The sequence below is a fragment of the Ostrinia furnacalis genome, unplaced genomic scaffold, assembly GCF_004193835.3.
Source record: "Ostrinia furnacalis isolate ACB-3 unplaced genomic scaffold, ASM419383v2 OfSCF0450, whole genome shotgun sequence".
NCBI lineage: Eukaryota > Metazoa > Arthropoda > Insecta > Lepidoptera > Crambidae > Ostrinia > Ostrinia furnacalis.
In genome coordinates this window covers 12,707-301,064 of record NW_021130689.1, presented here as the reverse complement: position 1 = coordinate 301,064, position 288,358 = coordinate 12,707, and the positions used below count along the sequence as shown (strand labels likewise).

Genomic DNA, 288,358 nt, shown 5'->3' with positions numbered 1-288,358 from the left:
CATTAGTATAGAAAAATATTATATGAAAACAAATATTAGTAAAAACTAAGTGTATGATTAGTGATATTATGAATATCAATGATTATGTTTTTAAATATGTAGGTTTTAAATTTTTTATGAAGAATAATCATTATGGTATCAAATTGTATGAGAAATATTTTCGGACCTCCAATGATAGGAATTGAAAAGTTATGTAAGAAAATGCGCTACCGGCTGGTCACCTATCCAGCGAGAACAAACTGCGCTAGTTAAAAGAGTTTATTTTAACCAACAGTTGCCACTAACTGCTACCTTCATATGCCACGTCTTGGAGCTCATAGCTTTTAAGGCTAAAAAGTTATTATGTATTTACTATTTCATTATCTCAACCCCTACAGAATTATATGAGCAAATTGGCGCCTGCTTAAGGAATACTACTAAAATGTTTGATTGCGGATTTGCTCATTTAATTCTGTTGGCGTTGATATATCGAAATAGTAAATACATAATTACTTTTTAACCTTAAAAGCTATTGAGCTCCTAGACGTGGTATATGAAGGTAGCAGTTAGTAGCAACTGTTGGTTAAAAACAAACTTTTAACTAGCGCAGTTTGTTCTCGCTGGATAGGTGACCAGCCATTCTGATGCTAGGATGGCGCGTCACCTAAAGAAAGATTATTTTTCTTTAAATCGAGGGTAGCAACTGGGAAGCAACTTTCAATATTTATTTCGATGTAAAATATGGGTAGTGACTGTCCATTCTGACGCACACGCAAATAGTCAAGTTACATGCCTAATTTTTTATTATTATTAGATTAATACTAGGCCTACCTAATTCAGAAGTAGGTACCTATTTACATCCAAAACACGAATGTAAACTAAAATCCTGTATGTTGTAAAGAAAAAACAACGAAAGCTATCAAAAAAGTCACGGTGTGCAAACATATTTCCAACTTCTCGTTTTTTTTTTATCCGAATCACGCTTTCTTGTCCCAATTTTTAGAAAAAGTGGAGTGACTGAGTCTGACAATGCTACTCGCCGCCCAGTGTGAAGGGTGGTGCAGTTGTTGTACCACCCATTTCATTGAAAGATAAATTAACTGAAATTAGGTAGGTAAATGATAGATTATTTGTAACATGGATAAGTATTATTTTTTTCTTAACATAATGAAAATTACATCTTTTTCAGTTATTTCAAATAATATATTTTTAATAATACTTAATAAACAATATAATTTTAACATTAAATCAAAGTAAAGGGGGATTTTGCTTAAAATTAAATGATCCATTTAAAATGTATAGGTACACTTATAGGCTATCACATGACATTATGGCATTGCTGACCTTAAGTTAACACCATTCAGTCCTTTGTCACACTCATATTAATAACAGACCAAACACCGAGATTCAAGACGCAATGTAATTTAAAGTAATTGTAATTTTTTTCTAAATGTTACTTTTGCATTAAATTAATTAAACATAATATAGGTACTTATCATTTTCAGATCCTTTAAAGTCTTATTAGGTCACAGTAGGTAATTTATTTGAACAAGGTTTGCTCACTGCTGGACCAGTACTAAAATTATAGGCTTTATTAGCATTTGATAGTAAAGCCAAGACTGTTTGTATTATTTGTTTTCTTCTATTACCATATCTAGCAGTCATTAACTACCCATTACGTAATATACAAGATGTCCCAAATACAATGGATAACCATGCAACCATTCATAGGCCTCATGATCTCTAATATAAAATTTTGACCTTAGTAGAAATATCAGTTTTCAAGATTTTTTATAAAATTGCCACCTGAAATTAGTTTTTCTCATGCAATTCAACAAACTAGGTAAAGTATTATAAAAAGAAGTAGAAAAAAATAAAAATGTAATTCACTGTCTTAAATTGCAATAGCAGGTGGCAATTTTCTAAAAATTTTAAAATCTTGAAAACCTTATAGTTTTAACAGGTCAAAATTTTATAATTGAGAGACCATACTAAGGCTTATTGATGGTACAAGGTTATCCATTATTTTTAGAACATCCTATATCACAATAAACACATTTTAATGACAACTTAGCTTAAAAATGTGGTAAACAAACTTTACCAGCAAATAACTCTGATATCACAGTTATCCACAAAGAAAGAACAAATAATATATATGATATCCCAACTTGATGACTGTTAGGAAGCTGGTATGGTTGGCCACCAATTTCATCAACATGAAAGCCCATTGGAAATATTACAGCTGCCAAACAAAACACCACCACTGAAAAGAATGTACCAATCAATTAGATTCATGTAAAATTATTGAAATAAAGGAATTACCTATGTTACAAANTACCTTGGTTACAAAATGATTTCATACTTGCTGCAAATCCCACCCATCTTGCATAAGGAATCACATTACGATCAAAATGACTTGAAGCCAGCAATATAACAGTTGTAGTTATACATATACAGCCAATAAATATACAGATCAAAGCAAGTAACCACTCTGGTTGTAGATCTGGAGTGAAACAAACTTGTGGTCTGTTGTACAGTGTTATGCATGACCACATTAAACCAAGACGGGTATCACCTAAAAAAACAAACAATCATTAGTCATTAAGATGGGAAAGTTACAAAGAGCAAAAATATCACAATCTCGGCTAGTATAAATACCTCCAACATCGGTGATTATCCAGTCGGGCATAGCTAGGCTTACAATAGCAAAAACATCGGCTGCCATAAATAGGGTTCCAGATATTACAGTGAGTTTGTCCATTTTAGGGTGTTACAAATCAAAAATTTGGTCAGAGGGAAGGCTAAAGAATATTCAACATTATTATTGGAAACGATTCTTCCAGATAATCATATCACAAATCCCAAAAGCCTTGTAAACAATAGCACAGAGCACGTAAAGGAAATCGCAGAACAGAAGCCAAGCAAGGATCTGTCCGTCATTTACCAAATGTCATTAATGACATGTGTGTCAAGCACAGATAATATGGATTAGAGTAGATACAGCAAGTTGCTCGTCAAAGCGTGCCATTCCGATATGTCCAAATGGACATACATGGTCGAGTGATGTTCATGTAATCCGATTACAACAATCGGTTACGATGATTTTACGAGGACAGTAGTACGAACACGGTAGAAAGAAGAAATTATTTACGGATTGAGAATTGTAATTAACAGCACAAGTAACAAATAATTAATTAGAATAAAGTAGCAGTAGAAGAAGTATAAAGTAGCATTGTTTTTAATACTTATCCTGCGATGTACTCTTAAGAGTTAAAACCATGGTCCCTGTATGTGGTGCACTCATACCGATCCCAAGGAACCGTACTTACCAGTGTTGCCAGTCGGGTCTAGTCAGAAATTACCAGAAATATAAGAAAGAGTAACCTTTTTGAATAAAAAGTAACCTTTATACGGGGGGGGGGGGTGCGGAGCGATGATTGTGTAAGGTTGTTCAAGGATGGAAAATGAATACAATTGATCATCTAAATACTAGTGACCGACCGAATATTCGTTTTCGTTTTCGGCCATTTTCGGCCAAAAAATGGACATTCGGCCATATTTTCGTTTTCGGCCAAAAACCAGCCGAAGCTTCGGCCAAACCGAATATCAGAAATACGTGAATAATATGGTGATGTTTATCGTTCCGATATTTTCGGGAGTGAATCTGGTGCTCTCATGGTTCCAATCAGACTTGAACAGACTTGTCACACTTTTTTGAAGTTGTGAAGTGAGGTTACGTTGTAAAGGGTGTCCAGCGAGAATTTTCCAAGTTCAAAATTGAATACAAATAAAACCAAAGAGTTTTCATTAAGTTTAATTGTTTCAAAATAGAGTCTAATGCGGATTTGAAATACGCCATGATTCACTGGTCGGGAGCCTACAGAGCGTTCGCAGTTGAGCAATAAGTATTTGAAATGTATTGTCGAATGATCGATGAATGTCTGATACCACAACTGCAACTGCATCCCGGACAGCTACGGAACTTTATTACAGCAAGAAGGTGTCTCACCACACACGGAGAGGACCTCGATGGAGACACTGAAGACTTTTTTTTTTTTTTCAAATAAATGATCAGCAAGTACAGGGATATACCGTAAGCCACCTCGGTCACCAGATCTCACCCATGCGACTATTTCTTTTGGGGATATTTCAAGTCAAAAGTTTACAGCAAACAATCCTTAATAATTCAGGTTCTGTAAGAAAATATCCGCCGTGAAGTTGCAGGAAAATGATAAGCGCGATTTGCTCTCGCATAGTTGCGAATGTAAGGGTCCGGCTGTGAGAGTGCCTATAGTAAAACGGGCGTCATTTAAACGACATTGCCTATAAAAAATTAAATCCGCATTGTTAAACTCCAGTTTTCATTAGTAATAAATAATAAAAAATCATTAGATTTATTTGTATTCATTTTTGAAGTTGAAAAATTCCCACTGGACACCCTTTATTTCTTCTTCACTTCCCAATATTTCAATGTACCTACACCGGAAATAATATTCTACTAAAATTCATAATTAAATTTTTAGTGTTTTAATGCCGGTGTTCTTTAATCAATCCTTATAAAAATCAACTGTCAAACGTCATTATGTATTTGGTCAAAACGGTTTTCAAAGTTTTTACATAATTTCAGATTGAAATTTGAGAGTTGAAGGTCATTTTCGTTTTCGTTTTCGTTTTCGGCCGAAAATGAGACTGCAGCCGAAGCTTCGTTTTCGTTTCCGTTTTCGGCTGAAAATCCATATTCGGTCGGACACTACTAAATACGAAAAGTGACCAGTCGTATAAAAACGTTTCATGGATATGCGTTTTATTATCGAAAAACATTCGCTAAAACTCATTTTTCTTAACAAATAATAAATCAAATTCAAGTTTAAATGCTCTTTATGACATAATTTTTAAATTGTCACTATTAATATTTTTTACTGAATAACCTGTAAAGTTAATTCTACAATTTCTGAAAAATCACCTAAAAGTAACCTTTTCATTAGTGTAACCTAAAAGTAACCACAGCAGTTCAAAAGTAACCAAAAAGGTTACAAAAGTAACCTTCTGGCAACACTGGTACTTACCCATAAAAATAAGATACACACTGATGCATGTATTCATGCACTTGACAAATTTATGTCTTGAAACGCTGGTAGGGTAAAAAAAATAACGAGATTTGACGATTTGTAAGAATTAATTTATTTTAAACAGGTAAATAAAGATGTTTTTGGTTTTGTATTTAACAAATTGTCAGTTTTATCGGAATTAATTAATTTTCGAACCGAGTCACACGATATCATTCGATGACTTTGCAAATGCAGTACGATGATACGATTACTTTTACGTTGCGGCAATCACTAAAATTCGCTAAAATGACACTAATGACGTTTAAAAAGTGGCACGCTCGGCTTCATACAATTTTTGACACATGCTGCATCTATCCATATCTGTGGTGTCAAGCAATTTTTATTTTTTAATCGATTAACAGGCCAAGGTCAACGACTATACTGCGCGCAAAATGATGTTACAACTAGTACTATCGGCCACATTTCCGGTCATGTCGTCTCGTTCTATCGCAAAGAATCACCATTTGGTGAGAGCGAGAAAAAAAACGGAAATGGGTAGCTGTGGCCCGCGTATATACATTATTGTCTTTACCTTTTTACATTATCTTTGTTAATATCAATATGTGATACAATATGAACTGTGATACGATCACAGTTCGATTTGACACGATAGTGTTAATGATATTACTAACAAGTTTGACATATTTGACATAATAAAACGATCGGCAAAATAATAATGAACTGACTGGAACTGACTGATCATCGGAATTCGGACAAAATTGAGTTTTTATTTAATAATAAAATAAGTTTAACTGTGCATTATAACTGTATGTTACTTTTCAGTGTTAGTTCAATAAATTATATCCTTAAATATTTTACTACTTTTATGAACAATTAGTACAAATAGGCAGGAAACTGTTGATAAATTACATTATTCCTTTGATGTGTCATTATGGATTTGTTAAAAACACCCTCTGTACAATCTTTATTAGATTCCGATTTAGAATCAGTTGAGAGTCTTCAATATCTGGATATCGAAGAAGTAAGTATTATCATAGTAACTTACAGAACTCAAGTTTATGTAGCAAGTAAAAACTATGACTGATCCGCCCCTAATGGTTAACTAAATAGAATAAAACTTCAGTATGTTACATATGATGTACACTTTTAAGTGGTAACTTTAAGAATAATTACATTACATCAATTTATTAGATCATTTTCCAATAACTATCTGTGTAGGAAATTTATTTAGTCAGTTCACAAGATTTTTGCTTAATGTGTTTATTAAGGCTGTTAGGCCACAGATAGCTTATTAAGGTTGTTTTTAAGCATGTAACATAATAGTCATAACATTGTATAACAGTCACGCACATTATTTTAAGGATTAATATTTTACCTGACAATAACTTCTACAACTTGTAAATGTCTGTGATTTGTTACAGTTAGATGAGGTTGAATATGCTTTACCAGCCAGTGAGGCTCCCACCCTTGCTGAAGTTCTATCTGCAGAAAAAGAAGATGGCAAAATTGCTGATGCTTTTAAAACACCCGAAGAGCCGTCAGCTTGTTCAGCCCTCCAAGCAGACTTCATGCAAGCAGTGTCACAACAAATAACACAAGCACAGGTGAGTTGTTGTGGTAATGATATGGTTTAACATGAATGATTCAAATAGAATACTGAAACTTGTGTGATTCTCTTCTGGTATAAGTTTTAAAACACCCATCATCATCATTTCAGCTGTAGGGCATCCACTGCTGAAAATAGACCTCCCCCAATGATTTAGTTTTAAAACATATCTAATAATTATTAAACATGGGTCCACCCACAATGACCACAGCAGCTGTTATGTTTATAATATCTTTTTACCAGATTTTTATTTTTTATTTGATTTCAAATTGTAATTATGGTTTATTTATCTGTAATTTAAGCCAACATCAGATACCTCAATCCTATAATTACCACCCTTAAAGCAATAATTAGCATTTATAGATGTCATATACGCATCATGGTGTTAACCATGTTAAAAATTAACTGTGTGTGACTTTCTTGGTGTACCTAAAAAAGAAATAAATAAACATTCTGGCTGGCTTACAATTATAATAAAATGGAAACCACTTCCTTAAAATTCCAGGAACGATCTTCTGCAGGAGCAGCAACTGCACTGAGTGTAGGAACATCGGGGAAGTTAACTGTTGGGACAGCACATGGTCACCTTCTATCTTTTTTTGACCAAACCTTACGATGGGTCTGCAACTCTAACTCAGATAAAGGAGCTGTGTCCTGTTTATGCTACAATAAAGATAGCACTCGATTGTTAGCTGGATATGCAAGAGGGCTCATATGCCAATATGAAAGTATTCGAGGTATACTGCTAAGGCGTGTGACACTTGGAGGTGAAACATGGGGAACACTACGCGTCACGTGGGCAGGCACATCGGGACTGGCGTTAGACACTGGTGGATCGGTGTGGCTCATAAAATTCTCCAGGCCGCTAGGTGTTCGTTCTGCACGCACCTCTTGTCTTTTCTCAGGCGCAAGAGGTGAAGTAGTGGCCATGACGGCTCGAGACGCCCGCATCTTGGCCTTGGCGACGCTGTCACGTGTCATCATTGTGGCCGGCGGCCGCGCTGCGGGAGTGCGACTCGGAGGCCCTCCCGACACATTACCAGTCTTGGAATGGAGCGACACCGACGACAGAGTTCTAGTATGTGGGCGCTCCAAAACATTACAATGGTTAACGGTCTCAATCACTGGATCTTCCATATCACTTCGACCATTACAACGCGTGGAATTGAAGACTGCACCGCTTTGGCTCGGGTGGCTTGGCGGCAATTTGGCCATTTTCGACACTGACGAGAATCTTAGATTGTGGGGGGATGATTATGACAAACCATTAGATTTGTCACATATTGAGCCTGTTTACGCATCGGCATTCTTTAAGGTTAGTGTTTGTCATATCTAAGTAACGAAATGAAGTAAATAACACAGAGAATGACTTAAATTAACATGCAAATATTATTTCAGGGCCTTTGGACAGACGGCAGAGTGTCTCGCGCCATGAGTACCGCCGGCGTGAGTGCCCTCGGCGGCGCCTGCGTCGTGGAAGGCGCGCTATCCTTATTGGGCAGACGCGGCATAGTCCGCGTCAAGCCCAGGGACCTTCTCGCCCGAGCGAAAGCGTTCATCTTCTCAGGCCATCACCTGCAAGCATTGCGTTTGCTCTGCTCGTCCCAAGGACCAGAAGCGAAATCGCTCGCTAATGAATTCATATTATTCTTATCTGAAAGGCCATCCTTGATGAAGAATAGAAGTGTTGCTGAACAGACTATCAAACTGTGCTTGAAATACAATTTACAGTAGGTATTATTTTATAGAAGTTGAAAAGTACTTTTTGTTTGGATCAGCAATTAAAGGATTATATTCTTTTTAGTGAAGAGTTATGGTCGACCTTATGGGAGCAATGCTCAAGAGAAAATGCATTTGTGGAAGCACTTGGAGACGCCGCGGTACGAGGTGAATTATCAGAGAATCCACCATCCCCTGATTCCACTCAGGTACCTATTTATAAAATCAAACCTCAATGACAGTGTATTATAAATTTTACCTAAATAGGTAACAGTAAATACTTTTAGTTTGGACTTGCTTCAATCCACTGTACCAAATGTTATGAAATATCTACCTTAATAAAAATTGAGCATACTATAGTCTGGTCTGTGAGCACGTAGAATTTTGTCCAAAGACCCCAAGCTACCAATCCTTCTCCCTCGCGTGTAATTATGTTGCTGTCGCGCTCGCACACTCACTGTGGGCGCCCGTCGCACAGTCGCGACAGCAATATAATTAAGCGCGAGCGATAAGGATGGGTAGCTTGGGGTCATTGGACAAAATTCTACGTGCTCACAGACCAGGCTTTACCATTTGTATACCTCTTTTTTAAAATGTAAACTGTTTAGGCGTTAATCGAGCGTTTGGCTGAGTTTGAGCCGATGCTGGTCGAGAGAGTGGTCGCGTCGCTGCCGTTGACTTCGCTCGACCCGCACCGAGCCAGCGTTTTCACGAGGGAGAAAAAACTATGGCGGGGAGTAGGAGCCATCGCCGCGGCACTAGGTTTGTCATTTTGTGACATGTATTGTATCTTTCATTTATTGATTAGATAAATTTCATTATTATTACTCAGTGGCGGATTTACCAGCAGGCTGTTGGCTGAAGCCTAGGGCCGCAAATTTTAAGGGGCGGCAGATTTAGTTCATACTAATATTATTTTTTACATACACAAAGTAGGTACGTATTTCGGATACGAATATATCAATATGTTATATCAATGTTCGCCAGGCCAGTCAAATAAGATCCAACAACACCCCCCTCCCCCCAAGTCTACGGGCGGCAAATCTGTAAATCCGCCACTGCATCACAAGTAATTTAGTATCCAACCCTCTATAATTTATCAGAAACAAATAGGTGGACTGGTGTTCGCATATTTCTCCCTCATACACTAAAACTTACGCGGGTGCCCAAGGCAGGCACACGTCACACGCATGATCTACCTACACTAATTTTTGATATGCCTGCCCAAGCAAGTTTTAACGGAAGCCTTGAGTCGCCTCATACGTCATCCAAGAGAAGAGTGAGGGTGATTATATTTTACTAATAATAATAATAATAACTTTATTTATTTCTCTCTTTACAAAATACATAAAGTCACAATTTGTAACGGGTAATTATAACAACAAGGAACAAAAATAAGTATTTCGTAGAGACTGGTGTCCGTACTAGGATACCCTGTGCTACAGCACACCAGGCGTCCACCACCGGCTAATCGATACTGCGTGGTTGTGTTAATCTATTTAAGGTAAGTATTTTATATTAGAAACAAACTAAAAATAAAATAAATAAAGAAATAGAATGATGACATGTGATTTACACAAATAGGCAAAATAAATGATAAGAAGTACTATTTCAAAAATTTAAACTTTAACTTTAGAAGCAATCTTTCTTTCTAATCTTTTGTGTAAGTGTGTGTGTATGTGCGTGCGTGTGTGTGTGTGTGTGTGTTATGTGTTAGTTAATACTAATGCCTGTCTATAACACCTCAGCCTACTAATTTGGGGCTACCGTACAGACTACGACAGCACATCTACTCTGTACAACTATAGTTCCAAAATACTGGACTGTCCTGTCGATGACATTGACAGTGGGGCGCCACCGTCAATACCGGATCGCTGGTTCAGATTTTTGCCATGTTGGAAACCATATAGTTGAACGATGGTAGCGCCCCCCTGTCATTGAGTTTGGCGGGACAGTTCAGCGTGGGTCATCTATACAGATTTTAGATTTAAATGTCATCATCTGTCACTAAAATACTTACATCTATTAAAAAGTGAAAGCAATTTACTACCACTACCCCGCTAATCCACGCTAAATTTTGTCAGTGTGTGCGTGCGCGCCGCATACCTACGTATTGGCGTGTTCACATACAAATACAAACCGGCTCGGTGCGTTTCTGTGTCAAAGTCAAAGTCAAAATTTCTTTATTTGTTTAGACTAATAAATAGTTCTTACAAATCGTCATTTTGCTCTTAAGGAGCCTCTACATGTCTCATAATCTTTTTACCCTACCAGCGCTTCGAGACCAACATTTGGCAAGTGCTGAGAAGAAGCGCCGCAACAAACTCAGTCACCACTGTCTGCCGGTTAATATAAATAAATAGAAATAGTAGTAGTAGGTACATTCGATTCAGGAGTAGTTCACTGAATTTACCATGCATTCTTGTATGGTGTATCTTATAAGAATGGGTATACAAGATTGCGTGGTATATTAAACAAGGTAGTGACGTGCTAATATCTAGACTTACATATTAAGATACTAGTAGAAATGACTCGCATACATAAATTTGAATAACTTGGATTGACCAGTCCCCGAAAGCAGCGCCTGTTCACAGACATGACGAGTGAACCAGCCATCGCTTCACTCGACCATATTAGAGGGAATGTAACGACCCGCCTCACTACGCCACCACCCCAGAGACATTTTAGTGAGAATGACAATGTCAAAGTCAAAGTCAAAATTTCTTTATTTGTTTAGACTAATAAATAGTTCTTACAAATCGTCATTTTGCTCTTAAGGAGCCTCTACATGTCTCATAATCTTTTTACCCTACCAGCGCTTCGAGACCAACATTTGGCAAGTGCTGAGAAGAAGCGCCGCAACAAACTCAGTCACCACTGTCTGCCGGTTAATATAAATAAATAGAAAAAGCAGTAGTAGGTACATTTGATTCAGGAGCAGTTCACTGAATTTACCACGCATTCTTGTATGATGTATCTTATAAGAATGGCTATACAAAATTGCGTGGCATATTAAAGAAGATTGTGAAGATGACCTACTCATTTGTATTTACTCTGGTTATACTCTGCAGGCGGCAGCAGCGGCGCGATGCGCGAGCTGGCGCCGTACGTCGAGGAGGGGTGCGCGGGGCGCGGCGGGGCGGGCGGTTGTGGCTGCGCGGGCGCCGCGCTCGTGTTGGCGGCGGCCGACGCGCTGGCGGGCCGCGGCGCCGCCGGCCGCCCGCTGCCTGACCACGCCCAGCCCTCGGCGAGACACGACGCCTTGCATACGCTGCTGGCTGAAGATGTGAGTGACTCTTATTTAGGACTAGCGGCCGCCTGCGACTTCGTACGCGTGGTGGATCCACGCATACGAAGTCGCAGGTTACATTTTACCATCTTAGGGTTGGAATTTCGTAAAATCCGTTCTTACTGAGCACCTACGTTCTAAAAGGAACCCTCATGAGAAATTTGAAACTCCTGGCACTTGCAGTTTCTGAGATTACGTGATGAGTGAGTGAGTCAGTCAATTAGTGACCTTTTGCTTTTATAAATATAGATGACAGATACTTACTGTTTACGATAAATGTAAAAGTACTAAAACTTGCTGCGCGTGGTCAGACGGCGGACGCGCTGGCGGGCCGCGGCGCCGCCGGCCGCCCGCTGCCTGACCACGCCCAGCCCTCAGCGAGGCACGACGCGTTGCATACTTTACTGGCTGAAGACGTGAGTAACCATGGATTTATTTTACCATAGTACAAGCTTTGCTTAGTTTGGGACTAGAAGCGCAGTGTAAAATGTCCAAGGATATTTTAAACTATCGGCATTTAAATAGGATTTCGTAGATTGCCGGTTGCGATACCATAATATGTAAACGTACTAAAATACTTTTACTGCGGCGGACGCGCTGGCGGGCCGCGGCGCCGCCGGCCGCCCGCTGCCTGACCACGCCCAGCCCTCGGCGAGGCACGACGCGTTGCATACGCTGCTGGCTGAGGATGTGAGTGACTCTTATTTAGGACTAGCGGCCGCCTGCGACTTCGTACGCGTGGTGGATCCACGCATACGAAGTCGCAGGTTACATTTTACCATCTTAGGGTTGGAATTTCGTAAAATCCGTTCTTACTGAGCACCTACGTTCTAAAAGGAACCCTCATGAGAAATTTGAAACTCCTGGCACTTGCAGTTTCTGAGATTTCGTGATGAGTGAGTGAGTCAGTCAATTAGTGACCTTTTGCTTTTATAAATATAGATGACAGATACTTACTGTTTACGATAAATGTAAAAGTACTAAAACTTGCTGCGCGTGGTCAGACGGCAGACGCGCTGGTGCCGCCCGCTGCCTGACCACGCGCAGCCCTCGGCGAGACACGATGTCTTGCACACCTTACTGGCCGAAAATGTTAGTGGCGATGGATTTTGTATTTTAAACTATGGACACTTATGCAGGATGATGATTACGGAGAATCACAGTTTGTGATCTAAATATATAAAAGGAGAAACTGACTGACTGACATATCAACGCACAGCCTAAACGGCTTAACGTAGGCACTTGAAATTTGGAAAGGACGTAGCTTAGGTACCGTAGAGGTGCACTAAAAAGGGATTCCCGAAATTCCCACGGGACCGGGAGTTAACATTTGTATGAAAAAATCTAAACCACGTAAGATAGACGAAGGGGGTAAAACGGGATCCACGCGTACGAAGACGCGGGCGGCCGCTAGTATTAAATAGAGGTATTAAATAAAAATATATGTTAAATTATTCATGAAACTTTTCTATGGACAAAATTAGGCCCATTTACCTCCAGTGTGACGTGATAATTTTGGGATATGCTGTAGACTTTCTGTGCCGTTTGAATGTGAGTTGAACGCGCAGGGCCCGGGCGGGCGCTCGATCCTGCGCGTGCTGGTGGCGCACGAGGCGGCGGCGGCGGCGCGGCTGCTCGAGCAGAGCGCGCGCGAGGCGCCCTTCGCGGGCCCGCTGGCCAAGCAGAACCGCCTGCGAGTCGCGCGCGCCCTGCTTGCCTTCGCGCCCGATCTCCAGGTACACGACTATACGAAAATGAAACCTATTCCGATGTAATTGAGGCCGTATTTTGCCTACTAGTGGTCCTTATTGAGCTGGAACAGAGCGCGCGCGAGGCGCCCTTCGCGGGCCCGCTGGCCAAGCAGAACCGCCTGCGGGTCGAGCGCGCACTGCTCGCCTTCGCGCCCGATCTCCAGGTACACAATCATACGAAAATTAAACCTATTCCGATGTAATTGAGGCCGTATATTGCCTACTAGTGGTCCTTATTTAGCTGGAACAGAGCGCGCGCGAGGCGCCCTTCGCGGGCCCGCTGGCCAAGCAGAACCGCCTGCGGGTCGCGCGCGCGCTGCTTGCCTTCGCGCCCGACCTACAGGTGCACGACCATACGAAAATGAAACCTATTCCGATGTAATTGAGGCCGTATTTTGCCTACTAGTGGTCCTTATTGAGCTGGAGCAGAGCGCGCGCGAGGCGCCCTTCGCGGGCCCGCTGGCCAAGCAGAACCGCCTGCGGGTCGCGCGCGCGCTGCTTGCCTTCGCGCCCTACCTACAGGTACACGACCATACGAAAATGAAACCTATTGCGATGTAATGAGGGCTATCGTTTTAGCGCTCACCAGTTGGCGCCACTGTAGAGTAAGGTCCTGTCACTTGCTAGTCGCGAAGACAGTAGCACCAACTTGTGAACGCTAAAGTGGTAGGAGGACTATCGCATTTGCACTCATCAAGATGGCGCCACTGTAGAGTAAGGTCCTGTCAATCGCCAGGGGTGCCAACTGTTAAGTATAAAAACGATAGCCCTCATTGAGGCCGTATTTTGCCTACTATTGGTCCTTATTAAGCTGGAACAGACCGCGCGCGAGGCGCCCTTCGCGGGCCCGCTGGCCAAGCAGAACCGCCTGCGGGTCGCGCGCGCGCTGCTCGCCTTCGCGCCCGATCTCCAGGTACACAATCATACGAAAATAAAACCTATTGCGATGTAATTGAGGCCGTATTTTGCCTACTAGTGGTCCTTATTGAGCTGGAACAGAGCACGCGCGAGGCGCCCTTCGCGGGCCCGCTGGCCAAGCAGAACCGTCTGCGCGTCGCGCGCGCGCTAATCGCCTTCGCGCCTGATCTCCAGGTACACTACCATACGAAAATGAAACCTATTCCGATGTAATTGAGGCCGTATTTTGCCTACTAGTGGTCCTTATTGAGCTGGAACAGAGCGCGCGCGAGGCGCCCTTCGCGGGCCCGCTGGCCAAGCAGAACCGTCTGCGCGTCGCGCGCGCGCTACTCGCCTTCGCGCCTGTGCCTCTACCATGNTTTACGATATTTTTATAAAAAACTATGAATTAAAATTTTCTTTGTGCCTCTTAGTGTCACTGCCTGTCAAATCTTTTGCAAAAATGGTTCTATTGACGTGACGATGACAGCATCACACATCTCTTTTTATCACACAGGGTTGCAGATAGTGACATCTCGCTCGCTCATTCTTTGTTGCTCTATTCCGAAGGAATATTAACTTTATGGTTTTAACGGAGGCCTTGAGTCGCCTCATACGTCATCCAAGAGAAGAGTGACAGGGTGATTATATTTTACTAATGCCTGTCTATAACACCTCAGCCTACTAATTTGGGGTTACCGTACAGACTACGACAGCACATCTACTCTGTACAACTACAGATTTTAGATTTAAATGTCATAATCTGTCACAAAAATACTTACATCTATTAAAAAGTGAAAGCAATTTACTACCACTACCCCGCTAATCCACGCTAAATTTTGTCAGTGTGTGCGTGCGCGCCGCATACCTACGTATTGGCGCGTTCACATACAAATACAAACCGGCTCGGTGCGTTTCTGTGTCAAAGTCAAAATTTCTTTATTTGTTTAGACTAATAAATAGTTCTTACAAATCGTCATTTTGCTCTTAAGGAGCCTCTACATGTCTCATAATCTTTTTACCCTACCAGCGCTTCGAGACCAACATTTGGCAAGTGCTGAGAAGAAGCGCCGCAACAAACTCAGTCACCACTGTCTGCCGGTTAATATAAATAAATAGAAAAAGCAGTAGTAGGTACATTTGATTCAGGAGCAGTTCACTGAATTTACCACGCATTCTTGTATGATGTATCTTATAAGAATGGCTATACAAAATTGCGTGGCATATTAAAGAAGATTGTGAAGATGACCTACTCATTTGTATTTACTCTGGTTATACTCTGCAGGCGGCAGCAGCGGCGCGATGCGCGAGCTGGCGCCGTACGTCGAGGAGGGGTGCGCGGGGCGCGGCGGGGCGGGCGGCTGTGGCTGCGCGGGCGCCGCGCTCGTGTTAGCAGCGGCGGACGCGCTGGCGGGCCGCGGCGCCGCCGGCCGCCCGCTGCCTGACCACGCCCAGCCCTCGGCCAGACACGACGCCTTGCATACGCTGCTGGCTGAGGACGTGAGTGACCATGGATTTATTTTAAACTATCGGCATTTGCATACATTACTGGCTAAAAATGTGAGTACCATACTGATCATCTGTATCTGTCATCTTCGAATCGGTAACCCAAAATCTACCCCCCCGGCCCCCACCACGCACATGGTACTGAAAATACTTTTGCTGCGCTTTTCCTGCCTGGTCACGCTCTGCCCTCAGCGAGACACGACGCGTTGCATACTTTACTGGCTAAGGACGTGAGTAGCCATGGATTTATTTTAAACTATCAATATTTAAATAGGATGTCGCAGATTGCCGGTTGCGATACCATATGTAAACGTACTAAAATACTTTTACTGCGGCGGACGCGCTGGCGGGCCGCGGCGCCGCCGGCCGCCCGCTGCCTGACCACGCCCAGCCCTCGGCGAGGCACGACGCTTTGCATACGCTGCTGGCTGAGGATGTGAGTGACTCTTATTTAGGACTAGCAGCCGCCTGCGACTTCGTACGCGTGGTGGATCCAGTTTTACCATCTTAGGGTTGGAATTTCGTAAAATCCGTTCTTACTGAGCACCTACGTTCTAAAAGGAACCCATGAAAAATCATGAAAAATTTGAGACTCCTGGCACTTGCAGTTTCTGAGATTTCGTGATGAGTGAGTGAGTCAGTCAATCAGTGACCTTTTGGTTTTATAAATATAGATGACAGATATTTACTGTTTACGATAAATGTAAAAGTACTAAAACTTGCTGCGCGTGGTCAGACGGCGGACGCGCCGCCAGCCGCCCGCTGGCTGACCACGCGCAGCCCTCGGCGAGACACGACGTCTTGCACACCTTACTGGCCGAAGATGTTAGTGACGATGGATTTATTTTAAACTATGGACGCTTATGCAAGATGATGATTACGGAGAATCACAGTTTGTGATATTAAATAGAGGTATTAAAAATTGTATGTTAAATTAGTCACGAAACTTTTCTATGGACAAAATTAGACTTTTTCGATGCGTCTTAGGCCCATTTGCCTCCGGTGTGACGTGATAATTGGGACACCTGTATAGACTTTTTGTTTTCTGTACCGTTTGTTTGAATGTGAGTTGAACGCGCAGGGCCCGGGCGGGCGCTCGATCCTGCGCGTGCTGGTGGCGCACGAGGCGGCGGCGGCGGCACGGCTGCTGGAGCAGAGCGCGCGCGAGGCGCCCTTCGCGGGCCCGCTGGCCAAGCAGAACCGTCTGCGAGTCGCGCGCGCGCTACTCGCCTTCGCGCCTGATCTCCAGGTACACGACCATACGAAAATGAAACCTACTCCGATGTAATTGAGGCCGTATTTTGCCTACTAGTGGTCCTTATTGAGCTGGAACAGAGCGCGCGCGAGGCGCCCTTCGCGGGCCCGCTGGCCAAGCAGAACCGCCTGCGGGTCGCGCGCGCGCTGCTCGCCTTCGCGCCCGACCTACAGGTACACAATCATACAAAAATGAAACCTATTCCGATGTAATTGATACCGTATTTTGCCTACTAGTGGTCTTTATTGAGCTGGAACAGAGCGCGCGCGAGGCGCCCTTCGCGGGCCCGCTGGCCAAGCAGAACCGCCTGCGGGTCGCGCGCGCGCTGCTCGTCTTCGCGCCCGATCTCCAGGTACACGACCATACGAAAATGAAACCTATTGCGATGTAATGAGGGCTATCGTTTTAGCGCTCACCAGTTGGCGCCACTGTAGAGTAAGGTCCTGTCACTTGCTAGTCGCGAAGACAGTGGCGCCAACTTGTGAGCGCTAAAGTGGTAGGAGGACTATCGCATTTGCACTCATCAAGATGGCGCACTATGGAGCGAAATTGCGATTTATGGACATAGCGATTTTTTTCACAATTTCTATTTGAAAAAAATACCTATCGATAGGTTACGTTATTCTGATGAATAAATGCTGCACAAGTTTTTCTCTAAAACCAATAGTTTGACTGGAAAAAAATATTTTCCGTTTTCGTTGTATGGAATGAAACATAAAGTGGTCGATTTCGACTAAGCCTTGACAGATCTTGCTTTGAAACTACTTGAACCTTGTTCTATGGCTTGTTGACTGTAATTAGGGTTTCTGCTCGAGCTTTCTCGAACTCGAGAAAACTCGAGAAATTTGGCTTCATTCGAGACGAGAAAAAAATTACCGAAGCTCGAGAATTCTCGAGTTTCGAATTTGAAGCTTTAATATTCTTGAAAGCCTATTTTCTTAGACAAATGTAAGTTTTTAATTATTTAATAGGTTAACGTTGCGTTTAGACTGGCCTAGTCTTTCCTTTTTTTAACTAATTTGATTTGCAAGTAATGATAATAATGTTCACCTACGAGTATGCTATATTTAATTATGTTTGTATAACTGACTGATTTAAAGACTGATATTTTTTNGGCTCTTATCGTCACCTCTCGTCTTTACCACGGCAAGTCTTAATTATAACTAGCTTGCTAACCGCCAATGTAAGAGATCTAGTGTAATATCGACAGGTAGTTGATGTCCAGTTGTTACTGTCTAGCAGCTAGCACGTTTCCGGCGGATATCAAATGCCACCAGTGCGAGATGTAATAAACAATTTCTATAAAAGATCAAGATCTAGCATAGAAAGGTCAGCTGGGAGAGAATGCCATATTGCATTAAGCTCGCCTTTTTGCACTGATTATTCCTATGTGTGTGCAATATTCTTTAAATAAATCCCAACTAATATTATAAATGCGAAAGTAACTCTGTATGTCTGTCTGTCTGTCTGTTACGCTTTCCCGCTTAAACCTCGCAACCGATTTTGATGAAATTTGGCATAGAGATAGTTTGAGTCCCGGGAAAGAACATAGGATAGTTATTATCCCGGTTTTTGAAACAGGGACGCGCGCGATAAAGTTTTTCTGTGACAGACAAAATTCTACGCGGGCGAAGCCGCGGGCGGAAAGCTAGTAAATAAATAAATAAATCCTAAGCTATTAAGTTATAACCCAAATGTATAGGAATCCTCATACTAGCTAGCTAATTCAGGTTTGTTGTTCTCATAAACTATAAGGACAGATTCCTACGTAACTTCGTGATTGAATTAATTAGCTATTTTGATCTGAATTTGAGTTGATATTAATTTACCTATGACATTATCGTGCATGACGTGTTCCGAGCTACAAAATATAATATTATACTGATCTGTTTTGGCTATTTAGTGCTAATACTAACTAACATCCTCCAGGTTTCTGTCGCAGCGTTTTGTTGGAAAGCCGGTGACGTAACGAGAGCTGGAATGAGCGCCTGGAACTGCAATGATTGTAACAAGATTTAGGTCGTTGATAGTGAATTAATGGATTAATTAGCTGGACTTAGTTACGTAGCTATTGGCAAGAGGCGCAAGTGTAGCACTACACTGTTTTCACTATGTTTGTGGCAAATAAAAGTTAGAATTTGAACTCTATTTATTTATTTAGATTATGTTAACAATACCTACTCTTACGTACGACTTTTTGGTAGGGTTTCAGTCACGCGGTATTCAGGCCTAATTTTATGTTACGTAGCTTGGTCATCAGTCTCGCATCTGATAAGATTTTCCTTTAAGAGTCTTATTTGGAAATACAATTTCTCAAGTTTTGTGTAGCTTTCGAATCGTTAGCTGCGTTTCATGAGTAGGTACTTATGAAAGCTCATTTACAATTCACTTTTTAATTTAAATCAGCGAACTTTTGCAAACTTAGTCGTTTGTGAAATGATGAATAATGCAATTTGCCGACGACAGACACAATTCATTCAAAAGCCATAATAAGACCAATTAGCAAATTGAATTCTCGATAAAACAAATTGAAAGGTAAATAATTTTGAGCCTTAAGAGAAAATCTGTAGAAACAGTTTTATAAGAAGAGTCATTACGGATGATTTCGCCAGAAGTTTCGGGAAAGTTTTCTCTTCGTAATTTCTTTCTACGGACAAGGATCCTAATTGAACCGCTCAATTTAAACTTGCTTCGGACTCGACGAATCTCGACCAGAAATATTATTTTCAATTAGGCACTTTGCGACCTTTTTCCATTTCTTTTCTAGTACGAGAGCCCACGACCAAAATTTTTGTCTCATAGCAATACGGCCAAAACCGCATCAAATCGATAGATACGATTATCCTGAACTCGAAAATACCAATATCAGACATTTTCCGCGTAGCGTTTGATCAGACCGAATTTTCAAAATTGTCAAAGAATTTTACCGAACTGCATCATAGCAATATGTCTGATTTGCAGACTGTAGTTGAATGATAGTTCTGAGATACCGGAAACATTATTTTCAGACGTTAGTGGTGTAGCGCAAACCCGTAAAATCACTTAAAAAAATTAAAAATGAGACAAAAAAAATGTCTCATAGCAATACGTCTGAAAATCTTTTTTATTAGTAAATTTTGGTTATTTGATGCGAACAAAACAATTTTCAGACGGAAATGTGAACGCATTAAATTTTGAGACCGTTTTGAAAATGTTAACAAATTTTACCGATCGGTATCATAGCAATATGTCTGAAAATTGTTGGACATGATAAAATAAGTTGTCCACATGTGCAAAAAATTTATATCAGACAAATTAAGTGTAGCACCTTCTCTATCATACAACTTTTTGATACACTTAAAGTGTCTGAAAACAGGTTTTTGGTAATCATGGCAGCAATACGAAAAGGTGAAAAAAAAAATTATCCGTATTGCTATGATACAGGTCGGCTAAATTTGTTGACATTTTCAAAAATGCGCTCAGGCTATATGCTACGCGCAAAATGTCTGAAAACAAACTTTTTCGTAATACAATTATAAAATTTATGTACATTTTCACTATCAGACGTATTGCTATAATACCGACTGTCTTTTTTTTTTGACACAGCAGAAATGGCCTCCCACGCAGTTGCTACACTTTCGACCGTTACTACACACCTAGTCGGGTTCAGAATCATACAATCTAACGATTTTATAGGGTTTTTGCCGTATTGCTATGAGACATGGTTTTGGTCGTGGGCTCTCGTACTATTCGTGTTTGGTAAGTTTCCACGAATCCTTATCATTAAAAAGAACTCTACAAGTTACAAGTCCTACCACTTGTAACTTCTACCCCCTTATTAATAAAAGTTACACCCTAGTTGAACTCTGGAAATGTCATTTTAATCCAGAGTTCATCCTAGTTGTAACTTTATATTAATAAGGGGGGTAGAGTTGATTGGTATTGACTATTGATTATTATGAATGTTGCATCTAAATATACAGTGTGTCCGGGCATGTAGTGATCAAACTTTAAGGGCGTAATCTATGGACAATTTTATCGGTGAAAATACTTTAAATTTGGGGCTTGACCCATTTCTCGCATATTTACAAGGATTTAAGTTTTTAATTTTAAGTTTTCACCTCTTCCTTCAAAAACAAGTGATAGCGTGGGNCTTCAAAGTTACAATGAGAAGTTAGTAAATTTGTGAGGCCAAGCTCCCACAGGAGCAATCACCAAATTTAAAAGATTATAGGTCGTGTGTAGAATCGTAACGGCACACAATCAATTTAATTTAAAAGCCAATGAAAATCAGATCTAATGACCTTATCAACACGACAAGGTTGCAGACTGGATGGCTAGTGGCGAAAATCTATGGGAGCCAGGCAAAGCTTAAATTATGTATCGAAAGACAGAACATAATAGAAGAAAACAATAATACTCAATAAAACTAGACATGTATGTGTTGTGTATGACTGAGTGATTCCTCACGGTGAGTGACGAGTGTGTTGTGTAAGTGTATGTNAGGTGCACTAAGAAAGGAATTCCCGAAATTCCCACGGGAACGGGAATTAGCGGGAAAAACGGGATTCACGCGTACGAAGTCGCGGGCGGCCGCTAGTTGTAATGTAAATTTCGACAGCATTTATCATTACTATACATTTTTGTGATACTATTAATAACACATAGGCACCCCGACAGACTGCCGAATTTTTGTCGGCCGATTGGTTGGGCTGTTAAATAGTTGAATATCCATACATATTGATACTGTTAAGTGCGCACATTACACAGACTTGGTATCGGCCGATTGAGAAATCGGCAATGTATGAGAATACAAATTGGAAGCCGACCCAGCTATCGGCCGACTTTGACTTTGATGTGCCGTTGTCTGTTCTTACAGTGTCGCCTTGTCAAGCATTACTTGGTACTTACTGCTGAAATAGATCTGACGTCTGAACTACTAAACACTTTTCAGGTATCAATCCAGAGGACTTAGTGTGAGTTTACATCAAACGTCCTCACTGAGTCACTGATTTAATGTCATTTTATTACAATTTTATTAAAAAATTATGACGGACATTAAATGTATGACGGATTGTACAGCGCTCCTAGCGGAAACGTTGAAGAACTAAAATTTTCATACAATTTTTACTCTAGTTTGATGTATCTACACTTACACTCAGCCCACAGTACATTTCTCAGCAGTGCAGTAGATGAGGTGTCGAGAGTAATTAATCGTACGATATTAGGTGCGCGGGAGCCGAGCCAGCGCACGTACGCCGCATACGTCGCGCCCAGTGCTGCTACATGATTCGGATTTCCTGTCCGTACGTTGAATGTATGTTCACTCAAAAGTGTTTTACTGCAGTCAAATGCGATATTTTATGTACTAATATGAGTAGGTATCATAGTAAGTACTTGCAGCTTGACGTTTCAGCTGTGTTGCTACAGCTGTGTTTACAAGCAGATTCATAAAGATCCTTGCACATTTTACACTGCGCAGCTAGCCCCAAACTAAGCAAAGCTTGTACTATGGGTAGGTACTAGACAATTTTACCAATACAAGTTTAAACATACAGACGATATAAAAACTGACAGGATCACAAAGCGAGTTCTTTTGTAGTAAAAGACCCATAGATGCTATTAATAATATTAGTAAGGTGCTATTAGAAAACTTCTAAAAACCTAGACGTTTCCTTTGAGCCGATTAGGAATCGAACTTCGGACCATTACTTCATCTCTATTCTTTTCAACTGTCAAAAGTTTATGTTACAAAATTGGTGTTGTATTGTTACTAAATAGCACTAGGTGCTGTCTGGTTTCTCACATTTGCCATTCCTGGAGTCAGATCTGATTGGGATCTCTTAGAGCCGTAAGTGGGACACAATAAGATCCAGCCGGATATTGCAAGTCACGTGGCGCGGATATTGGAGGGACATGAGCGAACGCGATATATCGCGGCGCCATCTCTATTCACTGAATGGCTCTGTGAATTGTACAAGTGCATGTTGATGTGATATTCATAGCAGCGATATGTGGATTCGTTTTCTATATTCAATTTTCTGGTAGATATTTGACCGCGTTTACGCACGATAAGGTTTCCAATAGTACCTATCCATGTATGAAAAATCTTCAGCCTTTCTCACTCCACGGTTGCACATAGGATATCAAATACAAATACAAATATTTTATTTATGCAAACACACCGTTTACGTAAACACATCGTTTACGCATACACCTTCATAGGATATCAATACTAACAGACCACGATTGTCGCCTATAAGTACCTACTATTCCAATCAAAACCAAACTACGAGGACGTTAGTTTTCAAAAACAAATTAAACTCAATGCTTTTTAAAAAGATTTAACAACCTAATCAGAAAATGTTAATAAAATCCCTCTCAAACCAAGTTTTAAAAAAGAAACCTTCATTCATAATCCAATCATCGCCGAATGCAAATCCATCGAGAACTGCGCGTAAGCCGGTTAAACTCGCATTTGCAGGAAAAATTCAGTGAAAAACTGGGATGAGTTGAGCCAAGAAAAGTTGACGTTAGCGGTGCAGCGATAGTGTTCGCTCAGCCGTCGCTTCTGAGGCGTAGTTTGACGTTTGCGGCTTGTTGCGGACGCAGATGTATGTTTCAATAGATGTCGAAAGTGTCTATGTTACAAGTAAACTTTTCGCAGACATGTCGTTGCATCCTGAACGAATTTGATTTCAAAATGTTAGCGTGATTACTTTTTGGTATACCTAGGACAGGTATAGAATATTACGACACGACGCACGACAGCAACCACCGCTTTTTGTTTTGTTGAATAAAACATTTTAATCGTTCGTTCGTTTCAGCCGAAAGACGTCCACTGCTGGACAAAGGCCTCCCCCAAGGATTTCCGCAAAGACCGGCCCTGTGCCGCTCGCATTCAGGCACTTCCCTCGACCTTCACCCGATCGTCGGTCTACCTAGTCCCACGCTACGTCTTCCGGCTCGTGGTCGCCACTCAAGAACTTTCCTGACCCAGCTGCCATCAGCTCTACTATTTTAAATTTTTACATAACAATACATTAGTTTTAAGGAACTTCTAAGCGGAACTAGGTATGTTATTGCTTTAACCTGATGTATTTATTAATCAGTTTGTTGTTGTTTCTAGGCTTACAAAATAAATGGTTCTCATCCTTCAAAGATGGTTAAAGCGAAAATAGTGAGCATTGCAGAGTTTATTCGGCTAGGCCAATTGTCAAATTGAGTTAATTTACGTTGCATTTCATCGAATTGGTACGTCCTCGCATAAATTATGATGCACTTGCTCACGGCTACGAATCGTATTATTCACACTGCGCCCGCAAACTTCCATACATTTCCAGTATAATCTAATGCGGCGTCCCCGCGGCCCTGTCCAGTGTTTAACGAGACTATTCACCATCCGCAAGCGTGTTTAGAATGTTCTAGACCCCGTTTTGTTTAGTCAAAGCATTTGTAACTATTCGCCAGCCGAACTCAAACAGTACCACGCTATCCGTCGGTTTCCTTGTTTTTGACAGCACGAGCCGAGAAACAACAATGATTCTTATTACAAAGCTCCAAGCCCCACACTCTAATTGTCCAGTATCAAAATTGAACAATATTGTGCAGTCGTGGTCCCAATCCTGCTAAACGAAACGCCGGGCTTACTGCTTTGAAACTACACTTAAAACAAAGCGAATTTAATTTTCTCATTACTAAAGAGCAGCTTTTGCTAGCATGTTTGAACAAAGGAATAGAATTAGGAATAGGTTTGCTAATTTATATGTAGACTTAGGTGAACTTTAGAGGAAAGCAACGCGCTTTGAAAACAGGAAGATTTAGTTTTTTAATTTTAGTCTGTCAGTGTTAATAAGTATAATATAAAATGCTTATTGCATGCTTAAGGTACATTTTCAGATACTTAATATCTAATATTATTTTAGCATACCTACTAGGGAGATAACTTTTCAATTTCATAATATTCCATGTGTTGAAATATTACTTTCCTCACGCTATATTTCGTAAACAGAACGTATTTTATTACGTATATTGTTTATGTTAGCATCGTCTTTCCAAATTAACTCTGACAGACGTGTTTCGGCGGAACATTACTTTCATTTCGCTGAAGACATGAAAGTAAATAAATCAGTCATTTTAATTAAAAGTGTTGAAACCATAATTTATTCGAGGAAAGGACACCTCCAGTAATTAGTGTGCACCGCACCTCCCCAGTGATTTATGGTGAAAAAAGCATTCCAAGCAAAGAGATGGTCGGACAAATAAAATTCCGACTCGTAAAATTCGGAATGCCTTTTGAGCCCATTCGGATTCATTAAAAAACCTGTGAAAGAATTCTCAAGTAGAGATTACTCTATAGTCCTATTGTGTTGATATGCCATACTTACCTACCTGGTTTTGTAAACAATCCATATTTAATGAAGTACCGAAGTACTAAGCTTTAGTGCAACACCTAGTATACCTACTCTCTTTTTCTGGATTGCATTATGAAAAAAAATCAAGTGATGACTACTTACCTTACTCATGCCCGTATTCACAAAAATTACTATGATTTCTCAATGTGCGCGTGGACGCACATGGATGGGTCACACATGAACCAATCAAATAGCTATCTATTCAACGCTGCGCGTTCGATTTGCTGCTTCACTTATGCAAGTATCGTTTGTGAATACGGGTTTTATTGTTGTTTCAAAACTGGTCACACATGAACTATCAAAAATACCTTTGAAATATAAACCACAACGAATTGCCTACACCTGTTTGAATTGCCCAATATGTAATTTTAACGACGAAGACGTTAATAGCTAGGTTCATCGTAAAGCACCCTATGACGTGTCGGCAGCTAGTTAACCTACCAATGCCTCCCTGCCGTGAGGAATGCGGCGCAAGTGGCACTTCCCACGTGGAACAGCCATTCGGCGGATTTATAGGCTTCGACTGAATGGCCGCAGGTGCCAATAATGGCTGGTAGTTCCGACAAAACTACAGGATCCAAAGTTGTAGAACCTATCCATTGTTTTTTAATTCAGAAAAGTTCGTGTAGGCACATCTAAAAATGGGTAATCAAAGGTGTGTCAACTGCCATCTTTGGAATGTTTCAGCCATGTATCAATTTGATCTTTGGAATCGGATGCCGAAGTCATACTCATGGGTATTAAGTTTTCAGACATTTTCTCATTCTTCACACTTGATAGAGTCGCATACCGAGATTGCAAAACCAACAATGCAAAAGCCATTGTGTGACTGATCAGTTCACGGCATACGAGAGGTTAAACAGTTGATTCATTTCAGCGAAGTTTTTTGCAGACTAGCCAAAAACATGTCATCTAAAACACGTAAAAAGTTCGGACCGAAAATGGATGATATCATTTCCTCTCTTTGGCGTTGTTCTATTTTGAGTCACGATTCCATGAAAACAAAGTTTATCATCTATGACTACAAGGGGGTAAACTAATTGGACAACAGGAGACACGTCTCAGAGATGAGTCACAACATGGCGCCGTGGATGAATTCATAACTCGATCAAAGAACGCGACGTAGTCTGCATTTGAATGAAGAGCATCAAATCATTTCTTTCTGCATTCTTAGAATAAAATTGGTATGTTTATAGAGTTAGAGCTTCTTGTTATAATATTAATCATTAGTCTATGGAAATTTGGTTTAGTGGGTCGCTGAATACCAACTTAATGGTTGTGGGTGTGTATTCCACAAAGAGCCAATTTTGACCCAAACCACTGAGTAGAGTTATTTAGTAGATATACGAATTACCTTAACATGAAACTGCGTTACATAGCGCCGTTTCACCGTTAAACCCTAAAAAGTGATTTATAAATGTTAGACATATCGTCACCGTCGTGGCAGAATTAAATAACTGACACTTTTGGCAAAAATCACTTTTTCCACTTTTTGTATAGTAGAAAGTGTTACCTATATTTTGGTCTTACTCTCGTGGCAATATCTATGATATTTCCAAAGATATCTTCAGTTTAGTGAAACTATTGACCATAAATTACAACTCTGTTTGTTGTAAAATTTACCTGGCAAAACTGAATAAGTGACTTTATTTAATTCTGCCACAACTCACTGCGAAACATTGCTTCAAAATACTTGTACTAAGAAAGTCAATAAGTGACTTTATTTAATTCTGCCACAACTCAATCCGAAACATTGATTCAAAATACTCGTACAAATTGTGTTATTGATTTATTTCATTTTTGTAACATTACTTTAAATGTTACTTTTCATTTCAATGTTCATTACTCAGATGTTAAACCTTCATCATCATCATCATTTCAGCCATATAGGACGTCCACTGCCGAACATAATCCTCCCCCAATGATTTCCAATATGACCGGCTGGTAGCGGTCTGCATCCAGTGATTTCCTGCTACCTTTATGAAGTCCACATTGTGCTTTTCGGTACGTGCCCTCCACTCCAGAACCTTGCTGCCCCATCGTCTGTCAGTTCTGCGTACTAATATGCCCTGTCTCTTGTACAGAAAAACTGAGCATAGCCCTCTTCAAAGCACGCTGTGCAACTTGAGTGAGAGGCCGCGTTCCCGAGCCGTCATCAGTGGTAACACATACAGATTGTAGATTTTTGTCTTTAGGCACTGAGATATTTTGGACGAAAGGATGTTGTGTAGTTTCCCGAACGCTGCCCAGCCGAGTTGGATTCGAACTCTTTCTCTACCTAGCTGAAACGTTTGTCTGAGGTAGACATACTTGTCAACAATCTCAAGATTCGAGCTCCTAACCAACAAAAGCTTTCGACAAAAGCTTCGTTTTTCCATGTTGTTCACCCGAAAGCCTACCTTTTGGGAGAATAAGGTCTTCGAGCATTGTGCCGAATTCTTCCAGTGATTTTGCCATGACCACACAATATCGTCGGCAAACCAAAGCTGAATGATGTACTCGTCGTTGATGTTTGTGCCGAATCCTTTCTATTCAAGGAGTTTGAAAGCGTCTTCCAATGCAGCGGTGAATAGTTTCGGAGATCCGGAGATATAACATCTCCCTCATGCCTCGCTGCAGAGGAATCGCCCTCGTACTCCACTCCTGTACTCGGACCAACATGGTGGCGTTTCTGTACAAGCACTTCAGCACCTCGATATGTACCGACACTTTTCAGAAACCGGCTTGTTCGGTAGGCTAGAAGTCATCGAACCTACCCGCGAGATCATTCGTGATAACTTTTGCAAACAGCTTGTAGACATGACTCAGAAGCGAGATGGGTCAGTAATTCTTCAGCAAGGTTTCATCCCCTTTCTTGAAGAAGAGTACCACCACGCTTCTGTTCCATGCCTCTGGCGTTGTTCCCTGGAGTAAGACGAAGTTAAATAGTCTCTGAAGGACCGAGGTTATCCCGTCATGACCCGGTGCCTTGTTGTTCTTTAGGTGTTTGAGAGCCATCCTAATCTCGTAATAGGCAGATAATTCTGATATCCACAATATCTTCGTCGAGGTATATAGCTGCCCATAAAACTTTTCAATCTCACCCACAACCTCGGCTTTTGTTGGCGTTACACCACCTTCCGCAGTCTTCAGCTAGCTTCGCCCAATAGAGTTGTCTCTAGCGAACACTTTCGAGCCTTGGTATTAAAGTTGCGAATATCATGTCGCAAGGACTTCCATATCTGTCTATTGAACTGCCGATGTGCCTTAGCGTCAACGGAGATCTGCAGTGACATTGAACGTCGTTCTGCCATGACGTTGAGGGTAAGGGATCCCTATGGGTCCCTAGGGAGATATCCCTATTACAGTTTTATTGTTTTTGGATTATTTTAATTTTGATATTCATTTAGATGTTGGTTCTTTCAATTTAATTTCAATGTTATAGGAATCTGATGTTGATGGGTACCATACCAATTTGTTAAACATTTATAAGTATTTAATAAGTAGGTATATTCTAGTATTATTTAACAATTTTACAGATTTTGACTAAAATCGCATTAACAAAACAAATAAAACAAAATTAATAAATCAACATTTAGTTCAATAAAAGTGTGGCAAAATTAAACAAGTGTACTTATTCAATGGAAATATTCGTTTTTGTAATACCTTGGTTGTGGCAAAACTAAATAAGTGACATGCAAAAACTAAATAACTGCAACTTAGTTGTAAAATACGGTTGTGGCAAAACTAAATAATTACATTTTTATTTTTTTTATTTAAAATAATACAAAATATCGTCATCGAAGAATATTGATTTAATAAAGGTAAATTTGCTGTATAAAATATCAAAAGACCGACATAAAATATTTTTACCCTTAAAAGTTATCGCCATTTTTAACGAAAAAAATCACAAAAACGTGAATATCTCGCAACTTTGGTTTTGTCAGTTATTTAATTCTGCCACGACGGTGACGATATAATCTAGATAAAAACATAAATAGTAATATTTCCTGTAGTTAAATATTGTAAATAACTGGGCTGGCGAAATATGAAAAAACATATGAATTATTTTCATAATCTTAACGAGAAAGGAATTCCATAAGCTCGCACAAAGTAAACGTCTGTATATGAAAGAAATACCTGAATAATAATAATACCGAAGAGGGAACATCGTGATATCTCATAAAATATTTAATATGAAACCATACATAAATATCATTCGTAGAAAATTATGATACTGATATAACTGCACTGTATTTATGTTACAGCGAGTTCTTTCATCTGCTAGATATACAATCTTTGCAGATACGATATTATGAAAGAATCACAAACTTCAGCGAGTGGCACTTCAAACGGGTTTTATATCAAGGCTACAGGTGTACACACAATTCACACTAACTTTCATGCGACGGAGATTCATGTTTTTGAGACGTCTGTGATTTAGGTTTAGTAATTTCTTTGTTGCTATGGAAAATGAAATACATTTCAAAGTTTTTCAAGATTTTTTAAAATAAATAAGTAAAGACTAATCAGTAAATGTAAGTCTTAAATGTCTCATGCCAGACTAGGGTTAAATCACTAATTACATAGGGGTTTACATATTTTGTCTCTACATACCTTTTTTAAACCCTTTTTTTGCAGGAATATAAAAATTATGCGAGGACGTTGTTACATAAACAAGGAGTTCTTAGTGCGGAGTCACGAAATTTTCCGTCTCAGTGCTTTTATCCGTTAATTTATTTTAAAAGTTGTGGGAAATAAAACGCTACATTCATATATACTTAATCACTTTATTATATTAATACTACTTTGTGTTATTTACAGCCAATATTGAAAGCTAAAGAAATACTGTTGTATCTTTAAAAATGTGAAATAAATAACGAAATTACCTTTGCTCAAATAGATTTTCATACAAAATGCGTACTTATTAGTGTAAGTTATCTTCATTTTTTCTTAATAATAAATTATATAATATTATGTAGTTTTCTTATGGCTTTTTTTAATAACACTTCAAAAATGTTTGCATCTTTGGTTATATTAAACATGAAAAGCTATCACAAGACATTATCTAGGAAAAAAATATAGACAATATACTACCTACTAAGTAAAATCTATTAATTATATTTTTTCTTCTGTATGATTTAATTTTATGTATAACATTAAAAAATAAGAAGAAATAAATATTGAAACGAAAGTTTTAAATAATAAATAAATTATGAATATATTAAACGTTTGTTTAAATAAACAAAAGTAAAAAATGTATAAAAACTTATCTTGGATACGTAAAGAGTTATTTTAACTATTTACAATATGGATATAATTATTTAATGACGTAGGGACTTTACAAAGTTGGTCAGTGGTACAAATACTAAAATCTTAGAGCTAGTGTCATTTACTGTAGTCATGAGATCCTACCATATCTAATGAATATAGGTACATGCTGCAAATAGAAGATACGTTGCTGAAAAAATATACAAATTGAAATCTATAACATGCACAAAAAATCTAAACAACAACGCCAAAAATAGACTGATGCACATCAAGCTAAACACAGTCTTATCTGGTTGTAATACGGGCTTTTTTGCAACAAAAATGTAATGATGTGCTGTCATGTACAATATTGTACAAATCTAATTGGTACTGAATATTGCGATGTGTTTCAGCCCGAACTTCAAACATCATGTTGTTTAAATTTTGTGATTTAACACTACAAGAATAAGGTTGTATTAAAACCGACATTTTCGTGAATTTGATCTTTTATCTTAAGTTATAACATTGGAAATAATCACAAGCACACTTCCACCGGTAGGCTTTCTAAACTCGCAGTATGGCATCAAAGGCACGCGGAGAATTCAGCAGTCCATTTCCCATCATTACTGTATCTATATTTAAACGGCAGAATGTCGGCCCGTGATGATCCCGGTGGTTTTGTTGTATTCGAACTCTTTGTGCCTTTCGGTCTCGTCCGCTTCGCGGGTGTCTCTCAAAAGGCCCTTTTTGTCGCTGAAACCAAGCCAACCAAGCCTTGGGACAAAGATCTTAAAAATTCAGATTCTTTCGCTCCTTGAAGGAAGGACTTGCGCAACGGAAGTGTTTGAAACAAAGTGTAATCGCCGGCATATTAATGTAATTTTTGTTTTACAACTACACTATAAAGAGTGTTTAGTTTCATATGCCGCCGTCTAAAGATGCTTTTGTGGCTATAATACTTAATTAATGTGTATTAAAATTTAAACATAATTATATTAAAATTTAAGACAGAGAGGTCTCATTACAGCCCCTTGAGAGATCCCTTACCTTTTCAAATTTTGATATAAATTAATTGTTACAGCACCTTTACTGTTATGCCGTAAAAGGGTCATTCTGTTTTTAAGTTCAATTAAGAGAATTAAATATTAAAACAAGTAATTAAATGCGCAATAAAAATTGTTAGTATAAAAATTATGTTAAGAAAGACATCCCCATTAACCGATTAGTGCAAGATCACAGACATCTATATATATATAAAAGAAAGTCATGTTAGTTACTCCACTTATAACTCAAGAACGGCTGAACCGATTTAGCTGAAAATTGTCAGGGAGGTAGTTTAGAGCCAGGAGAAGGACATAGGATACTTTTTATCCCGTTCGAAATAATAAAAAAGTCTGCTTATTTATTGCCATTAAGGCGGAACAAAGTTCGCCAGGTCAGCTAGTAATCGATAAAACATCGATCTTACCGAACTCGCAAGCCCTCGTCCGCTTTGCTCTTCTTCTTCTTCTTCCTGATGCAGCAGCTGGCGATGATGCCCTGCTTCCGCCACATGAGCAGAAGTAGGTCCAGGAACAGCAGGCAGACGAACACCATCACCACCGATATGCCGATTATGGCGCCGGCAGAGAGAAGTGGCGCTGCTGTGATGAGGTCCACTGAAAAGGAGATGGCATTATTTGGGACGACTTTTTAACCGACTTCAAAAAAGGAGGAGGTTATGTTTAACTGCCTCTGTGGTCTAGTGGTAAGACCACCTGCTTCAGACGCAGAGGTTTTGATGAGGGTTTGATTCCCAGTGGGGGCAGATTTTTCTGTTCGGTTTGGTTGGTGGTAGGGCTTGTTCTAAGTCCGCCTGGCTAGCTACCACCATCTTACCTAAGTCTGTCGCCATAACAATAATGTTAACAGCATTGTTGTGTTCCGGCAGTTAGAGGTAAGATAGCCAGTTCCTCCGTGGTTGAGGATTCCGGGTGAAGCTCGCTTCCACCTTCGGCCTCATCGTCACTTACCATCAGGTGAGATACAGGCCAAGAGCTTCCTCGTTGTGGATAAAAACAAAAAAAAAACATATATGTTCTACCATCTTTAAGTATAACAAATGCTGTCGCGGAAGTCTAAGGCTACGACCGGATACTCGCGACCACCCCCACTCAGGCGATGACGGAACGCCGTGGAGGTTTTAGTGGGTATCCCCCGTCCTTTTCAGGACGGAGCAGCGCCCTTTTTTGGGCGCCGGGAGTCCCACACATAACCCTGTCCCCCGGCAGTGGTGGCGCAAAGTAAACATATGTCAAAAGTTTGTCAAACTCCATACAAAAAACTTAAAGTAAGGTGGTGCAACTCGGCCTCAGAAAATGTGTGCGCAGAATGTAAAGACGTACTAAGTTTTGAGTTTAGCTGTTAGACTTTTTACCTAAGGAAAAATGTGTGTGTTTGACTGGATAACATGAACATTGACTTTCAAACATTCTGGGATATTGAAGTTTATACAACGCTCATTAAAATAAACATAGTAATACCAAAGTAACAAACAAAGTAAGTAACCAAAAATAAAGGGGAAATCGCGAAACACATTACTTTCACGTGAACTTCGATAGTCAACTGTTAACTTTAAACCCTATAAGGAAAGTTTGTGTAATATTAGACTTTATGATATTAGTAAAATCTAAATATTTTGCTACTATGACTCACATTTCCAGAAACATACATTTAGATCAATATACATAATCTTCCGTCAAAGATAACTTACCTGTCATTAATACCGTTAAATTAGCCGGAACAGAATCACCCATGTAATTGTGTGCCATAACTTCTATAGAATATGTAGTATTGAATTCCAATAATCTATTGTTAAGTTTCAATTCCGAGTTGGGTTCTATAATATCCTCCATACACGACTCTTCGTCATCCACCTAAAAGTAAAATTTGTTGAGATTAATATAGTAAAATGTTAATTATTTTGCGGTAGGTATGAAGAGAGATTGCTACACATATTCAAAAGGTCAGGATCTTTACAGGAGCGATCTGTCTCGATATTATTATGAAAAGCGATTGAAAATCTTTTAATACATACTTCATAAGACATCAAACGAATGGAAAATTTTAATGAAATCAGTTTCGCATACGGTATCTGATATTTTTAATGTTTTCAGTAAAGTATTTAGAGATGATAGAAGTTTAATTTTTACAGGTTAAAAAGCTCAAGTTTTATCTCCTGGTAATTTTAAACAAATGACATTCAAACTACCCGTCTTCTGGGTCTTACACACGCCTCTTAAGTTAGCAGACTTTGGCATTCAGTTTCATCAGGTTTCAATGTTTCCAAAGTGGAAACTAAAAATTCTTGTAGATTCACTTTTCAGTTTACACGTCCTAACGCGAAACTCGACCATCTGATTGGTTTGATATCTAATATTAATTTAAATAGATACATTATGTATATGACTGTATAGTAAAGGTTTAATTAGTCTCAATAGTGGTTTTGGTAGCGTACAATGGATTATTAACGACGCTAGCAATTAAGCTCTAATTAATTTAATTATAACCAGTAGGTACTTGATATCCATACTGATTGATATACCTCTACCTACAGATTATCAAATGATTATTTCATAATAAATTCTGATCAAAGGAGTATGTAGGTAGGTACCTACCATTTTATTGTTATTATTAGAAAGCGACCTATTCTTTCGGTGTTATAAATAGGTTAAACAATTTTTTCAGGATTTAAATAATGAATGTTTTTTTCTTTGTCGCACTTACCGGACAATACCTCACGGTATAGTAATTCACCGTAGCGCCATTCCCTTCAGCTGGGTTCCAAGACGTAGTTTGGTCCATAGAGGTGATATTGACTAGCTCGCCGTCTGACACCGTCTGCCACTGCGGCGGGCTAGGGATGGAACTGTGAGAATTTTATACCTTACTTAAGATCAGTTAAATACGATAAATTAAAATAAACGCGAAGAAAAGGATGTAAAGATAATATGGATAGTTTTCTACTTAAAAATTAATTGTTACAGTAATAGGTAAGTACTTAGACCTAGCCTAACGTTTAGGAACGTTCTTAGTTTCTTAAGAGCTTGTGCTAAGTAATTCATAAAAATAATTAATAACAGAATTATATTTAGCAAATATACAGTTCCCGAGGAGCCGTACAATAACGTTACGTTATTCAATAATTTAATAAAAAAAATTTTTTCAGAATATTATTGTTGGTAGGTACGAGGAAGTTCGTATTTTATACGTGTCTGAAGTAAGTTCGTATTTTATAAGTTTCTGAGTTCTCTATCAGTTTTCAAAAGGGACTTTTTCAATAGGTTACGTTGCTTTGTTAAAACTAACAGGCTGGCGGCGGTTTTTCTAGATTTTTTTGCAGCCATTGTGGCGGGGAAATAGGACGCGAATGCGCTGTGGGTATATCGGGGAACTAGTATTTTGTGGCTAGTATTGGACTGGATATTGAAAGAGAACTTGCGGTAGAGTTATACCTACCTAGCTTATGTTTCATACTAGTGAGAATAAGTTAATGTTTGTTACTTTTTAAAGTTAAAACTGCTGAACTAATATTGATGGAAGTTTATAGTTTTTTTTAAAGAATATTTTACCTAATTTGTAAATACTGTAAATATAAAAAACAAATTAAGTCAGTAAACAGTACCTAAACCGGAGAAATAACGTAAATGCGCCTATTACCGCCAGTTTNGTCGTTAATAGGCGCACTTACGTTAACTGTCAGAGATACGAGTACGAGAGAGTTTCTTGAACAAAACATTTATTAGGAAAACCTTACGAAACTACGAGTATCATAACGATTGTGTGTCAGAAGCTAATTACAAACAAAACAACACTTACGGTTCCAACGTGTAGAAGGTTTTGTACTCAGTCCACGGGCCTTGCCCAACCTCGTTCAGAGCCGCAAATCTTATCACATAAGTGGTATTCGGCTCTAAGTTCTCTATGGTATAGGGCCTGTCTATGGCCCAGGTTCTGTTCATGTGGATGTCAGTGACATTGGAATTGAATTCGGTGTCATACTCAGCCGTGTAGCCGAGTATGGCCGGCCCTTCGACCGTGTCTGGGCCTCGGATGTCGAAGGTCACTGAAGTCGGATTGCGAATTAGCACTGCCGCCTGGAATGTGGTGAGGAGTAAGTTTCTAATACGAGTTTTAACAGTTTGTAGTTGAAGTTAATGAAAAAAAAATAGAGTTAATATACTGGTTCTATACCACTACAGTATCCCCGTATCTCTATTGGTTCCTGGACCACTTTCGCCCATTCTCTTTTTAAAGATTTCTTCTTAATTGAGGGAATTAAAAAGTTAAATAATGTAGAAATGCATGCGCTAGAAACGAAATCATCAATTAATAATCTAAAATTACATAGATACGAGTACAAGAAATTAATTTAGAAAGAAGTTTTTTTACATAGGGTGTCCCAAAATTAGCAAGTCACACTAACATCGTGGGTAAATGGGCCTAACGCCCGTATTCACAAACGATGCTTGCTTAAGTGAAGCAGCAAATCGAACGCACAGCGTTGAATAGAGAGATCTCTGTGATTGGTTCGTGTATCACCCTGTGCGCACTGTGAGATATCATAGTAATATTTGTGAATACGGGCGTAAGACGCATCGAACGAGACTAACAGCAGGCCTGTTCATCTCCGCGAGTTTACATCGAAACAAAACACGCACGATGGCCCACCTACAGGATACTATTCGACAAGGCCTCACATACGAGCGAACATTGACTCATGCACGCGTATTCTTGTGAATGATGGAAGTAAATAAAGAAAATGGTCTACTAAATACTGTGCAGTATTTAACTGCCTAAATAATAATAAAAACACAGAATGTACTTTTTTAAGTTGCCTCAAGACACTGAGAGGTAAATAAGTAGTTAATATTATTCATGATAATTCATGCTAAATCATGTATTTCCTCCGCCATTTTCCGCAGTTTGGCACCTCACTTCACATCATTTTACCGAAGTCAGCCCTATAGCTTCGGCGCAGTGCCGATCACTGACGTTTGTCAACAAATTGGTGCTTGACTCTTGAGACAGGCTAAATTACACCATATTTTTATTGACATTGAGCATACATTTTTTTAAATACCTTCGCGAAGTAAAACTTCTGTACGTAGTACTTATTATTATTCTGTGCTAATAGTATCTATCTCCAATGTCAGTGTGACGTGTTAATTTTGGGATACCCAGTATGTAGGTATGATGATTCCTCACATCACTGATATTTCCCGGAACAAATCCTTCCTTGAAAGTGATCGTCTTCTTGTCCGCTCCCAATGCATTCGCGGCTTTGCACTCGTACACTCCAAATGGATACGGATATGCAGACACGTTGAATCTTATGTACGTATCCCTAACCATGTCGTTTAATAGCTTATTGACTTGCACTTGTTCTGCCGTTGATACACCTTTACCTTCGTATCTGTAAGTATACGAAAACACTCTAGGGCTGAGTTGCACCACCTAACTATAATAGTAACTATAAAGATAACCGGTGTGTTTTGTATAGAGTTTAACAGATTTCTGAAGTTTGTTAATGTTAAAGTAAGAGGGTGCAACCCAGCCTAAATGTATAAAAAGCATGCCCCGTTTAGGTTTTTTTTAAGTATACAGGATGTGAATTTTTACTCAAACAAAAAAGGTTGATTCTACTACTCACAAATTAATATAAGTATTTTCTTACAGGAACAATTATTCTTAAACAAACATTTAGGTACTAAATGAGACATATTTTTTAAAATACAAATATCAATTTAGCCCTGATGGGATTGATGACTGTGGCGTTTTGACAGCTCACAAAAAGTAAGTTCATTGTCTGTGGTGTCAAGTACCCGATTCTCAACCATGACCATAACCATACCTCCAAGACAACTCCGCCGGAGGGTTGCTCTCATACTCGCAACTGAGGTTGACCTCGTGTCCTTTCCAGCCCCATACTACTTCCGCCACCGACTTAAAATACGGCTTAAATTCCACTGACAGAAACATAAGTCTTGTCGCGTAGTCCACTAAAATATAAAATTTTCAATGATTCAAGTATTAACAGATAACTAGAAGTACTTTTTTTTTCTTTTTTTTTTTAATTTTGCAATTACATATTTGATCCAAATAGCTTTGCTCTACTCTTGGATGGAAATGAAAAAGATGTCTAACACCCTGTATATAGGTGCGCAAAATTGGATAAACTTTTCTTTTATTTCAATTCAAATCTTTATTGTTATTCCACACGTTAAAGGATGTTCTTTTTCTATCGCGTGGGATGTAACAACTTAGGCTATAGCTCTGGTGTCCGATTCCAAATTTCAGGAACCACTTCACTTTATACTTTGTAGTTGCTACATTTGTTTACTTTTGAAGTCACTTTACTATCTTCAAAAGGCACGAAAACGACTAAGATGAAAATAGTTTTGCTATGAAAGTTGTTTCAGAAACCAAAATATAATAGATTTGATCAGCATAAGTACCTACTGTAGTAGAATGTAATAAAATTATGTACTTTATGTGTGTAGGATAAAGAATACGTAGGTACCTTTATTGGTAGCATTGCAGGCGTAGACCCCCATGTCAGATCTATTTACTTTGATGAATTCCAAGTTTTGTTTTATGTCGTTATCGTCTAATTCGCTGAAATACAGACAGTTTCCAATCACATAATGTTAGTGAAAAATTACTTAAATTAACAAAATTGTAAGCAATATTTTTATTTGCGTGAATCATTTATAATGTTTTAAAAAAAGGGAAAATTTTGCGAATTTGTAAGTTTGTTTGTTGATTGAAAGTGATCTCTGGGGACTATAGAATCAATTTTAAAATTAAATTTTCTAAGTACTTTTAGCTATAAAATAAATAAATAGTTTTGGACAATCAACGCGGGAAAAGTCGCAAAAGCTGTTTCGTGTAAAGTATTTTTTTAAACTTACACCAAGTCCAAATCATTGTCGATGAATATGATGGAAACGTTTGGAGCGGGCCGGCCCTCGGCGTTGCACACCAGTTGCACCGTGGAGCCTTCCTTCGCGGTTATATTCTCGAATGATGTTATGCTTGGCGGGACTAAAACCTAAATCAAAATGTAACAAATTACTAATTTTGTTAGTAGACCAGTTACATCAGTTCCTGATAAAGTCTCTGACAGCCTGTGTTAGTAGCGAGAGGAGCAAATGTGCTGAGAGGCCTAATAGTCCACAAACTAAACGCTCATACTGTTATCATCGACAGTATCGAATCTGCAAAAAGTATATTGCGATTTGTACTTTTGATAAAATTGTTGAAGCAGTCGACTTGCGTGCGAATTTTGTTTCACTGATTTAGCTACGAGTAAAAGGTTAGGTAGGTAACTAGTGCAAAATGCAAATTGACTAAAGCCTGGTCCGTGAGTACGTAGAATCCCGTCCAATGACCCCAAGCTACCCATCCCTATCGCTCGCGCGTAATTATATTGCTGTCGCGACTGTGCTACGGGCGCCCGCAGTGAGTGTGCGAGCGCGACAGCAACATAAGGGATGGGTAGCTTGGGGTCATTGGACGGGATTCTTGCGACTGCATACTTTCAAGCAATATCGCTCTTATCACAATGCCATAGAAGTGTAATTCACCTGAATGTCGATGGTCTCGGAGACGACCCGGCGTTGCTCTGCGCCACGCACTCATAGACCCCGCTGTCTTGCGACTGCATACTTTCAAGCAATATCGCTCTTATCACAATGCCATAGAAGTGTAATTCACCTGAATGTCGATGGTCTCGGAGACGACCCGGCGCCGTTGCTCTGCGCCACGCACTCGTAGACCCCGCTGTCTTGCGACTGCATACTTTCTAGCAATATCGATCTTATTACAACATCATAGAAGTGTAATTCACCTGAATGTCGATAGTCTCGGAGACGACCCCCGCGTTGCTTTGCGCCACGCACTCGTAGACGCCGCTGTCTTGAGGCAGAATGCTTTCCATCACGAGTGCGTTGATCTGCTGCTTCCATCGCGGCGGGTTTTCTGTCACTGGCTAGAAGAATAAAACATGATGGTGGTATCTTATGTACTTGTAATAAGTGCGATTTTTCCACAATAAAGTAAAAAATGATTTGCTGTCGTAATCACAGAACCTACATATTATTATGTGCAGAAAAATATTAACCCCCTTACTAATAAAACTTACATCCTCGTTGAACAGTGTTTTAAAGTGAAGTGTCATTTTAAAACAGTGTTCAACAACTATGTAACTTTTTATTAGTAAGGGGGTAAGTTAATAGGTCTGGTATAAGTCGTTTTACAAGGTTCCAGAACTAGGCAAGACTTGAATGTAAAATGTGGACAACGAGAAAATCAATTATCCAGTATTTCTAAAGAACTGTTTGCCCGTGGCTTTGCCGTGGTGTTGTTTAATATCCGTTCTTAGTGGATGCTGCTTACGTACATTACAATCATGCTTAGCTGTCTAGAGTTAGTATTTGTAATAAGTAGTAATTATTTGCTAAAGCCAATAAGTTTTAAATCAAACCACAAAGCTCTACCGCTGCATTTTCTAACTCGGTGGTTTCACCATAAAAGCTAATATATCTACTATGTTGAACAGTGCGCGGCAATTTTATTGACCATTAACCCAAAACACGAGCAGAATAAATGTCATGACTCAATGATTGCGAGCTATTTATGTAACTCAGTTCATAATATCGCAAATAGTCGACTGAGGGCTTACATTGATTGAAGCATTATTTATTGTGAGACTCAATGTGATGATTAGACTCAATGTGATTTATAGATACATATTATATCTGAGATGTAGAGTAGCCAGCAAAATGTTTATTGCAAATTCGCACCTATTGCAACTGCATAAGAGCAAAGGTGTAAAGCAAACCTTAGTTTCAAGATTTAATTAATCAAATTTTTTAAATTAACTTTCTATAAGGAAAGCTACAGAAGTTAGATTTAGATTTTATTATGTACATATTTTAAAACTTATTGCAACATTAAAATGTGGTGTGCACCTACTTCTGAGTTTTGAACTTACAGTTGTGTAAAAATCTTCACTCCAAAATAGATTCAGGCCTGTTATTAAAAAAAACTATGCGGATGAAGTCGTGAGCCAAAGTTAGATACAAAGTTTTTCGAGAAATACAAAGTAAAGAACTCTGAAGAAAACGTCAGTTGTCTTATGCAGCTATTCGTCGTTTAACTGTAGTCTAACTCACTCAACTTTGCGTACGGTTTCATAATACAATCCTACATTGTTTTATTTATCGACAGCATCATTTTACCGAGCGAATTTAGAACTTGTGTTCCAAGTTGACTCGATTGGGATTCGTACGAGTATCGAAATCGACTCCGTCATCCGGGTCCCAAATCCTATATTTATATAAAAGAGGGATGTACTCGAGCAGTGGAGACTAAGCTAAGAGCTAGATGCTGATGATGATGGGACTACTAGCAATAGCTCATTTCGTCTATCTTCCTTCATCCAGACATAAAGTAAGAGTTTTTGCCTGTTTTTGTTTTTGTTTGCCTTCGTGAATTTCAGTCTAATCATAGTCGACTATAAACAATGAGCGCTATCGGTTTTATACTTAACAGTTGGCACCCCTGGCGATTGACAGGACCTTACTCTACAGTGGCGCCATCTTGATGCGTGCAAATGCGATAGTCCTCCTACCACTTTAGCGCTCACCAGTTGGTGCCACTGTCTTCGCTACTAGCAAGTGACAGGACCTTACTCTACAGTGGCGCTAACTGGTGAGCGCTAAAACGATAGCCTTCATTTCGTTATGGGTCCAATAAAAGTTTAACTTTCCCTAGGGACAAAGTAGAACTTCACTGTTTGGGTTTTCACTGGAGATCAAGCTGTAGACCCTGGCATCCTGGCCCTGCAGTGGAAACTAAATGACCTGATGATGATGATGATGATGATGCTGCTGAGAGTACCAGCGCTAGCTCACCTCGTCTACCTTCCTCCATATGTACTCCGGGTGAGGAGTGCCTTCTGCATCACACTCCAGCACTAACCGGTCACCCACTACCACTGTTGACTCCGGCACCGCTTTGACTCTTTTGATTACTGGCTTTGTTATTATCTGAAAATTTGATATTATTATTTATTTATTTACAAAAGTGCCTAGCACCGGCGCTACACATTGCCGCAAACGCTCGTGCCAACGTTGGTCAGTTAATTTCGTAAGGCGTCCACACATTGGATATTATACCAGTCCTGTTCGGTCAGAAGCAACGTGAAGATGTCTAAGCTTTGTTGCCAATACTATTTTCTATGATCCACACGTGTGTAGCCAGCCTTACATATATTTAGATAGTAGGATAACAAAAATAATTGTCGAGTTTTTACATCGAACTGGTTGTAGGTGCAGTGCATTTATTTTTAACTTGCAAAATTCTCAAGTAAAAAAATAAAACGTATAAATGTACCTCTGTATAAATATTAATATCCACTTCATCCATTGTTTTGCTCTCCAGCACGGCGCAGCTGTATATTCCTTTGTCCTTTTCCTCCACTTTGTTTATGTAGAGCCCTTCAGGCATGATAGTGTAAGTTGCATCTGTATTTATCTGTAAGAAACAAATGTAAAAGAAAGTCTTTAAAAAGATTCTTGAAAGTCGGAAGAAGTCTTATTCAAAGTATACATCGTTAGCTTATTGCAAGAAATCATTAACTGAAAATATCAAGTGCTATGCAGTTTTTAGCATGATTGAATTCATTCGGTACGGATTTACTTATAGGTACTCGTAACTCATTTCTTCTAATTTGAAAATTATAAATCATTTCTTCTAGCTATTCAAAAGGCATCAGAAAAAGTTGATTTACTTATTTCTTATTTATTTGATTTTGGTCAGTAAGTTGTAGCAATAAGTCCACGACATATTCTTTATTTTAATTGTCATTGAAATATACATAAAAGAATACTGATATTATGGACACTCCAAGCCAAACCAAAACCACACCAAAACACAATAATAGTTTGAAGTACATCTTGTAATTTTTCCTAATTTACCTGACCTAGGCTTCAAAAACTCGCGTTCAGCTGTAGTAATAAGATTCATAATAAAATTGATACCTGCACGAGTCTATCCCCCTCAACTTTGTGCCAGGTGACAATCAAATTGGCGTCGGGTTCGGCGTGCACCTCGCAGCGAATGAGAGATCTGTTGCCCAGCAGCAAAAACTGTTTCACTGGAGGGTTTATTGTGATGGGATCTGTAGAGGAATACGGCATTTTAGAACAAGTTACACAAAAAGACCAACAAAAGGTAAATAAGTTCATATACTTGATAGGGAATCGGACCAAGAACATTAGTCAATTGAAGCTTTTTTTATGAGACGTTCAAACGATATTTTCTTCATAAAGAAATTTCCAAGTTTGAGGTCTCTAGGTTTAGCTTTTTTAAATCAAGTGACCGAATAGTTATTTTACTGGTAAATCGTATAAAGAAAAGAAATCAACTTGCGTAAATGATTTAGATTTATTTTTATTTACTACGAGAAATACTTGCCGTATGCTGTGATATGGTACGTCTGTATGTACTTGTTCCCTTCGAAGTTCGTCTGACATTTGTACGTGCCCGACGTCTTCTTGCTCAAGTAGGGGATGTTCAGGCTGACGGTGTGGTGGTCTGTCACCGTGAACACACTATGTTCTATACCTGGTCTTATGGAAACAGTATTAGATTAACAGCACGCAAAGCACATCATAGGTTGTCATAAAATTAATAGAGGAGGTAGGTACTACGAAAAGAACTAGTACACTCAAAAATCCATCGCGATAGTACAAATCACATTATTTTCATCATAAAAAGCTTGAATTTGGCTCACGATTATGAACAACTTCTACTATTTATTACCCAGTATAATTACGGTTTAACGTTTACGTTTACTACGGTTTTACGTGAGATACTTATTGAATGGCTACTAATGAGAAGGATGTGCTTGCTTTTCGGAATATAGCTTCTCATGTTTGGAAATTGCTACTCTCATATCTTTTTCTACATTTATTTTCGATCGTCTCGTGACATCCCTGGAACTATGCCGCGACGCCACAGGGCGACGTGCGTGACGCACGGTGTGAGACACTCTGCCCTATAATAGGCTAGTTTCCTAAAAACATTTTTTTAGTCCGTCTATTTTAATATTAAAAAATATTGGACACGTATATTTTTAATTGTCAATCAAACAAATAATTACAAAGTTATGGTGCGTTGAAGTTCCGCGCGACGTCACAAAGTGCTGCACTTTTAAGCACTCATTGACGTCACGGCCCTCTTCTTTTGAACTTTGGTGCGCTTTTTCTCTTTAAATTTTCATTACTTTGAAAAAGTGAAAACTACGTGTCGAGTATTTTGTGATAAGTTAACTGACGGACTAATTAAAACTTGCTTTTTTACTCAGGAAACATCCCTATTTAAATATCTTAGCAAACTTAGTACCCACCGCTGCTCCCGTACCACAGTGTCGTTGTTGTCCAGCCAGGTGATGTGCCTGGTGTCGTACCCTGGCTCGTTGCAGGTGCACTCCAGGTAGTAGGGAGTGCCAGTCTTCTCGTATATCATCTCGCGCTCGATCGACTCGTGGAAGCACGCTTGAGATTCTGTTGAGAAAATCGCCAAATTTAGTAATTAGTAGGTCTTTCTCAGGGCACTTATAAACATGTCAATACAGCTTCTAGGTCAGCCAGTACTGAGAAGTTGCGGAACAAACTCAGGCAATACACTTCTACCACCACTTCAGGACAAAATATCGGCTGGTATTGAGAAGTGGCGGAAGAAACTTAGTCACGTTTGTTACTATCTTATTTATGTCCTGTAAATAAAGACGAAGTCAAGGTATGTAATTAGTGCGAGCTCAGTACAATCTTCATTAAATTAACGAGGTTCATGGCTGGATTTGGTAATAAACCAAATGGGAAGTATATTTTCTCCGATTGGATTTTAATACTCATTTAAAGAAAGCAACGTAGAAGAAATAGTGGATACATGATTATTATGAAAAAACATTTTAAGGTGTTCAATTCCCATTTACATACAACCGACATCATACACGAGAATATTATGTATGTATTAGGAGATAAACATAAATCACGCAAGTGAAAAAGCAGTTCTTTTCGAATAAATCTGACGGCTAAAGTCAGGAAGTTTGATTACTTATACTTTAGTAGAAATGTACCTTCAGCTACACGTACATCCAATTTGAGTTGGTACATCAAACCTTAATTTCAGTTGTCAGGTGGAAGATTGGGCGAGTTTTCTTCGTAAGAATCCTATTTAAGTTTGCCGAAACTCAGCGTCAGAGATAGCGATCTCGAGACTCGAATGAAGCGGTAACGTAGCGTAGCGTTCGAGCTACGTTATCAGACCGGTTACATAATGGTGTTTTAAGGAGTGTGTGGAACCTTGGGTAACTTAATGATGAACCCTGACGTGTACATGTTCTTATCTTTCTTAACTTTATTAAAATTACTGTAAACCTGAGAACGAAAATATAAGCTCAGTATGCTAAATCAAAATTTTACTGAATCCAATTGCGGTTCTACGAATGTATTGAAACTGTAATATTTATTTTATAAGTCAGAGCCAGACTTGTGGAAAGGCTGTTCTCAGAAATAATATCAACTTAGGAAAACATTATATCTTTGCGCAGAATCTAAATAAAACAATAGTTAGTAAAATGTTACATGACATTGCGATTTGTGATAGTAGTGTTTGAAATAGTTTTAGTAGGTAATAACTTTTTGATATCTAACTATACTTTAATTTGATTGCACTGTTTCCCTTAATCCCGATTTAATTACTCTCATAAATAGTTTATGGCAATCATAAAACGAAGTATGTAAGTACCTACTACGAGTATACAATTCGAAATCAACACGTTTCGTTCAGGAAAACAAAAGAAATCACAATAAAGATCTCACTAAAATCGCAATCAAATCAGCTGTTCAGCATACGGTCATCGCACCTTTTACTCTTATGACGTGATCGTGAGTTATCTGAGCCTTAAATCAGGTCCGTAAACTCAATTTGTTCAATTGCCACGTGGGTTTAACTGTCTGAAACCTGATCCTGGCAAAAGGACATAAACAAATGACAGTCTGGACGACGAAGGGCGAAATGAAGAAAGATGTATGAATGTGACCTCTAACATCTATGTTATTAGATGCTTTTGCTTAAAAATGAGCACGTATTGATTATGTAGTGTACGGTATTTTGAAAGGTGACGGGCTTATGACTCGAGTTGAAACTTAAATATCTATTTATTTAAAAGTTACATTATAAATACATTGGTAGGAATTTCAAATAGTACAGCGTTTGATACTGATACAGAAAAGTAATAATTTTCAATCTGGTGGTGGTAGTGACCTGATTAGTCTATGATTAAACCATCCATTGTATTTGATTTTGCGGCACGTGACAAGTTTAACTGTATATGAGTGCGCTCATATACAGTTTGCATACAAATATTTTTATCTAACAATTCGATCGGTTTACAGATTTTATAGAGCGACATTCGGAAGTCGTAAATATCGGTACATTTGGGCTTGACAACACAGTCTTGGTAACTCGCGTAGCGGTCGTAGCGAATTCCGTAGTAGGTAAGGACTAACTTTTTAATTAGAGTTTGTCCAATAATCCCAAAATACATTGAGCCTACGTCTCATAAGCCTAGCTTAATTATTAGACCACACACGTGTGTCTGACATCACAGCTATTTTTGTTCAAGATGACGGATTTCAGGACGTCGAGTTACAACAAACCGAGTGGTTGTGAATAAATATGTATGTCGCGAATTAAACGACTTTAGTGGGACGCAAGGTCGAAACTATTAACCGCATTGTCTGTTTTGTTTTGCATATTTTTCTAATGTTGCACAATCGCAAGTTTTTGAATTATGAATGCATACATGACCCTTTCGTAAGGTAGGGTACTTTTTAGTTCGGGATACATAATTTTGGTAATGTCATGATTCTAAAAGATTTCTTGTGGTAGATTTCCTATAGAAATTAGGTACCTACTTTATTACAAAATTGATAAATGATTAATTCTCTTTGTAATCTCGTTATAATAATAGCCAGAATGTTGTTCATGAGAGGTACCGTACGTAGTACGTAATACCTACTTATATAGAATAATTTTCACGCAAATTTTCTGAAAACTGAGCTAAATAATGTAAGTAGGTAATAATATCAACACAATTCAACATCCATTATTCAGCAAACCTGAGGTTGAAAGGGGTTCGGCAATGACAATAAAGGTTATCAGACACATCGGTGCTCTATTCACAGATGAAACCTAACACACGCGCGAACATTTGTAAATGAACCTATTTTTTAAACGCTTTGTTACACCTTTTATGTTTTCAGTCCGTAAATTTAATCATAGATGATAAAATAAATAAGTAGTTCTCACAGTTGCTGTACAAATTATTGGATGAAAATATATTTTTGGGGATCACCAATATTTTTTATTTATTCAATTTTCATTGTATGTAATTTTATCATTCTACTTGCGGCCGCCTGCGACTTCTTACGCGTGGATTCCGTTTTACCCACAGGGGTGGAGTTTGATTCACATATTTTAATATGAATGAAGCAATTGGCAATAGCTTCATGATTATGAATACTTTTAAGTCAGTAAAGTGATCCGGAATCTTTTGCCTATTTAAATTCCCAACTAAGTATTGAAACAACAGTACTAAAAGAGAGCGCGAACTGTAAACATCGTTTTCCTCTTCTCATTACCTTAAAGAGGAACAAAACACTTCGGACAATGAGTGTTCTCGTAAAAATTGTGAATCTAAGGGAAAACATCCCCTTGAATTATCGGTTCGTTAGTGAAAGTATCGGGGCGGTATGCGATTTAATGTTATCTCTCCCCTGCGTCGGTATTATCACATGGAAAACATGTGGGGAGGCCCACGTTCCCTTTTATGGGCAATCTAGCGAAGATACAGAATAAGAAACCATATCGAACTTTCGATATGTGTATGACTTATGTAGGAATCGAAACACTGTGCGGTAGGTTTTATAAAAATGCGTTTGCGTTTGACCTAGCTCTCTAAATTGCTAAAACACATTACTCTGAAATGGTGAAAGCATTAAATAATATTTATTATGTAACGAACTCTTTCCATTCATATTTAGGACCATTCCATAAGCGTATTCATTGAAATTCACAATTCTTTGTTCAATATCGGCTTGGATGAACAACTTTTAGCATAGATTTTCTCCACAATTTTTCGCTTTAAAAGGGAATATTTATTTTGACAGGTGCGTCGGCACCTGGCTTACATACCAGAGATATAAAAAAGTACAGTGTAGTGCCAGCAACGGATCGCGATGGAATCGGCAAACATGGTGTTCCGCGAAAAGGCCCAATCAAATTCGTGATACATCTGAAAAAATATCCGAATAAAGCCGAATGTTTCAAAAGTTAGCCTTTGCTTTTAAAATTTTTAAATCTTCCAGTGTGCTAAAATACGTTACTACTATCCTACTTTACCTAGGTTTGTTTTCCCGAAACTTTATGTAATGTAATACTACGTTGCTAAGAGAGTTTTTGCGAACGAATTTTTAACATTAAATACAAGATTTAAAATCTTCAGAGGATATATTTTGTAAGTTTTAATTTCAAAAATAGTAATTCCGATTATAGGCGCGAATATTTCTTCGTTCTTTGTTATTATTCTGGAGATAAATACATACGTACTTAAAGGGCAATAAAATTGATATTACCTTCCCTTAACCATATGCCTTACCTTCTAGTGTAGGACGAACAGGCAATTTAATTAAAGTCGTGTTAATTTCAAGACACCGAGGCAGAGACTAGCCGGGCGTCATGTTCGGGACCAATTTGTGGTCGGCGTTGTTGAACCTGGCTTTCTAGGAGTTTGACTATGTACTAAATACCTATCTTACAGTACCTATCCCAACTATACAGTGTGTCCGGGCTTGTAGTGATCAAACTTTAAGGGCGTAATCTATGGACAATTTTATCGATGAAAATACTTCAAATTTGGGGCTTGACCCATTTCTCGCAAAATTACGAGGATTTAAGTTTTTAATTTTTAGTTTTCACCTCTTCCTTCAAAAACAAGTGAAAGCGTGGGTAGCTTAACACTAATAAGCAAAAATTTTATATCATGCGATAGCCAATAAAATTATCTATTAGCAGAAGTAGAAAACAGATACAAGTTTCATACATTTTAAGGGAGTAAGAATGGATTTAATTAGAAAAAAACATGTCTTTTTTCACTTCTTTTTCAGTTATTTTCCAACACAAGAAAAACCAGGTCGTTAAGGTATGTTTTATTTGCATTGTATTATTAGTATTTGAGCTATTCTACAAAACGAATGTAAATTTATTAGTCTACGTCTATTAGTTGCCTGTTATTTAGCATTATTACTGTTTTTATTTTATCAGGATATACCGCTTAGTTTAAAAGTTATTACGTTTTCTTTACAATAAGTAATTTGAAGAAAAAAAATTCTATAAAAAAATAAAAAAAAATCTCAAAATTTTTTTTACCTTTTTTTTGTCGATAAAAATAGGTCTAGTTTCATCTATTTTCATATGTACACTTTAACGTGACTCACACTGTATATATATATATATATATATATTATATATTATATATTATTATATATTATATATTTATATATCCCAACTAATATTATAAATGCGAAAGTAACTCTGTCTGTCTGTCTGTCTGTCTGTCTGTCTGTCTGTCTGTCTGTCTGTTACGCTTTCCCGCTTAAACCTCGCAACCGATTTTGATGAAATTTGGCATAGAGATAGTTTGAGTCCCGGGAAAGAACATAGGATAGTTTTTATCCCGGTTTTTGAAACAGGGACGCGCGCGATAAAGTTTTTCTGTGACAGACAAAAATCCACGCGGGCGAAGCCGCGGGCGGAAAGCTAGTAGTTATATAAACATAGCTAGGTACATAGTTACAATATGCTCGTACTTTGTAATAGCTAGAGTGAATATTTAATAGAAATATTTTCGCGTGAAAAAATGTATAGGGACCTACCCTTATACATTTTTTCACACGAAAATGTTTATAATCGTTCTGATTATAAACGCATCACACTGTTGTTAAAAAAACAATATTAGATTTCAATGACTCTAGACATCACCTGTAAATTAAGATATTTTGTTGCTTTGAAACAGTGATAGATAAATTAGTCAATTGAGTTACGACGATCGATTAGTTTTGTAAAGTTCCATCTTGAATAACAGAAAAGTTAAACCAAGCGATTTCAAAATGATTCTCAGGGCCTACAAAGCGTCATAACTATGAAGTACTTACGTCTCCGCATATAGTATTTTTACTCATTATAAATCTATTAATATGCCCTTAATAATGCCTTGCCTTGGAGCGTCGACAGTGTCGTCATTACCTGCTAGTTAGCGACTAAGACAACTTATACCAAGCAAATACATTAGGTTTCATGGTTGGAGCTAAGATAGCACTATAAATACATTGTAACGGTGGAAAATTTACCGCTAAAGCCCGTGACAACACTGAAAATCCTATTCAATCCAAAGTGATTAATAGATTTTCATCAACACTAATTAATCGTAGTTATCAATGTTACGCGATAATTATTATTATTACAGTTAACGCCGGATTCTATTAAATAAAACCTACATACAGGTCCATTGAGGTTGATTATGCATAAAATCCAAAACGATTTCAAGAAGCTCAAATGTAAAAACGTTTTATCGGCCGTTTGGTGTAGTGGTTCGAAACGGACTACTATTCCGGAGGTAGCGGGTTCGATTCCCGCACAGTACAAACATTTGTGTGCATGAACATATTTGTTTGTATTGGACTGGGTGTTTTTCTATGTATAATAAGTATGTATTGTATTTACAAAAAAAAAAAAGTATTTAAGTATGTTTATATCCGTTGTCTAGTACCCATAGTAGGTACAAGCTTTGCTTAGTTTGGGACTAGAAGCGCAGTGTAAAGGTCCAAAGATATAAGCTTAAACACTTTCATTACTGTGCTTTCATCGTCTTCACCATGTAAAAGTACGTGACAATAACGAAATAACATTTAATAAAACAAACAAAGACAATGTCCTGTACAAGATTTCTTATGCAGACGAACCCTCATTATCCAATTGAACAAATTTGGGACTTGGCCCGATGATAATGCACATAAAGTTGGGAGTAAAGTTAGGAATAATGTCCTTCGAAGAGGATTTCCGCTTGAGTTGAATGTTTCAAGTTAATTATCAAGTATAATTTCGTTCTTCAAACATATTATAATGAGATCGTTAAAACTTAGACTAGTTCTTTCATGTTGCGGCTAAATGTAGATACAGGACCTGGATATACTTTTTCTTAAAAATCTAGTTATTAAATATAGAGCTAAACAACTTAACGAGGACTTTAGAGGCTGGGACTCACGAAGTCGGTCCATAATTTCGACCTTTTTAGTAGTATTTTCTTCAGATTAATTTATTTCCAAGTTACCTAAGCGGGATAATTATTATGTCTTAGGACTAAGTTCGCTTTCACTAATTGACACATAAGATGGTGTCGTTCGCATTGGGAATAGTTCCGTTAAAAAAACGATAACATACCTAACAATGATTGATGGGAAACACTTCGATGCGGGCAGCGCAAGGGTGCTCATTGAGGAAATCCTTGAAGGAGGCCCTTGTACAACAAATCGTTTTTTGATTAAAAAGAAAGAAGATAAGGTGAGTATCAAAAACCGTAAAGGATCCAGAATTTCTGAAAATTTGGTCCAACATGATTATGAACTTTTTTTATGCATAACAAGGCAGGTATTTGACCACAATCGCACCTGGTGTTAAGTGGAATGCAGTCTAGGATGGTACCTACATGTATCTGCCCTGTAAGTGCCTATTCACTCTCGCCTTGAAAAGGCCTGGGTTACCTACACTTACTTACTTTGAAGTTACAAAATTCTTTTATTTGTCGCCTAATTCCAAAGAATGATAGTAACATTCACGGCATACCAACACGATATTGTCTATCCAACCTATTTGGCTCCACCATGACATCAATGCGGGAATAATTTTCGGAATTGGTACGCTCCTAACGAGCTCAAATGGTTGGTGGCTCGCATCAAATAGCTGCTGGATGGTTCTCTCTCTGTTATGCTTTTAAATAATCGTTATGGCACATAGATAGAGGGACAGGCTGCTTTCATATGCTGTTCAGATAGTAAGGCCACATTACTATAGTGCATTCGCGTTAAGAAAATAGTAATTTTAGTTAATACAACGCCGTTTGGCCGATTAGGTCATAGTTTTTTAAATTAGATAGCTGTACGGCTAGCACGAAAATCTTTCGAGTTCGAATCGTTCGCGTATTCGAATTGCCATCAAAAGATTTAGTACGCTGTATGTAGTTTGTATAATAGGAAGAATTTCAGATTAGGTAACGGTTTTTAAGATAATGTTACAAAAATAAAGTAAAATTTTGTTAAAATGCACCTGAACATTTCTGGATTTGAAGTAGCATTTTTCACTTGTTAGAAAACTTTGGACATTCGCGAGTTTTTCCACCTAACCTGGGGGGACTTTTTTATACATACTATTGTAGTTCTAGTTGTTTATAATCCAGCCCTCTCTCGAACACTCGAAACATTCTCCCTGTATAATAAAATATTTAAATAGAGAAGTCCTTGAAACGACGCAATCAGGGTCATATCCTGTTTAATAGCAACATCACTCTAAATAAAAAAAAAGAACTAGATTCCCATAGCAGTCGTTGTTAGAACTGTGTCAATCAATGGCATAGTGATGTGACACTTCTTGTGTATGACACCGGAATAAGTTTGACATTGCTGAGTAGAAGTTTCGACGCGTACTTGACTACTTAGTCACTAATTCCACGATTTCCAAGACAAGTCAAGGTAACACAGCTACGCTTCAATGACTACAAAAACCGTGATAATTGTGCACATACTTGTTAGGTGTAGTGTCTACACTTATTTGTGTCTATTTTTGAACACACTTTTATATTTAGGTAGACTTGGTGTTGATTCTTTGACGAAATAAAAAATATAGAGGTCTCTTTCATCATTATTTATGTCAAATTAAAATAAATGTACCATTACCAACTAATTTAATCTACTTAATACTAATTCAGCCACTTTTTATGTTCAAAGGAGTAACTTATTTCAATCAAATGATTTGATAAATAAATTATGTAAAAAAATAATAATGAGACTTGAACTTTCGCTTGTTGATTAGGTAACTCTTCTCTCATTTCGACTTAAAGACAATGATTTTTCTAAGTATTAACTATGTATAATGTAATGATGTACCACTAATCAATGCATGCATTTCCCTCTCAGCCAATTGTGAATAGGTTTTTGTAAGGCTTCCTTCCCACAGAGCAATCATCCCTCAGTAGTACGGGTTCATTATTGATTGCTGCTACCAATTGCCCTTTGACGGGATATGCTAACCACAAAAATGACGATAAGCGTACAGGTTTACTTTAAACTTCCTTCTACAGCATGAATTGACTATACTTTTGTGTAAAAGCGCTTTTTAAAAGCTTAATTTTAAAATGTTGACTTTAAGCTTATAAAAACCACTTTTCCTATAAATCGATGAAATAATAATAAATAATTAATATCCTTGGACATTTTACACTGCGCTTCTAGTCCCAAACTAAGCAAAGCTTGTACTATGGGTACTAGACAACGGATATAAACATACTTAAATACTTTTTTTTTTTTGTAAATACATACATATTACTTATACATAGAAAACACCCAGTCCAATACAAACAAATATGTTCATGCACACAAATGTTTGTACTGTGCGGGAATCGAACCCGCAACCTCCGGAATAGTAGTCTGTTTCGAACCACTACACCAAACGGCCGACGAAATGATAGTAATATTATTTTCTTCTAGTGTTGCTTTGAAAGGATATCTAAACGTAGGTATTACCTATAATAACTAACTTATATTAATAGTATTAGGTTATTATTCCAAAAAAATTAAGTAGGTAGGTACTCTACGTAAGATAAGGATGTACAAAGAACGTAATAATTGCAATCATCTCTTGGTATTACAAGTAGAGTAATAATTATGCTCAATTATTAACCTCTATTTTCTCAAAGAAAGATCTGTGGCTAAATTACTGTTGTTATTATTTTTACTCCCACAGTTTTTCTCGAGAAAGGTAACTAAGATGATCGTAATACATATTTCCGGGAATAATAACTAGTAATGGTACAGCTAACATAAGAATAAAAGCTGATGGTTTCTTAAAAGGTTGACCTTGTACTCGTATATTTATAGAAAGATTGTTTATCTTATAATGATCAGAAATCTCTCATGATTAGTTTTGTATGAAGTCGACATCCTTCTACACATGTTTAATATTAATATATTATTATCTTTATCATAATTAATCGTACACGTGTTATTTTAACCTGTAGGTAAGCGATTACGGTAGAAAATAAGGAAGCTTCCTGATATTAATTTCACTGACAGGGTAATAAATATCCGGTAATCACGTGCGTACATTTAATTTTCTCCCGTGAAAAAATACTTCATGGAACATACTCGTTTTACTCGTATTTAAGAATATTGAGTTTGGTAATATATTATTATTTCATTTAGATAATGTAATGTTTATGCTGTGGTAAAAATTAAACCATTGTAATGAATGCAAAATAATTGTCTTTACTTTGTTACTTCAACTGGTCAATGTGAACATAGTTCCTCTAGCATGAACAACTTTCGTCTTCGAATCGTTTGCTTATTCGAAAAAATTCGATACTCAACCTTCGAATTAAACGATAATGTGACAATATTGATTCTCAAAATAAGTTTCGTGCAACCATTTCTCATACTAAACTTCACTTTACGACACGTTCACAAGGGCGCTGTTGTAGTTTTTGTAAGTAGGTATTAATTAACTGGATTAAGTATACGCTGTAGAACCTTATGGGTAAAGATTTTGCTGTTCAAATTACATAGGTACATTGACATCAAACTTGCTGAAAATATAAAACGATTCACTAGATTTTCACTATTACCCATAGCAACACATTACCGTAAGAAGCATGTATCCTAGCTCCTGGTCTACGATCTGGAATGAGCGTGTATCTACAACAATTTCGTAACTATTAAGTCGCTTTGTTCTCGGCAGACGCACGCTGAGACTAAACACGCCGCGAGATTATCTACTCATTATACTGTCATACAGACGCCATTGACGACTAGTTACTTACTAGTTTATGTTCTGAATAGTTATTTATGTTTGTATTGGACAAAAAAAATTATGTGATAATATTGCAGGTAAATATTAAAAAAAAACTAAATTTTGTACAAGAAGTATTGATTATAATGACGGTTTTTATCAGTAATTTGAAAGTACCTACTACCTAACTCTATAATTAATAATCTTAAAAACGACTTCACTTATCATCATGCATAAAAAATGTCTCTCAAGTCTTGGATTGTTGATAAGCTTAGTATTTATTTTCTTCATCAATTTTATTTCAGTAAACTTTAATTTTAAAACAAATAAAGAAATCTCCATTGTTTGTGTAAATCATTGACACTTATTGCAATATCTACAATGCTATTGTTTTAATTTAAAAAATATATTTTAAGTTTAATGCCATTTTCACAAACCACGACATAAAAATTAACTGGCGTTTGAATTTGTAGCTTAGTTATATTAAAACCTGGACGAACTAAAATGAAGTAATAAAGAAACTTACTTAATATGTGCCTTAATTATTCAAAAAGACCGGCTTTTTAAACTGAAATTGTTATTAAAATTTACTCTCCGAGTGAAGTTTAATTTAATAGGGATACACAATAGACACACATAAAAAAAATCTAATAACGGTAGTTAATTTTGTCATTAAGACAAATTACACAATTACCCAAAAATACAAAATTCAAGTAATAAAGTCACAACTCACTTTCCCACACCAAAACAGCAATCGCGAACGAAATAATGGCTTCTCGCTTCATGATCATCAACTAATAAATTACAAAAACAAACACAAAATATTTTTTCAACAAAAGAACTCGTTGTCCATGCTACTTTCGCGCCTTTTTTATTCAAATGCGTTCGAAATTCGGATCGAGAGCGTTCCGAAACACGTCCTAATTGATTTGTGTTTTTGGTCTGTAACGCGGATGCGGCAAAGGCGTGTTGCCCGCGCCACTTGCTCGTTAACTGTATGTTCAGAAATGGGCCGCACAGTGGACTGTAAACATCACGCTTATTTTTAGAGGTCTCCATAATAGAGCGGAATGTCATTCTTTATGGTGCAGCAACCGTTGGCTGTAATAGAACAACGCCTTTGAGTGAGCGTTCACCGTAGGAGGTAATTACCAATTCAAGTAATTGTGGTGACAGCTTAGCATGTGCAATTTGACTAAATTAACATAGGATTATATGACAGTGTCCGTTAGCGTTAGAATTGTTTAGTTTCTTATGCTAGTCTTGGTCTTGCAAGAGTTTAATTCAATTAGGTACTTACTACAGCTAACATAAAAAAATGGCTCAAACAGTGTAGAGCATAAACAGAAATAGAAGAAGTTTATTTATCCATGAGAATCGGAATGTCAGCTGGGCTAGGATGCGCGCCGTGATAACTTTTATCGACGTCAAAATGTATGGGCAAAATCGATAAAATGGCATAATAACCGCTTATCGCGGCGCGCATCCTAGGCCTACAGTATTAGGTAGGGTACCTACGATAAATCAAACATTTTTTATCCTCGAATTACAAGATCAACCCCTTAGTGGTTATTAAAATAATTTATGATCCAACTTCACAAACGTCTGTGGCGTATTGTTCTTTATCTATCTACTTAATTTTCATTCACTTTTAATGTGATGTTATTTTGAATTTTTTCATTGTTCGTTACCCTTCCGCGAATCTAAGGGGGAATTTTCCGAAAATACTGTAAGGTATCATGTCTTCCTGGTTGTCTATTGGTCGAAGGATGCGATTCCATGCAATTTAAATAAATTGCAATGCAAGATTTTGAAACTAGATGGTTTCAATTTATTTAGGTATTACCTATACCTAATAATGTTATGATAACAGAGTAACATAGAGTATTTGTGTTACGTAAATATCGTAATGTGCAGAGAAGAGTTTATCCAAAATTCCGTGTAGGTATTTCATTTCAGAGAATAAAAGAGTTTCTAATCTACTTAATTGAATTTGATAATATTTTCATACAAGATTATACCTACTAAAATATCATTTTACTTCATGTAGTTACCTCAGTTTTAATGTAGCTGCTGTAACTTAGTCCGGTCATTTTCACTTTCAATTGTAAGGAATTGTTTTTATGTTGTTAATGAAATTGATGTAGCTTGTGTGCATTGATTGCCCTTGCAATTATATCCCCAAAAACAGTAACAGTTTGGAATATTCCCTATTCCCTATTCCCGAAAACTTTTTATCGCCTAGCCAACTCGTCACACCACTGAACGCCGACCCTAAGCAATGGCGATGAAACGCAACGTGTTTTGTCTCCCCGCTTAAATAAATCGCATCTTATTACTAAAAGAACGCCATTAAAAGGCAGCAAAGGGTTGGGAGAGCTGCGTTGCTTAATCGTCTGTTTGAACGCATTAATGTATTAATCGCGGGCTGCGATGGTTCTCGAAATCGCGGGTAAACAGTAAGCCTGGATGACGATGCGTTTTATTCGTTTGATTTCGCTTACTTAACTACATTGTTTTGTTTTACTTGTGCATTGATTTGGGGTAATTAGTGAACAAAAAGAGACTCAGGAGAACTGATAAAAAAAAATGTATTTAGAAAAATCACCGAATATTTTCATTTACATAGGAAAATATACTAATTTTTAAGCATTAAAATACTTTTGGTACATGAAAATAATGGCAGATACCTAAAATTAACTTTGACAACAATGTAAAAAAGCCGAGGTTATGTCGACTGATAAGAAAACAGATATCATAGCTTTTTGTAAACATACAGTTGAGGATTCTGAGTAATGCTCGCTACCACCTTCAGTGTGATTATAATTTTCCATCAAGTAGCCAAAAGCTTCATCGTTATAGATACATAATGAAAAATAAATCTTACAGTAGTATATTCCTAAAGACGCGTTTTGCTACGCACGATTGATGAATCAATAACAAAGTAATTTTCCTGGTGTGAACCAAAATCCAGTATCATTTGTTAACATTTTGCGCAATAGTTTGTCAAACTCTTGGCCAAATGTTTGGGTGCCTAAGGCGTTTACCCACAATTAGGGGGCGGTGGTCAAAGGATCACTAAAAGGGAAATTGTTTTTCGTCGTGCTTTGCTTCATTTCCCCAAATTATCCGCTTTCACTTCCATTCGGAATGTTATTTCGGGTAAAGGTACGCTTACTTCACCAATAACGTATTAAAAAGGTAGGGAAATCGTTTGTTTGGATGTAATTAAGTTTATATTAGAACAGATCAGATTATAAAATCTTTTCTTCGATATAAAGCTTTGATTCCAGATTCAGACCTGATTTATATTTTATGATGCCAGAGCGTTATTAAATCATGGACTTATTGTGGAAACGCTGGCAGACAGTAGAATCAGATAAGACAATAACAGATATTTTATAGTTTTCGATTCGATTATTTGAAGCCTTTTGATAAGGCACGACTATAAATTCTCATACAAGGATATCATATTACGCTCATTTGGAGTCAGACAAACCTACAAGGTAAACTGTTAGGCTGAGTTGCACCACCTAATTTTGACCGTAACTTTAACGATAACCGGTGTTTTTGTATGGAGTTTGACAGATTTTTGACGTTTGTCAAAGTTAAAGTAAGATGGTGCAACCCAGCCTTAGATAATAATTAATATGTTTCTTTTACAGAATCTAAGCATAACTCAATCCTGAGACAAAATATCCCAAGTAATTATTAACCACCGCTAAAGAAACTCGACTGCATAAAAGAACCTCTATTGCATCTTTCGCGTTTCATTTTAATATACTCGTAGATGCACAAGCGAAATGCAATGTCGCATATGACCATGCAGCAATCATCTTGTTGTAAAACATTACGTTATTAGGCATCCACTAATTAATTCGACTTTATTAATCCAAGGGTCAGCGAAAATTATTTAATTGCTCTCATGACCTCAATAGAGAAAGAGCTGGATCGTACAATGTTTGGTCAACTTTTATGGGAATTAAGGCCTAATGGCAAGCATTACTTTTTACGAGCATTACCTGATCAAATCTCGTGGACTTGGCTCTAGTGAAGTCTTAAAAACCTTGATTATTTTCTAGCTTCATGCAAGTTACGTATATTTGCGAAACATAATAAGTTTAAGGCAAGCCAAAATTCGGCATTTGAACATCTAACTCCCACTTATTTAATGTGTCTTTTTTGTTCCCAGAATGACACGTGCTTATTAATAAAATTCCATTAATCACATGATCTGGGCCTATACAGACAAAACAAAAAGTACAATAGCAAACAGATAACGGATAAAAATACTTTACATACATACGAAGCTTATACGAAGGTATAAGCGATGCCCTAAAAATTCAGAGTCTGAAATTCAGACTACACGTGGAGAGGCTTTAGGTACTCAATAAAATTACTTTTTCATAAGATTAATGGTTTTCATCCATCAAAGCTAACATCTATAGTCATAGACTAAGCAGCCAGCCTATTTGAGAAAAGTGTATTTCCGAAGAATTTACCTCTTTCCTTTGCAATATTTATACCTCATGGAAAAGATTGACTTACTTCCTGCAGTAATGTTCGCGGTCGGGGGAAAATATGTTTTCGAACGGAATAAGAATATTTTATAAGAAGTCTTTGTTCTTTTCAGCTTAGTAAAGAATATTATAGTTATTACAGTTAAGTCCGGAGCGTCCCATCGACTTTGGAGTTCCTCAGGGTAGCGTCCTTGGGCCTATTCTCTTCAATCTTTACCTGAACGACATACTTAAACTGCAATTGAAAAACGCTAACCTCATAGCCTATGCAGATGACACAGCTATCTTGTTTCACAGCGACGACTGGAAGAGCGTTTACGCTATTGCTGAGGAGGGTCTCTCCGAGGTAGCAAAGGCTTTCAATAATAACTTACTTACTATGAATGTCACAAAAACCAAATACTTGGCCTTCTCAAAAACCATTGTGGCTAGCCCACCTGCCTCTTTGACCCTCCGAGTGCATAGCTGTTCATTGGGACAAAACTCAAACTGTTCTTGTGGCAACATTGATCGCACCTCTACAATGAAGTATCTTGGAGTTACACTGGACGAAAACTTAACATACAAAACGCATATATCGATACTCTCAGGCCGGGTAAGGAAACTAATCTTTGTTATGAAAAGACTCAGAGACTGTTCCCCGCCAGACATTCTTAAAACAGTATATATCTCCCTGTGTCAATCAATCATACAATACTGTATTGCTGTGTGGGGCAGTGCTGGTAAAACCTTCTTCATCCAGCTGGAGCGAGCTCAACGTGCTCTCATCAAGGTCGCACTGAAGAAACCCTTCCGTTTTCCCACAGACGACCTTTACAGGGAATTTGGCGTACTACGGGTAAGACAATTATTTGTCTTATGTGCTATGATCAAGACGCATAGAAGCCTACAATCTCACCCACACTACACACACACACACACACACACACACACACACACACACACACACACACACCAGATATATAGTTAATAAGTTTAAATTAATTAAATTAAGCAAAGTAATATGTTTTAAAATACTGCATGCAATCTGTAACTTGCTCAATTTCCAAGAACGCCTCGTTTTGATAACTGCACTCTCTGAAACCCAAGATACAAGCTATACTGCTTAGTTTGGGTCTCACTGGTAAATATTTAAATATGTTAATATCTAGTGCATAGTATAAGTACATTGTTATTTAAGTCAAGAATATGTACCTATATCTTTTTTGGAAATAAAATATTTATTTATTTATTTATTATTATTATAGTGTTTTGATACCATCAAAGCGAAATCTTAACGGGGTTATAAGTTAGCGTGCTTCGGAGATTTACCCGAGTTGGTAAATGTTAATGTTTTGTTCCTTTGTCACGCTTAATCTGGTTTTGGTAATGGTGTTTTAATATTTTATGAAAGGGAAAAATGTAAAATGTTTGGTTTTTGAAACGGTTTGTCAATGTTGAATTGCTAGGATTTAAAAGACGTATTGGGTTTGGCGATGTTTAAGTTAGAGTGATCGTGTAGAACTGTTTTGAGAGATATTTTTTAAATAAAGAGACACTGATATCCTTTATTTGGAATCTTTTTAGTTTGAAATCTTTTAAAATTAACATGAAGCTGGCCGCAAACAAAACACCTGTCGATACAAAAATCGATTAGAGAAGTACAAATCTTCAGCATTATTTGCTGAAAATCATTAAACCGGTCTCAAATCAGCAAATAAATCGCAAAAAGCAAAACCCAAGCAATTGTCCCTGCAAAATGAGGGTTCGATCTCCGTCGCGTTATTACTTCTGGAATCAATTTAGTTTCAGCGCTGATTAAATTTTAAATGTCAGCCGCGAACTAATATCTCTAACCGGCATCTGCTGGCGGTTACCGAATGGAATCGACGTGGGTAGGGTTGGAATAACTGGAAAGTTGGATCAAAAACTTTACGCGAGAATTGCATTCCTACTTATTATAAAGCGAAAGTTTGACTGGCTGTCTGTTATCTTTTCACACCTAAAATATTGATTTACTTTTGATGTAGAGATACTTTGGAGCTTTGAAAAAGGCACAGTCTACTTTGTCGCAAAAAAACTTTAATTAATGTAAATCTTCGTAAGCAATTAGGTTTGTCAACTGTGGGTTATGAAGAACTTTACTTTAAGACTGGGTTGCACCATCTTACTTTAACTTTGACAAACGTCAAAATCTGTCAAACTCCATACAAAAAACAACGGTTATCGTTAAAGTTACGGTCAAAATTAGATGGTGCAACTCAGCCTAAGAAAGGTGACTCACACTTTGGTCACAAAAGCGGAATTGGTTTGAGATCTGGTACGAGTATGTAACAGAGTTATTAAAAGAAAAACAAAATATTGTATGTACAAAATAGAGTCAATATGTATAATTTTCACTTGCCATTCAAGATTATTAGTAAGTAGGTTAAACTAAACCTGTAAGCTAAAATGGGCAAGCTAAATTATTAATAATTTGAGTTTCAAATTCAAATCCCGCGGCAGCCCTGGGGACGCATTATGCCGCTGGTATTACAACTTTGTTATGGTCCAACTTGCAACCGATAGTTACCGATGTCAAACACTCGGGCCAAGCGCTTACACCTGCGTTCCACGAGCACAGAGGGCTTAGTGTGTTTATATCAAACGTGCTCACTAGTGAGCGCGTTAAAAAAATATATGCAAATTTTAGTTCTTGAAAGTTTCCGCTAGGGGCGCTGTACAATCCGTCATACATTTAATGTAATTTTTTTACGAGCCCATGACTAGTGAGTAGTGACGACGTTTGATGTAAACTCACACTAAGCCCTCTGGTAACCTACAAATTAAAATGTCATAACTGTCGTTGACAGTAAAAAAATGGTATAGTAGGGTAATTGCGCCGGTTTTCCGTCCAGCTCCTGTTTTCGTCCATTTGACCGACTTGCCACAAACAAATACGGAAAATTAGAATACAAACCTAACTTTTCGTGCAAGTTTGGACTTGTTACAATCTATAATATCTAAGTAACAGTTCTGCCTGCATGAAAATGTGATTTGACAAGTAATAACTCCAAAAAAATCTACGGAAGTTGCTGCTGCACACAGGTGAATGGAAAACGTCGTCAAGTTAGAAAAAAAAACGTGCCGGTAGGGAACTTTTATAGTATGTTTAATTACTGTTTTAGCTACTTTACGTAATGTTTTTGGCATGTATGTCTAATTATTAGCATAATAAACACTATTTTAAAGGTTTATTAAAGTTTTTGTATAGAAATCTTAGATAATTAAGTGGACTAATACTAGCATAACAATTTTGCAAGATTTTGGTTTTCGTCCACGTGGACGGAAACCCTGACACCTAGTTAATATTTTTAATAATCATTTTACTTCAGTGGACCTATAAAATACAATGTTTTTTCTTCCAATATGATCTTTATTGCTATTACATTAAACATTTTAGTTTACGTCCACTTTTTAACAGTGATAAACCCATAAAAAATGTTAAAAAGATGTGGACGAAAACAAAAAACAGCTTTAAACGTTGTTGTGTTTTCGTCCATGACGTCATGAGCAAGCACTGGGGTGGACGAAAACCAAAATTAGCTATTCCTGTAGATTAGTTTTCGTCCATTTGTCCTTCGACCTATTGCAATATTTTCCCAAATTTAGGTAAGAAACTTATTTAAATCTTTTTGATATCATTTGAAAGCTAACAAAATTACCTTTCAAATGATATACCACAATCCATAGTTACTGTATTGTAGAATTGGTTTTAAGTAAATAATTCAACTGCACCCTTTTTTCTACACAGTGGTCGAAAACTAGCGTAAACTAGGACAAAAACTGATTTTTTTGGACGAAAACTAGTGAAATCGCCTCTTTTGCATAAAATATTTTTTATAAAAAAACCCGTGGTATTTACTTATTGTCATATAATATTAACGTAAAGTAGACTATATAAGGACTAAAATGACATATGATACATATAAGTAAGGGTATTTTAAGATATTCATTTCGCATCACAAAGTTGGCAACTCCGCTAATTGGACGAAAACTAGCGCACTTACCCTACCTACATTAAAATAAGGACCAAAAATATACGTTTTTAATATTCAGTTTGAGATGCAACTGAAGAATCGTTCATTAGTTATTGACACCCTGTGAAAAGCTTACAATAACTTATCTTTCTCAAATCACACAAAGCTTGTTAGAGCCTTTACAATATTAATGGATAATTATAACCAACTCTGGGTAGGTATTGAAAAGGCCTCTTTAAAAAAAGTACTTATTGTCTTTCGTTCCACAAAATATCCATAGAATAAATAGCTATTTTACGTGTTAAATAATAAAAAACGCTTTCTTAGGTAAACTTATTTTCATCACTTTATCAGAAGCCTATTTCAGGTACTAATCTAATTAATACGATAGTTTAGGTACAACTTTACCACGTGACAGCTTCGTGAACAATAGGTATCGAGAAAAGGTAAATGACTTACTTTAATTATTGATATTGATATTACTCTATTTTCACAGCTTTCACTATTCAGTTAAATTATATTTAGGAATATTAGATACGTGCTTTAAAACCAGCAAACCATTTTCGATATCTCGCGAAAAAGATTTGCGTATTCAGCTTGAGGGGCGAAACGTGTTCCATATATTTTTAAGTTTGCTCCTTGCTATTTTTCCGTTCACTTACACAATATATTCGGGTTGCTATGTTTAACACATTTTCTTCACCCAGTTACATTTTGCTTAACATTTCTATGCTACATATTTCTTTGCTTCAGATTTTTGTGGATAACTATTCGGTAATGTTTGTCAAAGGTCGGAGTTTAGCATTTCGTTCCTGGGTTACCAAAAAGGTTAGGTACCATGTTCTTTCTTTCTTCTTTCTTCTTCTTTCAGACAAAAATGGACGCAAATTATTAAATAACTAGCAATCTAGTAGCGAACTGATAATGATATTTATGATGACATAAACAATTTTCTTTACACGAAAAATGTTTTTTTTTTGTTTAATTAAGTAGCTCCTACATGTAAAAGAAGAAATAATGACACTTTACTTCACAATAGGCAAATATCGATTATAAAATTCAATACTGTCCATTATTTTTAACATTTTTCGCTTCTCTTTATGCAGCCCTCTGCCAAAAAGCACGAAAGTGGTTCTTTTGTTCCCGCAATAATAACCATCGGCTGATTGATTGATGTTCCAAAAATGACACGTTCCAAAAATAGCGGTGCAGTGTTCCGCGGAACACAAAATGGCTTTCAGATTAATGCTTTAGATGAACATGACCGGTCTCAGGGGTCTGAACAAGTAATCCCATGGGTATGGAAATAGACTCTTAAATAATGCAGTGCATTTACGCATCTGTACTTTTTGTTAGACTTCATAATGAAGCAATGTCAAGGGAGCTGAGAAAAAGAAAAAACAATATAGTTAGCTAGCTACAAATTTTCCACAATTTCAGATATCAAATAATAAGGTAGCAGGACTATAATTAGACACCTTGTTGCATTTAAGAAAAGTGGCTAAAACTTTAAATACAACAACTTCGTATGTAGAGTCAGATATATTTTAATAATTCCAAAGTTACATAAATACTTAAGTAATTGCTATTGCTAAGCTGTAATCAGTAGTGCAACTCCATAACGGTATTCATGTATAAGTATGTTATAGTTATTGTTATGAGCGACTGGCACGTAACACCGCGAGGGGAGACAGGGCACAGATGGTCCACTCTTATTAACGCACGACGAGTTGCGAACTAGCTATATGGGTAATCAATACAATATCTTTGATATGAGATTTAGGTGGGCATTTACAGATGTGTGTTTTTGTGTTCAGAAATGTTTATTAGTTACATTGATATTTCAACAAAAATATTATTTTAATGAAAAATGTTTCTTATTAAGTAATATTTTATCCAAACAAATCGCTGAATTACCGCAAAAGACTGTTTATAATCACAATCACATCACATTGTCGTTGCTACTTAATTTATAAATTATTGTTGTTATTTAAATTCCAAGAAGCGTCGCTGTCCAAATAAGTCGACTTGCATTGACTGCATACGCAGAGTATCGATCTTCCGTAAATTGAACACTTGGCTGCGACGCAGCATGTGACTAATGTGGATTACATCCATATATGCCGAACATACCCTGAATACAAGATCGAAGTGTGATTATTTATCGTCACTATTTTATTTATTCCTTTTTTTTATTTATCTTTATTACCGCACAAGTACATGCGCGCTATCTGAATATTGTCATTATAGAGTCATAGTGTCAAGGATTAATTAAAAACTACAAAACCGATTTTATTATTCATCCCATACCTATTTTTTTTAATATTTTTTAACCAACTGCAACAAAAGTAGGAGGTTATGAATTCGGTTGATTTTTTTTCCAGAACTCAAATCGCCATTTATAGAGGAGGTTAACGTGGGTATTAAAATCAATTTTTCTGTGCCAATCAAGCTTTAGTTAGCTTATGCTGGCCTAATGTATATTCAATTGGACAATTCCCCATATTCGTTGAAAACGGGTGTGAAATATTCCTAGGGCAGCGATTCTGAGAATATGAAATGAGGTTTCGTTGTAACGAAATTAAATAATATTATAATGGACAGTGACGTTCAGTCCCGAATTTGACTTTAACTTTACTGAGCTCTAAAATTTATTAGAGTAAAGTTATGTACACATACATATTCATTAAATGTCATGCTTATAAGCATGCTTAAAACAAGCGTGCTCGAAGTAAACATGCTTATTATTTGCAATGTTTCGATACTTATGCCACTAAGTAGCAACTGCTCAATACTTAGTGGCCAGCATCCTTTCGTGCTAAATGAGCGTGATTATCTATTTCTTAAGTAACCAGATAAATGTGATTGATTAAATTCTGAAACATTAAATTGCATCCAACAAACAGCAGCACGTTCCCACCGTAATATGCAGTTCGGCAGCCAGCTATTTCATCAGAAATTCTTCTCGCGCGCACAAATCACTGTCGACTCGCAGCTGTGCTCCTATATCCATTCTTGTAGCAAATTTTACAAGTTCGACACTAGCATAAATACCGACTAACGCTGTGGAAGTTTCCGGCGAATGCCTCACAAGGCAAACTTGGCTGGAGTAAACGGGAACTTTTAAAAATGTAGCGCGCTGGATCTATGTGTGGGAGAGGGCATTAATAATTTTATTTTGGTACACGTTTGCTTGGACTTTTAATCGAAAGTTGGTCGTGGTAAGTCGATAGGTAATTAGATTACCTACGAGTTAAGCAAGTCACTTGTTCTAGTAAGCTCTCATACTTTCCTTCGATTCTACCCACCTAGTAATAAACAACTATATATTACTACGACAATGCAATCGATAGCTTATTCTACTCTATACACCTACCTACAGTGAAATCAAAACGGGATATCCTATTATTTATTCCTTCAATGTCCTACTAAAATCGGAGTAGATAATTATCATTCCCTTTTGGTTTGTGTGCTGTCTAGAACCAAAGACAAATGGACGATGCCAAATTTTCATAATAAACAAATACATTTTGTTACAGAACTACATAGCTTTGGCCCGCGACTTCGTTCGCGTAGAACTCGAAAATGGTTCTAAAAGGGTTTGTAATACTTATAAAATATAAGTAGCAATATTTATTAAAGTGTAAGGATTGTAAAATCAAGTTATCTGAGTCTCTTCGTAAAGGCTTGTAAAACGGCAATCTTGCGGGCGACCGCAAAAAGTCTCTCATTAATTTCTCGGGACAAAAATAAAGAGACAAAAATAGAACATTGACGGATGGGAATTTTTTTGCTCTGCCTCTCACAATTAATCACCACTTCCGCATCTGGCTTTGTAGTTTAAGAACTATTAGCTGACTAGGGAAGTTAGCAAGTTGCTTGATACTCACTTTCAGTTGCGAGGGAGATGTTATGAAATATCAAAGCTATTTTCATGATTAAAGTTGGTAGACTAGTAATTATATTAATAAGTGGAGGAAGATGCTTTCTTGCTTTTTGTGGGTGTTTGTTGTAGAAGCACAGAATAATGTTTTTTTAATGTAATTTAATTACTTATAGCTTAAAATGTTTAGTTAAGTTAAATCATGTACTTATATGTTTTTTATTTTAAGAATTACCTACGATTCCTACGGAGAAATAAAACAAATGTTGGAAAGTTTCTTTCTCAGTCCAGCAATCGGGCAGTTCATTTATTTCCATCCACTTGTTCAGTTAACGTCGCGATACCGTCCAACTTGAAGTCGTGTGGTCGACGTTCGAGCTTTTACTATTCTTTTTGCAAAATAGCCACTATTAGAACTACATAAAATGCCACAGCATTTAGTTCTGTCGTCTGTATAAAGGTAGGATTGTCCACTAGAATTAGGTTTGTACTCAGATCATAGGTCTGTAACACATAAATAAAATAAATACCGAAACTGATTTTTGATGATTATTAGCAATTTGTATTGCCCTAATTACTAATAGTCCCGTAATTTGCAATCAAAGACAGGTTTAATATACATCACGCGGAAAATTCGATGTAAGTATAGCAAAGAAAAATTATTGGTTAAAAAGTAGACTAGCTCTTTGCTCATTAATACTTACAACTTTTATTATAGGGCCAAACCCAATACTAAGTAAGTCACATAAATCATCACTGTGCTTTTGCTAGCCGTACTTTCAATTCGTCGTAGCCTCTAGCACCCCTTGTAGGGCTTCCTAAAGTACAGAAAGCAGTTAATAGTCTGACAATCATGCCAGTCATCGGAAAATGATCATAAATCTCTGGGATAACTATTTATTATTATTATTATTTGTCCCATCATCTCCGATTTGTAATGGCTACAGTATTGATTATTGTATAGACTTGGTATAATTTAGGCTATCAGATTTATTGGAGAGTACGTAAAAACTCTACAGTTTTGTAGTTAATTTATTTATTTATACGTTAGACGGTATATCAAGACAGACAGTAGCAACTTATGAAGATGTAATTAGAGTGGTTGTGCAACAAAACCTGAATGAAAAGATTTCATTTTCATTTCAAAAGTGTAGTTTCATGTACTATTGACTGTACAGTCAACGTCAAACAGTTCGTGACACCCAAAGTGGCCAAAAAGTTGATAATACTTTATTCCAATTGTAACACAGACGTGCTGCGAAATTTTTTGGGTGTCAGGAACTATTTATTAATCGCTGACTGTACCTAAATAATTAACGACAAAAATCTAATAAGACCTTTGCTACAGCGCTGCAGCGGTTCCATTTATCATAACGAATATTTATTCGTTATGATAAATGCTCATTTAGCTACGTTCGTAATTACAACCAATTATATACGTATAATTTTTTGGACGCCTTATACTTATTTTTGATGGAGAATTATCACCGATACTAATTACCGGGTACTTCTAACCTTGAGTAGGTACATGGCAATTAGATAACGATCTGTCAAACATACAAAGCGTTGTGTGATTTATTTGTTGGACCAAAATCGAGTTGATGGACGCTGATTGCGTGCTTACGTCACCGGCGACGGTTTTCACTGGAATTAAATAAATATTGATTGGTCGATTGAACAACACTGGTTGTGGTCGGCTACCAATTACCTAATTCACGCCAATAGAAATTGGATTTTTATATTCAATCTGCACAAACAGCTTTCTGCACGGCCCAAAGTTTGACTGGCGGAGAATGCTTTTAGCATTAAGTTCACCTTTTGTACACTATTTGTGCAATAAATCACATTGACACACTACTTTGACACCGTGTTACAAAGCGGTGTCAATGATGATTTATTTAGGTAATAATTTTGATTGTAAAGTGAAGTAATTTTGATGATATTGACACTACTACATCTGTGATTGAGCCGATTTTTATCAAACTAGATATATTAAAATTTATACAACTGTAAGTTTCTATTGGCGCGGATAAAAACTGATTTCGAACATACAAAACTGATTTACCCATTAGGATGGATCTATGGTAGAGCAAAAAACAATCGTTGAGTTTTTGCAACGCGTACAAACATTTATCCAAATAATAAGTTAGTAATGGAATTGATAAAAAAACCGTAAACTTTGGTACAGTAATAAGAAACATGAGTAGGTAGGTAATCAACAAGTAGGTACTTATAATTATGATTACCGAGTATCTTTGAAAAAAATATCCTTGTTAGGCACATTAAATCATTTATTCGTCATTAGGATGACAGGTGTGTTAAGGATTTCTATTAAAATGTTGATTGAATACGCGTTCCAATGTAATTTTTAAGATCAAGCACATAATAAATACTGGTCAAGGTAAATTATTCTTAGAGGTAAGTATGTGCCTACGTAAAAATAAAGATGAGGTTATATGACTCAAGAACATTACTTACAAACTTTTTAATTTTTTTTTTCCTAGCCGATATGAAAAAAAAAAGATTTGGTAATATGTATGTAAGTAACTTTGTTATTTTTTTTGGTATTAATTTCAGGCAAATGACATCTACTGCTGGAAAAAGACCCCCCCTCATGGATTTTCATAACGATCATAATATAACGTTATTCTTTTTCATCAAAATTTCAAAACAAGCTTACCCAGGGCCAGCTCCACCACGTCACGTTGCGACCAATTAACATAGGTCCACCTCGACCTCAACAATCCCGCGTCCACAATTTGACGGCCACGGAGGGGACACTAATCCCGGGCAGCGATTAGGCCTTTGTCGTGCATTAGCCGGCGCGGGATTACCGGGATTAACAACTCTTCCTGATGAGAAATTGTTAAGCTTTTATAAACTGAGATTAAGGGCTAAGTTTGATTGGGTTGGCCCGTGATTTTTAAGTGAGTAAAGAAATCATTGCGGTCTCTTGGATTAATCTCACGTAGCTCGAAGTTTTCTCTTTCTGTGTGTAGTAATTTTCTTGAGTAGAGCAAAAGTTCGACAAAAGTACGGTCGCCTTACAAGTTGAAGCAGTGTAATGATTAATTATGTTAGTCCAGTGAATGTTAAGGCTGGGTACTCGTATTATCAATTACCTAAACACCAAAATTATAATAATATCTCAGGCTAAATTATTCAGGATATTTCAGCGTAGTTATGCTCTCGCATCAATATTCAGTTATGCTGAAATATAAAACTTTCAATCTATATTGGTACATGGTCGTAAACCAGTTACTATTGAGTACCAATTTAAAACAATTTACTTTGAGTCGGCTAGATTTTTCGCCGCCTAAAAAAATGAGTTTTTAGTGTTTTTTCGTAGTCTCCTTCGTTTCTAAGGTAAAATAAGTTGTCTGAGAGGCTTTCAGTAAGGCTTACTTCATTAATATCTAATAGAGATTGATTTATGAGACCACAAAATATCTAAACAAATACAATTTCTTCACTGACACAATAATTTATGTATTAAAATTAATAGTGTCGTAATGAAGCTTTTTAAAAGACGTGTAACCAACAATTTGACGTGTAGGTAAGCAATTGAAGCATGTGAACTAACCGGTGACAGTGTTTAGTTAGCGGACAGTAATTTGCTCGTTAAATCGCCACCAAGAACGATCTGGTATAACCGGCCCTACACGTAAAACACTGTGGCTTATAACGTTCTAATAAAAGCTATTTTGCTACAAAAATGAATGAATGTGCTAGCTGTACGTGGAATAGGAAAAGTGATACTGCTTAATAATATCTTAGTAACAATTACATGTTTATGCCGTAATTACATACAGTAATTTGTCCCTTTGGTATGTTAGTTTTACTGCTATTTCCGCCTGAAACTATTTTAAATAGGGATCGGCCAATAACGTAGTAAAACGTAGTAAAGATTAACGAGAATGTAAAATGTTGAGTTGATTAAATGATCGTCAAAAATAGTGTTACAAAGTAGTTTGTTTACAGCTTAATGGGTTTTACTTTGTTCCTCGATTTTATGACAAGACTTTGGAGAGTGCAATCACTGCACTATTTTCGATTTAACCAATAGGCTGCGGATTTGAACTGTATCTTTTCAAAAACCACCCATTATCCACAGTAAGGGTGTTAACCTCATATCTTCAATAAAATAAATTACATACAAATGTCAAAACATTGCCATTGAATCATCACACAAGTGATAAACAAACCATCAAATGCTGACGTGACGAAGGCTGCGCGCTCGAAGGGTTAATAACCCAAGGGTTGCTACGCGACGCGGGATGCGACGCGACGGCGCGACACGCGGCGCGACTAGTGACGCACCGTCACGGATACAGGATCAAAGAACTGGGAATAGGAAAAAGCACCATTATGGACAAATTGATACCGATATTAAGAATAGTGGTAGGATTTTTGTACCACGTTGACCAAACCATATAGAGATATAATAATTTAAATGTTCTTCAATGAATTTGTTATAAGAAGGATGTTATTATTCCCATGTCAATAGACCAATCTTACGAACATACGACTGACAAAAACTAAGAAAAAGTAATCTTCTTCTATCACATTTTTCCAAAATTGCTAGTCTATTATTACCTAACCTAATTTCATTGACACACTCGATTACGAAATTGGTTTGGTACCTATTTTATCAGAAGTCAACAGTTACTAATGTAACAGTCGATTTAAACTAAAATTGTCCGTATCATTCACAATTTCCCCTACTGTCACAAAATAGATAGACAGACTGTCAGGATTTAATGGATTGCATCGATTTAAATAACCAACATAATTTGAAATTCACCCGGTAACTTAACACCGTTTAAAAAGCACTCGAAATTAATCGGTAGAGTTTCCATTACCGTTCTATTTGACTTTATAATTCATGTCCATGGTTTACTTAATGGTATTAAAAATCCATTTCGGTAATTTGACTTTGAAACTGGCTATCGGGAATTGGTAAATGAATTGAAGGAAAAATAAACTGGGAACAAAAAAGTATTTTTAAACCTTTGGACCGTGCCGACAGTGGAAAGTTACATTGCGAAATAGCACTTGGCGTGAAAATTACTTTTGATAAACCATTCGAGCTATATTTTAGAGTATGAAATGTATACTAGTAAGGAACTACAAAACAATGCAAAGTTTAAATTAATTCAAAGAAATGAGAGATTAAAATACCTAATTCATTACATTTTAACCTTTTATCATCCTAATGATCGACGTATACCACTTTGAGCACCCGTTCAAATAGCACCTGCACGAATAAAACTTGGCCTATTCCACTTAGAGCACCTATCGATATTTTGGGCAGGTGCTCTAAAATCATGACCTGACGATGATTGTTTTTGTATGAAAAGTATTGGTAAGTGGATCCAGACTATGTTAGATTTTTCTAGAGACATTCCGTTTCTTTGACACCAATAAATATAGCCTTGACCACTTATTTCACTTATGAATTGAAAGCTCCATTGAGAAGATATTACACGTGTCAATTTTAAATCATAATGTTTATATCGTCCAAGGTAACGTATTCTAGTGTGAAAGTTAGAATTTATGTAAGTACGAGTAAGCCATGATAGTTAAGGCAGAAGAACCAACTCCTTACAAAAGCATATTATTTAGCTGGAGGGGTTAAGGGGACTACTGTGTGGTGACGTAAAGCTTACTTTCAAAAATTAATTTATTTTTTGTTAATAATAATATTTTTAAAGACACAGTTTAAAAATTTCTGTTAAAAAAATAGTCATGGGTCATTATGCAAATCATTGGGGGATGCCTATGTTCAACAGTGGATGTCGAAATAATGATGTTGATGAAGACGACATAGTCAGTCATGGACTTATTAGGTACATAGAATATACCAAATAGAATGTTATAAAATGTTCTCAAACGTGAACTGAGGTAATAAAAATTTAAATCGGTTTTATTTCAATCCACCGCAAAAGAATTAAGCTTCGATCAATCAGTCGCCGGTTTTTAACCCTTCCGCTGCCGCTAAGTGCTTACTCAGCGCAAAGTAAATGCTTCTGAAACATTTATCATTGTGTTTATCGCTCATCTTAAATACACTGAACCGCAAAAAAAAGGCTTTATGAAATAAAAACTAAATCAATTAAATTATTTTATTTTTAATAAATCTATATATATAAAAGAAAGTCGTGTTAGTTACTCCACTTATAACTCAAGAACGGCTGAACCGATTTAGATGAAAATTGTCAGGGAGGTAGTTTAGAGCCAGGAGAAGGACATAGGATACTTTTTATCCCGTTCGAAATAAAAAAAAAAGTCTGCTTATTTATTGCCATTAAGGCGGAACAAAGTTCGCCGGGTCAGCTAGTGTAAAATAAATAAAAATCCGTAGTTTTTCCACGATGTTTTGTTTCAAAAAGCTAGGTCAGGTACTTTTGTAGATATAAGTAGAAGATTTTCCAACCGATCCTTTGTCTTTGCAGTCCAGTGTAGATCCGAAATGTTATTTTAAAACAAATTAACATATTCCTAGGTGTTTTTAGTTTTTTTATGAAATATAAAATTGGACGCACAAACATACAAAAGGGGCTAATGCTGAAAGCATTCTCTACCACTCAACTTTTTCGTCATCTATTATGCCGGCAGGAATATCTTTGTTCCTCCAAAACAGACTGAAAAATGGTATTTTTTCAATCAAGCGTATGTACGAGTACAATCCTCTGTTCAAACAAAAATAAAATAATATGTCCAATTGCTCGTGTAATTCGAGGAGAATATTGCAGGGTTTTCAGAAACTTTATACTTACGTTTTCCAACTTAGACCTTTCGACGATTATTGGGATTCTCTGTATACTGTTGTATACAGGTGTACGTATCGTATGTATCAATACACCTAGATAAAAAGTAGTAGGTACAACTCAAAGTAGGTACCTACTTTTTTACAGGAACAGAAAGTAGTTTCAAGTAGTGTTTTTGTTTTGTCGCAGGTCCGATAATCGTAATACTTACCTCACTCGATTTTGAATTATGCTAACAAAACAGTTATGCTACCCTTAATCTAAAATAGGTATGTTGCCTGTTCTAATATCAGTATTCTCTTTGTCTCCCGTTTCGCCGCTATTTGCTTTGTGACGTCAACAAAGTGTTGCCTGAACTAAGATAGTAAATTCCGTTTTTCTTGCAAGTACTGTGGACTTGACGAGCTTTGTGAATGTTTAAACAACGTGTTGGAATAAACAGGTTCTTGAAATGAGAGGAATACGTTTTAGTCAACTTATACGAGTAAATTATCTTGATACTTTCTTGACCGTGAAGTTAAAAGCTATTTAAGTTATTTTCAAAAAGTACCTAGTATCTGTTCCTTATAACATAGCATAACTGCCGTAGAGACAAAACGGATTAATCATTGATCGAAAATCGATTAAAGTTTACTAAAAGCCTTCAAATGAACCTTAAAGGGATGACTTAATAAGTAGTTTTTCCTATAAAGGTACCATATACACCATAAATGCTGTTAGCGTTGCGCTATTGCGTGCATAGCAATCAGCAAGTAATACTATACCGACATACTAAATTAACTCATGACACGGGACACCAACATTTACGCAGTTGTGTTAGGTCGATATTTACATACATCTAAATAACAGCTCAAAGGTGACTGACTGACTGACTGACTGACATGATGTGATCTATCAACGCACAGCCCAAACCACTGAAAACGAATGAAAACGGATCGGGCTGAAATTTGGCATGCAGTAGGCCTAAGATGCGCGCCGCGATAAGCGTTTATCACGCCATTTTATCGATTTTGCCCATACATTTTGACGTCGATAAAAGTTATCACGGCGCGCATCTTAGGCATACAGGTAGATATTATGACGTAGGCATCCGCTAAGAAAGGATTTTACGAAACTCCACCCCTAAGGGGGTAAAACGGGATCCACGAGTACGAAGCCGCGGGCGGCCGCTAGTTTTGTAATAAAGTAAATAAAGTATGTTGGATACTATTTTCATAAAAGGTTATATTTATCGACTGTCTGGACAGAAGGGAAACTGTTACAATTCTGAAACACATAAACATGATAATAAGACTGATAAGAATTTCTTTATTGCGGTAAAGGTGGAACATAATGTAAAGTATACCTTTTGTGATATTTAGTTCCAAATCAGATCGATTGCGGCCCATGTAAAACATTAGTTGCTTAGGGTTTTCACGAATGGGGTTACCTAATTACCCTAATACCCTATTATCTAAAATCGTATTACGTTCTGGTAATTGCGATACTCGATTTAATTACAAGATAAGAAATTTAGGCCATAATCATTAGGTAGGATTATTCAAAAATGGAGTTTAAAGTGAAACTTAATTTCTCAGCGACAAAACCAAAATTTGACAAAGATCTGAGTGGTAATGAACACGCTGGTTTTCGCATTATTTTCAGGCGAATCTTTAAGTTATTATTTCAGTATTTGCGCAGTTTGTATTCTACAGCGTTAAATAATGCCATACTTAATTAATTGCTTCGTCGATTCAACTAGTAAGTAAGTATTTTTTATTTTAACGATTCGCTGTAATAGGTATAACAGCGACAGTTCTCGCTCAAATCAGGGGTTCTGATGATGAAATAAAACCCAGAGATGAAATACCAATCAAATTAAACCGGTGTCTAAAATCACAATACATGCAAATGAATTTGATTTCAGTTTGTGATGTCCAATTTATTTGGAATCAACCGTCCAACGCACAACCACTCCAACATTTATCTCGTTACAGAGTGATGCATCGAATTCGATGCTTATCTAGTTTGCGAATTAGTCGACAAAGCGAAAATTCCTAAAGGAACCTTCTCACTGACAAAACTTGACGAACATTCGTTGCGCGAGAGTATTATGCAAGCATTTTTTTGAATACAGAACAGTCGGCGTAGTGTGAGTTTACATCAAACGTATTCGATGTAGACTCCGTAAAAAAGTGTATGACAGATTGTACAGCGCCCCTAGCGGAAACATTTTTAAGAACTAAAATCTTGATTTTTTTTTTAACACTAGTCACTAGACGACGTTTGATGTAAACTCACACTAAGCCCTCAGTTTTCAAGAGTGTTAAAGCCAATCTGCATAGTATTTAGATTTGCACTCACTACAACTATTTGATTAGCTAGACAATAAACCTTTAGCCCGTGGAACCCTAAGCAGTCACATGAGACCACGGTCACAATTGATATCTATTGTGTCTCGGTCGATACCAGCGTACTACTTGAAGGGCTACGAATACTCGCGCAACGAATGCTCACGAACTAAATTCGCAATGCGAATACTCCCAGTGTGCAGGCTTCCTAACAATTAGTACCACCACAACCACAATCATTCATTTTACAAAATCAAACGCAGGCCCCGTATTGTTTGTCTATTAGTAATCATAAGTACGTTCAAAATGTTAGATAAATAAGTACAGCGCTTTTGATTATCGTTTGTGGCGGGCTTATTATAATTTCACTACGTTATTATAAGCGTTCTTAATTAAAAACGTATTTTCTTTTTTCTTTGTGATGGTTAAGTACAAAAACAAGACGAGAACTTTCTTTTTAAAAATGTTTTTCCTTTATTTGCGTGTTTGAAGTAGGAGTTACTTTATTTTTATGGTACAAATTGAATCACCTTTTTTTGTTGCTAATCTAAGTACAGTCCTATCAACTTAAGCTGAGAATTGCATTTGTGTGAGTACAAAATCGCCAAAAGTACCGTTAATAAAACACATACAAATAAAAATAATGTTTTATTAAAAGGAAGTCTATAAAACACTTGCTACCAATTGGGCCGATGTAACGACACTTGACACATCCTTTTAAATAAATAAATAAATAAAAACAGGTCCTCGCTCAGCATATGCCAAGGCACGAAGTACCTCGACGCTGATATTCTGCGAGCACCGTTTATAGAGAGGGCGTCCAGCCAGCCTTACAAAATACAACAAAAAGACAAACTTTATAAAATTACAAAATAAAAACAGACTAAAAACTTTTCGTTCACACCTTTAAAATACGTATTCAATTTGCATAAAATTTCTTTCACTTGGCTGCTTAATGGATTTAATATTTGGAACACAATTACATAAAATTACACTTATCTGCTACCAGTACTGGGGGTGAAGTGAAGTATGTGAGCGACAAGGAAGCGGTGCGTGGCGGACGCGCCGCGCTTCAGGCCGCTTGCTATAATAAACCATGCGCGGGACGCGCCGCGCTTCAAGCCGATTGCCACTCTAAACTATCGGTGTGCACTCACACAAATGCAATTCTCAGCTTAAGTTGAGAGGACTGTAACGTACTTGAAGTTAATATTATTGGTAAGCGTACATACATAGTTAATTTCTTAATTACTTCAGCAGCAGAGGGTGGACTACAGTACAATCGACTGAAAAGACAAGGCATTCCCAGTCTCGACCAAAGATTTGTAAACTGAGTCAAGAAGAGGGTTTGCTGGAAAGTTCAGCAATTGATTGGCTCTCGAAAATAGCATAAAAAATCAGGACATGTAGCTCCAGCCAAACAAGTGGCTTATTGTTTTCGAACAGCTGGTCTAGACAAAGTGCACTTTTTGATCGAATCGAAAATCGAATCCGTCAAAACTTCATAGAAAAAAAAGGCCTTTCGACCACTTTTCGACTGGTTTGCGAATATAATGTGCACTTTGTCTAGACCCACAGATTGCCATAATGCAGAAAATATATAAAATGAATTATTTCAGCTAATGGAAGTCCACTGCTAAACATAAGCCTCTCAAGGAAGGCTACAAAGCACGATACGCTTTTTCACCCAGAAACTGGCAGCACCTTCTGAAGATCGTCGGTTCATCGAGCAGGATCTGTACACCAACATAGTATTTGATATATCCTGCGATTCTATCGACCTTTCGAATCCAAATCCAGAACAGAACTACTCGAATATAACATTTGATATGTAGGTAAATGTACCAACATTCTACCTGTGGCAATTACTTACGGTAATAAAGGCAGTTACACATTTACAGGAGCGTTGATTTGACGTGTAATTACTGGAATTGATCAAACGACTGACGCGAACCGTGTGGCCCAATTAACACCCGATGTGTCTTGGTAGTTATTTATATTATTTATTTATTCAGATTTATTTATTATAATTAAAATACCTAAAGTATGTTATCCTACTACTTAATATTATAAATGCGAAAGTTTGGATGTCTGGATGTTTGTTACTCTTTCACGCAAAAACTACAGAACGGATTTTGATGAAAATTTACAGTATTATTGTTTATAACCCAGAATAACATATAGGCTATAATTTATGACGATCTGTAACAAACAAAATTTCACGCGGGTGAAGCCGCGGACAAAAGGTAGTTTTTTTTTTATAAAAACCAAGAAGAAGAAAAGTATTAAGTATGTACTAGAGTCAAGATCAAATATTTGTGACACCCAAAGTGGTCAAAATTTTAATAGATAGATGATGATTAATAATTTCTTCATCTAGAACTGAATTGAACGTTGTATACTGAATGTACCTAGTAAGGTACACAACACGTTTAGGACAAATCGTTGTAACATTTTTAATTAAACATTTTAATCAAAAGACCATGTAGGTATGACAAAATGGTAAATTTTAATAGTCATTTTCTAAAATGTTCCCTAAGTGACTCTACATTTGTTTTTGTTTCAATAACGGACTCAAATGAACAGTTTCGTACGTCTAAAAGCGTATCATATTAGTAACTCTACGGAGTTGTCATATCTACACTAATACCTAGTTCCAGACATTTGCCTAAAGCTAGATATCAGTATAAGATACTGATATCTAGCTTTAGGCATCATAATCTGATAGCGCAATATCAATGCAGCACACAGCTAAGTACATTATTCAGTTAGTACCAATGTTCACAGGTAATGGTCCATTAACGTTGGTACGATATTCGAAGCCAGTCTGACTGTACTGTACTAAAACCATCTACGATGCGAGTTGTGGATAGATACTTAATATTGCATACCACACATTTTTAAAAGTATTTTTATGTACTTATTTTAGTGTCTAGTTTTAAACTGTAGTTGCAGGTTTATATTCCAAGGGGTTGGGAGCAAACCTGAACTATTCTATGCATTAATGCAACTTCAAAAGAATCCATCCATTTTTGTGGGTGCAAAAACGTGTTGTCTTTTAAAACAATCTCTCTACCCCCAATCAACGGCCAAGGTGGGGACGTTTGTGGTGGTCCGTGGGTCACAATTAGAGGGTCGGCCATCGTATATCAGTGGGGGGCAGGGGTCCAGTGGGACAATCACAGAATGCTTTTATTTTTTCAACCACCCCCCGTTTATTGCCTCATCAGCTCGTTACAGCTCGGAAACTGCAGTTTCACACAATTTATGTGTAATGTGTTGGTTTCATGTTAACTGTAGAGCACAGTGGTTGGTATGGACATTAAAAGAAAGTTGCAAACAAATGAAACCCAAATAAATCTGTAGTCAGTATTACAAGTAAGAACGCGACAAATATAATTAAGTATTGTCCTAAATTAAACAGAGTTTTCATTGAAATTAGATGATTAAATTATAGGTACAGATCAGATTCTATTTTTGTGGCAAAAACATACGTATAATCATTACATTGACTGGTTGAAAACTCTTTTATCTCACGATCCGTCCTAAAAATAATTAATTTTAGTTTAGATGAAACAAACAAATATTATTTTACTGAGCACTAAAACACCCACATGGTGAATTTTTTTCAGATAGTTTACGGTTCAGAAGTTTATTATTTTTACATTGTTGACAGATATCACATGATTCAGTTGCGAAAATGCACGCTGTTTATTTTTTATAAATTCTCGTGGATCGTAAAAATTAAATGGTCTTTATGCTAAAACTTATAAACAAACAAAAGACGATCGGGAGCCGGCATCGCGAATAAAAACAAAATTTTAAATTGACGCGGTATTCGAATGAAACAAATGAAAATCGTACACCCTCCTAACTAACTTAATGTAGGAACATCCTAAAACGGTTATCAATAATTTATGGGTGTTTATAATTTAGTGCCACATGTACGAGTAGTTCATACTTCATGGACCGGCGACCTCGATGTGTAATAAATCGCAGCTGTTTGCTATAACTAAGACCGACGCAATTGACTAATTATCTGGCCATTAACATTATAATAACCAATTAATTATGACGTAGTAACAAAAGGTAAAATTGCCTGAACCAATAAAATAATATCGTACTCATTTGGGAATTAATCAATTTCGCTATCAAAAACAGTTAATAGATTTGTGATATGTTTACGCGAACTAAACGATATTTTCATTTTTATTTATGACCAAATGTGGAAACCTGCTTTTGGAACATACAAAAATAATAGGTATGACAGTATTATCATTGTAATATGGAAAATAGTAGAGACGAGGGTAGGTACGTTAAGCTAGACACTGGCATCGTATGTAGTTTGTAATACAAGCGGTTTTGCAACAAAAATTTAGTCTAATGTGCTGTCGTATACATGTTGTACTTGCCAGCTACTTGTTTTTTTTTGGATACTGAACAAAATTTAAAGTTCGTTAGTCCAGGACCGGCATAGAAGAGGAGAGTTCTTATAGAACAATTTAATTTAAATCCAAATCAATTGGTATGCGCCCAACGGTTTCACAAATCAGCGAATGGTTAAAATTCATGTCTCGTCGCCTCAACCCTTTGCTCGCAGTTCATTTCTTTCAAAATCGTGATTTTATTCCCACTGAGTAAACGCAATAAGAGATCAATGGAATAACGAAAAAATATCATTTTTCAGCTTTGCATAGGCTTCATCAGACGGACGGGACAAAGAATAATGAAGCTGCAAAAATGGTGGATACTGAGTCGATGAATGATTTTATCGATAGTTTTACCAGTCGTAGTTAAAAAGTTTTCTACATTACACATGTTGGACTCGAGACCATTGTGATAATTTATTCAAAAGCTTACATCGCTTTGGTAAAAATGGCTTTAATTCAACTATGTACGTACTACGAGGGGCGGCTGAAAAGTTTTGAGCCTAAGGTATTAAAAATGCCGATAGAAAAGTATAAAAAATATATTTTTCTATTTAATCTCCCTCTACTACAACGCACTTCTTATATTTGTGTAAAAGAGCTTTTAACCCACTGAAAAAAAATTCGCAAACTTTGCCTTCGAAATGATCCTCTAACGACGCCTTCAGTTCTTTGTCATTCAAAAATCTTCGTTCCTGGAGGTCCTTTTTCCAAATTGAGAATTAGAAAAAAAAGCTAAGGATTTGGACTAAACTGTGTGGTAGGTGATTAATTTCTTGAAATCCAGTTTTACCCGGGGCACGCCTTGCAACATGCGCGGTGTGCACGGGCAAATTGTCGTGCAATAACAGATTTCATTTCGCCAGTTTACCTCTTATTATTTCGACAACCACTTGACGCACTCTTATTAACAGTACATTAAAATAATCCCCGTTTATTGTAGTTTTTTTTAAGTAGGTAGTCAATGAATAAAATTCCTCCACAATCCCAAAAATAGTGGCTATGAGCTTGGGTGTCGATCGCTCCACTTTGAATTTCCGCGGCGGCGTTTTCCCTTTTCAATCCATTGCATTGACTCTTGTTTTGACTCTAAATCGTACGGCTGAATTTATTATTTATCAATAGTGACAATGTGAGAAAAAAAAATGTTAGGATTATGGCCAAAGATGTCCTAAAACTCCTGCGAAGTTGTGACTCGACGCTGTTTGTCGAGTGGCGTGAGCATTTTTGACACTCATCGCGCAAACCCCTTTTTCATGTGCGAATGAGTATGAAAAATATTGCCGATACGTTCCTTGCTAATGCCTATGGCTTCAGCTATCTGTCACAGCTTAATTCGCGGATCTCTAGAGCAAGATTCTTTAACTTTTCATTATTTTATTCGTTAATGGCGAAATCTGGCCGCCCTGACTTGCGGTCATCTTTTAGCGACTCCCTGCCATGATTGAATTATCGGATTCAATCTTTCATGGTGGCAAATGAAGGCCCAGACTCCCCATAAACTGCTGACATCTCTTCAAATATTACCGTCAGCGTTTTGTTCTTCTTTGTGAGGCATTTTATGACAACCGTGTACTTCAATTTCGTACATTGCGCGGATGACTGAGACATGATGATGTTTACGGATTAATTACTAAAAGCGTGATGATGCTAATAAAATGAAACTTTGTACATATACTAAGGAGGTTATTGGCAAATTAATAAAATTTAGTGCGAGTCAATAATAACACTTGAAGATACTTAGGCTCAAAACTTTTCAGCCGCCCCTCGTATCATAGTAGTTTTCAGCTTGATATACTTAGTGGTATATGTGAGTTAAATAATATATGTACGATGTATACGAGTAAATAAACTTAGCGGATAGTAGGTGGATTGACAAAATCTAACATAATAATTGATAGAGCTACCTTTTTTGTAGTGAAAATTTTAAGCTTTTTAAGCAAGTACATTGGACAATTCTTTGAGTGAAGTAGAGATTGAATAAATGCGAACTTTGGAATAATATCGATACAATCTAGGCCCGTCAGCTCATCCCTAAAAAACTCAACCCCCCGCTGCTAAAATAACAGCAAGCGATGTTCAGTTATTGGTCGGGTTGTCCAGATCGTGTTTCCCGTTTGTAACAGAGAGACCGCTTTCCAAATTAATTATGAAGGGTGGTCGCAGGGTTAAACCCTCGGACGTCAGCTGCAGTCCCGATTGTTTCACCGTGTGTTGAAAGGGTATTTTATGTCCCCGTACATTTTGAGCGAGCGGCAAACCGATTTATGAAGATCGGTTATTATTTTGAATACTCAATAATGATGGCATTGTAATGGAAAATAATAATGAAGGTTTGTAATTAAGTAACGGCGAGATGTTATAAAATAGATTGATTGAGTGATTAATTTAATGAATATATTATACGTTAAAACCAAAAAAAATTTAATGAAATGAATATCAAAAACACAAAGCAAGATTAAATCCCGTGTGTGTTAAATGCCCAGGATTTCGGATAATTTGAGCATTACGTATTCAAGTTGATCACGTTATTAATACCTAGTACCTAAGAGTTGGTACACTTTTAATTTATGACTTAATTTTCTAACAAAGATAAATGTTATAGCGAAAAATCGTTTTTATTTCAATATCTTGAGAGGAGAATATTGCATAACGAGTGGCATAGCGACAAAAGGAATAAAAATACCTATAGATACTGCTCCATACATTTGATTACGCCGGACAGTGCGGCTCAAAGGTCGCTCCTCTCGTTTTTATTTCATCTGGCCTTTACTCACATTTTCCCTTCATTTTCACATCAAAGGAACTCAATAAAATTCGTATTACTAGCGCAGTTGCAGTAAAATCATAGAGTATGTTAATAATTATTCTACCTATATATTTCATATTTAATTGTTACAATATTTATTAAAGGAAATCTTTAAAGCAATTTTATGCCTTTATGTATGCATTTTAAAATATCTTTTGCATGTTTTACCTACATTTAAATATTTTTAACTACATCACAGTTTCTGAGAAACTTTTTAAGGTAGGTATTAATTAAAATATCTGTCATTACGACTGTAGCTTTCTCAATAACTCTTCTAATAATAACTGTATTTACGTTTATATGTCTCGCAATAAAACTCTATGCATTATTCAAATATGTAACACAACTTTTCCAGTGCGTTGAGAACGTAGGATTATTTTCAGGCCCATTTACATAAATGCTAATATCTCATCACACTTGTTTGTGTACCGTCTGCCGTTCTGTCTGGCTTCTTTTACTTTCATTTTAATATTACTGTGTATCTCATACACAATTTTGGCAGATTTTCTACTACGTTGAATCGCTGATGACTCAGAATACTTAATGTAGAGTTTATCCCACCAAAAACATTCTGTAAAAAAACTAGCCAAGTCTCGATGGAGCTGCTTGTTTATCTCTAAAAAGTAATGAAATCTAGACAAAGTCGTGCCAAGTCTATGGTTCTTTACTGCGATTTCTTTATTATTATAGTTAATGTTGTGTGACTTGGCCGTTGAAGGGTACAAAACCAGGTGCTCCATGACTCCATGTTGCCAGAACCGCTACCCATTGACGATGGAAAATTGCCACTTGGAAAACGTTGATTGCACACCGTTGGTGCAGAGGATGTCCAACGAGTCCACAATTTCACTTACCTCGGGAGCATCGTTTCAGAGCCTGGAGGTACCGAAGAGGACATCACTTCGCGCATTGCCAAGGCCAGAGCTACCTTCGCACAACTTCGAGCCGTATGGCAGTCACGGAAATTGACCCAAGCAAGATCAAAATATTCGGGTCCAACGTCAAACCAGTTCTGCTCTATGGGCGTGAAACGTGGAAGGTCACTAAAGTTATCTCGCACCAGCTGCAGATCTTCTTCAGCCGCTGTCTTCACCGAATTCTCCAAAATCTTCAAACGACGAACTTTTGGAACGCTGCCACGAATTACCGATCTTTCAGCAGAATAAACGCTGCAAGTGGAACTGGATCGGTCACACTCTCCGAAGGGACCCCGATCACATCCCCAAGCAGGCTCTAGATTGGAACCCCCAGGGAAAATGCAAACGTGGTCGCGCCAAAAAAACATAGCGGCGCACTGTTAAGACTTGAAGCGAGATCAAACACGAAGCTCAAGACCGAATGCGATGGAGGACTGTTGTGGACGCCTTCTGTCCCATATAGGAGACATAAGACATTGAGTCACTAACATTATATGTATAATGTATATGTATGTTTTTTACTCTTTTACGCAACAACTACTTAACAGATTTTGTTGAAACTTTACAATATTGTCGTTTATACATCAAAATAACAAATGGCAAGTTATAATAACATTTATTTTACCATAACTTAAAAAAAAACCTTAGAAAATAAAATATTTTGTTTTATTTTTGATTACTCTGACCCCCAACTTTGATTACCCCGACCATGAAAATTTTGATGTCGCATAACTTTTTATTCCTGCTTGCTACAGATAGGCCAATACAAAAAATATGCTCGTAATAATGTCTATTTTGAAATGTTTTACCTAAACTTACTCTAAATTAAAAAATAAAAAAGGTCGGGGTAATCAACAAAATAATCCAGATCCGGAGAATGACCGAACTACACTTCACACATAAAAAATGTCATAGAAATAAAGTGTTAAATCAACTCTCCTTTTCGTCTTTTCGACACGTGCCTTCTGAAGTGTTGTTTTAATAATCGCTTGGAAATACATGTATTACTTATAACATATTGGGTAATATTCTTTATTAGGGTACAAATTTTACTCTTGAAAACACAAACTTTCACGAATTCTCATTTATTTAATTGGTACCAAGCCTAGTATGTTACAACTTTAACATGGAGCGGACGTCTGCTGTAGGCTTTGACTCGTGACGAGTATGTGGTTACCGAACTGTCACCGTGCACAGAGAGAAATGGGTCTGCTATTTCTGACTCCACTGCGCCTCTGCTTTGATCGATCGATAATGCTCAGTCATATTAGGACGCACAAAGGGCATACGTGATCGACAATTTAATACGATAGTAGTACAGTCGACGTCAAGTAGTTTTTGATACCCAAAGTAGCCAAAAATTTGCAAAACGCCTTTGTTGCATTGGAAAAAGGTTGTGTTGTCAACTTTTTGGCCACTTTGGGTGTTACGAACTAAGGCCTAAAATAATATCAACTCGCAAAATAATTGGCTTTTATGATTTGAGAACAGGCTGAGCTTATTTTGGTCTAATAAAGTGTGATATTAAAAAAAACTAAGATCAACGTCCGTTTTTGCGAGTTGTGTTCAAGCACTGAGTAGGTAAGAATTACATTATTCCTACAATTACCTGCATTTTATTGGCGAAGGCATAGCTACAGACAAACTTCTTTTACATTTGATTGATACTTTTATAGAGTAAAATAAAAATATTTCGTATTTTTTCATTCGAACTTTTTTCACAAGCACCTGCGTTTTGTTAGTGACCGCAAAACATCTTCATTCACAACAAAGCGTTCATTCATGAACCCTATTCAGAGAAACACACAATACACATCAAACACAATCGTAGGATCACTGTATTGAATTGACAATACAATTCAGTGAAATTGTATGAAAACCAATCGTGATTTTTTTTTAAAGTAGGCTATATGGTTTGTGCTTTGCAATGACGAATTCTTGTTCTAGCGCGTCTAGACAATGTTTTAGAATATTAGTTTAGATGATGAATCAAAAAATTGTTTATAACTTCACCTAATTCAACATTAAACATTATAAAAGAGCACAAATTAATACTTATAACTTTAGTAGTAAACTTAGATATTCAGCTAACGGAGAAAATGAAGTTTGTGTGCTAATTACCAATACTTAGTTTAAACTAGGTATTATTGTATTTAGACATAATGTTCAAAAATTCTTCAAATTTTGTTAACGCCCATATTCACAAACATTATTATGAGGTCTCACAGTGCGCGTGGACGCACAGGGTCACACACGAACTAATCACAGAGCTATATTCAACGCTGTGCGTTCGATTTGCTGCTTCACTAAAGCAAGCATCGTTTATGAATACGGGTGTAAAATTAGCTGTGACAAAATTACTGAAAAAATTATTTTTGAAAATAATTACCTACCTAGTTACGCCTAAATAAGAAAATATATTTAGTGGCCATCATAAAAACAATTGCGAGGGTAAATGAAAATAAGAAACGTCTTCGCGATGATTCATTGCGAGTGCCCTCAAATCTCGATACGGCTGACCCTCGTAAACCGGGATTGGATGAGATGCCCAAATTTACTTAGACACGAACTGTGCACAAATTTTCGCACTTTTGTACAGTCGTGAAGAAAATTGTTGTTTGTTTTTGCTTTTTTTATGCATAACAAGGTAATCTCACCTGGTGTTAAGACAAGTGAATTACTGTTTTTCCAGACGCAGAGGGTACACTGCTGCTGACAATGGCGGGATGAAAAGCAGGTAGTCAAGGTGAAATGAAGATTTCGAAAATATTACGGTTATTAGATTAAAATAAATAAAATAGATTTATTGGTAAATACAGTTTATTTTAATCATATACTCGTAGGTAATCCTTGACTATACCTAGCATATTTGTATTAGGTACAGACTATTACACGACTCGAGTTAGAAATAGTTGCAAAAGACACAACGTAGTAAAAACAGTAACTGTTAAATTAGATTTCAGCTTAGATTATTATCGAAATGAAATAAAATAATAATAATAAAACTTATTACAATAAAAACTTAAATAGTTTTAGTTTGAATACTTTCCTTAAACTCTATGCATGTTTTAAAGAAAATGCCGTAGAATTTACCTACACACGCTTTCCTCTCAATAGACGCAGAAATTTAAAATTTCAAATGCTTTATTGCCTTTTTATGTCTTACGTTTCATGTTTCCTCCAAAATTATTATTCATAAAGTGGAAATTTTAATGACAGCGACTTGTGTACGTGACTGTATCTTCAACAGCACATAAGACTGTACATTTTCGTTGAAAAATCGCACGTATTATCAAGACATAAAGTGCCACAATGGTTATCTTGATGTGCCTTCTGTAGTACTCTGGAGAGCAGCAAACAAGCGGATGAATCATAAAACGCACAATAGTTTACGAGCCAAGACTTTTATGTGTATGTAGCACACATTGCTTTTAGAGCCTTTATTGATTGAGCTGAACGGTTCTTCACCTAAAGAAGAAAGTAGTGGAAGTCTACCTATGAAATTGATTTTTTTCTTCAATTTTTTTGACGCAATTTTAGCAATTCAAGTTTCACCTGAAACCTATCATCATCAAAAATAATAATACCCATAAAATATACATTATGAAAATTATTTTATTGAGATATTGAATTTTGTAATAGGCATAAAAATCTGTTCTACTACTACTCTAAGGCCGGGTTGCACCATCTTTCACAAAAACACAACTTTGACAAAAAACACCGGCAAACGGTTAAAGTTAGGTGGACGCAACTCAGCCTAAGTGTTTTGGTAAAGAGTTTGGGCACTGACCCTGCCTTTTTGAATGTATTACATAATTATCTCATTTACGAGTAGTAATAAAATAATAATATAATCTGAGTAACATAATTATTATTCACTTTAACATGCAATAACATTCGTCAAGCTGGAATCCTCACCGTGTATAAATCAGTGAATCTCCTCTTCATAATAATCCCGGTAATGCGTATAAAACGCCTACAAGCAAAGGGTTCCGATAGCTTAATTCCTGTAAAACTGGAGACGTGCTATGAATTCGGATTTGAGCGGGCTTAACGTATACAGGTTGGTTAATCATCACAAAAAACCATCCTATATGTAGCGTATGTACACGTAGTATTTGGATATCCTATATGTACACGTAGTATTTGGATATAATTGGCGCTATCTATACTTACTAATATTATAAAGCTGAAGAGTTTGTTTGCTTGAACGTGCAAATCTCACGAACTTCTGGTCCGATTTGAAAAAATCTTTTTGTGTTGGATAGCCTATTTATCAAGGAAGGCGTATAACATCAGTCAATAGGGGCGTAGCAGTAAAGAAAAATGTTGCAAAAACGGGAAATAGGTTCAAACTAAACTATTTTCACGCGTAAGAAATCGCGGTCACAGCTAGTTAAACAATAGAAATAAAATGTACTCTCCTACTCTGATATGCTGTCAAATGGCAATGCCAGATTTTGTATGGAAGGTGGCGTCTTTTTTTTTTTCGCGCGGCCATCGACCAAACTTTGTTTTTTGATTACAAAATAGTGTTATAAACCAAACTTACTACGGCATGTATACCTCTAAACTCAGTCTGAACTGAGTTACGAGCATTAGAAGTTTAATGATTTTCATACTAGATTTGCTTTTTGCGCGCAAGATTTGTAAGAAATTGCAACAAAATATTGCGCTATTTTTTATTGCGCTGATTCTGCTGCATACTGATGTCTGGAGCCTTTAATGGATGGTATTTTTTGTTTACACATACAATGTCATTATTTTGTTGCAATTTCTTACAAAACTTGCGCGCAAACAGCAAATCTAGTATGAAAATCATCAAACTTCTGATGCTCGTAACTCAGTTCAGACTGAGTTTAGAGGTATACATGAAGTAGTAAGTTTGGTTTATTACACTATTTTGTAATCAAAAAACAAGGTTTGGTTGATGGCCGCGCGAAAAAAAAAGACGCCAATTTCTGGCATTGTCTTTTATTGTACTTTAGGGAAAATACGATCCCATATGTCTTAGTCCTGTTTACTATACTTTTTAAGTACGTTTTATAAAGGCACAATGCGCCAGATGTAAATTAAATAACTTTACATTTGTATAACGTAGCTACGAAATCCGTAGCAGTGTGTAGCGTTCGTAGAATTTTAAATAAAGCATTTGAAGTGTTGAAGACGGTGCCTTTTTGTATTGAGGGCTCTTGCTCATTCACTTTGAGACCCGAGTTTGGGTGTAGATTGTAGCTTGAGTATTATTTTATAATACAAGCTCAAAATGAAGGTCTAAGAATAAAAATGTTCTCTGAGGTAGACAAACAACAAATTGAATATCTGAAACTAAAGGACATCAATATAATGCTGTGTAGGTTACTTGGTAGGTAGGTGTTTGATGTAGGTAATGTTTATTATACGCTTTATTGAACTTGCATTGAATTAAAATTTCATCACAGGAATGAAAATGTTGCCAGGCCATTTATTTTGATGTTGGAATTACAAAAATTACTTATCATCTGTAATCTAAAGTAAGATTTATAAATAATTCACCAACCTCCGCTTATGATTTCTCTGTAAATAACAGAGGAAGCAATTAGTCTGCTGCTTTAATTTATAGCATATTTCTACATTGCAGTGTGAGAAATGATATCATCACTTCTGATTTAAATCCGCTGACGTCATTTTACATCTTCCAGAAATCTGAGAAAAAAGGTCTCAGAAATGTACAGTTTTCCTTTTACGCTGAAGAAAAGTTGATTTTGCAAGTCCTGAATGAGATTGAGCCTACTTTTCCCAGAAACCATCCTTTGACTAAGCGAAAATTTTAATAAAAACATGTCCAATATCCTCCAGAAAACGAAAACACGGCGTCAAGCTGACTAATGCAAGAAGCAATAAGAGCAAAACATATTTTTTACGAAATTCGGTACGTGTATGGCTACACTGATAGATCCCTGTCGTGTCACTTTTTAGTCTATAAGTACAACATAGAGCCGCGGTTTGATACAAGCGACGCGTGATATACAAGGGTACCATCATCCCAAAGACTACTATTGCATCATCCATTGCATGATACTAAGGTTGAGTTGTACCTACCATCTAACTTGTTTTTCGTATAGTTTGACAGATTTTTGACGTTTGTTAAAATTAAATTAAGATGATGCCCAGCCTAAAGATGTAAACTTTTTCTTCTATCGTTAGGACTTTAAATAACTTTTCTGTTGCGTTAAAACTGGATGCTGTAATTGGAAAAGCTTCATAATTTTCAGCGCATCACTGTTCTACATATTATTATTATTAAAAAAACATAGTATTTTGGAGTCCATCTTTATTGAAGAATAAAACATGTGGTTTAAGATCTTTATTTCTCACATGTCAAAACTGTAAATGAAAAGTATACTCTTAATGAGAAAAATATCATAACATTATGGCATTAATTGATGTACTGCACTGCACTGTATTGCACTTTTTTCAGGATACAAATACATTGACTTAGCAACAAAGGCACTAAAAATATGTGCGTGCACATTAAATAATGGTATCACAATTTACTCTCCTAGTACCTATTGATATACGCTAATAATAACTAAATGTGCCCGCGCTAAGCTCGCTATCGCTCCAGCCCCGTCTCTACACATAGACGCCATAATGAAATGCTGGTGCGCCCCTCGCCTACGCCGGCGGAATACTGATGCAACTGCAAATTTGAGAATGCCTCCATGGCACCATGGCTGTCACCGAAAAAGTCAACGCAACTGACAAATACGTTTGCTATAATCTTACAGGCGTTGATATTCATCATTCATGCTGCCATGCCAAGGAGTTAAAAGGTTTTGAATCATAAAAATCGAAGTTACATTATTTTAGTCTTTGAATACACATTTTTCGTTCGTTCGTTTCAGCCAAATGACGTCCATTGCTGGACAAAGGCCTCCCCAAGGATTTCCATAACGATCGGTCCTGCGTGCCCGCATCCAGGTACTTCCCGCGAAAATAAAAAAAATCCCTAAAATAAGCTGACAAAATGACTTAACATAAATAAATAAAAAATCCAATCACTTCAAGGCCAAGTCAGATCATAATCATTTAATTTATCATCGACAATATTGGAAGTGTTAAAAATAAGTTGTTTCATAATTTGCGATACAAAACTGAAATTGTTCGCGATGTTTAATTAAATTAGAGTGAGATTTAAGCCGGGTTCGATTACATCGCGAGAATTTAAAGATTTACGAGCGATTCTAAGCATTAATTAATTTCATATCTGTGTGCCTACCATGAGTTTACGTTAGGTGTGCTCGCTAGCGACTGCGTAAAAAAATGACATTTAAATGTATGACATATTGTGCAGCGCCCCTAGCGGCTACTTTCAAGAAATAAAATCTTCATAGAATCTTTTGACGTATTCGCTAGCGAGCTCACCTAACGTAAACTCATGGTAGGCACACTGTACGCGTAATTGGAGTTACGAGTTGCTCTTTCGTTCGTATTTCGATTTTGGGATAACCCGAGTTTCGCCCGAACATTTTTAGGGCGAACTTTTATCAAAGTTCGATTCTGGAAACCGTTAGATACTTCGAATATTTCGGATTTAACAGATGTCGAGGATTGGGATCAAAATTGAAAATCGTTGGACGCAGGGTTAGCACAGCTCAACTATTAATAGTAAATAAATTTTAGTGGATCACAATGTATTGAATCTTTCATGTTTTATAGGATATTTAACCCCTAAAATAAATACTGATCCATTAGATATCTACCACTACAGGTGGTAAATGAGTAATAGATCTGTTTTTGGCAATTTTTACATTACTATAAGATCAATAGATTGCTACTTCCAAGGAATAAGAATATTATAACATAAAAATTATTTCTCTGGTAGGTTCTAATACTATTTGAAATAAATAATAACCCATAAATAACTAAGGATTGGTCGGTCAGTATTTACTGTAGGATTGGTGTCACTACGTCAACCCACGTCATACTGGCGTTTTATTATGGCGGTATTGTAACCCTCTTTGCAAGAAATGTGGGCATGAGAGTTGGCTTATACCGTTACTTTTTGGTAAGATTTATTATGAAAAGGGACACGATTTTAATGATTTGTTAGGAATCTTCTATTGGAGATATCTATGGCCAACCTTTTTTTTAAGCTGAGTTGTTTAGGATAATTGTATGATTTTGTAAGTATCTGTAATGTGTTTATTTAATTTAGGCGTGCTGTGCATATTTAAAAAAAAAATGAATTTAGGCTAATGGACGAATTCAATATTATGCCCATGCTTAAAATAATGTCATTGTTTTATCGTTTCAAAATCAGTCCCAGAAACTCCCTCCGAAATGATTCTTTACTCAGTCAGACGCCTCAATGACAGACCTAAGACGATTCTTACAAACACTTAATTAAAGTGGTTATGAAGTCAGTTTTTATTAAATTTCCTTCCACATCTAGTCTTTGAGGCTGAGTCATGGTCACATGCCTCCCCTGATAATGCGAGTGGAGGACAGAGTGATGACGCATTGATGATTAATCGGGAACAATAAGCGTTAAATTTTTCCCGGTTTGGGAGTTGTTTTCGAGGAAGAAAGGCTCTTCCACGAAACGAACGAAGAAAAACGAAAGCTAGAAACAGAATTAATAGGACGTGAATAATTTGTACTTAATGTTGCCTTGTGAATTTGTACAAACCATAAACCATTAGTATTATAAACATTTTGTGTACTCACTTAAATCTATAGTAAATCTTTATTGTGTCATATTATGATCGGGTTGCTAGCATCAGTATTACTCTTTGACTTCATAAGGATTTCACTTCTACAACTCAGTCTTACAACGGTGTTGCGATACTAAAACTTCTTTAATGCCTTTTAAAAACCTTTACAGGCCAATTTTCTTTATACATTTTTAACACCTAAAACTTCGCGCGGGCGTCCGGTTTTTTAAAGTTTCCGAGCGAACGTTTAACTTGTAGTTCGGAGCCGTCTCCGTTGCACTTGAAGTAGTTAGCAGTCATCGAGTCTGCTGTGTTTTTTTGGGGTTCCGCAAAAGTTTTGTTAAAAGGGAACCCTTAAAATACACTCTTATACAGATCTACCATTTTACCAAAACTCTCAACTGTACGGCAGAATTTTTCTGTACATTGGTTTTCCCCAGGAAAATCCTGGAGCCGGTACTTATTAGCCACCGACAGTTGAGAGGTTCAATGCTAGTTAAATAGAAAGTAACTACATAGTTTGATGACCTAGAAGTACGAGTAGGTCGTATTGAGTAAAAGTAAGTGATATAAAATTTCATCGACTTAGGTGGTTATTATATAGATGATCTTTAAAGGAAAATTTATCTTAAATGGAATTAATTTTCCTTTTATAGTAATGCGATGAAAATTAACGGGAAAAGCGAGTGTAACTCGCGCTTGGCAGGTTTTTTCCGACATCTTAAATATTCTTGGTGCACGTAAGCTCGCTTCGCCTGAATACCGAGATAAGTATAGCAATGTTTAGTGTTGCCAACACGTTGTTGCAGGCATTATATTGTTTATACAGGGTTCCTGGTTCGAAGTTTCTTTAGAGGAGGTAGGTACCTAATAAGGACGGGGAAATAATGCAAGAAAATATTTGTGGACATTTTTGACAAAAGCAATTTTGGACACGTCAGAAAAATAACGTTCGGGGCATTTTCAAAAGCAATTTCAGACACATTACAAAAAATCTGAGTATTGTTGACTGTATATAAAGCTCACTCATTTCAAAACCAATATTATGTCTACAAAAATGGTAAGTCTGATGTGACGGCGACTGTAGGTACTAGAGTCGATACGAAATCGATACTACGTACGTAAATTCTCTTATTATAATTTTCATTTCTTTTTCTTTATTATAATTTTCATCTATAACTGATGGAAACACGTGTGATTATAGTTTGTTAACTACAGTCACATGTATGTGTGTGCTACACATCACATCAAATTTGTCTGCATGTAAAACTAGAGTTGAGTGCATTGGGTGACGCGTCCAAAAACGTATGAAACCATTGATATGGCTCCACAGTAATGGAACTCGACAGGCTTCACCGATGGTTTTTGTGGCGCCTTTGATCTAACTCAAATCCAGCCGAATTCCAAATGAATTCCATTTTTACTATTTATAGCCAGACTGACAGAATATGATATCTAGTGGAATTGTATTTCAGTTTCAATTTTGATACAGTGTGCCTACCATGAGTTTACGTTAGGTGTGCTCGCTAGCGACTGCGTAAAAAAATGACATTTAAATGTATGACATATTGTGCAGCGCCCCTAGCGGCTACTTTCAAGAAATAAAATCTTCATAAAATTTTTTGACGTATTCGCTAGCGAGCTCACCTAACGTAAACTCATGGTAGGCACACAGAACGCGTCAAATAGTTCGTGACACCCAAGGTAGCTAAAAAGTTGACAACCCAACCTTATTTCAATGAGGGCTATCGTTTTTATACTCAACAGTTGGCACCCCTGGCGATTGACAGGACCTTATTCTACAGTGGCGCCAACTGGTGAGCGCTAAAACGATAGCCCTCATTGCAATAAAGACGTGTCGCGAACTTTTGCCTACTTTGGGTGTCACAAACTATTAGTGTGATTGAATTTCATAATCCCCATTTTCATTTTTCTGGGTGTTTTCGGATAGGTTACCTGCCCTATTTTTCTGTTTAAGTAATTTGTAAGTCAAAATACCAATTTTACAAACTTTCATGAACACCTTTTTTCTGGGAGTTTTGTGAAGTTTTGAGACAGTTTTCTTATAAGTAAATGGATTTATTTTATGTGTGATTATCATAATACAGCATACAAAGCGGATGATTGAACACATAAGTAGGTAGGTATAACCTAAGTATGAGCCTTGCATTAGATACGAAAATGATATAATTGAACGTAAGTAGGTACTTTAAAAACTTAGTTGGCAGTTTTTCTGTTCCAAATCTTAAAAATTCCAGGCACCTTAGAATCTAGAAATAAGAAATTTACATTACCTGCAGAGTAACAAATTTTAAAAGCAATCGCGCGTATCCAATTTCTTAGAGAGTATTTATTTGCTCGATTTTCGTTCGACGTTTTATAGCAGAGACGTGATGCAATCCAATGCTTTAATATAAATAACATAAAGGCCGAAATACCTCGCTGCTTGTGATTATAAGTAAATATTATACATTAAACAACCCTTTTTTCTTTTTAATACAGATATTAATTTAATACAGATACAGGTAAAATAGCAGTAATTACCGCTTTTACCTTCCTTAGAAAATAGATGATGTGAACTTTTCATCATATTACTTTGGTTGACATGTTATATCATAGTTCACATAAACTAAAATTGGCTTTTGATTTGTCATGTCAAAGGAAAACTTGTTATTAGGTATACATATTATTTTGTAATTAAGTAGATATTTTCTGAATGTTCAATGTACGTACATGTCCTTTTCTTGATATAAGTATGACAAACTGACTGATCGATTTTAGTTCATAACGACTTTTCCAAAGCGCCTAACACAAAACAGACCCTGCACCAATGCAAGATTTGTGAGTATTACCGAAGCACAATAACTGCATAAGGAATATTTATTATTATATCGCAAACGAGACTTTTATAGGGCGCATGATTTAGAGGCAAACGATTCGGTTTCGGGACGTCCCGCCATTTCCGATTTTCCGCTCGGATTCATTTTTCCGGTCTTATTTCATTTTCGGAATGCGCGCTCGCGCTAAAATATGTTTTGGGGGTTTAAAATCGGCGTTCGCGCCTAAATTTGAATTTAGAACCGTGATAAATCTTGACGTTATTGCGATAGGCTTGATAAAGGTCAGGCTCTTACGTTATTAGTAATCGTAACGTTAGTGGTATTGTAGCAATACATAATTACAAATAAGAACCAACGTAGCTTACTACGTTAAAAATGCCAGTCACTTTGCATTACATTTAAAGCATAACTTTTTTCTGATCACTTCGCTATGATATTTTATACAATTATTTAGAAAATAAGCTAAATCTTTTATGTAAATAATCCGTCTTCTTTCCTATTGATTTAACAACAACATTTGCGCATCACGAAAGTATTATAAAACAGTTGAAACAAAAAATATTGATGGTTTGTTCTCGTTGTTACATAATACGCGGGTAAATTTTGTTCGCAAAAGGAATAAAACATCACAGCATCAATTTGAACTGCAAAGTAGTAGCAACAATTCCCGGGACAAATAAAAAACAAACGCAAACAACAGAAGTGGCGTTACCTCAAACGATCCCTTTGATATGAATTCTTTATCTAACCAAGTTTATTGTATTGGTTCTCAAACTGAATGGTAGCTTCCCCTCTTTCGGGGTTTAGGTGAACTCTAACTAAAAGAAATAATAACACCCAAAAGTATAATTTAATGAAGTAACAGAATGACGATATTTAGAAAAGATAAAAAACACAATTTTATGTAATTTTGAAATCTTGTTTCCCGTGGCGTAACAATGATTATAGTGATCATTGGTTTTTTTATTTACAAATGTCTTAGTCATTTCCTAATTTAAAACATAATTTAGTTAGATATACTTCTTAAAAGGTTTAAGCAGCAACAATTAAAACAGTTGGTGCTGGATTTTTGTATTTGGAGGTAAAGATCGCCCAAGACAAAAAGTTTGGGAACAACTGGTGTTTGAATAACATGCTCTGGCGCTGTAAACCCGGCTTTACTGGTCCCTAACCAGTCATTTTCGGGAGTCAGGGATCAGCATAAAATAAAATTGAAGTAAAGTAAGGCAGGCGGTGCATTCGGAACGACAGATTTTATTATCATATCGCTGAGGTGTGCGGTGGTCCTTACGATTTACTGGCACATAAAGATAAAGTTTCGATATTTTTCACCTGTAAGAGCTTGTTATGTTTACTACATTTGATTGAATATTATATTGAAAGACAATTAATGGTCTATATAAACAAATACTTTCGTCATAGATGGAAAACTTTTTCAGATTCGGAGGTAAGAAGAACTGATCTGATTGTGCCATACTAAAATAGATGCCACCAATTGACACACATGTAATGCAACCTACAAAATGGTAGAACTAAAATAAGATGTTGTGCCTTAAATAATAAGAAAAACGGTATTAATATAATCAACACCGTGATAAAAATATTTTCCCTGTGAGATACTAAACCATTCTTACATTTCATCGATCATTCAAAGTGATTTCCATCGGCATCAAACATTATAAAAGGAATTACAGATTGGAGATTTATTCAGTCATTGTTAAAAAATATGTTTTATTTCTCTCTCAATCAATGAGCCTATTTGGGATTCCGCGAATTTTGTTATGCGTAACTTTATCAAAACGCCGCTTCTCCAATGCTCTTAGATTTTTATTTAAATAATTAAGTTTTCCGTGAAAAATAATATTTTGCGTTCGCAAGATATCTTTGTGGGATCCACAAGATAAATCTTTTGAAAAAAAAAAAAATTAAATCGTTACTTATTTTAAGACTTTTCAATTAAGTAAGCTTCTAAACTACCTATGTAATTAAATTGAGAAATTCTAGAAGTCTAGACTAGACTTCTAGAAGGCTTTCAACGTTAACGATAAACAATCTCAATAAGATGATTATCGTCCCAATAATTGAGCCACAAACACAGGTACTACCCTCGGTCTGACGGACATGGTTATGACGTCACATAACAATCCCGTCGCACACGATGCCCCAGCCGCACCCTGGCGGTGAATAAAAGAAACAATGTCGGTAACATCACCAGGTGTCCCGCTGGGAGGTCGTTCACCCCGGCTTTATTAGGGCTGTGATGAAGGCTAGTTTTATTACTGATGCTGTTTGGATGTGGTGAAATGTGGCAATTTCCTGTTACGTTTAGTATCGATCCTACTATAATAATGTGAATGTTTGTTACTCTTTCACGCAAAAAGTACTGAACAGATTTTAATGAAACGTTACAGTATTATTGTTTACGTCAGAATTTTCAGTGTAGCGATCGGAGACAAACAGGATTTCATCCAGGCGAAGCTGCGGGCAAGAGACGATTTCCTTCTCTCGTTCCTACGAGTACTGCTGCAACTCCTGAGTAGCCAAGATCTACAGCTTGAACGCCAATAAAAATCCAATCAGTGATGGTCAAGTTGGTAGTAAAAAAAAGCTCTGGTTAACCAACTTTGCCTAACATTTTTGCGCAAAAATTTTTTGGCGCTCACTGGGCGTAATTATCGGACGTCACACGAGATTGACAGCCTGCTTTTATTCTTTAGTTAACAGGCCTGGATCACAATTCATTCATTCAATTCATTGTAAATAATTAAAATACAACTTGGAAGGCTTATTGATTTAGGATTTTAACTCAGTGATAGTATTTTTAATATATCTAACTAACTAAGTATATTAGCCAAAGCTGTGTGTACCTGTTATTGGCATGCATACACACTAAACTTCTATATGTAAGATTTTCATGTAATTACTTTGTATGTAATGTTGTTGGTATACCGTAATAAATAAATAAATAAATAAATATCTTTGCTTGGAAAATTTGTAAGTGAGGAAAATGTAAGGGCTTTTACGTTTAAAATGGCAAATTGAACATCCACCACTCAGGCCACAAGATTTATCCACTTCTAGAAAAACTCCAACTACTTAACTTTCAAGGAACAAAAAGTGAAAGAACTTTGTATAATTTGCAAACTTAAACGTGCAGAGTAATAAGTTATGCATGGCGCTTCTGAAAATAGGCTAGTATTTTTCAAATTGTATAAATGTTTGGATATGAAATTTTTTGAATCATTAGCGGCAACCATAATTTTTCTAACATAAGTTTTCTTGTCCCTAAAAAAATATTAAATTAACGTTCAAGAAATTTCATAATCACTATCACTGCCTAGTATTGACTACAGTACTTACGGATGCTCGTACTTATTATTCATAGCTATAAAATTATTCAATAGTGATCTGATAATTATTTAATTCTTCTTCCTTTGTTTTTTTTTTTATTTAATAATCACAAAATACATAGATAAACTTAAGAAAACATATTCCAGCTAAGAGTGAAACTGAAACTCCAGACGCATTTTGCAGAAAGTCCGTCAAAATAGTGGACATAATCTGCCCAATAACACTTCCTATTTATAACATAAAAACAAAAGTAGGAAAACAGCACATCAGAGTAATCATTTTCGTTGGAAAATCGCACTTATTCCAGCTGCATAAGATGCAAGTGTTTTCAAAGGAGCCTGTCCCAAGAGACGCGGGACGGTGACCGTCAGAGGCCCTGTATACATTCTTTATTCCCAAACTCAGTACCCGCATCGCCTTTATACTCCCTTTAAGATGTAGTAAAGTGAAAAAGATTGTTATTTTGTTTTAGAACATAAAACGTAGAATTATACTTGACCCACGTAAGTTATAGGTTTCATGAGGAAAAACAAAAGAAAAACATTATTTATAATGAAAACGCCTTTTCATGATAAAATGCTCATAAAATGTTGATATCATTTGATTGTTTACTTTATAAGCTACTTTTGAAGTATTTAGCGAATTTGGCAAAACTAGCTAGTAGCTTAGGTTACCTATTCTTTTTACTGTTTCAAGAAAAAGAAATAGATTTTTCATTTCGCAAGCATTTGGTAGGTACTAAATGTTCGAATAAAGATGCTTTAAAAAGTAGGTATTAAGTACAAATTCATATCAAAAACTTTACTGAGGGACTAAGTTTTAAATTCCAATTTCATTTGAAAATTGTCGAAGGACAAAAGTTTTAACGACTTCAATGGGTCACGATTCATTGTGGCCAAAAATAGAACATTGTGGCAAGTTTGAGTTGATCCAATCCCACAAGTACTTAGAATTACAACTTTTGAATTTAACGTGAAGTTTTCACTGTTTATTTAGGGTTTTAAAGGACAATATCAGTAAAAGCATGGCTTTGATATGGAATTTTTGGTTACCTTACCAGTAAATTGATGTAAAGGACTTTCCTCCTATAAGCAAAATATTAAAATGTTCCATATATCCACTAAAACGAATCCATAAAATAGGAGATGGGCATGTGAAAACTATTCGCCACTTCCCGACGGCTAGGAATAGTGATGGATAGAAAAAGTTTTTACATTTTTAAAATGAATATGCCCGGATTTCTCTTCTATTTTAAAAAGTTAAACCTTGTATTAATTGAATAGGTAAAACTTTTCTTCTCGTATAAAGAGCTTTTGAGAATCATGGTAAATGCAGCCATAAAAAAAGCGCATAAAGCTACCACAAAGTCGTCAATGTCTTCACTTATTACACTTATTATTTCCATTTTCTAGGCAAAGTAGCGAGGACTAAAAAATATTAAGCCATCACTTTGAATCAGATTCGTTTTTAGTGCTAAAATATTCAATAGTGAACTATTACTAGGTACTGTACATCAAACATTATGCAGCTCGAATTATATGACCTTGAGTAACCCTGCAGAGTTCCCAAATACGGTCACAGTCCTTCCTCAACAACTAATGGGAAACGTCTTATCTTTAGAATTAATAGGTCTAATGGCACTTGGCAAATATAAAGTTCGCTACATTATGACATAGAGGACAAATTGCCGACAGTCGCGGAGCGCGATAGCTAGTTGACAAGTTTCGCTCCGCCTTCAAGGGGTTACAAAGAATATTATGATATTTGTTTGGACATGGTAATTTTATGAAAAAATATTCACTGGTGGCTTGTATACCTTACCTCCCGCACAAATCATAACTGTGTCTACTCTTGCGCAGCCTTTTAGGAATTTTATACATACAAATATCACAGCAAATACCATTGCCCATTGGCAATAATACTAAGGCTGGGTTGTAACATCTTACTTAAACTGTAACTAATGTCAAAAGTCTGTCAAACTTCATACAAAAAACACTGGTTATTGTTAAAGTTACTTTTAAAGTAAGGTAGTTCAACTCAGCCTAAGTCCTACATAGAACGTCAGTATCACTCATCTGTTGGTAGGAAGCGCTAAAATGGTAGTCAAAATTACTTTTGAAGTCCATTGATAAAAAAAATCCACAAACCTGGAAAAGATAAACTAACGATTAAGTAAATAACTCAAGGAAGCAATAAATTATTTATTTATAATGGAGTTCTTTTTTCAATAACAGTGAAGATATTTTTAATAAATTGCCAGCTCTCTTAATTCGCAGCTCCAAGGCGGTTCCGCGTACTCTTCAAACTTTAGTGGCATAAAATATTTCATTCTCAGTGAGTTTAGGAACGATAAACGGGACATTGAGAGAGTTAATGCTTTGTGCCTCTTGATATTATTAGTACCTACTTACTTAGGAATTTATAATAGAGCTACGAGTACTTAACTAATTAAGTACGAGTAGGTAGGTACCTAGAGTAGGTCCTCTAGTTTGGAATGTTTTAGAATTCAAGTAGGATTATTGTGTTGGAAACATTGTTATGAACTGAGATAGGTCAAGGACTGAAGTAAACAGAACACGAAGTAAAATTACTTCTATCAAGGTCAAATTGTTTATAAGTTAATTTGATTGAGCTAATCTTTAAAGGTGGCCAGTCACTAGGTCCCTGGATGTGTAACACCCACAACTGTTCACAAGCGAGCACTAAATCAGTGATTGAGTCGGTAAGCAAAAATATCAGTGTAGGTAGGCACGTCCCGATTCAATTTGTAGCACTGCAGCAGTGAGTGCGGAAAACCGAGAAATATGTAATTCTGTTTACTTTTGCAGAACGATATAAAAGCGAATTCTTCTTAGTCAGTGTGTCAAGACGTATGCTTAATAGTTAGTGTGTCAAGTATACGAATAGTCAAAGTATAGTCAACAGTACATCAGATTACACATTTTTATCGTAAAATAGTATCTATAACTATTTAAGATGCCACAGTACTTAGCTTGATGTTCTGTCGTCTGTAGTACTTACATACCTATGATACGATGCGAACTAATAAGCTTTAAAACTTATAACAAAACTATGCCTACTAACTTTTCCTAAATGGATTTATCAGTTGATTCATGAAAGCTTTAAGTACAAACAAACAAAAGATTCAGATTTACCAACAGGTTTGAACTAACAAACTCTGTTACATTTCTCCGCCAAAACCGGAGTGCACCTTAGCTCTGCTAATGTGGGTTGCGGTTTGTCTTAGAAAGACCGCATTCCCGGGAAATGCAGTATGTATAATGTATAGGGATAAAATGCAGTCGGGTTTCCTTTGCATTGAAATGTTTTGAGTCGGATGACTGCTCCTGAAGTTTTCTTGCTATAAATATGAAGATTGAAGCTCTTTGACAGTGAAACTAAAGCCTTTTTGCAAAAAGAATGAATAATTATAAATATTTATGTATAATGCTTGTCTTTAAGTTTACTTTTACGCGGAGTTATCTTGAAAAATAATGATTATACATAAACAATGAGAAATTAAATTATTTGTAAAAAATATTTACAAGAAAAACCTAGTTATCTACTGACTTCCAAATTATTCTAAAATGAAACGTAAAAACGTTAATACGGCTATGCTAGCTAATTGGCAATTCCTCATTAAGTATTCGATCATCAATAATTTCATGGACTCCTAAAAGCAAACTGTAAAAATGGGTCAGGAAAAATCTGTCCCACAAAAAATAACAAGACAATACTTTTACCGACTCTCGTTTGTTTATTCAGGATAATTCAATATTGCCGAACGTCATTTATCAAATGAATCACTACGATCAAAGTCACTTATCAATTTGGTAATGAATTTTGGCTCATGGCGACTGGGTTGCCATGGATAATTAATTAATTGACAATGCAGGGGAGGTTGGGGTCAGTCGGGCGACCGTGACGAATCGGGGCATTGGCGAGACGAGGTTGACCCCCGTTAACCAGGAAATTGAGGGGTCAATTTGCAGAGAAGTTTTGCGTGTGCAATTTATGGGAATTCAATATTTTGTCAGTGAATTCGGTCCAAGTGGACGCAACGCACGGCGCGGCGCAAGTTTTGGGATGGTGTAATTGTGAAATTGATCATAGTATTTTTTATCAGGAAAGCTATGTATATTACTCAGCATATTCAAGAATTCTCACTTTTCAATTCCACTACATACATAGATGCTTATTTTCGTCAATATCATTAACATAAAGTTTCAAAAACTTATTTACTTATTACATTAATTCTAGAGTTCGCAAAAGTGTAAAACCATTAACCATCCGCACCGTAAACTGCGACCCCAAAGCATTTCCGAGAAAGTTTCGAGATTATCTCTGGCGAAAAGCACGATAAATAAACTTAATAAACGCACAACATAAACGAAATTAATGTAAGAATAATATTTTCTTTTATCACGGTTTGGTTTAAGGCGCTTGCACACTTTTGCAACAAAAACACTCATGCAGGTAACAATAAATATAGAGATTTGAAATAACGCTGTTATTATTGCCAGTAAATATTAATTAATTAGGAATTTTACTTACTTTTTGTTGGTGAAAAAAAAAACAATTAAGATTACTTATAAAGTAGTACTTACCTATGTTGGTGGTGGTTGGTGTTTCATCTCTGCTTTCGAGCCAAAACTTACTAAATTATGATGATACCTACTAATTAATTATTTACACTGTGATTAATATTTCCCCTACTTATTCTCTTCTATTTTAACATGACATCAATAAAATCATTTTTTGTGTAAGTCACGACACACTACTGCACCAAACTTTGAATAAACCATCTTCTCTATGCAAGCACCCTTAGATGAAAATTTCTCGGGGAGACGATATCTGAGCGTAACAAATCATACCATTGTCCTATAAGAGCCCCGCCGCGAGTTTTCCACTCCATAAAATTAAATATTGCCTCGGAAAAAGAATAATTTTTATCACGAGCATTTAATTTCGCCTCTCTGTCTCTCGACTATTGTTGTTTCACATTTAATATGCATTACGAGATTGCGTAGGATTGTTGAGAATCGAATTTGCAAATATCTTTCGCGAAGAAAAGAGCTATTTTAATGGATTACTTTACCCATTTAAGCAAATGCTGATATAATTCATTTTTGAAAATCATTAATCCATTATGTTCCTTTATACCTACAGATGACGGAATATGAAGCTTAACGCCTTGGAATCTGATAAAGTCGTACTTTTATATTATTTATTACGGTTTACAAATAAAAATGTACACGTATGAGTACGAGTATGTATGTGTAATCTGATGGGATGCATACCTACAGTCTTACTGCCTGCTACTGATGTAGGCAGCAGTAGGATAGGACCGTGTAAATGTTTATAACGCCTGCTATTTTTACACGAGCACGCAGTCTCATATGAGTGAATTGTTGGGTGTAAATTACAAAATGGGTCGGCCGACTCTTTTATTTGGTTATCGACTTAACTCTATTTGTTTTTATTACACCAGTTGTAACGTAATCTTGATTAAATTAAAAGTCATTCTTTAGGGGAAAGAGACACCCTTTTAATAATACTTTATTACGAATTCTACACTAGTTTTGGTGTAGTGTAGGCGTCTCAGACGGTATCGTAGTTAATGGGGTAAGTTCAATAGTAAACAAACTCTCACTTTACCTTCCGACAATCTCCATTATGTTACATTACAAGCTCACCTTCTGGTAATGCACCCTGCAGACCTCCCCTGGTTCTGAGTAGGGCTGTCAACAAAATAATGTCAGGCACTATTTTTGTTGTGGTAAAACCTACACTGATAAAATACATTTTAAGGATAAATACACCTGGATTAGTGGTTCAAGTACCTGACTAATAAATGAAAATGAAAATAAAAGGTTCAAAAGATCATGGGTTCGATATTCGCACATTACCAAAAAATTATTATCTGCATTGACTTATCTATTTGTGTATTTTAACTTTTAACATTAAATGGTGTTTGATGTAATTTATAGCACAAATGTTAATGTGAAAAAAGTAGGTAGGTAAGTTAGTACCTAAGAAGGTCCTAGTAAGCGTTTACAAAAACAAACAAGAAAGGCAATGGATGTGGAAAAAACAAAAAATGGAGCAAAGAAAGATACAATTTAAGATCAAGCAACTTCCCTAACGTTTAAAACGGCAGCCCTAGGTAGGACCCTTCGTAATAAAGACCCCGGGCCCAGCTGTGCGCCCGAGCCGTGAGTGTGCGGGCTCGTTTAGCCCAGAACTGTGCACTTGGTGTGAACTGCCCGCGTCTGGGCTCCATATTTCATACCGCGGTCAAGGTGGACAGTGGCCGTACTGTACATTATATTAATGAGGCCCAAAGTTATGAGGACAGTGGACTCTATATTATGTGAATTAGGGTCTTTTAAAAAGTTCTGTTTATATTTGCCTGCCTGTGCTAGAGACTTTTTGCTATAGGGGAGACCAAAGGAAAGTTGTGACCTCAGATCGTCGGTAGATTTTTGAAAATCTATTAACTATCAGCGAGCTTGCTACAGTGCGTATATGTTAGACTTGAACTAAAAAAAGGGCGCTCTTAGGAGCTTGCTAGTAGTTAATAAGTTAAAAAAAATCGACAATGTCACAACTCTCCTCTGTCTCAACTCTCATAGCTGTCTCAACTCTCCTAGGTCTCCCCTAACTAGTCCTTTTATACGCTCGGTGCAGCTTCTATAGCAGCGACTTTCCATCTAATCTTATCTGGGTAGGTACGTACTTTGGAACCTGCCGCTGAAACCATAGTTATTGCCAGCAGGTGCGTACGGCAACAAAGGCGTAACTGTGGGCAATTTATAACTCAGTGTTTCAATTCGCTGAAGTCAACGACAGCACAACAAGTTTAACGCTGTGACATTCTACAATAGTTTCAATAAATGCTATTTGCAACAAAATGTTTTGTTGTCGCTGTATGTACGTACCTGTCTGTGTCATTTTTCTTTTTAACTAACCACACAAAAAACACGAAGCGTTATCTAAAACAAATGAAAGCCGGCTATTTGATATTTTATCCTGTCTGTCATCACTTGCAAAGCCCGTAGTTTTGGCGGTAAAACCATTCCATTGCGCCGATACGCGAAACTAACAATCCTAACTTTTCAACTGTGACACAGTTAAACTAGATTCTAGTAGCGGATGCCAGTTAAACTGTCAGTAGTGGTATCATGCGCGCATCGACCCAAATGAAACATAGTTTCAGCCATTTTGGTACAGCTCGAGTTGTTAGCGCGCTAACTATGAGCCTGAGTGACAGATTTAAAGCTTACCTACCTGTTATCTAAAATAGGATGCATTTTATAAATATTCGCTCTGAATAATATTTAGGGGGATGATGAAGCAATCTGTTTGTTTCAATTCACCGCACCGCAGATAATATCCAATTGCGTATTTTTACAGTTAAAAGAGGGAGAGGAGTGTAATTAGCGCTTGATTAACATTGCGATTAAGATAACAGCTTTTTTAATGTAATTTTTTGTCAAAATATCTATATTTCATGAGCTTTTCATAATTGGTTTTAAACACAAGAAACGTAAAAACTTTTGTAACTATTTCTTAATGTAAGTCCCTATTTGTTGGCACAGAGATGTAAGAGAAAATAAAAAACTTCGCTTTTCAAACCACGAAAATCCGTGCGAGTTAAAATTATTTCCTCGTTTACATTTACCGTTATTTTTCTCGCTGTGTTATAAACTAGCGTTATTCTAGTTATCATTCCGCGCAGCATCATCGGGCAACGACTCCTCGGGGTGTTGTAATTAAATTATAAACTTTTGCAGCCCCGCAAAGGGTCAACTTGCACGTTAAGTAAACGTCCCGTCGTAAAAGTTTACAACGTGCCAAATAAAAGGGGTGTTTGTATACTACCATTGTATTGAGGTGCAGTGGGTTCTGCAGTTAGTGTACAATTTTACTACTTATTTTATTGTTTATTTTCAGAAAATGCGAGGCCTCAACACAGCACATTTCTCTGAGGTCATTTCATTTTGAATAGGAATTGAAAGAAAGAAGAAAGAAAAATGTTTATTTACTTGAGACATCATTAAACACTGAAGCAAAATACCTAAAGCCACAAACTTTGGTCTTACTACTCTCGTTCTGTGCTTAACAAGGAAAAACCAAGGTGTTCGATTTTTGAATTTTTATTTGTGAACGTTTTTTTTCTGGCCAGTCTGTTTGAGGCTGTGACGAGTATTTTGTCACAGTATTAAAACAATTTTGAATTTTTTTTTTTTAATTGTCAACGTGTTATTTTCTGGCCAGTCTTTTAGAGATAATACTCGTATTAATCAAGTGATGATTATGAACGTATGCAAATGATGATTACTATGCTGTTATTAGTAAGGAAAAACCTGCTGAATTTCCCTACTTTGTGCCCCTGCAGAAAGATTGTAAAAATAAATTTTATACAAAATGCCTGAACCCATTGTCTGTGAACAGTTAAAATTGTAATTTGCGTATCTCCTCTTATCTTAATTGCTTTTGTTTTTGAATTTTTAGAAATATTTTTTCTGTTATCACTTGCAGTTAAAATTTGTTTTAGTGCAAACATTTGGATTCCGATGACTATTTTGATCGGTTCGAAATACGCTTTAAATTTTTCAGTATAAATGTAAGAATGCTATGCTATACATATTATAATTATGTATTGTGGAAAAATGTGCATCAGTTGATATAACTTTAAATACTTAATTAGTAGATATCGGCACTCTTGACGGTTGATATGACTGTTTCGCAATTTAGGCATTTACCTAATGTAAAATATTCAGTCAGAAAATAATCAGTTTTTTTCGTAACTTTGAATAAATACTTACGTAAAAGGCGAATTAAAACCGTCACGAGTACCTTAATTATACTTACAAAAAATCAAAATACGGAAAACTTTGCCCCAGTTTTCTTACCTTAAGATTCACTTGACAACCGCCGTGGATCATTTTATCTTCTATTCCCTCACTTTTTCCCAGAATAATATTTGTCGTAGCGTCCATAATTTTTTTCTCATCAAAGAACATACGCTCCACGTAATTCAATTTGAAATTCGGCGCTGCCCTTTCGTTAAATACCGAAAAACTTTTCCTACGTGAGCCCTCAGAGGTCCCAGTGGCCCTTTACGCGACCTCTATGTGCCCATTTTGTCCCTACAATAATGTGGACCGTGTTTTATTACGAGCTTTGTTTTAAGAATAGTATTTTATGGCTCTTGAATTAGTTGGGGAATCCCCATGCGTAATTTACAAAATAATATGTACTTTTCATTGTACTTAAAAACTGAACCTCCTAAAATTTCAATTATCAAATTCAAAATAATAGCTATGTTATAAATAACTTTCTGCTTATTTATTAGAAACAACTTATTCATCATTCTTATGAAAAATGTTACTTAGGATAAGTGTACTTACTTGCTTAGGTCTCACTACTTCATAGTCAACAAACAATAAATGAGTATCTTCTCAATTATTATATTTATTTAAACTCAAATAAATAAAATATAGTTTGAACAAATATACCTATTCAGTATTTATTCATCACACAAACACAAATACTTCTACAATAAACATTTATATTGTAATGAAAAAAGGAAAACTCACCAGTATCACGGTATTGTCCAGGACTATTGTATCCACTAATGCAAACAAGCAACACATTGTTACTGTAAATTGATTCACAGTACCTGATTTTTACGTGAAAATTAAAAGCAAAGCGCTGAACGTGAATGTATTTTAATAATTTCGTTTAAAAGGAACAAAGAATGAGTAATGTTATAAAAAAAAATATTAGTTTTTTTTCTTCTTCATGTTAAACATTATTGAGACTTAATCAAGAATGAGATAAGAAATCAGAGTAACTATGACATTTTTTCTATGTATGTTAAATGGAAAACATCGATTGAAATAGACACTGGACATTTTTGTGACCTCAAGATTATTTTACTGGTACGATCAAAGATACTCTATTAACTGAAAGCCAAAAATACAATATGTAGTAGAATACAATAAGTTTGGTATTGGTTCCATGTTAGTCAGCCTTTGTACTTTGCAAGATTGCCATATCCTAATGGTGCAAACTACAATGTCCTGTTTATTCTAATGTTTGCAATTGACCCGGTCATAGTTTGAACAAACTTCGACAATTACAATCAAACACCCAATAACATCTGTCGATGGGGTATGACCAGGTCGATCGGTCGGCCATCTGTGAGCTTCAATGACTCATGTTTGGTCACGGGTTTGCGTGGGCCCGTATTCGCGAACCCAACGAAAATAGCGGTCATTTATCAACCGGTAAGTCGAATTATGCGTGAAATAAAATCAGTTTGTCCATGCGAGGGTCAGAAATGCTCGCTGTTAGAAGTTTGTCCACTTCAACATTCGTGAGTTTTGGCGTTTGGTAGTTCCTCGTCTTTAGCCAGTATCTATCTAATCCCTGGAAATACTGAAATTGTTTTGATCATTTTTTCATCAGTAGAACGCTTTCCTGAATGATCTCATACTAACGCTTTAATAGCTTCCTGTAATAGACCGAAATTCACGCGGGTGAAGCGTAAAGCTTTATTTTACCCGACTGCGCCAGAAGGAGCGTTATGTTTTTTGATATTGTTATTGTAGGTAGTCGTATATTGTAGTTGTATAATGTACTCTCATACTCGTACATAGAAAATGATATAACCTACTGCGAACGTTGAAATATTTAATGGTTCTATTTGATAGGACGATAAATAATGTCTATGCTAATGTTGACGCAATATTATCACAGCTTTTAAGAATATAAACAAACTTTGAGAAACTAATTAAGACTTATCTTTCAGAACCGAAGCGTCGTGCCTAAATGCTTTCAGGATAAGTACTAATGCAAATCCTCGTCTATATCAGCGAAGGCTAATACTAATCAGGATGCATCAGCACGGAATGAGGGTTGTTACTATTTTGACCTGCCACAGCCTGAGTAGAACAAACAGCCTGTCTCAAGATTCTTGCATGCGAATCTGCGAGATATGTTAACATTATAATCGGTGTACTTGTAGATCACAAGTTTTGTGATGTGATTTTTTTTCTAATACGAAACCGTGAGTTGTTAAAGATTATTAATTTATTTCTGTGTTTTTATTATTTGAGCAATCGCTGAATGAGTTTAGACTTAATTATGGCATATGAAAATTACGACACACAATGGTATTAATAACATTCGGCGCAGAAGGACCGATTAGACTACACGATTGTAGATATCTACATAACTATTTACTATTTTATTATTTTCCGATCATTTTCAGGATAACTCGTTATAAAAAATTCAAGTCTGGCCAACAACTATTTGATTAAACATTATTGGCCACAAAATGTTAACTAAGTATAAACAGTTACAACTGTTACCATCCAATTACCTGGCTGCTCTCTTTTAACTTTGGCTACAATAACGGCGTCAATTAGAGTAACAGCATAATCCCTCTGTTTGCCCGGCCCGGTCGTGGATTCGAACCCGGGACGGACAAACAAACCCGCTATTAGATTAATATGTGCGGTTCATTTCCGATGGCAAGTATGAATGAGACATCGCGTGCCAGTTTTTAATGCGATCGAATTTTTCGTAATGAAAACCATTAGCGGCTGATATGGAGGGCATGGTGTTTGGATAGTGGTAATAAAACTGTGAATTATGTTATTTGGGCTCTTATGGGTGTATGATACTATTAATACTAATTTTGAAATGTAGTTCTACCTTTATTTTTGACGATTTTGATGTAATGGTGAATAGAAATAGGCATGCCATCTGTCTTTTCTCGGTATTTGATAGATTTTTGCGGCTTGGAATTCAACACATCATTGTTAAAAATTGCTTTTTGTCTTTATTAGCTGCCATAGGTGCTACACAATGGTTCAATCGAAACGGTGCGGTTTAACAACTATAATACCTATAGTCTACTATAATCTTTGTCGAAAGAATTTATTCTGTAACCACTATATCAATCGCTCGAGAATAAGTATTAATAATACCATATTACGTAGCTCAGTAATGAGTAATACTAGTACATAATAATGAAAGTTTTCGCTGATCAATACAGACTAAACTAATTCTAACAAGTGTAATCAGATAACAAAACTCTTAGCCGAAAGTGATCCTCTACCATCGAGTGCTGGCCGTCTAGACGCGTTCAATTATGGCCACTTGCAAGTACAGCAGCACATAACGCTTTACATTTTTGTTGAAAAATAACCCCTATCTCTACTACATAAGATGCTACAGTGTATAACTTGATGTGCTCTCATCTTATGGCCTCTAACGTACTTGTAATAAATGCTATTTTGCAATGAAAATCTATGGTTTGATGCTGCTAACGGTACCTGCGTAAGCAAAAAATTTACAGCTCGCGTTTGACATTGCTAGCATTTCTTAATAATAAAATGATTCCACGAACCTTTTTACGATTTAGGTACCTAATTATGTATTTCTCCTGCGGCAGATTGGATCTCGTTTAGAGTATAGAGATCCTAGCATAGCTTTTAATGTAAAGTAAATAGTAACTGAGAATCTTCGTTGAGTGGTTTGAATTGAATTTAGTGAAATAGGCAAAATCTGGTTCCTTTAGCTAGGCTTTAGCTAGGTGGGGTGACGAGAGGAGCAATGCTGAAGAAAGTTCGTTGAAGATTGGACTCCAAAAATTGGTCTTGTATGGCGTTCATTGCCTTTGTCCAGCATGATGCTGATGATAGTTTTCGTCCAAAAGTTTGTCAAATATTCGCGCTTATTTCTTGTATTATCCAAATATTCTAGTCTTGCAATAAACCAAAATAAAAGAAAAAGAATACAAAATCTGTATGGTACATTCCACAAATCCGAAAGAGTTTAATCCCTTTTGAGGGATGAAACAGTACACCGCGCCGACGCACCCTGATGCTGATCTCTTCAAATAATTGCTCGGGGGTCGTACTCAGCGGTACGTGACGAACATCAATTTTGGGAAAACCTATTGTCAATTTTTTGTCAATAGCGAGGCAAGGTGACGTGTGTAAGTACCTCCTGCTACTGCGAGTGTACGTGTCTACGAAAAATTGTGAAATTGCTTTATGTGACCTGAGTAGCAGCCAGTGTGACAAATCCTAGAATCTAACTACTTAATTTCACATCTAGTTTTTTATCAAGTGAAAAATTGGTAATTGAAAATACAATTTATGTAATATTTTTATGCTTGTTATTTTTCTTCTTTCTCAAAATTGCGAAGTCTTATCAAAACATTTTATTACATTTTGTTTTGTAACATGATGTTTTAATAAAATTAAGTACCAGGTAATTTTAGTACTTTACAGTAGGGTATCAGTACTCCATCAGGGTCCGAAAGACAGCTTGAAAAATTGCGCAAGTCACTCAGGGGTTTGCTTTTCTTTTTATCACTCTAGTGCCTACAACTAGTTTAGCAGTAGTTTCAAAGAATGATTCATACCATAATCTAGCAGCGGACGTGCAGGCAAAGTTTCCAGGAATTAACTACATGAGTCGCGGAACTTTGGAAAAATGGACCTCTATTACTCCGAGCCAGATGCTACATTTGATTTCACGTCAGTAATTGCTACTGATAATTTTTCTCTGTAAGTTATTTGTTATAGCTTTAAGTCATCCTTAAATGTTGTCGTTTCGATAACATTGAGGTAATTATCTACTGGTTTATGCAACCGATAGAGTTGCATAGGTAATTCACATTTGCATCAGTTTCGAATTAGCATCAACCTTTTGCGTATTTTTACTTCACTAGAATATTGTCTTCACTTCACTAATGAGGTAAAGCGTTGCACACTTCATAAATTATTCCAAATGGCATACCGATTTGCACTACTCGTATTAACATGACAGCTGTTTTATAGTACCTACCGTAGCAAACAAAGAGTAACTATAATAATTGGTATCCTTCCGTTTGGCCAAATTACTTTTCGCCAAATTTCACTTCGCAAACAACTTATCGCCAAAGTTTCATTTCCCAAATAAACTTTTAGCAACTGTACTTTTCGCAACTAATTCATTTGGTCAAATTAACATTTGGCCAAATTTTACTTGGCAAATGTTTATATAGCAAATATTTTATTTTGCCAAATATTATATCCCAAATAATTTGCTTGGTCAAATTGACACTTCACATACTTACGAGTACCCACCGTTACCCACAAATCAAAGCATAAGGCACATGGTCATGGTTTTCACAATAATTTTATGTAAAACAGAGAGATTGCAGAAAATAGTATGGTTGCAAAAAGTAGGTATTGTAGAAAATAGTAGGTTAGGTTAGGTTAGAACAGTGACCCTTAATGCGCGAAGGCGAGCGAAGCGTGCCGCGGCAGCGGCCGCCGAGCGCTAGAATCATCTCTATTGTTAATGAATCATTTGGAAATTTCGATAAAAAGAATGAAATATGAAAATTTATTTAGAAAAAAAATTATATTAACTACCCACTAAACAAAATAATAACCACAAGCTAATTTGTATTCCATTCTATGCACCAATCAAATTGTTTTGTAAATAGTTTATCGTGAAATATTTTTGCCAAATGAAACATTTGGCAAAACATACTTTGCCAAACAATAATTTGCTAAACAATAATATGCCAAAAACGACATTTGCGAATTAAAAGTTTGCAATAAGTTGTTTTGCCAAATGAGAATTTGCCAAATGAAAATTTGCGAGACGTTGTTTGCGATGTGATAATTTGGGAAACGTTTTTTGGCCAAACATTAGTAATCCATAATAATTACTAGCTTTCAGCCCGCGGCTTCGCCCGCGTGGAATTTTGTCTGTCACAGAAAAACTTTATCGCGCGCGTCCCTGTTTCAAAAACCGGGACAAAAACTATCCTATGTTCTTTCCCGGGACTCAAACTATCTCTATGCCAAATTTCATCAAAATCGGTTGCGAGGTTTAAGCGGGAAAGCGTAACAGACAGACAGACAGACAGATAGACAGACAGAGTTACTTTCGCATTTATAATATTAGTTGGGATGTAGGATATCTATTGGGTACAGCGGCTTTTAGCCTAGAACAATTTAAAAGCTATTCACATACTTACCCTATCTGTGTTGGTTTTCGAAGTACATTTTAGGTTTCGAACGCATTGAGAAGTGAGAACCCTTTTTTAATCGGTTAGTAAGTAGTTTTGAGTGCAGGCTCATGCTCTAAACTCTAAAGTGAAGCTATGGAACTTTACATTGTTACGTTACAGGCGAATGCTTGCAGTGAGTCCAGTCACCTCACACTTACTGCTATTTGGCCACCCTTGCCAGACGTTGGGGTAAAGCATATGCCCACGTGATGGACAATGTGTCGGACGTCAATACGGCGCAAATTGATTGAGCACAATTACCGTAATGTATGTCACATTAGAGGTTAAGTTTCCTTTTTGGTGGCCCAAAGTCCGTAATTCACTTTCATGCATACGGTGCATCACTATTCAACTCAAAAGTGTGTAAACTTATGAAAGTTTACATCATCATTATAGTCTATCCAACATAGCTTGATTAGAATGACGGCTGTCAAACGAATGTGACTAGTGATGGGTATGTTTCGTACGGTTCACATAGATGTATCGAAGAGTTTTCGAAAAAATTATATAAAAAAATGCAATCAATTTTTCTTCATAATCTTTATTCATAAAAATGACAATTATGATTTAAATTGAAAGACAGTAAAATTTAAAATTCATGTCAAGGGTGTACAACCTAAGTCGTAGTCATTATCATCAGTGTTCTTCAGTGGTTTTTTCCTCTCGCTAGAGGGCGGTGGGCATCTCTTCTAGAGCAACGGTGCTATGAATCCCCAAAAAATTACCGGTGATTGATTTCCGATGTTTGATTATTTAAGAATGAAATGTTTTTTGGTTTTTAATAGTGAACATTTAGAAAAACATACAGGGTGTTAGGTAAATGGGTATATGAGCCGACACTAGCCCATGTTAACTTAGGCATATAAATGGTATGGTGAAGTCAGAAATTTGATATCATGACTTTATTTTTTTTAATTTTCATACAATTTTTTTTTTATAAAATCCGATTTGTATGAAAATTAAAATAATTAAAATGAAGATATCAATTTTCTGACTTCACCATACCATTTATATGACCATGTTAACATGGCCTAGTGTCGGCTCATATACCCATTTACCTAACACCCTGTATAACTTGACTTAAATATGTTAAAAAATTAGTTAGAAAAAAAATTTGTTAAATATGTTAAAAAAATAGTTTTAATTTAATATGACATTTGTCGATATGTCCCAACACTAACATTTTTGTAACTCGAGATAACCTTGTAGAGACGTCGTTAATACTCTAGCTTGATTTTTATAATTTCGAATTACTGCTTATTGGTGTAATTTAACGCTGCATTTACACGAAATTCACATTTTTATTGGAAGCACTGTCGTCGAAAATATTGTTTGTAGTACAGACGTGAATTATTTCTTGTCCGCCAATATTTAGCTCTCATTGATCGCTACTACAAAGTTATGTCGTTACTTTTGATGGCAGCTGTCATTCTAATCAAGCTATATTGGATAGACTATACTACTTCAATTTCTATGAATATCGACAGAAGAATAGATAAAAATAAAATATTCTAGCTTCTAGATAGGCTATAGGAAGATTATAAAACTGTGATAGGAAACAATAAACTTCTTTTATAATTCTGGTACTTGCTAATCATTGCATTATGTTATAATTTTATGTAACTGTTACAATAAATAAAAACCAATAACTAATGTTTAGTAGGTACTTGATGCATGATTATGAAATGAGCAATAAAATTCCTTTACTTTCTAACAATAAAAAATATTATTACGTTCGTAGCCTTTTAGCAAAAGTTAGGAGAAAAAAATGGTTGATTAACCAGTGCAGTTATAAACGGGAAATAAGAGTTTTACTATTCCACTAAAAACGGAATACGCACTTAAGTACCAACGATTTACTTAAGTACCTCATAAAGGCTTTACTACCGGTATTAAAATTTCTGTACCTAATACCATTTTATTCGTAGTTGGCTTAGTTTTTGAAAAGCAACTGGTGGTTAAGTCGAAAACGCAGTGTGATAGTTTTTGGTAAGTCTTTGTAATGATTCACAACACACAAAAAGCGACAGTTAATTACTTAGCTACTAATGAAAATATAAAAGCTTTAATTGAATTGATAGAAAAAGATAATTATGTAGGCCATTAAAATATGTTACGGCCATTAGTCGATATCGATAAAAAAAAAAACGTATCATGCGCATCACCAATTAACTTTTTAAGGGACTTGTAATCTTTCTACTGACATAACTGTTATTGTATCAAACTTCGTTTATTCTAAAATGGGTCCTATATCAATGCATTAGAGTTAACTTATTAACTGTTATCATAAATTCGCTGATTTTCAAAATTGGAACAGTAGTGCCTCATCGCGACCCATTTGTTGGATGCTTGGGGTAAATTGCGTGGGGGTATATTCTTTCCGGGGATAATCCGTATCATCTGCTGGGTAATTATTTAAAGGGACCGCGTGTAGTCGCGTGCGGTACCTAATTGTTGCGTCCGATAACCATAGCTTATTGTGGGGTGACAGTGATATTAATGCAGAAGCATACTGCAATCTCATGTAAGTGAATAGCTGTGATGTCATAGTTTATTTTTGCATAAGCATTTATAGCAATTAAATCTAGATATTCTTCATTGTAAAAAAATACAATGTAAGAGATACTTACTTCCAAAACTTGGCACGGGACAATAGGCCGCTTATATCAAAATATCTACATACAAGTATGGTCTATAGCAGGGATCTCCAACTATAGACTCTATAGCATCCATCATAAACAGTGAAAAAATAGAGTTAAAAATTGCATCACTTATTTCAAAGAAAAATGTCTGTACTTTTTTACTGTAAAAGTAAAAAAAAAATGCTCTATTTTCGCTACCTTACTAAGCTTTTAAACAAACCCCAATATCCGGCGAAACACCCCTTAAAAATATCTAAACAATAAATTTCCGTGGCCATTCATCACTTGCGTCACCATCCGAAAGATACGACACGTATGCGCCCCTGCCGGCCACATAAATTACTCAATGCAGGGTGTGCCATTGTGACTGTTCCTCAAATGTGGTGCAGCTATTGACTGCACTGTATGAAGCTAATGCACACTTACTTGCATGTAACATCGAGGAAATGTACGAGTAATTTTCAGTCTTGCAAATACAGGTTCTGAATATTCTCAGTTTACTCACAGGTTTTCCAGGTAAAGGTTCTTCTACTGCGGGAAGGACAAAAAATAATGAAGCATGTAGGTTCCATGTTAAATGAGCGACCCTTTTCGTGATGTTTTGATTTTTGAAGATACTATAGTTAAGATCTATAATGAATTAAGTAGTACTTATCTAATTTAAAAGTTATTAAACTAATTTCAGAGGTTTGAATTTGTAAGATGGGTATAATTACATATTTTCAAAATTAAAGCATTTAGTGCAAAATTAGCTCTTAAATTTGGGGCAGGATATGTGATTGTGACCTAACCTCAACGTATTAAACCGCAATGGCCCGGCCCTAATCGTGACAGGACGCTTTTGCCGCAATGGCAGCACATTGTTGCAAAGCTACGCGTCCACGAGGACAAATCTCTATCATAGTCAAAAAGAATCCTTAGTAGAACATCTTTATACCTACTAGAATAGGGATGTTGATTTTAAATCCGTGAAAAATATGTAAAAAGAACTAGCGTAATAAGTATACAAATACATTCATTTAATTATTACACTAATTACGAGGGGACCTGGAAACGGAGGATCATTGTGATCCAGTGAGAGTTGTGTGGAGATTCGAATACTATTTGCAAGTTTCAAGTTTTTAGAATACAATGCTTTCAAAATAGATTTCCTAGTTGTACGGTAAAATAGAGTTGCTTTGGTAGACAGATGTTTATTAAGTATGCCAAATTAATATGCTAGTATGAAGGTATCCTACTGTTTCCTTTAACTGTGTCTCTATGCTCCTGCCCCTTTGGTAGTTAATAATTCGATACGTCGATGCATAGGACATCGACTGTTACTTAGGCGAAATGGTACGTTCCTTGTTACTTTGGATGGAGTTCAGCATTAATGTCAATGATAAAAATTGGTGGTTCTTACATTTAGTGGAGTTTATTGTTGTCGTCTCCCTCTTCAGCCTCCGTCTACAGACAGCTTGATCGTGGCAGCATTTATTGACAATTGCTATCTCACGCGTTACACCCAATAGTTGGCGTGTAAGTTACTTAAATGACACTAACGCCCGTATTCACAAACGGTGCTTGCTTAAGTGAAGCAGCAAATTGAACGCACAGCGTTGAATAGATATCTGTGATTGGTTCGTGTGTCACCCTGTGCGTCAACGCGCACTGTGAGAACTCATAGTAATGTTTGTGCATACGGGCGTAAATGTCAAACATGTGTTTGTGAAAAAAAAAAACAACTCAACCATAGGTTTCAATAGCCTAAAAAAATTTTTGTCACGTGGTTTCTTTTTCTGTACTTTAATACCTTCGAATGCGATCTTACGGCCAATGAATATTATAAATACGAAATGGCAAGTCCCATTTGATTCGAAGGGAAGAAGTTTTTAATACCACCGACCCCTCTGTACAGTTTCCACCCCACACCTCAATTTAATATGCTCCTAAACGTTGTTGCACAACTTTTGGCCTATTGTTAACCGAACTGTATGTGCCCCTACGCATCTTCACAAAGCTCACAATAAAATGTTAAATAGCGTATCATAGCACAAAGTTTTCTGCTAACGAGTATAAATCATGCTATTGTCGACAAATTTTTGGGCGTCCCTACCTTAATAACTTGTTATTGGTCTAATTAGGATTAATGGAGCGTACTAATGTTTTTTTAAATTTCGTCTCTAATGTAAAGTTAATTAGAGCTTTGCCATGTAAGTTTTTCATGTTCATTTATAAGGTGCAGTTTGTGCCTTCTTATTTCTGCACATGTAAGTTTCAAAGTAAGACAATTTAAGATTTCAAAAATAATAACGAATAAGGAAAGAAGGTCATATTTGTGTTGTCTTTTGCTATGGTTTTTATGACTCAATATCTGTAGGTATACTAAGAGTGGTGGGATTGACAAAATGAAAGTTATAAAATTTTCTTGACACATTTATTTTTATAAAAAATGCGTTTCTCTATACGGTTTCTCCCCCTTCGTAAGCTGATAGAAAATTCCTTAACATACATCCTATATTAATAACATTCAAGCTTTCACATAAATGCTTAACATTTTCCGCATTAAACAATTTTCCAAAAATGGGTATTCACATTTGAGACAAATTAAAGGGTCCCAAAACGTGAGGTCAAATCGTAACTAACGATAAAATCATAAATCAAAATAATACAATTTTGTTTTAGGCTGTGTTCGGCTTTAGTTGTTTTCACTAATTAACAGAACAGTTTTTTTATGATGTCTTTAATAAATTGTTCAAGTCAATACATGTTGCGATACGTTTTAGTGAATATTCCAAGATTAAAAAGATACAGATAGCAGTTCGTACTTTTTAGCCAGATTTTAAGAAATGCCATCTTATTTTATGTCACACAACGGCAGACGATATTCAATGTAATGTCAAGCAAATAACACAGCCTTTCTGGGGTATTTGTTAACAAGTGTGTAGTGGTGTTTTGATAGTCCAGTAATTTAGTGTGAGAATCAATTTTAAAATTTTTCGCTTTATTATTTTTATTGAATTAAAAAAGCGTAAAACTTTGAAGCTATCTTGGAAGTGTGAGACTAGGATCTATTTATTTTGTGATTAAGTATGTCATTTAAGTACATAACTAAGTATGACTTTAAGCCCTAGTAAATGGTGGCACTTCGATTCGTACTTAAGTAGTATCAAATTCATAAAGTGTAGTTATTGTGTAAATATCATTTGTACATATGAAATACAAGCGACGTATACAAAAATATAAACGTGTGTTGCAATAAATATGAATATGCAAGTATCTAAAGTTTTATATAACGGTATAAAATTGTTATATAATAATTATATTTATTCATATGGGAAATATCAAGGACACAATACTACGAGAACATTTAAATATAAAATTAAATAGTACACTTAACCTATGGGTAGCTTAGTATAAGCAAACATTTTCTTCGTAACCGGCAACTTATCTTCGTAATAAAATATAAAACTATCAATAGTGTATAATAATGTTAAATGACTTTAACGAATCTTCCTTAAATTATGAGAAATGCTTCGATTTTCTAAAAATAACTATCCTAATGCATGATACTAAAAACTTAAGGGAACATAAAGTATGGTATTTACAAATGTGTTATATACAAGCCTTATATCTAAAACGTGAGTTACGTCAAACCAAACAACTATGCATTTTAGGCAATTGAAATGCTAAACACTAAACGATAAATTATGCATTCCAAGTAAATATCGGGACTAATGCAGCCTAATAGAATTTCAATACATAGTAATGTACCTACTGATGACGTAGGTACTTGAGGAAATTTAGGTGGAAAGGGAAATAAACTAAGTTAAAATCATCACAGAGATAGTAAATAATCTAAGGAACTATACGATCGAGGTATCGATACAAATAACATAAAAGTAACTGTGATAGAGGTCATGGAAGAAAACATAGAGCATATGATTAAAATCAACGGTGATCATCAACAAAGTGAAATGGGTGATCAATAATGTGATATTTATAAAGTGATGTTAATAACTTAGCAACTTGTGACGTGAGCGTAGCTTTATTTTACATAGTTTATATACACTAGCCTATACTATACCCTCATTAAGAAGTAAATACACTAGAAGGCACATCCTGTACCTCAGAAGCAGCGTTTGCGTAGAAACTAAACGGATAGATATGGATACGATAATGATAAATACATATAAAAACTGCAGCAGCAGTTCATATAGATTGTCAATTTTATCACCTGCATTTTGGAAGAACTCTAAAAATATCATCGAAAGAAAGTGAACGCTATATTTTTAATTTCTATGAAATTTTTTAGCTCATAGATCCTTGTTCCAGAGAATAATACAAATATAACAGGTGATAAAATTATCAACTTAAATAAAGTAGGTCTAGAAGATAGAAATATTGATTATGTGTGTAGACGTGAATAAAGTGTAAATTCTCTTTTGGCAGTTTCGAATACTGGCTGGTCGCGCTCATCACAAATACACAAGCTTTTATACTCGTAAGACTTCAGTTACATCCGATTATACATAATACATCATACGTTTTCGAGGTTCCAAAGCCGTGGATCCACTGTGCAAGAAATGTGTGTTCATTTATTCAGAAAAAATACCGATGAGAATATATTTCTGATTGCTGTTCTCAGAAGTGTCCCATTTATGCTACGATAAGCAAGGTTGTAGGTATTTTGAAAATTAATAAGGAACATTAAAATATAAACGATAATTTCTAATCTGTAAAACTTTGGATGGAATTAGCAGACCATGACGTCATATGACACGCGTCTTTACTAACTACCATGAGATGTTGCGTGCTGTTTGATCATGTCAATTGATGTCACGAGATTCCAAATATCCATTCCATCACGAAGTGCCTAGGCTAGAGAATTTTGGAATTAATATTCCCTATTCGCAAAACTAAATGTTCCTTGCTAGTGGACACACGGTTCAACAAAAGAGTGGCCTCATCTCTATGATTAGTTTATACGGCCGAGTTCTTGCCTATGATTGGTCCCCCACTCGTGGCGTACACGCGTCGTCCGTCGAATTCAACTGACGAGTTCCTTTTTATGGCATCGTCTGATGTGTCCTTTAGTGGCTCCTTCTCATCTCTGCAGAAATACATCTTGTTAATGGCCTTATTAGGTAATTGGGAAGCGGTATTTACAGCTTGATTACAGCTAAATATTACAAATCCACCTTTTCACCTGCAAATAGGGTACAATTGTACGGTGTCCTTTATCTACAAGCTTTACTTTGTTCTATACATATCATGTACCTGCCAAAAGACAATGATTTAACCTTCGGAAACGATTCAAGATTGTAGAGTTCCAAATTATGTGCAAAATAGTTGATGTACGCAACTTTATGGAAAAGTATTTTTTATCGAATGTTGCGTTGTCTTGAGGCACCAGTCTTTAACAGTGGCGATCAAATCCTAGATTGACCTACTTCTTGAACTTCAATTGGTGGTTCAGTTTTGAATTAGTGGAATGATTAGGTTATAATTTCGTTTAATGATTACCGACAGCTTACTTAGGAAAATCTTGAATTTAAACCGAATGTTAAAATTCCTATGTAATAGGTAAAATTAGGATTTCATTACCACTGTTCACAACATAATTTATTACACAATATCTACTTAACCAAAAGTAAAACAAAAAGTACATTTATTATTAAACACTCGAAAACAAAGTTAAAAGCGAAAAATGTTGCAAATATTTAAATTGAGTTCACAGCGCAATTCCATCAAGCGAACAAATAAAGGAATAACTTAGTTAACGCTACTCTTTCTTTTATTCAGCATTCCCTTATTTGCTCACTCAGTGAAACTAGTCACACAGAAGCAGTTAAAACAAACAATGCTTAAAGTGAATGCTGCAAACGAAAATATGTACACTAGGAAAGGTAATGTAAAAATATCTTACACTGGCGTGGTCGGAACATAGCTATATGTGACCGATGAAAGGCAGCGTGGGGAAGAGATAATAATATTGTTAGTGGTGGTTGTGCTATGAATAATTTGATGAATTAAATTACAGTGACCCAACTCCATGAAAACAGTTCAAACGAAAACACACAGGAAAAAATAAATACAAACACAAATAGATACCGAAAAAATACCGTCAGGTAGAAAATTCTAATAAAATATACGGTGATTTATGCCGTAAGAGATGTTCCAGGCGAACAGAACTTGATCAAGAGTGTAATCGTATTACAATCCAAATCAGAACGAGGCGCGTACGCTTGAATTCTTTTTCGCTGAGAATTCTGAGTTTGTACTTTCATTTACAAAAGGGAAGCTTACATTGACTTTCACACTTCTAACTACGTGTTCTCAAAGCACGTTGTCTATCTGCATGTACACGAGGCGAACGCTAAGCATATTTACATCATCCCCAGCGGATTCAAAGAGTACTTATGGTCTTTCGGTGGGGCCAAACGGATGCTGTATGCACAAAGCATGCGGGCAGTCTAGTGTGGTGCCTTACGTCGGGGTCGGCACGAGCTTGACGGGTGGCGGCAGGGGCGCGGGGGACGGAGGCGCTCGCGGCTTCGTGCTGCAATAAGGGAGCGGGAAGCGCCAACCGTACAGACTAGCGGGCAGAAACATCTCTCATCGACACTAACACTTATAAACAGGACAACAAAAACGGGAAGACACGGGTGGGAACAGAAATTGATCATTGTTATGATGTCGATGATGTGCTTAAATGTGGTATTAAAATGACATTTATGTTAAAATAGATAAGTTTCAAATTACCTTCCCAATTTGGCTTCGTCGTCTTCGTGCTTCTTGGCACGTTTGCCACAGATAGTGGCAATGACTCCCTGGCGCTTGAAGCAGAAGAGGATAAGATCTACAATGACTAGGCAGATGAAAACACCGGCCAAAGCCACTCCGATGATGGCGCCACTGGACAGGAGTTGAGGCGGAGCAAATCCAGAGCTTTTCACACCTGTAGACATAGATCTTATTGTAAAAACAGTTATTCAAAACTTTTAGAACATAAGAGCAGCGGAAACAGCGAACTAATCTTTCAAATGCTCTAAGTAACTAATGTTACCAAAGATGTAGTTTCTACTGCTCTTAATACTGTTAGTTTTATGCATCATGTCACAGAAGCTGAAGATGTTAGATGACATGACAGTGATTGTAACAAATGCAGATTCAGCACTTGTGCGTGTCGGAAAGTGGATTTAGAAGAATTATCAGAACCTTCATAAGCAACAGTTAAACATTCATTACAATCTTCTGGGTGACTATAGGGAGTGCTTTCAATTCGATAAACGTGCACCCAATCACCAATAATACAATTGCTAGGTATAGCTAAGATAGAACAACAATTTAAGGATAAATAGTTTCAGATAGAAAGCTCTCCGCTAGAAATGAAATGGGGTTTGAATGAAAATGAAGAATTATGGAAATGAAAGACATGAATGATGCATAAACAATAACATTAGAATCAGTAATAATGATATAAAAAGAAAAGTTGTCAAGATGCAAACATTCCAAATAACTTTATCGAAACAAAAAATAATAATGTTCAAACCCCATGACAAAATTCGAAACTATTCAAGCGGTATGGGGATCTAGAGGTACAAAATAGTATTTCACAACATCAAGGGTGCTACACTGATGGAATATCTATAAACCATCACCTTATCCTAATATTCCTAGTTTAGGATTGTAACTTATAAATAAAATTATAGATTGTTTCTTGAAATGATAGCAATATGCGTAGGTTGCCGACAACGAACCAAAGAAAAGTCAAAATCGCGAAAGCTGTCAAAGAGACCAAGCCTTAAAACATGCCATATCATTCAAGCATGTGAACGGTAGTGACTAATCTAAAATTTTAGAGGCAGTAATAACATATAATTACTGGACACTCTTTTTGATATAGTCACTCAAAGAATGAATCAGTTAATTTCGTACCCAAAGTGGTGGTGGTGGTTTTTACTTTGCACTTTACAATGAAATAGGAAAGGCAAATTCCGAGGTAATTTATCTGAAGTCGTTTTAAAATAAAACGAAGGGCGAAAAGTACTTACAGCTATCGCAATTTCTATAACATGTATTTCAATTGTTCGTTGCCGTTACATAGCAAATACATTTCAAAATAATGTCATTTAAAGAAACAATTCAGGTGCTACTTAAAAATCTTATATAAAAATTTAAATAAATGAGATACTGCGAATAATGCAGTGATTTATTTAATTAGATACTAATATTTATTGTTATAATCCTTAACCTATAAATAATTGGGCTCTTTATCATGCTTGGAATAAAATAAATATGGGAACATCTAGGTAACAAAAACTAATAGAAAAATTCTAGAGTCATCTAATATGACGGGTCTATAGAATAACGTTGTAAAATATATATTTTACCTCAATCGTAGTTAGTTTACTTATAGACCATGCTAGAGGGATAGTGAATATACCATTATTTTGAAGGGTGTACACATAAGATCATGCAGCGCATAGGTAATTAGTACATTCCAAAGGAAACTATATAGCGAGTTCATTAATGGATGTAGAATATTATTAATATAAAATATATTTACCCAAATCTCAGTCAGGGCGACACAAACACACTTTCGAGCAACATTAATAGGGATAATGGATTGGTCTCTTGATAAGCATCTTGACAGCTTTCTTTTTAGGAATTTTCAGTTAATAATTAATTTAGTACATCAGGCAGAGGTTTCTTAAACCAATATATCATTCAATTTAGGGTTCAAGAGGAAACACTGATTGGAAAAATGGACAAAATATTCTTTTCCAAATAATTAACCAATTTCTGGTATTCCTGAAAGTTATACTTCATCCATTTTCGTTATAAATATACAGACATGTTTTTAAAACATTTATTACTTTTCACATTGGTCAATTTCATCTCGTCTTAAAACAGATCACAATTGAATTCAGTTGACATAGAATTCTTTACTAATTAACTCTTACATTAGCCCGCATCTTACAACAAATCGTATTTCTCTTGCCTTCTTACAGGTACATTTCTTTATCTGGACGACTTTCTCTCCTTGAGACAATATCCTAATTCATTATTCTATATCAAAAGGACAAAATAGTCATCAAAAAGTCTTACACAAGTTTTCAAAACTTTTATACAATTCACTAAGAATGTCAAAGTCATGTCGCATGCCATAATTTTTGGCATAATTTTATTAACACTAGATTATGACTTTATACTTTGGCAGTGTTAATTTATTAGCCGATAATCTAACTACAATGTGTTTACGTAACGTTTCATAAATTATCATTATTTCTTTTAACTTAAATTATAATCTTGATTCCTAAATTCAAATTAACATGAGATTCTTAAAATTCATATAATACCTATTTATTTTTAAGTTATCATAATATGTAATTAGGCGTATATTTATTTGACACAAATCGTTTAGAAACCATTTTATAATATTTTTAGACCACAACTTATAATAATGTATTTACATCAACAAATATTTATCACAACGAGTATTTTTTCTAAATAACAACAGTCATCTTTAGATTTGTGAAAGTTTCTGTTTCTAATTAACTCTGTTGCTTAGATGAAGATTGTAATAAATATGGCAATTAATATATCCATTTTAGTGTGAGCCCATTTGAAATTGCGTGTACTTCCATTTGGGTTACCTAGAAAACATTTATTAGATAAATACACAGAATACTTAAATTACAATAAAAATAATATTATTATGTAATTTGAAAGAAAATCAAAGAAATCATTTATAATAGACTTACCACTGGTAATAAATTAACACTAACAAAATATAAGCCCGAAATTTCGAAATTAAAATGCCAAAACATACCTAAATCTTAACATAAAATTAAATCATAATAATAACGATGAATCATGCCAGGTGTAGTAATAAATAAAATTTGAACACAGTATTACTATGTAATTTGCACATTGTTCAGAATTATTTGTTACTCTACAAAATATCAGTCGGTTTTTTTAACTAACGGCAAGAATGTAAAATTAATGAAAATGTTTAAAAGACAAACAGTGTTAATAATACAAAAATCAAATACATGTGGAGTATTGGTTCGTGTCGTAATATGGTGTGACTTAAAACTAAAATTGTACTTATCAAATTAAAGACAGTAATATAAATCAATCACTGGTGAAAAGTTGAACTTAAAAATAAAATAAATTTTACAAAGCTCGTAAAAAATACTGCAAGCGCTACAAAAGTTTGCACAAATCACAAAACAAAACAGAATGCGAATAATATGAGGGGGCTGACGAAATGGGTGATTCTGGTAGATCCTGATACTGGAGTCAGTGGGTTGGGGGCAGTGTAAACGTCGTAGAAGCCGGCTCTAAGCGGCACTTCGTTACTCTCTTGGTTGTACTCACCGAGGGCAGTCTGCACGTACAGTTGGGCAGGGATGGAGTAGCCCAGGATGTTGTGAGCCCGCAGCTCCATTCGGTATTTAGTGTCGGGCTGGAGGCCGCGCAGTTCGTAGCTGATCATCTCGAATGATTTCAGCTCTTCCTTATGGCATTGATCGTCTGACGCGACCTTCCATTCGCCGACTACTTTGATAACCTGCACAGGAAAATATTTCTTGTAATTTCATTTCACTTCTCACTCATTTTTATAGAGCTTAAATAAAAAAATATACGTCTAGTTCGTTCATTCATTTCGTTCTATTCATCGATATCAATAATTATTCAAGTGATTTCATGAATAAATCTTAGAAACGCTCGAATCTAAATCTAAAAATGGAAGCCAAGACTTACCGGGCAATAAGTTATTTCATACAGGTCAATGGGTTCCCCGTTGTGAGCGGGAATTTTCCATTTTAGCTCAAATCTGTCTGCGTATTTGCCATGTAGAAGCGATTCGGAGCTTATCGCTTCTCTCCACTTCGGCTGTTCTGGGGCCGACCTTGAAATAAATGATTCCATTAGATTTTATGCGATTCACGGTAATAGAAATCCAAACGTTTAGCAAACTAAACAGATTTCGGATTATGCGAAATTGGTATTACTACCATTAGGTTGATTTCCTTTTTGAATTACGTTATTGGAATGTGATGTCATGAATGCTTTTATAAGACTGTTCGTTATAAATAAGTAAAAGTTTTCTCAAAGTCGTTAGTGCTCCTTAAATTTGACGTGAACCAATTACTTTGCCAACAATAGGCGATCTCAATTCATTTTTGATTATTACCTCCTCGGCATGATGACAGTAATCGGGGCACCCCAAGAGCCGACTCCGACCTGGTTGACGGCAGCGAACCTAAAGTCGTAAGTGAACATTGGCTGGAGGTTCTCCACAATGTACGGAGAGTTGACGGACCAAGTTCTGTTCATGGCCAGATTCCAGTCGAAATTGTTGTTCTCTTTGTACTGGGTGGTGAAAGCCAGAATTGGGGGACCCATGTCCTCAGCGGGGCCTACAATGCCGAAGGATACAGATGTTGCTGTGATCGTTTCTTGTCGTGCCTGTGAAGATAATATTGAAAAATATATTTATTCTAAGAAGATGACGTTCATAACTTTCGGGAACGCAATAAATTGATATTGAATATCTTTATTACGAGTATGAGAAAATCAATCGTTAGAATTATTTACTAAGAAAGTTTGCCATTAATATTTTACCTGCACGACAGGACCTGGAGGGAAAGCCTCCCTCAACTGAGTGATGTGCTCAGCTTCACCAAGACTGTTGGTAGCGATACATTTATAGTTTCCATACAGTTGACGATCGGTAGGAATAACTGTGACGTAGCTGATGGGACCAGAACCAAATATTTTCACTTGAGGAGACTCAACCAGATCGTATTCTTGGAACCTGAAAGTTGGGACAACGGTATTATTAAAAAGTTTGTATAATTATTATTTTTTTAATTAATAAATTAACAAAAGAATAACTACCTCCATTTAATTGTGGCGTTAGGAATACTCTCAGCAATGCAAGTAATATTCACAGGTTGACCATTCCAACTCCAGATTGGCACCTTAGGCATGCTTTCGAAGGAAGGTTTGAATTGAACAGTCAAATGGCCATTCTTTCTTGCTTCACCACCTGAAATGTTATTAGAGTTATATTATATCTTTTCAATAGCTTTAACAGCTATATCTAGTTTTATGTAGTTTGATAACTACTTACCATCGTTTTCAGCAATACATTCGTATAAGCCATCGTCTGTTCTGTTAAGGTTGGAAATAGTAATAACAGCACTGGATTGCATCTGGTCTCCAGTTTGGCGATCAGTGGTCTCAACGGTGATCCTAAAAGATTAAAAAAAAACATCATGATCACCATGATCTTTTTAGGTTACGGGTTAATAACTAACATATTTTGTTTCAATGACCGTAACAATATCTCATTGAATTTTTAACTTACCTATTGTTGTCATTAGGTCCATTTGTAAACGGTTCAGCATTGCTCAGTTTCCTGAAACTCATACGCGGTGCAGGCCTTCCAGTAGCCCTGCATTCCAATCTGCCTTCACCCCTCTCAGGTGCTGTGATATTAAAGAGTTCGAATATCTTTGGTTTGACTAGAACTTCCACTTCGATCTCAGTCTCATTCTGGCCTGCTTGATTGACAGCATTGCAAATGTATTTGCCGTAATCTCCAGCTTCAACTCGGTCAAATGTAAGCAAACCAGTGATCTCATTAACGCTGAATCTCGAGGTGGTAGCCAAATTCTGTGAAGATGGGGATATTTAGATTTTGAACAGACACGAGGTAAGTAGTTCAATTAGTAAGCAATAACGATAATTGTATTGTGTATACCTCGCGCGTAGCAGCCTTGATCCATGTGTAAGTTGGTGGGGGCTTGCCTTTGGCTTTGCAAGTAATAGCAGCTGACTCTCCTTCTTTTATTTCTACCCTAGTTTCACGTTCTTCCATTTCTGGAGCAGTATAGACCTTAAAGAAATTACAAATTAGTTATTGAGTTGATTATGAATACGATTAAAGGAATATCTGTGTAAGTTTATTGAATATCTAACCTCCAATTTAATGTTTCTTTCAGCCAACTCTCCAGTGGGAATTACGACTGCCCGACAAGTGTACGTGCCATCGTCACTCTCCTGAACGTTCTTGATCATCAATCCATTTGCGTGAATGACATACCTTTCGCCAGTTGTAATCTAAAAAACAATTTACATTTAGCACTAATGTTAACGGAAATAAGACTGTTATTTTGGCGTAAATCTAATTCACTTACAGAATTTCCTTCCTTGAACCAATCTACTGATGGCGCGGGTTTGGCAGTCACTTCGCACATAACTTTGAAGTCCTTTCCTTTCGTCGCGTATTGGTTTTCGTTGGCGTTTGTCCATGTAATGGCAACTGAAACAAAGATAAACAACTTGAAATATTGAGATAGACCTTTGACATGCTTTTTCAATCTAGGTGAGCATCCAATATACTCAGTTGAACCACGTTTAACTTACAGTAACAGTAGTAATAAATTCAATTGAAAAATTCAAGGTAGTGTTTTCTCGCCAACTATAAATATGTCAGTCTCCATAAAATACGGTATAAAATGTGAGACCTGCAAGTATCACTTTACGGATATTAGAAAGGATTACTTACCAAACGTTTCCAAAACGACGCTAGCGCTCATGGGAATATTAGTGTACGCCGCTTCACAAGTATAGTTCCCAGCCATGGCTTGGGTAATGGAGGAAATATACAGCAGCTGGGACTGCTTCGTCGGTAGCAGTTCAGTGTAGATCTCTGGTCGCGTGCCAGATCTGTGAGGAGAAGGGAACATTGAAACTACTCTTATACTCTAAAACTTGTAGTCCTAAATATTTAGGAGCTTCTTAATTGTGCAGTTTTAAGATGCCATCGTGGCTTGAAAAACTAACAATATTGATAGAGCCATCGATAGTATCGATACTATCATAGCCATAATATTAAATTAGAAAAACTACCGACGATAGGTTAAACTAGCATTGCAGACAAACCTCAGTGGTCTATGCCAATGCAATAAAATGTATTAACTATTTATTGTCTACAAACTTTTATTGTAAAATGATAAAAGAAGAAAAAAAACTATCGATAGTATTATACAGGTTGTCCCAAAAAGTAGTGTCAAGCTGAAGCCCAGAGGTCACTAGGGCTATCCGAATCACCCCCATGTATGTTCCGCGATTTTTGATAGTTTGGCCCTAGTGATGCTCTACCTCTTGGCTTCGGCTTGACACAGATTTTTGGGCCACCCTGTATACTGTTGATAGATTTGCAAAACTACTTGTCAGTTTTGTATGATATCAAGTCTACTTATTCAGCAGTGAAAACCCTCGCTACTCACGTGGCATCGTTGATGACGAGTCCTTTAGGGTCCTTCCACTGAGGCTGCGTCACGAGCGAGGGATCAGGCGCGTCGGCCTGGCAGGTCAGCACCACAGACTTGCCCACTGCCACGGTCTGGTGTGTCTGCATTGGGAATATCCTGAGGGTCTGCGCTGAGCATCCTGGGAAAAGAAAATTCATAATAAGTAAAATCCTTGATTCATTCAATATCAAAATAGATTACATGGACGACTGCACATCGAAATAAATACAGTGTCATGTCATCTTATGTTGTTGTAATATACATTATTCTTGAGCTAAAATGTGATAGTTATTAAATTTTTAGCGTTTGGAGTCGCATCTCAATTATAATTTATAATTTTCAAACTAAAATGTGATGTCAATACATTATTTTAGAAACGTCGAATTAAGGCATAATATTAAGCTATCAAAATATTGAGATACTTTCTCGGTTTACTTGGTATGAATCTTGCGTAGCCGGCATAGTCTACAGTACAGCCTAACATCTAAACTAGTTTAACTAGTGAAGATCAAGTTTGTTTCAAAGGAAAGTAGTAATTATTATTAGACCCTACAACTAAATTAGTCTGAAGAAAAAAGATAGACCTAAGGATCAGACTGATAACTGCGTACAATGTAGCCATATCAGCGTAATAAACTATGGCTGTTCCCTTATAGTTACTTAAGATCTGCAAAGTCAGTCAGTAAAGCTCCAGTGCCTGCCAATGTTCACACGAGAAACAAAAGCAGGAGTAATAAGGGTGTTCCTAAGCAGAATGAGCCGCGAGCGCGACACTAGAACTGAAATCCCGCCGTAACGAGACGTGCTCCCGTGAATAGCCGCCGCCACTCGAGCCCGATGTATATCTACACTACCGAAAGATAAGGCTGCACTTGAGTTACTAAAATAAAGACAGAGAGACTTTCCGAGAAAATGACTATGTGTAAGATTAAGAAGTGTCTTGTAGAAATTAGAAAAACTTGAAATAAGCTGAGCAATATTATCTTATGTGGGAACCCCGCCAAAGACAAAACAATCTGAGGTTAAATTAGATAAATTGTAAATGGAAATACAAAAATTACTATGGAGCTAGATACCCACGGTTGGTTGGTTTACTATCATGTAAAATAAATGCATGTTTGTTAAGGAAAGTGTGCAAACTTTGCAAGCGAAATGTTGAACAATTTAGGGTAAATAAAGTTAGTCAATTAAACACTGTACTAAAACAAAAATATTGAGTACATCTGACTTTTATAAATATTTGCTTAGCGATCTAAAAACACACGCTGGTTTATTTTAAAAACATTTTAGCACATACGATGTGGAGCAGGGAGTATTTAGATAGTGAAATGTGTTGAATCCCGTACGGTTTAGCCAAATGCAATTAGCAAATGAGTCGACCACCAAGTGTGAGTAATGCCCCTAGCAAAAATACAACAGTTCTCAGATTTTACTGTTAACGAAGTAGATTTTTTCTCCACAACGAGGAAGCTCTCTCATCTGATGGAAAGCGATGATCAGGCAGAAGGTGAATGGGATTTTATTTAACTTTCAAAATACATAATTGACTCTTTAGCTGTTCTATTGCTGACTTCTATCTCTTTCTCGCTGCTGAGTAGTGAATATGGGGAATTTTAAGAAAGTAATTTTATGCAGTTTTGCAATTTGAAAGCTTTGTTACCTACTTGTTCTAACAAATTTAATACTTTAGACATCTTAAAAATGCTAGTTTCTAGGTAAATAGAAGGTTAAAAAGGTAGTTGAAGGATCTATTTCTTAAAGTATTCAGAGTTCATTGTGATCGCTCGACCTTCGACCACTTTTCAACGTCCACAGTGGGTATCATTGTCTTTCAGTCATTGTATACTACAAAAGAAAGCGTGCTGATCTATTTAGGCTATGTCTTCGTTATTAAGTAGCACGTCACGTGGCTCTGAATAAATTTCAAGAGACTTAATTAAAGAGTTGGTCGGCTTCGTTGCAGGGCTATCTTCAAAGGTCTCTCTTTGCCTTTGGTTACTTTAATAGGTTATCTACTTCTGCAGAATATCAATTGAGTATTGCAGTAGGGGACCGGACTCTACCTATTCTTATATGTATAATCCTTAAGCTAGATCTTAAAAACAGTACAAATCATTCATGATTAGGTGGCATTATTCGATTTGTAATTTGGCTTTAAAAAACTACCTATAAAAATGACGTCAACTGTGGCAGCATTTTTATGAAAATTCCAAGGGTTATACAGGATTGCCATAGCTCTATTACAGACAAAGACAAACTATTTTGAATATTATTCAAGGAATCATCAAAATAATACCTAGTATTACCAGCGGTTTGCTAAGCTAAAAATCCTACGTACTTTCGTTATTGAGGTTTAATAAGTATTTCTTATTTTTATCACAGCACAGAATTTAGGTATACACTCGCTGAAGATTATCACGAACACAGTCATTTCTACGAACAGCCTCATAAAAGTAAGATTTGGACCAACAAACAGTCGTATATTGCAATTGTTATACATACAAGAAATCCTTTATAGAGGCGCATCGAACTTTTTATACAGACGTTATCACGTCAAGCTTTACACTGCATCATCTTCTTCAATTGTAATAGATTTCCCAAATATGTAAAGCCTGATGTGCTAGATAGGCTAGTTGAGTATGCAGCCCGCGTAGTATGGACCCCTCGTAGTATTCCTGCGGCCTCGTACAATACGACGTACTCACAATAAAATGAAAAGAAATAGTCATTATCGCAATTTTTCTTTTCTTTTGATGCAAAAAAGTTTTTCATGTTATTAGTAAATCTACATTTATATCTAGGTAGCTTGAAAGAAGATGCAAATTAATGTTAGATGTCGATTGTTACAAGTTACAACTCGCTTAATAAAATGGTCTTTTTAATGGATGATCAAGGTACACAATTAGCTTTCAATTTTCAAGTATTCTTCTAGATTTGATTTTTGTTTTGACTAGAACATTTGGTCTAGCAATGAACTCATATCCTACCTAAGCCTTATGATAAGGTTGGATCTTACTTTTTGACTTTTTTGTTTCGGCTAAATACCTAGGTGCTTTTTAGGCTACTGTAAGTTAAAGTTGCCACTAATAGATAGATTAATACAAACTTTGAAGTGAATGTTTTTGTTTATTCATCACTTTTATGACAAAACCATGAAAATATTCGTACCTACCTAAATTGAAAGAAAACAAACTTTTTATAAACCGCCTCAATTTGCGGCCACAAATAGCTTGTCTAGTGTATCATATGAGGGAAATACAACCAAGTGGATTTGTACTGATTTACAATATAAAGTTATGATGAAAATAAATTCTCAGAGGGATGGCGGGGCGGTATGGATTCATAATAAAAGTAGGTTTCAGGACTCTTCCTTATATGCAAATTGCTTGGGGGAGTTTGTATTGAATCCTCACGAGGAACGTGGCATTGGGGCTAGATTTATTTAGCTAGTAAAGGAAAAAAATATCAGCTTCATTCATGCTTGATAATTGTTATCTTCCAATAATGTTTGAACTTGCAATTGGAAGCAATATTTAAGGCAGGAGAGAGAGAATTGCAAAAACGTGTAAAATGATAATTATGAAATTCACTACGAAAAATTTCGTTACGATTTTATTTTGTATGTATAATTTAGCTATCTGTCACTGTCTGTGTTCAGGCCCGACCGAGCTACAATCTAATAAGACAATGTCGCGTACATCTGCTAATCCCTCGGGCTCAATTTACCGAAAGAAAATAACTACACCTGCGCTGTATTATGTAAACATCGCATCAAAAGCTTACCATGAATTTTACAGTCAGTACCTTGAGGCATCGTCGAAATTTCATCAACTGTGGGGTGAGGGGAGACTGGGCAAATGCGCCAACGAGGGGCAAGTGAAATAAGCGAGCGGAGGATTAAAGGGTTTGCGGAAAATTTGTATGTTCCATAACGGTCCCGTTCGGTTTTGTATTACCAATTATGTTCACTTAATTCGTAACAACCGCTTTTCGTGGCGTATTGCGGGTTTCATTAATAATAAAGGAGTGATAAATAGCTTTGTGGTTAATTGCTTTCTGTACTAGAATTTCTGGTTGTCTAACTAACTCATTATTAAGCAGCCAGTAAATTATGAAAACCTTCAAAATACGACGATAAAAGGACTGAACAAAAAGAACTTTTGCAAGTGCGCGGACCCTTTTAATTCTATTTCTGTCAACCTTACAAAAATCCTTTTACCCGCGCAAAATAAAACACTCAAAGAGAAAAATACGGTTTTATTTAACCCTTGACGAGTCACCTTTGACTTTTACAACAATACGCAAATACGTAAGGTGGTGTGAAACGAACCGTGACGGTTTCTGGTCTAGTGGAGGTGACTGTCCCGCTCCTTGTCCCTAGACATCATTCTGAGACCACACGATTAGGGCGCCATCTTTAAAAGTCTGTGGAGTTCCACATGCAGGGGTATTGTGATTAATCGCTTAGGCATTATTTCCTAATTAAGCTCACCTTCCCCTCGATGCGAATCCAACGCCCGGGGGAGTGCGGCGAACTTGAATCAAATACAAATATACTGACAGTAACAGGAGAAGGAAATCCGAAAATCTGTTGAATTAACGCTTTGAACTCAAATCACGGTGTAAAGATGGGTGAAATAACAAATGAGGAAGACAAAGCGAAAACAAGGTAAAGAAAGTCAATAACGTTTTGCTTTTATGAGCACTTTTGTGCTTATCGGAATTTGTGATGGGCTGTAAAAATGTTTTGTTTTTGTAATAAGGGTACATTAGACGTTTATCGTACAGTCGACAGCACATTAGAAAATCTATACATTTTTATAGCAAAATCGCCCTTATCCCCAACATAATATGCTCTACTCTAGCTTGATGTGCTGTCGTCTCTACATTAGCCGTATTATTTCCCAGAACAAACATACACAAAAGTCAATCAACGCAAGTGAAGAAGTGCCCAAAAACCACAACTCAATTAGCTTCCCCACAGTCAAATAACTTACTTATATCGGACTGGACACATCCCGTCACCCCCACTGACATGCATCCTCGCTGAAAAGAACGTAATTGAGGGAAATGATATAAATTACTCTTACGGACTGTTTACGTGCAGAAAGGGGATGCCGACTGAATCACGCCAAATGAGTATTGATGTATGTCCTGACAATTGGATCTTAATTCGATACTTATTCATCGAGAATCAACGAATCGGATATGAGTAGAGATACAGATATATGTAGGTGTTTGGGAGTCCATTGAGTAGGTACTTAAAATGTGCGCTACCAACCGTGCGATGTGGAAGTCATTGGGGGAGGCCTATGTTCAGCAGTGGACTTCCTGTGGCTGAAATGATGATGATGATGATGTACTTAAAATGATTTCACAAATAAACAACAACGGTAGGTAATACTGATGATCGCATGGTGCTAGTCGGTCATGTAGTGGTACTTAATGTTAGACAATTTTTAATTTCAACATTTTATACAGTGATTAGTACGTTTACATTCGATTGTGTATCGTCAAACAGAATCCTAAAGAGAAAATAACAGTACCGCTTCGTTAACTTGATGTTTTAAAGTACGAGTAGTTCCTTAACTCCTTTAAAGAGCCATCTACCGCTGACAATCGCCGTGTTGTTCGAGTACACAGCTTGAAAATAAAAGTGGTTTTGCATTTATTTCAATATCCGTAACTATACGAGTGAATCCATTAGTTCACATTATACCCTACATCAAACACCTAACAACCGCTGATCTCTCACAGTAGACCGTCCAATTTTAACCGATTGTTAACACTTTAAATTGGGTAACGACCGCGTAGGTGACAGTATATCTGGTCCCTTTAGTGAGATGGGTGCGGGTGACGTCACGGGTCAACCGCGTCATACAGGGCGCTAGTTTTAGAAGTTCATTCTGGTGTGAAAGGTCTTACCGATTAACGCTTTAGACATGATGTAGGCATAGAAAATGTTCCATTGGTACGGAAAACTAGCCGATGTGGAAAATGTAGAGTGAATGTTTCTATTCGCTGATGAAAAGCGAAACGGAAATTACTATTCAAGTAGATATTTATAATGACCATCATTTTTGGTACAGTGCAGCGCATGAAAGATGGGCTTAATAAGGGTTAAACGAAAATTAGAATATCTACGTAAAGGCAAACAAAAATTAGATTTCAAGTGTTTGTGACCTCTTAGCAACAAAGCAATGACGTATGTTGCGAAGTTATATTGCCTAAAGGCATAGACATTGGAACTGACATCCTGTAGTTACTGTGTTCCAGTCGGGATAAATACAAATCGCAGTTGCTCGCTATACGGTCGTTATTTGCACTAAATTACTCCTAAACCACTTGCAGTTCCATCCTCGTAACTCAAGTGGAGTCCTTTGGGATCCGAAAGTAATTCACTTGTTATTTTAGGTTCTGTATTAAGTATTCTGGTTCAGGTTTGTTTGCGTACAGACCACGGCAAACAAGTTAAACTATTCTACCTCCGTCCACGATTAAATTAAAATAAAGAGCAATTTGGAACTCAACATTTGCATAGTACGAGATAATCTCTTGGAGGAGTTGAACTAACATCCAGTTTATATTAAGGTCGAGACATAGCAACCGGCTGAGTGCTATGTAGCTTATTAAGTTAAGAAAACATGGGAGATTTTCTAAGCTAAATATACGTGTGTTATGAGTGGGTTCACTACTATAATACATATTATTACGAATAAGTTACTTAGTTCAGAGATGGTGGGGTTCGAACCCACCTCAGATCTCGAGTCCGTCAGTCCTATACCTTCACCGCTAGGCTATTGATTTTTTGTTCAAGGCTTGTGATGAGTAATGACAAGAGCACGTTTATCATCATACCAGCATATACATTATACATACATATTTTAGTTTTTCATCACCTATCTGAATGTTCATTCATTCTTAAAAATATTCAAATCACATGAAAAGTCAATTACAGACAAGAAAACTTCACAAGTCCCAGTAATAAACAACAAGGGATGAGATGATGTCGGTTTGTTTGCGGCACATAAAATAAGGCTGGGGCGCTCCGGTAGGCATCAACCGGTAATTAATGGTCTGCCAGCTACGCAGGGGTGAAATTGGATCAATTTGCGAGCTATTCTTAACTTTAGAGGGCCCAACAAACATTGATTAGATAGATTCAGAAGCCGACTCAAAGAAATTCCTTAACCCCACCCCTTTTCAATGATACGGAAATAAATTATTTCACCGGGAACTGTTTTGAATTTCGTTTAATTCATGGTGCCCTCGGGACGCCTTAAATATCTACCGCAATAAAGTAGTCCTACTCCAAAATGGCTGTAAAAATACTGTGAATTCAGCAGATATCGAGTGGTTCTTCGTTTAAGTATGGGAAATGTTGTAAGGTTGCAGCATCCGACCCTCGTGTTTGGCTATTGTTTTAAGTGGGATACACTTCGTTACGCCCCTGCACTCAGCGCAATTTTAGAGATCGGGCGTTTTTTATTTTTTCGCCGGAGAGCCCTTATTTTAAACTGATAATGACGCCGGGCGGGGGGATCCGGAGTTTAGCAAGGTTTAACGATGGAAATTTATTGTAACGACTGTAATGCTTTTCGTTACTGGTTATTGGCCCGTTAATGGCGATACCAAGAACTTGAACACCTGCGGGGTTTCTTAAACAAAACTGTTAAGCTTTGACAACTTTTTACGCTGTGATTCAATTTGAGTTTTGGTTGAATTAGAGATTGATTGGTTGGATTAATTTGTATTTGAGCTAGTTATAGATGTTTGAAAATTGACTTAATTGCGACAGTTTAAAGTAAATGTAACTGACTATGTAATGGACGCATTTAACAAACTAACGAGTTATGACTCTAACGTACGTATCGCGTGTAAGTTTGCTAGTTAAAGTTTCCTTACAACAATTAGGGAACTATGAAAACCTAACATCCATCTTGGGATTCGTTTCATAACTTTTCAGTTCAAGTTTTGAATAGCATATTTCAAGCTGGCTGGCGTTCTGCCATGACGTGCCTAGATAAACAGACAAATGGCTGTGAATAAATTTCAAAATGTATTACTTTGCAGTAATCATTTATTATTTTAATCAGTGATAAACTATCGGCGTTTGACAGGCGACAAGCGAGGATTGGTTTAAATTATTCATCGTAACTGTACGATCTATAAAATCAATATCGTATATACAAAAACTTTCATTACTTTCCTCACACACCAACTAGATGTAATTTAAGTACCTCACGTTATTTGTTAGTATAATTTTACATTCAGCAAAACAAAGGCTAATCGATGCTTAACTCCGCATCGACAAAACTTTTTATTACAAAAAAGTACAACGATGAAAGTAACTTTTTACCCGCTTCTCTCGATCTTATCTAATATTAAGAGGGTCAATTTTCAATAAAAACTTTGCCCGACTGGTTAATAAATGCAGAGTTTATCAAAGGGCAGATTGCAGTTGTCAGGGCCTCTGAAAAGTCACGAGCTTACCTTATTGGCAAACATGGAGGGGCTGCGGCGATAATTAATCTGTGCAGACGGATGGTCGGACACCGCGGCGGAATACAAATCACGCGTCGGCGCAGCACGTGATAGAACTGAGCTCTATGGATAAAGGTGGAAGGGGGAAGTCTAGTTTTAAAATTTTGAAAAAAGAACAATGTTTTGAAGACCAGACAATTGGCCGGACTCGGATCGGAATACAAATTGCTTGATGAGATTACGGTCTAAGCTGGAACTGGGTTCTATTTTATTTTGTTGAGGGATTAAGTCTAGCCTTAGAAGAAAATATATTTCTAAGACCATGGAAGAATATAAATCACGGGAACTATGGGAGAATATAAATCACGCAATTGACGCGTCGGTGTAATACGTTCTAGCAAAAACTGGGTTCTAGTATGCATGTACAATAAGGTATACTAGAAGATAAGAACAAGTTGAGTTTTTTATAAACCAAATGATTTATTCCTAACAATAAACTTTCGAAACACAGCACCAAAAAAATACTTTAATTATTTTTGATTATGAATCAAAAATAATTTAAATGGAGAACAACTTTCTAGAACTTTCCGTCAAATCATTCCGAAATTCCAGTGTTTGCGGCGAGCGAGAAAACATTAAAAGGCATTATAAAATTACCGGCTGGATCTTAAGTAAAATTGGCATTCCTTTTTGAGGCTTCCTTTGAAAAGTTTGCAGAAAGGATTGAGATTGCTCACTCAGGATCATCTGCAGCTATCTTTGTAAGAAAACAAGTCGGTTTGATTACACTAAGCTCACAAAGTGCACGGTGGCTTGCTAAGATGAAATTTTCAAGTAATTTTGCGACAGCCGCCTTGTGCAAACCGGAGTGTCTGCTGCAGGACAATATTTTATAAAACGCTCATTTTCTGCTATTTTAACAGGTCAGCGCTGCATATTGCAGTAGTTTTAAAGGTGATTTTTGGATAATAGTCTCATGTAAAGGCTTTACGGAGATGAGGGATGATAACAGAACTTTATTGCACATACAATAAGGTTCAAAAACTGAACTTCATACCATTTATGACATCTCAGTCTCAAAATTTACGTTGAAGAGATAAATTAATAAGGGTTTCGTAAGGACTACGGAACTCTAAAAATAATTATGAGTAGGTAGGTATGTGCGCACAGTCTTTTATTTTGCCTTAGAAGCGGACATCCCTGTTTTATTAATTCAATCGTTAGATATTACTATTATGTATACAATTGATGAAGGAACTAGTAGTTGTATTTGTTTACTTTCGAAGAAATATTCGATTTTGTGATTTTATAAAAAAAAACTGTTTTAGAAGCATATTTTCTAAAAAAATTACATTAAGTCAGAATTTTGTAAATAAATTTACCTATCACTATAACGTCTACCTTTATGTAAAAATAAATGGTTATTGCTGCAGTAATTTAGGAATTATTTAATAATTTATGATTTTCAGAAAACATTTTTTTCTCTGTTGTCCTAGAAAAATGGCAGCTAGACTTACTTTATATTGATGCATGATATAATTATCTATAATACCTGAAAATATTACTTGCCTATCCCGTGGAAGTTCGAAGATATTTTAATTTCTATGAGTTTAGAAGATTTATATGTAAATAGGGTTGTCATCTAAATATTTTTTAGTTTTTTAAATGCCGTCCGTAACAATACGGTTTTAATGCCTTTGTTAGATAACTATTGAAATTCATTGCTTTTACCATTATTAATTTGTCTGGTCGAGTTTGATAATTATAGAGTTGGCCCTGTGGCGGCTTATTGGAAATCCTATCGTTTTCGAAACATCGATATATATGTTGCAGTCAAAACTCATAATCGATCAAAACCACTTTTGACTGCAAATTTCAGTTAATAGTGGTTTTGACCGATGGCCTTAGTCAATATTACTTTTGACAAATTTTTCTAGTCGTATCATCGAACTTCCACGGGATAGGCAAGTAATATTTTCAGGTATTATAGATAATTATATCATGCATCAATATAAAGTAAGTCTAGCTGCCATTTTTCTAGGACAACAGAGAAAAAAATGTTTTCTGAAAATCATAAATTATTAAATAATTCCTAAATTACTGCAGCAATAACCATTTATTTTTACATAAAGGTAGACGTTATAGTGATAGGTAAATTTATTTACAAAATTCTGACTTAATGTAATTTTTTTAGAAAATATGCTTCTAAAACAGTTTTTTTTATAAAATCACAAAATCGAATATTTCTTCGAAACTAAACAAATACAACTACTAGTTCCTTCATCAATTGTATACATAATAGTAATATCTAACGATTGAATTAATAAAACAGGGATGTCCGCTTCTAAGCCAAAATAAAACACTGTGGTGCGGTCGGTCCATCGAAATTTTCTTGATTACAATCCTTCTTAGTACCTACCTAGTACCTACATAACATTTTGATCATTTTATGTACCTACTTATTACATTTCGTTGAAACAAAATAGGTTGTTCTACTAATATGGCAAAATATTGTTTTTAGTTACACAAAGTCGTAGCTTCTACAAGGTATGGCGAAAATCCGTGTACAAACAAATGAAAATCCGTAAATACTATAAGCTTGCTCGCGAGACGAAGTTGCCAATCAATCACATTGTTTGTCTTGGACATTGACAACGGGGGTTGGTACGTGACAGTCCTGGAAGATTCGAGGTGCTAGATACAAACACTTTGTACAAGTTTGTACAGAAAATACATAAAGCTAAACAGTAAACACAGACATCTTATAAAGCTGTATTAAGAGCGATTTTGGCAACAAAATTATAGACTATTTATATAAGATGTGCCTACTCGCACCTCACATCACTGGGATTTAGCGAGATCCACATACATAATCTTGCACGTGAAAAGCACAAACAAAGGGAATGTTTAATTTGTCAAAAGTAATCCTGCGATAATGCGTTATACTCGTATTGTTTGAGAGAAGGGCTTAAGAACGGCAAACTGTCGATGCATGATGGATTACAGTTGAGTTAGTTCTTGCTGAGACGGTCTTGCATCTGTCGATCAAACCTTGCTAGAATATGGTGGTTGGTACACTAGTCAATTGATTGATTGGTTTCCTACGCAAAGATGAGCTGTGACGTCACTTCGTCAACTTACCATAGTTAATGTACTATTTAATGATATAAAAAATGCAGCTGAGTTTCACCATCTTACTTTAACTTTAACAAACGTCAAAAGTCTGTCAATCGGTTAAATAAGTTAAAGTAAGGTGGTGCAACTCAGCCTTAGTCATATTTTTCTGTAACCTAATTGAAAGATAGGTATAATTGTGTAGGTACTTTTTAAGTATTTGGGCCTTGAAATCATTGGTTTATGGCGTCAACTACCCAACTAGCTTCATCTGCCAAGAAGACACATGGTTGCCGTCATTCGTGCCAAGTTACGACTCCGGTGAGTGTGGTCTACCACGACCGTTACTCAACCCTGAGACACCAACTTATCTGATGCTAAGAGACTGAAATTATGCGATGATTTGTTATGATTTATTAAGGGGTGTAAGGGAACTGTTGACAATATTAACGTATATTGTATTGCATATAAATTGCTTAGGTAGAGCAATAAGAGCACACTCATAATACTTATTATTAATTAATTTCGCATACTAACCTCATTTCATTGAAAACGAACAAGTAAGTTTTATTTATTTTGATATTTACTTCCTGAATGATGATACTCGTATCTCTGAACTAATTTTGACAACTGTGAGTTGCATTTGAATTTGATATTGTATTCAACAATTACTTACATTATGTGTGTAACAAAAATAAACCACTTAACTGTGATAGTACAATTATGTAACTCTAAAAATGATTTCTTTTCTTTGTACAGCAATTTGTTTGTAACCTTTCCACTTCCAGGCCAAATGTAATTTTGTGGGTTGCAATTCCTCTAAGCCTGCTGTTACTCGGGGCATCTTTTAAGAACATCTTTAATTGTATTTGAGACCTCCCAGGCGGAGCGTGAAGTCGGATTGCGTCTGTAAGCAATTCAATTAAATGTATTGTACGTCAAGATAGACATTGTGGCCTCTTATACTCGTAATAGGATTCATTTTGCAACAAATATGTATGGTCTGATGTGCTGTCGTTTGTACAAATCTTTTGCCACGTATTTGCTTGTGTTACGGAATGACAATGTCTAAAGCAATCAAGAAGACTCATTGCTGGTTGCTGTTTTATGATGGAAAGTATGTGAATTAATTAAGATGGAAATAAATGAGTAATGATGGAAAATTTGTCGGGAAAACGAAAATATGAAAATGGAAATCTCGTTAAGTAAAGTAAGTCAAAAATAATTACATATTGAGCAGCTTAATTTTTGATGAAACAGCAGCAGAGTTATAATTTCTCTTTTAGCAGTAAAATTTATTTATTAATGAGCAGAACTCCACTCGTAGATACTTATGAATTATTTACCGCTCACATGGGTTTTATAGATGCTAAAATAAATAAATGTGATCTTTTAAAACACTCTGTATCAAAAAGAAAAGTAACCTGCCAAAAACGCATTTATTTTTCGGAAAATCCACCCACGTGTGACAGTGACGTCCGCGAAAATTGGAAGGTGTGAAGTGTCAAACAGCGTGACAGTCAGCGATGGGACTGTCAAGATTTCAAAAGTGAATTCAGAGGGTGTATAGTAAGAAATGGTGTAAAATAAATCTAGCGAGCAGGTGCGAGAGAAAATTGTCCTTTAAATAAACTTACGTCTGTTTGTATTTTGCACGGAACCCGTTTGTTGATACAGTTTCTAGTGTGTTTATTTATGAAATTGTGATTATCGTAGGTGTTATAGAGGGTGTTAGGCTATGATAGACTGAAATTGTGGGTTTGGCTTTGGTCTGACTGTATACCTAGTTAAAGTTAGTCAGATATTTAATAGCACATTTTGTGCAATGTTATAAAATATGTAAACTCTTAAAGCTCCTAAAATACTGAGTAAAAGACGAGAAGTAATTCATCTGAATTTGAGAGACGAGAATTAACACACAGCTAAATATTTATATTCGTGATTTTGCTTGAAAGGCATGAAAGTCTGTAGTTTTGTAAATTTGCCTGCCCCAAAATAAAACTCAACCCTGCTACTGCAGCTGCAACTATCTAAGGAGCCCCGGCCACTCGAGAGTTAGGAGCTGAACTTTTCAAGTGCGCACTTAGAGACATCAATTTACTTTGCGGGCAGCAAACTTGAAGCCTGCGCCCGCTTATCGGCTATTAAACTGCTTCGGGACTAAGTTGCTCCTGTGGATCTAACTTACAAAGGTTTACCTTTTATAGGGTTTTATGCTGTTTTGGTATTATTTACGTTCCTTACCGGTGCCATATTGCAACAAATAAGTGTGATTTGATGAACTGTTGAATAAAGCTGTTGTATAAAGTGATCATTCTGACTGATATCGTATACCTATTAGGAAGTAAAGAAATACTTAGGTTGACAAATAACAGCATTACGATTTTTCATATAAAAAAACAAGGTCTTTTATTCAACTACTAGGCAATTTGTCGATATAATCACCTTGAGTTACTTGTATAATGTAGTCTCGAATTTACACAAGTCACTCTTTAAGTATGATGAAAAATTTAGATCTACTACCTACCTACTTCCTAATGTAAGAATGATGCTAACTCATTTATATTCTCATGCTTCTTAATTTAAATGACCCAATTTACAGTTACGTAATTTTTAATTTAAAAACCGGTAGCGAACTCGGGGCAAGAGTGTTTCGCCGCCGGCGCGACCATAGGTGCCCTAACGGAGGGGTCTTATAATTTTCCAATTATATTTCCCGTTCAATTTTCCGAGGTGTCGCTCACGGCACTCGTCAAGTGCAGCCCTGTAGTTTTAATGGACCCTCGTGTTTGATAGGGTTGCCATATCTAATATTTTGCAACTTGGACAAGACGCGTGAAAACCTAGGATTTTGGAGCCCAGAACCCGGATATGTTAACAGGTTTCTTGTAACTTAGTCTCGTCGCCCAGTATCTACACTAATATTATAAAGAGAAAAACTTTGTTTGTTTGGTTGTAATGAATAGGCTCAAAAACTACTGAACCGTTTTTAAAAATTCTTTCACCATTTAAAAGCTTCATTATCCACGAGTAACATAGGCTAAATTTTATTTTGGAAAAAAAATAGGGTTCCGTAAAATATGTCCACGCGCGCGAAGCCGCGGGCGGAAAGCAAGTTGGCTTATAACTTAAAATTGTTAAGCCTCGACTACAAATTAAACCTAGCCCGGACAGTCTTTAAACTAGGATAAGTCCAGGGAAATCCGTACGGATGGTAGCCCTAAGTGCATAGCAATTATAGACCTTTTGTCGGTTAGATGATTAATTGTTTTTGAAACGCTGCTAGAAGGAGTATTTGTGAGTTAAAAATTTGTAAAAAAAATTTGAAAATACTTAGCCAGGTAAGTTTTAAACGTGTTCTCCCATGCTCAACTCATTAAACGAAATAACGACGATTTTGCACTTTTCTGAGCAGCTTTGTCTAGCCTTTAAGCTAAGTTTCATGTTAAATAATTTGTAACATTGCACTTGGTATGATACGTAACCTTACCTCGTAATATAGTAAGTGGTATAAGGTAAGTGTCCCAAGATCGTGAGATTTCGATACCACCTATCGATTAATAATCGATTCTATAGGAGCCCGTTGTGCTGCACGCGATGTTTTCACATGAGTTTTTAGGCTAACGTTAAGTGGTTCCTTATTTAACTGAACAAGCCGTGTTTATGGTAATCTAATATTTTAATACATTATACTTACAAGTCCTGGTAAGCGTTGTTTAAGAAAACGTATTGCCCTACAAGTAAAGTAAGTATAGCATAATTTATATTTAGAAATTGAAAATGTGTTTTCTTTCGATTACCGGTAACGGTTAAACGAAAATATGAATGTTTGAAAGGTGACTGTGGGAATCAACTTAAGTATTATGATGATAATAAATGAGAGGGTTACTGATATTAATAATGTAAAATCAAATTCGGAGCTTACCGTAATGGAAACGGCAAACGTCAGAATAAAATAATTACTAGAATGCCTAACATCTGTTAAAATAAATATTTCTCTCAAAAACATTACAAATAATTTAAATTACTTTCAATGCAATTAAGGCGTACCTAAAGAAAAGTGGAAGTAAACGCCACAAACATTTAATTTGAAAGTCAAAATAAAAACAGTACCATGAAATTATGAAAGAGATTGCCTTAGGAAATGGATTCAGAATTCACAATTGCGGAACGTTTCAGCCGACCGCTAGACCTCCAATTTATTTCAGGTTCCGTCCACTAGAGAGGTCTACCATCTTAACATTAAACGGGATAAGGTTTATGTATAAAACTGTATAATTTAATGTCAAATAAGCTTTAGATTAAGTACAACATTTACATTGAAGTAATATTACTAGCGTAAGTACATTAAATCTCAACGTACATTTATGGGTATGGAATACCAATCGATCAACATGGAAAGCATTGGGGGAGGCCTATGTTCAGCAGTGGACATCCTTTGGCTGAAGATGATGATGATTTATTATGGGTATCTATGTCACCTTAGGGAAGCGATTAATTTATTACTTTTTTGGCAATTGACAATAGCTGTCACACGACTGTCACCCGTCAAGTCTACTTAGCTAATAAACCTGTGACTTCACGGCGGTAAAGTGAAACGTCATGTTATACCATGGGTGTGATCTACCCTCAGTATTGTAGCGACGAGGCAAGGAATCCCGCCCAGCATTTTACATGCCAAATACCTATATTTATGTACGCTGAAGAAAAGTCTCAGTATTCTAAAATTCATTTTCCAGATGGATGTGGGAATGAATTTTCATAGAAGAATTCTAGTTAATATACAGAACCAAGTTTAATCATGTATAATGTAAACAGTGCAGAGTCATCTTAACTACTAATCAATTCACCTCACACACAGTTTATTTAGAATGCGGGTCCCATGACCCAACCCTAAAATACGCGAGCACTATGACAGCAAGAGGCAATCGCTCAGACTTGAATTGGCCCAGACAGAAGGCAGGGGACGTTGAATCAACTAATTTTAACCCGCAACAACTCATGCGGCGGTTTGCTTAGCAAACAGAGCCCACAAAGCAGCGGGGAACGTGAATTAAAAGTATTAAAGGCGCGCTTACTTTATAATATGGATGTAAAGCCAAATAAAAAGACGAGAAAATATTTTTTTCATGATTTTCTAGGAATACCTATTATGTAAATGCTAAAGGAATAAAACACAAGAAAACGAACTAAAATATTATCGGAGACCGTGAAATTAAGGTACTATAATGCGCGCCCATATTATAATTTGGATGTAAAGCCATATAGGATGGCCAAAATTTATCTTTTAATGATTTTCTTGTATTGTACAAATAGGAATGCTAAAAGAATAAAACACGAGAAGACGTCGGTACTAAAATATCATAAAAATACTGCATCCTACAGCTAACAATAAAACTTTTACTATAAGTCATCGAGTTTCATTTCATTTTATTTTATGTCTTTTCGCTTTTGGATAATTTATTACCAGCTTCAAATCGAAGATAAATTCACAGTATTATAGTTGGATTGCATCAAAATATTTATAATACCCAATGATACCATTAAAAAACTCTAGAAATAAACTTTATTTTTACAACAATAAGCATACTATTGAGTAACACAGATTCACGAAAGAAATGTAGAGATTTATCACCTATAACATTATATTGCTAAATATTTCAAAACAACTGAAGTAAAAAACTGCCCACATGAATCAATAAAAACTTTACGAAATAACTAGGTAATAAAATGCAACAATGTACCTAAGTTAAATTGGAGTGCATATTTGAAAACAACACCGTTTTACTTTTACTAAGTTATTTCTTTTAAGTTTGTGTCTAATACAGTAAAAATAAAAACGATTGCCCATTATCTCCAAAGAAATGTTCAAGGCGTTTATAAAGACAATGAGACAACCATTGAACAAAATAACAGTTATTAGGTGTCATTTCAATTCATTTGAACAGAAGAAAAGCTAATTGAACATTTTAATTGGTGATGTAGTCTAGAAAACACATCTTTGATGAAAATTATACAGTATTCCCTCATTGTACTGTCTAGGTTGATGTAACTACAGTATGTAACTGAGGTACAGAGGGTGTAGTATGAGTTTACGTCAAACGCATTCGATGTCGAGTGCGTTAAAAAATATATAAAGATTTTAGTTTCCGTTAGGGGCGCTGTACAATCATATTCTAAAGCTTTATACATAAATATCGACTAGACCAAGAAGGATAATTATTTTGAAACATAACTTTTCATTTATTTAAAATGCAAAGATTAGGTAATAACTGAACACAAAAAATACATGCGTATAGAATTATTTTGTTATCGGGAGTAAGTTAATGCAGCGTTGAAAAATAAATTAGTAATTTAATCGTTTTCATTTCATTCCATCGAGTTTTTTAATTAACAATATTTTAAGTACTCTGTTAACGCATGCAAATATTTTTTTTGATTTCCAGGTACTAGGTATATTTAATTAATATATGCGTCTGATGCAATAATTAACATATGATTCAGGTAATTTAAATGAAGCTTAAATACAGTTGATTGCTTGGATGCTGTTTAATTCGCGATAAAATTATCTCAATTATGCAGGCAAATTAAAATATATCTTAATGTGGTCCCGTTAATTTTTGTGTGCAATAATAACTGATTCTCGTTCATTGAATTCCAACTCGAATTCCAAAATTAATAAGTATTGTATTAACAATAAATAATTTTAATTACAAACATACATACTACGAGTATAAGTACATACATACATTATACCGTAGATAACAAATTATACCTAAATGTTTGTTTTATAGGTAAGTATGTTGTTTGACTGGAGTACACGCGTTCGGCATTAATAACATGACAAAACCTAAATAAATAAAAAAGAAAAAGTTTTTTCATATGCTTCTAAAGCCATGAGAGACGTACAATAAATTGCCCAGCTATTTTACCGGAGAATATTACAAAGCCTTTTCCTTCAGACCGGCAACAAGAATTGCCAAACATTTTTAGAAAGGGATTTTCTAAGGGTCTTCGATATCCACCATTGTTGGTGCATTGTTCTGGTGAAAAGTCCAAATTAAAGAAAGTATTCGCGAAAGCAAAATAGAAACACTCATTAGTAAGCCCCCTCCGTAGCTTCCAATGAATTCTAATAAAGTTAATCGCCCCCTTTCTTAATTTATTTGTGAAAATCCTCGCACACAAACTCGCGAAGCATCCCGTTTATTGCCTAAAAGTAGGTCAGTGTTTTTACACTTTCAATCTTATTGTAAGCTCGTTTCTAATGAATTATTCCTTCAGAGATATTGAGGAAAATTTAACTCAGGTAAAAACAAAATGCGATCTAATCGGTCATTTTTATAGATTGCATTCATTATTTAAATTGTCTTATTTATAAGATAAATTGTTTTGCATTTCATTTTGTTTTCTTCTAAAGCAACATTTCAACGTTACTTTGAAATTCATGCTCTACTACTACTACTACTACTCATAATAACTACAGTATTTTAGATACTTGTTACATTACATCACATAAAGATCAAAATGCGTTCAAAACAGGTTGGGTATCAAAAACACGACAAGCACAATTTTCACTTTTCACCAGCTCACATTACCTACGATATAAATTTCCAAAATTTTTGCAGGCGACATTTCACTCAAAGTTTACTCAAAGCTTAGGGCTGCCGATCGAAGATCGCTTGCACCACGGAGGCAGCGTCGTGTCACGTACAGGGTAACGAATCGTGGCCCCTCGCGACAGGTATTAGGGCGCCTTAATTGGCCATGCTTCATTGTGAGCTGCACTGTCCGAATTTGGCTTCCATGTGAGGCGGGGAAGGATAATTCGTAGGTACATACGGGATTCGTCGAACCAGACAATTGAAAATTGAACATCATTTGCAATGCCCCTGGCTGGATGCATTAGGTTTGTTGAATACTTGAAATCGGTGGGTAGAGTTTGGAGGCCAGATCTGAATAGTAAAGAGCATTAATGGTATACCTACCTAGTCGTAAACTTGGCAAATCGATATAGAAAATGCTAAGCCAGCGCTAAAAGTGCCAAAAGTTCATTGGAGCTTACTGTTAAATATTTTTTCAGAATTATGAACTGGTTTTAGAGCTGCTGTTTCTGATTTATTTAGCTTGTTGAAGAAAATTATATAATTCAGATGCAAATGTACTTAACTCACTATAATTTATCAAAAATATGCAGTTCGTCTCTGTCAATTTGGCGTCAAATAAGCTCACTGTCATTAATAAACCCGCATTATACTCTAAAATAATTCCGTTCCCCACTAGCGCGTAAAGAACAATCCTTTCACATCACGCGGTGTAATCTCTCATAACGTATTACTACCACCCCCTTCCCACTTCCCACCTAGACGTGTCCCGCTCCCCACGGCCCATATGTCCGCGTGACAACCCTGACTCAGGTGGCTACCTAATTTGTCACTTGAGATCACTCCGCTTCGTGAGATCATGTTCAAACTATCGCAGTAATTTTGAATTAAGAGCAAAGTTGGAAAGGACTAAACATTTGGCAAGAAATAGTTGTTGAAGTAATGGGTGTTAGAGCCTGATACATAAAGGCCGAATTTTCTATTCTGAGAGCTTTTATTGAAGGACTTTGTCATTTTGACATAAAAGTACAAATTAATTATGCAGCAAAAAAATTCCTCGAATCGGGGTTTGATTGTCTAAAGTTATTTATTTGAGAAATATTATTATTGTATTAATATTATTTTATTTACTTAGCTTCGGCAAAAGAAATGCATTTATGTCATGTTTTGTTGGTGTTCCTATTACGAGTACATACTTATAAATAAAGAAATATTTTGAACGAAATTGGTGCATAAAACCTGAATATTAGAGAGAAAATAAATTTAGTTCGGAGAGTTAATGTTATAGCTACGCAATTGTTATACAATGTACTACGAGTATGTATGTAGACTCAAACATAATTAAGTAATAAGCAATTACATACAGTTAATTAAGGCAGAAAGATATTCCCGTGATTGTGGGGTTGATTTAAACTTTGTGCCTTAATTTATCGTGCCCAAAACCTGATATGGGTAGAAAGGGCCAAATGTCTTTGGCACAAAAACGATACCGTAAAATCCTTGGTTAATTTCTAGCTAATCGTTGCTCAAACCTTTCTCTATACGATTATGTTCCTTTTATGAATTTTGATTTTTTGCGATTTGCATATTTAGACAGTTTTGTTTCATGTATGTTTACGAAAACTTGCCCTGGGTTGCACCATCTTACTTTAACTAAAACAAACGTCAAAAGTCTGTCAAACTACACTAAAACACCGGTTACGGCTAAAGTTAAAGTTGTGCAACTGAGGCTTAACCACGTGTTAACAGTGGATTCTAACATGCTTATATTTTTCGCCAAGAATATTGCTTTATCTTACATTATCTGCATTTGCCAATATCTTGGCTCCAACATCCAACATCTGTCGGCTGTCAGTTTTTTGTACCAGCTTCCGTTGGTTTCGGGATGTTCTCATGACGCTAACCTTCTGGGATTTGATGACAAACATACCGCAGGTGTTGTCAAAATTCTATCGGTGATGTTAGCGTCATTTTGGTGACTAAAATGTCACCAAAATGACATATATTTTATTTACAATGCATATTTTTTATTTTTAGTATGATCATATTAATATTATGGTTTATGGAGTTAATCATCTGGTGCTGGGCACTAGGCATGCATATTCATGAGAACCTAATACTTAATGTGGGATTTTTATGGCTTATTTTCCAAATAGGTCCAGCAGTTTCGGAGCCTATTCAATACAAACTTTTTCCTCTTTATAATATTAGTGAAGATTAGGTAGGTATACTGAGTGTCTGTAAGATAATAGAAAAACGGTTTTCATAAAAAAGAAGAAGACTTTATGAATTCAATTAACTTTACATCTCATATACATAATAACTTGTAAACTAATACCTTAATTAGAGTAATATTAAGTTACTCATATAGGTACTTTACAAACTACGCTAGTTAATTGCTCCCTAGTTTTCGAACTAAAATAGATTCCTGGAAACAAGACACAAACATGAAATCTGGTTCTAACATAATCCTGTAGGTTCCAGCGAAATATATTACGGTCCTGGATCGGTGCGAAATACGGGCTCCTAAGTTTAACTGCTTGTCCGACAGTAAATTTCTCGCAGGTACAACTTGCTTGGTGTACAGTAGAATAAACAATAGTTTAGAACATATTATAAATCTACATTATAAAAGCGAAAGGTCACTGACTGACTGGCTCACTCACTCATCACGAAATCTCAAATTTTGCATGGGGTTTCCTACTAGAACGTAGGTGCTCACTAAGAACGGAATTTACGAAACTCCACCCCTCAGATCATAGAAGGGAATAGATGTGAAACGGGGGCGTGGCGTGTGTCTCCGCGATATGCCCAGAAACGAACATCGGCCGCGACGCCAGGTTAGTCGCGATTCAGTCGTACTGAGGAAATGTTCTCCGATATTGTTGGATAATGCGTCGTAACGTGCAATAACATAAGTGAAACGAAGAACTACAGGAACAATGAAGTCATTTACCACATGTAAGTATTGCAAATCCATTGGTATTTTGNAAAAAATGTATCTACTTTTTGTTTTGTTATGAAAAGTTATAGTCCTAATTGCATGTAGTCATTATTTTATTTGTGTCCTTTTGTGAAAAACGTTTTTCAAATATATTATTGTATCAGAACTCCTGTAGTTTTATTTAATAGCACGATCTTAACACAAAAATTAACTGAGCTTAAATTTCTAAAAAATATATTTTTATTCTGACCGTACATAAAAATCTTATATTTTTTAAGTGGTTTTAAAATGGGTTGAGCTAGGAATGTTTTTGGGGTGAATAAGGAACATAAAATTAAAAATTAGTTGTGGGTAGAGTAAGGAACAAAATTGGGTTGAGTAAGGAAAATAATGAGTGGGTTGAGTTTGTCGTGGGTCGAATACGGAATAACCCAACATTTTAATATTCAACCTTTAGGTCGCTTGTGCCTAAATGTTACGGTTAAAATGTACATAATATTCAAGTGCTATTAGTTCAGGGACATGTGATATTTACAGGATGTTAAGAAGTTAAACCAGAGTTTTAAATAAACAACTTGAAAAAATCGAACTGCCTTAAGCGGGACTCGAACCCACGACCTTCCGCTTGCCGGGCGACTGCTCTTCTTATTCTTTTTTCAAGTTGTTTATTTAAAAAATATTTTAAGAAGCGACTCTATTCGCTTAGACATTTTAATAACGATTAAATCAGAGTTTTAAATTTATATGTTCTGAAATTAGTTTTGAACCCTTTTCTTTTACTCATAATTTATTGAAAAGGAAGGTTAACGATATGTTGGTAGCTTGACACCCAAATAAAACATTATCGGCCAAATAAAAATTATTCACGGCATCTTCCTCCTTAAGCAAAGACGGGTAGAGTCGAATATACCTATCACGCGCCGTGAACTGTTTGCACTTCGGATAGGTGTAATACCTCAAACGTTCCTCCGTACGGTTTGTTTAGGGATCACTCACGCAAACGAAATCTATGCGTGCGATACGGCGGCACGTATGTCACTGTAAAAGCCAAAGCACACGATGCGTTGCGGCGGCGATGCGACTCCGGAGCAGTGTCGCTGCGTCGTTTTAGCCCAGGCGCAGACCACCGATTTTTAGTCGGCTGATAGTTGGGTCGGGCTGTTAATCAGTATGGACATTTGTATGAAAGTGAGTACACTACACCGATTTGTTATCGGCCGATTCTTCATACAAATTAGAATCGGGCCCAGCTATCGGCCAACTAAAAGTCGGTGGTCTGCGCCTAGTCTTACATAGAAATTTCTAGGGCGAATACAAAGTGCGGTGCTACGTCGCGCGATACAGCGTAGTTTTTGCGGTGCGACGCCGCATCGCATCGTGTGCTTTTGTCTCTAAAACATATTAGACTATCCAATTTTTTTTAAAAAATAGCACCTATCACCTTAACATAAGATGCCGTAGTGTTTACTTTGATTACCGTCGTCTGTACATCGATTAGAATTGTTATATTGATACTCGTAATGCGTGGATAGGCACTAATAGCTTGTAAATGCTAGTTGATTGATCCCTATAAACGATGTTAAACAGTGTACACACTATTAAAGGTTTAGATACAAAAGTGTGTTACAAACACGCGAATTGTGTCATTTTAAAAAGTTATCAATATAAAATGCTCTGCACGCGTAAAACATCACTAGTAAGTAGGTACTTAGTAATAAAATGTTTCATGAGATAATATTGTCATCAACAGAAATATATTGCAAAGTCGTACTTTGCCCACAGAATCTATGGCAGTCAAGACAAGACAAGTCTTTTGTTATCTATCTATTCTTATAAGAGCTTTTGTAAGAAACTAATTATGTACTAGGAAAACTAGGGAATTCTTCTTCTAACAAAAGTATCAATTTCAATACCTCTAACAACGTTCGTAGCGACACGTACGATACATCGATTACTTGATACTGGCCATGATGGATTACCTAGAACAAAAAAATAAAAAATGAGCACGGAGGCCGAGAATAGCGAAATATTTGGGAGAAGGAAATAAATAGATTTGGCGGAATTCTTGGCTCTCATCACTCGGGGAAACTATGACTTTTTGAGGTATAGGATAGAGAGATTTTCTTCCATGATATCTCATATTTTTTACACCATAATTCTCATAATAGAAGCATTATGTTAAGCAAGGAGTTCAAGAATAATTAATAGAACTCAATATATACCTACCCTTGTTTATGAAATGATTATTAATGAAAGATTACATTTTAGACTAGTTGACCCAGCGATCCTCGTACCACCTACGTTTATCAGAAACAATGAACGATTCTAATGGTGAAAGATTTTTTTAAATCGGTCCAGTAGTTCGGTTCATTCAATACAAACAATAAGATTTTTCCTTTTTAGTGTATATTCGCAACTTTTATATATTTGAAGTTTTACATAGCGACAAAGAGTAACAAACTATCTTGCTGATTCATACATCTCAAAACCGGCGATCCAACATCCTAATTCAATTGCAGCACTTTATTTCAAGCAGTGCTCCTGACCGATGTCCCGCGTTAAGGTGGCCGGTGATTTAACATGTGCATATAAGACAGTACAGTCGGCTCCATTACTCACGGACCCGCGCGTTTGTTATCCTGACAAGCGAATTATTTGGCCATCATTTCGCATTCAGCCCACATGGTGTTTGCCGAGTTTTTAGGTCACTGTCGACGCGTAGACCGTTGGATTTAGGCATAATTGACGAGGCACGTGGTAGCATGATAAGCTATTTGATGTTTCTGAAATTTCCTAAAAAGTTATGAGCAAAAACGTATGTGAAAACATAAAGGACAATTCTTGTTAAAACACTTTTGCTAGGTATTCCTTTAATAAAAGTCATATCACGTTTTCATAAGCCAAAGAACGCAATATCCCAGAATAAGTACTCGTCGACAAATAGGTATGCCAACCCTTTGCTCATTTAGTCTCAAGCATCAAATCAAAGCTTTCGTTTTTAATACTGATTTGACGACGTATTGCTTGTATCATAGAGTGTAAAATTAATTGCATCGTTCTTCCCGTTGACGATGAGTCCCCTCAACAGAAAGCAATTTATTCGTACTAAGGTAATAAGTAAATATTAGATGTATCTCATAATGACGTGGAAACCAATAATAATATATTTTTATTGGGTAATATTATAAATAAATGACTCTGATTGAAAATTACCAAATTTCTTTCAGAATTACAGGCACTAGCTAAAAACGTATAACGAACTTAATTATCACAAGTTCAGTAACATTATATTTTACCTGCAAATATTTTAACAGACAGGAGCTGTGTGAAATAATTTTATCTGCTAAATACTCACGTCATGTTACAAAGATAAGCTTCCTAAATTGTTTAAGCCCATTACCGCACTAGAGCGGTAGAAACCAGATTTGTCTGGTTTGGCCAAAGCCGAAAAGGGGTAAAAAGCTCTATTAACACAGTGGGCACGTTCTGCCAAATAAATTCTAATAAACTTAATTAAGCTGTGGGACGGTATTATCTGAGGCAAATTTTACCCCCCTAAATTAAAACAAAAAAGTTAGCCCCTTGGTTTTCGGCTGTCGACGGCAAAAGATAAAGTTATGTGGTACGTGACTTGGCTATCGGTTTTTTAGGGGAAATAAGAGCAAACATGCTTTGTGGATGGTGCACCCTTTGTATGAGTATTAGGTTTTTTAGCTACGTTTATGACGGAGATAACAGTGTCGTATCTGTATCAAAGCTGTCGTTAATCTGTGACCGCGAGATAAGTATTTAATTTTATGGATGTCAAAATGAGGTCATGTTTTTGAGATCAGTTTTTGAAGACGTCGAGTCAATAATATCTGTATTTTATTTATACTTACAAAAAGATGTAAACGCGTTTACGAACTCTTGGAGAAAATAATTAAATCGAAATTGTTAACTGACTCACGAATCTTTTAATTAGAGGTATTCTTTTTCGGTCCTTTCCAACCTTTTTTAATTGTGTTTCCTAATTAGAAACCTATCTGGGTTGATTAAACCGCAATAAAGAGGGCGAGTTCGAAATTCAATACGGCATCGCGGCACTCGAAAGGCTTTTACCACAAAAACGTATTTTGTGTGTGTGACACACGTGTTACATTACAATCTGTATCATCCGCATTCGTATCACATAGGTACTACGGATTTTATACAGGGTGATTTTGCAAACAGTATCCAAAAATAAGCTCTATAGAACAATTTAACAATACTATTTTATTTTATATCGTGTATTTTTTGGAAAATAAATAGGTATTGAGTCTTGTTCGGGTGCCCATATCTTAAGTTTTAAAGTTTAAGGCTTATTTTCGCGCACTATTATGACTATTAAGCTTTGTATTAAGTTAGGTACTTGTGTGTACGTATTTTTTATGAACGATCCACGTGTGCCAATTTTGAACCGCGCACAGCTGATAAAAAAAATTAAATATATGAAAAAAAAGACATGTTTTCCTTACGTAAATCGTTAAAAGTTACTAAATCTGAGAAATTTGGACACTGATTGCAAATTCACCCTGTATGACATTTTAAATAAAAAAACTCAATTATGATTACTGAAATGTTAAACGAGGGTCAGGCACGGCATTAATGTTCCTAAGTACCTCGAAATAAGGACGGGAATGGGAAAAATTGAATTAAAAAGGGAAAACTCTATGGCACAAGACACAATTTGTAAACCTTACCTAGTTATCCTCACAAACCTAATCATGCCGATCCTGAAGCCTTGGAAGTTGACGGAAGTTATAAGCGTATCCAAGCGGCCCTTGGGAGTATCCGAACGCTTTTCGCCAAATCAGTTCGATTACAGCGTTTGGCGTATTGGTAACTTGGTGTAATCTGAGAGAATATTTCACCGACAGTTTAATGCTCTTGTGGGCCATCCTTGCTTTATAGAGTTGTGATAATTATGTTACATTCGTGTTGGTTATAACAGATGAGTCTCAGTCTTAAATACGTATCATTTCGATAACATTTTAAGTGTGTAACGTCAAAGTCTCAAAATAGGTACAAAAATATTTTACATTTTGACATTCCACCAAGAAATTCAGAACTAATGAGACAGTTTGCGAATTAGAAATATAAAAATAATGGATAACGGATCAACATAAACCCATAATTCTCTCTACAGTGTATGAAAAAATGTAGAGTTGCCAATTCAAACTATTACTGTGTTTAGTGTAGTTTATACGGGACTATTCCCACCTCTCGTTCCCACCACTGCAACTCCTGTGTAGCCAGGATCTACAGCTTGACCGCCACAAAAACCCAACCAATGAAGGTCAAGTTTGTCCCGGGGGAAAGTTAAACTGTCATTGGACCCGCAACGAAATTAATCAGAAGAACATAGGAGGAGTTCGAAATTAAGGTTCGACTTCCCTCCATTGCAAAGCGGATGACAGGTGACAAACAAAGGTTTAAAAACCTTTAAGAAAAAGATTATGCACCACGGACAATAAATTAAATTAAGGGGGCCTATCTTAGTTTTTACGGTAAAACTAAATACATATACTAACCATCCAACAACACTAGATAGTACAGAACCAAAATAATCCTCTGCAGGGTTCATTCATTTGGCCGCGCAACCCTAAAAATGTATTGCCAGCGTCTAATTTTCCCGGCTTTAATTTGGCGGCGACCATCTGTGAGTACACGGTAGGGTTTCCATTCAAGATGTTTTTTGGGACATTATTAACTGCACATGCTACAGTGTCGACAAAATATAATATCACAATTTATTTTACGCGACTAACTGATGGTGAAAACTGGCATAAGAATTTTTTAACAAGACAGTAAGTTGTGTTGTTTTATTACACTATTAACAAAGCTTTGTTAAGTTATTAAGATGTCTTTTTTTCATCATCGTCATCTCTTTTTGCGACTCTCTTATTTCAGTTTATAATCTTTATTCTCATAAGAACAGGTAGTTCACTTACATGAGTTTTACCAGAGGCAAATGAGGAATTTCCCGGCGCTGGTCAGATGGGTATATTATTTGTCCCTTAGTCGCCTTTTTATTGCTTTTCTTTTCAGGTTTAGTAAATCAAGTAAATATTCAAAAACAAGAATAAACACGTTATCAAGATTTTAAATTATTTTTACTTAAAATTGTTATTTAAAAGCATTCCTAGAACTTTCAAAAGTAGTGTCAAGTTAGTGTAAGAGGAGGTTAACACAAAAGAACACATCGAGGGGCAAGTTAATTCTCTATTAATGACGCACCTGCGTACTGGAGTTTTTGTACTTCCCGTAGTCGTGTCGACGCTTGCTAAGATGGCGGCTTTAGTTTTAGAAAAGACAAGTATTGTTTTATTAATTTAATCGAGTAATTTTTTAGTCGAATGAGTGGTATCGTATTCGCTCTATGTTGGTGAGCGCAAATACTAAACGAAAAGGGTTACTGAAAAAAGTTTAAGAGAAACGACAAACACTGAAGTTATATTTTTAGTATGTGGGCACGTTTCATCCCGAAAGATTATGAAATGGTTAATTTTATCATGCAGTAAATAAGTACAGAAGTACAAAATAAACTAACGATAGAGTGTAAAATATCAAAAAGCGTCAGTTAAAATGATGAATAATAATTATGACCACGACAATAACATTGTGTGGAAATAGATAAGTATTTGTGCAATAAACATGAGCGTGGTTAGACAACAAAGGGTTGATTTCAGAGCTGATGGGTTTATAATAATCCAATCTCCATGTCACACATGAAATGCAAATCAACCACAGTTTGTTTGGGCGTGCTATCAACTATTTCGATGATTTCATTGCGTCTGTAACGATAAATAAACTTAGTATTTAAAATAATACCTACTCACTATAATATTACAAAGCTGAAAAGTTTGTTTCTTTATTTTTTGCTTGGACGCGCAGTAATCTCAGGAATTTAAAAATTATTTTTGTGTTAGATAGCCCATTTAACACCACCCAACAGCCAATAGGGGCGGAACAAGTCGCGGGCACAGCTAGTAAAGATATTGGTAATGATTCTTAAATGCTCGCTTAAAAAATCGGTTCATTTTAAGAACCTAAGTTGTAAAGTCACAAGTTCATTGTAAAACTGTATAATCAGGAGCATAAACAGAGAAATAATAGCCGGGTTACAAAGCTAGATGCTTCTAAAATATCGCGATCCTTTGATAATGGAGCCCGAGTTTCTTACGCTGCTTCTTCTTACCCACATTTATCATCTCGTAATTGTGGTACGGTTAAATTATTTCAGGACGAGTACTTAAAGTACACAGTTGGTATAAAAAGGTACATAATGTACTTATACTTTTACAGGGGCTTCTTAAAAACCTTTATTTGAAGGTTTTTTACGGTCGAGTTACTAAATTTTTGTACCTATAGCATAATAATAATATACTGAAAACACGTAAGTATTATTATCATAAGGAATATCGTCATTGCTAACCAATATCAATAGATTGACCTGACATTAAGTATTGGATGATCAAACCGCATTGATTGTATCATCTTACTGGTACAGATGTATTGACATCCTTTTGTCTTAGCAATAACATTGAAATCACTACTTAATGTTTATTGTTTATCTATTGAATATAACTTTGAACATTTATATACTTGATTTCCTTCAGATCTGACTTTTCTTGAAAGTTACGTTGAATAAATTTTCTTACGCGATAATGCCGTTCGCGCTTGTCTTTTAAGCTTGTGTCTTTCGCGCAAATGGCTTTTCGCGCTTCTGGATTCTCTCTCTCTCTTTCGCGCAAGTGTACCAGGACCTTAGTGAACTTGGCGGGGTTTTCTCTCTGTGAGTTTTTGTGCAAAGTTCTAAAGCGGGGTGTTACTGGACCTATCGGGGAACGCTAAAACGGCCCGGGCCGGTGCGAACACGTAGCGAATGTTTGCTTGGCTTTGGTACACGGTGGGTTGAGGGTTAAAAGAGAACGAGAAGCGAGAATGTTACTGACTACATAACACTAAAAGAATTAAAAAAAAAACATACTAAGACCCGGTTTTAAAAAGTTCATACCTACATAAGTTGAAGATGGGCACGCTCAAGCTAAAAATCTCAATATATTTTTGAGAATATTAGTACGCAATTGAAACACATTAACAAAGGTTAGATAGATTTAACAATGAAATAACTGTTAAGCAGCAAAAATCTTAGTTTTCAACTTTCATGGTCACTGAAATAAGGTATACCTACATATGGTAGCAATCCCGTCAGTAATAATACTAATTAAAAATCTAAAAGAAACCCCAAGTTTAAGGTACAACTGAAAAAGAAAATGACATGACAAAAAGAGTAAGAGACAAGAAATCCAATGATAAAATCACTCTGAAAGCTAGTGTATAATAAATAAATTCCCACTTACGGCACATTCCAAGCGGTAAGGCGGTAGGACTTAAAGGACTTTTCCCGTTATTGTTATTTGGAAGGAATGTTTGCGAAGCTACCTCCTGTGGGGAGTATGGATCACGAACGAGCACTTTTCAGCCGTTTTTTACAGGGCACTTTGGGTATTCCTCGAGCCATTCCGGAATACCTACCTCATATTATATTTAGTTTAATTGAAATGTTTTTCATTTTTTTTTGTGTTAAAAGTAGAAAAATGAAGAGAAAAAACAAGTGACAATCGAAAAGAACAAAAAATTAAAAATAAGTTTGTTTTATCACCGGCCAAGCGAGCGGCGAAGGAGTTTTGTTTTACGTATGCAACCTTAACAATTTTCCAGACAGTCCTGTTAACTATACAAATAAGCACTTACTGACAGTTTTATATTTACAGAGGACTTTCGATATTGCTTGGGCTACTACACTTGCATTATCTTTTTTGCAGAAACTCTTTGTGTTTCATCTTTTACCTACATTGAGTTCTAGGAATTAATTTAAAGATAACAAATTACGATACAACGTGTGGATGCAAAACGCTTTTGAAAAGAATATTGAACTGGAGTAGGTATCTTGGTAGTATTTCTACATACGTTTCACGGTAAAGTACAATTTACGCGTGGCATGAAATGTGTGAAATATTCATGAATATAATTTCTGTAATGTAAATTAAAATAAATAACATACTACTTGATTTTATTTTAATTTAAGCAGCTGTTTCATAGTACTAATTGCGATTCATGCACTAAATGCGAAACAAAAACAAAGTAGAAAAACAATGGTCGCGTTAGAAATGGTTTGCATGAGACCGTGGAAAGGAAAGTGGCACAGTAAAATGAGGACTAAACTGTATTTAATCTATGGTTACACCATAAATACATACTACTAACTACCATACTATAAAAAAAAAAATTTAATAAGAATCTAATCATTCGTGATTACATTATTTTGTAGAAGACTGATTAATCATTGTAAAGATAAAGGGAACAACGATCTTAAGATGTTGAGCCATCATTTACGTAAATTGCATCACTGAAACAAAACGCCAACACACTAAAATTCTCTGATTTTTGGTTCAAAACTTTTATCACTTATTATTTTGCGCGTTTACTAAAAGCAATAAAGAAATAGATACTTTAATAATCCGAGAAATCAAACTGACCGTTTATCGTTGTCTTTAATTAAAACTTCGAACAAAGAAAAAACTAATCATACTTGGTTTAATAAAGTCGATTCTATGATTGCCCCGTCACGTTAACGGTTCATTAAGTTGTCTGGCTGACAGCCTACGTAGGGTTGCAAAGTGTATTTAGGTTTGAGAAGGAAAATTTAAAGTTTATTTGAAAAAAGATCATGCTATCGTGAATACGCTGCACTGACAGTGTGTGCATACTGTGTGATGTTAAAAACAGTATTTTTAATCAGTTTTTTTATACTCAACGAGAAAGCTCTTGGATTGTAGTTCACCTGATGAAAAGTGATCAAGATCAAGCTGAAAGTGTAAGTGAAGTGAAAAGATGATCAAGCTGAAGGTGTAAGTGACCTTCACCAGAATTCTCAACCACAGAGGAACTGGCTATCTTACCTCTAACTGCCTGAACACAACAATGCTGTAGTGTCCGACCGAAACTAGTTTTACGACCGAAACCGAAACCGAAAACGAATTTCGGCAACGGTGTCTATTTCGGCCGAAACCGAAACCGAAACCGAAACTTCCTTACAAGGCTCATTTTTAAGGGAAAAATAAAGAAAACGTTATTATTTATTGAATTTTTTTACATTTTCTCCCCTAAACTTTTGACGAATTTCAATATCTAACTACTACGTGTGATATATCATTGGAAATAAGTGAAGCTAGAGATGTTTTCAAGATCATTGGCAATCCGATATCACCAAACATTTTTTTTTTAAATCAAATTTTAAGTTGAATTTTTTTTTCGTGATTTGTACTTTTGTTAAACTTTGGCGGCTCGTAACTAGCTATCCAATCTCTATCTGGATCTGAAATTTATTTGATCTAACTAAAGACATATTCAATATTAATATCAAATAAAAAAAAATAAAAAAAAACACGTGACAAAAAAAAAATTAAGCAGTTTTCAGGTCAAATTTCGGAAAAAAGAAATTAAAACAAAATTATCGAAAAAAAAAATGTAGCTCACTTAGGGGCAAATGGGCGAACTTGTCTTAAAATGACCTTACATAGGTAAGGTAGGTGGTATAGACCACAGAATAATAATAAGTACTACGTACAGAAGTTTTACTTCGCGAGGGTATTTAAAAAAATGTATGCTCAATATGTCATTAACAATATGGTGTAATTTAGCTTGTCTCAAGAGTCAAGCACCATTTTGTTGACAAAGACGTCAGTGATCGGTACTGCGCCGAAGCTATAGGGCTGACTTCGGTAAAATGATGTGACGAGAGGTGCCAAACTGCAGAAAATGGCGGAGGAAATACATGATTTAGCATGAATTATCATGAATAATATTAACTACTTATTTACCTCTCAGTGTCTTGAGGCAACTTAAAAAAGTAGGTACATTCTGTGTTTTTATTATTATTTAGGCAGTTAAATACTGCACAGTACACCATTTTCTTTATTTTTTCCATCATACACAAGAATACGCGTGCGTGAGTCAATGTTTGCTCGTATGTGAGGCCTTGTCGAATAGTAATCCTGTAGGTGGGCCATCGTGCGTTTTTGTTTTCGATGTAAACTCGCGGAGATGAACAGGCCTGCCTATATACACCCACGAAGTTTGTCTAACCTTCCGCCAAACACCCTGTACTATAAATTAAGTATAAACTATGATCGTAATGCATATTCGGTTTCGGTCGTAGTTTCGGCAAGTTTGCCGCCGAAAACGAAAGTTAACCGAAACTCGTGTTTTTACCGAAACTCAACCGAAAACGAAACCGAAACCGAACATTCGGTCGGACACTACAATGCTGTTTAACATTGTTGTTTTAACGAAAGACTTAGGTAAAATGTTGGTAGCTTGATAGGCTGAACAGAAAAATGTGCCCCCATTGGTAATCGAACCCGAGACCTCTGAGCCTAAAGCAGGTCTTACTACTAGACCGCTCAGACAGTTATAGTTAAGTATGTAGTGAAAAACAGTATAATACTGTTTTTAACAGTAAGGCTGGGTTGCACCATCTTACTTAACCTTGACAAACGTCAAAAATCTGTCAAACTCCATACAAAAAGCTCCGGTTATCGATAAAGTTACGATCAAAGTTAGGTGGTGCAACTCAGTCTAAGGTACTGTTTTTAACAGTAAGGTAGTTGGGAACCCTAAGCTTACGCTGCTTTGAATGAATTGACGTGGCCGACTGCGATGCTCGTTTGTTAACTTAGCTAATAAATTATGTAACCGAACACCGTTAACTGCTTTATTAGGTGCAATTTCTAGAAGTGTTCATTGCAATGGCATTTGAGATTAAATTAATAAAGCAGTGTGTGAGTGAAGGAAAGCCTTATTAAGCTACTTGGTTTTTGTCAATTAATTTAAGAAAAGGTTACTCTTAAAATATTCTCCTTAGTAATTTGAGGAAATATTGTAATAAATAGACATCGTTCTAGTAATGTTGATCTTCGTTACATAAAGCGGGGATTTTCTTCTACAAACATTTACTTACTTGAAAGAAATCTTCAGTCGCGACACAGAAGTGGAAAAAGATACCAAGTAAATAAAAATATTTACACACAAACGTACATAATGTACCTACTCGTATATCCAGCGAGAGAATTACATTTTTAACATCTTTTATTAGCTAATTATGTGTCTGTAAATACTATTCGTCAGATGACCAACTCAACTCGTATTCATTGTTTAATACTCAATGCTTAATTCGTCTTAAGTAAGCATTATAAGGTAGGCATTTAAGCTTTAAAATTAAATGGTTACAATTCGTAGAAAGATGATAAAACTAAAAGAAAATAGGAGAGATATCTAAATCTGTCCTTTCGAGCTCATATTAAAATTTCAATTATTTTGACAAAGGTGGGCGTCAAAATAATTGAAGTTTCAGCCGGGTTGCATCAGGTATCCCAGAGTAACAATGATGGACGTAATGTAATTTCAATCTTTTTCATATCTGCGAAACATTCGCAAAATATTTCATTACATACGTGACTCATTTTTAACATACTCCGCCAATATTTCTACTTGTGCAATATACGGCTCGGTTTAATGGGGCAAAATGGACATTCCATGTCCCAAATAAATATTATTGCAAACTATTTTCGTTAAAAAAAAATACTATTATTTATGGCAAGCCTTTTCATAAAATTTGACTTTAATGAAGCAGTACTTGTACTTACTGATTTTTTGACACGTAAGCTAAAATAATTCGACTTTATTTAACTTCACGATAAATCTATCGTTAAACTATCCAAGCTAGAAAAAATGAAAATAATTTTAAATGACATAAAAAGCGGAACGTCTTTTATTATACATTTCTTTTCGTCGCAAAAATAATCAAAACTTGAGGATTAGTGAGTAACAAGTTACTTACGAGCCATAAACCCGGGACCAGAGTCCCGCGAATATGTCCGCTCGTCTAAGCAAATCTAATCCAGTTAAAACTTTTCCAATAAGCTTCCCCCAGTGCATCTCCGTCATAGCAATCGTAAAACGTACGAAATCTTCTGAAAGGCGTGTCACAGTAATTCCCGGTGATTGTGGGGGCTATAGGATGAGTAACTGAGAATCCCACATCGCTTTGATAACTTCATTTAGAGCCTTGCAGTATATTAGACTTACAGTTTGATATTTCCGTCGAATGTTTGATCGTTCCATGATTACATTTCCAGTTTGGGATAATCTCGTTATAAATGTAAGCTACGTCTACATTTGGGAGAAAATAAATTGGTGCCGTTTATTTTTAACGGTTCTTAATATTTTACCATTTATATTCCGTTATTATTTTAAAGGAAATAGCTCTTATGGCATTAAAAGTTTTGATGACTCATATTTTTGTCTTCAGTCCCAATTTTTTTTTAATCATGAAAGTAAAATAAAATAAAGTTAGCGAAAAAATATATTCATTTTATTAGTACATATATTACGGTGATTTAACCCTCGCTGTACGAGGTGGGGTGTGACACACCCCAGTCCTTTAAAAATAGCCACAATTTTAAAAATTTGCAAGTGCTGAATTTGAAATTCTCAGTAGCTGGAATTATGACACTGCTGCTTCGATCAGCGTTGCAAAATCAGTCCAGCGGTGACTACCAACTGAGTAACATGCCTTTAAAGTGCGTGTGGGTGTCACACACCCCACCTGGTACGGGAAGTTGTTAAAAAGTTTAAAAAAAAAATTAACAGTTTTGGTGTAATTTATATATTTTTAGCTTTGTCAATTGAATAAAATTCAATACAAATATAATTTTTCGTGATTTTTACGGTATTTGAAATTTTCAAGCACTTTTAGTCAAATGAGATGACTTTTAGTGCGAATCTGGAAGTTAAGTACTGAGATCCGAAGATGTATGTGAACATACACTTATGGGCTACAATTTATACTTGGTGATACAATTTATGGGCTACTGAAATGGAATAACATATTTGATAAATAAATAAAATTGTTTCGCTCCCATTTCATGCATTGAGCATACTCATTTTCTTTCATCAGAATTGTGGTAAATTGAAAACCATAACGTATAATAATAAAAAGGTTTTCATACAAGCATTTTTTAAACCAATTTCGAGCCTTGCCCCCAGGATTTAAAGTATCGATATCTTATCGACTCCATTTTATCTTTCTTCTCTCTAATTGCTTTTTTCAAAGTGTGCGTCACGTCACGCGGCCATTGATTGGCCATAAGGCACGCCTTCTGGCCAATCACAGCACTTTTAAGCCGGTTGCACATGTTGTCGTAGACTCTCAGTCGCTTTGTTTTTACACAGTTGAATGTGTGTGTGGGAGCTGTGGTGGGGGAAATGTGGGGACACTGGTTCTCGTTGTAGTTACGCGCGACTTCATATCTATTCTCTTTCTATGATCTGAGCTCCACCCCTAAGAGGGTAAAACGGAATCCATGCGTACGAAGTCGCGGGCGGCCGCTGGTAATTAAAATAATTAAATCACTCTATTCTCTTATTCGAATACTAACTCTTTATTCGTATGTGGGCCTTTTTAGGGCACTTACATTTCGTCCCAAATAAATATAGTTTGGCCTATTAATACTTCGGGCTATCTGGCTGTACCGAAATAATTGCCAATTAACGATTTGTAATTAACCAGTCGTTGCCTGAGACTAACATTTTAGCATTAAATTATATTTAATAAAATGTACCTGCTGTATAGTTAATTGCGTAACTATAGCCATAATTATTTTTGGTACCTAAACGAAACCAACATGAAATAATAATAGAATTGTATTGGATGTATTTTCTCATATTATTATTCGATAAGACTACGCTAGTAAAAACCCCATTTTGGGNGGTACGGGACGTAACTTTTAGTCACCTCGTACACGGAGGGTTAAATACAAAATTAGGTACTATTGCCGCTTGCTAGTAAAACTTATTATGATCTCTAGAGCATACTAATATGTATTCTTCTTTCTACGACTCGACTCAATCGACTATCTAGGCGCTCCATTTAACTAATGAGATAAATCTCCTACAACTGGGGCGTTTTTCCCCAGCCTACCCTACAAGTAATCTTTCAATCTTTTAATGACTTGACTTGGCAACAATCAGCGTTCTTCGGGTTTGTAAAAACACTCGTCACGGGGAGGCTGGGGTTAAGTGATCAACTGTTGTTAGCAGACTTTGTAGGCGTTTGGCAGGTTGTGAGATTAATATCGGCTCAATGTTGATGTAGAGCTACATAGTTTTTTTTAAAGAATTTTACGAATTTTGTAAACAAAAATTTGTTACTAATCCCGTTAACCCCTCGTGGTAAGCTAAATATGCTTGTGTGACGAGTAGGTTCACCACAATAGTCAAGCGGAGGATCGGAGTCGGCCAGTCCGATACCTTCACCGTTTGGATATCGTCGCTTCAATAGTAAAATCTAATAGGTATAAAATGACATTTTATATTTAGAATGAAGCTAAATAATGCGTAGCCATTATGTTATTTCTTAAAAATCGTTACAAACTCCGACGTCCGTGAAAAATTAGAAGTTTAATCTAGCAAAACAACATGAAATGGAAATCATCAGTCAAATTACAGCAGCCCCCAGACAATGAGAGCAGTCGAATGGAAGCGATCAAAATTGTAATCCATTTCTCTGTTGGTACCCTGAGTTAATACGAAGACGTATTTCTCTAGAGACTAACTAACGGTTTCCACAGTATTTTCTTTCTTAATGGAAATGTCTTTGGAACAAGAAAAATATTAGACACTGGATTAGTCGTGCTCGGGTTATAAAACGTTTTCTGTTCTTGAACTATTCCAATTAAGGTTCTTATTGGAATCACACCTGTCTTTTCAACCGACTTCAAAAAAAGGAGGAGGTTCTCAATTCGACCCGTATGTTTTTTTTTTTTCTATGTTTGTTACGCAATAACTCCNTTTTTATTTCAATGAAATAGTGCTAAAGGGTTAGTACTAAAAGTGAAAGCCTTTTTTCAGAAAGAAAACCAATGTGGTGCCCTTATTATTCATACTGTTTGAAAGTTACAAGTCAGTGATACAGAGTTGCCGCCATTATAACTCCGTAGTGATACCATACCAAAGAAGAAGTTTTCCTAAACACTTGTGTTATTTTTATATGTGATCAAATAAAAAGGATTAATTCTACTGCTCAAATTGAATAACTTATCCCAAGAGACCGAATATAAATTATCCTGCTTTCGCCTCCGAGATTTATTTTACCGTGTAGTACCCCTGTACGACAAGCCAATCCGCACACAATATTCAGCGCAGTAGTAGTAAAAAACAAAAGAGCGGGCAACCCCACCCCTACCACGCTGTGGGCTCGGTGTCCGAGCGGTCTCATTATTTTAAGTTGTGCAGTGTAGTGACGAGAATTAGACCCAACACAAGGTTGGTTGTAACAACTATTTTGTGCAAGTGCTCGTACATTTTTATTATAAGCGTTGTGACACGACGCGTAACTTTGACCCATTTTTAGCTCCAAGTTAACGCGCGATGTTAACCAGTAGCCATTTTTTTTTTTTTTTCTATGTTTGTTACGCGATAACTCCGCCAATTATGAACCGATTTGAACAAATCTTTTTTCGGCGTATAGGTAATACCTCAAGGGTGGTCCCATTTAAATTTAATAATAGAAAAAACAACCCCCAAGGGTGGAAAATTGGGGATGAACTTTTTTATACGCAATATCTCCGCCGATTATAAATCAATTTGAACGATTATTTTTTTGTTGAATAGGTATTATCAAAAGGGTGGTTTCATGCGAATTTGAAGAAAATATTTCACCCCCAAGGGTGGAAAATTGGGGATGAACTTTTTTATATGCAATATTTTTAATTTTTAGATTTTTTTTGTGTTCACGCATTTGAAGTCGGTTTTATTTTTTTTAAAAGTTAATTTTTTGTAGCATTAGTTTCAATTTGCAAACAAAACTATATAGATTTCTTAGCGAGATTTGAGTGGGATTGATTTGAAAGACAGTTAAAGCAGTTGAAAGAGTCAAAACTCTAAATTCCAATTTTGCAAAAGTTAATGGCCTAATTTTTGTGTAGAGATTATTTGTGAAAAATATCAGTAGACAATGAAGTCCAAACTCATGTTAGACTCAAAAATTCAGAATGATGAAGAAAACTATTAAATAATTTGACAATGACGATACGATCAACAATTAAAATGATTGCCCTTTTACCTACAATTACAATTACAATTACTTTAATACAGATTTTGATACTAAAATGAAGATATTCATAGCGGATAAAATATTCTAAAAAGGAGTTCACAATAGAAGCTCGGCTGAGTTTTTAAATTTTCACAAGCAGGATACATTAATTTCGTCGAAGAATAATGGGGGCTCATTTATCGTTGTTAGGAGTAAAATTCTATCGCAATTTACGATATAATATAACGTGGTTTCTCTTATATCAGTTTGTAGTAACTATTTCAGCTGGAAATATGTAATGTGATATCTGAAGAAGGCAACGTGTGATGTTGTAAAGAACTATTTAGTAAGAAATACGCTATAGGATTTAGTCTATTTAGTAAATTTAGCTATAATATAAAATAATATTTATATTATTGTCCACAATTTTTAGTGTAGAATTTAGGGAAGAAAAGGGATTGATTATCTTTAAGTAATGCCCACTTGATAATTTATGTCTTATAGGTAAGTAGGTATATTTTTATACTATACAGTGTGAGTCACGTTAAAGTGTACATATGAAAAAAGATGAAATTAGACCTATTTTTATCGACGAAAAAGAGGTCAAAAAATTTTTGAGATTTTTTTTAAATTTTTTATAGAATTTTTTTTCTTCCAATTACTTATTGTAAAGAAAACGTAATAAGTTTTAAACTAAGCGGTATATCCTGATAAAATAAAAACAGTAATAATGCTAAATAACAGGCGATACTAAAAAAATACATAAAATACACAAAAAATGCCAACAAATAATAAAAAATGATACTTTTTGAAAAAAATCTGCTTAAAAATTCGTGTTTTTTTGGTTATTTTATAAATTTCTCCAAAAAATGCCCCTATAACCGGTGGTTTTTATTACTTTGTATTATTTTCTAATCTTTGTAAAACCAAAAATCTCATGTCTCTATCCCTATCACAACATTTGCTATGATCGTTTGAACAAAGGCCTGCCACAACATTATTCTCCGCTATAGGTAGAGACAATTTTAATTTTAACTAAAATGCTTATTTTACTTCGAAATCTTTTGTTTTTATTTGAAATCTAACTTGTCTTTATCAAAATTACAAATCTAGAGCCATTTTCAGTTTTGTTGTTAACGAAGCGTTGAATGGCGTGCCCGGAGAGGCTTAGTTCAAACGATCATTGCAAACGTTGTGATAGGGATAGAGACATGCGATTTTTCGTTTTACGAAGGTAATACGATAGTAAATAATACAAAGTAATAAAAACTACCGGTTATAGGGGCATTTTTTGGAGAAATTTATCAAATTACCAAAAAAACACGAATTTTTAAGCGGATTTTTTTCAAAAAGTATAATTTTTTTAGTATTTGTTGGCCTTTTTTGTGTATTTTATGTATTTTTTTAGTATTGCCTGTTATTTAGCATTATTACTGTTTTTATTTTATCAAGATATACCACTTAGTTTAAAAGTTATTATGTTTTCTTACAATAAGTAATTGGAAGAAAAAAAATTCTATAAAAAATTAAAAAAAAATCTCAAAAAATTTTTGACCTCTTTTTTGTCGATAAAAATAGGTCTAGTTTCATCTATTTTCATATGTACACTTTAACGTGACTCACACTGTATTTCTATTCGTCTGTACCTTTCTGAATCAACTCTCTGGTAGAGTCTTATAAAAACTCACTACTTACCTACATCGCTATTCTAAAAATAAAATAGCAATTTCCATCAAAATAATTCTTCGTCGACCGAGTTCATAAGGCCCATCTTACACATTAGATGACTGGCGGTTTTCATTCATCAATTTTATTAAGAGCCTCTCAAGAGCTACGAAAAAGTGGGTATCGTTCCCGCCATTGCAATCGAGTGAGTCAGACCCTCGCGACATTACGCTTATTGCGAGTTTGCTCTTAACAGGCCATTTGAATGGTGTACAGCATTGGTTCCCAAACTTATTTGAGACGCGCCCCCTTTCGACCATATAAAAAATTCCGCGCCTTTCCTGGAGGAGGGGTCCAGTCAAGATTATTTATTGGTCGTATCGAGCAGTCTGGAATGCATTCTCTCAGCGGTCGCAGGTTTCTTACAGATGGCCCGCGCCCCCCTTTAAAGGTCTTTGCCCTACTTTGGGAACCAATGTTGTACAGTCTGCAGACTATTATTTGGTTGAAAAATGGATCCTATTACAAAGACATACGATGCCAAATTTTTTCTAAGTGCGCTACTGTTTGTACAGTCGACAACATATTAGATTGTTGCAAAGCAGCAAAAAACCGTTCTTATTACAACTGCGTAAGATGCCATAAAGTTTAGCTTGTGCTGCAGCATATTAGACTACATTTTGTTGCAAAATAACACTTATTGCGAACACATAAGATGTCACAGTTTCGGTTCATGTACAAACAGGCGGAGACAGTGGGATTCCATTGGAAGATGACAGAACGTTTCGTGGATTGCTAAAGGAATATATTTTTGAATGAAAATCAGGAACAGTCATTGTACAGTCAACAGTATGTCATGCTAAATACTGTGGCATATTAAATAGCTGTAATAGAGGCTATTTTTAACCGACTTCATGCAAAAAACATTCAAAGTCTGATTGCTGTCATCTGTACAAGATCCACTCACTATAAGGTAATTTTTTCTTAAATTGATGTATTATGACGTCATCTTTACTACAGATTATGTAGCCTCCGAATTTTGTGGTTTTACGAAATATTTAAATTACTGCAAGCATTTTCGTAGTTAACTTGATAGTACCAATCAGTATAGACCGGGGATTATACTTTTTGACATGCATTTCAGTATCAGCCAGTATTGTTTCAGATATGAAACAACAGAACCACGATACATGCACGAGTGCGCCCTTGACAGGTGATTTCATTTAAAAATAAAAAATTCACGCATCGTTAGTGAAAATAAATGCCTTTGTTACGGGAACGAGATACGTAATGTGGTGTTTCATCATTGTTCAAGTGTTCTCACACTTCCATTCTATTTACATTCTTAAGCTGCACTTAAAAGGTTGGATTTATGACACTTTTATGTCTTACAGTAGTTTTGGGCTTAAGACATTAGCATACAGAAGAATATGAAATGTTTTGTTAGCCGTTTGTTTAATTAAGTGTGCTATTAATCATTTGTGCATGTGCGGCGTTATTTATTACTGCATTCATTTGTTTGTGGAAAATATAAATTGCAGTTGCTTGGGACGGCTCTAATTTGAAGTAAAATATTTTACCTAGATACCTACTACTAGCCCTTACTGGTAGGGATGCGTTGGAAGTTGTAGATCCTAAATACACAGGAGTTGCAGGGGTTTTGAATAAGTAAGAGGTGAGAATAATAGCGATTAATGTATCACTAGAGAGAAGAAGAAGGAATGTACATACTCGTAAGTGGACTTTTTGAAGCTGATGACTGTGAATAAAAATATAGGAGATTGTTTAGGTAGACATATTTAATAATGTATAACTGACAGGTTATGGTGCTAACAATAATGCAGACATAACGATGCCTGATACACACACAACAGAAGATAATCATCTAACCCATAAAGCGCGATAAAACAATTCAAATAAAAGTGTACCCCCATACAGAAGTTGGTCGCATTTACTAAATGCAAGATGCACAGTTAAATCCGCTTACATTTCACATTAATGAATTCACAAAACACTCCTCGCTGTAAATAACGCAGCGGACGTATCATCCGAAAGTTCAAACAAAGAGCCTTCTTTAGTGCTGTTTGATAGTGGCCGCAATATCGAATATCGATGCCCGTAAAGTACTGTGCTACGCCGCGTCGTTTAAAATTCAAATTCTAAAATAAATAAGTAAGCAAGTCGGTTGATTTAAAGCTGTCTATATTACTTTTTATTTATTATTATTTTATTTATTAAACTTTTATTTATTAACATTTTATTTATTATTTGTCTCCTGTCCCAGAGAGAAATAATATATTATGCTAAAAAGGAGGATGTAATACATTGGCCAATAGGCAATGCTCATCTGGCAAATGGTGAACCTTTGTTGTCTACAACTACTACGGGAGTAGAGCCCGCCATTGGTTTAAAGCAATAAAAAAGAGCAAAAAATATTACATAAACATTCATTCACATCTGTAAAACCTTAACAATCGATACCAAATAAGGATCTGTGTACTTTCAGTCGCTGGTCATCACTATGATGTGTAAATTAATATTTTTTTTACTGTAAAATTCATTAAAATAATAATTGGTGTATGTCCGCACATGTTATGTTGGTCGTATGATGCACAACATTCTGAATGACAATGGACTGTAGTAGACGAATATTTAACTATTTTTGTTGTACCTACAGATAGCATATCAAGCGTTACACTCTGTCATTGTAATAGGTGCTAATTTTATAAAAATTATAGTCTACTACTCGTTATGTGCTCTCAACTGTACCTATATTGAAAATACAATGTATGGTGAAAGAGCGAGACCATTTTTTTTGTCTAAGTATATTTTGAACATCGTAATTTAACTAAGTAGGTCACAGAACATGTGTCACGCACATTGCTTTCATTATAATACTACTTTTTACTTTATCAAGCTGACTATGGATGGATACAACTCAATTAAATGAGACAGTTCGCATCAAACAGGGGTTAAAAGACTTGTAGTACAAATAGTTTATATTTTTTTTTGTGCATGAGCTGGCTGATCTGTTTCAACTATCAAATAATTAATTGGTCCGTGAGCATTTCGGCCATTTCACAAAGCATTTATTATTTCGCCGGAACACAGAACCGTTGGATTTAATCTAATAAACTAAATACAGTATCAAATCAATGACAGATACATTACTAATTGAATGCAACACACTGTTTTTGCAGTGTTGTTTGCTTTTAACTAATTTCATTATGTTCACACAAAAATTTCATTACTGTTAAACAATGAGCGAGCGTATTTATAACTTTTATTAACTTATTATGAAAACAAACAATCCCATCAAAAACAATACTTGTCAAAAAAACCAAGTCTCGCAACTCAGTTGTTCTACGGTAAAAAGTTGTGAGATCCATGTAATACCAAGTCCAGGCCAGGAAATCTTTAACGTTTTACATAAATATATTGACTTGGCCATCGCACTAAATAATTTAATTTACACGTGTTTTCATGCTATGGCCAAGTCAATATATTTATGTAAAACGTTAAAGATTTCCTGGCCTGGACTTGGTATTACATGGATCTCACAACTTTTTACCGTAGAACAACTGAGTTGCGAGACTTGGTTTTTTTGACAAGTATTGTTTTTGATGGGATCTCATTTCTTTTTGTATTTTGTAGACAGCAGTTATGTATCTAGAAAACTGGACCGAAATTGGAAAACATTTACTCGACTTGGCGGTTGCACTACCGTGCCCCCAAATATTTTAGTTTTTCCTTGATTCATGCACCAAACACTACTTATATTCCAAATTTGAAGCTTCTAGGTCTGCTAGAAGTGCCTTAGAGTTTTGATGATCGGTGAGTCAGTGAGTCAGTGAGTCAGTGAGTGACAAAATTAAGTAACTTTGACCCGTTATAATTCTTAAACTACTGGTTCAAATTGAATGAAATTCTAAATATACCGTGTCTTTACAATGCCTGCATAGCTAATGAAAATTCAGCCTTCTAGTTTTATCCACAACGAAGTTAGAGGCAGTCGAAAATGGCCTGAATTGCTTCGAGAAAAGGATGGTACGGCCGTGCCGCTTTTTTGCTCGACTTGGTGGGGGCACTGCCGTGCCCCCAGATAATTTCACTGTAAAAAGAAAATACACACAATAATTTTCAAATCAAGTCAATTCTCAGTTTGTTTTCAAACGAAGTTATTTCATGTAGCTAATATTTTTTACATTGTTTTTGAAGCAGTTAAGAAACCTGTTAACATCACCCTTACTTATAATCTAGCTAGAGTAAACATTCTGTATGTTTATTGCTAATGGTAAACAAACGCTAATTATGTTTACTAAATCGTGAAATTTGTGTTTATTAACGTCAATATACATAGTGTTCACTGTTCACTTAATGAGCAAACATTGTAGCTATTTTATTATGAATTGAGTGTCTAAATGAAGTATGCATGAATTTATGGTAATTAATATTAATTTGGAATACTACACTAAGTTGCTATGCCAACGTTAATTAACTTACTTTAAAATTACCATCAACTATTTATGTGATAAATTAAAATATTATAGTTTTGTCCCGAAGAAAATCTATTTATGTGCTTTAGATAAGGTTACCTAAAAGTTTATTTACAGAAGACAACAATTAATAAAGAAGTACGAGACGTCCTCAAACTAGGCCTAGTTCTCATTTGGAGAATTCAGTTTGGATTTTGAGTCTATATAATAATATAGATTGTCCATTATTATAACTTAGAAACAGGTTACTTAGGCCCTTTTAAAATATTACATTTATTAATTTATTAAAATAGGTACCTCTATCCGTCCACCGTTGTCATAAATTCATCTACTCGTATATCTACGATGATACTTAGCATAGCATTGTTGATTGACCGTCTAGCAGTCTCTCATTCAGCCAATCCATTACGGCTGACTGAGGATTACGAGGTTAATTGCTAATGACTCAAGCTGACAGGTGACTCAGTCACGAGATGAGCGTTAAACAATTTAAGCATGATAGAGGAATGTCTTTACAGGGAAACGTAAATATGGTTATGAAAAGTAAATTAGCAGTAAGTTTATCTTATGATTACAGCAAAAATATCAATAAAAGTTCACTCGCTGTTGTTGACATCAACATCAAGGATGTTAAAAGTATTTGTTTATTTTTTATATGTCCTACTATTGTACCTACTTATTTGCTCAGTTACGTGTTTTTCGTTTTATTCAGTAGGTACAAATGTATCGACCTTCTTCATACATTTAGGTCGACCTTTAACGATTCCAAGAATAGTGATCCATATGGTAAGTGTAGTTTTGAATCGCAATCGCAGGTAATATCTACGTCATTTTCACGCCATACGATATAAATATATCGTATTAATAAATATTTATTCATTTGTTTATCTACCTCAATGGGCAATCGTTTGAAAACATCACAGAACTCATCTAATCAAACAACTAAAAACAAACGCCGATCACAAATCAGCTGATTCATGGACCGCTATATAAACAAAAAGGTAAATACTTCCAATGAACCAGGTGGAACTGCCCGCGATCTGCTCAGGTCATTAACCTTTTGTGTTTAAACAAAATAGTGCGAAGAGCTTCGTACATTCGACAGCTTACAGCTCAGTGGGAACATAAACACGCTCGGTTTCTCTAAACATCGGGGTTATTCAGGAATCGCAACTAGGGTTGCCAGGTCCAAAAACACAAAAGCCGGACTCGGTGCTTAATTTGGCCAGATATTTAACCTTAAAAGCCGGACATAACTTTTTTAAATAGCTCACATGCCTTGTCATTGGTGCAATTAGCAATTATCATTTTTAAATCAGCATGTGTTCTCGATATTATTCTGTGGCTACCTGACACCTGTCAACCGCAACGCCAGATATGGATTTGCGAGAGCGAACTGTGTGAAAACCAACGTACCTATTTTCGCTTTAAAATACATAGTTTGTTTTCAATTCGACGTGTTTACGGTTATCAAACAGAAGATTTGGTCAATAACTAACATGATAGTTATTTATAGAACTTAAATACCACGACCGGGAATCGTGTCCAGTTAATGCTCACGGCGTACAGTCGTTCCCTCATACACTTTTGTAGTAAAATAGCGCGTATTGCAACCACGCAAGGTACCACATTGTTTGCTTGATGTGTCTGTACTGCAATTGCTGTTAATTTGAATGAATATGCGCCAGACACCAATTGTCACGATCTCGAATAAAAGAATGACATCTTTATGCAAGACAATGACTGCTACATCACTGGGGACACCCAAATTTAGTCAATGAAAAAGAATCATTTTCTAAATTGGCTCGATTAGGATATGACACAGCTATTTCTGATCGAATTGCAGTTTCACATTACAACCGCTGCTATATTTTTTGACAAAAACAATGGTTTATTTATTTTATTTTTTTTTCGAAGCGTTTGAAACAACTATTTGCCTGTCACCAAAGTGCTGAACTATCAAAAAACACTATTGTGCAAAAAAATAACGAGCAGCGTTTGTCGCTAAACCGCAAACTCACATTTATTTTGCTGACACACAGGAGTTATTCGGCAAATCTATCGGATAAAAGGTTTAACAGCAGTTTGAATTGTAATTCGATATCTGTCAATCGAATGACAGTTCTGTAAAGCTTAATCTGCCCTCAATCCGTTAGTGTACAAATAAATAATGTAGGTTTCTCTGAAATCTAATCCTAGTTTTTATTGATACAGCTAAACTTGTGTAATTAAGCTCTACGCTTTGAACTATGTTAATGAACTTAATTAAAGAAAAATAGTTACAATATCATTGACTGAGTCACAAGTTCACTTTTGAGTACCTATAGACTTATCAATGTTTATTATAATTGAAATGGAAGTTTAAATTTTTGACCATTAGGTATCGGTTTCTAAGATTAGGTGGACTAATTATAAAGTTCGTTTCAAGTCTTATTATTAAAAAATAACCCAGTATTAAGTACAATAGAATAGGATATCAACCATTTGCTATCGATTTAATACCACATACGTTAAACAGGCACTTATCTAAAAAAATCCACCGAATTCTCAGCATGTGTGTTCCAGCAGTTTTATTTAGATTTGCGGGTCATTGGCTTCGCGAATAAAAATTGAGAATATCTGAGCTCTATGAATAGACCTATTATTGTATTATTGGCTACTAAATTAAACGCTAGGAGTTCCACAATAATGAGATATGACAGGATCGATAGGGTATATTCTATATTCTTAGTAACTCTAGCTTTTAACGACTTTTCAACCTATCAAAACTATGAAAATTTCTTCACTTAAAATGTAGTTTGAAGAATCTACAAGAAACTGTTTCTACATCTGAAATTTAATAGACATTAATGTCTTTATGAATTTAGATGGTATTCTACTACTATGTAGTTACTTTAATCCTATACATTATTCTAGAAATTTTCGGAGAATAGTGCTTTAAAGCGACTTCATTAAGTAAATGTAATAAAAGTCAAAAGAGCTTTTTAATAAACTTAACTTTAAAAAAGAACTAGTTTGGACTAGGGATTTTCAGTCGAAAATTTTATAGAAATAGTTAACTTCAGTACCAATTCAATAGAATGCAAAACAGGCAAAAATCTCGCACGATTTTCAACAAAATCTAAATGGCCAATCTAAATTTCGATCGGGCAATACTTAGCTCTGGCAATTAAACCCAGTAACTATTTTAATTCTTTTCTACCTGCGTTTTTCTAGCTGAGCGCTGTATTTTTACAATCCCTATCTTAATTACCAAAAGATTTGAGATTCAGAAATTACTCGCTAGCTAGAGATGTTATACACGGTAATTAGATTTTATTTAAAGCTGAAAATCCTTTTTACAGAGAAGAAATACAATAAATACTGCACTTCCACATAATACTAAATCTAAACAAAAAATAGCTTTAGGCTCATATTATGAAGGTGAACTCCTACAGTCCACCATGAAATAATTATCCTGCTTTCNTAAATATAATGAGACCGCTCGGACACCGAGCCCACAGCGTGGTAGGGGTGGGGTTGCCCGCTCTTTTGTTTTTTAATACTACTACGCTGAATATTGTGTGCGGATTGGGTTGTCGTACAGGGGTACTACATGGTAAAATAAATCTCTTCGGCGAAAACAGGATAATTTAGATCGAACTTCACTTGGTAAGTTCGTTTGATCATTCAATTTTGAGGACTATTTTCGGTCCATTGATCCCTTTCAATACTCATTTCAAAATAAACCACCCAGCAAAGGTCAAGGATTAAATTACACCAGTTAAAAAAAACCAGCGGCAATTTTTTAAATCCCATTGTTAGCAACTCTCAGCAACTTTTGTGAAAAAAAAAAACTATTGAAAACTTTTTTTCCATACCTCAATGTCGGGCGACGTCGGCCTAACAATGGGGGGCACGCTCGGAACCCGAATTCTTTGCACAAAGGCCCTCGGAAGCCACTCTAAACCGATTCTAATAAAAACCGGATACGGCCGGATATACTTGGATATCACCGCAAACTCCCTAACTATAAAAAGTGCTCGAAAAAATAAGTATCCCCAAATTTCGAGCCCACTTTGTCAAACTCAGCGATTGCGATTCAAACTTCTTAACGACTTTTTCATTTTGGCGTGAGCTTTTATGGGGTTTTTACATCCCAGGTAGGCTGTTTAGTATTGCGCAAACACAATGCAATTTTTACTGTACATAGTTGCAGTTGAGAAAATTGGTGATTTCTCTCACGGATAAACATACGAGTAATGTTCACATGACATCGCGCTCTGACATGTCACAAACTACCTCAGGTCAGGAGCATGAAAGTTATTACGAGAGCCGTCACCCGAAGAAAGTGTTGCGGAGGAAACAAAAGCTGGGAGCTCACGAAAGGAAAGTCCAAGATCTGGCGATAGTAGCCAAAACACAATAGCGGCTCGATGTGTCTCGTATCCAAACACAACCCCAATAGAAAACAAATTGACATTTCAATGGATACGCCTTAGGACCGACCCATTTGCAATTCAAAGGAGCACTCCTCAATAACATGCCAACGTATGGAAATAAGCGTGTTTTGAAAAGGATCTGATTTCTGAATAGATACGAGTCTAAGCCCAGATCTGTTTAGGAAGGATATGTATTCACGAGCGTAAGAATATTCGAACCCTTCACCTCGGGTGTGAGGTTAGACTATTATTTTTTACGAATCCTACAAGCGAAAAACGTAATGGGAAAAATGAAAATTCTTTTTCAGTATCTTCTTATCCTTTTCAGTATTTGTACGCTACCAGAACTGTTTATTGTAAATATTTTCGCTTTTCTATTTTTAAGACCCGTGGAAAGAATGGGCGCCAGTTTCTAGCTAGACATTTACGGTAATAGTTTTCTACTACGCTGACTTTAATGCTGTAATAAGATTTATGAGATCCAGTTTTAATCCATGTTTAGTTGTGTTATCTTCTTCATATTCTTTAAAAGAAGACAGATGTTTCAGTTTTTCCAATTTTCTTTAACATTTGTGGTTAAGTAAAATTGAGATAAATAAAGTAGGTATGCTCCTACATCTCATAATTTGCAGGTGAGATTAAGTGAAACGCATACTCAAAGTAAACATGAAATACATTATGCTGTAGCAATTTTAGTTTTAACAGGGTACCTAGTTAATATACCTATAAGTTTTATACTTGATTGTGAAGTAAACATATCCGTCCAACTACAAACACGAATCGAAACATCGTCGAATAGAGAATGACTCATAAATAACAAAGTAATGGAACGCTGACCTATAGTTTCTATTACACAAGAAAAGCTACACATACGTAGACTATAAGTGCATTAACACCAAATAGAGTGTGTTCAACCCCAAGTCACTCGGGGCCCCGCGGGGCCCGGGCCCCCTGGCGGGACTAGCGACACATTGTAATTTATTGCAATTTCCTTACAAGGATAGTTTCCTTCCACAGGCGAAGTGGGAAACATACTATCTCGGGTTTTGAGAACTTCAGCTATGAAATAAAATTTGAACGCGTCTGTCGTATGTTGTTTCGTCATTTGTGAGGTTCTGGGAAATTCTTTATAGAGAAATTCCAGAAAATTTGAGGTGTTAATATAGGATGGATTTAATGAAATCATAATCTGTAGGTTACTTGGAAGTAACGCAATTGCTTATGGATGAGAAATAATGAAAAGAACTAAAATAAATATTCTCGTGTGAGTCTTGCGTACCTATGTACGAGTACCAATATATTAAAAACTTTAAGCATTGAAAAGGTAAAACAGTACCTCTAGTACGAAAAACTTTCGAGTTCGTTTCGTTTGCGTATTCAGTGTCATCGAAAAATTTTGTATGAAAAATTAAACAGCGCCCCCTAGGGCGGCTATAATATGGGGGGCGCTGTTTAATTTTTCATACAAAATTTTTCGATGACACTTTGAATACGCAAACGAAACGAACTCGAAAGTTTTTCGTACTAGAGGTACAGTAATAATAAATTAAGAAATCTGCTCAAGCAAAATCATGAGCATGATTTATAATTATGTAGACACGACTCTACCACTAGCTCGCCAATTTTCACACATCACGACGTACCATCAGTCAAAGTTCAACACGTTCATACTTTTACTTTCCTCGTAAAAAACTTATAGCACTTTTTTTATAACACACATGAACATAATGTCCCATATAAATCATGTACTATGAGTGAAGCGAGGCGTCGACAACTTTAAACGATCACGTGGTCGCCATCACTTGTAAAAAGCAATGTTTCTTTCAAACTCGGCGGTAATGTTAACTACTTTAATATCACTTGCGTCATACTTTTAGGATTCTGTACTTTGATTGTTATACTGCATTAAAAAGATAGAATTGCCGAATGTAAAGGTTCTTTCATTATAAGAAAATTCAAGAAAGGGCGATTCTAAAAGGTAATAATTTATCAAGGACATCGAGGCCTTATTGAGCAAGATATTTTCCGGTTTAAAATATTGGTTAAATAGAGAATCTTAGAAAACTCTACATACTCGTAATGTGAGATTGTCCATATTTTTTTAATGTCCCAGTCAACAAATTCTAAAAATGATCTATTTAATCACCTACTAGTTACTATTAATGTTCAAGTTAACGAAAGTACGGTAATTCGTTCAAACTATCGACCACCAATTTTTCTAGCAGCAACTATCCCCGGAACGAAGCTCGCCCTTCGCCGATTTATGTTGGCGTTTTATGAAAAATTGTTCACGCGATAGCATTGTGAGGGTATACGACTTTTTATTGTTGTCACAGATGATCGCCGACTCGTTTTATTTGCAAATCGTTGAGAAAGTATGGCGATTTTCGTTTGACCTCGTTTATGCGTGCCTTATTTTGGGTTGGGACTCATGTTAGGATACGTGACAGGGACATGGAAAATACCTAAACAATGTAGGGTCGAAAACATGTTAATTCAAGGTTTTCATGAAACCTACACATTTTTATATCTTTTATGACTCTACAAAGGGAAAAAAGTTGAAGCTTAGTTGAGTTTTCCAATGAGTATTTTAGACACTCAGTTAGACAATTAATTAATAATCTTCTCTGATAAATGGCCTTAGATATACAACTAAATAAGCTTCTCTGATAAATGGCATAACCTAATATTCTGTAACATGAGTTCAATACTGATCATACTAATTTTATAAAAAACTTATTACTTAAGTACCTCCATTAAAAAATCGGTGTCATTTATTCAGTCCGAAATATTACATAATGTCCAGCGGGCTAGCACTCTATGATCGACTAAATTTAATTACTTATGTTTTAATCAATTGTAGCAAATTATCGATAGCCCATATTTTTATTCCAACTCCATTTGTTTTTGTAAATCGACACGCAACTAACATTAACGCCAGGGTTCGATTAATATAATGGCGTAGTGTAGATCATACCAATTTAATTTCCAATTCAATTGCACGGACAATCTCAATTCAAGTCCAATTGATTGCAAAGGTCAGACGGCTTTCTACACGGTGCCTGCTGGGGTAATCGAAATCTACAGAAATATAATCAAACGCACTTTTTGCAATCTAATTCTATCTAGTAACGGCACATCTTTCAACTATATCTGGAGCATGGTATTGAGGATGTCTATTTATTTCTGCGTATTACGGTACGGATTTGATATGATTTTGTTTTTTACAAATCGATTAACTCTCACCTTGATTTATAAAAGTTTATAGAGAAGAGAGCCGATGTAGTTACAGTTTTATAGAGAACTAGCGGCCCGCCGCGTCTTCGCACGGTTGCAATGGAATGTTTTATACATAAACCTTTCTCTTGAATCACTCTATCTTTAAAAAAAACCGCATCAAACTCCGTTGCGTAGTTTCAAAGATCTAAGCATACATAGGGACAGACAGACGAAAGTGACTTTGTTATATAATATGTAAGATGGAGTCAATTTTAGTAAAGATCAGTGATCATTTAGCGGTTTCCACCAGGTTGCAGGCTTATCCACAGAGCGTCAGCCCGTCCGTAGTCAGCATATGAGGACGCTTTTCTTCTAAGATTGTTAGTTCTGTTTACGATTGTAGCCCACTGTCACTTCAGCGGGCAGTTCGATTCGGCCGCACAATATTTTCATTAGTAACGTATACGTATTGTGTACTAGAGTACATAATTTATTAGCACGAAGAGATTATTGCATACGTCTAATAACATGTAAGAAAATTATGTTCATAATAACCCATATTAAAGCTTATCCTAAATGTTTCCATTCATAATCCTCTTGGCAATTGTTGAATTGTAATCCGTTGCGAAGCACTCCATCTGGTGCCAGTATTAGGCAACTGACACATGCTGCCGCCGAAAATAATAAAAACCAATTTGATGTTTGGTAATATTTCGGCTGGAGCAACATATTTCTCGCCATAATAATAAGATGACTCGTAAATAGAGATGTGACATGTGAATTTGAAAATGCGTATCGAGTTCGACTTTCGAAGACCGGAATGTCAATTAATTTAAAAGAAAATTGAAAAGAATAAAATCGTTATTTTGCACAAAATCAATTGCAGTATTCAGACATTTCGTTTAGTAACTTCGTTTTATGAAAAAAGTCTGGAACTTGAAAAAGATACGATTGATTTAACCGTATCTGTTAATGGCATGTTTACAATGAAAAGCCATTAATTCTCTTGATGGTGGAAATCGAAAATCGTTGAAAAATGGCATCTATTGTTTGTGACCTTCGATCGATCTTGAACGGTTACTTCTGCGCTATCGCCTCAGAGCTAACTATTCTAATAGAGTCAGTTTATAATCCCTAATTTAGTAAGCTGATGAAAATAATAATATGCCCTTTTATAATAAGACAAAACTACAATACAATTTATTGAAAATAGTAATGTACAAATGAATATGATCCTTAATCTAACTTTGTTGGTCTAAACTCGATAATCTCTTATTTCAAATACTTGACATCTCTAATCGTAAAGCGCCTCAGCGTGCCTTCGTGTGCGCAGTTCCATCCAGCCCTTATGAGGTCAATGGAACAAATACGAGATGCCAATAAAAGTCGATTTGATGGACATCGTATATCAAGAGGAAATATTACGGTGATTTGATATGGGCGGAATTTTTCAGCTATTTATGAGAATTCCTTATCTTTGTTTATTTATAAAATGAGTGAGCTATTACAAAAATGATTTGTAAAAATCAACAAGTGAAAGAACGTGCGTTCCTTTTCAAATAAACAATAAAAAACGAAGGCGTCAAGAAAGATATCGTCAAGTAGCACATCTCATTAATGAATCCCAAGAGGACTACAAACACATGCGTAACGAAACGCACGTTTCATTGCATTCATTTGTTTATGACTAGCACTAACAGAACGCTTTGTGCTATGACGTAATCGAACGGGCCCAAATTCAAAAATAGAATCAAACACTTCTTTGTTCAAAAGTTCTAGTTCGTTTTTCAAATTTTATTTGTTTTTAAACAAAAGCGCATTGATTTTTGACGTTGGAGACGTTAAAAGTAGAATTATTGTCAACGGAGTGTGTATTAATTTTGGGGGGAGATTTAATTAAATTTTATTAGACGGCGCGAAATAAAAGGCCATTGTTCGCATTCCTTTTGTTGCATCTCAATTGGTGTGGGTTAATACTTTTAAAAGCCTTGTCCGCGACGATCATTTCAGTCTTGTCGATATGAATTGATGCAGAAAGCAATAAATTAAATTACTTTTTCACCGCTCATATTTTGCCTTTGTAACTGCCATTACACGAGTTATAACCACGGAATAGGTACTTTAATTTTTATGCAAATGGGATGCAATGAGGGTTTTCGCGAATGAAAGATCCGCTAGATGGCGGGACGTGGATGTGGGGTCTGACTGCTGCGTGATTGGTGGATTTTGACATATCTGTCAATGTCATGTCAAAAATAAGCAATCATGCAGCATTTGGACCTCGCGTCTACGTATTGCCATCTGGCGGATTTTTCATTCGCGAAAACCCTCATTGGATGGGTAGGTGGGTACAGTCAGCGTCAAATAGTTGGTGACACACAAATGGCCAAAAAAGTTGACTACATTGAGTTGATTCCAAGACGTGTTTGCTACTTAGGGTGCCATGAACTATTTCTAATCTAGTTAAACTAACGCTGACTGTCTATACAAATATTGCTTAGCGCATTAAGTTCGTAACCGTCCAAAAGCATTGCAAGCATTATTTCGTTCCCAAAAAATTGACGCAATTACACTTCATTAGGAAATATCAATTATAACGCTACAATATGGGTGGGACATAAAGGGACGTCACTGAGACATCCTGCGGGAGTTACATAAATACGTTGAGTAATGACGTATTTATTGCGGGTAATAATAATAACCCACGACAAAACGCCGCTTGAAGGGTTAACGGGTTTGCCTTTGACTTTTTTTAGATTGTTCTATTTAAATTTAATTGAGTTGTTCCTTTTTTGAATTGCGGATAACTGCTCTTTTTTTAAATGGTGGAAGTTCTTTTTTGTTAATTTGGTTAATTTGTGGGCATCATGATTGACCAATTAGTTCAAGACTGTCAAACTATTGGCGCGGACTAGGTATAAAGAATTTTTATAACAGCAAGAAATATTAATATAATATAATATTGACTTAACTTCATTAATTACCATCATGATTCCTAATTTCACCCACTGTAAAACAAGCACAACTGTATCAATATGTCAACAAAAATAATAAAAAGCATCGCAGAAATACTTCATTGTTTTAATAAACTTTAAAAACCCTTACATGTTTCTACCAACGTCGTATCGCCTCACACAACACGTATGAAAAAAAGAAAAAGGATTTAAAGCAAGTAAATCCATATTTTTAACAACGTTACTACAGCAGAGGCATTAAACAGACGCGTATGACGTAATTTACTGCGGGGCATATTAAATTTGGGTCCACTGCGGCGACAAAGGCAGCTCTATCGAGTCCCGTTGACTGTTGCGCTGCGATTGAAAGGGTAATTTCATAATTTGTTGCGGACCGTAAATTGTACCGTGTCTTGCGGTGATGAGCGCCGAGATTTTAATTTTTAAACGAAAATGGAAACGATCAATGGTCACAATATTACATACAAGTAGGGTTTACTTTTGATTTTAATTCAGAACAACCCTAAAAACTAGATTTATGCCCGTTTTCACCATTAACCCCTAATTTTTAAGTGACCCCTGTGGTAACACATAACAAGAATTTTGTTTTCATAGGGGTAACTTAAAAAGTAGGGATGGATGGTGAAAACGGGTGTCAGTCTCAGCCATAGATAAGTAATTAAGCTTAAAATCTCGTTTTGTAACTTGTACTTTGGCCTTTTTCGTCAGTTTGGCTGAGTCGTAAACGCTGCTTAAATTTAAACTGCGCAATAAACCTATTTACAGCTTCTCTACATTACCTATTTAAGATATTATGTGCCATGAGATTTATCTCAATATTATACATACCCAATTTTCACAGACAACCGAGTTTTCTTTGATTTTGATTTAGAGTGGGATCCATACCTGTAACAAAAATAAATACAACATTAGTTAAAGAAAGCGATGAAAAGCTGGAAACGAATTGATTGATTTTTTTTTAAATTGACCTTTATCATTCTAATTCAGCTAAATCTTGTCTTAGAGTGAATTGGACATATCTACATTCAAACCCTATTAAACTCAAGTGTATTCTATTTTAATCATACTCGATATTCTAAGGCTAGTGTTGTCGAATACATTTTCACTAAAAAAAGTATAAAATCTAACTTATCTACTTCAAGATTGCCTCTACTTATAGCTTTGGGATTTCCCTCCAGAGCTTCTTTTTATATATTTTTTCGCACAGCCAATTTGAAATTCTCACCTACGCCTCAAACCAATCAATTCTACCCGACCGAGTTCATGAGATTGCCAACAATTTCGTTATCAAGCAATTCTCCCAATGAGGTTATGAAGCCCAACCGACCAAGAGAAGTCGTCACCTAACCCTGGCTCCAATCAGATGTATCTAACCCACCCCGAGTGCATCCCAACGATTTGCAGAGTTTTTATTACGATTGACGAGTGAGATAGGCCTCCCCTCCACGCTCTATCCAATTACTTACACTACTTGCTCGTAGGGTTGCCATTTTAGGAAATTATGGGCGCCAAAAAAGGAAAAAGTCAACTGAAAAATAGCATCAGTGCTACGCGGCTTCAGCTAAAAACATAAAATTGCGTTTTTAAATCATTAATTAACATGATAAGTAAGACCTATTACTTAAATTTCTTCCTACAACCTTTTTTATGCTGGCCTGGACTGACATAAATCCTATCTTCCATAAACTTGTTATAAAATATCCGATGACAAGTAATCCGCCTTAATCCAATATTCCAATTAAAGCAATTATTGAATTGGAAAAAGTTCAATAACGACGCCGTTAGTAATCATTCAAACGCGGCACCCCTACCGTTGCCAATGCTACGACGTACCCCGACCCTTATCTAAATTTCATCTAAAGAACTCGCAGAATCCGCCCGTGTGTCCTATCACAAGAAGTGTCCACCTCCAACGCAATTCGATTTTATATCGATAGATAAGCGCAATCGAATGAGATCGTATCGAGTTGTCTCTTGGCATGTAGAAACAAGTAAAGCCATTGTTGCCTCTTGATTTATAGTCTTGCATTGTCACCTGAAATCGAAAGTTGTTTTGTTTCGGCCTAGACGCAGTCTGTGCCTTTTACGTAGTTTTCTAAAGCAAAGCTAACAATGCGTAAAAGCCTTTTGTATTCGTGATGATCTACATTTAGAGACACGAGTGTTGATGTTTACACACAATTAAGTTAAAAGTGATATTGTAACCATAACAATGTTAACCTTGGGTGGGTACGTTTTTTGTGATGTTCTTGTAATAGCTTTTCGCATATTCGCACAAGCTGTAAGCACAATAAAAAATAGTAGAATATTTATTGGATTCGTATGTAATTTGTGTGATTCATCAAGCGAATTACAATTCGCCCTTTAATTTCCTGAACCCACAAAACCATTCAAAGCAATCGTTCTAACGAATTCGCAATTAAGTAAATACTTCACTAAAGACAAAGCTATAAGAGAGATCAAATTAGACCAAAACTTGAAAGCTTTAGATAATTAAATTTCGTGCTTGGGGAAAGCTCAAATGAACAAGACCGATGCAATTCTGAAGCGAAGTGATTCGGATGTTATTCGAACTGTGCGGAGGATTCGAATAGCCGAAAATTTTAATCAGGTAGATAGAGTTAATTAAAGTTAGGTGTGGGGTTCCGTACCTAATAAATCGAACCCTCAGAGAAGGGCGTGTGTCCTTTGTGTGTTTGTTTTGTCAATTACGTCTCCTTGGAAATAGTAGTATATTGTTTTTTTTTTCATTGTTTAATACACTGAATACACATCAAACTTGGGGCTAATAAACAGTTTCACAATAAGAATTAAACAGTAGTTATGGGTACCTACTACAGCCCATTATTATTCTGTGGTACTACTAGATGATATTGCCAGATCCCTGCAGCATTTAAATATTAATACTTACCTACTTAAAGAAAGTTATATTCGGAAAATTTACTTTTTTCCTTATACATTTTCAGTCAAGTATAAGAAACTACCTATGACATGAACATACACTGACCATTTTTTAGTGTGGGGCATGAAACGCAGTGGATACGGATTTCAATTTTCTGCCTGATTTATTGAGCATTCAGATAAGGGAGGGAGGGGCTGCAGCGAGAGGGATGGCGTACTTTTGTTTAAGTTTCATATTGAATCGCTGTCAATCCGCAAATGCTTATGGTTCGTTTCTCAGCACGTACGGCAGACGATACATTTATCTTGCTGATATTTTGAACACATACCGCGGTAATGCCGTAGGTATTTCACACATAGCGTACACGTTTAACTTCCGATGTCTTCCCCAATTTATAATTATGATGGCGGACTCGCTACATCGTAGTAGGTGCCTATGTAAAAAACTATTCCTGTTTATTACAACGAGTACCTAATAAGGATGAGTTGGTTGCATAAAGAGTTCATAGGCTCTGACTAAAGCAAATATCTACCACTCGACAGTCAACAGCATTACAGAATACATTTTTGTTGCAAAATAACTTGTATTACAACGAGATAAGACGCCATTGTGTTTAGCTTGATGTGCTCCCCCCTAATTCACGAAACATTGTCACTTTCTTTCAAATGTTGAATTCGATTGGATAAAAAGAGACAACATTTATTCAGTACGGAAACATAATAATGTTGTGAAGTTGAAATAAAATTCCGCGGGACTCGATTAGTAATAAGTATAAGTAACTCGAACTAATAATAAATTATTAATGTCATCACTGTCATGATTATGTACAAATAATCACTTACAAAATTTGGGTAATATTCGTAAACATTTCCTTGGAAATAATATCAAAAGACTGAAGTAATTACTTTATACAGTATCATAAATGAGCTTAAGAAAATTATATCTCCGTGAAGGTTAATTGCTTTCAGCAATGAAACCGATGGTATTATTTCTTAACAACGAAATCCAATTAGGTTAGGTAACACAAGTTTGGGTAACTAAATCCCGAACCGAGTATGTAAGGCTTCTACACCTGAATGGTAGGTTGTACGAAAAAATGCGTAATATTTATTTGGTAGAAGGTCGACGATCAAAGTAATTGGGAAGTCTATGAAGTGATGCTTCTCAGTAAAGTGTTTTTTTAGAACAAGGAAAAATTATGCTAACTTTCTTTAGAAGGTTTAAATAGATGGAGCTCGGTGGCGTTTGAAACTTATATACAGCTGTAAATTATCGACGTAAGTGAGTAATTATTACTGAAATGGTGGGCATAACTTGTAAATTCAAAATTCAACCTAAGTCTTTTCATCAATAAGTACCTAGGTACCAGGTGAAAAGCACTAGCTAATTGCATATACATATATACTCCTACTGACGGTATAGGCTAAAGTAAATAATTACCTACTCGTTCAAAAAATAAATTCCGAGTAAGGTAAGATTACATTTCCCAAATCGTCATTAGATAAATCAAACACTGGTAAAAGGTTCTAATGATACTAATTAAAAATAAATACTCCCATTCCAAAAAATCGGGCATCCACAATATTTTTCGAAATTGACAGAGGGTTCGGATTTTCGGGATATTTAATCAAAAATTCGTATTAATCAACTTGGTTTCCTGACTCCACCCAAATTGGAAAGCTGGCATAGCACAGGGGTTGAATTCAATTTTCCATGCCAGTAATTTTTGGTATACTTAATTTTACAAAGCCCTATAATGCCGCATTAGGTGAAGCGAGAATCAGGTGGAGGTGTTATTATATTATTACTTAGGCCGAATTAATCAAAATATCGATTATAACGATATGCTTCTGTAAGCGCTATAACAATAAAACTGTAGTACCTACTTAACGAAGAACATTGACACAAGAATAACTTGGTTGGGTTGCACCATCTTACTTAGACTTTAACAAACGTCAAAAATCTGTCAAACTTCATACAAAAAACTCCGGTTATCGTTATAGTTACCATAAAACTCAGCCTTAGTAATAAGTAACAAATCTTGAATAACGCAGAGTTTATAATGGGTCAAATTACATACAGGGTGTTAGGTAAATGGGTATATGAGCCGACACTAGCCCATGTTAACCTGGGCATATAAATGGTATGGTGAAGTCAGAAAATTGATATCTTCATTTTTATTATTTAAATTTTCATACAAATCGAATTTTATAAAAATTATTTTGTATGATAATTTAAAAAATAAAATGATGATATCAGATGCCTATGTTAACATGGGCTAGTGTCGGCTCATATACCCATTTACCTAACACCCTGTATATCAATTGATTCCAAACCTTAGATAGTAGACATACAAATCAAAATTTAACGATGAAATTCGTTAATTTGAAGTGTAGATAGATCAGCTGGCGACCGTACCAATCTGCGAGTGAGAAGAATTAGTTTATTTATAGATCAGGATATTAGAAAGATTAAATTAGGTGATAACAAGCGACAGCGCAAAAAGCTGTCATCCGTGAGACTTCACTGATGATATCTTGTAAGTTTAATCTTTTTATTAGTATTCTTTTCATTAGTATTCTTAATAAACGTAGTCATATCATCCTTACCGATTTCCCGCCTTTTGTATTTATCTGTGCACTAATATTACTATTTATGTATGTTTATCTAGACAATTTTGTGCAGCTTTTTTATTTTTTATTTTATTTTACCAATGGTCCGTGACCCTCACTCGGCATGGGGCACACTGAAAACCAGCGCCGTGGCCTTCGTCACCGTGGGCCACGGCATATGCTGAGTGGGGTCCCGTTGCAGTGGGCATCTGGTTGGTGAATGGGTGGCACTGCTCAGTTTACTCTTGTTTTTATTTTTTCTTCTTTTATTATTATGTGCCACTGTCATGTCTATGTAATTGCCTGTATTTGTGTGATGTCCACTGTAATAAATGTATCTTTCTTTCTTTCTTTCTTTCTTTCTTAATCACTTTCTGAATACTTTTACTAATCTGTGCCGGCGTGGGAAGAAAAATGGAAGCTGAAGGTAATTGTATAATAGTCATTAAGGCAATGTCATGAGGAAAAAGGGCAATACTATTCTTTAAGGACCGATCTTGCAATCGTGAGATATCTTTTGTCCGTAGATTGATTGACATATCTATTTTCAGTCTTCAAATAAAAAATCACGAAGTTTTACCCGAAATTCACAAATTGAAACTGTCACGAATGTCACTACCTATGTCTAGGCCCTTTGTTTGGTTTAGTCATTATAGAAATTCTATAGTAACATACATATACCCAAGTTATATTATACTCTGTAAGCATTTAAAACGAATGTTTCTCGTTTTAATAATCTTATAGAAATAGCAAATATTTGAAACGTTCAACAGATGTAGACGTCAAACTCGAATCATAAATATTGAAACTAATTCACAGAACAAATTTTATTTTTCATACGTTCCAAAAAATGGAGATCGGATTCAAACGGATTCAGTATTATAAATATTCATATGTCCACCTGTATCTGAATTACTGTGTAATATGAAACAAACATGCCATATTAATGAGTATTTGAACATTGTTTTTAAATATTTTTTTAATCGACGTTCTTTTTTATTTTACAAACCTACCTGGCACATTTTTCATCTCAATCGCCAGGGGTCACAAAGTTCATTTATTATCTCAATACGTCTAGTGTAGTATTTTAAACGCCACCATCAAAGGCCCGTTCCCCTCAGTTCACATGCCACAAACCCAATAAAGACGCCATTTGTATTTTCTTTCAACGTCTCATTTCGGGACAATGCGCCTAATGCAATACCGTAAATGAACGCGGAATTCCGGTATTTCCCCAAACTGGGGTGCAACTCCGGACGCGGAGTCAAAGCGGATCGTCTACAGACGGATTAATGCGTAGACTTTCACGGTGGGAAATAAAAATAGACGGGTCACTAATCGGCTTTGTCCCATTCTGGGTAATTTGCTTTCACCGATTGTTCGGATGCTATTGTCAGTTTTTTCCGATTCGGATTGATTGTTCTGGTACAACACTAGACGTAATCCATGATGACGGCAAAGGTACCTTACTTTCGCGTTTATTCGCAGACTATTACATTTTAATAATAGATTATGCTATGGAAAAGTTACACAATATTTTTAAGGACTCAAATCAATCAGTACCTAATAAATCAATTTCAATTAAATTTATTGTTGCAAGAGTATATTGACACGCACGTTGACACAAGTACCTATAATACGCTTACGAATTTCGAGATATTGTCAATATTTTTCATCCGTCTCCACAGAAAATAAAGCGAAAATTTGCCCTAATTTTAGTACGTCAATCATTATTTACCCCCAAATTTGGGGTCAGAAGATAGCAACTTACTTTTTGACCCCGAGAATGAATCCATTAGCGACAATAATTGCATAATTTGTGACATCTATTACAATATCTGGGTCACAATAATTTGTGATCAGTGAGCCATTTCACTGGACCGTGAATCAATTATGTATGACGTGTAATTTGTCTATTTCTGATTAAATTATACGCTGATTGGCGTTTGTATGCTAATTGCTATATTTCTTCCGCCATTACTTCAAGTGCTTGAAGACCATTTAATAAGTAATAGGTACCTATCTCGGCTACAAGAATACAAAACATTCTTCAAGACAAGCGCACCACCCATTCTACGTGATGGGGACAAACTGCAACATTTTATAGTGTCCCACGCAGTATCATGTAGAATTGTAGAATAATCCTTAGCTCTACTCTCGAGCGAGCGATAAGTGTAACATCGTCTGTCTGCCATATCCAACTTAGTTAATATTAGGTATGTGACATGTTTTGCATGGTCGTCTGAAAGTTAAATAAATCGTTTGAACTGACAAAGTATTAAAAGAGTAACTTCTGGAAGAGTACACTTATTTTCTTCAGTAAGTAAGTAACCAAAACTCTGTACAATGAAGCAGAAAACAGAAGCGAAACAATATGCTCGTGAAGCGAACTACATTCGATGTTCTCGTTTATTGAAAGCGACATTTTCTTCGCAAAACTTTTTGGGAGTGTCGAAAGTTATGATTTATGCGCATTTTTTTACTCCCCCAGTTCGGGTGAGCCTAGAATTATATTTACAAAACTTCTTAATTTACTCTGAAAGCGTGGTAAACATGTTTTTCAATATTTGACGGCTCGATGACGCTTTGGTGTAAATCACTTTTACCGCAAGGGCTTGGTGCAAAATATTGGTTTGTTACTGAAGAACTAGGACATTCGCGGAAAAACCCCTAATAAGGCCAGTTGGTCTAATTTCATGATAAATTAACTGCGTTTGCAATACTAACTAATATTAGAAAAGAAAAATAACATTATAAGAAAGTTGTTGAGGGTGGATAGTGTCAAATTGATTTCGTTCGGTTCGTATAAAATACTTTTCGAGAAAAGGAACGAAAAAGATGGTTAATTTTAGCAATTTACCCACTCACATTTAAAAAAATTATAATGAGTGTGATAATGAACGTGTTTGTTCTTCTTCTTAGTTTACAAATTACTTAGAACATTTATAATTTCGATGGTGGAAGTATCAATTAATGTAAGGGACATTTTGGCCAAAATGAGTTATATATACCAACGGATTCAGAATTTTCGGCTCTATCGATTGGTATACTTGAAATGTTGATATCTTTAAAAAAATGTCCCTTACCTTAAACATTTTTAGTCGTCTGAATACGACTTTTGGGGAAATAAATGATTTAAAGGACGTAAATTCCTTTTAATAATACAATTCAGCCCTTACCCTANGAAGACGTAATGTGCTGCAGACCTCCACTAGGTCGACCGACGATCTGGTGAAGGTTGTAGGAGGTGCCTGGATGCGGGCGGCGCAGGACCGGTTGTTGTGGAAATCCTTGGGGGAAGACCTTTGTCCAGCAGTGGACGTCATTCGGCTAAAACGAACGAACGATGATTGAAAAAAAAACCTAACTGCGTAAAAATGAACAGAAAAAGATAGAAACAAGACAACTTGTTCACAAATGCAGACGTACGCATCATCAGTGACTAAACGTTTTGTTGGTGATGTGTATTTGATGCCTCCAACTGCATTTGTGAACACTAAGTTGTCTTGTTTCTATCTCTTCTCTTCGTTTTGTTAATGAAAACTCGAATGCAACCTCTACTTACATCAGGTTTCAATGTTAAAATTGTCAAGTTACAATAATATTACTGTCGTATTTATTCTTAAATGTACCTTACAACATACATGACATTCCATACTGTGAAATTTCAACATTGTAAGGTACAGTCAAGCTCGTTTCTTTAATGTAAGGGACGTGCTATCTTTTAAACTACCCGTTTTTCGAAAATTTGGCGTTTGTATTATGAAAGAACAGAAAATTCTAAGAAACTTTGCCATAGAAACTATTTAAATCGTAACATCACATAAAAAGATATTGAGGTATAAAGAAAAAAAAAATCGTTTTTTCGCTCTCCTGAAAAGTCGTGTTTTGTCCCTTACAGTAATTGATATTTCCACCATCGATTTTACAAAACCTTAATTACAGCTTATCAATTCATAAAATAAAACAGCTTCATCAGCAGCCTGACCGAATCGTTAATAAATTGTGCACTTAAATAAACAATTCACATTACCACACGAATTCTCCCATTAATTAGCGATCCGTTTGATGACGTCACTCATTAAAGCCATACGATCACGCGTGCCATCCACTGCTATGGTTTCCCACCGATGCTTATTGTTTTATCAACCGGCAATACTGGTCTATTTTCTTTTTATTACAACTCAATTACGGACTGCAATGTCTCGTTTCCAGGAATTCATTTATTGATTTAAATTCATTAGTGTAGATATTGACACGAACGGCACTAACAATGTTTATACTCGTACCTAGTTGTTGCAATTTACGAAGGCGAGTGAGCTTTACATGTGTGGTGGCTCACTACAGTTCGTATTTGAAAAGTTTTCATAGACATTACACTATCGTTAATTATGTCAGTTTTGCACACGTACTTACACACACAAGTAAAGCTCACCCGCCTTCGTGAGTTGCAAAAACTATACCTTGTGATATCGTTTTATTTAATCTATTGGTTTTCAAATAAAATAATAAGATATTAATGCAAACAGCAACAAGTACAATAATCATAATTGACATAAAACTCAAAATCGTGAGGTTATTACGAGTACTAATTGGTAATATTCCCTTTGAAATGTTGTAATAATTAATTAGGTACCTAAATATTAATATGCCGTAAATTATTATTTAGTTTGAAACTAGTTTATGCCCTAATTTATCAACAGCCTATTGTTTAATTTAGGATTTCCAAATATTCTGAATATCAAACTAAAAGCTGATTGATGATATGATTCCTCGTATTTTAACAAAGCTACACAATTTTCGAAAGTTAATTAAATTAAAAATAATTGCTTTCACTTACATAAATATAGAGGTTCAATAAAGGCCAGTTATAAACAAGTAAAAAGTATTACCGTATTGTTTCAGACACGATAAGAAACCTTTCACCTAAAAGGTTTAATATACTTTCTATAAAATCTATTATCTGTGGAAGAGATAGGACAATAAGGGAGCTTACAGACGGGCGACAGTATTTTGGCGACTGCTTGCGACTCGGCGACAGTCGCCGACGACATTTACCGCCGGTGGTCGCCGATTCATCGCGTCTCTCGAAGACGGGCTGTCACTAACTTATAGTCAGAGTGTCAACATGACTATGATAGCGAAAAGCGTCAATCAGAGACTGTCGCCGAAAGGTAACCGTCGCCTACCACCATCGCAAGCTCAGCATTGGCCGACATAAAGTCGCTCGTCTGTGAGCTCTCTAAGAAGGTGCAAGCCACACTGAGTCGGCTACCTCTATCCTATCTTGATAAGAGAATTTATTGAAGCTCGACTTTCTAGAGTCTTTTGTTTTGAGATCGATAGTATTGATAAGATTGCTTTTCATTACTTCATTCTGGCTTAAAATTAACTGAACTTTGCTACAGTCACGACTGTCGCTGGTAGCTTGAAGAATCAGATAGTTTTTTTATGATTTCTGAAAATTCTACGGAACAAAAAAAATATTAAAGAAATAATAGTAATATTTCTCTGGAAATATAGCAATCGTAACCATCCACATTATGTTTTCATTAAAAAGAATGTTCCTAGCCTTAAACAAACGTCCATAGCGTGACCCTGCAAGGCACGAGAGTCATACAGCAACCAAAAATCCACCCATTTTCTTTTCAATGATAAACAAAAATGTTCCTAGCCTTAAAATCTGTTCCCGAACAGTAAATGGCAATAGATTTACTGTCCAAACGTCCAAAGCTTGACCCTGCAAAGCACGAGAGTCATACAGCAACCAAAAATACACCCGTTTTTCTTTTCAATGATAAACAAAAAATGTTCCTAGCCTTAAAATCTGTTCCCGAACAGTAAATGGCAATAGATTTACTGTCCAAACGTCCAAAGCGTGACCCTGCAAAGCACGAGAGTCATACAGCAACCAAAAATCCACCCATTTTCTTTTCAATGATAAACAAAAATGTTCCTAGCCTTAAAATCTGTTCCCGAACAGTAAATGGCAATAGATTTACTGTCCAAACGTCCAAAGCTTGACCCTGCAAAGCACGAGAGTCATACAGCAACCAAAAATACACCCGTTTTTCTTTTCAATGATAAACAAAAAATGTTCCTAGCCTTAAAATCTGTTCCCGAACAGTAAATGGCAATAGATTTACTGTCCAAACGTCCAAAGCGTGACCCTGCAAGGCACGTGAGTCGAGGAAATTGCATCGGCAAATCCTATTCGGCCCCGCGGTTCATTTGCCAATACTCGACGTTCAGCTTCCATTGATGATCACTGAATTCGCTTAATGCAGCGCCGATTTGGTTGCTTACGCTGTAGTATGGCAGTTTTACTTGCAAATCCAAAATGCTAAGCTTATTTGAGGTAGGTTTTAACAAAAGCATTTTGGTTATTAATTTATTACATAGGTACCCTGAGAAACATAATTATTATTACGGCTGATTTAATGAGCATGTTAGGTCCATTATTTTGAGTAATTTCGTTAAAAACAACAATAGAATTTTAAAACACAGTGTAAGAAGAAAAAAAGAAACAGATTAACTTACTAATATTAAAATACTTTTTAATGGCATTGATTAAAGTATCGACAGAAAAGTCACTTTGTAATGTATAAATAGTTAACATTATATTCAAATCATACACATTGAAATCTGAAAATAAACCAGGTCCACAGTCATGTGAACGGAGGCGTATCCATGTGGCTTTTATTTTCCTTACAAATAGACGCTCCAACGCAACTTGTAGGTATTCAATTATTAGGTCAAATATCACATGGGCGGCATCACTTTATGGGCGTTTGTTATGAAACATAAATGAATTAATTTTAATGGTTCTTTGTTAAATACTGCGTTAACCAAATTCTTATATTGGGTTGCCAGAGTTTGTTTGACTTGCAACATCTTAACTAGTTTTCACATTGCTTGAACAATTTACCCACATAGTGTTGTTAAGTAGATACAAATGATGCCGGTGTGTGAAAGACTGATTCATAAACCCAATTTTGTTATTCAAATATAAACTTTAAAGGAAGATCTTACAGATAATAATAAATTCAAATATTTTACAAAGACAAAATAAATGTTTGTTCAAACAAATCCACTTTTATTAAGCTCCCAAAGTATTTGCTCAGTAACTTGGGTGGCGGATCTATATCTGCATGCATATCGGCTATCCTCAAAAGGATCTTCCTGTGTTCCTGTCTTCCTACCCTCCTCGGACGTGCGACACCCGCAGAATTTTGATCACCCCAAGAAAAAGACAACTAAATCAACAACTGAAAATTCTCCGGACGAATTCTTCCTATTTTAGGCAACGTGAGTTTAGTATTGCAATACAATGACGTTCAAAAAATACAAACTTGTATCTTTTGTGCAATTTATTTTGCGTACACCCTATATGTATTTTCTGGTACGGTTTCCGCAAAGATACATTAGTTTCCAGGAATAAAGGAATTAATTATGCTTATAGTTATTTGAAGATATACTATTTGGATCACAATCATGCCTTAAAATTAGCTTAGGCAGTGATACTAATTTTAGGCTGGGTTGCACCATCTTACTTTAACTTTAACAAAAGTCAAAAATCTATCAAACTCCATACAAAAAGCACCGGTTAGCGGTCAAAGTTAGGTGGTGCAACTTAGCCTTAATATTTATTAACTAGCAACAACTTGTCTGTGTATGTGTATAAAAGTTGATGTGCTGTGTGAGAAAGGCACAAAATTTAAAACCAACTAATAAAATGTGACGTTGATTGATCTTTTAATTATAATATTAAGTTTGACATCTATGTCACGGCGTCGTCATTTTTTATTTGTGTTTTAAAAACTTTATTAGCTGACATTTATTTTGAAAGTTTAGCGGTTTAATCTAAAATCTAATCAAAACTTTCATTAATAACGCGATTTCCGAGGTAGAGATTCACTTCGTATTGTGTAGGTAGGAGAAAGTTTGATGAAGGTTGATTTATATTGCGATAGTAATTCCGATAAGCCTTGGAAGTAAAAAAAGATCGCGGCTATTATTCTGACATTAGGTATTTATAGTGGGAAATAAGATACCAGCTTCTATACAAAACCTTACGTTTGTAAGTCATTTAAAATATTATGTGTATAAATCTTTTTATGCCTCATTGTGTTAGAGTATAAACTAAACGATTATTTATGGTAACACAGACGTCCGTGGTGGCGCCACTGAATGTGTCTCTTGTTTGTGGTCTGTTGTTGTAACTAACCTATTACAATGATACTGTAATACATTTTATGTTTTTACTCAGAAGAAGATAACTATTATGACTAAGAANACTAACCTATTACAATGATACTGTAATACATTTTATGTTTTTACTCAGAAGAAGATAACTATTATGACTAAGAACCTAACACATTGTTTGTCGACTCTACGCTATCATGATTCGAATAAATGATTCTAAACTTTTTCATCATCTAGCAATCTCTATTAGTTTGACAGACCTGTAATATCGATTGCTGCGGCAATAGAAATAACTATGAAAAGTTCCTTTATGGGCCAGTGATGGATATGCACAGACTGTCATTTTGAAAACAATCGAGAGACGAATTCAATAAATGGGTCGGGAGATATGAAACGCTTGTGGACATAAGCGTAATGCCAATTACATACGGATGACACAATGCACCTGGTTCCTCGATAGTGGAAGATAGTAGAGTAGGATCATGTACAGTCACCATAAACTTACCTATTAGGTAATTTTGTTGCAAAACCGCATCTAATGCAACTACATATGGTGCCATGTTTAGCTATATGCCGTTTGTACCTTCACATTCCCAGTAGAGTTGCCTGTAGAATATCGATAGAGTTGCCACTTTCCGGTAATAGACTCCCTAGAGCTTAGCGCCAACAACTGTGGAAACGTCGGTAAGTGTCCTGGCGCTTATCGACCTGCTCCACGGCAGCCAAATTGTGTTTATTAGAATAATTTCATAGGTGGCAGTAGCTGCCCATTCCATGCACGAAAGGTAACGGCTTTCTACATGTACTAAGGCTGTCAAGGCTGAGTTGCACCACCTAACTTTGACCGTAACTATAACAAAAACCGGCGTATTTTGTAAGTAGTTTGACAGATTTTTGACATTTCTTAAAGTCAAAGTAAGATGGTGCAACCCAGCCTAAGTAGCAGGTCTCTTCGTCGTTGTGATAAGTACCAACATTTAACTTGTGGTAAAAGTATTTTTTGCAGAAAGCATTGAATACTAACTAATGTTATAACATTATTCGGTACACGTAATATTTTGTTTATACCTAGGTAGATATAACATTTTCACAAATTGTTAGTGTATTTCAGTGATTATTATTTTAGCAAACTAAAGGACTATTCCCACCTCTCGTTCCCACCGCTGCAACTCCTGTGTAGCCAACATATACAGCTTGACCGCCAATAAAAACCCAACCAGTGAAGGTAAAGTTTTAGCATACTAGTATGATTATTCGTGCACACAACCAAGATATTTCAAATTCAAATATTTCATTTATCAGACTACATTTATTTTGGTTCATGTGTTAGTATCAATGAAAACTTACATTTTGATTTATTGAAATAGTTAACGTTGTATTATTCATAGTGCTATTAAACGGTTAATTAAATAAATAAATATTTACACTCAACAAACTGAGACGTCTTCAAAAGCAATTAATTAAAACCTAATCCACTCCTTGCTTACGAGCATAAAATCGGTATAATTTGAATTTGCCCCAAATATGCAAAACTGGGCAGACGCGTGTGCGCTTTTCCCTTATTTACAGTTCATAAGAAACGGCTGTAAATAACAATATACCAGGGGTCCGGGTGGAAACATGGTGATCTATATGCAAATGCCATAACCCGCTTATTATATTCGGGGGAAACGATGGCGAAAATACTAGATACTCCATCAAAATTTATCGAATAAAGCGCTGGCGCGTGAGGAGCTTAACGCTTTAAGGCGATAGGTGAGGCAAAACTGCAAAATAGACCTCTCTTTGAATCCCTACTCCTCCTAAATGGATGATCCAAACAAGAAAAAAAAATATGTGTGAGATGTATAATATCTTGAACTAAAAAATTGTTGTTCGTTTTTTTTGATACAACTATTAGTTTTGACAGAAAAAATTCTTAACTTTCTTCTAATTTCAACAATAAAATTTCCTACTACTCCTAAACGGCTGAAGCGATTTTAATGATTCTTTCACTAAATGATAGAAAATGTTATGGTCTAAAAAATTGTTGTTCATTTTTTTTCAAAAATAATGTATTACGTGTCATACATTCAAAATACCCTGTAATTTCCACACGCGGGCCGCGCGAATGCGGGAGCTCAGTCTTTCACTAGCGTTCGCACGGGGAGGCTGTGTCGCATGTCGGCCCGCTCCGCTCCTTTGTTTTTCTATAAAGAATTTATAGCGCAGATCGTACACTCGGTACTTATAGTAGTTCGGCCGCTGAATAAGTGATCTGAGTACTTATGTCATTTTAAATAAGTAAAGGCTTTATTTAAATTTTAAGATAATTTAAATACATAGGTACACAAGATGCTGATTATCTATTTTTTCTAGATTTATTTGTCTGATTATTTATCTATTTATTCTAGACAACAATACATAATATATTTTTCTTATGTATTAGTAGGTAATAATAATAAAACAATGCACTTAGATATAGGAAATCACAAGACAACAAAAAATACCTACAAAGGATTATTTAAATTTTGTAATTAGCAGAAACGTATTTTATTAATTTCTTGGAAACAGTCACATCACTTTTGTGCATTTTTCGTTTCGACTGGTAATTTACAAGGTACCTCGTTGGTCCATTGGTTTTGGTTGGTATGAATTTTTTTTATCTCATTGGTCCCCACAAAAAATCGGAATTATTCCTAGGGAATTTCCAATTCATCCAGCTTAATCGTCTCGTCGCAATAAGGTTAGGTAAATTGATACCACCTATTTCGATCCCTGATAATAATATTATAAAAAAAATATTATTGAATAAACAAAAAACCCGACTGCGTAAAAATGAACTGAAAAGATAAAAACAAGCCTTAGTGTTCACAAATGCAGTCGGAGGCATCAATGACTAATTATTTTGTTGGTGATAGGTATTTGATGCCTCCGATTTTACTGACATTTATGATTTTTTTTCCGAAATTTGACCTAAAACTACTTTGTTTTTTCTCGCGTGTTTTCAACCGATATTTTTATTTGGTATGAATATCCAAATGTCTTTAGTCTAATAAAAACATTTTATATCCAGATAATGATTGGATAGCTAATTCCGAGCCGCCAAAGTGTAACAAAAGTACAAAACACGATAAAAATCTTAACTAAGAAATTGGTTGAAAAATGAAATGTGTTAGTGGATTGTTTTTAAGATAATTTAAAAACATCTCTAGCTTCTAATTATCTCTTCTTTCCAATGATAATAACTATATCACTTGTAGTAATTAGATATTGGATTTTGCCTAAAATTTAAAGTTTAATGAAGAAAATGGGAAAATAATACAAAAATTATAAAAATACTTCCTTAATGCTTTCCATAGTTTTTTTATATGATTTATTTCAAAATCAAATCAAAAATAATAACCGCATAGAAAAGAAATACTTTTTTTGTATGCGGCTTGATTTTTCGGCTGCCTATGATGCAGCCGTAATCACAAGCAGACTGGCAGCTGACGGAATCGTCGGTTCGGGTGGGCTTAAATATTTTAAACTACCCTCATATTGTCATAATGTTACACTGTAGTGGCGGTACCTCGACACACAGTATTCGTATCCGTACTTGACATGTAACTCATATAAAAATGTCGCGTTGAGATCCGTGTTTATCTATTTTAGTTGAAATGGAACCCGAAAATTTAAAATCTTGTATTTCATCATAATAGCCGAACATCGATGTTACTAAAAACAATAACAGAGAAAGTATAGTCTAAAATTGTGTTCAATGATCAAAAATATTTTATTCAATGTTGATCAATATTTTACCAATATTTTGAATACCTGCACAGACAGACATTCACATTTAGGTAGGTACTCGGACACACACTTAAAAAACTGTTTATAAGCTTACTTAGACACACGAATATCGTCAGCCTAATTTTCAAACTGCTTTATGTCCTTTTGTGCAAACTTTACAAGAGGAAATAAAAGTTTATTTTTCATAGTTATGGTACTAATAATTGAAGTATAATGATGTACTAATTGAAATATAATCATTATATTTCGATCTGCGTAAATTAAAATCGAGTCAACATTCCCGTAGGCAGTTATGTTAGAATTGGCAGCGCTTCGCATCTGTATTCTGAGCGCTCTTTGATATCGGGCAGAAGTGCGGGCGCGCGGCGGGAGGCGCGTTGTCTCGCTCTAATGCTCAAGGTCGTTCGGCCATGTAATCGCCTTAAAGAAGCGTCTTTTGCAGCATAAGGAAGGAAAGCTGTAGTTCTTAAAGCGCTTATAAGTGTTATGGCAATTTGTACGCTACGAATGTTACTAAAAACCTTCACTATATGCTAACGTTATTAGGTAAGTAGGTACAGTTATCATAGTAGTTAGTATAATTTATTGTAATACAGTGTTTTCTAGAATTGGTAAAAGTTTATGAGTCAAGTTTATAAGCATCAAAAACATAAAACACTTTTGCTATTAAGATACCTAAAACATTTGAAATTAATGCTTAAAACTTTTCGTAACAAATTGTAAATTTTATTTTTAAATAAGTAAACCAATTGGAATCTTGTAAAACTCGTCATTATGACTTTCATCATAACTTTTTCAAAGTATGTTGAGCTCTATAAACTTAATATCATTACATTTTGTAATGCTAACAAAATTCAGAACATCTCAAAGTCAGACATTCCTAGAAAGAGCTCTAATTCAGTTTTAGACACGTAAACGTAATAACGTCTATGTTTATTACGAAAAACATTTTCTTACTTTACCGCTGTACCAGGAACCGTTCCAACGTCTTCATTACCCCATAGAAGTGCATAGAATCGCTCAGTCATAAACGTGACAAACGAGCCGGCGAGAAAGCGTAAAAACTTCAAGCGGGAAAAAGAAGCCTTTTGTTCTGACAGCCAAAACAAACTCATTGTTTGTGCGTTACTACAATAACAAACTCCGGGACGAACGTGCCCAATCGGGGCCAATCGCACCAAACGCCCGAGTAGTTGACGTGACGTGAACCCAGAACTGGGGATTAAGTGCTCATTGTTACTCGAAGGTACCTGTTAAACGACTGATTTGTATTGTAATATGCCGTACGAACTGTAACTTGAGTCAGGTGAACTTTAAGGCAGGGTTGCACCATCTTAGTTAAACTTAAACGTCAAAAATCTTTCAAACTCCATACAAGAAACACCGGTTATCGTTATAGTTACGGTTAAAGCTAGGTGGTGCAACTCAGCCTAAGTTAAGTAAGTAAAATTAATGCAAAATTTCGTAGAAATTGCTATGAGAGATAGAAACAGCAATCGTCAATTTATGATTGACGATCCCTTCATTTAGAATTACACTTGGAACACCAATTCTGTCAGATTTTTTTCTTATGTTCTAAATGCAGAACTTTCTTGTTTTTACTCGAGTGCGCCAGATGGAGGGTTATGTTTTAACGCCTTTTAATAAAAACTTTTACAAAATTATTTGTATTATAAATAGCAGTACACAAGACTTTAGTAGGTATTTTAAAACTTTTTTTTACCACACCGTCCAGTCCTCGATGTATAGTCGCAAACTAAACAAATGCTGCACAGGTTCCAATTAGGTTCCAGCTTCTGGAGTTATTTGGTACAAGGATTCTGGGCAGTCACAGCCAGACAAAATCATATTAAAATAATCATCTATAACTAGTTTTAGCTATTTATAACATCTTAGTTTTCAAGGTCAGCATTTCTAGTCATCTAGGTCTGGTATTCGCTAGTGATCAAAGTGTAGATATTTTTGGATTTATCATTAATAAAATCTATTTTATGAAGTGTATGTCACTTAGGTCGGTCCCCAGTGTGATAATGTCTAAAGTGTTGACTTATAATTAACTACAAAACCTCATTAAGCAGAACGCTTACCACTGTACAACTTTATATAGCTGTTATAGGCTTAAGGTAATAAAATTATTAGTGCTGGGAACAGTACTTTGTGCATTAAAATTCAGCTAAATATTTAAATGTTCTCACAATATCCAACACTTTAGACCGCAGACCTCTCTGGCTAATTCCCCCAAGACTAGTAGTTAAGACTGGATCATTAATTATTTCATACTCCGTCCTAACTTAATTACACAGAGCAAACGAAAATCACGGGACATAAATGTTATTAATTAATTAATATAAACGCGTCAGATTCTAGTGTTTGCTCGAATTCTAAACAGAATAATAATAAGCCAATTTGCTAATGTAGTATTAACCTAATTCTGGAATGTGAATTAAGTATAATTTATTAAATAGATACATTTTTAATACATGTTTTTTTTACTAATTTTCCTCAAAGTTTTTGATTAACCGGCCATTATGGAAATCATTGGGGGATGCCTATGTTCAGCAGTGGACGTCCCATGGCTGAAATGACGATAACGATGAATTTGATTTCTTGAAGATAAAGAATCTGATTTTAGTTAATTTAATTAACTAATTAAAACTTAAAAGAAATTAATTTGCGAAAAATAGCGTTCCTAAACCTTCCAATATTTACCTCTCGTGTACTTACAGCAGAACGCACGACTGGGCCGTTACTCACAACACAAACCCCCTCTCTTATTAAACGAGCTGACTGTTCTATTCTCCAAAGCCAATTTCCAGACGAGACAACAACGGACCATAGGAAGGAAAGCTATGATTTGTGTGACAACACACTGACACGGCAATATTTGAACAGCAGAGGGGACTAATTGTGCAAACAACACACCATTTGTTACGGAAAACTTTACATCCACCTTCCTTGGCTCCGGGAAAACACTTCTTCATAACATAATGGAAGCGTCTATTTATTTTTCTGGGAATGTCGGCAATGGAATAAAAGCTAGAGCATTCCTTCCTCAAATAGATAGAGCGAAGTTGATATTGATCTTTTCAGAAAGGTACTTTATGCAGTACGTCCATTTTAAGCTTTTCAAACGTCAATTAAATTATTTATTGATACTGATAATAGTACTTAATGAGAGTGCCTATTAAATTTTAAACAGGTTAGCAGTTGATTTTTAATATTTGACAAGATTTTAGATAGAGAAACTGGTACGGTGAAAAGTTTATAAGATTTGTAAACCACATACAGGCAACCCTCATTTTAAGAGGCTTATTTTAATTTATTTTTTGTTTGTTTTCTTTTAAAATTAAATACTTAGTTAATTAATATTCTTAAAGTATGTGATCTTATTGGCATAATTATATTTTATGAAAAGATATAAAACACAGAAGCACAATCCCGCCTCATATTGTTCCAGCATAAACAAGCAGTTCGCGAATATACCACATGTTAAATCTCTCACGACACACACCACAAATCGCTGCCACATGCGGCGGCCTACCACAAAAAACGTTACCTGAACTCAAGTGGAGTCTCGAGACTGCATTAACAGATATGACAAATAAAAACTACAGACTTGGAACTTGTTTTTAGATGCGAATTGTTTCAGCTTTGTGGGTCGCATCAGTAGGGCTTATAATTTTAGTGCTTAAGCCTTGCAGATGGTAGTCTATCATTATTTTAAACATTATAAGACACATACTAGATAATATTAAGTAATCTTAACATGTACCTACGAGTTCTTTGATTAGGTAATATCCTGAGCTTCGTGTACTAAAACTATGTTTACTACAAGACATAAATTATGATATACAACTGCAATTAAACAACATAATTCACAAAATGAAACACGGTAAATAACTACAAGAAACTAAATCAACTGACAAATTGGGGAATATTTTACTATAAGACACATTTATATCACAAAGTTTACATACTCGTAACTTATTTTTTACAGCTCTACATTAAAAATGAGTCGTAAATCAAATGAAGCAAGTTTTTGAGTCATGCGTTGAGAATGCGTCGAAATTACACGGGCCATTTAGTGGCATACCACCTAAGACGCGAAGGGTTAATACTGCAAGAAAATAAAAAGTTAAACTAATTTGTAGTGAGGTTATGTCTTATTTTGTATTGCTTTGAATATTTCCCAATTTCTTAATCCCAATGCACAAAATCCCGTCAGTTGATTACCTATTGCTAATCACGAATACGTATCTGCGTTAAATCAATTTTTTCACAGTTATTTTAAAGCGATTGAATTTTTTTTTCATATTTTGAAACCGTTCTTTCCCGCTATTAAGATGACCCAGAATAGTTTATTGCTCGACTTGGTGGGGGCACTGCCGTGCCCCCAGATTTGGATTACTAGAAAATATCCGAGAAGCTCTAAAATTACACTTAAATAAGTGTAAAATTACACTTAAGTAAGGAACTGAAATATTAATGCGCTCGCTAAATGATTTAAGTGAAAAGTTTAACTATTCACAAAGAGAATAGTAGTGGATGTATTTAAGTAGTTATGTAGTGCTCTTTAATTTAGTGTATAATAAAAGGCTAGAACTTGGCGTGCCTTTTTAAATTGATAGCACATTTAATGTTTATTATGACATTTAAATTACAAAGCAGAACAAACCAGTTCACGTGATACGTTCCGGTGAAGTTTTTTGAATTTTTGCTTTTTGGCCTGGATAGTTGGGTTTTTAAAATTTAAATTACTTGTCCGGTTTTTACGAGCGCACTGTGTCGTTGCAATGCCATCAGCTTGTGGGAAATAAATGAAAATAACAAAATTCTGTAATTTTTTGTTAAAAATTGAGTTTGTTGAAAAATTGGTTTTCATGTATCTCATAGGAGTAATAATTTATTGTAGGTTAACTGATTTGCTAGAAAACCTAGTTCATTTAACTCTTTACGCTACTAAACATATTCAAATTACACTATATGTACTATGAATTCTTGTACCACAAGTAATATAATAATTTATTATTTACGGTATTGCTACCATGTACCTTAACTATAATGTTAGTGATCATGAAAGTTTAAAACAATTCACAAGTAATGTAATAGTAGTCTTACACAAAAACCTCTGTTCCCAGTAAGATTTGAACGAGCAAGTACGACTGACTTAGCCTTTAAACACATAGAAATTGCACCGTCAAACACGTTAATTAATTCGTATTCATTTATTAGAATGACATGTCCTATTTTATCACAACTAAAGTGGCGCTAAAGTATTCACAAAGAAATGTAGAGCTTATAAAGCTTCCTTTGAAGACATTGCAACTATTTAATGACCTTAGTCTATTATTATAATTAAGTGGTCAATCTAGCACGTATTTTCATAGCAATAAACTGTCAATTACTGGGAAATTTATTTTAAGACTTCTTTGTATGAGGAAATATCTTGGAAAAGGAAATTTTCTTGTTTATGACATCAAAAGGAATACGGTATACCGTCAGTTTCAAAAATAGCGCCGCTTTTAAACGTCTAAGCAAAAATTCTCTTTACTCAGTTCAAATATTCATACAGTTAAATACTTTTATAGAAGACTTTGTTTTTTGCTAATTACTTCTCTTCGAACTCCTCCTATGTTTTTCTGATTAATTTCGTTGCGGGTCTAATGACAGTTTAACTTTCCTCCGGGACAAACTTGACCTTCATTGGTTGGGTTTTTGTGGCGGTCAAGCTGTAGATCCTGGCTACACAGGAGTTGCAGTGGTGGGAACGAGAGGTGGGAATAGTCCCGTAATTACTTCTCTTAAATATTAATTTTCCAGAGCATGATCTTAATCAATACTAATACATGAGAAAAAAATTGTATTTTATATTACCCATGTGAAGTCTCGCTGGCTGCTTGGACAATATAAAAAACACCAAAATGTTTTGGGAATAGCTTCCCAATTTTCATATTAGATTGGTATAATCATAGGCATCTATGATCTAACTTTACGTGTACTATCATCAGAACTTTAACCATTAACAGGGCTACATTAAACCCAATTTACTTAGCTACTGAGTGCTTTAGGCCACCGAATGAGCTTAATGTCTAACCGAAACTACGAGATAGACGATACAGACCCAGTACAAGTTGGTAACACAAGTAATAACCAAATGGAGGTCAAGTTACAAGTTGGTAATTAATACCGTACTCTCGGTACATCAGTACAAGATAAAGGGCTTGTATTCTGAATAACATTAAATGTTAAGCTTAATACTAATATCTAAGTTAGTAGTTGGTATTGGAGGCTGGGCTAATCTTTAGTTAATATTCTATTAGTTAGAATTAGAAACTGGAATTTACTGCCTGCTAATGTCCTTCCCGAACTCTATAATCCGGGCCTTTTCAAGGTGATAGTGAATATGCACTTACAAGGCAGATATGTACCATCCTAGACTTCGGTCAAATATCAGCCTTGTTCCGCATAAGAAAACGAAGAGGGCCCAATTTCTTTAGGCACTATAGGTATTTGTTAACTAAAGTCACGTCCTTTTAAACTGAAAGTATACGTTTTGGAATACTGTAGTTTTTGGTTGGAAAAAAAAATCTGTAGAGACTTAGGTACTTATCTACATTTTGTTACTTTCATTCAAAGATCTCAACGATCTAAAATACAATGTAGCTACCTAATCCTAACATTCCTTTGTCTAGTGCCCAATTTACGAACAAGCAAGACATCCAAGGTTTTAGATTACCCCTCATCAAATTCTGCAGCCTCGGCTTAGCGGCCGAAATGTTAGGAATTTTTATCACAAGCGCCAGATGGCGTGCGACTCGCTATGAATTATGCACACGACGAAACTGTATGCCGCGTGCCGCTTTATTGCAGTTTAACCGAGTATAGCTGTACCAAGAGCAGCCTTCCCATCAGGGATTAAATAAAATAATAATACGAGTAACTCTATGTGGTTTGTAACAATTTGGCATTAGCCTGGATTAACGAGCCGTCACAATCTCCAGCTCCTTTATAAAGCTCTACGACCAATTTACCGTCCGTCCTCCGAAGTACGGAATCTTCTTTTTCTCAGTCTATCAACTTTTAAGTCTACAATGTCCAAGCCAAATTGTGGTCAAATTGAATACACAAAGTGATGTCATACGTTAGGTTGTGACCTCAGCTGTTATTTGTTATAAACGACCCACACTTAGTAGTTATAATAATTGTTACAACATCATAACCATTTAACTGTCCTGAGCTAAACTTTATAACTACTATGACAAATAATATACAGTTAGGTATTAACTACTTACACGAAAATTGTTGTAAGTGTAAATTTTCAATCTTCCGGAAAACTTTTCCCTTACATAGAAGTAAACGTACCAAATTCGGGCAATATTTTCGAGTTCGTAGTAACGTTCTGTGCACGATTACTCCAATAAAACTTTTATAGCTTCGCGTTAAAAATGTTCGCTTTACGATTGGTATCCTATCTAAGAGTTTGAACCGTAGAATTTTCAAAGCTGTAGTTGTTGCAAGTTTTATCTTTAGATAGATGGCATTAAATTCCCCTTTTGTACATAAATTTTTGTGTGCAAATAAAGTTTTTAAATATTTAAATAATATCTTTGAATGAATTAGGTACTTCTTACATAGATACACAAGACTTTTCCTTTTGTGCTTGAGTATTTTTCATAAAAAATATCAAAGACAAAACAATCTCATTAAATCGTTTTAAGTTTCATGATTAATTAATAATGAGTTATTTTTATAGCCCATTTTAAAATTAATATTCCCAGCTCTAATTAACATCAAAGCACTTTGCATTATCAATAAACAAACATAGCTTAGAAAATGGGCACGCCCACGGCAATCCGACTGACCCTTGATCTCAAATCGGTTAATGTTCTACAAAGCCACGCCATAGGGTTCCATTTAGCATTTATCTTAATCCAATAAAAAAAAGGTTTTTTGGAGGTTTTTGATAATTCATGAAAATGTAAGTATCCACGGCAAACTAAAAGAAATGAATGAAATAACTATTTATAAAAGCCGGAAGACGTAGTGTGGGCAGGCCTCCCATTAGCTACGAGTGGGTGGACCGACGATCTGGTGAAGGTCGCGGGCGGCGCAGGACCGGTCTTTGTAGAAATCCTTGGGGGAGGCCTTTGTCCGGCAGTGGACGTCTTTCGGCTTAAACGAACGAACGAACTATGTATTTCTTGTCACAATTTATCTAAAGTAACGAAAACATAACAGCCAAATGACTACTTTTGTAACTCGTCTGTAGCAACTGACTATGGCCGTATCTGACCGCCATCGTATCAGAAGATACGTAAGTAAGATAGAGCACGGTTCAGTGCTTAAATACCTTTCAAGCTAGTTTTAAAGATACCCGGGTCATAAGTGTTAGAAAATTTGATGCAAGAAAATCTTGTTTTGCGGAAATTTTTCAACTCACGCGGCTCGATCGCGAATTTGATTCATTAATTGTCACATACCGTTGTATATCTTTGTAAGCCTATCTTATTCTGATGTATAAACTACTTATTGGCCGTCAAAAAGACTACAAACTTTTTGACGGCCAATAAGTAAGTAGTTGAGTCAGATTGTTAATCAGTATGGACATTATGAAAGTTCGCACATTGGTATCGGCCGATTCACCATACAAATTAGAATCGGGCCCAACTACAGGCCGACTAAAAGTCTTAGATAGTCTGCGGGAAGTCTTACCAACTCATCGTTTATTCCGTTTCCGACTGACCCTTGATCTCAAATCGGTTAAGTTCTCCAAAGTCGTGCCAACAGGCCGCCTTTTAGCATTTCACCTCCATCCATTCGCGTCCCGCACCCCTAATCCAATCCGAGTTCTGACCACATCATTAATTTTCCACAATATCGCACCCTCAGAAGCTTCGATGTTTCGCGCCAACTATTTATATTTCCAACAAAGGAGGGTATAAATAAAGGTCGTGTATACTGTGTTTGTACCCCTCGGGAAAGCGCCTTACTGCCTTTGATACCGCCTTTCTTATTTGATGCGTTCTAATGTTACTGACTCCATATCACTTCGTGGGATACAATAAATCATTAGGTACCTGTTCTGGGGAGTTTTTAAGATGAATTGGGGTGTCCCTTGCGAATGGTATTGTTCTACTTGAAAGCCCTTGGTTATGGTATTACTTTCATCTATCACACACACTTATGAATATTGAATGTGAATTTATCCACACCACTACATTTTGAGAAGGGTACTTCTTTTTCGGGAATGACTAAAATAATGTTTGGTTATCAGTTTAAAAGTCACTTGTTGGGGGAAAATGATCACTCACAACGCCTGTTTCATTGTAACAGTATTTCTAAGATCTTGAAGTCAGTTTAATAAATATCCATTAAGACATTGGTCATTAATTAGGAACCGTCTCGAAATAATTAATTTCACTATAAATCTATAGCTAGGTATTGGACTACAAATTCAGGGTATTGAATCAATTTAGTTCTCAGATGAACCCGATATTACTGTGCTGTTTCATATCAGTATTGGAATATGATATCTAAATACGCTGTATTGCACAAACACTAATATTGGCTTATATTATTAGTATCCTGTTCCCGTAAACCTCAGCTCGCAAAACGTAGGGGAGACTTAGGAGAGCTGTAACAGGGTAGAGTTGTGATATACATATACAGGGTGGAATTTTGTAATGCCACCTGAAGGGAAAGTACTCTTAATACTGTAGATAGAAAATTTTACTCAAAGAAAATATTCCTATATTTTTGAATAGAAATACAACTGCATTCAAAGATTTTAAAAACTCGGGAATCGAGCCAACTAAAATCTGTTAAAAATTACACCCTGTATTTATTGCATCGATCGTTAGGGTTAAGTATAAGGATGAAATCTCTGAAACAAACTTGATAAATCAAATGAAAGGAAAACCATGAAATCTTAAACTATTGTAATTATTTACAGAAAATTGTATGGCATGGTGGTAAAATATCGAAAAATTTTCGAAAATCTTTGAATGCAGTTCTCTTTCTTTTCAAAAATAAAGGAATGTTTTCTTTCAGTAAAATTTTCTATCCACAGTATTAAGGGTACTTTCCCTCCAGGTGGCATTACAAAATTCCACCCTGTAGATCTTTTGGAAGTTACTAGCGAGCTCGTAACATTGCGCGTTTTTAGTTCATATCTCGAGCTAACAAATGAGCAAGATCGCTGATAGTTAATGCTTCAACCACACCAACGCGTGCAGATCACCATCGCCGGCGCGATCATAGGCCAATGACAGGTCGCGCGGACTGTCATGGGTCGCGCGAGCTTTCATTGGCATTGGCCAATGTATCGCTATCATTGGATAGCGCCGGCGATGGCGATCTGCACGCGTTAGTATGGTTGAAGCTTAATAGTTTTCCAAAAACCGGCAATTTCACTCCTCTATTACAACTCTCCTCGGTCTCCCCTACATATATGTGAGTTCCGAACTCATTGGAACGACTTCGATTTCAATTTGCTGTTAGAACTTAGGTTACGCTGCAAAACCATGTTTGGGATTCAATTCCAAGTTTAAACTGAGTTTGCTTTTAGTGTATGTGACACCGAAATTAAGCTGGTTTATTTGCAAAGATTATAAATTCAGGGACAGTCAGGTGAAATTGTCGCTATGAAGAATCTAACCTGTCTAAGGCTACGCTTGAATATTAATCGTTACAAAATCATCATCCCCAAAGTATACATAAGTTCCCAAAAATGTTTTGGGAGATTTTTGAAAATGATAATTACTGAAAATGCATGAAGTGTATCCACGGCAAACTAAATATTATTATGAAATTACTATTTTTAAAGTACAAATCCAAATTACTACACTTTTGTAACTCATGTCTATAACAACTGGCTGACCATGTCCAGATTTGACCTCCATCGCATCAGAAGATTCGTACGATAGAGCACGGTTAGGTGCTTAAATATCTTCCAAGCTACTTTTAAAGACACGTTTAAGTGTTAGAAAACTCTACGCAAGCAAAATCTAGCCTTACGGAAATAAAAAACTAACACGAATAGGCACAGACAAAATAATGGATATTTAACACAATCTTATTGAGATTAAATAAAATAAAAATGGAGTGTTAAATTGTGTGCAGTTGAAGTTCAAAGCCCCAGTATTCGTTTGGAATTTCGTTATACATACTTTATGCATAAATTCCCCGCTAATTCGCTGTTTAATGAACAGTGTAGCCCCGCTTTAAGTTTGCATGGCAATATATTACGAAGCCGACACAAATAGGCAATTCGCAACTTTATAAACTTATACGCCGAAATGGGGGCAGAAGTTATTCGTTGTTTTAATAACGGTATAACATATTTTTGATGGGAAACTTGGTCTTTGAAGATGGTTACCACGCTTAAGCTTTGTGTAGAACGTTACTCTGACATAGATGAAGATAATCTGCATTAAAATAACCCCAAAATTAAAAAGAATTTCCCAAACATTTTCCCCATTTTCCGATGTGCTACTTACTTACTACCTAGCAACAACTATACATAAGAGTTTGCAAAGAACCTGAATGGAAAGTACTTTTTATAAACAGACCTCAATCTTTTTTTATCCTGTGAGTTTTAACAACTTCATTAGGTGTCTGAAATGGCTCAATCGGACCCAACGATTTATAACATTGTCCTACATATTATTTCTTTTTAGACAATCACATCTGGATTCTAAGTAGGTATATCCTAACCAAACACGAACAAAAAATCACACAGCGATTTTTGTCCAGGGCTAGATCAGTGATTCGTCCCACAACAGGTTCGTCCCACTGGGACGAAACACGGAATTTAAAAAAAAAATATTTTTTTCGTTCTGGATTCGTCCCATTTAATTTATTCTTTAACATCATGAGATTTAGTACCATCAGAAAGTCAATAAAATAAAAGAAAACATAAATGTTAACAATGTCTGTATTTAAAAGGAAATCAACATAGAAAATCTTAACTACTTGTAATAATAAGAAATCAGAGCGTAAAGAATCACTGAATCAAATATGTATTATCAATGATTTTAAATTAATTTATTAAACATTTTTGCTGATCTATGAGTATATTCACGTGTTGATTTTCTTTTAAATACAGATATTGTTAACAAATACATGTTTTCTTTTATTTCATTGACTTTCTGACGGTATTAAATATCATTATGTTAAAGAATTAAATTAAATGGGACGAATCCAGAACGAAAAATATATTTTTTTTTGAATTCAGTGTTCCGTCCCAGTGGGACGAACCTGTTGTGGGACGAATCACTGAACTACTTACCTCTTTATACAGAAGTAAACAGCAATAATAATAACATTATCAACGGTAATCTTGGGAATTCTACTGGATTGGAACTGCTGGTATTTGATATCGTAAATTATTAAAAGGGATTACGCTCATAAAATCCGTGCCCGTATTTATTGCTTCTCTGTATCTTTGCAAACTTCGCAAAATGCTCAAAGCTTTACTACACTCACCGTCAAATAAATCGCACCTCTCACGACAAGCACTTTCAAACGTATGCATCCCCACTTCCCACCAATATTGGTACCATTTGAAAGCCTAATTCTAAACTTCGTTACAATAAAGGAAAGGTTTTTACTCCAAAATGTGTCTTTAAATGGATCTAGTGTCTCTTCTTAAAGCGACAGGTAGTTACGCCAGAGCCAACTTTTATGGTTATAAAATTGTTAAGTTAGGATTAATCACTATTCATGTGTTAAAGGGGCTTGAAATCATTATTTGGTTTTATATCCATAAAAATTGGTCTTATTGGTCCCATAGGTGAGCCCCGACGTTGACTTTTTTCAAGTCACATTAATGGTACCTGTTAATTGTTTATAAAAAAAATTAATGCGTATTTCTATTAGTTTATTTATTGGTCTTCCAAATATCACCAACATTGGTGGACCACCATGATTTTGTCAGAAGAAAATCTTCAAAGTTATTGTCGGAGGTGCGATTTCTTTGACACCGAGTGTAGTTGAAACTTTTATTACAGCGGCTGCGCTAATTAGCCTAAAACTTTTCTTAATTAGTACAAACAATGCTTGATGCTGTGTTAATTTCGGTGAGAGGCATGAATCATGTTTGTTCAAATTAACTTGTAATTATTCAAATGCGGTTATTAATCGTGAATTTTAAACTGTCAGGCGTCGGGCCCGCTTGATTTACTTTTCTTGTGTATTAACTTCTAACTGCGTGAAAATTGGAAACATTTATCTTCAAAACACAATTATCTACTTTCAACGATCTAAGTGTATGTTTCAATTATTGTATGTAAATGCTTTCAAAGTTGAGAAGGCTTTATCAATGACGAATTATTATTACTTATTTGTTGAAACATAGAGTTTAGTGATAAAATTCAAAAAATGTAAGTTTTACTGAGTAGCGTCTAAAAATTTAGTTTTGAGACTTTCATTTCATAAAAGTGAACATAAAAACTATTGAAATTACTGATTTTTATTCTAATTTAATTTTGTGATATACCTACAAAGGAAAGTTATTTAAAATATTATTATTAATTCGATCTCAAAAAGTAGGTAGGTGGCGCATGACTGATCGTTGAGGAAATCCATGGAGGAGGCATTTGTCCTTAGCCCAGTTGTGGACGTCATTTGACTGAAATGAACGAAGTAGGTTTTATACCTACCTACCTTTACAGGTGGCAGTTACATAAAAATAAAAGGTCATGGTTGACTGAAATATGCGACACTTTCTTTCAGACGTTGTTATTTGGTTCGTTGTCATCGCAACGGCTGGAAAACGAATTCCAGGTATGAACTACCTTTTTAGATATTATTATTTCGCAGAACAGATGCTTTCATAATTATTACAACGCATCATTTACTCGTAACCATACTATCTATAATGCTTTTCATTGGAAGTCATATTAAAGTCAAATAGTTCATATTATAATATTCTGTACATAATATTTAATAGCTTTGTATTAGATTCGCGGTTGTATTATTGAACTCCCGAGCCATTTGTATCCCTGTCTATGGCATCAAAGATACGTCCGTTATCAGGCTCAAGACAAATAACTGGGCGCTTGTAAATTTATAGGCATGAAATACTGAATTCCCTCGGTAATCGGATTTCATAGAACAATACTGACGTGTTCGAGTTCGTAGCTCCAAGTAGCGAGGATTCTCAACCTCACTTGTTCGGAAATTGTGTTAATAGAGATGTTACAGGAAATATATGAAATCCGTCATTGTATACAATGCCTAGGAATTGTATAGAATTCCAAAAATCCCCCGGAAATGTGTGATGTAAACTATATTACACACATGTCCTAGGAAATTTATACATATTATCCTAAACAGCAATCGGAAATGTAATAAATTTAATATTTCAATGAATACGCGTGGACATGCGGTGCGAGGGGAGCGAGGGGAGGGTCTCAATGAGAGCCTAAATAAAAACTCAATTTTAATTGTCTCAATGAGACCCTTAATGAAACTTCTTGATTTTTCGTTTATAAACGTGTTTTACTTATTTTATTCACACACAGCGTTCGTTTTATACATTTCCTAATACGATATTGGAATTCTATAAAATTCCTAGGATCTGTATACATTTCCTAGGATATGTTCGTATTAAATAATCTCTGAATCAATATTTTATACATTTCCTAAATAGCTTAAGAATTACATTTCCTAGGAGTTGTATACAATTCCTAGAATTCATAATATTTCCTGTAACAGAGACACTGTACACGTATTTAGTGAATTTCGTGCGGCTATCTCTGCGCCATTTTAGGAATGAATCTGTGAATATTTCGACAGTAGAGTTGGGTCAGTCTCACGTAATAGTTGAGTTGGGTCAGTCTCTTGTTTGATAAAGTCTGATGTAGAAATTAGTAATATTATTTAAAAATGTAAGATAATTAAGGATTTACAAGCACTTTTACTTAATAAAAGATTTCTTTCTCCATTTTTACGGCGAGAAACATTTGCGCCATTTTAGGAATAAATACGTGAATATACGTGATAGTTGAGTTGGGTCAGTCTCTTGTATGATAAAGTTTATGCAGAATTTTATAATGTTATACATAATTGCTAATTAAGAACGCTCAAGCACCTCGTGCTTAAATTATATTTTTCATTAAAGTTAATCATTTTTCTACAAAACCATTACAATTATTTTTGTAAAAAATATATTCAGTAAAGAGTACCTATTTAAAAAACCTAAGTCAGCAAAGAGTAACGAAAAGATAATCATTAGATTTCCACGTTTAGATCATAACGGGGAACGATAACGATTGGCAAGATTAAAATTAACGATCGTGACTAGTCTCGTTAAATCTCCAATATTCTGCTTCATTTGCTTATTGAATTCGCCCAAGTTCACGTTCTGATTTCAGTCATTTTGATTTGTTTTCATTAACTAGTTGTTTGAGTTTGTTAATAAATAACGAAGGTGACGAATGAACGTGTGAATTGAGTTGTCACCTCATAAAATTTGGGAGCTGTTAATTAATATAGTTCCTTTCGCCTTTCGAATTAATTAAACATCTTTGTTAAAAATAACTCGGGAATGACTATACAGTAGCCAACTACGAGTAGGTACATTTATCATTTTGTTACTTTTAGATTGAAATATAAATCTTTATACATTTTGTTTCTGAAACATACTGTATAGTAAGGTAGCGATTTAAGTTTTGCGTCAATTTTTTGTTAGACAAATGAATAGCTCCGTACATGTGGCATTGTCTTTCATAAGACATACTTAGCCAGGCTGCCTACTTTTCTTATCTTTCATTATCCGACAATTCAATTTCGTCAATGTCAAGGGAGCTTTCATGTAATTTTGCGTCATTGTTCATATTTTGTCTTTTCTTTTGGTAGGCTTTCCAAAAATAGGTTTATCTAACCTATTATGTCCTAAGTTACACATAAGTCAATATCAATATTCACGAAAACTTACGTTCTTTATAAATAAATACAGGAAAAAAGGAAGGAAAAGTTTACACAAAGTTTCCTGATTTAAATTAGTTTAAAAAATCAGCTATAAGGATAATCGAATTCATCAATCATTTCAAGTCGAGTCCATAAAATACATTCAATAGAAGCGTCATATTAAATCTCAGAATGTTTCACAAATCTAAATAAATTAAGAGGAAAACTGTGTACCACCCCACCCATACAATTTGTACACTCTAATAAAATCGAAAAATACCACAAATAATCCTAAAAATATATATCATGAGTAGGCCATGTTTTCATGAAAATAAATGGTACATTACTATACAACGAGGCAAGTATCAACAATAGCCTTTGTCTAGGCTAGGCTTTCCAGGTGGCCATATTGTGCTCGCTAAGGCACATAGTGTTTAAACTGCCTTGGTCCAGTGTGCCTTTTGTGTGATAAAATAGGTAAGAAAGCCAACGTTACCATAGTGTTATTATCAATTAATATTAATTTAATTATCATTACGCCTACTTTGCCCAGTAATTACACCATGGATTGATTCCGTCGATACTAATTCCCCATGAAAAACTGACAGACCTAGACGATCATAGTCCGACCAACGCGTGAGCTTAGCGGTTTGGCAGAAAAATATCGTATGTTAATAAAACAAAAAAATATTTTCATGAAAACGAAAATTCCAGTTACTGGGAAGCTTCCCTTAAAATTCACCCTCCAATATTTTATCTCTATGGAAGAGATGATTTATATTGCGTCTATTGAGGCACTAAATAATAGGTAGAATATGAACAGATTTTGATGAGATACAATTTTGTTAGAACCACAAAAATAATAATAATAAAATAATAAAGCAAAAGTTATACGTTCCCATATTCATAATAATTTGATCGAGTTATATTTTCATGATGAAGAAAGCAATATCGCTCCTTGAAATAAGATCAGATATCTTATGTTTTCAAAGATAATAAAACATTTTGTATGAATATTATTTTTCGTTACAAATCAATTGAAAGATAATGTTTTCTCTTATATTAACTAACATCTACCCAACTATGCCTATCATACTTTGTTTTGTTGAAACAAGTTTCTGTTATTTAATTGGAGGAACTTTTAGCACTTATTATTATACTGTGCTTTTACTTAGGCTGAGATGTATTTAAACAAAGATTAATGAAATTTTCACTATAAATTACTCTTACATCTAACTCTTAAAGCTTTTATTGAGTAATGAAAGCTATTCAAATTACATACTCAATACTCAATAAGTTTATTGCTTCCTTAATAGTACATTTAGGTGTTACATCTTTATTAGTTGGAGCTTAAAGCTATTATGGAGTGATAAAATGGAAATTCAGGGTTGCTACACACATAAATGGACTGGCATTGTTAGTCCAACAGTTTGTTGAAAAACAAATCCAACCCTACTAAATCACTAATTTGTTCGACTTCAGTGGAGTGCGCTTTGACTTACGTTCAAATGACACTTTTTGCTGATTGTGTGTGTGAAGCAACCCTAAGCTATCTCCACTTTACAAACACCTTATTGGCACTAAGCAAGGTAAATAAATGCCCAACGCAAACTGTAGTTAATGAACGACCAAGTAATAGCTTCTTATCAGCAACAAAAGATACTTTAAGAGCAAGATTTCCCTCCTTTTGTTCCCGAATGCCGGCATACAAGCTCCATTGTTCACACCTAACTTTTAATAGCTGGGGGAGAGTTTATTGATATTTTTGTTCCTGTAATCATAGATCAGGTAAAACGGCCTATTTTGTGGCAACAACCACTTCCAATTTTATTTGAAGCAACTGAATTTTGGAGAATTTTGGAGAGACAATCGTCGAATCCAACTCGGCTGGGCAGCGTTCGGGAAACTACGCAACATCTTTTCGTCCAAAATACCTCAATGCCTGAAGACTAGAGTGTATAACCAATGTGTGTTACCAGTGATAACTTATGGCTCGGAAACGTGGCCTCTCACTATAGGCCTTATACAGAAGCTCAAAGTTGCACAGCGTGCTATGGAGAGGGCTATGCTTGGTGTTTCTTTGCGAGATCGAATCAGAAATGAGGAGATCCGTAAACGAACCAAAGTCGCTGACATAGCCCGACGGATTAGCAAGGTGAAGTGGCAATGGGCAGGGCACATAGTACGCAGAACTGACGGCCGATGGGGCAGAAAGGTTCTGGAATGGAGGCCGCGTACCGGAAAATGCAGCGTGGGACTTCCACCTACAAGGTGGACCGACGACATCGTAAAGGTAGCAGGGAAGCGCTGGACGCAGACCGCTGCCAATCGATCAACATGGAAAGCATTGGGGGAGGCCTATGTTCAGCAGTGGACGTCCTATGGCTGAAATGATGATGATGATGATGAATTTTGGAGCTGCTACTACCTTCATAATATTTTTTAAGAGTCAAGACTCAATTAAACATAATGTCATAAATGACAATGATGTTGCCTTCTTAATTCATGCCCAAAATAAAATGATGTAATGTGGATTATACGCCTAGAAAAACAAATAGATGAAACATCATCTCCAGGATTTTTCTAAGTATATTTTTTATTATTTCTATTAAAAAAGTTTAATCCTTGACTAGGAGCTTAATTAATCTTATTTGGTTGTAAGGAGGTCTAGTTCTATCGAATATGTTATGACCGTTCTATTCAGGCTGCCGTCCGTTTAACCTGCGAACTCGCAGTGTGCAAACAGTTTCTGAATTCCCTCACGGTATTCGGTGATTTTATTTCTTGTATTACCAAGGAAAATACACCGCTAATGGAATCGGCTTGGTCTGTTTGTTGAGGCCTTTTATTTAGGGACTGGTGTGCGATTGGGCAATTTGTGGCTACCACAAACGGTAGCAGCACGGATTTCCAGTAAAATGGAGCTGACGAACGGTATACTGGGCAGTACCTATGGTTTTCCAGCAAAATGGAGCTAGAAAATACGGCAGGAAGAGAATAGTTAAAAGGGTTCGATTTAATGACGAACCTTTAGGGAGGCTTTATGTGGACTAAGGTAGGTTTTAGTTGGATTTCGTACGTAAATATTTGTGACTACGACGACCGGTAACAGCATAGTGTTCCAGCAGGAGAGAACTAACGACCGATACTGGGCAGTATAGTTTTCCAGCAAAACGAAAATACAGTAAGATGAGAGGACGTGGTTTCATAGCGAAACTTTAAGGGAATGAATAAGAAATGAAGAATCCAGTGAGGATCAATAGTTTAGGAAAGACTTATTGCATTCTTCGTTTGGACTGCAGTAATGATGATGATGGTTTTAGCATTAGACTTCTTTACTCGTAGAACCAATCAAAAATAATAGCACAGTAGAAACCAAATATGTACTTTCAGTTTCTATTAACTCCCTGAAGACGGTCGCCAACTTTTTAGTAGGTATGTGAAGTAGTTAATCGCTTTCACAGAACTTTCGTTTGAAGAAAATCCGTTCCTTAATTCTGAAACTATTTGACGAACAAAACTAAAAGAACATCTAAGCAAGTTTTTCTTCAAAGGTTGATCGAAAAAGTTTACAACCTTTTTCGAAGACCTATCTAAAAGTTTTTGAAATATAATGGAAAAGTGTTAGTCAGTGACATTGTCATCATAACTTTAATACTTAGGTAGGTATCGTCTTAAATCCTAAGTATAAAGTTTCCTGACTAATTTAGTAGGTAGCTAAAAGCAAAAACTACTACGTCTAGAAAGTCAAAATTAGTAACAAATCTTGTTTTGATATGTAAAATTAAGCTAAAAAATATCCATCAAAACTGTCTCTCTAACGGAAAAAAGAAATTAAAAGTTTCCATGAAAATCCATCATTTATTGAAGCGCTCTTAAATGGTAATTTTATCAAATTCAGGAAAAAGGGTCTAGAATATTTTGATGAAATCTCGCAATTTTTGGTCAAAGATTAGATACAAGAATTATTGTAAAAATACATAAAACGTACACAGTATAACTTGATATGATGTCGTGTGTACAATCGACAGAACATTATGGACTTCTAATGCATTTTAGCATCTATCACTTCTTTTATCTCTAACTTAAAGACGAAGCACACCTTATCAACCCGGAAAAGGATCGTAACCATAATAATATCAATTCGAAGCGGTCAGTATTATTTGTATGAAAATCCGTACTGCAACGCACACTTATCCTCACGGTAACGTAAACGCCACGCCTCGCGGATTCAGTGTCGATCCCTTTCCGGGTTGAAAAGTGTGCTATGGCCTTTAAGATGTCTGTGTTTAGTTTAGTCTCTCGTAGATATCTTACATTATTTAGGGAGACTGCCACCATTTTGGCTAACGTTCTAGATGTCTAGATTTTCCTTTCAAAGGCTACTCCACATTCCGTAATGCAAAGCTGATGTTGCCGTTTGCGGTTTGTCCCAGACCGTAACGCTTTGTAACTGGATATTGTCTAGACATTTAATCTTGTTAAGATGCTCTGTGATTCTACTTCCATCCTGGAATTAATTTTGTGATCACATAATACCTAACTCGAATGTAATCCCGTAATTAAAATGGCAAAGGTCAAATTAATGATAATCTTAATTTTTAGGGTTCCGTACCTCAAAAGGAAAAAACGGAACCCTTATAGGAACACTTTGTTGTCTGTCCGTCCGTCCGTCTGTCAAGACCCTTTATCTCAAGAACGCGTGAACGTATCAAGCTGAAATTCACATGAAATACTCAGGTCTATTGTCCCTTTAAGCTGTGAAAATATCAAACTTCTAAGCCAAGCCAATCAAAAGATACAGCCGATTATGTCGATATTTTCAACAAATTTTCGACACTCGCAAAGGAATCAAAACCTACAGGATACTTCCCGTAAACTCAGAATCTTGAAATTTGGCATAAAGCATTGTCATATAATGCAAATATAGGAAAAATTGCGAAAATTTCATTTTTTTAGTTATATAATATAATAAAAATATTTTAATAAAATGAAACTTACTACCTCATTTTTTTTCAAAACTACTTACTTTTTTTTAGATAAATGACTGGCCTAAATATTGTTGTTTTGAATTTACAATTAAATATTATTTTGATAATAAAGCTAATTCAGTTAATCAAAACAATAGCTGTCACAATAAATAATTAATTACTACCATACCGTTTGCTAATTCAGGTAACAATAAACTGGTGCATACATACCTGTAACAAAATAAAATAAATATTAATTTAACATTCCAATATACACGGTAAAGTTCTTTCTTTTCGTAAAGTTGATAAAATATTCAAATCATATGAATCATATTCTTAACGTATGTAACATTGCACGGTAAATAAAAGCTTGTATAATGAAACATTTAAAATAACAGAGTAGCCAAAATAAAACAAAAAGCTAAACGTTTTTTAAACTGTTTCCAGTATTTGAGAACTGTATTAAACCTGTAACAAAACAATGGGAACGAATTTCATTGTAATATGAGCCCAACATGACTAACCGTCTTGGAATGAGGTTGATTTAACGCCATTATGAACCCTAGGGCCTTAGGGTCCATAAAGTATCCAAAATATTGTGGCTACAAGGAGTTTTGTTGTACCAACGGCGGCATGGCAAGCTAAACACTGTGGGCTCTTATAACTTTTTAATAGGGGTGACTTTGCAACAGAAATGTATAGTCTGTACTAGAAACTTAAATAACCATCAGGAGTTTTGAAAGCTATTTACTTGTAACGTTTATTTCCCAAAGGAACAGCTCTATTGTTTTATTAAAATTAATGAGAATTTAACTAAAGATACAGTTGCTGAGTTTTAACTATCACAACTTGTAATCCAAATCCCGAGTAGCTACTTCTAAGAAATTCATTAAGAGCAGTAGAATATTCTGGAACATTTAATATCCACGATGTTAATTATAAGCAGAATAAACTACTGTTATCTGCAATGAGAGCACAATAGGCCAACTGCTACGTTAACTGCAGCGGCTTAAATGATTATTTTACTTTTAACCTGTCAGTGTTCTTACTCTTTATTTAAACGAGCAATTTTAAAAAGATAATGTTTTCATTCCTTTTTCAAAATATGACATTATTCTATAATTATTGATTCAGACGTTTGTTCTTTTTTCAAAAAACAAATGTAAGAGTTTCTTTTTTTTCTTGCAACAAAAAAGTTTTGTTTTTGGAAGTAAGTGAAAACTTTCACGAGCTTAATTAGAATGGTCCTAAAATACCCATAACTTTCGAAGTACTTGCGTTAATTAACATAGTAGAGACAAATAGTGAGGAGTTATAAAAGTTTTATGTCATCGTTAAGACGGACCCGTCAAATTCTATAGTTTCTCCGCTGGGTGCACGTAATTGTATTAATTTATGACAACTGCGGGTGTTTTAATTAACTGTTAGTCAAGAGTTAAATTTAGTTCACTACGTTTGGAAACTATACTTGTCATCAATTAAAGTGTAATTTTTTAAATGAGCATTAAGACTGTCAAAGACCCTTCTGCCTTTATACATGTTTGTTTTAAATGTCTTTTAGCAAAAGCTATTTGTGTTTTATTAGATCCATATTTTGCCTAAGAATACGTTAATCGGACAAGTAAGTAATTGCTACACTTTTTGGTTAATCACCTAAACCTCGAATAAGGAATCCAGACAAATCGCCGTTTTGAATTAAACTGTCGAACGTAAAACTTTATTTACGTTGTAAAAGTCGGACGGGACGTTAAAGTCCCGATGGACATACTTAAAGAGCTATTAAATCTTGGATGAGCATTTACTACCAAAGATTCTTAAAAACTCAAGTGCAATCGGTGAATGTTTGTCGGTAAACGTGGAATATGAAACTCGATTGAAAACTTGCATTCAGTTATTTTGATTTAATTTTTTTTTATGTTTTGCAAGCGCAAGTTATTTTGCCGCCTTTACAAAACGCACACGACAAATTACACATTTTAGGGACTTGAAATATTTTAAATAAATAAAAAAAAGTTTATTACTTTTTACACATAAAAGGAATTACAAGAATATAATAATATTATATAAGAATAAGTTAAATATATCTCAATTGTATGAATATGTGTGTAGTTCACTACAATGGAACTAAGACAAAAATTGAAACCGATATTTGTAAGAAAAACTTTTTATAAAAAAATACTGTTTTATAAAATTTTAATTAATTATTACGTCGTGTAAATTAAGCTACAAACACGATGTTGTAATAACTCATCCATTAAGAGTTAACTTCATAACCTAACGGTTGAAATGGGTCAACAACCGCCAGGTCACGGTGCGATCGTAAACTGTGAGCTAACAATGCCAACTTATAAGGGTTGCTGTTAATTGAATCTCCTCGTGGCGAACGGTTAATATCAATATTGGCCTTTGATAAGGCTATAGGCTTTATATCACTCTACAGCCAAAAGAAAATTGTTGCAAAAACGGGAAATATTATTTAAAATATTTTCACGCGTTCATATGGTGTAAAATAATGCCCAAAATTTAATCCAGATTGAAGGATACGCTTGATAGATTAAGATTAATCACATCTTACGTGTGAATAGGGATGTTTCCTGGGTAAAAAAACAAGAGTTTTAGTTAGTCCGTCAGTTAGCTTATCAAAAACTACTCGACACGTATTTTTCACTTTTTAAAACTAATGAAAATGTAAAGAGATAAATCGTGTCAAAGTTCTAAAGAAAAGGCCTGTGACGTCAGTGAGTGCGTAAAAGTGCAGCACTTTGTGCACGCACTATAACTTTGTAATTATTTGTTTGATTGACAATTAAAATATACGTGTCCAATATTTTTTTATACTTACTAAAATTGACGGACTAAAAATTTTTTTTAGGAAACTAGCCTATTGATACTAGAGTGTAGTTTATGTACTTAATTTTTATGATTCCAAAAAAATTATACTACAAACGACCAAACTACATATTTTATCCCGCTTTAAATCTTCACAAATATGACTACGGCTTACCAGCACGCATCCAATCATTATCAACCTTTTTTTATGATCAAGCCCTTTTTGTGGCTCGAGTCTCAATCTCAAGTGATGTAGACAAACAAAAAAATCGGAGAACACTTGACCGTAGGTCGGCTCCAATGCGGTGTGTGGATCGTAGAGCCATAAAAAACGAAGCACTTTGGATCCAAGCCAGCCCCCTGATTCAACCTCATTGAAACGAAACATTTAAACCCAAAGTGAGAACACTTGAATCCATTCCGTTGAGCAAAAATGCTCCAACCGCTGCTATGAAATGCTTAACGTTACCTAAGTAGGCTCTTTTCATGAGATGAAAGACTGAAATAGCCGCATCAAAAGATAATTATTATTATTAAACCGCGAATTTTGTTTGCGCAAATTAAGCCTTGTTTACCAGCTGTTATTGTGGAACTCGAAAAGCTTTTGTGATGACCAATAATACCTACTTTTCATTCGGTACGAGCGCAATAATTTCTAAAAGTGAAAATTAAATGGAATCGTTACTTTAAATTCATATTAAGTTATAATAAATTCAAAATGAATTCAACCAATTCGAACTAATTTATCACAGCGCTCAAAAACACAATAGACTTTATGAGAGCCATTCGCAGGATGGACGAAAAGAGCGTTCTTTTATAAAATGTGGAACAAACGCGAAACGATAAATCGAATGAATGTTGGGAAACCGAAAGAATCGAGTGGTGTCGCGAATCGACTGACCGAATCGTCGCGTCGCCCATAAACAATCTGTTGGATTCTTCATTTATGCTTTCCGCATTGCGTTAAGCCTATTGGGTTGTTTTGAAGTCTACGGGGTCGATCGGAAATTCTTTCACTTCAACAAATCTTTCCGAGATTCTTTTATTTGCGAATAGCTCGTGATATTGGTTTGCCGGATAAAAGATACGGTCAAGTGGGAATTCTTCATCTGGCTTTTCGCTCGGGTTAGCAGCGAGTAATTTATACTCTCTGGATCTAACACTTTCGAATATTACAAGCTTTTTATTACTTTCACATGTCTGGTGTCTGTCGTCAAATCTTGCAACTTAAAATTGACCCACTTCCCGATTTCCTATTGAGCTGAAATTTNGCAATATTATGGTACCATTGAGCTGGTCTGATGATGGAGTCGGGAGGTGGCCATAGGAACTCCTAAACAAAACGGCGGAAACTCATCGAGTTTGGGTTCGTTGGATTTGTCTTTTCGAGCACTTTAGTGTTAGATAACGTCCAGGGTCCTGAGATTAAGATATAACTAAAAAGTTTAAAATAAAATTATAATAAAAATAAACTTTTTTAAAAACAAGCTTTTATTCTGAATTTCGAAAGCTTGTAGCGCAAACAGAGAAAAAGAGGAATAAATTCCATGCGCGATACAAACTTTCGAAATTCAGAATAAAAGCTTGGTTTTAAAAAAGTTTATTTTTATTATAATTTTTTATAAATCTACTTCATTCTCACGACCACTTATCACGCTGGTCAGAGTTTTTCGTTGAGTTTCATGGGTCTTTAATTTTATTTCTGCTGGGGTCTAACGAGTTATCGTAGCACGATTCAGAATCAAGTCGTTAGTCGTGTAAGCTGCTAGGTAATCTAGAGTGGTGTTGTTCTGTGAGAACAGTGTTTCTTTTTCACACATAATACATTGAAACTTGACTCGAAAATCAGACAACCGTGTAACCGAGTTAATTACGCATCTGAGTACTTGCAAGGGGCTTGCGATACAATCGCGCCATTCATTAACGGTACTGGCAGTGAAATAAGCCGATGCATCTGATGCAGATAGGGTTACAGGGGAACTGCTCAGGTTGCACTTGATATTAAACGGGGCTACTTAAACCCTTTACTAAATCAATTAAATCAATTCCTCTGAATTATTTCATCTAAGGTAGTACGTCATTATTCAACTAAGATATCGATAAACCAAAAATGAAAAACAACGAAATAAACAACTCAGCAAGCTAAAGATGAAAGAAAACAACAATTTAGTACAGCTTATACAACTGAGAGCTCATTAGTGAGGTGTTGCGGACAGCCGTAGACAATTGATTCTCCAAGTTTCCTGCATACTTATTTGTATTACTGAAGTAGTAATAGGTATTCAATAGAAAATAAATTATACCAAATACATACTTATCATAAGTGATTTAATACACTGTCTACTTATGCACCGTGATGCAACATTCATTCGCCGTTTGTTTTTGTTTATATTGAATTTCAATAGCTTATCGAAATCTCTACTGCATATGGATCCATCTTCGAATCAAAACAAAGAGGGGCCAAAATTTAATGCACATAATTCATAGTGTGGCAAACGCACAAGAAATAACATAGACGATGGTGTAAAGAAGCGTTCAAAAGGCGTTTTAGGTTAATCGCATCGATTTTTGTTGTGAAAATCACTATCGCACAGTTCATTGGCTTGAAACAGGGCAACGGCTGTTTTATGCCTATTTCTTACAAAAAATGTTTGTCAGAGAAAGTGGCGTTTATTTTTTGAAGCTTTTTATCTAGTGGATCAGAGAATTTAGTTCAAATACCATGTTCATTTTTGTAGTGGTATGTTTTTGAAATTTACAAACAATTTCGCTTGCAGTAAATGGATGTTATTTCAAGTGTTCCTGTATAAACCAGTTATTTCTGAAACGCTTAGGTCTGAGCTACAATATAAAAAGGAGCATTTCCGTAATAGAGAATAAAGTCACAACCGCAAATATTTTTCCAAATAAATAAAGCGACTTTCCTCGAAAGGGCAGTGTAGCATGCTAAAGATCACCGTTGGAACAAAGCTCGGATTCTTCTTAGACTCCCCTCCTTGCTTTTGCTTAGCGATTTCTTTGTTTTTTTTCTTCTAATGTCCCATAATTTGGGGGAAGCTGTAGACGTGAAAATGGCGTGTAATAAGTCAATTCATCGAGACGAACTGCAATTACAGTAATGGCGCGCGCGTGTCACTTGCGGGTAGTTCGAATTACCTCCCAATTGGAGGTAGTAGCTAATGCATGTAATTTTTGAGAGATAGAAATTTAACTGTACTTTGAACGAGTAATGTATTAGAAAATCACTTTGATCTTTTCATTGCTTATATCATTGAATTGACTTTGAGTTATGTGTTAGTTTTAAGTCAATTGCTGACGTAAAAAATGCAATACTCTTGTACACCGCTTCAATATCCCAGGAACCTTTTTTCAGTTAAGCGCTATGTTAGTAGCTTTTTACTACGTATATGTTACAGAAATCTATTTGATACTCATTTTAAAATATGTAAGCAATATTCCTTTGAATTTGCAGTCTTCTATCTTCATTTATCTTTACAGTATGTAATAAATAATTGAATTCAAAGATACTGCTCTCACTCTGTGTGGGCCGAGCGTCAGTGATACATTATGCGTCTGTATGATCGCCTTGCCAGATATTTGATACTTTATTGATAATGATGTATAACCAAGAAGAACAATACATAGATTCAGTATTGCTTTTGCTAAGGGTCTACTTCATAATGCTCGTATTTTGTGGTAACTTTATCAGTTCCGACTCTAGATATAAAATTGAGATAATTTTCGCCTTAGAAGGAATGCATAAAACTATTGTATTGCGAATTATTTATTTCTTTATTCTAACAGAAAAATCATCGATCTTAGTTGATTTGTCAAGTACCTATGTGTTAAATAAAATAAAATAAATGTTACATGTCAACATAATAGATTTTCAATTCTCATATTTATGAGTGCTTTTATACCCCATCAATATCTTATTATAGGAACATATTCATCTAATCCCTTAAAAGCAACTCCATGTCAGTCACATTCTGCATATAAACAACGTATTAAACCAACTTCACAAGTGAAAGAAACCGCGGGACATTTTACGATAACGGCGAAACACAAGACTTACATTTCATTGAAAATTGCGGACGCCCCTTCGCATTGGGGGCCGTTGCGTATAAAAATAATGCGATAACTTAAAAAAAAATGATTTTGAGTAGGTATTTCATGGGTTTTATTACAATTTGTCAGTGCGTTCTAGGTACCTACATTTGTTTAAAAAAAATACACCTTTAAGTATATTTTGTACTATGAGATAAAGGGAGAAATGCTGAAATGAATGAGTTTATTACTAGGTACTTGCATACCCTAAGAAAGCTATTTTAAAAAAGATCTCTTTTCTGTTTGTTTGACACTTTTACTACAACATTCAAGTCTATTTATTTGCTTTCCCGATTTATGTAATTTTCTTTATATTTTACCAAAATCTTTGTTTAAAACTATCACCAGCATTTCAGTCTTTAGTGCAAACCACTACATTTCCATCAATATTGCATTCGAACATAATTCACTAAAACTGAATTTTTTGAGTTGACCCCACCATGCACACAAAATTCCATCCAAAGACATTTTGTGCCCTCACAAAAGATTAAATAACTCGGAACGAGTGGGGCCGATCCTTCATAAAAACGGGCACGCGACGGGCCGCGGCACCGCAGGTACGGAATTCGAGTCCCGGCTATACAATACTATGAGATCACACGCACCAATTCATAAAATGTTCGTATAAAAGACGGCAATTTGCTATTTAGTACTGCGGTAAATTGTGATTATGTGACATCCTACCAGAAACAAAAGAAGCTTGTTTTTCAAAATAAAGACACAATTGAGAATGTTACTAGGTATGCAAAATCACTTGAAACCTATGTTACAGTTAGGCTTTTACATTTACAAATACATTAGTTTTTATTTCATTCAAAAATACCCAGTAGTTATGATTTTATAGGCATTCAAAGTTCGCTTAAATATTGAGTCCCGCCAACGGTCACGTGACCGCGCGTGACGTACATTCACAGTGTCCGCTCACTAGAAAACGGATATAAACATACTTAAATACATTTTTTATGTAAATACAAACTTATTATACATATTAACACCCAGACCCATCACAGAAATTAAAATTGAACCAAACCCAAACTTGATGCGATTGTGTCGTTTTATTGCGAATTACCTTCCAGCTCCATCATTAGACCCTGATTATTATATAGAATTAAAGTACTCATCAATACAAAACGAACGAGCCCAAACTCGATGGATTTAAGTCGTTTTATTGTAGAGTTCCTATGGCCACCTTCCAGCTCCATCATCAGATCAGCTCCATGTCATCATAATATTGCATGGTCATCCAAATCACATGTGTTTGCGAAATTTCAGCTTAATCGGTTGCCTGGAAGTGGGTCTTAATTCAGCTTGCAAGATTCCACCCATACAAATATGAGCCAGTCACTGTAATATGACGTCACGCGCATAAAATGGAGGGCCGGCCACCGGCTGCACTTTTAAAATTCAATATCTTGGAAACTAATTGACGTATCGAAATAATTCTTTCACGAGTATTTTTTATTTTTAACAGAGAATACAGAAAGCTAAAAAACAAAATTAGTGAACATTCTTCATTTTATGTATGTCTATGTTTTAGGGTACCTGTTCAACTATGCATCTTGTCCATATTATAAGTATTATTTTTAAAGCGAAAGTTTGTCCTACCGTAACGAAAGGATGGTTTATCCACCTCCATCCATCATCGTAATATTTCCCGCGAAAATACGCGAAGTTTGTTATTTATTTATGTAATTTCAAATTGGCAATGTGAGCGCCTTGGATCTATCTGTAGTAAGCTCACTTGCAATTTAATTAAATAAATAAATAAATTTATTTACAGTAATATGGGTAAGTATAACATAATTTTTATGAAACGAATTCACGCACTACACGTTAGGAAATCAATAAGGCAATGCAGTGTCACTATTTCAATTGACTACTTCATTCTTCCTTAATGCAAAGCTACAGAGCTATTCAGTACAAAAAACTTAATTTCCTTTGGCCATGAAGCAGAAGTGCCTTCATCGTAATAAGAATTACAAAGTTTTTACAGAAAATAACTTGGAACAAGTTGGACGAGAACAAGTGCAGGAAATGTTCGCAAAAACCGTCTCTGGAGTACAGGTAGATAGAAGACAGCACATTTTCGTTGCAAAATAGTATCTATTGCAAGTCCATAAGATACAGTGTTTACCTTGATTGTCTGTACACAGGTAATGGTGCTTCTGTAGACATTACACATTTTCTCTGTGCCGCGAAACTAATAAAACTGTTTCCACTGCGACTCTATTTAGAAATAATGATATGGATGTAACTTCGTGTCTGCATTTACAAACAAAATTGCTGGTTTTGCTCGGAGCTATCTATTGCTGAAATGTTTTCCCAGGAAAAAGTTTAAGGAAAAGCCTGCTTTGTCAGACAAAAACAGAAAAAAAAAAGAAAATACTCAATACTTTATTGCTTCACCACATTAGCATTTAGGTCTATATTATCTCTTCTTCTTTTTAATAAGAAGAGTCACTGTTATCATTGAATTGAATGACTAAAAATGCACAGCTTTAAAAATGGACTTCTTTCAACTAAACTTCTTTATCCTCGCATTTTTGAATTTATGATTCAGTTCAAACCGTAATACTTAATGCCTATAGCAAAGTTGCATAACCCTAACTGGTGCCAGCATTAGAATTGAAAGTTATATTTCCTTGTCTGCTCGAAATGTTTATCGCGCTTACAAATTAAGGGCAGCATTCCTTAATTGGCGCAATTACAGACGAGACGGCCGCATTCCCGCTTGGATGCTATCTGAACTGATATTTCCATACAGAACATTGTTATTTAATATAAGAGCTAAAGCACACGATGCGTTGCGCGATCCGACGAAATCTTTGCGGTGTGGTGTGTAAGACCACGCAGCGACACCGCTCCGGGGTCGCAACGCCGCCGCAACGCGAACGCATCGTGTGCTTTGGCTCTTATCTGAAATGATATTTCCATATTGAACATTGTTATTAATAAGCTATTTTCGTAGCAAAATGAAAATACTCTTACAAAAGGTCACGAGATGTGAGATAAAAAGGCCAATTAGATACCAATTCTCATATCCGTAGGAGGCCCGGGGCTAAATCAGAAAAATGGAATACACATTCGTGTAACCTTGACTCGGCTAATATACCCATTTCTCATCAAACAACCCCAGATATTATGGCCGTATATCCTACTATTATTTTTATCTTAGGCTAATTTATAGCAAGGATAGTAAAAATTGTGTGTCTATAAAACAAGTTACGGCCAATAAGAAAACTAGACAATTAAATTCCTAAAACATAAAACTGAAATTACGGTAGCCCACGGGAAGTCCTCAAATGTGACCACTTAAGCACGGTCAACACAGCTGGACGCTTAGTTAATACTTCAATCAACTTTAAACTTCCTCCACCAGTTTGGGTCCCTAATTGTCGCCCCCTTTATTTATTCAAAGTAACACAATATGTCACCCACACCAGCCGGATGCATTACTCGTTAGTGTCAATATGAGTTGCCCAAACTGAAATGAAACAACAGCTGAGTCACACTAATGTGTCAAATATGGACTCCCGAGTCAACAGCCTCTGCGTTTGGTGGTCCCAATTCTCGATGACATATCCAGAGTATTCCTATGTAAATAATCTAATTTTGTACATGGCCACACTTAGGCGTAGTGCATGTCGACTCGTTGAGATCTTTTGTGCATCCCTTTACCTTCATTTCCTATCATCCGCAAAAATCCAATCCATTAGGTGAATCAAGTGATTGGATGAGAGGGACCTATAGTCTTCTAGTGCCATATAAGCCGACCTCAGGAGACTCATCTTAGTTCTTGCATGAGCGTCGCATTTGCACAGTGGGTGTTTCATGGACTCCGTATGTTCGATAGGACTATAATATCTACAATAAATAACATTAGTTAAATTAAAGTCTTATTTCATAAGTATTATTCTCGTTGTGGATAAAAAAAAAGTAGATTTCAAGCAAGTAATTTTTGTGAAATAGGTAAATCTTTGGAAAATTAAAGATTAATAAAATTCATTTCTATAAATCTGTGAACGTATTCTTATGTCGCCGTGTTAAGGTACGTTCCGTCTTTAGTATAGTTACCTAATCGATTTGTCACTGTTTATATGCCTTATAGCGTTGAAGTCTATTAGCATAAAATGAAACAAATGATTTTGTTGTTGATGTTTGAGATTTGCTTTAGAATTAAATATTCCATTTGTGGACTACAGTACAGACCAAGTTACCTTAAACTAATATTGTCTAAAAGCCTCTCGTCTAAAGTGAAGGTGAAATAGTACGGAGCAAGTCAAACATGATGAAGAAGTGTTCTATTCCGTAAGTACATTGTTTGTGCAGCCAGTTTGTATGAGTCAGACAGTAGGCGTTAAGTAAGTCCAGGAAAGTAACAAAGACGTTACAGTCTCTATTTACATCTGATTCTGAGTAACTTGTGGCTTCCAAGTAAATATATATTTTTTTCCATATTTATCTACTTAACTTATTTTACACTAAATCCGCATGGTAATGTAGCCTTTCAAATACAGCCAGCGTCAAATAGTTCGTTACACTCAAAGTAGCCAAAAAGTTCGCAACACGTCTTTGTTACATTTCAAATAATTGAAAAATTAATTATCACATAGGTACCTGACTCAGACTTGATCATAATAAAATTACTTAACAGACATTAACGTCTACCGTCTCTCTAAGAGTCAATGATAATGACGATGGATTAACCGATATGATTCTTATCAAGCCCATAAAAATCACATTATCACCGTATCACATTCCCTCATATGTGGATCCACATACTGTTACATTTTCAGTCCCCCCAGGATGTCCTAATTGCGGGATCTTGTTGAGACGCGTCGTAAACAGCGTTGATGACACATTAACACCCTAAACACCGAGTTACTTAAAAACATATAAACTTTTATAGGGCCTAATGAAGAAGCTCCAATTTCACCGCAACTTCCACATTAGCGACTTTATGTGGAAACTCCGGGGGGCATTTAAAGTACTTAGTTCTAATTAGTGTTATAATAAGGCTTCTAGGATTAATTTTAAGATGCATTCATAACATCAGATTTGTAACAACCATAATTGGTGATAGACAACTAACACGAACAACGAAGGTAAGCAATTCAATACTCAATTGTTTATTGCTTTACCAAATTAGGACATCAATTTGTATTGTTGGTTGTTTATTGGACGAACTCACAATATAGTTACAGATCATTCTACTTAACAAAATAGTTATGTTAGAAGTCTTAGAAGTTGTTTAACAAAATGAAGACGCATTGAAATGGATATACGATGAAATCTTTCAAATAAGATAATATTCCCATACTCCTGTATTCACATAGCGAGCTCTGAACCCGCTAATCGTAACTATAACTAGTAGTTTATTTGCCCAACACTTAGAGGAACTAGTTCGTATCGCAAACTAGTTGGTGGGCAAAGTTCTCTTAACTACCTACATGCACTCAAACATCACATGAGAACAAGAGTGGAACTACACTACACGTTTGCTCAGCATGTTCTATTGTGTGAATCGCAACTTTACAGGGCTAGAAATAATGCCGATCCTTGCTTGTATATGTATATTCCAAATATTGAGACTCAGTTTTAATTAGGTCAAGTCAAGATAACTGAATTCTCACATCGATCGAGATTTTGGGATGGTGTTTGGAGTTTAACTATAGGGTGGCCCAGAAAGAAATTCACTTTTGAAAATTCAAGGAAAAAAATTCTGTGCAATTTTGTAGAACTTTTTTCATTACAATTTAAAGAAAATGAAATGGAATTTGTTATTAAATTTGCCTTTATTAAATTACATCGTCCAGGAGATTTCCTTGACGCTTACAATATTCGATCAACATGCATCAAAATCTTGAAATGCGTTCGTAAGAATTACCTCGAAACTTATATTCCATTTTTTGCCGAATGTTCAGCTTCAGTTGCTGCATGGTTGTTGGATTATAAAAGTATACACTATTCTTAAGGTAACACCACAAAAAGGAGTTTTCTGGAGTGAGATCAGGACTTCCTGGTGGCCGTTAGATGTCACCCCTACCTGAAATTATTTTTTTGTGGGAACATGTCTCTTACCATCCATCTTCTGTTTCTATTTCCAAAGTTCTAAAGATTTCAGATTTATTATTATTCTGTCGCTATTACAAGTTGTCATTAGTCTTTCATTTCCTAGAACCATGTAACAAGACGTGATCAATCAATTACTGCTTACAACAAATTAATTTTTAATTATTGCATGAGAACCATGAGAGTTATTCAATCCTCGTTTGTTGGCTGCAATACGATGCACTCAGCCTACACACATAAATTCTTGGGCCAATTAACGGAATAAGCCATGCGTTTCTAACGTGCTTATGTTTCTGTCATTTTCATTACATTATGTAAATTAGATGTTCGCAGTGAAATGACAATAAATTGTGTTTCTATAATTTGAGTTTTTTTTTTCATTTAACATACAACGTCGGCCTCTCGTTTGTAAAGTAAAATAGTAAGGTAATGTCCACCCTACTTAAATGACGAAAAAAAAAAGAAAAAGATTTAGGATTCCCACTGCAGAGATAATGACTTCTATCTACATGTCATGTGCCTCATACCAAAATTTTCTCAAGTCAGCATATCCTGCCAATGCATTTTGGATCTTCCGTGTTACTATTACGTTAGTTATTATACTTGAAATCATTCAACCATATAAAGTAGGATTCTTTTAACACCGATCTAAATAATAAAATAATATTCCTCATATCAAAGGCGTTTCTTTTCCTCATAGATTTACTTCGGCTGTAAAACTTTATCGTACTTTCTTAACGTTGTCTCTTTACGAGTGAAATCTCGATTAACTTTTATAAATTTATTTAACTTTTGTACGAGTTGTTTAACTTTATCGTCGCTTAAATCTGAAGACAAAGTTGTCTTACTTTACATGCTTCTTTAAGTTTTGGTTTCGAACTCGAGTTCTCAAAATTTTTTTAACAAAAATTACAAGTAACATTCTCGTAATGCACTGTTGAATTCCAAATTTATAATAATATTATTTTATCATTAACATCGTCATATCAGTCCACATAGATCATATTTTATCCGGGGACAGTTGAAAACATACTTAACTTTTCTGCAATAAGCAAGACAAAAAATTCGTCATACCTACTTAATTTAGCTGATCAAATCAAAACATAATATAATCAGCTCTCATCTCATTATAGACCTTAGAAGTTCAGAACTTTGTTATTATCAATAATAATAAAACAAAAACAAAAAGTACCAAAAAAAAAAACGTTTTTCCAGTTAGATTATCCATATGCATGAGTAGTTATACGACCGAAGTCACAAAACCAACCCATTCTGTAATGTTGTGGAAGCAAAACGTCATAAAACAAAAACCCCGCGAACATAGTAAAATAAATCCTTAAAATTTTATCTTGTCTCCATAAAAAAGTTATAAAACAAAGTTATATTATATGGGTATGATATTGCAAAAGAGAAGGTTATTCTTCACAATGGCTTCATCAATATCAATATAAGAGAGATGGCTATCATCAATACTTATTAAACTCGGCCACTGCGACCCACTTTCATTAATTAAGGAAGAACAAACAAAGCCAATCTAATTTGCTGTGGTTATTTTCTATACATAAATTACACCATTAAGTAAGATGTTATTGGATTGCATTGTAAATACGAGTAAAAGATACGACTCTTCACTGCTCGTGCACAGATGACAGCTCATTTGACTTTACGCTCTGCAAAATCGTCACTATTTCAAGGATATAAGATGCAAAGTTCTACTTGTCTGCATTTATTAACATAGTTTTTTTAGACAACAATTTAGGCGGTCTGCGGTCTGATATGAAAGTGTAAAAAGTATGACTATCCGTTATCTAGGAGTCATGGCGTCACTCACGGCATTAGGCTTAACACTGCGGTATCATAAATAGGTTTTATTAAGTGCTATTTTGCATCAAAATGTCTTCAATCAGTGTACAAGTTGGGTTTAGTTTGGGAATCTGTAGGTAATTGGAAAGACAGTTGAACCACTACAAAAAGTACTTTGTTTTGTTATTCAATAAATGATTCAGTAAGTACAAATAAATATCTGCATCTCAAGTATCAAAAGCACCAAATATTCAAGCATATCGCGTTCCCGAAACATAACAGTCAGCAGAACATCTGGGGCAAACTTGAGGGTTCGTTAACCCATAAGCATCGGCTTAGCCCAAGCGATATCAGCTGGCGTGCTTCCAAAGTAGCTGGTGACGTCATACCGGACCCAAGAATCGGGAAATTAAAACTTCAACAAAGGTTTGGGCTAGATCTAGACCGATGAAGTAATAAAACTTGGCTTAGGAAACTCAAGTCGGTTTTGAGAAAGGTAAAGCAATCTACTGCAATGTTAACAGTAATAATGTTCCGAAATTTTCGTTGACGACATTATTTCGAGCCCGAACATAATATACCTGTTAAAAACCAGCGTGCTTATCATTAGTTTACGATAGGCGTGATCATCATAGATTCACGCACTCGCTAGCGAGCACATCTTGGTAAGCACACTGGACCCATCGAATAAGAAAGGTTTCGTTACAAAGTAAGTAAAACTTAATATATCCCGTCAATATTAAGCTTTTATTCACTGTGGCTTCCACAGAATACTTATGTTAAGTCCTGGATTTTATTTACCCTGGAGCATATTGAGTGATTTTCAAAGAAAATTAATTAACTAACACTGCAAATTCTGATGACAAAAGCCAACTATTTTTCTTTCTTTCTCCCAACTTATCTGCTCTCAGAATCTATCGTAAAGGTTCATGCGTAAGTAACCGCATTACCTTGCAAATATATCCCGAACACCTCAAAAGGATAATGTTCGAAGTCAATTGCTTCTGTTCGGTTCCACTTATCAGGCACTTATGGCCAGGAATAGCGCCGTTCAGTACGGAACCATCATTGCTGGAGATTACCAAAGTGGCATGTTCGAAGATCTAATCTATATGGTTAATGGATCGATTCTGGGACCGTATTAAAGTTTGACAGCGATTTGGCTCAGCTTTTCGTTTAGCGGTCGTGTAATTACAAAATATAGAGGTGTGACGCCATTAATATATTGATTTTAAAGTGACTAACACTGGGTTGCACCACCCAGACTTTTGACCCAGTAACCAGACTTTTGACGTTTGTTAAAGTTAAAGTTAGATGGTGCAACCCAGCTTAAGGCTTAAGCCTCAATTGCACCATCTTAACTTAACTGTAACAGACTATAACCGGTGATTTTGTATTGAGTTTGACAAACTTTTCGTTTGTTATTGTGGAAGTAATTTATGGTGAAACAGCCTAAATAATCTGAGAATCAGATTTTAGTTTCATAATGAGTGATGCTTGTTTATCAATGAGCGTACTTAGTATTTGAGACTAAAGTAGACAAGATATTATTTTTAGATTACATAGTTTTTTACAGGGTGTATTAATAATTGCATGTTGATGATTATATCTTTTCACTACGTCCTGTTAGTTACTTGCAATACATAAGTCTTATTTACTAAATGTAAGGTTGAATATTGTTTACCATCTCTAAAAATATCATGTTCCACTAAACAATTGGCGGTCAACAATAGTGGGAATCACCCGGACAAAAATGTTACGTTCCGTGGGAAACTATGCAAATTGCGCCATTTCTCTTACTCTGATGTTTTCGCGATATTTCATTAATTGCACGCTTGTACAAGACATCAGACATTTTTTTGCAAACTCAACCCTATTACAAGTATCTAAGACCAACAGTGTTTAGCTTGATGTGCTGGCGATTGTATAAAAGTTGCTTCTCAGCAAGGAAAGTTTTAGTTTTGATGCTATTCCTTAATTTGCATGTTTAGTGTAAAAAGTTGTATGACACAGACAAATACTCGTGTTTAAGTTTTCAAAACGAAGTTGTTTATTTCAGATAGGTACCTACAACATTTTTTCAAAAAGTACTAGTAGTACACTAAACCAAAACAAAATTAGATTATACTTACTCTGAAGTTGCGATATTTTGCATACAGATGAACAGAATAATACAGCTACATCCTATTATTATTATCGAGCTCGATATGATTATTACCACATTATGCAGTACTAATAAAATATTACGAGTGTATCATATAACCCGCATGAAGGGAAACAAAGCGAATTCCAGCAGAAGAATATAAGCCTTATTTAAAACAAAAATACTTAGTTCGAACTTTCAATCTTGGTAAAGTAAGTTGAATATGTATTTTAGTAGAACCACCGCCATTATAAATTCAAAATTTCATACTAAGTATATAAAGTTACTATACAACAAGTTTCATGGACGAGAACTAAATCTCACCACACCAATCATTAACAATGGTATCTTGTTGAAACTAGTCAGCTGGGACCAAGTTTGGCAATATAACCAAACGTGGAGATTAATCGCGCTGCCAAATGTTTGGCCAATTGCTAACAAACGTTTGTCATACGTTCCGATCGCTAGTGATGGTAGCACATTAAAGGATTTGCCAAACTGGACGTGTTCTGTGATGTCAAAGTAAACGCAGCCCTCATCATGTATGAAAAACATTGGTCACATAGAGGTCCGGGCAAAACAATCTGTTAGCGGCCATGACAAGGCCATCTATCAGCGGTGCGTTTTGCGTTCTTTGCTCATGCCCGCACGGTCAGATCGCATCAATACTAAAGGTAATATCAAGAGAAAGACAAAGTTGTTCGCATGTGACTGCGGGCTGCGTTCACTCACTTTTACCAGACCGCAGCAGAACGCATACAGTGTGCCAAATCCTAAATCGTGCTGGTAACTTGTTTGACCAATTGCTAACAAACGTTTGTCATATGTTCCGCTCGCTGGTGACGGGCACATTTGTATTCTTCACAATGTTAACTGGTTGAAAAAATCCTGGAAATTAAACGTTTTCAGCGCCGACAGAAAAAGAAAACCGATTTGTTAAACAAAAGGTACGCCGAATGGACATATTCTGTTTTCAGCGAGGATTTGTAACATATTGGTTGGAAAAAAATGCTACAGATTTTAATTAAACGAAAAATAATTGCAATGAAACTCCCAATGCCATTTTAATTTCAGTACCTACCTGAGTACTTGTTTCGTATCATTTAGATCTGTGTATAAAATGTATAAATATAAAATTCGCGCTGCTCATTACTTATGTGAATTTTAAACAGGTGTCTTTCATAACTGCTATTTAATTTTGTAGAATTGAAGCTTTTTACAATATCTACAATTCCCATTTGAGTACCAAATGAGTTTGCTAAGCGATCTTGGAAGTGTTCTACTTTGCGGGCATTCGAATCGATCTCTCGATTACTTGAAGTTTGCAATCGATAAGGTAACTTTCTTGTGGTGATTATTAATTCACTTTGAGGTACCTAAAAGCTCTCTAACTGGATAGAACTTAATTTATTAATCATCTGGGAAGTTCTAAGGATTGAACCTTAAAGTTGCAGCTCTTATTTAGTTATCTAGAAAACTAGTGGTTGATATAAATATTATGTACAGCACTTTTGCTGCAAAATATGCTATTTCACATGCTGCTACAAAATAGGACACCTTTGTGCTGTCGTCACTTATACAACACAAAGATATTATTAATATTTCATTTTTTTGTCCGTTCAAAGCTTAATTAGTCTATTTCATTGTAATTACTGGGTATTTTTTACCGTGTGAACGTGAACAGGTGACAGACATGCCAGTAATTAGGGCAAGCTTGATAAACATTTTAATTATAATGAAGTATCATTTTTCACAATCAAATACTCAATCACTGAAATCCACGTTATAGAGCGGTCCTTGAATACATATAAAAAAATTGGTATCGTTACCGAATAAATAAGTTAATATAAAAAGCTCAAAACTGTTTTATTATCGAAAATGTAAAACTGTTCTTGAACGGCTTGCATTGTTGTTGTATTTGTGTGACTAAATGCAAAGTTACCAAATTAGATTACGATCAAAAGAGTTCAAAAACAACTGTAACTTCAATCGTTTCATAACAAGCTGAAAATATCCCAAACCAGAAGAATGGGAGTTTAACGGTTGCCGCCGTTCGGAATAAAGTGTAATGTGGTAAGCAAATACGCGGCCGTCAAGGTCTGTGGAGCGGTCGACAAATTGCTCTAGGGCTGCCACTATGCAAAAGTGACAATAATTTAAGAACATGAAAAATATTTTTTGAGAGAACAACAGAAGAAATATGTATCTAAACACTACTAAAAATAGCTCTATTTAATAACTCTTAGTTCATTTAAATTTATTTACGAGTAATTATACAAAAAAAAATAGTCGAATATTTATTTGAACCGGTAGACGATGGCGATACCCTCCCTATACGATGGTGACACCTAATAAATATGCAAATATATTTCAAAGACTTCAATGAACATATTCGTGCTTGACATAACTTATTCATGTCACGACTAAACAATGTAACATACGTTATTGGTTTCGCTTCCGTATTATTATTATTAAACACTTACTACATTTTTGTTTCCTATGGGATTTAGCCTGTATTGAACCGTTATCAAAAGAGTTCTTTAATACATCTTTAGTCTCAGAAATATGCAAGAAAAGCTAAAGGGTAATCTGATAGACCAGTTAACTGACCGTCAAGGTCTGGGGAGCGGTCGTCGTGCTGGTCACTGGTCGTTTGAGGGTTGTCACACAGTCGGTAATTTCAAAAATACCTTCTAATTACCATAATTTTACATAGGTACTTAAACTGCTGACCGCATACCTACCATCCGAAAACTTGCTATTATTAAGCGTTATTAGATCACTGCATTGACAAATTTTCAGCTTGAAGCAAAAAAAACAGCCTTGTTTAGTTTTTTTTGCTGATACCGATGGAAATGGCTAAGCTTAATGTTTATTTGAACTCTTTCTGGCTAAGCTTACATTTGCACAAAATTGTACAAGTGCTGTTGGATTAAATATTATTATTATCTATTGACAGCCCTACCAGGTCCGTCCGACACAGTCTGTTTCGCGCGCACCGGACTACGCAAAGCCGTTGTAACTTCGGCTGCGCGGAACTTCTCGACTTGGGGGAAATTGATAATCGCGCAGTTTCAAAACTCTTGGACCGGCGAATAACGAAACTCTAGAATATGACTCACGTGAAAATGTAATCCAGGCGTCTTTGATAGGAAACTATACACGGGAAACGTCGAAGCTGAGTTGCTTCGACGGAAAAGTAACTTGAAGAAAGTTTTGAAAACTAACAATATGTGTAAGTAACTTAGAACTAATATATCGTAGCTATTTCCATCTGCAAAGATACGTGTTTTAAGTAAAAGTAAGTAAAGAAGAAGAGTAGGATATTTTCCAAATCCATGTTTGCGATACTAAGACAGCGTTTAGACTCTAATATATTATGTATAGTTTCGGAGATGCTACCTAGGACGTCTTAATTGAAACTCCCAATAAATAGGAATACTCCAAGAACACTACCGAGAATATCCCTGTCAGGGTAAAGGTACATCTCTAGTTGTTATGATGGACGTAACAGCGTCAATCATAGCGCGTGCTTCGTTTCAATTTGTGCAGTACATGCTGCACTGCACTTTTATTGCTACATCAATCTTGCTAACTTATCAAACATCTAATAATAAGAACTTACCTTTTCTGGTGTCATTCCCCAATTAGGAATATTTCAGGAATAGTACAGGGATTATTTCGGACGGGGCCAAAATGGTACATCTCTCACTACTTAGTTGTTATGATGGACGTAACGGCGTCAATCATAGCGCGTGCTTCGTTTCAATTTGTGCAGTACGCGCTGCAGCGCACTTTTATTGCTACATCAATCTTGCTAACGTATCAAACATTTAATTCGGGCTTGTTGCAATGTTTGATGGCGTGAAATCAGCAACAGCCATTTAATAAATGATACATTTGGCGTAGTTAACTTAATTGACATGTTCAACACTGATCTCCCAAATTAAGCTTATGTTATTTCGGAATAAATGGTATTTGTTTACAACAAATAATACCGAACCGACCACGAAATTATAAAACTTTGTGTGTGTAAAAATTGTACGGTACGGTTCTGATAGAACCGCAAAGTATTGTTTTGCCGAAAAATATGACCTTGAATTATTTATTTGTAAGACATGGTAAATGGTGGGTTCTTGAACAGACGTTCTACTTGACGTCCTACGCAATGTCTTTTTATAATAACAGATAAAGGTTCTTTTGTCAGCATGTCTATGTAATTTTAAGCAGACGTTTATTAAAGGATATGAAATTAATTCATCACAATTTATTAGGTAGGTACTTCAATACATTGAAGATAAGAGCGATGGCATATCAAGCTATGTGGCATATTAAGTATAATACTTATTTGTGATGTGCTATTTTCCAAGGAAAATGTAGATTTTATAACAAAACGTTCTAGCAATCGTATTATGGTGAAATATAATTATGAAATCATCTACGCTTCAGAGATTTGCGAAGCGAATTGTTTATTGAAGATGCGTGAAGTCTGTAATAATATAGCTATATGAATACTTATTACTGTAATAAATATTTTCTATTCCACTAAAAAATAACAACATACAATAACTGAGGAATAAAACTATTCAGTTATATTGAAACTCAAACCAACTAAGTATATTGCCACTTTATGCATTATGAGCTCCATAAAACGCAAATTAATTTTACTGACTCAATAATTCATAAAAATAATGTCGTAGCTGCCAGTATTCTCTCTAACGTCCAGGTTCGTTTTTCAAAAAAGGTTCACTTTTAAAAACTGAAGCCACACATTTCGCCAAACAAAAAAAAAGCGCCAACCGCACAAATGCGCAACTTTTTTAGTCTGTGAAATTACAAAAACCGTCCAAGTTGTCACTTCATAATTATGCCGTCAAATTCGCTTGCTGACCGTTCCACGCCACTGACCAGAGGGAAGCCACTCTTCCATGAAACGGAGCACGCCGTTAAAAAATTAACGCAAGCATGAACCTTAACTTGCGACGTACAGATTCGAGTTGCTTTCGCTGCTACGGAAAAATTAAAACTTATGCAACTCGAGCACAGATTAGAAATTTTCGGAGGCATAACCAATCGGCGTTTTCACAATGGCCACACTATAACGGTCGCGGCTGGAGATCTGTGGCTGTGAATTAGTGTTACAGTAATTTATTTAAATGTATGCTGAGAATGAATGTCTAGTACACAACCACATGTTTGCTCGGACCGCGCAAACTCACATACTTAATGAAGAAGCAAGAAAATGCCTGAGCAAGTTTTATAAAATCACTCTTCCATGAAATCAATGTTTGCAATTTTATTGCTACTGCAGATTCGATATCTCGCAGCATGTTGAACCATGCACTTAATATGACAAATCTTTTAAAAATTGGCGTCGCATACTTATATTCTGTTTATGGAACGTTCGAGTACTTGAATGTGACCGTGACACATCTTAAGGCGCGCTATAATTCCGCATTCCGTACCGTTATAAATGCATATTTTTAAGATAATTCATCTACAGTCCTCTATTTATAACTGAAGACACAAATTATATTTAAGCGAAACGACAAAATGAGTGATCGGACCTCCTGGTAATATTAGCAAATAAATAGGTTACTCTAAAAATATTTGCCAGATGTCTTCACTTGCCTATTTAAACTGAACCGCGTCCACGAGATCTCCGATACGTAATTCTAATATCGTACAAGCATTTTCAAGGACGCCGTGCACCCGCGAAACCGGTTCGACAACTGAGACACTGGTTTTAACATCGGGCTTCGAAAGCGACAGCTATGGGCTGACCAAGGAAACGGATGTGTACATCCTAGAAAATACGGCTTTGATAAAAACAGGGAGCGAGAAAAAGTGGAAACTCAGTGGCCAGCTTCATTTCTATCGTTTGTTTTTTTTTTAAATTTGTTGTGGCAAAGGCATAAGTTGTACAGCTTTTTAATGCAGATTTAAGTTAGAACTCGGAACACTATTTTGAATTTAAATTTTTAATTAATGTGTGCATATAAATGAACTTGACATAAACATTAAGGTTTTATGTAAATTGTCACACGGTGAATGATAAAATCACTACTTTTAAATCATCTTAATGAATAGTGTGAACTGGGGCAGGGTTACCAGATTAAACAGAAATTTAGAAATTAATCCTTTACACAAAGCATTCCGTAGCGATAAGAACAGTGAAACCAAGAATGATATTCTGCGTTGTTCCCACTATTTGACATGTGCAAAAACCAGTTTGGTAAAGTATTTGAAAAAGAACTATTTTTTTAAATAACAGTTTTGATACATTAAAATAATTCGTGGCTAAGCACACAAAGTTCTTACCAAAGGTATACTTACTTGCCCAGAGTGATTTCTTTAAGTGTTCTCTCTGAGAACCAATTCATTTACAGCCTAAATCTATAGTAATTTAACCAGCATTCAATATTTTAATTACACCTTTTGCACTAAGGCTTCATTGCACCACCTTATAGTAACCGTAACATTAACAATAACCGGTGCTTTTTGTACGGAGCTAGACAGATTTTTGTCGTTTGTCAAGTTAAAGTAAGATGGTGCAACTCAGTAACTGTGAGTAGACTTGAATTAATTCGCGTCAAGACACGTGAATAAGCAATTCCGCTAAACAGTTATTCTGATAAGAAAACCGTTGAACTCGCGTACGTTGGGAACCACCTGCCGCTGATAAGATAACCGTGTTATCAGTGATAACTGGGTTAGTCTGCACGATACTCTATAAAGGAGTAATTGTGTTTTGATGCAACCGCTGTTTAAAGGTGCACGATAAAAATGCATGAAAAATATAAATTCTAATTCCAGAATCAGTATTGACTTAAAAAACATCAAAACACAATCGAAAGAAGATCTAAACCTAGGTACTTTTTATAATATTGTATGATAAAAACATAGATTTGAAAATTCGATGAACGAAATACAGTCTAGTCATATAAAAATAGAAGGAAATGTTCTAACACCTGCATAAAGTTGTTTTAGAACTTTATCGTCTGCACCTTAATAGACCTCTAGATAGAGATTATATTTAGACCCGGCATTGTGATCCGAGCTGGGTTAGACGTGACGTCATTACTTATTGACATCCATTTGCCGACCACCTCGGGTCTTTGCCCGGTACTAATAATTCACCAAGAAACTACCGAACCGGTAGAGTTAGTGGCTTCCGATTACGTTGTCAGTACGTAATAACGTGTTAGACCAGAAGTGATTCATCATAGTGACCTACATCACGTGGACGCCGTAATATGACTGACGTGGGTCATGTGGAACTACGGTTTCGCGGTCGTGTTATGTTGAAAACGTTGGAAATATTGCTGGATATTATTTTGTAACTGTACCAACCCATATAGGCCACATAAAGTGTGAATGTTTCATCTATGATAGTTTGCGTTTCAAAATATTCAAAATTTCAATATTCCTCTATCCCATGAGCGTACGGATCATCATTATTGCCGGTCATTTATTTGGCCATTTCTATTCAAATTCCAGAATCATAAAAACCGTTCGAAAATGCTAATAATTTCACCCTTACCGTAAAGTTTTTGTAACACACCACATATTCTCATATTAGCATAACATTGTCGACGCTAGGCCAAATTCAGGTCATGGTTAGGCAAAGACTAAATTGTTTCTTTCTGAATGTTAGATCGATCGTGGTTCACGACCTGTTTCATGGCTTTGAAATTCTTTTGTATTTACTTATCATCTTTTAGATTTCTTTCAACATCGTTTTTAAACTCTTTTTCTATTAGATAACTACACTATTGTGCAGTTTTTCACAATTGTGATGCAGCTAATGGTAGCCAACGGGCTAGCAGTATTAATAGTAATAAATGTTTTCTCTGTTGCACAATCGAGAGTGCATTCGATGCCGCCTAGTTATTTACGTTCAGGAAGCTTTAGTGCCCAACACTGAGTAAAATCATTTTAGTATTCGAATGTATCGACTGAAATAACTTGAGGAAGTTCTTTTGCTTGCCTAAATATCTTAACAACTTAACGTTTTAAAGTAAGTATTAAGTTATGATAATTCAATAAGAATTTACCCTTTTTGCTTGCGAAAATATCACAAACAATTTATTCGCTATGAGACTCATTATTCATATCAATATCATAAGGCTTGTCTTTTGTCTAACAATGTTATTTTTATTAAAGCAAAACCAATAACTCAGAGACCGCAATAATATTACATAAACACTGTGAAGAGGCTTGAGATAACTTGATAGAAACATACTCTCTCGGTATAAGCAATTCCACGAAGACAAATTGAAACCTTCAAGGAAATTGCGTTCAGGGATAGTATCTGAAATGTCATCTTAACTATCGTGTTATTATCGTGTGCGATTCTGTCTCTAGTTATAATCACGAGCGGTCATGGCCGTTGAAAGAGCCGTCAACATGCCATTAGAGCAGTCCCGCAGCGTTAACAGGCTTAAATGACCGAGGTTAATGACACGGCAGATGCTTTGTATTTGCGTAAATTGTATCCAGTACAGATGTAGATTGGAAGATAACCGTTTCTGTATGTGGGATCACTGTAATAACTTCCCGAATCGCAACATCAACATCAATATTATCTTTCATTGCGTTAGTTTATACGATCCCGGATTTCAGCGTCAGATTAGCGGTGCTATTCAAAGCAACATTATTCCTTAGCAACATGGAATTAAATTGATGAAAGTCTCTCACTCACTGGTATGTGCTATTCAGAGGTCTATTCAGAGGATTATTATGAGCTCGGTATCTTCAAATCGCTATAATGGCTGTTCTATCAAAACGCGCAATGTCTATTGTTAGACTGTATGAAATTAAGAAAGCGACCCAAAAAATGTTACCGCATTTTGCTCCGACAATGGAGAAGTAAGTGTGAAACTGTAACTATGATGAGCGTTGTTAATTTTAATTGATAGGTATTATATTTTACTGTTAGGCGTTGCGTCATATTTAGGTAACCTGTAACTAATATAATCGTTCAAACTTTATGAATAAGATACGCTCAATTTTTATGTCGAATAAGAAATTAAATGTTTATTTCTTTCTACTGAAGCAATCTGAGAGAGGCAACATTTATGGAAAAAATATAGCTTGTAATGACTTTTTCTACCAACTGGGTAGGAATAGCAGCTAAATATTAGCAAAAACGTCACTGCCAATTCTTAAGTTTTTTGATGTAGTAAAGTTGATATCTAATCTCATAGTGATTTATTATACTGCAGTCACATAAAGCAATAAATACGAAACCACTCTAGCTGATCTTAGAAGCGGCATATCGCACGGGCCTTTGTTTGATCTCACTGAATCCGTAGAAAAAAACAAACGAACGGATACAGATTTCCGATTGATTGATTCGCTGGCGTCCGGACGAGAAAGTAACGCACGAATGCGCCCAGAACAAATGTGGCAGAATCCACCATTGTGCCAGAAAAGCGAGTTTCCGTACTTTCCGTCGCCTCACTTGCCCAGTGCATAACGGACTAAAACGGTTTTTGCACAACTAGGCCTTGACTTGTCGCTGCAGTGTGCGATTGTGCATAATTTTCAAACGTGCCGATTGTTGTCTTCAGGTTTGTAAGTGTTAAGTGAAATGTCCATCGTGACTAGAATGTTTAATTATAGAGTTTTAGGCAATATTTTAGCACTTTCAGAGGAGAAATAACCTATGAAAATTAAATATTCTTTAAGCCTTTTCTCATTAATTTGTGGAGTATTTCTTTAACAAATATAAATTCTTAGATAGGTATTAGGTATAGCCCTTTCGGACCCGCGCTTAAACTAGAAAGAAATTTGTAATTTTAAACATGTATTTTAGGTAATTTGGGGCCGCAGATTACGAATCTGCTATAATTTTCCAGATTTTCCGCCGCCATCTTGGAAAATTCATATACCAACAATTGTATCAAACTGGGCCCTTCACTTCCTACGTACAATTGTGAGGGTCAAAATTGTAAGGGTTTTCGAAATTTTATCAATGGCATGTATTCCGAAAAACGTATTTATAACCAGTAAGGAATAAACAGGTTTAATTTTTATACCAGTATTTGCCATTTAATATTGATTTGTGGGCAAAACCATATGTTCCATGAGCTCAACAGTAAATATAGCGCTCAAAATATTCCTATGGAGTTTTAATATCTCCTGGATCATGAACAGCATCTCCTGGAAGATGTTGACGATTGAAGGGCTTCGTCTGCCATGCCGCTTGCATACTCAGAGGTAGGTATGTATCGTCATGAATGTCTGAACCTTCATCAGAATAAGAGGAGTAGATCATCTGAAGTAGTCGAAACTAGCTTTTGTCGTTGTCATCGCTCTCATCCCCAGATGCATTGAGCATCTCTGCGATAGTAGCGTCGTTTAAAATCAGAAACATGGTGCGGAAACCATGAAAAATTAATAATTATGAGAAACTTAAAATACGCATAAGGTATTGTAGGGCCCACATCGATACAATTGTGTCAGTAAAGTTCGTTAAGCCGTTACGCCAAAGACTTTGCTTACAAGTAGTCACTGTAATCACAAAAAGATGCTATTTTTAACTATTTATCTAATCAATAACTTGTATATTACTACAATTACAAAATAAAACCATAGTAGGTATTTTCTTTCGCCAAGTCGGGGAGCGCAATCAGTCATGAACTGTACAGGTTGTAACCTGCTCACTAACTTCACTTCGGACAAAATTTGCACGGGAGGTGAAAGAACGCATCCCGCACAATCGTACGATACTAAGCCCATCCACTTCCGATGTAAAACTAATGAGATAATCTCGATTTTGTAACCCGCACAATTGTATTGGAGCGGTCCGAAAGGGATAGGTAGGTAGTTGGTGGACCTATCTTTTTAGCTTTTCATACTTACAAGACAAATTAATTTATTTTACATTTTATTATTTCTTTTTCACATTTTATTGTGTCATTAATTTATAGTTTCATAAACAAGTTTTGAACTACTCAGTTCATTGTATCCTACAGAAATGATGATCATTGAGTTTATTTATAAAAATAAAGAAAACATGATGATGATTCATTCATTCATAAATTTTATCAAATAACTACTATCATCAATCTCATTCTTATCAGACGTACTTATCAACAGAACCAAAATAAAATGCAAAATTGAATCCTACAGCATAAATATTAAAACTACCTGGAGTAAGTCTAGACATAATGTATGGCACATCATTCCTTTTACAAAGTCTTAACTTACTTTCTTCACAGTTCTATAAATAAATTAAACTTATAAGACATAACCTCACTTTCAAGTATACAAAATGAATCATACGCGCCTCATACTCATGCGCTACCAACATGATAAAAATTATCAAGTTTTATCTGGACGTTTTTGTTCTTGCATAAAAAGTTTGCAACCTGTTTCTCCTAAGATATGATTTATTACAAGCTAAGATTTTTTCCAATAAGAATTTTAAGTAAATGGATTAAAAGTTGTAGAAGTTGAAAAACTAAGTTACCTGTTATAGCTGCCAACAGAACCGCCAAAGCCGCCACACCTGTCGCTCTTGCCCGGTGAGACCGCATCTTGTCTCTTTTCAACGCGCTATTCGTATGCGTCCTCAGATAAAAAACAAAAAACAGAAAATTCAAACTTCCAACGGAATGTACCTTTTGTTTCAAAACAACAAACAATCGCACTCGCGTTCTTATTACACCTTCGCGTTCTATCGATGTAGATAAAAGTAATCACAAACAGCACAAGAATAGTTTTTTAACTGGTCGAATTTGTTTGGAAGAGAGTTTTTTTCACTGGTTTGCCGTAGTCCATGGTTGTGTTTCGTATTTTGATAGTAGTTTTTGGAAACAGAAGTGAGAAACTTGTTTCGTGAGGAGGGTTTGGTGTCGGCGGAGCGGGAGCGTACGTCCGTCCCCAACGAGCGCCCAACGGTACTGGCGCGCGATGGGAGCGACACGCGCGGCGACGGCGATCCTCGGAACTACGGCGCTGTTAGCTCGCAACTTCGCAAGGATCGAGATTAGTCGCTTGCAGTTTACTAGGTTAATGCCGTTATTAGCTTAGCATGCGATGTCCTGGAAAATTGAAAATTGATTGCTTTGCTAAATATTTTGACACTCACTTCGGACGCCGTTAGCTTAACTAGTCTAGCTTCTGGAGGAAATTGCCTATTAGAGAAATACAAGTAGTAGGTACTACATAACTGTCAATTGTTTGACAACTTTATTTATTATTAACTAGCGCGGCAGACTTCGCGTGAAATTGAGAACTATTCATATCGTGGGAATGTTAGCCTTCATGTTTGAAACTTTATTTATGTATTACATTATTTGTGAGAATAGATAGTAGTTTGTGATGATCATCAAAATGAATGATATAAAAGTTATTTAATACAAGAAATGCCTGGATTCCAATTAAATTACAAAACTTATTATGATGAAAATGTCCGTAGTCCGTAGACCTTTAATAGGACAACCAATTTGTGTGTTAGAAACATTTAAATTACCTAGATAACAAATATTAATTGTTTCCCACCAATGAAACACCTGTTATATAGATTTTAATTTCTTCCATTTCTTTATTTACTTAATTAACCGATTGTACAAATAAATGAGAATAAACATGTAAGTTAAAATTATCTGAATTAAAATTCCTCTGTCATACACAAAAAGTACGATAAGCTAAAGAAGAACACATTAGCGCCCTCTATCGGGTGAGTATCGGCTCTTGTGACTGATTACAGCAACACAGTATGAATAATTTATTTTTCACGACACACCGAGCAGCCAGCAATGTTAGGCTTGGAGCTGGTACTAGTAGTATTTACTCTTGTAGTATATGCAGTCCTTTATTGAGAGCGCGTTCGGGAAACTACACAAAGATTTTCTTTATAAATTAATTAATGTTGAATGATGCTGCTAATTTTCTGTAACAATCCGTATACATGTTATGAACTGTATTTTACATAAAACCGAAATAAAAGATTTGGCAATTACGTTAGGTATTGTATTTTTAACAATGACTTGATTGCTACTCACACACAATAGAAGCAGTGAGAAATGTTTAATAAATAATAATATGTGAAGTCAATTAAACTTTATCTAAATTTTAATATACCTACTATTGAAAGTTTTTCTACCCTGTCCCCTCGACTCTACCGCACCACAAATCTAGAGCCTCACCATCATCCGCACAGATTAATCATTGCAGTTCACACAAAATCCCATACTAATTCCACCAATTGGACGCTTAGTGGATTTTATTACCATCATTCCTTTCAAAGTGTTCCAATTGGATCATATTATTATAGACTTTAAAAATGTTGCAAACGAAATTAATGACAAGCTAAAATTGTATTTTTTTAAGATTATCTACTTGTAATCTGTGATGATTAATAATTCCCGCTATCCATAAAACAAAACCCATCTAGCTGAAGATAATTATATTTGATTCAGGATTGGGGTCACCAAAAAGAAGTTCAGCGGTAGACAGGGCTTATGATTACCACAATCAAATAATCTCAGATTTTGACACTCAAATCGGCAGTCCGCAGTCCGCTATCAAAACTGGTGTATTTTTTAGCCTCATCAAGTCTAAAGGAGCATAATACTAGAATATTCTTTGTTGAGCTCAAGTAAAACAATTTCGAGATCACAGAGACAGTTCAATGACTGTTTCAATAGTAAAATTGCTTAAGTCTCTTGGCGCAGACCATACGTAACTGCGGTAAAAACTAAGGGTTTAAATTAAACCCAGCCAATTTGAGAGAATTGAGTGTTTGAGAAGGGAAGAAGGGTTGAGTTTGAAAACGGCCTAAATACTTTCAGAAGTTGGCGCAGAGCCAATCCGGTATCACGCACCACTGCAACCACCAATACCGAAAACTTTCTGTTTGAACTCTTTTCGTTCATTTGTTTTGTACGAATACCATCGAAAAAGTTATTAAGTGGCTTTGGTACCTAAGTCATGACTTTTAAAATTAAATCGTCAGACATGAAGTTAAAAGTGACAGTCAATTTTTAGGACGGCCGAAACACTATGGAAGAAATTATTATTTTATACAGTTTATTTTTTACAATTATCCTGATCTTTATGTCTAGTCATCTAATACTTCGAATCTCTACACCATTACTTGTCAATTCTTGAAACCCAAACGCGTAATCAAGAGAAATTGGTGAAAGGATTGCCAAAAATTGACATTTACTTACATTAAGATGCTAGTGCGCACTAAACCATATGGCAGCCGGTAAGATAGCAATTTAAGTATTACAATCAACCTAAAATCATTATTTTACCGTCCACAGTCACTTTCTTTTCCGATAATTTTTATATTTCCGGCTTTTGCTTTGAGTTTGCCGACAAAATGAAGTTTTAAATAAACAATTGACTTATCGTGTCTCCATTAAAGTCGGCGGAAACTTCCATTAGCCGCCTTTGTAAATGACGAACTTAAGATCAACTGAATTATTTGTATTTTTGTTACCGTTATGCAAAGCTTGAAAGGAGATCAGATTTCTTGGCGAACTTCTGGGAACCGTTTCGTTTGACCTAACATTTAACCCCGTTAGTTGATGAGTTTAAAAATGAATTAGATTTACAAGAATTGCTTAGGTAGCAAAATATTAGGTGGGTAATTAAGTGTACCCAATTAAAACATAGGATTTCGCCAGAGATACTTATAAAAGAAAATTAGGTTTTGATTAGGTAATAAACTGTTTGTTTCAATTGTATTCTGTACAAAATATTTTATTTTATTTTTGTCATATTTACATCAAGATAAATAAATGTTTTATATAAAATGGTCAATAGCCGTTTTGTGGTCCTGAATCCTAAATAAATCCTGTAAACAAACATTAATACCTATAAATAACATTATATCAATGATGAATGTCGGACCAATTTACGAAAAGCGACCTACTTCATCTTCCTTGACGTTTCAATAAGAAATTCGTTATTAGTTTCAATAGACCTAGTCATTGGAAATGGTATTGAATTGGGACGCGCGCGCACGTGCCTGTACTCGTAGAAAGCATTGTACTATACTCTTATATTGGCCTTGCTCTTTACCAATTGCATGACGATGAGTGAATATTGTTATGTCCTTGTATGATGTAAAGTTTGAAGAAAATGAAATGAAGGAAGAATTTTGTAGAGTCATTATTCATTATACATATTGTCATTATACAGGATACCAAATCTGTCCACCCACTTACATAAATATTAAGAGATTAACGAATCAGAAAGCTGCCACTTATTGGGTAAGTACAATTTAACCTAACGCGTAGTAATAATTTCTTTAATTTGTGAAAATTTTGCTTCAGATTTGCTATCCGTGATGAAGTTTTCAAAAATATTGTCTGAGACAATGGCCATAATATAAGCGATTGTATCCTATAATCGAAATATTTACGCAACCCTAAACACCAGAAACGATAAACCTAACAGAAACTACGCAATCAATCACAAATGTGCCGAAAACAAAAAGCGTACCTTTCATCTATATCCCAACTTTATCTATTGCCCACTCACCGGCGCACANACCAAGCCTTAAGTAAACCAATTACTGAGCTATTGCCGTTTTGCATTGCTGCGACACACATTTCTGTATAAAGTGTGTACCTATATTGAATGTCATAATGATTTTTTTCTTTTTATTTCTGTCTTACCATACTATGTCATACTGTCCTGAGGGTACTATTTTATCCTACTTTTGGTACTTTCTGTTTGTAATGTGTGTTTCTGTTATGCAAATAAACGTTTTATCTATCTATCTACCTATCTATATTAATTGGCTGATGATTACTGAAGACAATTTGTATGAAAAGGTTAAATTTGTTTTTGGAAGATTTGAACTTTGTTCTCTTGGGGAAAGTTGATGGATTTGAGCCGCAGAATCAATATTTTTTGGTCCATAACTACTTACAGAGAGACCCAGTATACCTATTTTATCACTTTACAGACATGTTTCATTTTTATCATCCATGCCAACAGCTGAGTCGTGAAGCGATATTGATTGCCCGTATTCACAAACATTACTATGAGGTCTCACAGCGCGCGTGGACTCACAGGGTCACACAAACCGATCACAGAGCTCTATTCAACGCTGTGCGTTCGATTTGCTGCGTCACTTAAGCAAGCATCGTTTGTGAATACGGGTAATCCATGTTTAAGAAAGCACCTACAGACCCCATAAACAGTTGTTTTGTTTCGCCAGTTCCATATTTTAATGCTTACCTATTTATCTAATTACATTTTGACATGAATTAATAGTCCGTTCATTTCCATTATCGACGTCTTTCTCAATTTTTTTGAAAGCATTTCTTTCCATTTAGGACAAACTCAAGGAAACATCTGGAAGTGAAAGACATTTTTCCAACAAGATGGCCGTCCAAATTCCAACTAAAAATTTCATTTTTGCCGATATATTGGCACTGTTCAGACCGCTAGCTGTTTTACAAAATATCCACTTTGCTCCAAGATACCGGATCAAAAATAGTTTTATTACTCCAAACAGTGTGTATACTAAAATAATATGTTCCGTGGTTATTATGGCTAGTACAGTTATATTTGCTCATCGATCACTGGTTTTACTTAACACATTTTCAGTTGTTAGTTCGGTAGTACGATACTACGAAGTTATTATTGATTTTACGACAGATATGTATGCGTTATTTTCAAATTGCAAGACAAATGTCTGGGACTCTTCTAGGAACGTGGATTTGATGATCCGAATGCAAAGGATCACTGTCCCATTCCACAACAGACGGACTCTTAAGAGAACCATCATCTATGCCTGGATCGGGACTTTCATTATACTTTTACATCACTTCTTGAATATAATTAAAACGTTCTTCACAAGGTATAGATTCTACATTATTTCTGTGTTCCTCCTGCAATCGATTGACAACAACATTGTGTACGTTTCGTTCACGATGAGAGTTGTAAGGAACAGCTTGGAAGCCTGGATTTCAAGAGCAAACTCGCAATCAGAAATGAGTTCTCCTATGAACAGAAAGATGTACCGAATATATTTGGAAATAATAGAGACGTACGAATTGAATAAACAATGTTACAAGTTCATGGTGTGTATTTCTCTTCTTTTTTGTGTTTTGCTGCCAACTGCAACTGCTGACACCACATGCAGCGGCCGCATAAAATCAAGTACAGCTGTATTATTGGTTTGTGTGTATTTATATGAAATGATTTCCAAAACGGCATCATAACTAGACTTCATGCGGCCGCTGCAGTTGGCAGCGCGGTTCGGAATAGCAGCATTTTAAAGGTGTCTGTGAGTGAGTGAGCGTGATTCAGCCAAATGACATCAATTGCTGGACAAAGGCCTGTCTCAAGGTTTTCCACAATGCATGGTCCTGCGCTGCCCGCATCCAAGCTCTTATTTATTTATTTATTAGGTAGGTACACCAACGATAGGTACAACAATACACAATAATTATGTTTGTTATTTTGTTCGGTCCTGCGCTGCCCGCATCCAGGCTCTTCCCGCGACCTTTACGAGATCGTCGCTCCACCTAGTAGGAGGCCTGCCCACGCTACGTCTTCCAGCCCGTGGTCGCCACTCGAGAACTTTTCTGCCCCAACGGCCATCGTCTCTACGAGCTATGTCGTCGCTATGAGCTTAAACGCTCTACCATTTCTAATTATGAAACCCAGCATCTTAGACGCCTTGGATACGATGTGATCCAGATGTGGAACAAATGTCATTTTACTGTCCATGATAACCCCCAGATCACGCACCACGGTCCTCTCTACAAGATTAGACCCATCGATGCTATAGACGGATGGGATAGGATTTAACTTCCTGGTGAGCTTTATATGAACGCACTTCTCCACATTCAATGTCATCTCATTTGATCGACACCAACCCACCAAAGCATTGAGGTCATTTTGAAACAGCGGGACATCGCCCAATGAATCAACAACCCTCCATATTTTTAAGTCATCGGCAAACATTGACGAGGACGAGTATGTAATTCAGTTTGGTAGGTCGTTAACAAAGATATTAAAAATAATCGGTCCCAGGTGGGAACCCTGAGGAGCACCTGTAGTGACGTGATGCAGTTCTGAGCTATACCCATTGGCCACGACATAGAACGAACGACCAGATAAGTAGGACCCAAACCAGGCCAGCAGATTCCCCGCCAGTCCATATGACGATAGTTTCATTAGAAGCAATTGATGGGGTACTCGGTCGAACGCCTTACTGAAGTCGGTATATATCGCATCGACCTGTTTGTTACAGTCAATATGACCGACGACATCCTCTACATATGTTACAAGGTTGGTGTTAGTAGACCTTCCCTTTGTGAATCCGTGTTGGTTCGGGTTCAAGTACTTCTCAAAGTAGATTTGAAGAACAGGGCAAACTAAGGACTCGAAGACTTTGGCCAATGAGGGTAAAATAGAGATGGGTCTATAGTTGCATGTAAGATGAGCATCGCCAGACTTAAAGATGGGTACCACTTTTGAAATTTTCCATGCATCAGGGAAGGTTCCAGAACGAAGCGATCGATTCATGATAACATAAACAGGCTCAACGAGAGAAGACGCACAACGAGAGATGAATAATGGCGGGATTTCGTCGCTGCCAGCGCCCTTCGAAACAGACAAGGTGGATAATTTGTCGAAAATTTGCTTGTGAGAAAACTGAAGAATAGAAAAACAGTCACTGCTGCTCTCCGATGGATTGATTCGGTCTGTAATATTGCATCCAGTGGCATTTGTGTTAGATACCACAGATGAAAAATGAGAGGCGAAACTATTACATATGTCAACGCCATCCCGCATCTCGAACGATCCGTCCGTCATGACCGCTGGATAGGAACCAGTGCCACCTCTTTTGGCTTTCATATAAGACCAAAATAGTTTGGGATTCTTAACCAATCCGTCCTCAACTCGGCGAAGGTAAGTGTTATAACACTCAGATGTAAGTTTTTTACAACGATCCGTTAGCACACGGTATGATATTAGGTCAAGTGGATTATTATATTTTTTGTACAGTATTCTGTACTTGTTTTTCTCTCGCAGTCGCTTGATTAATTCCCTACTGAACCAAGGTGGATACTTATTTGATTTTGGCTTAGCAGAGGGCACGTGGTCAACAATTGCTTTGTTGACGACATTGAGAAACAGTTCCAGTAAATTATTGACGTTGTTTTGTCCAGAGAAAAGAGACTCCCAGTTAACGGCAGCCAGAGTTTTATTAATTGCTACATAGTCAGCTATGTGGAAATTACGCCTAATAGCAGTGTTGGACTGTAGCGTTGGTTCATCCTCGAGACAAATCTCCACTGAAAGAGGTGGATGTAGCTGATCGATTGGACATAAAACGTCCACGGCCCCAGCAACCTTACATAGTGGGATCCTGGCCAGAACCAAATCGAGAGTCCTTCCCATGACATATTTTGTGATAGAGTTATATTGTTTCAAGTTATTAACATTGGCAAAGTCTACGAAAAATTGATATAGAGTTGATAGGTTGTACGAAGGATGCCCGACCAGTCCCCAGTCCAGGGTTGATAAGTTAAAATCACCAAGAAGGCAAACATGCGAATTAAAATATTCAGAGACCTGGTTAAAATTATCAACAAAGCGTTTAAGCAATGACATTTGAACAGGAGGTGGCAAATAGGCCGCACACAAGGTGACAGGTTTGGAGTCCCCAATTAACACCCAAACGTCCTCGCATTCGCTTTCCCACTTTTTCATCCTTTTGGAAGGTAGGCATTTAGTTATTGCTACCAAAACTCCTCCTCCCCGCTTAGCATGATTGAGTCCCGAGAGTTCCCTGTCCCTCCTGTATACGACATATCTCTCACCAAAAATTTCAGAGTCATGGAAGCTACTGTTCAGCCAGGTCTCAGTTAAGACAATTACATCGTAACCAGAAGTGAGTAAATTTTGTAAAAATACATGGGTTTTCGTTCGCAAGCCGCGAACATTCTGATAATAGATAGTTAATGGGTTGAATTTTATAATTAAGTTGGCTCAATACAACACTATAATATACATTTTTTAACTAATTAATTAATTTTACTTAAAGAGTCCATGTCTCTTATTAGCACATAGTCTGAGTCGTCAGCTTTCCTCATGAAGATTCGACCATTCTTGACCCATACATATTTGTAGCCCTTTTCCCTTCCAGCAGTCCTGGCTGCGGCATGTAGAGACTTGTTAGCACTAGATAGATGTTCAGCTACAAATATCGGCGCCTTGTTTCCATTGAAGCCTAAGTGAGACGTGTTGAGTTTGTCAGTCATCGCCTTCTTCCGGTTGAAGTTAATTGACGCGGCTAGGAAGTTGTCACGGATCCTTTTGTTAGCAAACTGGGCCACAATCGACCTCGGTCTCGAATTCTTAGGGTTGACTTTGGCAATGCGCGTGCAATTAATTATGTCCTCGCTCTTGACATTGCAGTTGATTGTAGTCCCCAATTTTGTCACTACTTGCATTAAGTTTTCACTTTGCCTTTCGGGAACACACTGGATTTCGACATTCATGCCCCGTGCATGTTGTTCTAGAGTGTTAACACGAGCATTAAGGTCCTGTACATCACACTTTAGTTTGGTATTTTCAGTTTGGAGTTCAACCATAGCCTCTTTTGTCTCTTTATGTTCTATCAGCAATGACTCGTACTTAGAATTCATAAAATCCATCGAGCTCTTGATGTCTGTTAGTTCTTCCTTGACCGATTTCAGTTCAGAACGCATGTTTCTTGTTTGATTGGTGAGTGTATCAATTTTGGATGATAAGTTCGAACAGTATTCCTGCATGATGCTTCTCATTTCGGCTGCTGATACGGCTGCCGGCGCAGGCGGAGATGGAGATGGAGATTGCAGGGCCGGCCTTTTGTGTGTGCGCATTGATACATTCGAGTTAAAGCGTGCAGGCTTGTTGTCGTTGTTGCTGTTCTTGGGTCGCTGTGCAACACAAAGAGGGCATTCCCACGAGGAAAACTCGTCCATAGAGATGTTGCCGGAAGAATTTATGCAAGCTGTATGGTATTTCAAATTGCAGGTAAGGCAGAGTATGTATTCATCTGTATCGGGATTCCCATCACAGCACCCCCAGTCATGATTGGAGGAAGACATTTTGGATGTTCCTTATAATCTTGTTATAATAATACTTGTTAGAAGTTGCTCTTGTTGAAATTGCCGAGTGCAAAATAGTAGGAGTTTAACAGCAAAATTTTTTGTATGAAACAATATTATTTCTCCACTCATATAATTATACAGTCAAGTTCAAAAAGCGCCAACAAATAAAAAAACAAAACAAAAAAATAAAAAAAAACAAAAACGAAAAACAAAAACATGAGATGCGCAAGAAAGTCAGTAAACAAGGATCGAACCCACGCAGCTGAGATTTAGAGTGCAAAAAACCAGGTTCGACTCAAAACCGGCTATTGGTGAACACAGATGGGACGGTGAAATAGTTCATTTGTTAGGAGCCACCACACAATTTGGGTCAAAAGAAGGTAGATTGATGTGACCCTTGTCCATTACTTTTTCGATACTGACCACTGATTCTAATATTACACTTTTGGGACGGAATATTTTGTTCAGTTTTTAAGAGTTTAATCCAGAACACTTCCACTCACGTACACAGTTTTACATGTATAGGTTCCTCCCGCGATAACACACAGAATGGTATAAGTTTTGACGCGAACTGTGAAGAATTTACACTGTTTAGAAATATTTTTAACGGAGTAGACAAATTTACGTGCTTGCTAAGCAGCGCGCCATGAACCATCATCATCATCACCATTTGTAGCATTGAACAATGTGGCCATACACATTGTTCAACTGGAGCGGGACTCTGGCTTCGCTCGCTCGGCTGGTGCGTTGTGGTCACAGTTCTAACCTAACCTAAACCAATAATTATGAATAGGACCGATTCGTTTCTGGAACTTGACTGAATGACTGGATCGGGACNACAATACATTTTTATGGCTCTCCATTCAGTTAGTCAAATAATTCCATCATAAATGGAAATATCCGTAACCCTCTTCTACACATTATTCATCATCCATCATCATTTCAACCATAGAACGTCCACTGCTGAACATAGGCCTCCCCCAATGATTTCCACAATGGCCGCTTGGTGGTGCCCTGCATCCACCGCCTTCCTGCTACGTTTATGAGGTCGTCGGTCCACCTTGTGGGTGGACATCCTACGCTGCGCTTTCCGGTACGTGGCCTCCACTCCAGAACCTTGCTGCCCCATCGGCCATTAGTTCTGCGTACTATGTGCCCTGCCCATTGTCACTTTAGCTTGCTAATCCGTTGGGCTATGTCAACGACTTTGGTTCGTTTACGGATCTCCTCATTTCTGATTCGATCTTGTAAAGAAACACCGAGCATAGCCCTCTCCATACATAGCACGTTGTGCAATTTTGAGCTTATTTATAAGGCCTATATTGAGAGGCCACGTTTCCGAGCCGTATTGCCACACATTATTGCAGATCCATTATGTACACCTCTACCTATAGTTTTAAATGCCAGCTAACGTACACAAAAACTGCTGATTTTGTGTTTTGGTGTACTGCAAACCTGCTTATTGGATTTTTTCGGAAAAAGTACCTAAGTATGTGAGTGACTTTGATTATTTTGAACACTCTGATCAAGATAAGTGAATAGGCTGAAATATCTTTTTTTGATTGTTTTTCGAACGAACATAATAATTGAAGACATGAATGGAAGAAGGTGATAAATGTCGGATTTCAGATTTTTCTCAGTTCGATGATTGGGTAAAGGTATGCTTTATGCTTTATGTTTGAGGCTACTTATAAAGGTTTTATGTACGTTATCTTTTTAGACGAAGGGAAAGAAACTTACACCTCTTTAAAGGAGCAAAAAAAAAAGAATATTTTTGCGAAAGTATAAGACAGAAGAACTGGAAATTACAGTTCTATCAAAATTGAAACTATCCCGCTACCTACTGTAATCGATTATAACTACTCTAGAAAGTTAAAAAATCTTTCATAACCATTGAAGTCAAGGGTTCTTGCTTGAAGACTTTTTTTAATCATGTATGTCGGTATTATAAGTGCCAAGAAGTAGGTAAAGGGTTGATATCTACCTAATCTATCTTACACGATAACCAGTAGACCAGTGGTGAATATTATAATGACAATAAAAACAACTTAGACTACCTAGTACCTACAAACTTAGGTTCTAGTTTGAAAGGTTTTAGCGTGAAATGAGGTAATAGGAGGCTGTAGTAAGTTAGACTAAGTATATTTATCTATTAATAATTACTTTGTCTTTGTGGAAATCCTTGGGGGAGGCCTTTGTCCAGCAGTGGACGTCTTTCGGCTGAAACGAACGAACGAACGAACGAATTACTTTAAGTGCATTAAAAACAATAATGAATAAATAAAAATATTTAAAATTTTGCATGTCCATTACTCGCTTGGCCGCGCGTGCCCGCAAAAAGTATTTATGTAGTAATGTTAGGCACCATAGGTACTTACGACTACATAAGGTTTGACCGCTACAGTTTGCAACAGTAGCCAGAAAAAAAACAAAAAAGATTTTTCTCCATACAAATTTTCTTGTCATATTTTTTTTAAGCATGAAAAGCTCGTTTTATCGAAAAATTCATAATGACAAATGTTGATCAGCATTCAAAATGCTACCCAAAACAATTTTTGTTTCGGTGAAATTATGACTTTCGATCGTATGTCCACCTATTTTTAAAATCAAACTACTGTGCGGCGGCAACTTGCAAACAATCCCTCGGCCAGACCAACTTATTCAATTACCATTGCTGTATCGAAAATCGGCAGCTATTCACTTTGTCCCGATACCACAACATCGAGTTTTCGATCCGAGCAAAAAGCTACAGGATATTCAGATTTAATTGAAAGGGGATCAGGGCCCTTGTTTTGGTTGAACAAATAAAATTAATACACACCCCTTATAGCAATATCCAGCTCTATTAGGTAGAGCAAATATTCGGCCGTGTGTCACAACCCTTATTAGGGAATTTGGATTAACTATCCCTGCAGCGACGGCCGCAACAATTCGTTTGTTTTATTCATTTGGGTATTTCTGCCTATTGATATTGCGAAATTTGGGTTCAAATAATATGGACTTATTAATTCAGGGTTCCATGACCTTTTTTGGGTGGTAAATTAGGTTATGTTTATTCATCTATATTTTCATGCTTTGCAATTAAGTACGTTACCTATTACAATAGTATGATTGGAAAAGCAATAGCAAAAAGCTCTACACCTAATGGCGATTATTATTTCTTATAGCTTGTAAATTACGGAAACAATTCAACGCGTATTTTTATTAACCAAACGTATTTGTTAGTGAGCTAGTGCTCACTTATTTGCTACGAGCTAGTGATTAGTTAGTACACAAGCTTATTATTAAGCTTATTAATATTATTTTCTGCAGACATCCAAAAAAGTACTATAACAATTTTGGGAGTCTTACTTTATTAATTTTAAAAATTCAGCTCGCAATAATTATCACCGTATAATGTACCGTCATTACCGTTGATTTTTTCACATGAATAATATTGTTCAGTCATCATTATACTGACAGAGTTGCATGTAACGTTATAATGAAGGAACAATAACTTTTTGCGCATGGAAAAAAAAACTAACTACTTTTAATTTAAATTGATATGAAATCAATTCCAGAATTCGAGTATCTAATATTAGTGCAAAAATTATCTGAATCTATTTGCTTAAAAACAACAGCAACGACAGCACATCAAGCTTTACAACTTTTGGCAGCATGTCCTTCATAATTGGTGTTAATTTTCAACAAAAATGTATGTGTCATGAATGACACATAATATTGTTGGTATTTTCTCAGCCAGTATTTGTTTCAAAATAAATAAATTACTCTGGCGTTTCATTTAATTTTCCCATCCCTTCCTTATACGTGCCTGAAATAATAACGCAAATCATTTTGATGTGCAGGTCGACACAAGAAAAATCTGAGGCACCTCCCTTTCTGAATATCTTGTCACTGTCACCGCTCGTGTGTTGCCGTGTCTACAGGGATCTTACTAAGGGCATTTTAAATCCGTTCGACGAAACTGAATTCACTGGATGTAGATTGTAGGCTGAAGAAGTTTTTATGGCCTTTTCTAACAGTGAGCTTCGAAATGACGATGAAAATATGCGAAATGACAATGAAAATAAACACACAACGCGAAAACAAAACACAATAAAATTGAAATCATCAAAGAATCTTATAAGAATCTTGTCTTTAACCTTGCTAAAGAATCTCTACAACTGGTTCTCAATTTCAAGATCTGCTGAACTCTAACCTTTTTTTTCCGGGGAAAAAATGCTGAACTACAACCAACCCTATCCTCAAGATTTAAAAGAATCTATAATTATTTTTTTTGCATATCATCAGAATCAAAATGATATTTACATTATCAGATCCAAATTTGGACCAGTGGTACGATCCCGTTTCCATGACAGCTCCCACTCCAAGGGTCGATTTTTGCGCCCCATCCCGTGTCCCGACAGATTAGTCACAGCCCACTGCCCATATCTGGGCCGCCCGATATCGTTAAGGTGGCAAAATGTTATTACAACGTAAATAAAGCAATATGCCACGGTGATCAGCCATGAAATTTGGAGGTGATGACATACATGCCAGATTAGGCACATCGTTTATAAGAAAAGATTTACGACGCGTACCAGTTTAAAATATGGACGAGAAGATTTCAGGCAACGTTATAATGAATAGAACGACGTGTTCTAAGTATTCGCTGGGTGCGAAGTACTAGGTGGGGGTAACATAATCTATCGCAGCGCTCATGGTGGTCAAAAGTAGAAATAATGTAAGCTCTGTCATCAGATGTATCTGTCAATGGCAAAGCGATTCTACATAATACATTTTAATATCATTAATTAATCGCATGAAAAGGGTCCTACTGGGAACTTAAATAAAAGAGTGGACTGTATTTCGATAGGGCTGGTTTAATAGCCGTTTACAATTTGGAAATAACTAGACTATACAACGTGGTAGTACAAAAATGAGTCACAGTAGTTGTTGTGCACAGATGTTTGCCTTATGATGAAAGCGTGAATTATTGATTTCTGCCCTTATTTTGTTCTTAATTCTTCTACATCTCGAACTTGTCCAGCCAATACCAACAACTTTCCTTTAAATACGGTTTGTGGTTGGAATTTGATATTGTAACACTCACAAACCCGGTCTTCAAAACAATACTCATTTCGATCTGAAAAAGATATTTAATTTATTACTAGCGATACAGGAACATTGAAATATATTTACTGTTATATAATGAAACCGTTAAAGTAGCTTTTTCTTTTTGTTTTACTGTAAAACTACAACTATAAATGAAGTAAACAAACCCTGACACAATCAAAATTAAACACACTTTTTGGACTTACCTCATTTGATTTGAATGACCAAAATGATTTCAAAACCTTTTTTCCACCCAAATAGAGTAGTGATGCGATTACTACCGAAATACCAAAATCGTAATAAAGAACCTCGATGCGATTGAGGTCAAATACGAATCTCTTAGAGTAGTGATGCGATTACTACCGAAATACCAAAATCTTAATAAAGAACCTCGATGCGATTGAGGTCAAACACGAGTTTCTTAGAGTAGTGATGCGATTACTACCGACATACAGTTCACAAGAAAAAAAACTCACTGCGTGCCTCCGCACGGCGCGCCTGCCGTGGCCACTGGCCCCGCCGCCCCGTCGTCTTCCCGTGCGCCCAGGTGGGACCCCGCCGTGGTTCAGCTGCTCTGCAACTGCCCTTCGCGACTTATGTCGCCTCGTCCGAAAAACGGTGTCGTAAGGTGAGTGCGTCCATTGCTATCATAATTACTATTGAACGTAACTAAATTTACCTAGCTGGTGTATTTACATACAGGACCTACCTATCAGATTTTTTGTTTAAACTATTTAAATAAAATAAGAAACTATATTCAATTGTACTAAAACAATGATTTCGAATAATCAACCTGTAAACCATCAGCGAGACCTTATATATGTATATTATGTATTTCCTTGAGTAGTAATGCGATTACTACCGAAATACCACAATCGTTATGAAGAACCTCGATGCGATTGAGGTCATATAACTATTACCTAGAGTAGTGATTCGAAATATCAAAAGAATCGGATGATTCAACACAGGAGGATATATCAATCTGATAAACCAGCAAAACCGAATATAGAGGTTACATAGGTAAATTGTATCAACTTCAGACACGGAAAAGTTATCCCGTTGGCCAATAATATTTTGGAAGGCTTAGGTCAGCCTAAAAAGTAAAACTGAGGTGTACGCACTCCAATTTGGAGATGAGATAATATTCTGAACGCTTGGGCGAATCGTGGTAGTACAAAAATGAGTCACAGTAGTTGTTGTGCACAGATGTTTGCCTTATGATGAAAGCGTGAATTATTGATTTCTGCCCTTATTTTGTTCTTAATTCTTCTACATCTCGAACTTGTCCAGCCAATACCAACAACTTTCCTTTAAATACGGTTTGTGGTTGGAATTTGATATTGTAACACTCACAAACCCGGTCTTCAAAACAATACTCATTTCGATCTGAAAAAGATATTTAATTTATTACTAGCGATACAGGAACATTGAAATATATTTACTGTTATATAATGAAACCGTTAAAGTAGCTTTTTCTTTTTGTTTTACTGTAAAACTACAACTATAAATGAAGTAAACAAACCCTGACACAATCAAAATTAAACACACTATTTGGACTTACCTCATTTGATTTGAATGACCAAAATGATTTCAAAACCTTTTTTCCACCCAAATAGTGGTATCACAACAATTTATTAGTCGAAAATATTTGTTAAATTTTTCATTTCGATATTTTTTCACAAATATACGACCTAAATGTCAATGTGACAGAGCCCACAAAGTTGTGGACGCTAGTTGGCGCTGTAATCGTGCACAGAGCCAATAAAACCTAGCGATTCAACCTAAATACGAGTATAATATATCTCGTTTGTTGTGTGTATGCTCTTTAGGACTTCTATACGAATTCATTTTTCTCTGAGTCTTGATATTCTCCCATATAAAGGCTTGTTTTTCAATTTACACTGTCTTTTAACTCCGACTCCATTCATCAGCTATTTTTAGACGCAGAATCAAACCAAAAATAGTAAAATAGATTACAAACATACAACGAAATGACTAAGATTTTATGTTCAAAGGTATAAGAGAAATGTTTTAATGCTCAGACGAATTGAAGTCCTATTGGCAGAGAATCATTATTGTATTGATTCTCAATAAAAATACACGTGTACCTCTTACATAAAAAGACTTACATACATAACTTTTCGCCTTTCATAAAACCACTACTCATTTCTTATGAATATTTTATGAGAACCTTGAATAATTTTATCACCAATGAAGTATTTATGCGAAATCAGATTGCCGCCTTTGAAGCTGAATTTGTATTTAGGGGAAACTTTGTTTTTCCTGTTCAGAATGTGCCAAATGAATAGCTTAACACTCTCCCCTAAGCAAAAGTTGAGGAGTTTATTAGGAAATACGGCTTGAAAACTTAATTGCGCAAGGTTTCTGAGTGGCGTTGCCACTATAACCGAATTTGCACCGCACTATGCGAATCACTTCTAAGACTGCTTTAGAAAATCACGCGTTATGGCTTGGAAAATGCGACACTTCTTAGGGACGCGACGCGAAAATCATTGCAACAGTGTAGTTTGTAAGACAAGTCGATGAAATGAAAACATGTACTTAAAACTATGAATATTTTTGTGACGTTAACTTTTCATTGTTTTTCTTGAATGTTTACTGAGTTGCACCACCTTATTTTAACCGTAACATTAACAATAACCGGTGCTTTTTGTATGGAGTTTGACAAATTTTTGACGTTTGTCAAAGTAAGATGGTGCAACTCAGCCCTAATCAGTTAAATTAAAATAATTAAGAGAGTGTAATTTGAATAAAATATTGATAACGATAATATCACACTGCTTGCACATCAGTACGTACTCTACATAGAACATTAATATTGTAAATGTACTCATTGAAATAACCACCTCTAATTAAAACTTTGCTTTACATAATAAAAAGAGACATTAAAATAAAATTATCGACCTTGACGTCACACCACTACAATTTTAAGCGCTATCCCTTAGCGGGGAGAGAGTAGTATTTATGACGTATCCCTGATTTATTGCCCAACCACCCCCGCTCACTCGTTTTGTTATTCTTTGTCTCGGGGGGCGACGACCCTATGAGTCAGCATCAAGACATCTCATCGACTCAACTCGAATGCTGCGGTTACAACACTAATTCTTTTTTTTGCTGGTCATTTGTCGTCGAATTTTTGAAAAGAAAGTTTGTCTCACAGTGTGGCTTTACTATTTTTATAACGGATTAGCTGGTTTATGAACTATTAAGTACGGCTAATAGAGTTTTCATGGGTTCTTAAATCTGATTAATGGATTTCACCTCGATTAAGGCGAATGTGAGTAAAAAAAACCCGTGCAAATCCAAAAGAAATAAATATGAAGGCTTTGTTCTACATACGTTTTACGGTTTTTGTATCCGATTTTGTAACGGATTTTCTAGCAAAATCCTCGTATATATTAGATCAGGCGTATTACATACTATAGTTGAAGTTTTGATCTAGTAAAATACTATGTTCCTTGTTATGTATGCAACTTAGATAAACCGGCACAGTCTCACAAACGAACCTAGACGTTAGAAGCTCTTTGATAGACCTTCTGATTTGTATCAAGACTTTAGATTTTAGGGAGCACACCACATCTGAATAATTCATATGGGAGTACGAGACCCGTCCCAGAGGATTGCATAAACAAACCGAATCCTCTCGTACGAAATATTGAAGAGAACCTCTTTAGTGGGACAATGAAGTACAAAACATTAATACAATAAAAATATTAAGGCTGAGTTAACAAACGTCAAAAGTCTGTCAAACTCCATACAAAAAACAACGGATAAGGTTCACGGTTAAAATAAGGTGGAGCAACTCAGCCTAAAATACAATAAAATACTAAGGAAGACGCTTCTGTTGATCAATCGCAAGGATCATCAATAATTTGATTCCTAAAAGCATTTAACTTTAGCTATTTTCGAATAGCCTTTAAAGTCTTGCAGTAAAAGCTTTGCCCTGTCAGGTAAACAGGTGAATTGAAAATCTAGAGAAGGAACGCCAAGCAATAAACCCACAGACACTTCTGATCTGAATATAGCCTTTCAATTAGTGACTGACTAGATTGGATTTGGATTCGTAATCAAGATAAGTGAACGGGGGAGAGGCAAGATCGAAACTCCGAATATTCTATTGGATAGCCAAATGACAGGTGACTGTCGAATTTTTTAGAGAATTTAATAATACAGAGGCTCGGCTGTGTTAACAAAAGATGATTAATGAAAGGTATAAAAAAATATTGGCAAAGGCAGCGTGAATATTGGAGAATTCTAAAAACATTTGAGGATAACTAGGCATGACAATACACGGGGCTAGTGGGTAGGTAAGTAAGTATAGCAAAATCCCTTAAAAAATTAACACAATGGCAGGAGTACCTAATTATTTCAAGAAGCTTGAAAGAGGAAAGTAGGTACAAAGTCATATCACAAGCAAAAGCAAATACATAAGACTAAGTAAGTTATAATGCTCTAGCAAGTCGGCGTTTATGATAATGTAATTTATAGCCACTTACTTCAGTGGGCAGGGTGCACTGAAAGTTTAGGAAACCTTTTGGTAGTACAAAATGAGGAATAGGCACGTTATAATATTAATGCCTGCATCTGAACTAAATAAAGTAGTAATGTTACTTATCTGGTAAGTTGAAAGAACCCATCTTCGATTTCAAAATCATATTAACATCCAATAAGTAAGTATTTTAACATGCAAACAAAAAGTGTTTGTCTCGTTATCATTGTATTTAATACACTACACGTCCTGTCTGTCACCGGTGGGTTTCAAATCCCAATCCTCATAAATACTCGACGTTTCATTTCTAGCACCCGAGAATGTTGCGACCTGCGTACCTCCTATATCATTCAAAGTGCCGCGCTGACAAGTATTGGTTTGGTACAAATGCCAAGGGACGTGTGGCTCGTGCTAGGATTAGAGAGAATTTCAGTTCAATATCTTACACCAATGACTAATAGTTAAGGAGAAATATTGGGTGCTCGTGAAGCATGGACACTTTTTATGAAATGACCCTTACGTAGGCGTAAATATTTTAAATGAACACTTAATTGTTGAGCCTGTATTTAGTTTAAGATTCAAATTAAACCAATTAGCGCACTTGATTTAAAATCAGTTTTCAGCAAGATTGCAATTTCAATCAAAGATGACTGCCAATTCAAGGATCGATGGTTCGATGGAATAAGCTAATACTGAAACATTGTACAAAACCCAAACTATTACAATTTAAACAACAATTTAAATGTAAACAAAGTCGATAAATTCTGCATCTTACCGGTCCCTACGCAAACGCGTAATAAATAACACTTTTTCCATTACTCCCTTGGCAAAGATTTTAAAGATGAACACTTTGCGGTTACCAAGACTCAAGGCGTTCTCTCGTAGATTCTGTAGCAGTCAGCTGTGGTAGTAAGTAATCGAGCCATCGAAACTAGATTCAAAGTAATTTAATTCCACTATCAATATTTTAAAATTACATTATATTAATTACAGTTTTTTATGCCAACTCATGTTTACAGCTGTAGGCTTAATTACTTTGAATTTGATGTCAGGACCAATTCATATTACCATAAATCATACAAAAGTTTATTCGTAGCCGGTTTCCGCTAGCAAGCAACATAATTTCCTTTTACCTTCGACTTTCTGTAACGTAATGTTTCAGGGTAGTCACGCTACTGTTTGGAACAACTAAGGCTACGTAAAGGTCCAAATTACAAGACATTCGGGGCAATTCTGATTTTGTAAATTGACTACAACATTATTAAAATAAGTATTATTTAGGACCAGCTATTAAAAGATATGAAAATAAACTCTTGCCCCATATTACAAAAAGTTAGACTCTGGTTAAACTCTGGTTTAATGACGTTTGGTATGGAAATGTCTTTTTTAACCAGTGTTCGTCCCGGGTTTGATTTTTTTGCAATAAGGCCCTTGTTCTAGCTCATCATCATCGTCAGATCATTTTGTTCTCCACTTCAGGAGCACAACCCAGATAACCATAATATACCAGAGGCAAATGTGTGACGTAGTCTCTCACAATTAATTAGCTCACATAATACCCCATAGTTTACATAATATCTAGCAAACATAGTCAACCCTGCTTCGCATCAAATGGTAGGCACTTAGGACGACCTACCGCAAGGGTCGATGGATAATCAGGTCATTGTCGGGTTAAATTGAACCAGCTGACGTTATGTAACCGGTTAAACCGGTTTAGGTGGTGATTAGAGGTTTTCCGCACATTGTATGCTATGGACGAAAGTACAACAAATTGAGTTAAACATTGTGGCTTATGTACTTCAAATAGTTTCAATTTTGTGGTGAAAAAGTTGTAGTCTGATTAACATAGATTATGCACGAGAACAAGGTGGACCGATGACCTCACAAGTAGCAGGAAGGCGCTGGACGCAGGCCGCTACCAACCGCTCATTATGGAAATCATTGGAGGAGGTCTATTTTCAGCAGTGGACGCCCTTTGATTGAAATGATAATGATGATGATGCAAGAGAAACAAACACACCCTCATACCTTTATTTCCGTGTAGCAATATGCCTAACAGTAACTTATTAATCACTTACCAGTGAGATACAGGCCAAAAGCTTCCTCGTTGTGGAAGCAAAAAAAAAATTATAATAAATTTATTTATTTATACACTTGGGTCAAACAAGGGGTGAACACTGACACCGAAACTAGTAAAAAATACTGTGTTTTCAGTGTCAACGGTTCAGTCAACATAAAATAAGGGAGGTAGATATTGAGATAAATATTTCGTAGTTAATTTTATCATCAGAAACCTGGTAATGAATGTTCTGCGAAAACTTGACCGTTGCTACTTTCCTCGAGTTGGTGAAGACAAACTTAGAAATACCTCTTTGACAAACTTATTCAAGTGATCTACTTTGAGGTATATTGGGAGTTGATTGGATGTACAATTAATAATCAAAGTATTTCCTACGTTTGCTTTGCTTTGCAGTGGCTGTCTCTACCTAATCAAACCATTGAAATGCTTTTATGCGAGCAAAGCCAAAAGCTACTTTGATAAAACTTGTTTTTTCAAAAGACTCTCGCCCGTATTCACAAACGATGATTGTTAAAGTGATTCAGCAAATCGAACGCACAGCGTTGAATAGAGCTCTATGATTGGTTCATTTGTCACCCTGTGCGTCCACACGCACTGTGAGACCTCATAGTAATGTTTGTGAATACGGGCGTAAGTCACTAATTGCATTTTTCACAATTCCAACGCTTGTTTTCGTTGCATTATAAAATAATCATAATCACTTGTGATTCAGTGTCTCATACAATGGACAGTGGACGTGGGCGCGCTCAATACATAACGGTCTGACGACTATCTTTTAGTGGTGGGCGTAGTGAAACACTCGAATAACTCACTGTTTCAATCATTCGTTTAAACATTAGCTACGAATGAAATTTTCAACGGCCAAACGTTCGCGTAATTTGATTTCAATAAAATTTTGAATCTGATCGACTTTTAATGTTTTATGTAGAGTTTTATCGTGGACAAAAGGAAGAGTAATAATGTAAAAGTTTGTAAGTAGTAGACGCTTAATTGATGAATTACATAATATCAATGGAACGTTATTGTATAGACCGCACAACTCTTTGCATGACCCAAAGGTTCTTAGCATAAATTAAATTTTATGTACACCATTTTGCGCAATAAGGTTTTAAATTAAAAAAAAAATGTATTTACCTTATGGACATAAAAAAAGTAATTCAAAATAATCGTTTTTTTTGTAATATTTTGCACATCACTAGTAGCTACTAGCTTTGTAATTAAATAGGTCGCCTCCTACTCAATGAGTATTGTTGGCGGACAGCGGCCACCGATACCTCAAGCTCTATTCCCGATGAATTTCAATTCAGCGAAGTTCGTTCACGTTTTCTATTCAATAACTGTAGAATTAGTCGAAAAGGAGTGTATTGAATTATATTGCCCCATAACCGACTTCTTGTTTAAAAAAGTATTATAAATGAGAATCGAAGATTTTTTGTTTCTCTTCCACGCAAAACTACTGAAAGAACTATTACAGTATTTGACATACACCGCGAGCAAAAGCTAGTTTGTTAATAATTAGATAATTTTTGATTATTTTATCACTTAGGTACTGCTTTGAAAGTTAAATGTTCAAACTTTCATGGCAGTAAGTACCTAAGTGACATTTACAAAAGATGAAAAAATAAATTCAAAAAATGCATAAATGTACGAGTGAATTATGCGAGTTAAATTTGGGCAGACTGTACAAGAATAAAATTTAAAAACGTTAATTTAAAAGCGAGTTGTCTGTTTTTGCTCGCGTACAAGCTGTTAGCTTGTACACAGAGACATGTTAATTCTACTGTTTCCCGACCACCACTGGTTCTCAAAGTTTTTCTAAAGCCCCATTCAAATCTGTACTTCTATACAACTAGGGCACATAGTACGCAGAACTGACGGCCGATGGGACAGAAAGGTTCTGGAATGGAGGCCGCGTACCGGAAAACGCAGCGTGGGACGTCCACCTACAAGGTGGAACGACCGACCGACGACATCGTAAAGGTAGCAGGGAAGCGCTGGACGCAGGCCGCTACCAATCGATCAACATGGAAAGCATTGGGGGAGGCCTATGTTCAGCAGTGGACGTGCTATGGCTGAAATGATGATGATGATGATGATACTATCTATACTAATATTGTATTCGAAAGTAACTCTGTCTGTCTGTCTTGCTTTCATGCCTAAACCACTGAACCGATTTTGATGAAATTTGGCATAGAGATAGTTTGAGTCCCGGTAAAAGACATAGGATAGTTTTATCCCGGTTTTTAAAACAGGGACGAGCGCGATAAAGTTGTTCTGTGACAGACAATCAAGCGAAGCCGCGGGCGGAAAGCTAGCTTTGGTTTCTCGTTATATGGTATTTTCAGAAACAGGGCAAAACATAGTGCCTCATAATTACTCACTGTCTTTAGAACTAACCAGCCTTCTGATCGGGATTCAGGCCAATCTGAACTAGCTCTTTATGCCGAAACTGAAGCTTTCTACCAACGTTTCAATTTATCTGCGTTATTCAGACGAATCAAAGGAACAAAATAGGTTGCGCTGCCTAGACTGTCTGAATGAGTTCCAATTAGTTCCTGATTAGGTACCACTACTTAAAGTAAAAGTAGAATAAATAAAGTAAGAAATATTTTAGTGTTATTTAGAGAATGTGACATTGGATAAATTACAACTCGCGACTTCAAGCAATGAATAGCCTACTTGACACTTTACTGAGAGATGGTGAACGAGACCCTTATTCCGGTTTTCACCATCAATGCCTAATTTTTAAGAGACCCGAAAACAAAATTCCTGTTAATATGTGTTACTACAGGGGTCACTTAAAAATTAGGGATTGATAGTGAAAACATTCATAAATGTTGGCAGCCACTGTCCTAACATTCCGCCATGTTCCGCTAAGCTGGTGTGAAATGAAGACATAAGAGAGCCACTGCGTTCGCGTGGTAATTAATTAGAGACACTTCGCTCACCTGACCTACTTAGTTAGGCGCCAATTAGAAGCTTTAAAATCGGCACACACGTCGTGTACCGCTTCTTCTAGGTTTCTTAAGCTTTTAACGCACATAGCAATGTGGTGGGAAAGTGAGAACTATTTTCCCGTTACCTTATAAAAGGCTAAATACTTCTCTAGAACAGAGAGCTGCCAGACTAATTACGCCAAAAGTAATGAGAAATTTAACTGAAATCATAATATGAACTAATAGATCTTTAAAGTTGCGGTGTCCTTTTTTTAAGCATCTCAAACGCTAAAATAGGGGAATTTTCAGAAAAAAAAATTTTGGGGCTGTTAACTATTTAATGCCTTTTTTCTTTTACTCGTACCTGAAAACTTAATCCAGCCCTCATAATTCAGCGTCTTAAAAGTAACCAATAGTCAGTTATTAAGACAGCTACTTATTGCCAAAGAGTCATCTAAAATGCAAAGCTATTATATTAACCTGGGATTAAAATCTATTCGTAGTATACTATACCTGAATCAATAGAGCTTTCTGATGAGATGTCTTAAGATTGTTGACGACCGCATTAATCTCCTGTCTTTACGTCACTCGTGTCGCTCAGTGTGACCCCATCGACCTGGCCCCGTGCTGGAGAGCTGAACTTGTAACTTTGCAAGTCGAAACCAATCTCACTAAGGTCGATTCTCAAGTATTGCGAACGTGTCTGATAGCCTTATACGGCGCTTTTGTATAGGTACAGTATTATACTTCATTAATATTGTGTAGTTAGTAGAAGTGTGGGTAAACTTATTAAAGATTCGGGGCTCAGTAGGTTTTCCGTTTTCCGTTTTCCTTTGTTGGTCAGCATGACTTAATCATTATTTACCTATATTTATCTTGTATTGAAAATCTGAAAACACAATTCAGTTTTAAGCCACACTTTCGTGTTAAACGCCTGAAAAGTTATTAAATGTAACATGATAAAAATAACTCATTTTCAAACATAATTGATCGCAAAGTCGTACTTACAAATATATTTTCAAAATCAAAATCAAAATTATCTTTATTTGTTTAGACTAATTAAATTAGTTCTTGCAAATCGTCAAATGCTCTTAAGGAGCCTATACATGTCTCATTCTTTTTTTGCCCTACCAGCGCTTCGAGACAAACATTTGGCAAGTGCTGAGAAGAAGCGCTGCAACAAACTCAGTCACCACTGTCTGCCGGTNATGGGATTATATTATACATCATTTGGAAAGATATTCGAATATTTCATCGAGATTTACCTGCAGTAATAATATCTATCTACTGTTACACACTCTTCTTAAATCCTCTTAAAACCAACAACAAACCACATGGATTTAAGTTCTCCAGAAGACCCAAAATACCCATATCACAAATTGTCACCCGCCACAAGGAAAACCGAAGTCGCACGTGTACCCTACTGCTGCCGTAAGCAGGGCCGAACTGAGGGCTTAGTGTGAGTGCTCACCAGTGAGCGCGTCAAAAAATAACATTAAATGTATGACGGATTGTACAGCGCCCCTAGCGGGAATCGTTCAAAAACTAAAATTTTCATGTGAACGCGTTTGACGTAAACTCACACTCAGCCCACTGAAGACCGCAGGGCCCTGAAGTTAGCTATTGAAGACGTTTTACCCCAAACACAATTAAAGAAGAACGGTCACGCCCCATACAAAAAAAAACCCAGACCCGACAGAAACGAGACATACCTCAGATTTTTTGTCATGTCTTAATTAGTAAAATTATATATTTTTTATATTCGAAATCTATGTATAACACCAAAATATTACCCTTTGTTTTTGTTCTGGCGTTATACAAAAACTAATACAAAATGCCTATTTATCACCAAAATTGGTAAATGTATGTACCTAAATGTCTATTACAGCTGCTGTGGAATGTATCTAGGTGACCTGGAGATATAGCCGGATTATACATAGATAAATAGGCATTTTGTATTAGTTTTTGTATAACGCCTGAACAAAAACAAAGGGTAATATTTTGGTGTTATACATAGATTTCGAATACAAAAAATATATGATTTAACTAATTAAGACATGACAAAAAAACTGAGGTATGTCTCGTTTCTGTCGGGCCTGGGTCACAGATAACCGTTCTTCTTTCTTGGAATCCTTGTACCTGCCTACGCTGTTCTTGCTCACGTACTGTTTAGTACTTTACTTTGTCACGTAGATCTAAAGATTTGGGGGCACGGCANACGAGACCGCGTGGCAGTTTTGAATATATTTCTTTAGTGCCGTGCTAATTTCTAGGTTAATTGTTGCGTTTTGATACATATATTTTATGTCAGGTATATCTTTCCTTGACCAGTCCCCGAAGGCAGCGCCTGTTCACAGACATGACGTGTGAACCAGCCATCGCTTCACTCGACCATATTATAGGGAATGTAACGACCCGCCTCACACGCCACTACCCCAGAGACATTTTAGTGAGCATGACAAGTCTTAAGATATCCTTCTGGCTAAGTGCCAGATATAAAACTATTTAGGAGATAAGGCAAGAAAACTCTAGAGAGAAAAGCAAGGCACACATTTTGAAGGTAGATAGTCCTTACGGAACTGATAATAACATTTGGAAGTTGAAATTCTAAACGGGTGCTATTGGGGTCTTTATAGGAATGAATATAGCACGTAAGTGCTGCGGTAAGATGCCTCGTACGTGCCCGCTCGCTAATGCACGCCCTATTGACCTGGCTCCATTCTAGATCTCGCCTTTTGTTGGATCTAGGTTTAAGGCTGACCGTGTGACTATGCGTATTACAGACGGAACAAAGCTCTAAGATCTTTCACGTATAAATTGGTTTTCGATTGGTTGAATGTCAATATTTGAATCTTATAATTAAGTATTTGTTGTTTAATGATTAATACGACATAATTTGGGACATAGGTAATGATGAACTTATGCCGTAAGTAATTCTTTGTTAACTGGCAATCTTGTTTTTAAATCATGAGGGATCAAAAGTGGCTGGCAAATGGTTTGTCTAAATGTACGCACGGTGCAGTCCCCTCCCTGGAACTAGGCTTAACATGCTCCCGCATGTCTAGAATGTTTGCTCAATGTTGATTTAGTCGATTTTCTCCTGATGGGAACATGTAAGACAGAAATAAAAATGACAATATTACAGACCTTCTGGAGCAGATGCCGTGAAAACTATACAAGATATATAAAAACTTGACTATCTTACTTGTAGAAAATTTAATAAGCTTTTTTGCTTCATAGTAGTGATGTCACTAGGACGCATAGTTTCCGAGGATTAAGCGAAAAACCGAAAAATGGTACCTTTAAACGCCGCCACCGGTTCAAGGGCTAAGGGCGGGGACTTTTGCTGTGTTCACCTCCTAACTAGTCTAAATAAAGTGCCGAAATCAGAAATTGTGTTCCACGGATTTCCATCTACACCGTCGTTAAAGCATTAATTGACTGGACTACTAAAGAAACAAAGAAAAATTCAATGGAAATTAAAAGGAAAGCAAAATGAATGAACGAGTGAATTAGTTATGAGGAAGCTTATGGCTAATTAACTACTACTAATTAGGATGTAGTAGGCATTTCCTTTGTTCATATCTTTTGTTAATTAAAGTAATCAAATATTCAATGTCCACAAACTGGTTGGCCTTATTGAGCAAAACTGAAGAGTTTTTTACTAATTTACATGTATGTATAGGCAGTAATTCCTGTAAGTCATAGAATTACTATTATATTCAAATTCAAGCTAATTTTCAGGAACACTCAGTCAAAGTTCAGGCTAATTTTGTTCATGATAATATTGTAATCCAAATCATTCGAAAGCCAATGATAACAATATTTCAATAAACAAAGAATAACTCTTCGAACAATGAATAATATAGGGTGTCCTCATTTCACGCGCATAATGTTCTTTCATGCCGACAGAGCTGTCGATGCTCGCGTCCCTCGCACGTCAAAGTGACGTTGACAGCTGTCAAAGCGAGCACGTGGAGTTGACATGCCGGCTTTATTTATATTAAAAAGCTCATTGTTACGAGCTCGCATTAAGTTGTTATGGCGTATCGTGAGAGTGTAATCCTTTTTGTAGGCCGGTTACACAGTACGAGTTCTTTTTAGAGATGCTCGTTTGTATCGTGATATTAACCATGCTTAGAAGCGTTTATTTTTTTTTGACTGCACAATCGTACTACATATTATTATCATCATCATCATCTTCAAATAATATAAATGCGAAAGTCGGATGTTATGTTATGATTTATGGATGTCTGGATGTTTGTTACTCTTGCACGCAAAAAGTACAGAACGGATTTTGATAAAACTTTACAGTATTATAGTTTATAACCCAGAATAACATATAGGCTATAATGTATGACAATATGTGACAGACCAAATTTCACGCGGGTGAAGCCACGGGCAAAAGCTAGTTTTAATAATATAGTTGTTATTATCAACCTTCACTTGGCATCAATAAATCGCATAATTATTGTACCTCGTAGACAGTGACTGTGGCTGCAATGATATATGTAGAAGTTACCGCTGTATCGCCTCGCTACAGAAACGCTTCTATTAGCAGTGTGTAACGGGCTTTACATAAGAGATCAAATCAGTGAGAACTTTAATTTTGATGATAAGAACATGGTATTAAGTTACAAACTATCACCACATATTAAAATTGATATCCCCTGCCCTATTTTACTTATTGTTCTCTGATTAAAAATACTAATCTTATCAAATTATATCGGAACTAGACAAAATAGATCTTGTGCTATATTACGTACAGAGATATGTGTATCTTGGTACAAAAATAAGACATTTTTTATACCTCTTTGCTGCAAATCATTCCTTTACGTATGAAAGAACTTACCTAATATTTTAATCTACCTTACTTACATAGAGCACTTTTGCTGATAAGAATACTTACTGCACAAACGAAGCGAGATTAAAATATGCATTTTTCATACTAAGCGAATGACTAACTAAGCACACACCGGCGGATTTTCGCTAATGTAATTAATTTAAGCGCTGTTCGTTTCAATTAGGTAGTTTGAGCTGTAGCTACTTGCAGGTAATCGAATTATACTATAATGAGCGAGATATTTACCTCGATTATATGGAAAGATTTTTAATTTTGTACGTTTGTAACGAATGAACTCAAAAAGTACTGGACTGATTTCAGAAATTATTTCACTATTAGAATAAATTCACGTGGCCGCGTGGGCAAAACCACGAGCAAAAGCTCCATTTATTTTTCTTCCATTGTTTAGATTATTTCGTTCGTTTGTTCGTTTCAGCCAAATGACGTCCACCGCTGGACCAAGGCCTCCCCCTAGGTTTTCCATAAAAAGATTATGAGACATGTAGAGGCTCCATAAGAGTAATATTTGACGATTTGTAAGTTTAAACATTGACTTTGACAATGAACGGTCCTGCGCTGCCCGCATCCAGGCTCTTCCCGCGACCTTTGCCAGTAGGAGGCCTGCCCACGCTACGTCTTCCAGTCCGTGGTGGATAGATCATTTAATTTTGTGTTATTTGAAATCCAAACAATATTTTTAATTTAATTATGTTTAACTTGACGTATTTCTTCTGCAAAGCCCCTTCAAAATCAATAAAAACTTTACACCGTTAACATTGCAATTAAAATCAGAGTATTTATCCCATCGCATTATGCACGGTAGTTGCAAACATGCAGTGAAATTGTCATTGTAAAACTGCCCTAAACGATTTAGGACAATGCACCAAAGTCGGAATAGTCGGATGCTCCACACGTGTCATAGTCGCGACATCGCTTTAACATATCAACGGGAGTCGTAATAATATCAGACTGATATCAGATCAGAGAGGGGGACACAATGGCTTAGTGGCGAGGATTGACACAGCTAGACGAGAACAGCCAGTGAAATTGTGCGTAATTTTTGTGTAAGAAAAAATACCCGTAATTGAATTATCTGATAGATCATTTTTTGTCTTTAAGAAAAGTCAGAATTATGTGCAAAAGTAAGTTTCTATACGTCCTACTGCACAGCACAGCCTTAACTCTAAACATGGTAAGTCATTCTTCGCCACATGGGCCTAGCCCTGATTGGAAAAATGCATCAGTCGTCTAAGTTTTTAAGTTTGATAGTAAGGTACCACAAAAGACATACGAAAAAGTCCCTTAAGGACTTCATTACATTATCACAAATTTTTAAATTAATGCTACTTCTTGCACACTGACCGTGGACCTAGCGTTATGTGGCTCGAAATTATCATAACAATTTGACAACTCTGTCTTCAAACATAATTTGACAACTCTATCTTGCAAACTAAACAAAAGAGCAATTTGTCAGCAGCCTTAGGTCCACGGGTGGCAACAAATGAACTGTAACATCTATTTGAGCTATAACAATGGCGTATAGCCGAGCAATACGCGTGTCGAATGCACCTCCGGGGTGGCCAATGTGCCCAATAGCGTAAAAAATGGCATTACAAGCTATCGTAGCGTGCAATATTGGAATATTGTTAAATCCTATTATGCCCACTCTGGTGTACTGACTGCGCTAATCAATTTGGGTAAGTGAAATGCAGTGATACCGTTTAAAGAATTACGAACTGTATTGTAATACGATTATGTCAATTTGACTTGCTAAAAGAGGCGTTTAAACTAAAATAAATGTTAGTCTATTATTTTTTAACTCTATAGCTAAACGAGAAATACTTACTTCTTCAGAAAAACCACAAAGTAATTATTAGTACCTACTTACAAGCCTATTAGTAGTACCTACTTACTGACAATTACATTAGTAGAGTCATTTAAAATCTTTATAGACAGAAATGAAGTGTTTAGACAGAGTTGAAGGGTGTTATCTTATTAATAATCAAGATTTTTTCAGTTGATAAATATAATACTTAAAATGTTAACTGCCAATGAAGTTAATGTTAGCGAATATACCAATGGCTATTGGCTGACTAAGATTCGACTCGAAACTCTAGACATGTTCCTGTTGGAGCTAACTTTAGAAACTAATCCTGGAACTACGAATTTCGAACTCGTTTTAATTTGATCAAATCCTGGGAAAGGTTTGGAAGTTTATTTCGTTTAGTTTCGTTATTTTATTTGTTAGATAGATTGCCGAAGAAATAGAAAAACAGGCATGTACCTAACACATTGACAGCTCACAAATGAGTAAATAGAAAAAGTACAGTCGACACTACATACAATACATTTTCATTGCAAAATCGACTCTATTTAAGCTGCCACAGAGTTTAACTTGAACCGTGATCCGTACCACACTGTATTGTTAACTGAAAATGTAAGTAACAGTCTGGAAATATTGTTTTTAGTGTATTACAAGATTACAAGTTCTCAGAAACAGATTCCTATTTTCTATCATACTAAAACGTAGTGTTATCAAGTCTATGATAAATTAAGATTGTCAACATAATTAAGGTACACTTTAAACCAAGGATTTTGGACCTGATATGATGATTATACAAAAGTACTGAGACAAAAATAATTTAAGTAAAAGTATACACACTTAAATACATTGTAGGTAAAATGAAATACTCATCTCATTAGTAGGAGGTACCTAACTTACCCTAATATAATTTATGGCAAGTGATATAAAGTTATAGATATTGCATTTAATGCAAATTGCACAGCCGGTCGTCTCCGAACATCCCTGAATATTCATAAACGTCACAGCAATCTAAGACCAATTATTTTACAAATCACACATTAAGTACTACGTAAAATCTCCTGTTTGTGCAAATAGTTTTTTTTTGTAAAAGTATTATTATTATAGTCACCACGTCGTGTTAAAAGAATATTGCTATGAGACAATATCGAATTTCTGACTTTACCATAATGTATTTGCATATGTAGGCCAGTGTCGGCTGTAACCATTTACCTAACACCATGTATACCTATATCGAAATATTATATCGAATTTACTAATATTATAATTATTGAAACAAAATTAATTGTCTTGTTTTACCCACGTATTTTTACTCTTTGTAAGTTATTTCAGTTCACAAATTCATGAATTAGGTATTTAAGCATATTATGTAGAGATTAAGCTTTACTACCAACGATAAGTAAATAGTCTTGTTTAGTACATTGCGCTCTCGACAAAGTTGAGTCGGAGGATGTTCTAAGCGAGTTTAATACAAGTTACGTACATTTCCAGTATTGCTGTCGTTGCATATTCATGGGACACGTTCGAGGAGATACTGACACAAATTGCTTTACGACTCACTTCTTAGTTTCAGCTGACTTTATGTACTGATGCAGCGCTGCGCCCGCCGGCCTTTAGCGAAGTTTGCGCTGGATGTTTCTTTGTAACAAAGAATACATTGAAATAAACGAGATTAAAACCTAAAATCTAAGGCTGGGTTGAAGCATCTGTCAGACTCCTTACAAAAAATACCGGTTATCGTTATAGTTACGGTTTACGGTTAACATTAGGTGGTGCAACTCGTCGACGTCACCACTCAATTGATATGGGACTTTTTTTGAGCTGTTAAAACGTGACGCTTCTTCGCCAAAGACAGATTTTGTACTTTGGCAAAGAAGCTGTGACGTCGGTACGTAAATTCTTAATTTTGGTAATGTGTCTAATTTGATTTTCAGGGCTAGATCTTTTAGAAGAAAGAGCTTTGTTAGTAAATTACAGTTTTGTTTATAAAAATATTTTTAACTATGTAAGCTTTTCTCTTTGACGACACTTCATCATCATTGAATGAAGCTCTGAAAAATAACAATAGATCGGTAAGAACCAATGTCAAAAACTTACTTAGACTCTTTGTTTCCGCACCTCAGTGATTTGCTTCCAACTTTTGTTTTGTAAAGATTTTCTCTGAAATTGGTTTCGTTTCGCTGTATACCTGTAAGAAAAAATCCTCTTGGCCAATTGGTCTATCAGATTTAATAACAAAACAAACAAAAACTATTCTGAAAAGCCCAAAAGTCTCAAAGGGAATTTTACGTCATAATATCTGATATCTGAGAGCTTTTGCAAATAAGCTTTTTGTATTTCAACAGAAGGTTCTCTTTGATGGCTTTCTTTGGTAAGACTTTTGTATATTTTGTGAATAGTAATATTTTTGTAGCTATTTCAAAAACAGAAAAATAAACAATCAACAGTTCTTTTGAAAAAGTTAGGAACTTTATGCACTAGTTACGACGTCACAAATTGTAACTGATATTGTCAAAGTTCTGTTAGATGAGTCGTACAATGTGGCTACAAACTATTCCGTTGAATAGTGAAGAGCTGTGGTGTTTGTTTACAAATGGATAAATATATGGGAGCGCCATACTGCCCAACGCTATATTTCTAAGCTTGTGGGTGAATATGCACTGTTTAATAGAAAAATGCTAGTTCAGCTTGTGAATACATTTATTGGAATGAATCGACATATTTGACAAATACCTACATTGTTTTAAAACTTAACGGTAGGGGTAGCAGCACGTCCATTGGCTGCTTAGATATCACGCTATCGCAGCTTCTTCTGATTGGCTGTTGCGGAGATCACGTCACAAGAACGGTAGCCATCAATTCTGTGGTACGATGCGGATAACGCGAGACATTTCACTGGCTAGCATAGGTTCGTGAATCTTCTGTCAATTTATAAGCCTCTAAAAAGTCCTCGATTTATTAATATAATCATGTCGTCTCTATAATTAAGAAGATCCCTCATCATTTACACAATAACATACAGAATACCCCAAGCT

At 35.9% G+C, this 288,358-nt stretch overlaps 5 protein-coding genes across 7 annotated transcripts; 2 read left to right on the top strand and 3 right to left on the bottom strand.

The window, feature by feature from the left end:
• Positions 1 to 1,262: 1,262 nt before the first annotated feature.
• Positions 1,263 to 2,912, bottom strand: LOC114365556 (uncharacterized protein C16orf52 homolog A). The gene is made up of 3 exons (XM_028322162.1): positions 2,638 to 2,912; positions 2,342 to 2,554; positions 1,263 to 2,242 (listed from the first exon to the last, which is right to left on the bottom strand). The coding sequence occupies exons 1-3, from the start codon at positions 2,738 to 2,740 to the stop codon at positions 2,055 to 2,057; spliced, it is 504 nt and encodes a 167-aa protein (XP_028177963.1). The 5' UTR covers positions 2,741 to 2,912; the 3' UTR covers positions 1,263 to 2,054.
• Positions 2,913 to 5,841: 2,929 nt separating this feature from the next.
• LOC114365549 (vacuolar protein sorting 8) lies at positions 5,842 to 13,452 on the top strand. Its single transcript, XM_028322154.1, has 8 exons — positions 5,842 to 6,069; positions 6,470 to 6,652; positions 7,160 to 7,969; positions 8,053 to 8,384; positions 8,459 to 8,582; positions 8,982 to 9,135; positions 11,445 to 11,659; positions 13,231 to 13,452. Exons 1-8 carry the CDS (start codon positions 5,980 to 5,982, stop codon positions 13,435 to 13,437), a joined length of 2,115 nt encoding a protein of 704 aa, XP_028177955.1. The 5' UTR covers positions 5,842 to 5,979; the 3' UTR covers positions 13,438 to 13,452.
• A 2,160-nt stretch (positions 13,453 to 15,612) lies between these two features.
• LOC114365401 (uncharacterized) lies at positions 15,613 to 17,457 on the top strand. The gene is made up of 2 exons (XM_028321966.1): positions 15,613 to 15,810; positions 16,898 to 17,457. Exons 1-2 carry the CDS (start codon positions 15,613 to 15,615, stop codon positions 17,102 to 17,104), a joined length of 405 nt encoding a protein of 134 aa, XP_028177767.1. The 3' UTR covers positions 17,105 to 17,457.
• A 13,250-nt stretch (positions 17,458 to 30,707) lies between these two features.
• Positions 30,708 to 55,901, bottom strand: LOC114365566 (fasciclin-2). The gene is made up of 16 exons (XM_028322173.1): positions 55,655 to 55,901; positions 44,150 to 44,306; positions 43,216 to 43,370; positions 42,780 to 42,919; positions 42,133 to 42,273; positions 41,652 to 41,786; positions 39,584 to 39,724; positions 38,646 to 38,785; positions 38,255 to 38,349; positions 37,586 to 37,733; positions 36,940 to 37,147; positions 35,551 to 35,828; positions 34,459 to 34,600; positions 33,446 to 33,608; positions 32,162 to 32,351; positions 30,708 to 31,446 (listed from the first exon to the last, which is right to left on the bottom strand). Exons 1-16 carry the CDS (start codon positions 55,710 to 55,712, stop codon positions 31,332 to 31,334), a joined length of 2,406 nt encoding a protein of 801 aa, XP_028177974.1. The 5' UTR covers positions 55,713 to 55,901; the 3' UTR covers positions 30,708 to 31,331.
• Positions 55,902 to 119,657: 63,756 nt separating this feature from the next.
• Fas2 (neural cell adhesion molecule fasciclin 2) lies at positions 119,658 to 254,873 on the bottom strand. Of its 3 annotated transcripts, none has more exons than XM_028322043.1 (16): positions 254,429 to 254,873; positions 131,496 to 131,658; positions 130,772 to 130,932; positions 130,401 to 130,525; positions 130,183 to 130,323; positions 129,965 to 130,099; positions 129,569 to 129,876; positions 129,332 to 129,453; positions 129,097 to 129,247; positions 128,821 to 129,013; positions 128,390 to 128,664; positions 127,957 to 128,104; positions 127,570 to 127,762; positions 123,946 to 124,141; positions 123,674 to 123,778; positions 119,658 to 122,293 (listed from the first exon to the last, which is right to left on the bottom strand). In XM_028322043.1, the coding sequence occupies exons 1-16, from the start codon at positions 254,493 to 254,495 to the stop codon at positions 122,164 to 122,166; spliced, it is 2,613 nt and encodes an 870-aa protein (XP_028177844.1). In that variant the 5' UTR covers positions 254,496 to 254,873; the 3' UTR covers positions 119,658 to 122,163. The 3 variants fall into 3 exon arrangements, with proteins under 3 accessions (XP_028177844.1, XP_028177852.1, XP_028177857.1); XM_028322051.1 differs by having other exon boundaries at positions 123,674 to 123,742; positions 254,429 to 254,872; XM_028322056.1 differs by lacking the exon at positions 123,674 to 123,778 and having other exon boundaries at positions 254,429 to 254,872.
• Between the last annotated feature and the right edge of the window lie 33,485 nt (positions 254,874 to 288,358).

Coding starts and splice junctions, on each gene's coding strand:
- LOC114365556 (XM_028322162.1), bottom strand. CDS start 2,740: ATGGACAAACTCACTGTAATATCTGGAACCCTATTTATGGCAGCCGAT. Junction 2,555..2,637: donor GATAATCACCGATGTTGGAG/GTATTTATACTA, acceptor TTGTTTTTTTAG/GTGATACCCGTCTTGGTTTA. Junction 2,243..2,341: donor ATGGGTGGGATTTGCAGCAA/GTATGAAATCAT, acceptor CATTCTTTTCAG/TGGTGGTGTTTTGTTTGGCA.
- LOC114365549 (XM_028322154.1), top strand. CDS start 5,980: ATGGATTTGTTAAAAACACCCTCTGTACAATCTTTATTAGATTCCGAT. Junction 6,070..6,469: donor AATATCTGGATATCGAAGAA/GTAAGTATTATC, acceptor GATTTGTTACAG/TTAGATGAGGTTGAATATGC. Junction 6,653..7,159: donor AACAAATAACACAAGCACAG/GTGAGTTGTTGT, acceptor TTAAAATTCCAG/GAACGATCTTCTGCAGGAGC.
- LOC114365401 (XM_028321966.1), top strand. CDS start 15,613: ATGCGCGAGCTGGCGCCGTACGTCGAGGAGGGGTGCGCGGGGCGCGGC. Junction 15,811..16,897: donor ATACGCTGCTGGCTGAGGAC/GTGAGTGACCAT, acceptor TTGAACGCGCAG/GGCCCGGGCGGGCGCTCGAT.
- LOC114365566 (XM_028322173.1), bottom strand. CDS start 55,712: ATGATCATGAAGCGAGAAGCCATTATTTCGTTCGCGATTGCTGTTTTG. Junction 42,274..42,779: donor AGGGGGATAGACTCGTGCAG/GTATCAATTTTA, acceptor TGTTTCTTACAG/ATAAATACAGATGCAACTTA. Junction 39,725..41,651: donor TATGGAGGAAGGTAGACGAG/GTGAGCTAGCGC, acceptor TTATTCTTCTAG/CCAGTGACAGAAAACCCGCC.
- Fas2 (XM_028322043.1), bottom strand. CDS start 254,495: ATGCGGTCTCACCGGGCAAGAGCGACAGGTGTGGCGGCTTTGGCGGTT. Junction 129,454..129,568: donor GGACCTAATGACAACAATAG/GTAAGTTAAAAA, acceptor TTAATCTTTTAG/GATCACCGTTGAGACCACTG. Junction 128,105..128,389: donor ACTGTCATCATGCCGAGGAG/GTAATAATCAAA, acceptor ATTTATTTCAAG/GTCGGCCCCAGAACAGCCGA.